This window comes from Anas acuta, chromosome 1, assembly GCF_963932015.1.
Source record: "Anas acuta chromosome 1, bAnaAcu1.1, whole genome shotgun sequence".
Classification (NCBI taxonomy): Eukaryota; Metazoa; Chordata; class Aves; order Anseriformes; family Anatidae; genus Anas; species Anas acuta.
The window spans coordinates 129,099,001-129,387,358 of record NC_088979.1 but is presented as its reverse complement, the minus strand read 5'-3'; the positions used below and the strand labels follow the sequence as shown (position 1 = coordinate 129,387,358).

At 39.3% G+C, this 288,358-nt stretch overlaps 2 protein-coding genes across 35 annotated transcripts; both read right to left on the bottom strand.

The window, feature by feature from the left end:
* Window positions 1–51,693: 51,693 nt before the first annotated feature.
* On the bottom strand, window positions 51,694–201,327 carry ST8SIA1 (ST8 alpha-N-acetyl-neuraminide alpha-2,8-sialyltransferase 1). Of its 5 annotated transcripts, none has more exons than XM_068655561.1 (5): window positions 200,642–201,327; window positions 169,259–169,403; window positions 127,821–127,930; window positions 117,813–117,905; window positions 51,694–65,128 (listed from the first exon to the last, which is right to left on the bottom strand). In XM_068655561.1, exons 1-5 carry the CDS (start codon window positions 200,887–200,889, stop codon window positions 64,642–64,644), a joined length of 1,083 nt encoding a protein of 360 aa, XP_068511662.1. In that variant the 5' UTR covers window positions 200,890–201,327; the 3' UTR covers window positions 51,694–64,641. The 5 variants fall into 5 exon arrangements, with proteins under 5 accessions (XP_068511662.1, XP_068511663.1, XP_068511670.1 ...); XM_068655562.1 differs by lacking the exon at window positions 200,642–201,327 and adding an exon at window positions 169,571–169,786; XM_068655569.1 differs by lacking the exon at window positions 127,821–127,930 and having other exon boundaries at window positions 200,642–200,783.
* Window positions 201,328–217,954: 16,627 nt separating this feature from the next.
* On the bottom strand, window positions 217,955–287,170 carry C2CD5 (C2 calcium dependent domain containing 5). Of its 30 annotated transcripts, none has more exons than XM_068655323.1 (29): window positions 286,898–287,169; window positions 283,303–283,389; window positions 281,213–281,384; window positions 278,834–278,929; window positions 278,216–278,371; window positions 275,311–275,509; window positions 272,579–272,730; window positions 269,477–269,671; window positions 266,934–267,019; window positions 265,951–265,983; window positions 261,172–261,280; window positions 259,358–259,423; window positions 247,300–247,414; window positions 244,623–244,811; window positions 242,789–242,980; window positions 240,266–240,452; window positions 239,010–239,174; window positions 238,552–238,692; window positions 235,089–235,152; window positions 231,940–232,001; window positions 230,894–230,992; window positions 230,422–230,511; window positions 229,564–229,651; window positions 228,352–228,438; window positions 223,291–223,341; window positions 222,208–222,309; window positions 221,174–221,364; window positions 220,052–220,198; window positions 217,955–219,363 (listed from the first exon to the last, which is right to left on the bottom strand). In XM_068655323.1, the coding sequence occupies exons 1-29, from the start codon at window positions 287,084–287,086 to the stop codon at window positions 219,232–219,234; spliced, it is 3,642 nt and encodes a 1,213-aa protein (XP_068511424.1). In that variant the 5' UTR covers window positions 287,087–287,169; the 3' UTR covers window positions 217,955–219,231. The 30 variants fall into 30 exon arrangements, with proteins under 30 accessions (XP_068511424.1, XP_068511434.1, XP_068511451.1 ...); XM_068655333.1 differs by having other exon boundaries at window positions 222,208–222,279; XM_068655350.1 differs by having other exon boundaries at window positions 244,683–244,811.
* Between the last annotated feature and the right edge of the window lie 1,188 nt (window positions 287,171–288,358).

Here is a 288,358-nt window from a genome sequence, read left to right as displayed (position 1 = left end):
TCTCCTTGGATATTATTTCACTGTAAATACAAAGTAACTGGAATTTTTTAATACCTGTGTTGGCTCAAACCAGACCAGGTAGCTGGAAAGGCATACAAGTTCCCTAATTAAAATGGCCTAGATTATCCATGCTGTATCTGCTAGCAATGCTTAGCAAGAGATCGTAATCCCTCCATACCATCTACTATAGGCTCAGAATGCCTCAGAGAGGAATCAGGATTTGGGCTGCACAACTTCTCTGACTTCTGACACTCCATTTTTCTGCAGTTGCTGCTCTGCATTACAGCCATAGCCATCCTCTCAGCCCATTGCCATTCTGCAGGTAAGATCTCTCAATCCAGTGAATTTATCTGCTTCCTAGTGCTCTGCCTTCAGTTTTCCCTGTTAAAAAAAAAAAAAAAAAGAAAAAGGGTGGGGGGGGTGAGGGGTGGAGGGGTGGACAGGAGGGAGGACTGACATGGAACCTGGGGCCTGTGGCATTTCTGACTTCTCACCATAGCCCCTTCGAACTCCTAGACACCTAACACTGTACAGAGAAGGGTACATGTCCCTGGTGTTAAGGCATCTTGAATCCCAGCTTGATGGCTGTAAACATGTGCTACGCATAGGGGGTTGCTTGGCTCATTCTCAGCAAGTGTTTGCATCCAACATTTTAATGGAGTGTATGTATCCTGCAGACACATGCACCTGCACCGTAAAATGAGTCTGGTTGGAAACTGCAGGTGCTCCTTAGCAGCTGTGCTAATTCCATAGTACAGTCAGTTGCATGGTACAGACTTTCTAATAAAGACAATTGCATTTTTTAATTTACTGTTTTTTTTGTTTTTTTTTTTTTTTAATAAGAGGAAAAAGGCAAATTCAGTGTAAAATTCATTGTATGCTTGTTCAGCTAAACAAACCTGAGACTCTTCCTACACTTACTGAAATATTCCACTTGCCAGACCTGATCATTTCTCCAGTTGCCCCCAGCAGCAATTGCCAGCACAAGCTGAGTGTGATGAATAGACTATGAGAAGGACTGAGAAAGGCCTTTCATTTGACAAATGGTCTTTGCTGGAGAAATAATTTTAAAATTTAGAAAACATTTAAACCTATTGCCAGGTAGCTCAACTCCTACACCCTTTAGCTGATAGTTGTAAATGAAAATTACCTTTTTTTCCTGCACCTCAAAAGAAAAGTGTATTTGTGGAAGGCAACATATGGACCGAAACTCCTCACAGGCTTTACCAGCCGATTTCAGTTGTGGCATTCACACTTAGTCGAAACAGTGAATAGTTATTGATCAAGAATCACTGTCAGCTTTCCCAAAGTGAATTGAACATTCAGACAGTACATTTTTACCTCTGTATTCCAGGGCATTACATACAGACATATAAATTGACTTCAAGCCATAAAAAGAAGCCTAATAGAAAATATAACTTTTTTTATTATTACTGTTTCTTTTCTAGCAAGACAATAAGTTCATCAGTTGGTTAGGATTTAGCAACTGAGACGTTTTTATTGGCATGTCTCTACTTGCTTAGAATTTATTTTTACGTTAGTTGATAAAACTGCATGCATTTGTGCTTAGTGAAGATAAACAGTATTTAAAGCTTAATGTTTCTTTTCATCTTTTGCTAGTGTCATTTATGTTTTAAAACCAGAAAATGATCAAAAACAATTTACTTGTTAACCTACTGCCTTATGTCTGTGTGTGAGGACACCAAAGTGAACCTGACTAGTTTGAATTTGGTATACTGACAAATTAGCACAGTCAGGTTCTAATTAGCATATTGCACATAGAAATCAAGGCTTCCATAAAACCTTCCATAGTATTACTATCATCAGTGTTTCAGGTTTTTGGCAATGAAATTATTTGAAATTACTTCAATAGCTTTAATAGTAACAACTACATGTCACCATCCAAGATGCGATGCCCTACCTAATAATTCTTGTATAGAGCTTAGGCTGAGGAAGACACCAAATCTAAAAAAAAAAAAAAAAAAAAAAAAAAAAAAGTACCCAGTCTTGATTTATAGCTAGCAAACAGTACAAAAAATCTGTCCCCTTCCCTTTGCAACATGTTCCAGGTCACAGTGACCCATATTGTTTCAAAATGTACATTGTGAACAGAATTTTCTTCTCTCATTTCTAGACACCTATGCCTGAGATAGACTCTTTATAGACAGTGGAAAAAAAAAAAACAACAACAAACACACAAAAAAGCAGGCATTGCCAAAGCACAGTTAAGTTGACCTACTTTAGATCAGCTAAAGAGTGACCTAGACAAGTTCTTTCTTGTTCTCTCTTTGATTAAAAGGGAACATTGTTCAGGCATGGAGGTGTATGTACTAGATGTATATTTATCACCTGTATAGTATCTCTGTATCTGAACTCCAAGACATATAGACTCAGGTGTGTTTCTACACTTGGAAATCTACATTTGGAAAGGTGAATCCCTCCCCCCACCCTTTTACCTGGACCCTAATTTTTCCACAATTCTGTCTAAAGAAAAGTCTATTTGATTAAGAATACAATCAACTTATGCCCTCATTCTCTCTCTGTTGAGCTAAATTGATTGAATTTCTAAATTTCTCTGTATAATGCAGATTTTCAAGCCCAGTAGTCACTTTGGCATAGATTTATGAAGCCCTCTCCAGTTTTTCAGTATCTTTTGGGGTGACGGACAGATATGCGTGATGGTGCTTTGCAAGCCTGATCCCAGCAGTGTTGTCTATTTAGGTACTGGAGTACTAGCATTGGCTAACCTGTGCCTGAGCTAATTACATGGGTGTCTCAGCCACTTACTTCAGGAAAATTATCATATTGATGTGACTATGTTCATTCAGAGCTAACTTCATTGCCTGGTGTTCCACAGCATTTGGTTTAGAAAAAATCTGATTTGAACTTCTTTCGTCAAAGAGGACAACAATGACAGCAATGAGTTCAGCTTAATATACTAAATGACAAAGGAAAAGGAAATGACAATAGGTAAAACAAATAGCTAACATATACTAAACCTAATAACGTATTCAGTTTGAAGTGTTTAAATACCAAGCAAACAAAACCAGCTTGCTAACTATAGTCTAAATATTATGTATAGTCTTGCACATGCACCTTCCAAAAAACTAATTCTGGAGATGTATCACTATCAATAAAATAATTTGTAACTACATGATCTGTGTTTATGCAGAAGCTGATATTTCAGCCCCTGGACTATATTTATATGTCTTATGCAAAACAAATCAAATATGCAATTAAGGTTCACAAGAATGCTAAGGTAAAATGAGCCTGAGCTTTGACAGTTTGTTATATAGTGCTCTAGCATCAGAGGGAGCAAATTCACACCTGGAGAAACTTGATGACTAGGGAATTCACAGCTCTCCAAACAGCGTGCATGCCACCCGCAGATGAAATTACATGGAGGGCTGCATCTGCTGCTTAATTAACAGGATGATAAATCTCAGAGGAATGTTTGCCCTCTGTATGACAAAACAGCAGACAACAGAGGTTGGGCACTGGCTGGGGGGAAGCCGGTCCATGCTGGTAGCCCTCTAGTCATCCCCATCTTCTCAAACTCCCCCTCATACTTGAATCCTGGCACCTAACCTGGAGCCTCACTATCTGCACTGTGGAGCAAAGGGGAAAACAGAAAAAGCTGCACTGTCAAGCTGGAAAAAGAAAGATTTCTTCCATTCTAATATAATTATCTCCCAAAATGGCACCTGTGGTCTCAACTGTCTTAAGGCCTGGCAGAATTGGACCAGTGGGATTCTTTTTTTCCCCAAGCTAACACATCTTTCCTTCACATGTTTATTTTGTTGTGCAACTCAGAGAGAGCAATGAATGCTTCATGTCTCCCCTCCCCCCACTCCCCTCCACAAATTAGTTTAAACTCAGTGAGTGCTTAGATCTCATCCCAAGGGCCTGGCAGCTGCAGAAAAGACAGAATGGGAAAAACACTCAGAAATATTTCACTGCAATATTTATACTCAGGTCTTCGTATGTCTTCTTCTGATTCATAAAGTTTGATATTCATTAACAATATAGCTTTTTTCTCACAATATTTCATTAGAAGCCCTGTTACCTTTACAGTTGTTTCCTTCCTTTTAACTTTTTCATTTTAGTCATGTAGTCATCGGGCATGATTTGCTTTCAGTCTCTGCGGAATGAATTTCATTTCTTTGTGGAGAAACTTTGCCTCATCATAATGAGGATGCCCTTGTCAGCACAATTCATTCCTAATGACAACCTGAAACAAGAGGGTACAGAGAGAGATGGCTGAGTTTTGCAGCAGGCTGAAAGAGTAATAATTAGTGGCCCCTGCTTTCAGTCGTTTCTCAGGAAGCAGTGCTCTCTAACAGTTTAGATGCTTGCATGAGAAGAAATCAATCTAGTCTCATTGTCTGGCTGGGATTCAATGGGAAAAACAACTTAGGGTAGGACTTAAGTGATTTCAGAGTGGACTTTAACAAGTATCTTAATTGTTTCATAGAATCAAAGAATCATCTAGTTTGGAAAAGACCTTCAAGACCATCAACTCCAACCATTTTTTGCTAGACATCTGGAATTCTTTAAGAAAACAACTCAGATAAGTAAAAACTTTCTGTTTTCAGAAAAGTCACCAAGGTCATAACATGGGCTCTGTACCATAGTGTTGTTTTTTTTTTGTTTGTTTTTTGTTTTTTCCCTATTATCTCTAATTGAATGGTTTCTCTTCTTGTTTTATGACCTCCAGCTTTTCCAAGGTCAAACATAGGCAAACTCTGTCAACATGGAATTAGTGCAAGTGTGGCTGAAAGCTAGAGCTAGCTAGCACTCATCCTACTACTTTTCTCGAAGGTACAAAATATTACAGGCTTATTCTCTGTCTCTCTTTTTTTTTTTTTTTTTTCAGCAACAAATAAATATTTTTCACTGGCATTATTTCACTCATTTTCATATCTGTAGAACAGGGACATCGGATATTACATTATATATAGCATCATACACACATCCTTCTGCTGAGAATAATCCTGCTAGATCCCATACAAATTGATGTGGATTTCATGTTGATAGGGTAGCCCTTTTCAGAGATCAACTGATTTAGAGATTTAGGGAGAGTGGAGTGAGCAGTTTACAAGCCAAAATTGACAATTGGCTACTTTCTTAAGATTCCTGGTACCTTGTTCCCTGGCTGGGGTAAGGGGCAACTCATACCACAGATGTGATCTGGAAGCAGAAACCCTGATTTTTTTCTTTCTTTACAGAGTAGGAAAGAAGGAACAATTCTAAATGAGAAAAGAAGAGGTCTCTTGCCGTGGCAGCTTGGTTCTTCTATCTACTTGGTAGGTACATGGAGCCAAAGCTCCACATATGTAGTCAGCCCAACCCTCTATTTTGGCAACCCACAGAAGGCTGTGAGAGAAGTACCTACTTTCATGCATGTCTTTGCATTGCTGTGTGAGCCAAACTGTATCCTTTAGCTCTTATTTTTTGATGAGATTCTGAGATATTTTCCTTTAACAGCTATGCTTGAGTGTGCAGAGCATACGTGAGCAAGCACATCTCCCCATACACTCAGACTTTGACAGAATCAGTGCTGAGCAGCTCACCAGTGAACATAACACTGTAGGTTTGTAGCTGCTATAACAACAAACTCTTATGATCAGTGGAAATGAACAACAACAATAACAAATATCTACATTTACAGTTAATGTCACTTAATAGTAAAGTGGTACTACTTTCATAGTAAATGATTTACAGCCTTCCCTTTTCTGTGATCTTTTTTCTCCTGTCTCCACTGAGGTTGTCTTGGTAAAGGAGGGGACAACACTGCCCCATGTTGGCTTTGTTGTTCCTTAGAAAAGGGCAGTTTCAGGAGCTGATACTAAATAGAAATTACAACCCACCCACTCCCAGGAAAGAGACAGACATTTTTGTAATTTCTGGTGTCCTAGAGGAAAGAAGTGGTTCTGAGGCTGACCGGAAATTACAACTAGCAAATTTGGAGGAACCTGCTGCTTCTAGTCAGCAGGGGAAAAGAAGGAAAAAATTTAATGTCTTTTCATTAAAAATGGATACTTGCAAGTCTTAAACATACCACATGTATATGGTTGCTACTGCGTACATGGAGATCAGATTAAAAATGCTGCATCAAAAATAGCTCCAGAAATACCCAAACCAGAATTTAAACCAGCCTGGCAAATTGGCCATACTAGAAGCTCTATAATAATGCAGAAAAGCTCCTAATGGGATAACAGCCTTATGTGTTCTCAGTGGAGTCAATGGAAATTTTGCCCACAAGGGAATCAGAGTAGGTAACTTACTGACCAATGGAATACAAGTGATTTTTAAAGCTCTGTGTTGTTGCTAAAACTGGTGGTGCTTCCTTGACTCTAGGGCATGAGCTAAGGCAACCGGGGGAGGCCATGGAGCTGCTGATAGCTGCCACTTACTGGAAGGGAGTGAGAACCAAATCCAGGAGGCAAACTGAGGTAACGCCAGACAGCTGCAAGGGATCACTTCATGAATAATGTAATTTCATCCCTCTGCACACAGAGTTAAAATGCTTTTAATTGTTACTGCACAGATGGGACCAACATCTTCTGTGGTTGGTTTGCTGCTCCCTGGAGAGGAAGAACTCCATTAGGGAGGGATGTTATCCTAATAAAATTAAACAAAAAAAAAAATTGAGGGCTATTAAAAGAAAATATTTTTTTTTTCCTTTCCTTATATCATAATCTTCTCACTGTCTGGTTAGGTAGCAAAAAATTTAGGGCAATAAGAAATACTTGCCAGAAATATGCGGCAGTGTTTCTGAGGACACCAGCAGGTGCTGCTGAATAATTAATTTTTAATGTATTCATTCTATTTTACTGCTTACATTGACAGCCATTAGCAACATAAATAGCAGTAGATTCTCTTTTATGGAGCAACCTCTTGTCAATGTTCATTTTTAAAAGAGTAGGATAATATATTCTCCACAGAAAGAAGAAATGCATATATTTTATATTCAAATGTAAACACACATACACACATGCATACACAATGTCTTTTTTCAGGAAATGATCTTGCACTGGCAGAGAAAATCAGACTAGATATCTTAATGCCTCTTTGCCCTCTCTGAACTTTGATTTTATTTTGCATTTAAAGAGCATATCTTCCTGTTTAACATCTCTGGGGCTAAAAGAGTGTGACTTGTGTTGAGGAGTGTGACTTGTGTTGTATAGTAATGAAGACATGCTAAGAAAGTTTATTGAAACAAAACTATTAAAGCACTTTAGAGAAAACTGTTGTGTGAGATAACTCTGTCAATACATCAATCCCTGTAAGTACAGAGCAGCTACAATAGTACAATAACAGGGCAGCTAAAATAGACAATCAATCAGTGAATATCATCATATTCACTGGTGTCAGGAAAGGAACCTTGATTTGTTCCACTAGTAAATGTTCACAGATATTTTTCCTTCCAGTTAAATGAAGTCCACTATAAACAAAGAAGGTAAATATGATGCTGCAGTAGTGTTCAATAATATATGCCTGAGCAGTGCTTGTACTTGAAACTGAGGCTATTCTCCATTATGGCTGCCTCTTATTATCATCCTACAGGGTGCAAGAATTTGTCTCAAAGCTTCCAAGGAAGTTTCAGCACAAGACAAAAGGCAAAAGTGCAAGTTTTGTTGCCCATGTGACATATACAGTGTTTATTGTTTGACTCCAATGGGTACACACATCCCTTCTGAGGTTCCCCTGGAGACAGTCCAGACACCAAGGTGTATTCCAGGCCATTTTGTTGTATCTGTTTTCATATAGAAAGTGTGCAATGTTGAGTGGCTGGTAGTGCAACCACAATTCACCCAGCTAACTAACCTGAACTGTGTTTGAAGGAAGTCTTAAACCTGGATAGTCTCCTCTGAGTTTCAAAATGAAGTTTTGTGTCTGTCAACTAGTAGATGAAAGGGTAGCACTTCTACCCTTCACATTCTCTCCACTTGCCTGCTGGGTGCCACCTCTGGCATTTTGCTGTTGCCTGAGAACATGCTTGAAGTAAAGCTGCAGCTCAGAAGGAGTGTGCAGTGTGTCACTGAGTTGTTTGGAGTCTGAGAAGAGGCTGTAAAATTTCCTACAGAGCAGCTACAGTCTCCTGGATTCAAATCCATCTAAGCTTCCCGAAGTATGCATTTAAGCATTTCACGAGCACTTGTTTGCTTCAAGGGACCACAAGACCACAAGCTGTCAAGGTCAAGCCTTTGACTATGAATGTAGACATTGACTAAAAGTAGACATTTTTAACATGGATCTTTGCCTAGGAAAAGAAGCTGCTGTTGTTAATGGCACCTAAACTGCAGAGGAAGTCCTTTCAAACAAACTTATTTGCAATTTCTTGAATTCTTAAGTTCAAAATGGGTCTAAAATTCTGACTATATCAGCTGTGACGTGTGTTTGGAGCAATACAGCTCTGTACCAGACTAGCAATACCAGGACATGAATTTGCCTCTTATTATCATCCTACAGGGTGCAAGAATTTGTCTCAAAGCTTCCAAGGAAGTTTCAGCACAAGACAAAAGGCGAAAGTGCAAGTTTTGTTGCCCATGTGGCATAGATGGTGTCACAAACCCTGCACTGACAAGAAATGCATGAAATGGTCTGTAGTGCGGGAAAGAACAAAGGCTTTTAGGACAGTTCCTTATATTTGACAATGAACTTATCCAAGCCTTTAGTTCTTCTCAAAGTCCTTATTTTGTACTTGCATTAAAGGTGCTTGTTTGGTCTTTTATTGAAAAATCTGGTCCCAGAGTCAAATCCCAGATGTGAGCACTGTCTGTGTTTGAGATTTCCCTTTCTCTTCTCTCCTATGCAAGACCCAGGGATTTGACAGTTGTCTGCCAGGATGCAATTAAGGATGAAGTAAATGATTCCTCCTCAAGGCTTCTAAGCCTTTCACAGAATCACAGAATCACAGAATCTCTAGGTTGGAAGAGACCTCAAGATCATCAAGTCCAACCTCTAACCTAACACTAACAGTCCCCACTAAACCATATCCCTAAACTCTACATCTAAACGTCTTTTAAAGACTTCCAGGGATGGTGACTCCACCACTTCTCTGGGCAGCCTGTTCCAGTGCCTAACAAACCTTTCAGTAAAGAAGTTCTTCCTAACATCTAACCTAAACCTAACCATGGCGCAACTTAAGCCCATTCCCCCTTGTCCTGTCACCAGGCACGTGGGAGAACAGACCAACCCCCACCTCACTACAGCCTCCTTTAAGGTATCTGTAGAGAGCGATAAGGTCGCCCCTGAGCCTCCTCTTCTCCAGGCTGAACAAGCCCAGCTCCTTCAGCCGCTCCTCATAGGACTTTCAAGAAAACTTTGGCTGAAACATAGGATTTTTTTTGCTACCATCATCTGGATTCATATAGAACTAGAAATACTTGCTCTGGAACCACTTTGCATGTTCAGTCAGTAAGGCAAACTGTAGCATCATACTTCTCATGCAACATGATGAAAAATGCTTCCGAAGTTATGGCCACTACTTTTGGAGTGCTGCAGTATCTCCAGTAGACTAATCTTCAGTCTTGCAGAATCAGTTCTGGTTAGGCCACAGAAAAACATAACCTTCATACATTGCCCTGCCCTGGAGACCTGGAATGATAAAATGGGGAAGGGACTGGCCAGACACAGCCCTTTCCAGGGTTGTTTCCCTGGTGCGATCATCATATTCCAGGTAGTACCACAAGAAGATCCCACCATTTTCATCACTTCCAACACGACCTTGTGCATCAGCCTCCACTGGGAAGAGAAAGCTCCTGATAGACAGGTCCTATCCCCATACAGATCAGATTTTCTGCAGGAAGCAGGAGAGGAAACCAATAGACTTGCCCCATACACGGTACTCTGAAATCATGCAAACAGCTTTTACAGAGGACTAAGTAGGATCACAACACCTGATGCACTCATGCTGAAGTATTTAAGTGGTATCCTCTAGCATTGCTTACTGCTCTCTTCCAAGAGAAAGCACAACATGAAATGTTTCGTTTCAATTGAGAAAAATCCTGAGTGGAAATAAAACATATTTGCACAAGCCCCTTGGGGAGCCATGAGCTTTCGTGGAGCCTTGGAGTCAGTAAATTCTGCAGAAACAAAAACAAGTAGCACATTCTCTTAAATGTATTGGAAGAAAAGCATTTATTTTTCTATTACAAATGCATTGCAACAGAGCACCTCCTAAATTATTTGTACCAAGATCTCACAATAAATGCACTAGGACATTTCCAAAAAGCCTGCCAAAGATTACAAGAGAGAGAGACCTGCAAGCCCTCACACCACAAACTAACCACCAGACAGAAATAACTCCAAAAATCTATCAGGAAACTTTAGAATGAGGAAAGGAAGCTATGTCTGACCTTACTGAAATGGTCAACTTTACAACATAATAGAAAAACTCCACTAAAACACTACAGCTTAATCTTTGTTGCTTATATCAACAGTACTGAAAAATTAAAAGAGCTATTAGTCAAACTTCAAGAGACATTCATACGGTATTGTGGTAATAATGCAGTCAAAGGAGCATATACGTTTTCCAAAGCAAAGTTCTATGATGCTTAAAACTCAAGACTCTGCCCTTATAAATTTTCAGCAACCCTAATCTCTAGACTGAGTTTCAATTTCAGCTATGATGCTCTCAATCATAGCTCCAAGGAGCTATGGGAGGACAAGTAAATCAGACCAGGTAGCACACCACCCCGAGATGTTCCCTCCTTAGCTGAGGAGGATACTGATGCTCTCCTTTTCTTTTTTAAAATACAGGCTACATATGGGGACTCATTGCCCTCTGTGCCACTCCACACTGACACAAAAATCACTCAACAAAGATGAGTCAGCCATAGAACAAGTTTCTGTACACATCAGCATGGTTTGTAGTAAAACAGTAAAATCAGGGCTCAAACCCCAAACCAGGGCAGTTGTGTTCTTGTGCCTGGCTCAAATGGACAGCAATAGGAGCATCTTAATGGTACCAGGGAGACAGTTTGATCTGTGGCTGAAAATTCAGTGTTTAAAAAAAGTTACTGTACAACAGGAAGAGCATGTGTCAGAGACAGAAGAACAAGTAATCAGGTTTAAAAATCCCTTTAATATTCTTTTCTTACTGGTATGACAGGGACCATATATATTGCTCCATGATCCCAGGGGAAAGGCTGCGTGACATTTGTCAGAATTTTTACAACTGCAGCCATTGTCAAATCCAACAAATGCTTTTAGCCGAGAAGGACTTTTACTCTGGAGTATTGGGCATGAATGGGAGAGAAAGAAGACAAATTCAATGTGTTCTTTTTCAGACTCCTTGACAAAATATTTCATTTCAAGATATGCCTAAGTCTTCAAAGTATTTCGGTAATTATAATTAAGCAAAACATTAGGAGACAGAACAAAAATATTTTGGACAACTATAAACAATAACTTTTTTTTAATTGTTTTTCTTAGACCGAAAAAAAAAAAAAAAAAAAAAAACATTGTTATTATTACTATTATTCCATTGACAAAAGAAAAACTCAGTTCTTCATTCTTTAATACTCCCGGTGTTCTGGCAAATTTAGAATATAACATTTTAGTGTCCTGCCCTTCTTTTATGCAGAGCAATTAACAGAACATTCGGATTTACACTCTTGTAAAATGGAGATGAATTTTAACATCAGACAGTATCCTAAAATCCATAGGCAGGACCTTGTTCTTATCCTATAAACTCAAATGGAAATACATAAATTGATTAGAAAGAAAGAATATTTTTATCTCTTGCACCTAAAAATGACAGTCATATTGGTAGCTCAGATTCTCTAAACAAGAGTCTTTAGGCATTATTGTATGAAGGGCAAGAAAATTTAAACCAGCTGTGACATGCTGGTAGAAAAGGAACAAGTACAGTTAGAAAGGTCCTGTAGCCATGTCACTCGACAAACTAATCCAGGACACTGCCTCCAACTTGTTTTGATCTCCCATGACAGATTTGAACAGTACTTGCCTACACAGCTGCCCTCCCTCACAGGGCTCTGGCTGCACTGCCGATTCATTTCGGGCCAAGGTTCACTGAGCATTATATCGACCCAGGTGACGAGAAGGAAAGAAAAATTGAGCCTACTGCTCAGCTGGGGAGGACACGTGTTGAAAACCAGTGTTGCTGCTGCTGCCTCCTCATGCTGCAGGTGACACAGGCTTCCTGAAGACAGGAAAGGGTGCACGTGGAAACGAAAAGGTCTGCACAGAGCTGTACAAGATTGTCCAATGTATTGCTCAGTCTCCACAGAAGCGAGAGGCATTGGAGGTTTATGAAATCCCTTGATCTCAATCTGACTTAAAGAGAACCTTAGCACAAGTGAATTTGGAGTTTTTCTGTTATCTTTAGAGTGCTGTCTCAGGCTCTCCAAAGGATTTAGATGAGCGTAGGTGAACAAGGCAGCTCAAAACCTTACCTTGTATAGTCGTAAAGGCTCTGTGAGCAAACGCCATCACCCCTACACACGCCATATCAGAATATTATAACTAATGACTGCAGCTTCTGTTCACATGCAGCATGGCTATGGGCAGTCTGAACATCACACAAGCAGCAAGGCAATGTAAGAGAGACGAACTACTCTGCAAGTCTTAGATCAGCTGTGAAAGAGAGGGAGAGCACTGGTTTCAACTGTAATTTATCTCTGTAATCATGTTTCCCATTAGGGATTGCCTGTTAATAAAGACACAAAAAAAACACCTTTATAGACTCTGAAGAAAGCACAGTTCTGAAGAAGTAATATCATGAAGCTACAACTAATTTAGGGAGGCAAACTCTCATGGTTCCCCCCACCATAACAGGATCCTTTCTGGGGAGAAATTACTTCCCAGTTCTGACCTGCTCTAGACCATGACAGGAACTGAGGAGGTGAGCTTTTGAAAATGTCCTGCTCAGGCCTCATCTGCATGGAGTAGGGAGTTGAATAGATTGTAAAATAGGTGGGGTGAATAAAAAATTTTGCCTCCTAGAAGTCTCAGAGGGTTTTGATTCATGTTAGGAAAAAAAATATATTAAAAAAACCTGAAGAATTGGAGTAATTATATGCAGTGCTTGCCTACTTATTTCTGGGGATTATCCTCTTCAGAAGAAGAGACAGTCATTCAAAGCAGCTGAAACCAGTTTATTCACAGAATCATGGAATTGTTCTTAAAGATTAGCATTACAACTACACCTTAGGGCTCCCTCTGTGATTGTAAGTGATGGAGGTACTGTAAAACTGGAACATGAAAAAACATTAAAACACACACAACAAAACAAAACAAAACAAGTTTATTGTCTAAACAGACAGACCAGACAAAGGGAGAGAGCAGAAACAAAGATGAAGAGGGCAAGGCTGCACCATGGGCCAGTGAGAGAGGAGAGCAAAGGTCCCAGGCACCAGCTCATCACCTTATCTAGCAGTCTACATGCTGCATCTCTTGACAAAACCACAATGAACTAGAGTTGGCAAGAATGCCCCCACTAAATGTGATATTAAATAAATGAGCGTTAGATTTATTTGAATATTGGAATTAAGGTAGAAGGGTACCGGAAATCAGATTTAGAAGACAGAGAAATGTAGAAGCCTTCCACCCATGTGACTATGAAATTGATTTCAAAGGATTGCATTTTTGTAGTCCAGAAAATTGGCCACAATTATTCCAAATATAAGGTATTTACACTGGGAAACGAAACAAAACAAAACAAAACAAAATAAAGAAGAAGAAGAGGGAAGAGCAGAAGCAGCCAGATGAGCTTTCACTTGCAGCTTCTCCTAAGTGTGATGGTACACATACCTGTGTGACAAGAACAACTTTGTTTTTCAAATCCTTTCATCCACAAACCCCAACAGATGTTGAAAAATTACTTTCAACAATCCAGCTAGGAATTTAGAGAACTAAAGCCAGATAGGAATTTTTCAAAGGCCTCCAACACCACTCTTCCTCCTCAAAAAAATTTACAGGAACTAGGCTCATAACCCAGCTTGACCTTTTTACCCAGAAGTAGTAAATAAGAATAAAGACAGCAGGCTGATGAGTCATCCAGGTCAGCAGGTCTCCACACAGAGAAAATTAGATGTCAGCAAAGTCCTAGCGTTCAACATACACTGGTTTAAAACAAACAAACAAACAAACAAACAAACAAACAAAAAAAAAGATATTAGTCTTGAAAACTGAAAAACTCCTTTTCAGAACAAGCAATAGGTGTCACTGTATAAATAGCCAAGGCCTTTTGAAAATGCATTAGTGTGAATAGAGTAGACAAGGGTAATTAACTTACGCCAGATCTGTAACTGCATTCAGATGAAAATTAGCTTCAACCTTGCTTCTCTCAAGTATTCCCCCAAATAAGCTGGTTAAAGGCTGAATTACAAAATAAAAATTAGAAGATGAGAATGAGAGCAAAAAGGCAGCAGACAACCCCTCACAAGCAAGACATGAGAGAGAACATGAATGAAGCGAACACACTCATCCACAGGAAGAGAGGTCAAAATAGACAAATAATACTTGGACAGACAGGTAATGTGAAACAGGGACCATACACAAGGTGAGAAAATACAGAATAAAAGGCCTAGAAGAAATGTGTGATACAAGGAAATAGAAAGGATTATATTAATATAAAGAGGCATGCTACAATAATTGTCATTATGTACGGTAATTTCTTCCCCAAAGAAAAGATTAAGTCAACACAGATATAAAATGTGAAAACAGCATCTGGCTCAGACAATTGACAAAGAAGCTCATAAAGTAAATTAAATATACCTCACTAATAAATTATATAGCCCACTCAAGTACATAGAAAAAAATATTAAATAAGAGTCATCTTGACATGTATTTATCAAGTTTATATACAATTCGGCATCAGCTTGTTTAAGAAAATTAGAAGAAAAAATCAGGAAAAATAAACAGACAAACAATTTACTATGTTGCAAGGTAATTCACATGGAGCAGCTGACATGCTAGCAGTGCATAAAAAATACAAATCCTGTTATAATATGGGTACCCTCACCTTCATTGTTCAACTCTTCAGTGATATCTTGGATGGTGTGCTACTACCATCCTCCCACACCCTGTTTTTTCTGTTTCTTTGTTTGTTTCTTAATCATACCTACTGGGATCTGATGCCCTACTAGTTTACCCTGAGAGCTCCAATTCCTCCTGGCCAAATCAAACATCAAAGCATCACAGTGCTTGACTGCCAGAGAAATGAATGTCCCTAAGTCAGGCAGCTTTCCAAGAGAGAAAGGAATGTCTTCACTGCACAGGTGAAAAGGTACACTGCTCCTTCCCACAGTTGCTTCTTGCTCAAACTATATTAGCACCAACCAGCCAATTGCCAGACTAAGACAGCAGTGATATCCAGCAAGTATCAGCTCAGCTCTCCAAGATGGACTATCAAACATGTGGAAGAGCAGTTTGCAGTATCCCTATGGTGGACTCTGTTTCCAGGCAGACAAGCAAAGATGTAATCCAGCAAACTGCTGTTGGCACAAAAGCCCACAGCAAATAGACCAAAGACCAAGAGACTCAGAGGGTTCCAAAACATGAAAGCTGTTTAGGCAAAATAGAGCCTAAAACCTTTGTATAAAATCAATCATTTCCTGAACAGATGGAGAAGAGCAAGATGCTAAGCTTTATGTGTGAATTCATTAACTGATACTGCTTATATGCTAAAAAAATTTGGTCAAAAACCTGCCAACAAAGTAAGAACAAAATAGTATTTAACATAAAATATGAGAAAGGCAAACTCAGGTTCTCAGCCAATTTGGTATAATCAGTGATATCATTCCTTGGCCATTTTCTGGGATATCATGATAAATATTTTTTTTCAATAGATTAATATCAAGAAATGTCTCGTTGCTAGGTATAGTGCCATTAAACCTCTGGACACCAGCCCAATGGTGTTTGAGGGGACAGTGGCAATGGGTAATACAAATCTCTTTCTATTGCCCAAACCATCTGTTAACCCCTGCTTGTCAGTTCTGACCTCCTGAAGGGACCTATGACTGCAGACCCTGCTCCACAGCCAGTTGGGCCTGGGCACCCTTCCACCAACACAGCATCATCTGAGCCCCACCAAACCATGGGCCCCAAGCACCAGCCCTGCTCCCCTCCTGCTCAGGGTAGTAAGAGCATCCTTAAGGAGAAGGAGAGGAAGGGCAGCACAGCTGAATCCTAGTGCCTTGTGCACCCTCTCTTCACAGACTGTGGAGAAAGTAGCGGCCTAGATCCACAGAAGGATCAGGAAAGAGAGGACAAATAGAGGTGAGGCTGGCTAGAAAAAAGCAGAGACAGGGTGCCCTGCCCAGGTCAGCTAACAGCAGGATACAAAACCAGTGCCTCGAGAACCAAGAGAGCAGTTTTGCCCTCCTGCATAAAGAATCCTGGAGCTAGCTGGTCATCCCTTTTCTGCACATTGTTACTGCAATGTTACTGCAATGTGAGAGCTTCAAGTTCGAGCCCTTGAGTAATCTGAAACAAAGATTTTTTATTTTTATTTTGTTTAATGGAAAGCTTCCAAAATTCTTCATTTCACTACACAGCAAAACTGGAAAAGATTGAAATCTGAAGAAGATCCTTTTTGCCAAAACGTTTATTACCTATTTAAGTACCTTATCACAACTCATTGGAATTTCAATGTATCTCAGAGTATTAGAATTATACTGTTTTTAAAATATATATTGCATAAATATACATCCTAAAAGTATATTTATTATTGTTTTGTATCCCATTTTGACCTACAGAAATGATGACATTTGGATTATTCCCAAACTGGATGGATAAAGAAAACTCATACTTAATCTCACTGACTAGATAATACTGGTTTTATTGTGAGAAAATTGTAAGACACAGAAAGTTCCCTGCTGTGGTATCCTTGCTCAGCAATACTAAAAATTGTTTATTTCCAATGAAATTGAAAGAAAATGTAGAAGTATATTTTAACAACACCTGCTCCATAATGCCAAGCTATCCGCTAGCATCAGGAACACATGAACCTTTCTCATCCTCATCTATGCACTGACATAAAGCCCAGAGCACATTGGAGAGTATAGTATTGGAGAATTATAGGCCTGAGATGTAAACACAGAAAATTACTTCAATCTGACATAATGAGGGCCCTCTGCCTTTTATTAAAGCTTGTTTCCTTATGATGCCTAGCACTGGCAATACATACAAATAGTAACTATGTGGCTAATAGAAATGTATACTAATAAATGCATCACCAGAAAAAGAGATCTGACAATTATTGATCCATACTGATGTGATCAATAAGAAGTCTTGCATTGCTCATACGGGAAAATTAACTATTCTAAACAGCAGCAGGTGCAACAGGAATCCAAACAAATTATTCAGAAATGCCAACTTGTTTCAGATGAATAGCTAACAGGAAAAAAATATATATTGAAAATGAATAAATAGCTAAGAATGCCACAGATTTATCCTAAGCAGAAGTAGCTGACTGGTCAGTGGGATCTTGAAGGAAATCTACAGTAATAGGTGGCTTGAGGATCCCTATCAGATGGCTGATGACAAAACGATAATCAAGAATCTGAATTTTAATTCTACACATTCAACATCCAGATATTTTTCTATTTATTCTGTTTTCAGGGATGTTTGCAATAACTTTTTCACTTGTTCTGAATAAATTACTACAATGGAATTATTATATGAATTATATGAATTTGGTGTCAAATCTCAAGCTCACATTCACATATTTTCTGTTGCAAATATCAATATAGAGTCATATAATGTCAGCTAAAAAGACATTTTTGGGCTTCATGACACAAACCGGTTTGCTCTCTGTGAGTACAAAATCAGTACATTAATGGCTCTTCTCAAAAGACAATACCATGTAAAGGTAGTATTAGAAGGAGAGATGATGGATGGCTTTTTACATGTGATAATTTACTCAAAGTGTACATCAAACACAAAGTCTGTGCTACTGTAAGTTGTTAAACCAGTGAGGAATTGGAAACTTTACTGAAGAATATATCTTACCAGATCGCCATTATCCTCATTTATATAGTATATTCAAGCCTCTGATGGTAACTATTAAATATACACATTTTCTAGTATTTCAGAAATGTTATATAAAGCATCTATTAATATTATGTAACAATTTCATGGTGGAGTGTGATGGGGAAACAAAATAACAACATTTAGCTGGAAGGTAGATAATGAGAGGTTCATATTGTAAGTGATAGGGAAAGCTTAGTAGTAGTCAGCTTTTTATTTCCAGTGCAGAACATCAAAAATCTTGGTACTTTCAAAAAATAAATAGGTAAATAAAATCTGAGAGTAACACACAGTCCCTCACAAAAAGGTATGTAATATTAAAGCAGATGTTCTGCTTATGGTACAGTATAACCAGTTTGGGACTTTTTCAAAGCAAAAATGGAATGACAAAGCTAGGAAGTTGCTGCAGTATATTCAACCAGGACTAAGGGACAGTTTCCAACAGCTCCTTTTTGTAGCCACCTCCTCAGGCCCAGACCATTTTTCCAGATCTACTTTTGCTGGCACATGAATACTGATATTTTTTTATGCTATTTTTACCTCTCGGGTTATAGCTACATAAATTTAAATCAAGGAGGCCATTCCTTCCTGAAATATTTTATTGACACAGTTCTCAGTCTCATCTAAGTCAGAGAAAGACGGAAACAGAAAGTGTCATATATTAAAATTCTGGAATTAAAAAAAAAAAAAAAAGCAACCTGTGGAAAGGAGACATATTAAAATATGTGGGAAGGAAGGCCACTGAGTACTTCTTCAAAACATAATGGGATACTACTGGAAAATTGTGCTTACTGCTACACTAACTTCCAGTTTATATATACATATACCAGTACAGCCACCTGTCACTCTTCACCTCATATTCGTTTTTGTTGCAAGCTTCTATACCTTTTTTATATTGCCTGAAATTACCCTAAGCTGCTACACGGATTTGAACTTTAGAACTTATCATGTGAAAACTGAGGTATATTTGAAAATCACATCTCTGCTATACTAAGCAGGTCTGTGTTTTCTGTTTAGACTGACATAAAACCTGGCCTAGCCACACTAAAGTATAGATAAACAGATTTCAAAATATTCTATATAACTGTTTCTCTAAAAAACAATTTATGCACATTCATTGCTAACATGGCCTATACCTTCCTAATAATTTAACCAGTGCCATAATTAATGTTAATTTCTATTTCTGGATTTTCCAGGCAGTACTTTCTTATTTCCAGATATCACATACTTTTGGATGTTTTCTCTTTCAGGTGTGAGGTCTAAAGAAAAGTATTACAATGATAAAGTATCAATGTTAAATAATAAACGAGTCAACGATAAAATATCTTGCTAGGCTGTTAGGAACACGTTACAACCTCTGAAAATACAACGGAGATGAGATATTTTCTGATGCCCAGACATTCTCATAATGCAGTTTGGAAAAGGCAGGAAGGACTGCAGGTTTTATGTGATTCATTTTCTTCTGTGTACTGCAATAACCTTGACATACAAAAGACATTTTGCTGATAAACACAGGTCAAACTTTTCCCCAAGCAAACAGCAGGGCATGGCTTTTCTCAGAGAGTCTCCTCTTCTAGGACCTTGGAGATGGATCAGACCTCAAATTCTGATCTCTTTGGATCTAGATAAGATGCGTCTTTAAGCAAAACTTAACCAAAATTTGTCACCCTTGGATAGATGTTATTCAGCTCTTCCCACAACTTCTGAGTGCCAGCTCCCACGTCTGCTTCTGGCTTCTGTCAAAAACAGAGCCACCAGGGAACAGAAAAGTAATTTCTGCATAGCTGAAGAGGTTTCTAAATGCTCTTCCCAGAAGTGCTTCATGAAAAGCTATCTACAAGAAGCCAATTGAGTAAATAAAAATAGTATTAGTCTAAGTTAAGTTAATCATAGCTTCCCCATTGACTTAAAGGAAGCAAGATCAGACTCCCACTTGCAATTATCACACTAAATGCAAGCGATATTTCACACCATCTTCTTTTTCACCTACTGTTTATTAGACATTGCCAAATGACAACAAATGGAGTTTCAGCAGTGTTTTCTCTCATCAGCTAATGTCTTAGAAAACAGTACAATAACAAAACAATAACACTATAAGAAGGGGAGGAGGACAGATTGGGGGAAGGTTGTCTTTGGGGCTCTGACATACTTTAAATCAGTTTCATGTTGAACTTACCCTAGAATAAGCTCTAAAAAAAAAAAAAAAAAAAAAGGGGGGTCAAAAGGCTTTGAAACTCAAGCCAAAATGTATTCAAATAAATGTTAGAAACTTAACTTTTAAAACAGAGAAAAATTCAGAGTCAGCAGATAAGGCAAAGTATCCTGGTTTCATCTGAGATAAACTTACATTTTTTTTTCCTAGTAGCTGTTACAGTGCTATGCTTTGGATTTGTGATGAAAATAGTGCTGATAACAGGGGGATGTTTCAGCTGCTGCAGAGCCAAGGCCTTTTCAGCTCCTCATGCTGCCCTGCCAGCAGGGAAACTGGGGGTGCACCAGGAGCTGGCAGGGGGCACAGCCAGCACAGGTGACCCATCTGGCCAGAAGGACATCACATCCCAGCAGGCGTCATGCTCAGCAGCAAAAATGGGGGCAGTTGGCCAAGTTGGAGGGTGTCTGCTGCTGCCTGGGGATGGGATGGGCATTGGTTGACAGGCGGTGACCAATTGTATTGTGCATCACTTGTTTTGTATATTTTGTATATTTTTTAATCAATATAATCGTTATTATTCTATTCCTTTTCTGTTCTATTAAACTGTCTTTACCTCAACCACATTTTTCACATTCTTCTGATTTTCTGCCCCATGCCAATGGGGGGGATTGAGTGAACAGCTATGTGGTGCTCAGCTGCCTGCTGGGTTAAACCACAACACAGACCATCCCTACTTCTAGGGCAGCCTTTAAAAGGGCGGTAACATAAAGCACACAGCACACAAATGAAAACAGTATCACCAGTCACAGGGGCACTTCAAAACCTGGTTAAAGTTTCAGGTAAAAACACTTTTTGCCTTCAGATATAGATAAGTCTCCACCCCATTTTTTTTCCAATCTGGAAGGGTTTTTGTTTCAACTTGTGTCCCAGTTATGGGTATATTTTTATCTCTTAATCACTTCAGACTTCAATAAGTCTCCTTCACTTTTGTTCCTGCACAACAAGTATTTATAAGGATAAAATGGAGGGAGAGGGTGGATACAAAACAAATCATTTTGTTATTTGATTCAGGTACACTATCAGTTTTCACAGGCAATCTTGTATAAGTACTTCAAAACAGCATCACAGGGCTGTTTCTGGAAGATATGCTATGTCTGCTATGAGTCTCATCTCTCAGCCGAGCCTCCCAAAGAAATTTCTTCTTTTCTTTTTCATTTTTTCATGAAACAGACCCCTGTCCACTAGGATCTGTACTCAAGAAGAGCCATAAAGCTGGGGAAGCAGCATAAGGAAATCTTGTGAGAGAAACATAGACTTCATAGCATACTACTTCTTGCTCAGGCAGGCACTCTGCTGGCAGCATTGCTTCCCAGACTCATCCTGGATCATCTGTGACAAGAGGCAGTCACTTCCCCTGTGAGCCTTAACTCACCTAACTCTGCATGTCACAGCTGCAGCCATGTTTCCAAGCTAACCACATATTCTAAGTAGAACAGGTAGGTTCAATTTTATTAAAGGGGCTAATGTTTGTTAAAGAACACTGTCCCATTTTTTCTCTACTTCTATTTAGCCATTGCCAAAACAATACTTGAAAGTTTTATTTTTAAAACACCTGAATTGACACAATAAACTTTAGCAAAGCCAACAGCTGATAAAATGATTGAAAAATTCAGTACAATACAATTGTGCTGAAGAAAATGACTAATGACAATGTCTGCAAAAATTTTAAATGTATTTGTTACCTATTAACTTAACACCTCTCGGTCACAACATGGACATCAAATGTTACTTTGTCAGTTGCCTACCCCCTAACTGGCAGCAGGAAGGAAATGTGGCTTGCTCAGTGCCCTATAGCACTGCTAGCAGAGCTGCAAATAGGAGCAGAGCTGGTGTCCCCATCCAAAACTGTGCACCCTTGGCTGCCCAGCAGCTCATAGGGTTAGGATTCCTAATGTTTTCTTATCCTTTAATAAATTGAATCTTTATCTCTGGTTTAGCAGGCAGTAAGATAGTAATTAGGAGAGATTTTTTTAAAGGACAAATGTGAATTAGGCATCTGTTATTGTGCAATGGATGTTAAAGGCCCAATTGCTTTGAAAATATCTTCCAATCCCACGAGTCATGGGACTGATGGTGCTATTTTCCAGCTGGGAACAAGAATTACAAAGCATAATCTGCCCAGAGTCAGCAAGTCCCTGACCTTTACCTGTGAAAAAATCACAGGGCCAGCAGAAGCGCATTCCCTGCTTTCCAGTTAGACTACACCTCGCCCCATTAATTTCATGTACTTTTTCCAATTCATTAAGTAAAAGTGAGTCATTACTAAGAATGGAAAATAAATAAATTTAATTGCAACTTTTCTGGTTTTAATGGCAGTCCTTTCCCAAAGGACAAAGCATGATGAATTGTAAATTATACACAGAAATAATGCCAGGAGTCCAAGGCTGAGCCAGGATATCAAGAGGGTACAGCACCATGGAATCTCTTAGCAGTTTAGCATACTGCCACATTTTAGTAACCACTGCTGTAAAGATAACCATCCAACAAGATGATGAATTCATATGAAATGAGGGTATTATAAAAGAGAGGCCTTAAGCATCACTATTAAGACATCTTATGTGAACCTAATGCATTTGTACATGCACAAACAGGTATATACATTGTCCAAATCTTCAGCCATTCTAAATATCTGAAGATAAAAGCTGAGTGATGCTGGATGGAAATGTAGCCCGCAGTGTAGCATTGCAAAACTGCTGGGTTCTTATCCCACTTTACTCCTCTTGAGACAAAGCAAAGCTCTCCCAGCTGCAGGCTGCCCTGGTAATGGCCTCTCATGTCATTTTGACAGTCTTGAAAGACATGGTAGGTGATTCTATTCAACCATTCTGATGATGCACACCGTACTAGTCACCACAGGTCTGCTTCCTCACTTTCTTCTGGGCTCTGCCCCAAGTTCTCACCTCTCATGTGCCCCTGCTTACTGCCTGAAGGGTCCTACACCAAGCCTTCAGGAAATTCCTCCAGCCAGCCTGCGGGTCACCACAATGTCCTTTATGTCCCGTGGAGGAGCACAGAGGTGGAATTCTCACCCTGGATATTTCACAGGTCCCAGATCACCTTTATTTAAGGGATTAAAGATAGGTGGATCTACCTGCTCCAGCTGGACAAAATCTGTTCTTTCAGCCTCAGAAATCTATAACTGGTGGAACAACGAAACAACCAATACTCATACCAAAAGCAGTCATATCATAGTCAGTTCCTGGCCAGCAGATAGCAAATGGTAACACGGTAGGATCTTATTATCCCAGTGGATAACTCCAGGCAAGTTGGCATTGTCATACAAGTCATGAGCGCTCTGCTGTGCTGCCTGGAGGAGCAGTGTTGATAGACCAGGAGACAAGTTACTTCTCCATGGTGGTGGCTGGCTCCCAGACAGGAGTACCGAACTTACCAGCAGGTACTGCATTTACGGTCTGGGTGGGTCTTTAAGGGACAAAATTTAAAGACTTCACAGAAAGAAACAAAGGACCTAGAAAAGGCCCAGCAATGTTGAGGACTGAGGATTTTCAGCAGAGGAGAGCAAAGACTGGGAAGAGACATTAATATTTTCCTAATGGACAAAAATATGCTTTAAAGAGGACCAGGAACATTTTCTCATTAGTACTGAAGACAGATCAAGTAGTAATGAGCTTAAACTGCAGTTGGGAAAATTTAGATTAAATGAGAGAAAAATTTTATAACCATTAGAATAAGCAGCTAAGGGAGGTTATGAAACCAGGAACCATGAAGCTACTTAAAGCTAAATAAATATGCATATATTAGAGAGAATTTACTGCCACTCTGCTCAGATTTTACTACCCTGCAATACGCTGACAAAATGGGATTGAACTTAATTTGTAAGTGAACTGAGGCCCTTTATACAAAAATAAACAAATCTATCCATGGACTCTACTTGTAGTGAAAATTCCTCTGACTATTTTTACAGAAATAACAAGGGATATACTGGCATTGGTTTCATATTGCACCTCCTAGAAAAGGGACATTGACAGCAATTTTAAAATTCAGAAATCCAATTTGCCTTGAGGCATCTCCATTGCATTTGCGCTCCTACAGCAGGCAGGAAATTGCAGCCCTGTGTGTGAAGTATCAAAAATGCCATGCAGAACTGACCAGAAATTGCTCAAAAAGAGTTAGTGAGTGCAAACACAAATAGCATAATATAAAACAACATAACACGATATAAAATGAGAGTGCAAAGGAGAGTACTCCTTTTAAATGGGGAGTAACGACCTATTATTCAAACCACAGAGATAACTGGAACTCACTGAGGATAATAGAGGGGAAGGTGCATCTCAGTCATGAAAGTCTCTTGGAGTTTGATCCCTGCCAACAAAAGTATTTTAAAATGCAGCATTGTTCCAGGCAAGAATCAGGACTGTTCAATCAAAGAAGAACACTGCAATGACAGTGTTCAAACACACAAAAGACAAATACAGTAGATGAGGATAATTGGTTCTCCAAGTTTAGAGCTCATCAGTTTTAAGAAGTAATGGGACTGCATTACAGTAAGGGGGATTTATGGTAGCCATTACAAAAATAAATAAATAAATAAATAAAAAGCTTTCTAAACATGAAGACAGTAAACCACTGGAATAGATTTGACAGAGGTGACCATGGAGAAGAAAAATTGCCTATGTATATAGCTCAGGTCAGACTTGATCTGACTTTGGCATACAAGAATGGACCAGATGGTGCTGTCAGGTTCTTTTTCTAATACCAGCCATGTTTTTTCAAAAGCTTACACTGCCAGTGCTCTTTGAGATTTCTCATGGATGAAAGCACACTTGTATAAACTGTTCTTTTTGAGCAGGGTTCAAACATAGACATTATTGGCAAGTCAATTAGCAATAAGAAGTGAGCTTATGCTGCTGTCCTTCACATCCTCATTGTGCACCTGTAGTGATTTGTTTCCCACCTTGAATACCTTCCTCTCTCATCTATTAGGGAAGTGCCTGATGGTGGGTCATTAAAGTGGATTACTTTGATGCATGATGCAAAGAGATGTTAGACAGCTGTGCTGCTTTAGCTAAGTGAGTAGCCTGTTAGCTGCATCCATCTTCCCTAGGGACTGCTACTTCTGTAAGGTTGGAAGGCCTTCTTCAAGGTGATATCAAAGTTTTTGCAACTTTTCAAGGGGAGAGGGAGGTAATACTATTCCGGTCTTTGTCTATACTTAGCCATTCCCTCCCTCCTCTCATGACCTCCTGCCTCCCTGCTGCTGCTGGCATTGCCACCTTACCACATCCAGCTGCTAATGCTCATGGCAGTGAGATGGGACAGCAGGTATGGTCTGAGGAAGGTCTTTTGGCTTTGGTTTGGAATTTTCCTGTTGTATTGTTCTCGCATCTGTGGTTCCTACTGTTTCCTGGAAAGATGATGGAAATGAGTATGGGTAAGCCTTGAAAGCAGCAACAAGCAGAGCGTTATTACTCGTGTGTCACCTGGGATAGTTATTCTTGCCTGTATTAGCAGAGCCAAAGTCTCTTCTGTAAGCGTGTGGCAGTGTTTTTGCCAGGGCTGCTGCTCTGAAGGGAAAGCGCAGGCAGGTTCTTTGCAGTGCAGCGGCTGGGAGTATGCCAGCATTCCCTGGGGATTTGGGAAGAAGCAGAGCACTGCATGATGAATGTGAGTAATGACAGTAAAAACTGAGAGATGCTTTTACTGCTTAGCAATATGAACTAAAGTACCCAGGTGCTTCAGAGCTACTTAATATTCACATGTAAGTAGCACTAGGTATGCTATCTGAGCATAAATGGGGCCAGCACAAGTTCAGTGCAGTGACCAAATCTCTTTTTGGATCTAGTCCAGAATATGTATAGGACAAATTAATTTTCTCCATCTCAGAACATTCATTTGACATTCAGCTGTTACAAGAATTTTTATTAACAAGATGACATAGATGGGGTTTATATAATGGATTGATATAGACAAAACAAACTTTTTTTTTTCTGAACTTGTCATTCTTGTCACTTTCTTCACTTGTCACTTTCTTTGATTCTTTTGATTTTTGATCCTTTTCTTGTGATTCTTCATCAATTTCACACATATAAAGTCCATCTTACCTACTGGGTAATGAAGACCATATTTTTCTGTCTCTCCACTCTCTTCCAAAACCACTGTTCCTTTATAGGTAATATTGTTGATAAAATTCATATTTCCTCAACATTTCTATCAATATTTCTTTTAAATAAAATAAAAGAGATGTAGGCCTGTCAACAGTCTTTTATACATCATATTCCCAAAAACTGAGAGGTTTAGCACTATGAATTCAACCATACTTACATGTAGTTTTTTTTTGTATTAGATCCATATATAAAGGAGTTAAACCTTGAAGCAATCAGTGGATTAATTCAGAACTGAATGCTGGAGAAGGAGGGAGTCTTCTAGATGTTACATTCATCTCAGACAATGTCCTCTTAGTCTTATTAATGTTGCTTAGAAAAGGCAGTGTAATAACTGATAGATAAAAGTAAAAGCCAGAGAACTTCAATTAGAAAGAGGAAGAAAAAAAAAAAAAAGTTAAAGCAACTAACAACTAGTATGAAATCACTGCAGAAAGTAGCAAAATGCATTAAAACTAATCCCTTCCAAAAGAGTCCTGAATACTGTCTGGAGGTTGAGAGCTAGCTGAACATACATTGTTTGGCTGGATTCAGACCTTATTTTCCCCATGATAATATCAGAGTAGGCAGAAAACATTGTAAGGCTAGAAGATATTACCATTTGCAGATCACAGCTTTATTTATTTATTTATTTATTTATTTATTTAAGAAAAAGGAAAATTCAGCATTTAGAAACTAGATCTTGGAGCTGGATTGGAATATGTGGGACAATAGTGTAAGCCAGGCATATATCAGTCCTGTTTAATGTGTCTCTGTTTGAAAAGAAACTTGCTTCTTAAATACCTATGCATGCATTTGCCATTCCTGCTTGTCCCTCTGACTTTATTCTTTCTCCAGCTTTGGTTTGCTCTAGTTCTGACACTTTCTGTCATGCATGTTTGTTACAATTGTCATTTGCTGAGACAGTTCCAGCAGCAGCAGTGTGGTAAAACATGCCTGTGGATATTCAGCGATGTTCTTTTCTCCTGGGATTTTCAAACACTGTATAATGAGCAGCCCAGGAAATGCCAGTGACACAAGAATTGCACTTTTTGAATATGCTTCTTCACAGATTTTGGATGAATAGTTCCTGGACAAGAAGTAAGAGGATTAGCACAAAGCTTCCTGTAATTGAACTAATGACAATTATAGATTACTTTATAATACACATAGAAGATTATTTTCTCCCATGCGTTTTGAAAGAACTGCATTTACTTCTTGTCTCTGGGCATTAACATCCTCAGCCTTCTATATTCTGATGTAAGAGGAACACCACTGTTGATGCGCTTTGCTTGTTTTGTATTAATCACACTCAGTGGATGCAATTTCAGTATTGATTTCAGCATTCATTTAAGTGGGGCCAAAAACTCATAATACGGAGTTAATGTTCTACACTGGTAAGCTCTAAGAGACAAGTTAACATGAATGCTTTCCTTCTCTGGACAGAATTCACCACTTTTCACAAAGAACTAATAAATAAATAAATAAATATAATTAGGTCTGTTAAAATCACTATTTAAGGAGGAAAGAAAAGATCAATGGGTGAAGACCACTTCAAGGAAAAAAACTGACATGACACTTTCTGAATTACTTTGCTTTAATTCTCATTGTCTTAGTTTTTCAAATTGAGAGCTGTAAGTAACCATGTATAATAAATTATCAGGACTGATAAATCAAAATGACAAGGGGATGTGCATTAAGCAATGAATAACTTAGACCTGTATAAGCACAAGAGACCCACCTGCCTAAATACCAGCAACACACAGTGAAATATGTTGACTTCTCTGCCCCCCTTCCAGAAACATAGTTTAAGGGTTAGTGCTTGCAATGCATCAGTTCAATTATTCTATTACCATATTTTTATAACTGTGAAGCTGCTACTTTGCACTGACTGAAGGTTCTCTTCCTACATCAAAGCCTCCTATTTGTATCATAACTGAAATATTCTGCTTCTGTACAACACAGTGGTTTTGAACCATGCATTGAATACTTTTGATTACAAAATAAATGATTACAAAATGAGCTTTTGTCCTCAATATATGGACAATATATTGGATACCCATACTAAACTCATTCCCATAAGAAGTTCTGTATGTACCACACACATCTAGTGACTCAGATGTTTGAGACCTACAGAAACCTTCCTTTATACCTTTTGAGTTATGAAATCACGTGCAACATGATCAAGTGTTAAGATAAACTGGAGTAGTCAATATATTACCTCTGTTATAAGCACTAGGAAAGCTTCCAAAACTGGAAACGATTTCTCGCAGTTCTGTGATTTCCAACCGCTGTTGCTTACTAACCAGTAACAGCACAGAAGACTTGTATTTTTTTGGCTAAAACAAAATAATGTGATTATAATGCAATAATTTCAATATAAAATTAAATGTAACTTCATACACTAAGGAGCATGACTCATCTGCTCTGTTTTGTTGGTTTGTTTTTGTTTTGTAAGTAGCTTGCATTATCACTAAATTAGACCTACAGCTATTTGCACTTAAAATTGAACTTCCAGATATGGACTATTGAAAACAAGATTTATATGTGTGATAATTAGATTTCTCTCTTTCTTTGACTTAATTTTGTTTAGTAGACAGCTCATGGTTTGGTGTTAGAGAAATTGAATCATTACTTCTATTGTAGAAAAAGCTAGGTCTTTGCAAAGGAGCACATTGATCATGAGGATGTTGTGGCATCTAGGTTTTATTTTTACTCACTGATTCAGTATTGCGGTGTAGGTCTGGCTCTGTACCAAGGATGCATTAGCAAGGCATGGATCCCACCTGCTGTTATTTCATCTGTATTTCACCATGTTTCATCTTCCCTGTTATTTCTCTTTTGCATCTTGGGCACCAGGACCAAGCAAGACTTAATATATACAAACTCTATTGTTAAAAGTGAATTTGTCACATGAGCTCTTTTGCATTTCATACCACAGCTGAGTTTCAGCTGTGGCCAAAAAAAACCTGATGTTGCCAAAAAAAAAAAAAAAAGCACAATGTGGGACTACAATGGCAATGGAGCCTTCCTCCAATGGCAATGGAGCTTGGTAGAAAGACTTTAAATGAGGTCTATACAGACAGGAGCAGAGGATAAGGGAAAAGCATAGCTGGTGCTCTTATATTTCCATTGATATAACTTCCCTCTAGGTTGTAACAAAAAAAGAAGAAACTACCCCAGCACCTTCCAAAGAACATTAAGAACATTAACAGACAGAAGCACTATAGTGCTGTAACTGTCTCTGAGGAGCACAAAAAAAAAAGTCAGAAACTGGGATACAAGAGAGCATTGACTGCCCCTGTGGTGGGGAGGAATTCTCAACATGTTTTTCCACAGGGAAACCCTAAGGATGTGATACAGGATCGCACAATGCAGAGAAAAAAGAGAAATGGAAAAAGAAAAAAAAAAGGTAGAAGTGGTAGCCCCAAATATTTATGAAACCAGCACAATCACTCTGTCATGGTAGATTGACGCTACGTCATACTGTCAAGGCCATTTATGAACTAAACTTGGAGTATATTTTTATATCTTTATTATCAAAACCCTCTGTAAGAAATATACCAGAAAACTCATGAATAAAATTGAACCAGGTAAACAAGCGGTTCTCAGTAAAACACGCTTTAGATTCAGGTTTGGAACTGACTTTTGAGATGTGTCTAGGTGTTGAAAGCAGCAAACTTTCTGTATTTCTGCTTAAAATCTAAAAGAAAATTAATATATTTAGCCAGTAGTAGATTTTTCTAAATCTTTTTAATCTTAAAACAATGTTGCCAGACTGCATTTCTGTCCCCTGGCTCTAGTCCCCATTCACTTACCTTTGGAAGCATGCTGGGTGCCTGTAAATATAATTTCCCACTGACTACTAGGCTTTTTTGTTCTTCCTTTTTTTTTTTAAATGTAAAATCATTAGTGATTAATTCTTTATGAACTTACGCAAGCCTGCCTGTGTGGAAACAATGACCCATTGGCTGTAGGTTGTCTCATGAATCAGCGGAATTGAGGCACAGCTATAACCGTCTGAAACAGCAATTTTTTCTTCATCCCTGTCACACATAAAATGTGTTCTCCTTACATGTCAATTCATTAAGCATTGATGCCATACTCTCACTAAAGGAGAGATTTCATAAGAAACTTATTAATTTGGAAAATTTCCTGTTTCAAATGGAATTACTGCCACAAAGATTAGATTCCATGCTTGCAGCCATGATTAACAAGGAAAGGAAATTGGTAGCATTACTGTCCTGCTGCCTGCTGACATCTGACCAGCTAATCAGAACATAAAACAATGAAAAACCATTTTTGGGAAGAAAGTAGAAAGGTAGTAACAGGATGAATAAAATATAACATCATTACATTAGATCTACAGCATATGTAGTAGCAGTAACATGGGAATAAGGGATTTCATTATTTGTTCTGTGACATTAGTTAAATGTTTGATATGTTTCCCGAGTATGTTTTTCACTTGAAATGACAATTAATTTGAGCCCATTGTTCCCATCTCCAAGTATCTGTTTTTCATGACAGCAAAACATCTGCATTGCTCTAGGCTAAACTAATAACAATTACCAAAAGAATTGTAATTTACCCATTTAGACAATTGTTGTCAACTGTTTTTGACAGCTGAAAAAGTTTCCCGTTTTTGATTATCTCAACAGATTTGCACAGCTGACTATTGCACCATAAATTCTGTTTTACATGGAGGATCACATTGCATGGGAAAGGGAGAGCATGCAAAACAGTTTGACTAGCCAAAAGTAATAGCCAAACATCCACCATGTGGAAAATCCAAAGAACAAAATAAAAATATAATTTTAAGTTATTGGACGGAATTTCCCATACATACTATAAGACTATAAAATTGCTTATGCTGAAACACAGGCTGCTTTCTGCCCTGTGATTTTTGCCTATATTAGTGTGGCTACTGTGATTGCGCTGCAATGGTAGCAAAAAGAAGCCTGCTTAGGGTAACTGACTACATTTTAACTTAATAAAGTTTTGATCATGTTTTGAGGCCTAGGCATAGTCTGTGGAACAGCACTGCAATCTAAACACACCCATTAAAGTTGATGTGACATTTGAGATCTATAAGAATATTAGACTCTCAGTATATGAAATGATTTAATAAGCCCTATGAAGAAGGAAGTAAAAACTTCTTCATGAATTGATGTAATTAAAATATAACCTTCTGTTAGGATAAAATCCAGACAATGATGGTTCATACTTTATTAAATCTGCATTTAGTACTGGGACAAATGATTTAGGAATACTACAAGCTGCTTTGCTGCCCACATTTCAAGAAAGCTTTTGAAAAAGTAAAAGGCTGAGAAAAAGCTATCTTGAGTTGTTAAAGGACTACAATACATACTGCAGATGCTGTTGAGGAGCTCAAATTTAAATTTAATCAGGCAGTAGGAGAATACCGATCATAGGTCTGCATATATTTATGTAGAGGCAAATAAGTACAAATATAGCTTTCTTCAACCTTACAGGCAGGCAGAGATCCTGATTTCTTCAACCTAGCAGGTGGCAGAAGATCCAATGACCATGAAATCCATGAAGTCAGATAACTTCAGAGTTAAAATGAGGTGCACAACATTATCAGTGAAATTATTTCATCACCACATGTATTTCCAAGAATTATTGTTACTCTCATTGACAGGCCATCTTTAAAAATACAAATATATATATATATAATAACAATAAAAATAAAAACCATCATACTAAGGTAGGGTTTATGGTTCCTTCAACCCGTCAGCTAGGACTGAGATCATAACATGATAATATAAGATATCATGTAATACCTACTGTGATGCCTTCCAAAGGTTCCGTGGCTAAAACTGGTATTGCCTCAAATAATTGCTATACCTTAATTAAGCCGTTCTTTCCTTCAGGTTTCTTTCTGAAGGGAAAAGTTACCCATTATAGTATTGGAAATAGTAAACTCACAGGTTTCCTGTTGGTTTCCTAACCATTTTTTTATTGGTTGGTTGGTTGTTTTTTTTGAGCACTGTAAAAGACTAAAATTGGCACCAGGGATACAACACTGGGAACAGGACACTGCCTGAGCAGTGCCTCTCAACTGTGTATCATTTCTCCATTGTACAACCAGGACAAGGCTGGGGAGCATCATGTTCTAAGCTCCCAGGGGATGATCTCCACATGATGAAGGCCATTACAGACCAATTTTAAACAAAGCATCTCAATAGGACAGCAGGATCTTTCAGTGCTCATTGCCAATTTCCCTGGCAGAGATCTCAGATGTTCCTAGTGCCTTATGCAGAAGTCCTGGACAGGCAGGGATCCAACCCAACACAGGCTGTTGAGAACACTCAAGAGGTTCGGACCCCTGAAGATGTTTAAAAAAAAAAAAAAAAGAGTGCTTAAATTCAGCTTTTTGGTAGGCAGCAAATCAGGAATTCAAGTAGGGTGTAAACCGTGGCACTGAGAGAATAAGAGCACTGATCTATTCTGTAATGTCTGCTACAAAGAGACTGGCCAGAGAGAAAATTATAGTTGACCTTTTTCCTCTACCAAAGCTGATGTGTCACCAGCAGAGCTAGAATTGCTGCTCACAATACTTGCACACAGCCTCTACCTCTGATGACACTACTATCTGCTCTCGTATGACCACAGTTTCTGAGACAAGAAGTGGGAAGACTATTTATGTGGCTCTGGAGGAAATACTTGGTGAGGCTTTCCTGCAACTAATCTACAGAGTAGCACAGGAAAGCAGAAGAGCACACACCATAACCAGGTATTTGGTTTGCTTTCAGTTGCTGAGTTTATGTGTTTCACGCTAATGAATGTGGCATGTAAACTGAGACTATATTTTTATTTCAGCTGTGACCTTGGTTTTCACTGTGGCTCAGACAAACCCGACACATTATCTTCCTTCTCTGGATAATTTTCTCATTAGTAACATCCATCCTAATAAGGTTGTGGGATTTAGTCAGGAGATTTGTCTTCTCTTTCAGAAAAGCTCTCAGTGAGGGTTAAGGTGCAGGGGAGGGAGAGGAATGATCATGACATCAGCTCCTTCCTGATGTAGGTGAGCAGTCAACAGGGGTCATGCCTAAGATGTACATGGCCACCACGTTTCCTGTGTGCACAAGGGCTGCTTGTGGTCCTCCTGATACAGTTCTTTTCCACAGAGGCCTCCCCTCCCTCAAAGGGCCGTGTGGGCCTGCCGCATTCTTGCTCTTTGATCAAGTCAGATACTGTCAGCTCTCAGGTCAGCACTTTTGGTACTTTCCTGTTTGCAGGCACGAAAGGAAAACAATACAGATGATGTGTCAAGTGAACACAGTGGCACAGTCCAACTGTTTTCACACACACAGGAGGTGACCTCTAAAAGCAATTGGTTCAATACATTAAAACTAGTCAACCCTTTTCCAGACCTCTTAGAATATTTATTTCTCCCTTATAGGGAAAGTAAGGTACCCAAGTTCTTAACTTGTCAGTCGATTCTCAAAAATGTGTTAGATTGATACGCTGGTTGATTTATTGTTCTGGAACAGAGCATCTAGAAGATCACTATTTTAATAAATACCACTCCCAAGTTATTCTATCACCGAAGTTATAAAAAGTAAAAATTTCTGCAGGCTTTCCTAGTCAATGTACAATACCACATTTTGTCCAGAGGGTTCTGCTTGTTAGATTTCTCTTTTAATTATAACATACTGGTTTAATCTGTTTTTCAGTATTAGCTGAAAATACATACAGGTAGGATTTACAGTCTTGACTTTTATCACTTGAGGATTTAGAATCCTCAGAGGGGACAAATCCTGGTCTGCCTCTTCTGCTATTTACAGCTGCAGAAAGAAACCCAAGAGCTATAAAATTACCTGCTGACACTCCAATTTCTTCACAGATTTCTAAGTCAGAAAATTTAATGCTTTGCCAAATCAAAAATTACCTCTGTCCAAGGAGTGCAGAAAGAGGCAGGGATGTTGGGGTTGGCTGGCCCTGCTTGAGTGTGGAGGGATCTGCTAATTTAGCCATGCAGAAACATGCAAGGCAGAGACTTTCAACATCAGTGACAGGAGAGGGGAAGATCCCACCTCCCTGCAGATCACAATCTAAGGCTTGAAAATGCCATCTGGAATGGCTACAGGAATTATTTCATTGTGCACTGCTGCACGATGGAGGTAAAAAGGGACCCCAGATATTCGATAGCCCAGCAAAACATTGCCAGTAGGGGTAGGCTACATGTGCTGGTGAATGCCTCAGTGTCAACACCTGTATTGTGGGATGAGAGTCAGGGAATTATCACATCTTATTTCAGACCTCCTCCCAAACAACACATAATGAACCAAAAGAGACTCAAAGAGTAAGAATACCTGTGCAGGGGAATGTCTTGGTATACAGGATTGTCAGCTTGTTCTAGAAAGGAAATCAACAAAAACTCCTCTCTCTTTTAAGTAGGTCTTGAGACATTAAAAGAAAAAGAGAGAGAAATGAGAGACAAAAACAAATCAAATAAGTGAACAGCAGGACTCCAGGGAGTTGTAAAAGCATATTCTATTAAAAGATATATCTCGGCTGCAGAGCAAGGCATGTGAAGCTATGGCACCCAGCCTGCAGCATGTATCACTGTTTGTTATATAGTAAGAACCAGGTGCTTCTCTCATCCTCCTAGTAATGCCTGGAAAATAATAATGACTTTCCATTCTAAATTGTTCCAAAGCACTCGGCAGCCCCTGAAATACAGCACAGATGGGGTACACAAGGGCCACCAGCTCTTCCCGAAGCAGCACCCTCTCCTGTGGAGGCACTGGCACTGGGACATATAAAAGTATGTTTCCCTGAGTAGGGCATGCTATCCAAGTAAAGACAACTCCTCTTTCCCAGGATCATATGCTTACCACACACGTGCATCATAAGGATGGCATTGAACTCACATTCACAGGAACCTCACCAAGCAGCCCGGCGATCCTTAATTTCCACTGTCTTCAAGAGGCTGTTCAATGTCCACTCCCACATTTTCAACTCTGTCTTTTAGAGGGGAGAGTAGAATAAGTGCTGCAGAAAGGCACCTCTGTGTGGGTGCTCTTGCACAGCTCCCATGAGAGAGCTGTGTACTGAGATACAGTGTCAGTCTAAACACAATAACCTCACAATAGCCTTCAGTAACCTACAGGCAGTTTGGGCCTGTGATTAACTTTGATTTCATGATAATGTAATGAATATACAGAAAAATAACTCTTTTGCTACTATTTTCTCCACTTCTACCAGGCTAACATGAGCAAGAACAAAAGAACAAAGGCTTAATTGTCCTTTGAAAGGAAGAAAAATCCCTGTCAGTCGCATGGCTGTATTTAAGTATATGATGAGAGCAGTGAAGGGCTGCTCCAGTTCACCTCTTTCTGCTCCTGCTCCAGTTCCATGTAAGGTGCTTTTCACTGGCAGAGGATGCTGATGTGGACAGGTGCTCCCCAGAAAGCAGTTTTCTCCCTAGAGATCTTCACTGCTCTGCCTATGCTCCAGTGAGGGTATTGTCAGCTGCCACATGACAGGAGCCAGCTTTGAAAAATGCCCAGGCAGTTTCAACATCTGTGCTCCAAACAGACAAAATAAAATAAAATAAAATATCTGTCTGAGCACAACTGCTGAGTTTGGATTTGGACTAGCAAAACTCGTCCTGTCTGCAACATCGGGTGGCAGTATTTCCTTGGGAGCTCCACGGCCAGGAAAGCAGCTGCAGGGAAAGGACTGAGGATAACCCAGAGGTGAATAGATGTGAAGATGTTTTATTTTTGTGCTGTAAAACATTTGACTTTATTAAAGATGGCAGCTAATTTAGGAACTGGAAGGAGGCAAATGGCAGTTCTGGTCACAAAATAAATCATTCTAGTACTACTTACAGCAGACCAGTCATGGTATGCTACAAATAAACGGACGTTGCAAACAGGAAAATGGTCTTAATGTAAATTGAGATAAATAAAATAGGAATATGAATGACCAAAAAAATCCTTAGATAAATAAAATAAAAATTAAGAAGATATTTGTGCTGAAAAGCATTAAATACAGGAAAAGTAAATGAAAAGCCACAGTAGTAAACCAAAACCAGTTGAAAAGTGAAGCGAGAGAAATAATTGCACCAGATGCATTGGGACATGCATAATATCAGAAATAACTCTGAGCCTGGAACCTAGACACGGTGGAAGACTTGCAGAAAGCAACCTGTTAGTATGAAAAAATATGGGATCTGCTGTTTCTGGTTCAAAACCTGGATCACATTGCTGCATCCGTGGCCTCCTGTGCAGCTCCGTACCCTCACTGACAGCCACGAGATCGTGCTAACCCAAAAGCATCACCACCAGGTGCAGTTTCTGGAGAGTTGCTACCAGCTGAACTAAAGACCCCAGCAAGCAGCCGCCCACCCCATGTTGGGTGCCAGTAGCATGAGTTTGCAACCTCGGTAGCAGGGCTGAGGACAGGCTGAGGACCTCTGCTTCCCTGCAGCCTTCAGAACAGCATGCCACAGCTGTCATTCTTTTGTTTGGTTGGTTGTTTGGTTTTGTTTTTCAGAAGAGAAAAAAAATGTTTTTAACTGTAAGCTATGATTGAAGTGGATACAAACAACAACAATTAAAAACAGAAAAAAAAAAGAGAGAGAGAGAAGAAAATAGTAAACCAAAAAAATGAAAGAGACTGTATCTATCCACATAAAAAATGAGCTGCAGACTAAATTACAGATAGATTGACATCGATGGCATCAGCTTTGCAGGAGGGTGACTTTAAGAGAGAAAGTGAATATAGGTCCTCCTTCACTCTTTCAAAGCTAATTAAAATCAAGCAAAAAAAGATTTCCACTGATTTTCTTCTGAGCTCCTCACAGGAATAGGATATCCTGCTACACCTCATTTTTATTGTTGAAAAAAAAAAAAAGTATATTTCAGCAAAACTGAAATGTGTTGTTCTCAACTGCTTGAGATATTTTCAAGCCAGTCTCTAGGTGACCACCTCCATTCCTGTAGGATCTCTCCCTTGAGCCAGTCCTGAGTCAGCCTCAGTTGCTGACCAAAACTAGAGCCAGGGCTGACACCAGCTAGACGTAGAGAAGGAAGAGGGGAGACTCCAAAGGTGGGTCCCTGCATTATTGCTTTGCTCCAGCTAGGATATATTTGGAATATTGTCCAAATACTTATCCTCCTGATATTTTCAGTCTGCATTTCATGAAAATATATAAATAAATGAAAAAAAAAAATCATGGTGCTGATTAGACAAAAACATGATCTTCTCCAAAACAGGTTAACTTGCTCAACCATTGCTCTGCCTTCACACATTTCACTGATGCTGTTCCTCCAGTTAGTCTTGAACACACCTGCCTCAGACAGAACAGTGTTTATTAGCCATGTTTTTCTTTTTACAGATTTATCCATGTCCTTTGTCAGAGAATCTCTAGCTATAATTTCCACGTCTGCAAAAGCACAGATCCTAAGAGCTTCTTCCTGGTCACTGCTGTAATTGTGAACAGCATGACTACGAAACTAAGAGTAACCCCCCTACATCAAAACTGACTACCATCTGTAGCTACAAGTGCACACTGCAAGAGATTACCTTCATCTATCAGGTCATAGTAAATGAATGCCAGTGCAATCCTCTCATATCTAACTGCTCTGTAGAGGTCATCTTAATTGCTGCAGAAAGAGCTTCTTTCTTGTGACAACTCCGTTCTTAATGGCTTGTTCACACACTCCTAAGGCCTTTGACACTGTTCCGCACAACATTCTCCTCAAGAAACTGCCTACTCATGACTTGGACTGGAGTATGCTTTGTTGGGTTGAAAACTGGCTGGGTAGCCGGGCCCAAAGAGTTGTGGCGAATGGAGTTACATCCAGTTGGAGGCCAGTCACTAGTGGCGTTCCCCAGGGCTCGGTGCTGGGGCCAGTCCTCTTTAATATCTTTATCGATGATCTGGATGAGGGGATCGAGTGCACCCTCAGTAAGTTCGCAGATGACACCAAGTTAGGTGTGTGTGTCGATCTGCTCGAGGGTAGGAAGACTCTGCAGGAGGATCTGGATAGGCTGCACCGATGGGCTGAGGTCAACTGTATGAAGTTCAACAAGGCCAAGTGCCGGGTCCTGCACCTGGGGCGCAACAACCCCAAGCAGAGCTACAGGCTGGGAGATGAGTGGTTGGAGAGCTGCCAGGCAGAGAAGGACCTGGGAGTGATGGTGGACAGTCGGCTGAATATGAGCCAGCAGTGTGCTCAGGTGGCCAAGAAGGCCAACAGCATCCTGGCTTGCATAAGAAGCAGTGTGGCCAGCAGGTCTAGGGAAGTGATTGTCCCCCTGTACTCGGCTCTGGTGAGGCAGCACCTCAAGTACTGTGTTCAGTTTTGGGCCCCTCACTACAAGAACGAAATGGAGGTGCTTGAGACAGTCCAGAGAAGGGTGATGAAGCTGGTGAGGGTCTGGAGAACAAGTCTTATGAGGAGCAGCTGAGGGAGCTGGGATTGTTCAGCCTGGAGAAAAGGAGGCTCAGGGGCGACCTTATCGCTCTCTACAGGTACCTTAAAGGAGGCTGTAGCAAGGTGGGGGTTGGTCTGTTCTCCCATGTGCCTGGTGACAGGACAAGGGGGAATGGGCTGAAGTTGCACCAGGGGAGGTTTAGGTTGGATATTAGGAAAAACTTCTTTACCAAAATGGTTGTTAGGCACTGGAATGGGCTGCCCGGGGAAGTGGTTGAGTCACCATCCCTGGAGGTCTTTAGAAGAAGTTTAGATGTAGAGCCTAGTGGTATGGTTTAGTGGAGGACTGGTTAGTGTTAGGTCAGAGGTTGGACTAGGTGATCTTCCAGTTCCGAGGTCTCTTCCAACCTAGACAATTCTGTGATTCTGTAATGTGCATCTTGCAAATATCTGAACATCCCGTGTTCTGCCCAAAGACCCTCTTGGCAGGATGGAGCAGGAAATCTAAAATCTGCTAAAAGTCTATGGTTTGCTGACGCATGTAAGGCAGGGGGAAGTGGGTAAGCTCTGCATTGACCCAATTCAAACTACAGCACTGTACTCCACGTTCCACATTGTAGTTCACGTCTGTCTAGGGGAGAAGTGCAAGTTCTCCCAGCAGTTAGAAAGACACCTTTGTGTATCTTGTCAGCTCAAATACTGCTACCGTGGTACCTGCCGGTATATACCATATACTACAGAAAATGCTAGCAATATTTTGATTTTGATTTATTTTTATATTCTTTTGAGGTAGAAGGTATAATCATCTAGTTGGAGACAGCACGTGTGACTGTACAGCTTAATTTGCTCCCATACTCAGAGCACCACCTCACTGTGCCTCAGGTCCATGAACAGAAAGCCCGTAATTTGTGTGACCCCTCAGGGCTGATATTGTGGCACTCCACACCATAATACGTCAGTGTCAAAAGTTAGGCATGGAAACAATAACAAGAAAAGCCCAACCAATCTACCACTTTTTCTTCACACAAGTCCCAAACTACTTCACCTCTTTTTGTAAGTGACCCAATTCCCATGCTCTGATCTCAAAGAATATAAGTTTTACAGATGCTTTTTGGTTCGCTTATGCCTGCCATAACTACTGGCAACAATTTTCTTCACACTCACAAAGAAACTAAAAGCATTATCATTTTCCAAAACCTTTTGGGCCCAGAGACTACATCTATATCAATGAACTATGCCAAATGATTTCCCACTGGTCTTGCCCACATCCATATGAAGAAAATCCTGCCCAAAACAAGAGACTGACATGACATGAAAAATGTTTTGAGGAATGATCCGTGGATTGCTCTATTTCCTAAACTGTGCCTGGCAACCATTTGGGAGGGCCCCAGCTGGCAAAGGCGTGGGATTGTACTGACAGCTTACTGGTATGAGTGATGAGGTTCCTATGTCTGGGAGCCAACCCAGGCACCATGGTGCTTACTAGCACAGAGGCAGCCATAAAGTCTCTGGCAATGACAAACAGCAGATCATAACTCATCCTCATTTCTCCAGTGTGGGAATCCACTGAGGACAACCCAAAACACCAGAAGCCACTTTGTCATGCTACACTTTGACCCATCGCAACCTACTGAAATGAATCTCTTACTCTGGCATCCACTGCTACCATCAAGTCATTGCAGTCATTGCACAGCTGCCAAACAGCTCACATGTGTTTAGACAAAAAGCTTTTTGCATAGCCATGTGTTATACAAACTTCCCACTGGCATTCAGATGTCAGCCAGTGTCAATGGCTGTGGATAATGGTTACATTAATCAGTTATGTGGGATTTGCCCCCCTAGACCCCTGCATTTACTAAAGTACTAACTGTTGCAGAATGATGTAAGAGCTCTGTAGAGGATATCTGGTTTTTGTTTTGTTTTTCAGGAAAAGAAAACAAAACATCATCCCCAAAGCCACCTGTTTTTTTCTTTTTTTTTTTTTTTTTTCAGTGATTTTGGAAACATCATTTTTTTGAGAGCTCTAGTGGAGGAACCTGTCCAAGAGCATTCTTAGAAAGAGTAAAACAGATATCAGCTGAAAACCAGGTCCCAGCAAAGCCCCAGGCTGAATTTGGAAGCTGTACAGAACTTAGTTAAACCACTACTGGATCCTCCTGAAAACCCAGACTTTAATTTAATTAATTATTTAATATATATATTTTTTAAATAGGTTAAGATCATGTATTCACTACTCAGCTTCTCACATCTGAAAAAGGATAAGTTAAAAGAGAGTTAAAGATAAGTTAAAATAACTTTCAACTCTAGACTCCACTGATGATTTCTGTTTCATATGTGCTTCTCCAAGTCTGCTCTGGTAGTAACTGAGTACAGTTAAATCTTACTCTGGAAGTCTGTCTCTGAAGGTTAAATGTATACTAATCTTTAAAAAAATAATAATCTGAACATAACATCAATATTAAGTGCCTACAAAGATATGTATAACTCCCAGAATTATATTTTATTATATAACTCCCAAAATTTATATTTTAACAGAAATATAAATGAGAAACAAGATCTTTCAATATATGTTTCTTGGCAGTTCCATTTCTGTTCTTTACAAATCAAACTGAAGTAGAGTTTCTAATTCTCTTGCCTTTAGATTTTTCATGAACTGAGCTTGAACTCAACTTGCATTTTCATTAATCTTGTGTAATCTTTCCAGAAATCCTGCTACTCTTTAAATCCAAACCATCTGTCTACAAGTTGCTTTAGCACAGAAGTGAACTTTTGCATTTGCACATCAGATTTATATGGTTCGTGATCAATCTGAAATCAGAAGTATCTTGTTCTGTTTCATTAATCTATTCTGTTTCATTAATTGCATGGCAAAAAGCTTATGAACTATTGGAAATGGTTTAAAATATGAACTCATTCCTTCTAATTGTGTTATACCTTGAGACAGACTTCAACCATTATACTTCTTAGTGAGAAGCAGAAGAAAACATTACTCTGGCAAGTTATGAAATAGCAAATGCCCTGCTCTCTAAGAAATGTGCAAAAAGAGGTCCAGCTTTTCCTCCACACAAGGAACATATCCAATTTTTCTTCCTGAAATTTTGTTTGGTGAAACTTTTAGTTTTAACTGGATTCAAGTTCAGCATTTTCAAGACAGAGACACATCTGAGAATATACACAAAATGCATTTTGGGGACAGGAGCCAAGTGAGAGCCTTGAAAACCCAATCTTTTCAACACAGAAGGGAGACTGACTCAGAATGTAGTTGGTCCTTGTTTTAGCTCCTTAGTAAGTCTAAAGAATGTGTAAATGATAGCAAGGCATTTAGTTAATATGAATTAAAAAAAAAAAAAAAAGTTAAAAAATTCAAACAAAAGGAAGAAGAAAAGAAGCAAAGATCTAAAGACCTTGTTTTACTTGCTTCCATATTGCCAGAGTATTGCTGGTGGAATGAGTCAAACAAGAGGCTATCGCTGTGCATAGTGGGCCATTATTTCAACAGCAAAAAGATGATTTTTTTCTGGCTTGAACCTGTACCAAGCAAAGATTACTTCAGTCCAGAAAATCAGCTACTTGAGACATAAATAAATAAATAAATAAATAAAATATACAAAAATCAACCAGCTTCATATTCTGAACTGGCCGAATGCTTTATTATTAACAGCCTCTCTGTCTCATCTGCAGCACAGATACCTTCCCAAACCCTGCCTACATAAGCAAATCAATTTTACCACCAAATTTATGCTGGGGATTGTTTATTTAACCACCTCCATAAACTTTGTCTTCCTTAATCTCCAGATATTAACCTGCTGGCTCCAGAGACTATATATTATTTCTCCAGTATGATCAAATGACGCCTTTTCAGCTGAGGACTTTGCACCTTGCTTATGAGACTCTTCTTGAATTACATGGAAGAGATGGAAGAAACTACCTCTTTTCAAGTGCTCATAACCCTGGTCACAGAAGTCAGTCAAGTCTGTTACAATGTATAGTAAAGTAATGATTCCCCCATGCACTGACAGGACACTTCCATGGCCAGCAAATCCTTTTTTGCTTGACCTTTTCAAGCCATCCCTCTTTACAGAGCTGCAGTCTCTTTGATGGAGCAGTAACAACAGTGAGAGTCAGTGACAACCTTCAACAGCAGACATGAGAGACATCAATCTCTTCAAGGCTAACGTAATAAAAATATTACTGGCTCAACTCACTAACACACATTGAGACCACTGGGCCTTATCCAAGCTGGCTTCCCAAGCTATCTTTTGTAGCCTTTATTTGAAATGCTAATATCACTGGCATTGAAATGGGGGGAGCAGCAAAAAAAAAAAAAATCTGGTTTGGTGAAGGATCCCATGGCAACACTGTAATTATTGTGCATGGGATTTCACCTGATATGAAAGAAATTTTTATCAATGCTTCCAGGCCCCATCCTGGCTGCCTGTGACACCTCTTCAGACACGCTGCTTTAGGGGTGTCCTGGCAAAGGACATGCGCTTGTTCAACGAGACGCCACCCATGATACCGTATGATAACTGTTTTTATTTACAAGGCTTCCTTCTGCCATTGAGTATTTTATATCAGCTATCCTGCTCTGTCCAATTGGTTTGTACTGCTGTCAGTAAATACTGGAGGTGGTCCGCCTGTGCCAGGCATTTGTGGAAAAAATTGCATAATATTTGTTTTCACTTTCTAAATACATCTGCTCTGAGCTCTGTTTGGTGCCAGCATGGTTTGCAAAACTAAGCCCAGGAGATCTATGCACTCAGAACTGCACATGCTTTTATAAATATTAAGTTTTATGACAGGCTCATACAGCTGCTAATACCCATCTGGATTATGGATGGATAACAATATTTGTCAGAAGCATGACATTGTCATCATCTACAAAAGCACCCTTTTAGCAGGATCGTTTTTCTGCACTCCTCTTTCTCTCCCCATTATTAAACTGCACAGCACACTCTGGTACACACGAATTGTAGTCCTGAGTCACTCAGGGCTGCTGCCACACAAGGTTACGGAGTTAGGATGAAGAGGAGCAGCCCACAGTGTAGCATAGACGTAGGGCAGTGGTAAACCAGAAACAGTATTGCTTTTCTCTTTCATGACCATTTCTAGCACACTGTATACAGACAGGTGCCTGAAATGATTTTGGAGATTTTGCAGTGAGACATACAAACACAAAAGAGAATTAAGTTCATGGTGAATGCTGAGGTGCAGCTGATTTCAGAGTCACTGGAGGAGCTCACAAGCATCAGGTGTCCTGTGCTTTTACAGCAATAGCAGTGGACTCTCAGGGGGCTTCAGCAGAAATCTCCAGACCCTCTGAGATGTACAGTACACTGGCAAGACAAACAGAATCAGCACCATCATGTGACTTTCCATCCCAAAGCTGTGTGCCTCCAGCATCACTTTCATAGCTTCGAAGTAGTCTACTTCAATGGCTGTGATCGATAACACAACCATCAAACAAAGTCAGTTCAGCCCAGGTCTGGCTATCTGATAACTTTACTTTGGGAATGGGATCACAACAGCTACCGGTGATGCTTCTTGACAGCTAATACTTCAATATATTTCATTTCTACTGATAGCTATTGATTGGGAGAGATACAGTAAGACTACAAAAGTCAGCTGGAGTATTGGTCCCAGTTACTGTTAGGTGCTATTAAGAGACACCTAATCTGTTGAGTGCCTGTGAAGAAGCAGAACTCAGTTGTGTTTCTAAGCCCAGGATATGTAGTACCAGCTATTGTTACAAGATAAAATAAAGAGCAAAATATTCTGAAAAATAAGTAAGGGCTGGGTTTCTTTTGGTGGCTAGGCTTTATTCTATTTGGAGAGAGAAGGGGGCAGATTCTCCCAGGGTGTCATATTTAATTTTGGCAGTTTCTGGCATTCCCAGTGTTGCTTTTTATTGTAAGACCACACACTTCACTGAGACAAACATGAAGTGAACTTTAAAATATAAGGCACTAATGTGTGCAAGAGGAGCACACTTAATGCTGATTTTGATACACTATACTGTACAATGCTGAAAGTGTATCTGTACTTCTAATGGATAAGCTGCTTCAAGAAGTAGTAGAAGTGTCGAAGGAAGAAAATTAAAGGGACAAGAGCATCTCATGTTACACTATTATAACATTACATTAGTATTATTAAACAATATTATTTGTATTTGAGTTTCACCTAAAGATTCTGCATGAATTTCTATCACTACAAGGCTAAATCTAGGGGAGGGGGAGCTGATGAGGCTGCTGAGCAGTTCTAAAGGAGGGCAAACTCAGTGCAGAATGAAGATCAAAATTAGTCTTATCTGCTCTCATTTTCTTCACACCCATGCTTGTGGCTAGTGTGCTCTCTCTTCTGTTTTAGTCTAAAGACCTGAGTACAGACTGTCAGAGAAGAGTGCATACAGATAAAACACTGCTAAGCCTTAGTATGAATAATTAGATTTGATTCACAACATACCTGTGAAATTTTATACAGGAACAGTCAGTGGATTGCATTAAGCTAAGGTTATGCATTTACCCCTGCTTTCTACTTATTATACCTGCCTCCCTAACAAATACTCAAAATTACTAATATATGTCTGAGCAAATGTACATAAAGTCATATCCAAAAAGACAAAAGACTACATTCAAAGCACATTAAATCATGAAATGAAGCACTTCAGAATAAGAAAATACAAGAATTATGTTTGTCCATGTAACTTCACTCAGCTCCTTCCACTTCTCCTGTGTCTATACTGAGTTGGATAATTCTTCCTTTTTTTTTTTTTTTTTTTTTCCTCTGCTTTGTACACTGAATAAACAGTTATATACTTATATATGTATGTATATGTACAGTGCAGGTGCCCTGAGCTTTCCACAGTTCATACCATCAAAATACACACTGATGAAACAGAATTTTCTTCCTTCAGGCTACTTGTGTTATTTTCCCTGTAGCATCTGCCTTGATGTGTCAAATATCTTTAATGCAGATTGGCAGTTTTAGCAGTACCCATGGGGATCTGGGTGGAAATAAGTGGGGAGCTGAGAGGATGTGCAGCCTGTGGCCAGAGCATGGGAAGTGAGTGGAAAGTGAGCAGTGAACACAGCAAATGACAGGCAAATGGAGAATGAGCCCTCACCCACCAAGGCCCCAATCCCACAGAAACTCAGAGGAACCAGCATCTTTTCCCCAGTCCCAGCCACTCTCACACACTTTCCTACCAGCACATACTGCCCATGGAAGAGGTAAGCCACCTGATCATACTCCTCCATGTCCAGCTTGAGCAAAAGACCAGTTAGGTTTGCAAAAGTTAGGTTTGCAAAAGGAAATAGCAAGGTCCCCTAGGCTGTTGAACAGACAGTTCATTGTCTGTCAGTCTTCAACAGACTGTTGAAGGAATAGCAGCAATCCTATCACAGTTTGTTTCAACACTGATAGGCTACAATATCCAAAGAAGTCTCTTACACAAGTCCAGCTGAAATGGCAAAGAGATTCAGGCAGGCATTCTGCCCTCTTCTGTAACACTATTGGTAAAATATAGTTGCTTTGGTCTCGTGCAGTTCATGGAAAACATGAGTCCTTCTCTTGGCACAGGAACAGAGCTTGCTGTAGCACCATACATCCATAAAAGTTTTAGTTTTTTCCCTCTGGGACCTGCTTTGTCACACAATAATATTATTGCCAACTCCACTGCTCACAGCATAACGCTGGTTGGAAGGGGTATCTGGAGCTCAGTGCTGTCTTCAAAGTTCAAGCAGGTTGCTCAGGCCTTTCCCACTCACATTCTGGATGAACATCTCCAAGGGTGGAAACCCCACAGCCTGCCTGGGTGCCTGGCCCTGTGTTGGACAATGGTGACAGTGATTTTTTTTCTTATACCTAATAGCAGGCTCCCTTTCAGCAACCTGTAGTTGCTGTCTTTCATCCTTTTGCTGTGTACTTTTGAGAGGCATCTAGCTGTCCTGCCACTCGCTGTCCCATCAGGAAGCTGAAGAGCACCATTAACTGCCCCTACAGACTTCTCTTTTCCAGGACAAACAAAGCCACCTCTGCTCTCTTTGGGTGCCCTGTGCTCCCAGCCCATATCCATGAATTCACTCCAATTTTTAAGTATCTGTTATACCAGGCAGTCCAGTGTTGGGCACAATACTCCAGAAGCAGACTCAAAATTGCCTCACATGGGAAAAATCCCCTCTCTCATCCTCCTTACCACACCGTGATGCTGGCATTCATCATAACAAGCACATGCGGTTGACTTAACATTCAGCTTGCTGACCACAGGAGCTCAGGCCCTTTTGCTACAAAAGCTGTGCTCTAGCCTGTTGGAGTCTGTCCCATATGAAAAGCATCACATTTGCATTTTTTCTATCAGCTGTAATGATAATTTTGCTGATGGCTGATATCTCTAACAATAATTCATCCAGACAGTTAATAATTCCAAGAGCTAAACCCCATTTGACAGGCCACATGTAATCTAAGCCAAAAGTGGTACTTCAATCCATGAACCTAAGGCCATACCACTGTCGCTCATAATTTCCTTTTGTTGTCATGTTTTTGTCATTTGCCTGTTCCCAGACATGTCTAGTATGTCGCTGAGGGTGACTTTTCTCGTAGAGCATTTGTCAGTAGCCAGTGAGTGTTTGCAATGGCAAGGGATTGTAGATTTGTTGTTAGAGAACTTGAAGAAACCCAGCTGAGAGCAAAGCATCTCATCTACATTAGATGGGTTTTTGGATTTTTTAATTTGTCTTTGCAAAAAATACATGTTCAACCTGTACCATGCTTAAAATTGAAGCTTTTTTTTTTTTTAAATCATATGAATGAAACAATTTTTAAGTGATCTGTATTCTAAAAGGAACTCTAGAAAATACATTAACCCAAGATAAAAATGCTCAGCTTTTGCATGGGATTGTAAAGGAGATTGTGATCTTTCTGTTGTTTTTCCCATGCATATTTTCTGAGTTTTATCTCTTTACTGGAAAGTGTTACATTCACGTGATTTTAAGTGTTTTGTTTTATTTTAAAATTCTTCTTTTTAAATTTAGACACCACACACACTGATGATGATTTGGCATACACTATTGTGCTTTATTTTTAGTATTATGACAGATCATTTCTGAAGCAGCTGAATAGCTGTTCCTCATGATCTATAATGTTTTTTTTTGTAGTAAGCCTGCATAACACAGTAAAAGAATGTTTTGTATCTTGTGAAACTCCTCTATGACTTACGAAACATTTTTGTATAATAAAATGGCTATAGACTAATTTTAACAAGTACATATGTATCAGCAGTTTTAATCCAAAATAATGACTACAAATTTCCAACAAATCTATGTGTATATCCTGGCTGACATTTATCTGGCATCTTTTTTTGCAATACTGAATTTTCTTTGGTAGTACATACATGCTTTTGACAATTTTTTTTTAACATTTTGCAAGTTACCTACATTGCTGGTATTGACTTAAAATTCCTACTTTTTACACTTATTTCTGGACATGTAATAAAGGAAAAATACAAAGTGGATGAATTGACAGATCAAGAATTGAAAATACTACAGGAAAATCTTTGAGAACTGGATCAGGTTGGTTTGGTAAAGACTAAAACACATTACAGTATGATTACTGTTAAATGCTACAAAATAAAAGTAGGCCTTAGCAGAGTAAACTAGAGTCAACAACTCCATCTCACAGTATCTTTCATGGTAAAGAAATTTAATCTTTCTCTTCTTTAGAAATTAAGCCCTGCAAATGTATTGATACAAAACAATTGTGTCTTTGTAAAATAATTTCTTTCTACAAACATCCAAATAGCAAATGTTTCAATTTTGATCTCTCTTTAGTCAGAAATCTACTTTTATCTTAAGCATTCTCATAGCAAAACATGATGTGCATAGAAATGAAACAGAACATTGACATTAACGTTAAAATAACCAAAACCAACCAAACAAACAAAACAACAAAAAAGACAAAAACTTAGTTTCAGTTGATATCCTAGCAAAACTTGCAGATCTGATGTTACCAGGGGAAAAAAAAAAAAAAAAGGAGATGAGTAAGATGATTCGACAAACACTCAGATGAGTGAAAAGACACATCTTTAATTTAATATCCGTTGGATATTATTCTAATCCTTGCATCTCAAAAGTAAGAAGTAGAACCCAAAACAAACACAGGGAAGGGCAACAAAGATAATCAAGATTACTGGATGACATTCATTAAGAACAACTAAATAGGCTAAGGAGTCTTAGTCTGGAGAAGGATTCAGGGCCTTTGGCTTGATAGATGGAGAAAAAGCTGCAGGACATGATAAGAATATATTTACCACATTGAATGGGCAACACAGAGAAAAGCTTTATGAAGAATCAGTTTAAACAACATGTTCATAACACAATCTGCTATGCCTGTAGTACACTTGAAATATTCCCTAACCAGCTATAGCAAAACAAAGTCATGGTGACTTGTGACAAACACTCAACCATATTCAGTTTTCAAGAGCCCAATTCTCTCTTCTAGCATTTTTCAAAATATGTTAAAAATATTTTAACTTAACATCTGTGAGACTGGGAAGAATTTGTCCTTGTTGACAGACAGCAGCCATTTGACATAATGAGGTTAAACAGCATGAGGGCATAAGTAGGCAATTTGTAACAAAAATCACTGAAGAACTCTTTCTGAAGTCCCATGTGAATGTCTTCTGAAAAACTTTATTTGAAGTTGCTATATACAAAGCACCTTTCTGGCCATTAGGAAGACAACGCACTACATGCATCATCTACTACCTGATGGAGGCTAAAATATCTTCATTGCTGAACAAACTTTAACAAATGTGCTCCAGCCAACTGGTAGCTCCCTGTGCAAAAGTCTGATGTAACAACTTTCTATATCTTCAGAACAGAGTTAGAGTTAGGCAGAATTACACCAGATGGGAACATCTTTAAGCTGCATTCATTAATATCATTATACCTACACTTTAGTTCTCACTGACAGATGGTCTTTTCATTCTGAAGTGTATTTTGTACTAGACATCTAGATCAAGTAATAGAAACTGCATAACACTTCCACTAAAATGCCATGAAGAGGTGAACTGGGAACATATGTAAAGGAAACAGACACTCAGAAGTCAAAGTGCTTAAAGAACTCCCTCACCTACCTGTTCCAATCTGGAAATGTGAAATTGGGCTGGATTTCTGGGCATAAGAGATGTAAGATACCAAGACAGTTTCCTCAATTTGGCAAACTTGTCTTGTAGCAACAACAACATTCTCTATGACATTCAAACATCTCCTATTATAGCCTGATGGAGGGCATCTGAGGTAGTTACTGTAGTCGTTTTGCCTTTCCAGAGAACTTTTTCATACAAGGAATGAAAATGGGGTTATCAAGGTTAAAGGACTAGGAAGAAGAGACACAGGTCTGAAAAAATAGCTTTGTCATGGGTATAGCTAAGGTATGATTCCATTCTGGAAGGAAAACAAAACAAAGAAAAAAAAAATCAATTAAAAAACAAAAAACAAACAAACAAAAAAACAACAACAACAACAACAAACAAACAAACAAACAGTAGCTGCAAGATAAAGCTCTCAAGTAACACTTCACTAGCTGAAAGGGAAATGTAGCTTCAGGAAATGGAGGTTTGACCTAGATTTCACTGTCCAAGACAGTATTGCAAATGTGTACTAAACGAGCAAGTAAACAACAGAGAGCCCTTGTGCAGAAGCTGCCACCTACTGACAACTCACCTGGCAGAAGTCTTCGTACGAAAGATGTCATCTTGTGAGCTCCTGTTGACATTTGCCCCTCATCGTAACAAGCAGTCCCTCTACATTCTCTCACTAGAGAAATCTAGTGAGTGACCTACAGAGAGATGGTATATTCTGAAAACAGAGAAATACTACATGAGAGAAATGAAGAACTCACTTTGTAAGCAAAATGAACATACTCACTGGGTATGAAAATGCATTTAGGGAAAGTAAGTAAAAGTGCTACAGAGTCAAGATAAGTGACAGCATTACAGCATTATGTGGGGATTTCTAATATAACCATAGTCACTGGGACTCCTTCCAACTGGAAGCTGAATTGTTTCTCATACAACTTCAGTTAGCTTTTTTTTTTTTTTTTTTTTTTTTTTTTTAAATAGAACTATCATAGCTAATAAACAGCTAAAGGCAAAGTAGCTTCTGTCTTCTCATCTTCTCTTAGCAAAGACCACCTTTTCTATGGATAAATCTTGCAATAAAATGAAGATAAAGAGATGATCAATTGATTACATCTACCTGATAAGAAACCCTACTCCAGCTGTTCCTGGAATGGTCAAGACCATTTCATCATTTACCCTCCATTGATTTTAAAGGAGGAGTGCAAATGAGACAGGGCATTTTCGTAATCTCAAAACAATCTTGAAGTCAAACTCTACCTATCTCAAAGAGGCTAGTGCACAGAAAATTTGCACTTAGAAAATTTGGCTTGAAAATCTAAAGACATCTAAACTTGGTCAATTAGATGTTCAGATATCTAGAATCGCCATTTGCTTTTTGAAATGTAGTAAAAATATCTTATGCAAGTATTAGACTGAGTACGGGGACATCCAGTCTAAGCAAGTGCGGTTCAGTTACACTGATTTGAGTGTAGAATGGGAACCTCTTTGACAAAATGGCTGTAATCTACTTGGGATTTCGATGTGAACCCAAAGTTGTTTCTGGGGGTTGTTCTGAGAAAGTAAAAAGTTTAGCCCCAGGTTAATCCTCAGACATACTACAAATAAAGTTGTCTTTCACTAACTAAGCTAAAAAGAGAAGGAACTGAGTAAACAGAATGACCAACATGACAGAAATATCAGATGAGGACAAGGAATGTAAATCTTGATGTGACAATAGACTATACAGGACAAAATAAAGAGGAGGAGGAAATGACCTTCATTGTTTAGAAATATTGAATTAGAGAATGTGAAAAAGAATAAAAAGAAGTCCCACGAGTGATATTTTAATTTCTTAAAATGGAGATATTTATTTGTTAAGTAAGTCCAAATTATAAATAGCATAACATTTACCTTTGAAAAGTTCCATCAAAATTAAACAAAACAATGAGCTTGTCCCTTCTGATCATGCTCATTAAGACTCTTCAGCTATGAAAAAAGGCATGAACTACTATAAAACTGCGATTTGTTTCGGTCCACTAGCATGAATATTATAAATAAGATTTCCTTATAAAAATCACATGAGATGCTTGTGGTATATTTTGTAAAATGTGACTAGAAAAAGACAACAAGGTACTGTTAATAAATAATACATTCAATAACAAAGCAATCTTTGCTATTGAGAGACATCTACACATATCGGGGTACACTCACTATGAAACCACCTGAAAAAAGAGACATTCTTCAAAGGAGCACTGCACACTACTTGAAAATGAACATATTCTATTGACATAATAGAAAATACATTATTGCCAGGCAAAGAAATTCAACCCCTTAGTCCTTGTAACAGTGTTAGCCATCAGCAAACATTTGCTACATTGGAGAGAATTAGATTGAAAACCTAATCACAAGACTCTAAACAGCAACACACTTTGTGATGTTTAAAACACTCAACACAAGTACCTTTGCCCCGAGCGTGCCAAAATGATGGTGATTCAAAGAGATGTTTACCCAAGTGCTCGCATCATTTTGACACACCACTCAGCCTGTAAAGCCTACATACATATTAAATGATACAATAAATGTTACATGTCAGTCACTGGAGGTAAAACAAATCCATGGAATTACACAGCCTCAGAGGCATAATGGTTTGCTTATCCACTTTAAAACCATCTCAAGACATTGAACTACCACATCACCATCACATTTTTCAATAAAGTGGGTAAGATAAGAAGGAATGCAAATCAAAATACTAGCATAACCCAAAGGCAAAAATCACCAGCTAACACTGAAGTCCCACACCACATTGCTCCTTTAGAAGTGATGTCATCAATAGCTGATGCCAGTCTTGTGCGAGAGAACAAAATCTGCAGTTATGCCCAGTTCCTAAAAGACTGTAAACACCTTGTTTGTCCTCCCTGTGCTCCTGTACACCAGCATTACTGTAATTGCCACAGACTGATCCCAAGTCAACTTATGCCAACCAAACACTGAGTTCCTGCCAAACATGTGTGTGTGGTGTTTCAAATTAAGCTCTATTTCACCACTGATTCAAGTGTCACATACTTGAGCAGTCCACCAGAAGGAAGGCTAGCCCTGGGCAAACAAGCCTCCCCTCATAACCAGCCTTGCAAGTAGGGTCAGATATAAAGCAGGAGGTCTGAGATGCACGGATGGTGTAAGAGAGAAAGTGAGAGCAGGGACCTTGCAGCTACATGGGGACGCAAGCAGAAGCCTGTCAAGCTATGCTTTCTCTGCTGCTCTCATTCAAACAACCTACTTTGTTCCCAAAGCAAAACACCAGAGGCTCCCTAGGCCCCAGAGGCTGCAGCAGGCACCCTAAGCCCCTGTGACGAGGCAAGTATTTCAAGACTGCAATAAACCACAGTCACGTACTTCTTGGTCTGGCAGCAGATGTTAGAACTCTGCAGGCCGGAGACGCGTGACATGGCATCGTTAGTGAGCCCCACTGATGTCCCAGCCAATGCATCCCTGCCAGCCCAAGCCTGAGAGGTGTGATCTGATGGAAGTGCAGATACTCCCTTACAATGCTAACAGGAAGCATATCTGACCTTAGGAAGAGAGATACTCCTCTTGTGAGTTTGTTTATTAACATTGTAATGGTAAAGCTTACATTACCAGAATCTGAGTCTGGTCATGAAAAAGGAGATAGAGTGAAGAGAATACAGTTGTCTATAAATTTCTAGAAATATCTTCTTTCCATTCACACATTTCTTTTCAGCGTTTTCACAACACAGAGCTCATACTAATAATCCACCTCATGGACACAACATTAAAAGAAAAACACATGCAGTCTTTTACATTCAGCATCCACATGCTACATTTCACAGTTCATTATCAAAGTCAATGTACCACTCTAGAAAAAATCACAGCGAGGCACCTTTAATTTCCTTCATATCTTTGTTTGTTTGCTTTTCCCTTGAGCTTTCAGAAATAGCCAGATGGAACCAGCACTGGCACAGGTTAAAGCAAGGTGTGTTGTATAAATAGGAAACATAATATCTAATAAGTCCTGAAAGTTACACATGAAGGCAGATTTTCTGTGTCACCTTGAACTGCCAGAGCTGTAAATGACTCTACAATATTTCATTTGCTAACTTAGATACCCAAATTTGTCCTTGAATACATTTTATTAAAAATGTAGGTTTCTAAATGAGAAGACGTATCTACCCTATGCTTGAGTGCAAAATAAGAGCTCACAGCAAACGTTTGAAATTTGCACATTCAAACTTCTTGACCTCAACCTGTAAGGGGCTAAAGCATGGCATGTAAATGCTTTGCACCATCTTCCCTTCTACAACAAAGGAAGAAGGGTAGTAATTTGGTTACCACAGCAGTTGCACATGAAGTTTCTTCTGTTGTTAAAAGAAGCCCAGACACTTGCTGGCTTGTCCCTCAGCATGCTCAGGAGGCTGCAGCTCAGGTCCCAGGGCAGGATGAGGATTTGCTTGGCCAAGGGCTGGTCCCCAGCGCCTGGCACTGGAAATGAGCTGCTCATACCAGCCATCAGCCCCTAGCACTACCTCAATCTCTGCACAACACAAGGTGCAGCCCCAGCAGCACTCCTGAGCTTTGCCCAAAGCCCCTAGAAGTTCACAAGCCAGGAGTCAGCCCCCCAGCACAGCTGTTGAAGTCAATCACTCAAGAAAAGTGCTAAACCCCCTTCATTTAAAATGCAGAGTACTAGTAGCTCTGGAGAGGAACAGAAATCTTACAAAGTGCAATTCCTGTACATTACACTTGGAAATAACTTACGTATTGGACACACAGAAAGCATAGGCTAATTCCCACGTGAAAAAAAATATGCAAGTGCTCTCTCAGATGATAGATGTGCATTCTTCTTATTTAGAGATAGGAAATTACATTGTATGTTTGATAGACATTTCTCATGAGAATCTGCAAGACAGTCAGAGTTGAACAAACAAAAAACAAACAAGAATGTCAATGAATACATGTACCAAAAACACAAAGACAAGTAGACATGCTGATTTCAGTTGTTTACGTCCTTTTCTAATCTAGTAACTGTTGTGAGACATACAATGAAAATAAAAAACATTTTCACATCTCAGTAGTGACAGGCCAATGTTATGAAGGTTTATTAAAGAATCCTTTTGTATTGAGGTTGAAATTTGGAAATGAGTTTGCATTTTACTGATGCCAGATTTGACTATGGGTGTACAAAGATTAATGCAAAAATTCAAGATCTGACTGCAGGCAATTTAAGCTGAAACCTGGACACTTACAGGCAGACTGAAATAAATAAATAAGAAAGACAATTTCTTCCCTGCAAAACTTATCAGAAAATAAAAACTGTATTGGAATAGCAGAAGGAAAAAGATCATATCATTGCATTATCAAAGTCTAAAAAAAATTATTTGACAATGAGTGGAAATACCAGTAGCCTTCAGATCCACCACAGACTAAATTACCAGAGGATATCTAATTCTCAGATACAGTTACTCAATGGTGAGGTTTCACACTGAAGCAAAACCCTTTTTTCATTTTCATCCAGCTCACACAATATACTTGGCAGACTGAGCAACACACGCATCACTTCTATGCAACTTACAGAAATGGTTTCTCATATAGGACATGACTAAGGTTATAATTTGATTTCAGACTGTGATACCTTAGTGCAGCAGATGTTTGAAATGCAGTAAGATATTTGCCTTACAACAACAACCAAGAATAGCAGAAAACACTCATGGTCTGCATTTGTAGGGGGGAGGAAAAAAAAGCAAAAAACAGTAGCTTACAGAATAGGTACCTTTAACTAAGCAGCATAACCTGGCACCACTTTAAAACAGCTTTATTTAAAATTTTTATAGGATTAATTCCCTCAGGTTTGAGAACAGACAGATGATTAAAATCTATGCAATTCTATTGATTTGATTGGAGTTGGAGTGGTAGAAGAGAGTGGAGAATTTGGCTTATAAATTAGGGTCTGGGCAGAGAGAAGAAAACCTGTTTTTCTCATTAAAATTCATGAGTTTTTCACTTTCTTACAAGCTATGCATTATCTGAAGGTAATGTCCTTCTTGCACCTACTAACCATGAGGGTGGATTTTAACCTGGAAGCATAAATTCAGTCAAAGAAAAATCGCTGTTTGCTTGCTTGCTTTAGCATTCAAAAAAGATAAATCTTAGTATTTTGTAAAATATATTTTTGGTGTTTTGTTTTGTGTTGTTTCACATTACTTTCAGAATGTAAGTTAACTAACTCTTAGAACATCTCTTAGTGAGCTAAATGTAATCCCCATTCACCTGAGAGAGCAACCACAGCAGGAAGAAAGATATCAAACACTCAGAGAAGTGCCACCAGAAATAAGAAAGACTCTGTTTTACTTTCTAGTTAATACAGTAATTAATACTAGAAAGACATGAAATGCTGCATACAAGCTTAGTCACACTCAACATTAATAAACCTAAAATGTTCTGTTTCTGTGTTGTGTTTTTAGATTTAGTGCCTAGAGGAAAGTTCACTGCAGTCAATAAAGAGAGCAGAGGAAATTTGAAACAACTTGTGGACTTAGCAGGTTTCCTCCCCAGTACCACAAGAACTGAGAAAATGAAAAGTGAGAGAATAAAGTCATAATATCTGTTAATAACTTTAAGTCTCAGTTCATCAAAGATATTGACATATAAGCTTGTATCTCCTCTTCACCACAGAGACTGCTTTCTTTCTTTTTTTATCTCGGTTTTGATCTTCATCTAGTTCTTTAGACACCACTACTAAATGGCAGCACATAAACAGACTTCAGAAGACCTGAACCACTCTCCTGAGTTGTTTTCTCTTTTTTTTTCTTGACTCGAGTAGCAAAGCTGGAAGTGCTGAATAGCTTGAAAACCACTTGGTCAGTTACTAATGTGTTATAGCAAAAAAAAAAAAAAAATTAAGGGCTGGGGGGGGGGGGGTAGTGGGGCTTTTTCATATACAAATGGGTGATTTTTTTTTCAATAAATTATTTAAAAGTAATTCTTAAATATACACAGCAGAGTTTGAGTTATAAACTGCAGTCTATTATCTGTTTTATATTTGTATAACTGTGTGCCTATATATTATTTGGATAGTTTACAAACACCTCTAAAAAGGATAAATAAGAGTTTTGATTGATGCTTCAGTCTGTTTTTAATGCAAGGTGAAGAGCATGAACAAAGCAAAAGTCTCCTATTTCTGCTTGCACAGGGTAGAATTTTTGAAAATGCTTATGGGTTAGTAATTTCAAGAGCACTGAATGCTGACCTAATTCAATATTGGCTCAATGGAGATTTCATTATTCATATAAATAAAAACAGTGTTTTTTGGAAGTCCTTGCCCTATGCATCATCAGATATTCACCTTTCATTGTCCCCTTCACATATATAAGTCTCATACTCAGATAAAACGGCTTTAATACACTGATAGTGCAACAGTATGACCACAGAAGACTCATTTTAAGTCACTTCAATGTTCATTTCAGTTTCCAGCACATTCAAAGCCCAGTCCTGCTGATCAACATGTGATCTTCAGGATTGAAGTCCATACTTGAGGAGTCCTCACATAACCAACAAAAGCCACTCAGGATAGAGGAGACGCTGAGCAGGCAGAGCTGCAACTAACATCTTTTCTTTCCTGCCAGTGCCATACACTCCATACCGCCTGCTGAAACTCTGCAACTCATGAGGCAGCACTCAACATGCATGTTTGCAGGAGTCCTGCCAGACTACTCCAAAACAGCTTTCTCCTATAAAGTAGACATCTTCTGTCAGATTTGCTGAGCACACTAAATGCTATGAATATTTAAAAGGAAAACCTGCACTCTTGAAAAAAAAAAGAAAAAAAAAAGGAGCATTTATTTTCAATGTAGGGATAAATAGGAATAAGTAGGAATAAAGCATTCAAGCATTTTCTACAAATATATATATAAATATATACGTATGCAGAGAAGACAAAGAAGATGGGCTTATAGCACTCTTGCAGCATGGTGAGATCCTGGTCTTGAGATCTCCAAGACTCAAACCTGGGTCTCAGTCCTCCAGATCACGTTTTTACAATCAAAATGTCCGTTCCTCTGTGCATCTGCTTTTAGTGAAAATGTTTCCTTTACTACATAGGTAATCAAACAAAAACAAAGCTTCTCATGGAATATGTAGATTTCCTAGCTTCTTGTTAAGAATTTAGTCTAAAACACATTATGCCTCCATAATTGCCCCTTCCAAAAAACAGAAAATGAGGCAACTCATCTTTGCTATGGGCCCCATCTGACCAAAACAATTCATTGAATGTACAATTAGAAATCACCATGAACTATTCAAAAGGTACTTTCATGTTTTATTGAACAGAGGCTTATTCATAAACCCAGAGAACAATTATTTGTGGTGATGCCTTCTTAAGCTGCTTTGGATTCACTCACAATAGTTTTATCTAGTCTGAAAGAAACTTGAAAGGTGAAGACACCAAACAACACAGCAAATTCTAGGTGGTTTGTGTGCTACTGTTTAGTTTTCCTTAGAGGAACCAAAATAGGATAAATATTCATCTCAACAAAATGCTGACCGACTCAACAGCAGCAGGGAGTACCTGGGGATTATGTTAAGGAACTTTTGAGACTTGCCATGGATCAAAAGTGTTCCAGGGTGAGAAGCAGGCTGGTTTCCAGATGGATCTTTTCCAGCAAGCCCAGCACTTCTGGCTGTGAAGAAGGAGAATGCTAACCTTGCAGTCCTCTAGGACCTGCTCTGCAATGGCACTTGCTGAATCGCACCCACAGCAGAACCAAATGGAGTCGCTCCAGTGACTGCCCAGCGCCAGCCGCAAGCAGCAGTCCATGCTGTCCTGACCATGCCTGCTGACACACAGGTGAGGACTACTTGCTGAACACTGCCAGTGCTGAACTCAACGCTACTAAACAGTCAAACATACAATAAATTCCAAATGACAAATTCTGGGAATTCAAGGAGCAGAAGTTATTCTACAATTGGTAAGAAAAACACAGTCTTCTTCAATCCTCTTTTCGTTCTCCAGTGATAGAATTATCATTACCTAGTAGAAGTCATATTTTCAACTTGCAGCTAACTCTTATTGGATATACCAATCATTTTTGAAGAACACATGGTTCAAAATGATGAAGTATATTAGCTAACTTCATGGCTGATTTTTTTAATCACACTTCTAAGCCCAATGAGGATGGTCAGTAGAAAGGAGATGGCAAAGAGGTCCTTTAGGATGACCTGGGGCATAAATACAAGCCAAGATGATCCCAGATGGAGGTCTGAAGGGAACACATGATATTCGATGCAGATCCCATTACAGAGGTCACAGCACACCAGTGCAGCCACAGCCACCAGAACATCCCCTAAATAGCCACAGAGCAGGGGACCAGGCATTTCAGAACAAGGTTTGATGTCGTTTTTTTAGTAAGAAACATCATCTAACAGAAATCTCACCGTATCCTTTCAAGAAGGAAATGGTGACTCAGGATAATAGTCCATTATACTTTTGTTTCAAGGGGAATGGAAGGAGAGATGGATTCTTTGCCATCATACTTCCATTGTATTTCCTTTTCTGTTTAATAATTTTCCCTATCTCATAGCAATAGTTGCCATCGCATTTTGCTTTGCTGCCTTCCTGCAGAAAACCTTAGGTAGGTCATAGGCAGTCCATTTTTCAAAGTCATTAACAAAACAAAATGTTCTAAAGTTGCTTAGAACTGGGGATCTTTATCAAAAATTGCTACAGTCCAATTTGTTACACCAATGATGTGATCTTCATTTTTTCCATCCTCATCCAGCTCTTCAGGAACTGCTTATCCTTTGTACAACCTGGACTTGTTCCAATACTTACTAATCTATCAGGCTAAAGAAGAAAACCAAAGCAGGCAGCAGATGATGAGATAGCATTCACCTCCTTCACTGTCCTCTTTTCTAGATCAAAAGTTTCCTCATGCCTATTCTCATTGTTAATTAGGGGATAGAGTGAGCCAGATATTAAGCCAGTTCCATGAATATGTATGGAGGATTTTATGCAACTACCACAGTACAGAGATTCAGTTTAAAATAGCATATTCTTTGCTTAGCTTCAGTTTCCACAAAGATGCAAACTCAGCACTGAATATTACAACAGATGAGGGGAAATGGCCTCAAGTTGCACTAGGGGAGGTTTAGGTCAGATATTAAGATAAATTTATTTTTCTCAAATGGTTGTATGGCACTGCAACAGGCGGCCCAAGGAAGTGGTTGAGTTACCATCCCTGGAGGTCTTCAAGAAACGTGTAGATATAGAACTTAGTAGAGTGGTTTAGTGGTGGGCTTTAGTACTTGGTTAAAGGTTGGGCTAGGTATCTTAAGAGGTCTTTTCCAGCCTGAATGATTTTATGATTCTATGACACCACTCCGATGTCACAGGTGAAACAAATGGTGAAAGTGTTTGAGTCAAAAAAAAAAAAAAAAGCTATATTCTAGAGAAGTTAAGCTGTAACAAAGGCTTGGACCTTTGGCTTCTGTAGTTGTTTCACCCCAAACTTGATAATTTTCATATCAGCAAAAATACAGAAATACAGCATTCACAAAGAAGAGTTTTTTAAATTTTAGAAAGGTCTGTGTGAAATTTATAAAAAATGTTATTCTCATGAGCACATATAATCATTTTTTACGATTTTAGTCTGCTGGATTATCTGTTTTAGAGTGAGCTTCAAAATATTCATAATAAACAGAAAGGAGGAGTTTTGCATAGCTTTAGAACAAGTTTATACATTGGCCTTATTTTACTCAAAAACACACAAGTACCCAAAAAGATTGTGCCTAGAGTGATTTCAGTGCCAAATATCCCCCATGCACAGTTCTTGTAAAGGGTTTTAATTCACTCATCTTACAAATAATTGGCAGTACTTCCTATGCAGAGCAATGATTCCAATATTTCTGTATCTTGGCACCTCTATGATAAAATTAATAACTAAGAACCTTAGCAAATTGTTTGGCAAGCCCAAACTAGTTTTTATCGAAGATGAACTGCAGTAGCTTTTAACCTGGCACAGACTTGTGCAGCTCTAGCTGCACAAGTTTCCAGAGAAACTCAGCAGCTAGCAGTAGAAATAAAGGCGATAGAGCGGGGAATTTCACCAATAAAATCAAGATTTCAATTCACTTAAAGGAAAATTCACTTGAAGGCAAGGCTGGATGGGGCCTTGGCCAACCTGATCTAGTGGGTGGAATCCCTCCCTGTCTATGGCAGGGGCAATGGAGTTAGATGATCTTTAAGGTCCTTTCCTACCCAAGCCATTCTATGATTCTATGAAAATATAGCAACACAAGACTTAAGGGCACTATTATCAGTGGGATGAAATCAACCAACAGGAAAATTCCAGAATTATGTAATTACTCTGTCTAAAGTTTGCTATAATTGTGAGATGCTGATTTCTCTTGGTTAATGCCTATATTAGCCTCCTGGGTCTGACTGCACCTGTGCTTGAACAGCAGTCTTATTCTGTGGTGTAGCCTTCCTCCCAAAATGGGATACTTTTTCTATCCCTTACATGTAATTCTACATTTCATATCCTATACACGTGACCCACTTTCCCTAGACCTAAACCAGGTAAGTCTCACCCTAAGCAACAGAAAGGGTGCACTGCATTAACTCCGAGATTTTTGTCAGGCAGCTGCCACTTTCACATTCCCAGATGCTTTTTCATTTTCTCTGTGACTGCTCTTGCCACAAAATACTTACAGTACCCTCCTGTATCCCATTTTTACTTGTAGGTTAAAAGTCTACTTGCTGGCCAGTGTCTGCATGGATTGACAAATCAACCAAGCTAGTATTTTTTGAGTTCACACTGTAGACTTGCTCTCAAAAGGGACATTTATTTTTGATTCTCTTCTTTCCTAAGTTGACAGTCTTCTGAAAGTTACAGAAAATTATTTATCCTTGAAGCCTTTACTTCCCTGATAAATAAGGTTGTCATTTGAAGATGCAGTTATATTCACTATAGTTAAATGCAAATACAGCTAGAATTATTGATTTCTTCAACACCAGCCACACTTATCACACATCGCTTGGGTCTCTTCTGTCCCCATGATTTTTTTAAACCTATCATCTTGCAAACCTCAGTATTGCAGACATCAAAAGAGACTCACAAAGACCACAGGCTACAGGTTCAGTCTGCTTCAGTCTTACAGAGACAGGGAATGAAACAGCCCCAGATACCCAAGGTACTGGTTGCACATAAACAAGACATGTTATGAAATACTGCACTGAGTATGAAGTCATTCCTGTGAAAACCCTCACTTTCTCTTCTACTACTCAGATTATTTTCCCAGAAAAAGGGAAAAAAGATTTCCAAATTGCTGGATAACCATCAGAGGGGTTCAAAACTGAATTCCCAAGCACTGGTACAAATGCCAAATGGTGACCGGCAGAGAGGCAGTTCTCACTACTTTCCTCATTCCCCTGCAAACCCAAGGAAACATTGCCATCCTTCTTAAGTGCCATCTTAAAACATGTTTTGACAGTTGTTTTCACAGATAACATCTTTAAAGCACCAGGAAGTGCAAAGCTTGATACATCTAATAAAAACCATATAGGCACCTGTTCTTCAAGAAAGGCAGCTCAGTAAAAATTTGCCAGTAAAGAAAATATTTTGCTTTCAAATCCTTCCTTGCTGAGTATCCACATTATAGACAAGACAAACATAACCCAAGTGAATGAATTATCAAATGATGTGCTATTGGTCTGTTAATTGTACTTTTAAAAAAGCATAAGCAAAAGTGGACTGTAATAAAATGGGTTATAGAAGCACATTCAGATTTTATCAGAACAATCTCTAAAGCAGCATTTAATCCAAATCTCCACTTTGCAGTTTAGAACTGCACTGTAATCCTGTGGAACAATGCCCACTTTATGCTTGGAATATTCACATTTAGAAAGATTTTATTCTGAAACACATTTAAAAAGCAAAATAGTAATTTTTTTGTTTGTTTCAGTGTCCTACATAAATAGTCAAATTATTCATATTTAAAGAAGAGCCAAGTTTTTTTTTTTCTTTTTTTTTTTGTTTTGTTTTTTAATTATATCCATATAACTTGCAGCTGGTAGTCTACAAAGAGAGAGGTGTTAACACATGACAGGACACATCCCCCAGAACACTAGCATTTTGGAGCTAAAACAGGTAGCAGAGGAAATTGTTGTGGAAACCTGATGACAGTTTTGTTGTGTCAACACTTTGACTAGAATTTCAGCTAGTAATGATAGAAGAAAGAGAACATTAGTTTGGATTTTAAAGTTAATGGTGATAACATCTTGCAGCTGAAATCGCACTGTGGACTGAGCTGGTTTTCTCTTCTTGTCCTACAGTGCTAAACCAAAGCAAACAAACCAAAAGATTTCTCATTTATATGGCAATAGGATCATCTGCTGTCCAAGTAATACCCAAAAATAAAACAGTCCTTTAGGCACTGTACTGACCGGAGCAGCCGGAGTGCAATGTGCACACTTATGTAACTTACTGATTGCAAGGAGAAAGGCAGCATTACGTAAGTGCCTGCCTTTTCCTTGCATATTTTTTTTTTGTTTGTTTGTTTGTTTGTTTGTTTCTTGCTGGCTATGTATTTTTTCAGTGCTCCCAAAAGCTGTTTTATTTTTCAGACTCTCTTTAACAAGAGACAATCTTGCAAGAAAAGTACAAGTCTTTAAGGCTAATGTTACAATCCAAACAGAAGAGCTAGTTGCACAAAGAGAAAGGATTTTCAAAGTTTCAGCTCATTTTAAATGACACATTCATTTCTGCAGTTTTTCTGCTTCAAGCACATGGAGAACCTCATTCTGCATTCCACTAAAGACCTCAAATCCCCTTGATAGTCAGTGAACATCTGAAGTCCAAATGAACACAGAATTAATCACAAAGGCTGGACAGCAAAACAGGCCAGGAACAATCTCTGCTACAAAAGTCACTGTGGAAATCTTGCAGCAGGTCAACTGAAATCTTGTTGCACTTCACTTCTGCTTTTGTAACACAAGTTTTATTTTCAAACCAATTTCCCTTAGCCAGCTCTTGCCCATAGCATAGCATTAGCATAGTTATAAGTGCAATGACCTAAACTATCCTGATAAAGCCTACAACAGGGAGATACATCCATTCTCAGTAGCAGGGCATTCCCAGGACATTCTTCTACCAGATTCTTGACACCCTTCACTCTCCCAAGTTTTTGGAGCAGTTGATGGTACTCAGCTCCTCTGGCTTTCACACCTTTCCCCTTTCTTCCATTGGAAAACAGAAAAATGGAAAAAGAAAGAAACAAAGAATTTTGACAACACACACACTTTCCTCTATAGCCACCCCTGCCCCCCACCCCACTCCACACACACAGAGGAAAATAAAGAGAAAAAAGGGAGGTTGTATGAGGAGCCAATCTGGAATGAAATGGATTTTTGTACAGACAGTCATATTTGGCACTGTCAGCAAAAGCTTGTGGGTGGCCCTGTTTCTCTCTGAGCCTTAATGCCCTTTTTGCACTGGTCATTTAAAAATATCACCCAGAAAGTTCAGCTGTGTCGCTTATGACATTATTTTCACAATACTGCTGAATGGACTTGATGAAGAGATTTGTTTCCCCCCACCTCAGTTCCATAAAACGCTATACATTAAGGACGTACTCCATTTGGCCTTCAAGTAGCATTTGTACGGTCCATGCAGATCCATGATTATTTTCCCTTTAAAAAGAATCAACAAAAAAACAGAACTCTCTGTTTGAGAGCATGGAAATTAAAAACTATTTGATCTTCCAAACTGACTGCTACAATCCTTAGGCAGAAGACGTGACTAATGGGTCCTCACATTGTTCTAGCTGCATTCTCAGTACACCACTTTTATGAAGGAACCAGAGCTGTAGAAATTCTTCCGGCATGGCATGAAATCCAGAATCAGGCAAGACATTGTCATAGTAATGATGGCTAATAAACTTCCCGTGCAGGTCCACTGAGAATGGCCAGAAGCCATAAATTGTTACTTCTTCACACAGACCAAGGGCAGCACTGACTAGGAAAAGTCCTGTGGAAAGACGTTTGGCATGGATACCTTTGCTCTTCCAGAACTTGCCAATGTCACGCAGGAAATTGGGGTTGGCAAAAAGCACTGCCTGCTTGGCACCGAAGTCCTCCAGGGTGTAGTAGACACGTAGGGAGGGTCCTGTCCCTGTCTTCATCGAGAAGGCTGGCATGTAGATGTAGCTGTGATTATACACCTTCACGCTGTCCACAAATGCTTTTCGAGACCAAAGCAGATTCTGGAACCTGTAAAACAAGAGAGAAAAGCATGTTGATAACACAAAACATTTTCTGCTTGTTTCAAAATCCAGCTATGAACTGCTCTTCATAAACAGATTTTTAGCTCATTGCACGTCTTTCCTGAACCCAGGGAAAGTCCTGACAAAATTCAATAATTTGTTTAGTCCAAAACCAGTATTTTATCAAGAATATAATCTTTCCTTGCCATATACTTCTGGACATGCCAAGATGCACAAGACATCTGGCAGGAAACTGTAGGCTGTACACACACACCAAGGCCTTCACTGATGTTTGACATTAAATAAACCACCTTCAGTAAAATATTAAAGTACCCTGAATAAGCACCACTGGAAGTAACTGACAGAATTGTCACCAGAGTGACACGTAGAATCCAATACCTAAAGCACAAACTTGTTAAGTAATCAGAGCATTTGCTGTTCTGAGGTGTGGGCTACACTGGAGAATACCTCTGCATGAGAAATTCACTATGATTCACCCCTGATTACCTGTTTCCTCTCCAGAATCCACGTACTCTTCAAAGCACCAGTAGGTCATGATACACGAGCTTGAATAGGATGCCAGATGACCACAACAAGCACCAGATAAAATTACAGCTGAATGTAATTGCCAACTAAAAATACAGTTTCCACAGCATAGAAATGTCTCATGAACATGTCAAGTTCTTAGAAGTCTGCTCTGGCAGCAAACTCAAAATATTCATAGGAAGTGAAAAATTTTTTGTTGACATTTTCAAAGTGCAATATTTGGTCTCCGGATTTGCCCCAAGTTCCTTCAGGTAGAATTAAAGTAGAGATGTTCTGAAGCAAACCCTCTGAGATCTGCATGGGTCTTCATTACTAAGTGTTCTTCTCTATAGACCAGCTCCTACTGCGCGGAGCAGATAACTTAACAAAACCCTTTCAAAGAAATTGATTCAACCTGAACATACAAAGCAAATAATACTAATAAATTAAATAATAATAACAATAATAAAAATAATAATTTCATAACATTGAATTTGTCATTCTTTTCTGTAGAAAGAGATAAGATAAGTAGAAGGCCAGCCAAGACCAAAGTGCCCTAGCAAAAATTCATTGTCTGGCTCTGCCTTCTTGTATGGGCCCTCTCAGACCTTTAAGTAAGCATTCCCCCAAACAGCTTTACCATTCTCTGTTCCCAGAACACCCTGTCAGATCATCAGGTCTAGGAGTTGGGCCAATCCTAGCAAAGCTGTTCCATTTTCATCAGGACACACAGTCACCGAAGGGGAAAATAATCTCTAGCTTAATATTTTCAATATTCACTTATACACTCAGACCCTGTCCTTATAACTCTCTAGTTGTTTATAAAAGGTAGAATAGGGTCTGTAGCAGGTTTTAGGAGTATCACTCTCCATGATGCAGGGAGCCCACTGGGTGGTGGGAGATGCAGGTTCAAACTTCCTTTCACAACACAGGGAACCTGAGCACACAACTCCCACTGTCTTGAAGCAATGGGGTCCTTTCTCCTTGGTGCAGGGGAAAAGAGACAGCCCCTCCGCCAGTCCTGGAAGTCGGATTTAATCATGTCCTTTTCCACTTACAGCTGGTTAACAATTTTCACTTCAGATGGCAAATAGATATGGTTATTCTACAGCTGCATTATTCAGCAAATTTACTATTCACAGAAAAGCACTGTGCAGCTCTAAGATGAATACATTTAAAATGCTCAGATACAGTCATAGAAAGACAGGGCTGTCTCTGAATATTCATTTGCCATCATTGCCACAACACATTCACATTTATTCTACATGAATTTCCCAATATGCCTTAGAAGTAACAAGAAGTGAATGGCACTGCTATGATAATGGTGCACAGGGGGGGACTTCATGCAGGAGGGATGGCATTTGTCGCAAAATTGCAGGCCGTCCTTCAGGAACACAACTTCCTGGAAAACTGTGCCTTTTGCAAGTGATCTAGATTGCCACGTTGCCAGGCGTCATGCCCAGTTCAACAGATGGACATTATACAGGTGGCCAGGAGCCCATGCAGAAGCATAAAACATGCTGATTATGGCTTGTCTGATAGCCTAAAACAGCCAAAAAGCTGCTGCCCATCTTGCACTCCTCATGAGGGGAGGTATCAGAAGCGAGTGAGATTTTCTGTTCCCTGTTTGTAAAAATAGGAGCTCTGTCCAGCTTTCTGACTTTTCACAGGCTGCTTAGAGACTGAGAAATCTAAGAACAAATGCTACACATTGAGAAGTTTTTAAGATACTGTACTTGAAGCTCAAGCATATTTTCCTTTAATAACCAATGCAGACAGGGAGTCCTGCAGGCAATCCCATTCCAGCAGTGGCTTTTGGGGCACAATACCACATCTTTCTCAGCAGACAGTGAGGACAGAGAGACCAGGAGGGCTTTTCCTCTGCATCTGATCAGCTCTCAGGCATATGCATGAATGTGACGATATGGTTTCTTCCTGCTTGACCTGGCATGAATGCTGCCATCCTGGTACAGTCCTCACATCCGGATGGGCACACAGACACCCTCCCTTGTGCCAATACTTTTGCCTGGCCTTCTTTGAGTAAGGAGCCACCGGTTCCTAGTTAAGTGTTTCATAGAATCACAGGTGGGTTGAGGTTGGAAAGGGCCTGTGGAGGCCATCTGGTCCAACCCCTGCTCAAGCTAGGCCACCCAAAGCAGGCTGCCCAGGACCACGTCCAGGTGGCTTTTGAAGATCTCCAGGAAGGAAGGCTCCACAGCCTCTCTGGGCAGCCTGTGCCTGTGCTCCCTCACCTAGACAGCACAGAAGGGCTGCCTGGTGTTTAGGTGGAACCTCCTGTGTTCCAGTTTGTGCCCATTGCCTCTTGTCCTGGTGGTGGGCACCACTGAGAAAAGCTTGGTTCCATCTTCACTGCATCCTCCCTTCAGGTATTTACACACATTGATAAGAACCCTCTGAGCCTCCTCTTCTCCAGATTGAATAGTCCCAGCTCTCTCAGCCTCTTCTCATAGGAGAGGTCCTCCAGCCTCTTCATTGCCTTGGTGCTTCTCTGTTCAACTTCCAGTCCATATCTGCTTGCCTCTATCTTACATGTTTTGAACATTCAGTATTCTCAGTGGCAGCTGTGCAGTTCCTCTGCATTCATGGGTCTTCAGAATAAACCTGTCAAATGATCCAGCTCCTTGTGCAAGAGTGCATCTCAGACGACAACTTGGCTGTGAGCAAGAAGCAGTGAAACTGTTTTCAAAGTCATCCTCTGACCTTCTGCAGTCAAGCTCCTACAAACGCATGGCAGGTTGCCAGCATTTAGATAAAACTGGAGCTGGAATCTCCTGAGCCCTGAGCAGTACCTGAAGAAGACAAGAGCTGTTCGGAAATTTGCAGTAATGTGTCCCGGCAGCTTGACGGCAGCCCAGAGAGGTGACAATGACTGTGAACAGCGGTGAAAGCAGATCACAGCTTGCTCAGCCTGGGCGCTTCCCTTCCACTACACGCAGTAATGGCCAGCAAGCACATGAAAGCCTCAGCAACACATTTTCGTTGTCAGGTCCATATGACAGATCAACTTAAAAAGCACAACTTGCAACAGGCACATGTAGGCACAGCTGCATAGATATAAGAAAAACAAATTCCTTTATACGAGCTGTAAGGTTCCCTCAGATGTGGTTAGCTTTTTCAGAAAGAACAATGCATCCAAGAGAAAACTGCCAGAGACAGTGCATTGTTAAGACAATACAATCAAAGACTTAAGAGCATTAACTGTTTTGTTTTGTTTTGTTTTGTTCTTAGTCTGTTTTTAATGTTCTTATTGATGTCCTCTAGAAGATATTTGGGACATGGCTGCTCTCTGGTACTAAGACATGACTTCCATAACCGCAAAGAACTTGCTGCAGTGATATTGAGCTAACCTACTTGCAGCTAATAACGGCAGCATTTTCTCACATCTCAGTTTCTTTTTCATCTCCCATGAGAGCCGCTGTCTCATGCCTATGATGATATCTCAGTCACTTACTGTGTTGGCATCTGCAAAGTCACAAGTTCAGCATTCTGGATTAATTGCAAGTTGATTTACAAAAAAAAAAAAAAAATAAAGAGCTATGAAGGGAGCAGCAGCTCAAACACCAAAGAAATAGTGTATTATTTTAGAATTAAGATAAATAGAACTCAGGGGAATTGAGCATAAGGCCCATAAAGACTTGTGTATTTATCCCTATGTCAAGGGATAACCTTACAAATATTATTTAGATAATTTGATGTCAGCATTAGCCAGGAATGATTAAGCAATTTGCTGCAGCTGTTAGAATATGCTTACAGCTGGTGTCACGAGTCAGCTTGCAAGCACACATCTGAACCCATACTGCTGTGATACAAGAGTTTACTGCACTCAGTTCTGAGTGCTTTTGTGCTTTCAAATAGTGGTGCCCCTTTTAATGCCCTACACATTCATTCATATCATGCACTTCTTGATTATTCACCCCTTCAGGGCTCTTGTAGCCAATGTTACTGAACCATGGATTGTGCCTGAATTAACAGCACACTGGTTTCCACGCACCCATTCTCCGCATAGGCACTTTTGGCATGCATTACATGCAAGGTAGACTATTTTACTTGTCCACACGGGAAGACGGAAAAAAACACTTAAAGTACCATTAACTCACCCTATTTCTCATTTTATCCCAAATTCCCCAACTACACAAACCCTTGTTTACTTAGCCTAGGGAAAGCTACCTTACTTAAGATTCAGTATAATCCCATTAAGTCAGTGGCAAAACCAGTGGTAGTATGCTCAGAGCTTCAAATAAAACAACAAAAAAATCAGGCATGCAATGCACTTGAGAGTGGTTAGGAATGGTATGAAGTAACAAGATCAATCATAAAGATTGATCATTAAATCAATAAAATCAGAGATGCCAAATATTCTTCATCAATCCAAGAGCTTTTATTCTGGTGGTAGATCCCTATACGTTGCCTAATTTCATTTCAATTGCCTCTGCACAAGGAGCTCTCCCCTGTTCTCACTGTGGGTCCCTCCACAAGCAGCATGGTCACCCAGCTGAGAACTGACCACACTGGTGGGGTGATGCTATTCCCATCTTTTCCTTTCCCTTTGCTCTCCTCCCTCCCACACCTGATTGCCCTTTACAGACCCAAAGCCAGAAAATCTTCCACTCAGACTCTCAGTGAAGATGCTCCTTCCTCCCAGAACTCATGTTACTTCAGCCTTTATACACAGCTTGCCAAGACTCCATGCTGCCTCCTCTTTCATATGGACAGAGGCTTCCAACACTGACAAACCTGTGCTATGCTCTCATCTCCACTCCCAAAGATTAAAATCAAACAAATTAGCTTGATTTTCCTTCTGCACACCTTTTCAATGGCTTTTTTCCAGGTCGGGGATTACGTTCACTCCCACCATCAGCTCCAAAATCCCCAAAGCAAGGAGACACGCTCTTCCAACAGTGATTGCAGAATACATTTTTCTCAGACAGGCTGTTTTTTAACGACGTGCTGTCCTTACCAGATGACCTTCAGAATAATCTGATGCACACCAAGTCCAGTTAGACATTGCAGATATAGACTCTAATCCCTTTGAAGATGCAAGCTCATAGGACTGGATTCTGTATTAATTAAAGTTGTGGTATTTTTTTTCCTAAGCCTCCACCAATTACTGCTTTTACACAGTCATGCTGAGAATACTATATATAGTGCCAAGGGAAAGCTGACTATTTTTCAATGAACATGGAGCTATCCTATACACCAAAGCAATGAAACATTAAAATCAGTGTTCACTGGTATTTTGGGACTGTGTGTGATCCTCATTCTGCCAACTCAAATTAGAATGTGCTTTTAATAGCTACTCTTTCCAAAACCAATAGAGCTAAACATCAATCCATTCTGTTGCCTGACAGTTTGAATCTTAGCTTTCAAAAGATGAGCTGTTCATCTTAGTTTGACTCTTTGAAGATTGTGGCTGCTATAATCACACAGAAGTGGAAGTAATATAAAAGGATAGGCAGAACAGCATGACTGTAAACTACTTGCATTGTAGAAATGAAATTGCTCCCTAGTATTTCTAAATCTTCTGAATATTTCACAGCACTTACAACTGAAATTCTGGAGAATGAGAAAACCAATGAAATGAGAAACAAAGAAATCAACCAGAAAAAAAGTTATAGAACTAAGCCTGATATTTTAGCATTCAGTTTTACTGGATTGCATGCCAGAGTGAGCCACTGAGAAGAAATGTAATCAGATCACACATTTTCTCAGGTTTTAAAGGAAAACAGAACTCTAACAGAACACGAATCTTATAGCAAAGCCGTTTCTGCTATCCTTCCCTTAAGTTCTAGAATAATAAATTTGGCCTGATCACTTTTGTTTCCTCTTTATACAGCTCCAGACATCTTAGGATTACCGCATAAAAATATTGAAAATACGGTCTTCAGAAAATTTACTCTTTATTAACATGCAGTCTCTCAAACAGTCCACTCTGTCTACGGACAGCAACCAAACAGGAAAAGAACAGTGCAGAATCCCCTGTACTTTTAGGTCTCTAACCCCAATGCTGTCCAGACTTGAGTCTCAAGAGATCACTGCTATAGCATTGCAGCAAAAACAAAGTTAGTAACATTAAGCTTTCCTGTCTGTTCATTCTGGCCTTAAATGCTTTATAACCCAAATATAAAACATATTTTTACGTCTATGTTTACAGTGATGTAAGACTAATTCATAAGTGAGGACACTTTCTGGCAGGTATACTTGATTGTTTACTAAGCCTTCAACATCATGACCTCCTTAGCATATTAATAATTTTTGCACGTCAGTGAAGCTGACATTCAGCTATATCTTCTCTTCAACCCCTTATAGCACTTTCCAAAGAAATTTGAATATAGAAAACCAACAATATTCGAATTAAAATGTTTCTTCTTAAAATGCCCTGTGCAACAAAAAGTGTAGATTGAAGAGAAATTATTTTAAGAAGTAAATGCTTTGATAGACATTAGGACACAATTGTAGCTAGGATAGTTGGGGATTTTGTTTGTTTGTGTGTGGGGTTTGTTTTGTTTTGTTTTTATGAATATGATCACCTAAGAAATGTTTTGTAAACTACAGTATATGGATCACTGGTGGTCCCTGAGGTCATATCACATTGCCTGCAGCTGGAGTGAAGATCTGTATTAAAGAATGTTGTCAACTAAAAGTCTGATAATTAGTTGTTCATAGGCCACAAGAATATGGGATGAATCTACAATATTTTAAACAGGGTAAAATAAATTTACAAAACTATAAAACCTGCAAAAATAGTTCCTTTACTAGCTGCTTCCCCTAAGCAACTTCACCTGTTCTGGCATCCCGGGGACAATAAGCATTGCTACTGAGCAGAGAACTAGCAGTCACCTGAATACAAGCAGAAGAGGTGAGAAATTGCTCTGGAGCAGTTAGGTTAGTGGAGGCCAGACACAAAGCAAAAAAGATGGAAAAAGAGTGAAACACACATTGACAATCCAATGGACAATAGATCTTGTCTTTGTCTCGTCTCTTGTCTGGACCCTTCCAGATCTTGGCACAAGAGTCCATGCCATCATTGAAATCTCTAGAAATGAGCCAGGAGTATTCAAGCCAGTCCAAGGACTGCAGGTGCCACTAGACTTTGAAGGCACCAGCTTCAGTGAGCTTTCAAAATGTCTCTTCTGAAAAAAAAAAATACTTCACTTTCATTTAATGTCAATTTACAGCAATATTTCTCCACAATTCCAGTGCTGTTCAATTCTGCCTAGAAACATTGGCAGATGTTTCTCAAGGCTTTCAACAGATGTTTGAGATGTGTTGATTTGCTGCACACTAGATCTTTGAAAGCGCCTACCCTTTACTCTGCAACTCATACATGAACACCTGGGAAAGACTAAGAATATGACAAGTAAATTTGAACTCTGTCCACATCCAAGCATTTTTAGCTCCGAAGATTTTCTGATACAGGTGTAGTTTATCTGTGTAGTAAGCCCAGTGAATCTTACTTCCAAGTACTTGCCTAATATTTTCTTCTCTTCATCCTTGTAACCAATTATTTTACCAGTACATTCTTTCTTACAACATGATTGCCTTGATTCCTTTGTCAAAAGCCTTTTGAAAATCCAAATAGACTTTTCTACCGGCTATAGACAATCCTTATTCAAATACTTGGTGATCTATTCAAGAACTCTAAAAGTTTTACATGCTATAATTTCCCTTGGAGTCAACAGTGCTGACTCTCCACAAGAGCATGTATATTTATCCATATGTTCACTAATAATATCTTAAAATACAGTCTGTACCAATTGGGTTGGTACAAATATCAGGCTTACAGACCTATTTGAACTATTTTTAAACATCAGTGTTCCTTTGATACCTACTTATCTTCACGTACCAAGGCAGTTTTAAGAGAGGAAACACACTACTGTTCCTTCAATACTCATGGGTGAGTCCAGTCCTGCTGTTTACTTTTATGTAATTAGAAGCATAGAAGCACTGAATCACAGAATTATTAAGGTTACAAAAGACTTCCAGGATCATCTGGTCCAACCATCCCCTCACCACCAATAGCACCCACTATACCATGTCCCTATGTGCCACGTCCAACCTTTCCTTGAATACCCCCAGGGACAGTGACTCCACCACCTCCCTGGCAACCTGTCCCAGTGCCTGACTGTTCTTTCCGAGAAGAAATGTCTCCTACACATCCCCTGGTACAACTTGAGGCCATTCCCTCTAGTCCTATCACTAATTACCTGTGAGAAGAGGCCGACCCCCAGCTCCCTTTCAGGTAGCTGTAGAGAGCAATAAGGTCTCCCCTGAGCCTCCTCTTCTCCAGACTAAACAACCCCAGTTCCCTCAGCCGGTCCTCACAGGACTTGTGCTCCAGGCCCTTCACCAGCTTTGTAGCCCTTCTCTGGACATGTTCAAGGGCCTCAATGTCCTTGTACTGAGGGGCCCAAAGCTGAACACACTACTCGAAATGCAGTCTCACCAAAGCAGAGCACAGCGGGACGATCACCTCCCTGGTTCTGCTTGCTACACTATTCCTGATACAAGCCAGGAAGCTGTTGGCCTTCTTGGCCACCTGGGCACAATGCAATGCAAACTGCCTTTCTGCAATGGATGTGTCTTCTCTAAGCAGTTCTTCTTTACCTGATCATCAATTGACCATACACATATTATGGCAGGTGGGGATGGGGTTGTTGGGTTTTGTAGTTTTTTTTTGCTTTTCTGGCTCATGCTGTTGCTGCAAGGAGGATTTTGCATTTTTTGCAACTCCTCTAGTCAGTTACTTTTGAAAAGTTTTTCTGCCTGCCACACACATACATATATGTATATTTAATATTTAATCAGCCATATTATAATAATTTCCATTTCCTTTGTTTGGAAACAACTTCAGCTTTTGGTAGGATGTTTCTGTGTTTCCAGTAATCTCCTCTTTTTTTTTTTTTTTTTCCCATTTAGCGATGTCAACTTTATTTTACCTTTTCTTAAGGCTTGACAGATCCTAGCACTGTCCTTCCAGTATGGGATATGTTAAAGAGTCCTCTATTTTGAGTAATCATCCAGATATATTTTCTAAGATGCATGGTGTTTAATGCCAAGAATGCTGCTTAAATTCCTTCTCAACATGATTAAACTGACAAGGTTTCTCCTTGTCTGGTAGTACAGCCTGTACTCAATTTAAATTGCAATAACTAGAACAGTCTCAAAAAGAAGCATAGTACACATAGCTGAAATATGCTAGAGCTTTTGCTAATCTCTTCAACTGTTCTGATATTTTTGAAAGTGCTAGAATTCCTTCATTTTCTTCTCCTCATTAACTTAATTCAAAGGATATACAGTGTAAAAGAAGTAAAAAATCAAATAATAAATTAAAAAATAAACTTTTTTTTTTCCTTTAAGGTAGCAGGAAATTAATTTCGTTTGCTAGGAGAAGAGTAATACTTTTGAAAGGCAGTTCTTGTCCTTGACTACTTTACAGCCCTCTCTGCATTTGTAGAGGAGAGTGTTTTGTTTTCAAATGTCAGAGAAGGATCAGTGGCATTCAGACTGCATTATATAGGAGCAGCTTTGTAAATGCAGTCCATGTTCTTCCTGTGTCACATATCTGTAAGTGTTACGTCTCTTATTTTTCATAATACACCAATACAGATGTTGTCCTACCTTCTCATATTCTTAAATACCAGACAAGAAAACCTTGCATACCCTTTTCCTGATGGTTAGGACTACCTCCTACCAGATAAGAGACTGGAAAGGAAACCAAACTTGGACCTAACACAACTTCAGTGACTGGGGTGACTATTTTCCTCTCACTTAAAATATATCTGCCTTGGGCAGTTTTCTGAACCAAGCTCTATGTCATTCAGCTGAAACTGCTCAGCCTGATTTTGTAAATTGCTTGGGGACAACTTAAACTATACTATCGGGAAGTTTTGGTCAGTAAAAAATACATCCAGCTCTAGTTTCATTTCTTTGTTTGACTGAGGTCTTCGCACCAATTCCCTTCAAGGATGTATCAAAATATTACTACGACAGGAGCTAGATTGAAGTGACACCGTATGGGTTTTAGAGGAGATGGTAAGTACCTTCCCAACAAGTGCTGTATGTGAAACAAAAATCAAGCTGTAAACTCCTTTTTTTGTACTCCATCGAGCTTACCTGTCTTCCTGAAACCTAAAGAACATCAGCTGTTACAGGCGTTCACGTTCAAATGATTAAGGAAAACAAGTTCCGTCTTCTACAGAATTAAGGAGATTTCTTTCAGATTCAGGCAGCACAAAAGATAAGCTCCTTTTCTTTAATGCTCAGAGCAATTAATATTGAATTACAATAGAAATTCTATCCAAGGACTTCTAACAATCACATTAATACTAAATGACTTCCACATGCTTTATGCGATTACAAAAAACACCAAAGATGTGAACATAGATTAAGCCATTATTTTAAATCATTAGTGAATAATCAAACAGGAACAAAAGCTATCCATTAGCGGTTTGTCTACATGAAGCAGCAGTAACACATTACCTGAAAAACCTTTAGACTTGAACTGGGCAACCAGGCCAAAGGGTATATTGGAGTGAGGAGGAAGGAACCTAGGGATCCACACCACAAAGCAGTGACATGGAAACAGGATGTCTTAAGGGCATCCATTTGATAAGGTCAAAGCACTTTTCAGATAAGGCCCTATTGTAGGTTTGAAGACAGTTGTAAATGTCAGATCTGCCAGTGGCTCTGAAGAACCTGAGCTTAGTCATGAATCACATGGGACAAAAGAAAGTCATGTCCATAAACCCTACCTTGAGGAATGGTGCAGAAATGGTTACATTCCCCAAAGGTTTTCATTTAGCCATCAGTTGCTCTGGCTGCTATACCTTCACATTCCTAGCAGCTCAGTAAGATATTCCTAAAGCAGCTAATCACACAGTAAAATTGATGGAATTTAGCCTTTTGTTTTACAGAAATATGCCAGAATACCTTGTATCGTGATGTGCAACACTTGGGAGCAACTGTTGAAGCTGTCTTTATCCAGATAATGATTTGAAGAACAAATATACTTTTCAACAAGCAACATATTTTTATCTGAATTTGCCTCAAGGCCAAATTTCCCTTCCCTGATTGCTGTTACTCTAATAAGCCACAGTGCACAGTGCTGTTTTGCCTTGCCAAACCAGAGTCAGGAAACTTACGTGCTCCAGCATTCTAGCACTTTGCTTCTAATACCAAGAAGTTCTTCTCAAACTGGTCCTGCTTGTTGGAAAAATCAGAACATTTCTTCCACCTCCCTCCAAACCTGCATTTCTTATTTTAAAAAGAACAACCTCAGGAATGTTACATTTTAAAATGTTTCTCTATTTTGAAAAATATCTCAAAATTAAGTAGAAATATTAAGATGCTTTTTTGATGCTTGACACAACTCCATTGATATCCATGGATTTACACTACTTTTTTATCAAATGCTCACTTCATGATATCATACACCAGATATTTAAAATTTCAGAAACCACTAGTACACTGCAGTATTCAAGAAGCACACTGTGAACATACAACTAAAGACAATGACCTTACCTGGATGCACAAGAGTATAGAGACAACTCATTCAGCATAATCATTTGCATTCCCAAGCCATGCTTGTTTAATGTACCAGGAGAAAGGAGGGACGGCAGTAACAGTGCTGGAGTATACAGTGGCAAAAAATATGACAGCACACTGTATGAACACACAGGCTCTGACAGAAAAGTCTCACGTACTCTGTTTCAGCAGCCATACCCAGTTCCATTTTCTGCTCAATGTACCTAGGAGCATGGAATCAGAAGCATAAACAATTTGCATGAGGGCATACTAATTTGCCTAATGAATTTCTGTCCAGAAAAACAGTTGACAAAAATTGTTCACCCAATATATGCCAGCTATTTCTCCGATTTATTTTTCTCAGTACCATTCTCTGCAGCCTCAAGTGGTGAAGTACTGCTAGAGGTATATGCAGGGCAGATGTCTGACCTAGTTCAGTATACCAACCACCAAGGTCTCTGGGGACAGCCCAGCAGAAGTACCTGTTTCAGCAAAATCTAGCTGCAATTGTTCGTGTACGACTTCGTTGGATGTAGCAACTTGTACAAATTTCCCCAACAGAGGTGGAACAAAGGCATGGGAACAAAGGAGTGGAGGGATCGCCTGGGTTTACAGTTTCTGCTGTGGCTGGGACACAGGCAAACTGCAGACATTTTGCAGAGCTGAGATGCCAGTGGGAAACAGCAAGAGGAACAGAGAAGTTGCAGAGCAAAATTTGTTGGAAATCCTGCAGTGGATCCTTCACTGTAAGAAATGACAACTTCAGAAGGCTGTATAGGAGCTTCCAGCAGCCCTGAAATGTTTTCTGATATTCTGTAACCACCATAATACCTGTAATAAAGAATCAAATACTACAACTGTCAGATGCTGCTAAAAAAGCAGAAGAAATCACGGCTATCACCAATGTCCTCATGCCTCTAAACTAAGATGATGCTTGCCATTAAAAAAAAAAAAAACAGGTAATCTTAAGAAGGCATCTGTAGCTTGCAATTCAAAAGCTATGAGCAAACTCACTGTTCACACTTGCTCAGCACAGATGCAGAGATCAGTTTTCTTCCAACACTTTTGTTAGATTTTTCTCCTTTACAGTCCAGGACACTCAAACTCCAGTTCTCAGACCCCAGACAAAATGGCTTCAAATTCAGTGGTCTCAGTTTATAAGACCTGATGCATGCTTTTGGTTTGGTGTAGCTCTGTACCACTAAGTGCCCCTTTGGTTTAGACCTACACAGGCTGAAACACTGAAAGCCAAATGTAGATGAAACTGAGAGCAACACTACCACCTTAACCACCTAAGCCACCTTCTGAAAATTCGTATACCCAAAAGAACACTGGCAACCTGTGCAAATATTATTTCAGGATGACAGTTTTGTATAGTCATACCTAATAACTGCTGGGGACATAGTGCCATAATAGTACTGAGAGGTTAGTTGTCTCTGTTAAATTAAAAATGACCCCAAATCAAGTAAAAGTACTGGATTCCTGATTGCTCACATAGCATAATGCTGTTAGCTCACCCTTTAGCTCTGTTTCAAGTGCTCCAGCTACTTCTCTCCAAGACAAATATGCTGCAGAGACTCAGTCAATGCCCTTGTAGGCCACTCTGTGCTCTCTGTGCTACTTGGCATTGGAGCCATGAATTGGTCCCTGTCCTCATTTATTTACTGGTATAGCTATATCTCCAACGCACATCGGAGAAGAGAAGCACATTCATGTGGAGCAGCAGAAATGAGAAACAAGCCACAATTTGCCATTGTCACAGGCTCGCTCTCAGACTACAACTGGGAGTCTACCACAGCACAGGGAGGGAGCCAGAGGACCTGTCTTTAGTTGATGTAACTTCACTGGCCAGGAACAACTAATGTGGTTGCCTTAGTGATGCCTACAAAAGCCAGTCTTGGATCTTATGGGGGAATTAAAAGCAAAGCCCTGAACACCTTGCTACTGCAAGTTCCCAGACTGATAAAAGGTTTGTGATTATGCATGGGTACAGCACATATACAGATGTGCTGAGCTGAGCCAGCCAAGCCACTTGGCTTTCCTGCCAGATTCACATACAAAAATGGGAGTAAACTTTATGCTTCAGATACTGTCTGCAGGAAACAAACAGGAGAAGGCCATTAAATGCTGAGGAAGGGGAAGAGCACCAGTCTCACTCAGGCTGCCCCAAGCTGTTATCTCAGGGAGGAAGGACTCTAGGCAGGATAGAAAATGGGAGCCTTGCAACAATATTCCCCACTGTAGCAGAAGGGGACAGAGTATTGTCTAATATCCTTTACAGCACAATCTGTTCATTGTCAACAGCTTTTTATTTTTACATTTATTCTGAGCGTACTGCTATATGCATTCACATGCTCACAACTTCCATATGCATAAAATCTCCCACCCAAAATATCCTGCCTGTCATCTTCCTGCATTTCGTTTCCTTGGGGAGAATTCCTGCAAGATTCAAGTAGTCACTTCCAGATTTGATGCCCTGAATCATGAAAAAAAGCCCTAATTTTCTTCTACAACAACATTCTGAAATTTCACAACATGCTATATTTTATGACATATATGTGATAGACCAGCAGCCCCTACCTTCCACACAGAAAGCTCACTAAAAAAATCCTTTGTAGTGTTTGAAAACTAACGGTGGTAAACAACAAAATTCTAGGATCACAATTCTTACTCACAAACTCACAAAAAAAAAAAAAAAGAAGAGTGGTGACCAGTTATCCACTTCTCAATATACAGCAAGATTTTGTAAAGCTTCCAGCTAACTTAAAATCTTAATTTGTATTGAAAAGCTCCTTGTTTACATTCCTCTAACATCAGCCTTGAGAATTCATAGATAAGCCATAACTCACCAAGAAATCCAGTAGTTAATAGTAGGTTATTACATACAATGAAGGAACAAGTCACTCTCACATTTTCCTTCATATAAATCCTGATAGTTCAGTGGCATAAAAATATTAAGCATCTGCCTTGCTATTTACACATCTGATTAAAGATTATTGGCTGTTGTTAGTGAAGTATAAATTAGCTAAGAATCAATCGAGGCTTAAGAGATAATTTTGCTAAGTCTTCTTAGCTGGTACACTAGGAAATTTCTCTGTGTAATCCACATGCCAGGGATTGACTTCATTGATAAATAGAAGCGGTTTAATCCGTTTTTCCACCCAATTCTCCCTCTATTCTCAGAGTCACTTGAAATTGCTATTATTTTTTCATTGCTACTAAAATAAAATGTGTGGATTCAAATTCTACTCTTAATTTATTCTGGGGAAATTTGTCCTCCATGAGAACTACATTAATCTCTGCTCTGTTAAACCGCACTATACATACTGACAGCTTGATTTTCTTCATCCTGCTTTATCTTTCAGAAGTACCATTTGGTTCTGTCTCAACAGAATGAGCTTTTGGCAAGCTTCCGTTTCCTCTTCCAACAAACCAGCTATTGTGGAAAAAAGATGAAACCAAGACGAAAAAAAGCTGTAAATCGGCTTTAACCTACCACATATGTTGATATTCCACATATGTTGAATATCACTATGCTTTCACTATTTACTCTTTCAAATCAGAAATTTAAAAAAGAATCACTGCTAGGAAAAAAAAAAAAAAAGGAGACAGGAAGTAGAAAGCAAGCATTAGGGTGGCACAGCTCTCATTTAACTAATCCTGTAGAAGTTATGCTTGTAATACATTCCAGACCAGATGGTAGAAAACTGCCATGAAAAACTAATTAAAACAAACTTCCTTGGAAAGAGAGTAGCTGAACTTGGTACAAAAGCAGTCTGTGCCATTTGCTATGTAATCCAAATAAAACAGTCGGAACTAATTTCAATCATTCAGCTTTTACCCAGAAGCTACATATGATATAGAAACTCAATCTTTAAATTCGAACTTGTCTAACTTAGCTGGGGAGATTCATGTGGGACGGAATACTATTTATTTACTTTTACAGATGAGTGCATTTGCTGATATAAAATGCAAAGACAAAATCAGATGCGTTTAGCTAACAAGAAATCCACAATTAGTCAATTGTCTTAAAAATAAAAGTTCTACCCAAAAAGCATGTACAGAAATCATAATTCCTTATTTCTGTAAGTATAGCTACTCTCTTTTTACTGCCTTTTCTTTATGTTAGGAAGATGGGGGGAAGCTGAGCTTTCTTATGTTTTGCACACCAGCAGTTCAGTTTCTTAGTAAGGATTTTCCTCACCTCCCATTTTGATGTTTCTAGGCAATGGATCAGAGCTCAGCTAAAATGTATTATGCTTCTTGCAGAGTACCAGAAGAGGATAAAAACAAGATTGCCAACGTATTTAAATCACTCTCCATGTGCTGGAGATTGCATGATGCTTTCTTCAAAGGATTTTTCAATTTCCTACTGTGCTGAAGAACTGAAAGAAGCTAATGGGCTAAGATAGGATACATGATTTGAAAGACAGGATTAAGCCCATATGAATGCCATCCACACTTGGTACTGAATCTGGATGGGTAATATCAAGGCAGAGCAAACTGAGGATCCTGAAGGCTAGCTTGAGACAAATGCAAAGTGAACAATTCATCATCAACTCTGAGTGCAGAGGTACAGGAAGGGACATTCATTTCTGGTAGAAAATACTTCTGGCATATACTTCCCGTAACATTCTTGACCCGCGTGTTAAGATATGTTTGTCTAGACTTTCAGTTATCTTAGTCCACACAAAATATTATTTCCTCTTTCTACTCCAATCTATTATTTTCAGCTGCTACTTTTTTTTTTCTCGTGTTGTTGGAACAATTGCACAAATCTGTGTACGCCGCCTGTGCTTCTCTATTCCTTAGTATACCATCCATATGGTTCTTACATATTAATTCAATAAATACTTTAGCAACCAGTTTTATAAAAGCTTTTTCTTCTTTAAAGATTATATTGAGAAAAGACACTACACAGTTTTATTTCATTTAAAAACTATTCTTTAGTTCCTGGACAAACAGGGCAAAATGTAGTAAATGTGGAGGGACAGTATTTGCACCTCTAAGGCTATCTGGTCAAGGACATTTTCAATGAAGGGAAAAATAATAATTAAAAAAAAAAAAAAAAAAAGATAAAGGGAAAGGAAAAAGACATAAACAAGAATAGGGAAGGAACCAAACTTGACCAACAAAGGTCACACTGACTGCTGAGGGTATTCCAGCAAGGTTTCCTGATGGAAGAAATCCTAAAGTGGAATGGTAAGAAAAGAGGAAGATAAAAAATCAAAACACATTGAGACACAGACCTGACAAAGTAACATGGAGACAAACTGAAAGAATAAAACTTCCCAAAATATTTTTAATTCAAGCCAACAGAAAATGCTCTGTTTGGATTTGTTACCCTGCATGTCATGTTTATCTATAGATGTGTCTTCAGTACATCCCGGAGAGGGATGCAATACAAAACATTTCCCGACTGCCTTCCTTTTCTGTGTTCATGCTTTGACTTTGTCTTTTTTATGCTTGTTTCTGGACTTTTGGTTATCTTTGTTGTAGACCATTTAGAAAACACTAAAATTAACCAATTTGTCTATTGGATAAACTACTACTGTCTTCATAAGAACTGTGAAATCAGCTTTGAAAGGAACCTTTCAAATGTAGTAAAATTGTAGTAAATGTAGTAAATTGTATTTTTCAGTGAATTAATTAATCTTCTGGAAAATGTACCACCAGGCTATCCATAAGTTGCAACCTCATCACCAAAGCCTAGGTCCTTTTCATAACAAAACAAAACAAAACAAAACAAAACAAAACAAAACAAAGGAGTTATGGATCCCAGTCCTACTTCCTGTAACAAGAAGAGCAATAATAATCCAGGTTCTGGAAATCCTTTTAAGAAGATACATTCAAAATCACACTTATTATATATTAATGCTTTATAATCACAGGCACAAGAAAGACATACATGTAGATTCCCTGGTGAATGATGAACACAGCTTCAGAGCTCTGACGAAAAAACAGACCCTTGTTTTCTGACCCACCCTCTCCAAATTACAAACACTGTATTGAAAAAGAACACACATACACACAAAAATTTAGTTTAAACTCCAAAGACACTGAACTAAGAGCACTAGACTAAGAAAATCAGAGTAAGAAGGAGGAAAGACTGGTCAGTGATGAGGACACAGCTGCCTTACTCCACGCACAGGCACACCAGGAGGAAAGCATGCTCCAAAACAAAACACTGCTGCCCTAAACAACAGATGCTGTAACAGCCAGGGAGAAGCCTCACAACATGTGCATGGAAGCTGTTCATGAAGATAGTTAATGAGGAGGAAGGCCAGCAAAACATGCTGGGTACTTGAAGTAACAGGCTTCCCCCCATGCAATTCTCCAGACGTGCCAACCAAAGGCAGAAACTGTGTGCAGATTTAAAACGCCTTTAAAAGTGGATGTGCTGCAATTGGAGGAAGCAAAAGGGAAGCATTTTAGATTAAGGCTGCCACTGATGCAAATCATGCACATCTGTGATGAAAAGGGTATGAACAGGGACTGTTAATGAGCAAGCAGTCCTCATAACCCTCAAACTGCTGACCCCAGATGCAGGCTCACCTATGTTGGCCATATGGCAGGGAGCAGATCTCCTAAGCAAGTTGCATCTTCAGAGTGACTGAGCAAAAAAGCACTGTATAAAAAACATGCCTCATCAGCTCAGAGAAAGACAGAGAAAGCTGTAATGAGACCAAGAGAAAATGGCCAGAAGCGGGCATTAAAATGCATGTAGAATCCAACAGCTCAGAGACAGAGATGTATGGAAAACACCCTGTCATGCTCTAAAAACAGGTGATATAGAAGAAAAGAGACAATAACGTTTTGCAAATTGAAGGGTCTGATTCCACTCCCAGAGATCCCAAAGAGAAATTCCTGTTGTCTACAGCAGTGCATAAATCAAATATGTGGTAACAATTCCCCGGAAAGTGAGGTTGTCATCACTTGATGTAAGTGGACTTACTATCCAGCTGCATCATTGTCACAACAGGAAATTCACTGGGATGAAGTTATCTAAACCTAAAAAAGATTAATTCAATATTACCCTGATACATATTCCAGGTAAATGTACTTTTGAGAAGATCTATATCAGCTTAGATTGAGAAATGGCATTTATCCTCATAAATTTAAGAGATGATGGATAGGTATATTATGCAGCAACAGTGCAGCCTGAGCTGCATTGTTATGACAATATTATGACAAGTAATCTGTTTGCCAGCAAAGAACTGCCTTATCTAGCGCCAGGATCTTACACCAAATGAGCTGGATAGACAACAGAATTATTGAAAAGGACAAAACATCTGCCAGTGCAAACACTGACCACATACAAATCCCTGTGCTGTGCCTAAATTGCCGAGTCTGCACCTAGTATTGAAACACATCACACATTTGACGTAGTTACCTTGTACTAATTTGGGACAAGGGAAGTGTGCTGTGTCAGAAGAACAATAGACCCAGCTCCCTCTGCCTGAATAATGCTGCTGATGTCATGTCTGACTTCAGTGGACACACTCCACAATTTTTCTCAATTATCGCACAATTAGTCCATCAGCAGCATTTTAAAACACGCATGGTTGTCAGGGGAAGGAGTAATGAAAGAGAAGAGGCGTCTCGGACCTTATCCAAACCCTTTGGAGTCAATGACAGTCTGTCAGACGTGCAAAGAATCAGCTGCTGCTCCTGAAGAATGGCCATTTAAAAATCTCCTTCACCTCTAACCACTTAGACACAGAAATTAATATTGAAAGAACATGTGTGGAGATGCCTATCATGCAGAAAGTGACAGGAATCACAAAAACAAACAATTCCACCATGAATGCAATGAAGACATCGCAGCTGCAATCATGAATAAAAACAAAGCCCCATCAGCACAGTCTGAAAGCCTGCTTGTACAGCACGAGCGCAGGTGGTCAAAGATCAGGTATAATAACGTCATACCATTTTTAACTCCCTAAGGCAAGGTCTTGCACAGCAGATGGCCCATCCTCTAGCTTTTTCATTGTTAATACATCACTTGATCTATTTAACACACTGTCCTAACTGTGGAAAGAAAAAAAGAAAAAAAAAAGTGCAAAATTATCTCTACCTTGGAGCGCTTTGAGCATGTTATGAAATGAGGTAACTACACAGAATAAAATCAACTCACAGATGCAGGCCATTTAATATTGCTAATCTTGCCTTTGTTGCAAGGCTGGGGTTGTCATATAATGAAACAAGCAGAAGAGGAAAAAAAGATGCAAAGGTTATGTAGACCACTTAGGAACAGGCTGAGGTCAGAGCCAGAGAAAAGATGCTTTGAGAGATGCTATGTAAAAGCACAGTGAGCAAATTCCTAATAAAACATTAAAAAGAAATGATGTGGAAATCAATTTATAAAACTAGTGATGTGCAAAGCAGAAGGGAGTCATAGGTTGAGTTTAGTTTGTGAGAGGGTGAGAAAGACAAAGGTGACCTAAAATGACATGGGTTTATATGCAAGTATGAATGCTTTTCAAAATCCCTCCACTGCCTTCTCTGGGCTATGGTTTGTCCCCAAAGGTTTCAGATGCTGCAGGGCTTCTCTGAACCTTTCCATGTTTTGCTAACCTCTGCTGAACAAAATCATTTTTCTCTTTCCTAGCACCAATGAACGTTAATCTAGACCCAGGATGCCACCGCTGTCTCTACAAGCTACATGTTGGCCCAATGCTGAACAGTTAGCTCCACTCATTCAGCCTCTGCCAAATTCAGTAAACAGAACCATAGGGCCAATCAGCTGACACTTTAATTAAGAACAGGACGACATGGTGCCTATAATTCTATAAACATCATTAATGATTAAGATATTTTTATTTTTTTTTTTTGGCTTTGTCACTATTATCACGCTTAAAAAGTTGTGTCTGAAATTGTCCCCAACATAGCCTACACAATAAAAATTTTACAGTTGAAGAAGGTAAACAAAGCACGCTTATAGACCACAGAGTGGTTGAGGTTGGAAGGGACCTCTGGAGATCATCTACTTCAACCGCCCTGTTCAAGCAGGGTCACCTAGAATACGTTGCACAGGATCACATCCAGGTGAGTTTTGCCCATCTCCAGAGAAGGCGACTCCACAGCCTTTCTGGGCAAGACATTCTAGCACTCTGTCACTCTCGCAGTAAGTAAGTTTTTACTCACATTCAGGTGGAACATCCTGTATTTCAGTTTGTGCCTGTCGTCTCTTATCCCATTGCTGGGTACCACTGAAAAGAATCTGGCCTCATCTCGACAGCTTCCCTTAAAATATTTGTATGCATCAGTAAGAACCCCTCTCAGTCTTTTCTTCTCCAGGCTAAATTGGTCCATCTCTCTTGGTCTTTCCTCACAACACAGATGCTCCAGTCCCCTAAACCAACTTTGTAGTCCTCCACCAGACTGTGCAGAAGCTCCACGTATCCCTTGTAGTGGAGAGCCCAGAACCAGATACTCCAGATGTGGCTTTACCAGGGTTGAGTAGAGGTGGGGGATAATCTCTCTTGACCTGCTGGCAACACTCTTCCTAATGCACCCCAGGATACCATTGGGCTTCTAGGCCAAAAGTGTCGGGCCAACCCTGTTGACTCATGGTTGCTCATTGTCCAACACAACTCCCAGCTCCTTTTCCACAGAGCCACTTTCCAGCAGGTCAGCTCCCAACCAGTACTGGCACATGGGGTTATTCCTCCCTAGGTTCAGGACCCTGCATTTCCCTTTATTGAACTTCACAAGGTTCCTCATCGTCTGACTCTCCAGCCAGTCCAGTTCTCTCTGAACAGCAGCACAGACTTCTGGTGTATCAGCCACTACTCCCAGTTTTGTGTCATAAGCAATCTTGCTGAGTGTGCACTCTGACCCTTCATCCAGGTTGATGTATAAGTTGAATGAGACTAGACCTGGTACTGACCCCCTGGGGACACTGCTAGCTACAGGCCTCCAACTGGGATGTATCACTGACCAAAGCCCTCCAAGCTCTGCTATGCAGGCTGTTCTCAATCCACCTCACTGTCCACTCATTTAACCCACACTTCCTGAGCTTAGCTATGAGGATGTTGCGGGAGACGGTGTCAAAAGCCTTGCCTAGCCCTTGCTAAAAGCCTTGACAAGCCCTACCTTGTCATGGTAGACAACATCCACTGCTCTCCCCTCATTTATCGAGATAGTCATTCCATCATAGAAGGCTATCAGATTGGTTAAGCATGACTTCACCTTGAGAAATCCAGGCTGACTACTCCTGATCATCTTCTTTCTCCACAAGCTTAGAGATGACAACCAGGGTGAGCTGTTCCATCACTTTTCCAGGGATAGAGGTGAGGCTAACTAGCCTGTAGTTGTCTGGGTCCTCTTTGTCCTTTTTGAAGACTGGAATGACGTTGGCTTTCTTCCAGTCCTCAGGCACCTCTCCTGTTCTCCACAACCTTTGAAAAATGATGGAGAATGGCCTAGCAATAACATCCACCAGCTTGCTCAGCACTCGTGAGTGCATCCCCTCAGGGCCCATGGATTTGTGGGTCTCAAGTTCACCTAAATGATCTCTAACCTGACCCTCCTCAACCAAGGCAAAATAATCCTATCTCCAGACTTCCTCTCATCTCCAGGGTCTGGTACTCCTGAAGCAAAGAAGACATTTAGTAACTCTGCCTTCTCTAGCCTTCACCACAAGGACACCCACCCTGTTCAGCAGAGGGCCCACATTTTTACTTGTCTTTCTTTTGCTACTCAGGCATTTGAAGTCCTTCTTGTTGTCCTGTTGAGACACCAAACAGTAGAGAACAAACAGCTCATGCAGCTATAACTAAAGTGCCACAGAATATGAGGAAGTTTAGTTGTTTTTATACAACAGCTGCTCCAGTTTACAGTTGTGACAATTTCACCCCAGCTGTAGATCTGCTGTTTTCAGGTCTTTATTCACGTGTTTTGTGTACATGCCCATAATGCAGCTTACTGATTACAAATGGGGACCTGGGCCTGCTTGTGTTGTTACACATCCTCTACTCCCATTACTCTCTTTGAGACTGTTGGGTGAAAGGAGGGGAAGAGAAGGAAGGAAATGCATGGCACATTGTAGGACATGTTCAGCTCCTCAGAGGAAGGGCCCTTAAAGCCACAGGGGAGAGAAACAAATTAAAATGCACACAGGCAACAAACAGCCTCAAGGAAGGGCAGTGTATTTTAAACACTGCACAATACGTGGAAAAGGAAAAGGATAACCAGCCAAGTTCCTCAGGAAACTATTTGAAAATGGATGGTCACCGGTGACTGGCAGGTTTAAAGGGCAGAAACAGGGAAGAAAAAAAATCAGACTGCATCCAACTGTTTCTGATGTGAAATGAATGGGATACATCTGCAATTATTGATTCATTATGTCACCCAAGGAGACCTGCTGTCCAGCGGAACCAAGTGGCTCCTGCAGAATTTAACAAGGAGTAACAATAGCCATCAGAGTTGCTCCCAAAGATTCTCAAAGTCCACTTGCTCCATCTATGCCAAAAGCCCCAGCAGCAAGTTTAGAAAGTTGTCTACCTAACCTGCCTCACTCATACTAAAAGAAAAACAAGCAAACCATAAAAATGAGAGAATCTGCCTCCTGGTCAGTACTGCAGAGCATTACCTGAGCAGGTTTGACTTCACAGTAAATATTGATCAGCCCTTTGATCTAGCCTTCATAATGGTTGACTGGGAGTGTTTTTCCTCATCGATAGCCAGATATGCCAAGGGTGTCCTCTGTTGTTATGTAGATGAGGAGAGGCCTTTACAAGTGATTTTGTAGCTAGGCCCATGTCAGACTGATTTTTTGGTGGTCTGTTAGAGATTTCAGGCTGCACGAATGACCAAATGTCAGTGAATTAAAAATTAAATAATGCAACATGCTCACAAAGATTTAAGATTCTGAAATAATGGCTTCCCCTCACAGCTCTGGGGAAGAAAACATAGCCTAACCATTACCGCAAATGTCTAATTCTGCTGGACTTGGATTTATATCTAAGTAAATAAATCCCATTTTTATTTCTCACATTTCATTCAGTTGGAAATCAGAGTTGCAATCATGACAGCAAAACCATTTATTTTGCTTACGGGAACACCAGCAAAGTAACGATTAAACTCAGATAGTTCAGTAACATGCTCTCATCCAGAAAAACTCACACCTCTCTAGGGAACCCTTGGTAATTGACTTTTAGCACAAAGTGAAATTTCGTAACATTTTCTAATGAATTATTTTGGAGCTTATATCTACACCACACAGTATTTCACACAGCTTCCCTTTCTTTTCTCTCCTCTGTTTGCCTTTCCTCCTTGCCTTCCAAGAGCTTCTCATGAACTCCCAGAAGTTAACAAGACCTCATTTCCCAGTGCTTTCCTCTTCCTCTTCATATCCCCATTTTTCATTGATGATTTGACATCCTCCACAGTATGACAACACACAGGTGCCTCTTATAACAAAAATAATACACAGCAACACACACAGTATTTTCATGAACTGATTTTGTTGACTGCCTTGAAAACAGGCCTCCAAAACCAATAAGGAACTGACTTATTAGCTGTGGACCCATGGGCATTTGCTTTTGCTTCCCAGGAAACACTGTCCAACAGGAAGCAAACTCTAATGTAATTGAGTCAAAGATCAGTTAGGAAATAAGCTTTAATCATCTTAGGGATTTCAAACAACACCTTTCACTCCCAAATCTCTTCAGCACACATTTATTGAACTTCTTTCATTTAATTTGTACTGAGGTAACGGAAAAGTGAGTGCAGAACAAAATGTAAAGGCCAAGTATTTTTAACGGTTTCACCTTCATTGTTGAACCGTTGCTCAAAGTATCTCTTTCCTGGGGGGCAGATGTACTGCCAGAAGCAAGGTGGACACACAGTCCTTTCCTCTGTGACTCTGCTAAATAAGTCTGGACAGTCAGATCCCAGCATATTGCACTAGCCTAGGGCTGAAGAAAGCAAGGGCTTGGTGTAACAGAGAGGGAAACCACCTCTACTCCCCTTTCAGCCCTTAAGCACTCTGACTCATGTGTTTATGTAAGATCATCAGAATAACAAAAAGTGGTATTTTGATTTTTATGAAGGGTTATCTGGGGAGAAAATCATTGATGTTGAAAACAGCTGTTTCCTACCCATCCCTAGCTAGCATGGTTGTTGTGTAATTCAGGGATCAATTTCTCACTTCTGCTGATTTGAAAAAGCTTTACTGTAAGCTCTTCCCTCTCATTCTATACCAGGAACTCTCAGTAAGAGCATGTAAGCTTTTACAGTGCTGAAGCAAACAGACTGATGGTGGATACTGAAAAATAGCGAGGATCTCTGCAGAGTGCTCAAAATTGTGGACTACATGTAAAATGTTGCCTCCAGATATCATCACAGCATGGCTTATTGCAACTGTCCTTCTATCATACACTGAACAACTATGAGTTCCCAATACCTATTTTCTTTTTTTTTTTTTTTCCTCCCCCTAAGCAATGTATACCCATCACAAATCACTTATGTCTCAGGGCTGATTTTTTTTTTTATGATGTTGATTAAGTTACAACAATAAGAGACTGATGCTGATAGAGGTAAATGACCACCAGCCACACAAGAGTAACACTTCTAGGTTGGATGCCCTATAGGAAGGACAAGAAAAAAGGATGATTATTTAAAAGGGGTTACATTACACAACGGAAAGCTAAACAGAAACAGTTGGATGGATTAGCAGAATTGCTGCAGGCTTTGACTCACATTCATTGTGGTGATTTAAAATATAATGACCTCTTCTCCAGTTTGTTCCTGCATCCTGCTAGGAGTTACTACCTCCAAGGAAAGTCAGTAACATGAAACTTCAGTGCAAAGCTCTGCCACTTTGCTAGAACTGCACTCAGAGAAGAATTAAGCAAAAGCCACAGAAAATGCACCAAATTCCACAAGTTTCGCCTTGCATCAGTAGCAAGAAGATAAGACAGGTAGCCCTTAAATCTACCTCAAGTGTTTTCTAAGTAAATACATACCTAAGGCATAAGGTGTTTGTATCTGAATCTGTGAGTCTATGGAAAGGGGCCAGAAATGTAAAGTTTACCTGAAGAACAGACAACCTGAGGGATTTCACCAACTACTGTAAAGATGCTTTAACCTGAGTCAGTGATTCGAAACCTGTAAATAAGCTGATTATCTGTTAATTGGTTTGTTTGTTTATTTTTTTGAAACATCAAAAGTTTCAGAAGTGTAAACTGATTTGGCTTATTTTTAACTCATTAGAACAGTAAGCAAACAAGGAAAAGCTGATTTTCTTGGTTCATAGCATAATTCAGTAACAAGCTGGTGGGGATTAGAACCTCATAATGCCCTGCCAAGAGGATATAGGTTCATATTTCAATTCTGCTACAACACAGTGAAGCAGTAGGCAGTGCTGCCACATGTAACCCATCCACCCAGCTCAGCCATATGGGCTTTTTCAGCCTGAGACTCTCTTTACTAGGTGTCACTTCCAGTGCTCAGCTAAAAGACTGAACCTTTTCTCTATAATCAGTTAACCTGTTAACTGATTAGTTAGTCTTCTCACTCCTAGTGTAGTTTTAAACTGCAGAGATTGCACCCACTCTGTCCCTTTAAATACAAAGCAGGGAAAGGAGCTTTTCCTCACACTCAAACTGACCAAAGCGTCCAGTCAAAAGCAAATCAATTAGCAGCATACCACAAATACACAGAAAACTTCATCATGGAGCTGAGCTGCAGTGAAGCTCAGAACAGATGGTGCCTGCATCTATACCTGAGACTGGCTTTGAAGGTGACCAATATATCAGTAATTACCTTCAGCTGCAGGAGAAAGTCATAAACCATAATGGGCAACACCAATTATACTGTCACTATTGTGACAGGGCTACTTCTCAGTTTTATTGTTCAAATATTGGAACTGCTGTACGCACAACACTTAAAAATATTAGCGCAAAACAGGAAGCAGTGCTCGTTCTGTAAGGCTGAAAAGTTGTACCTAAGAGCAAAGGCTACTTTAGTAGAGCACATCTCCTTAGTCATAGCATTAACCTTTTAGAAGAATGTGCACTATGGCTTAAAGCTTTTATGGAGTCTGTAAATGCACTGCAATGAATTAAAAATGGAATAGTATAGCCTCTTTTTTTTTTATTTTTTTTAAATAAATACTATGCTACTGCTGTCGTGTGTATTATGGGCTGGCTGATTCCTAGAAAAATGAACGTTAGAATTCTGTTGGCCAGAAGCAGACTACTGTTTTATGGGTAGTCATCAAAACGTCATCTTTGAAAATACTGGACAGCATTCCCTGCTATACACAATAAAAATGTCCGATTACACTTTCTAAAGAAATCACATGAATTTAAAGGTATAGACACCACAATATACACAGGAAACAACAGTGACAGCCTTTTGGAAACATTGGGATATTTACTAATATTAATCATGGCTAGAAGGGATCTCTTCATCACTGAATAAAAATAATGTGAAATTACAACTTCAACTGCTTCTTGAACAAAAGCTTCTTGTTCTTACTAGCTTTAGGTTTCCTATAAAACAGACCCGTATTCTACTCTTAATGACATATTTGCAAATGCAGAGTAAGATTTGGGAGATAAACTGCTACTGCGAGCACAAAAGGCTATTAAGAGTTTGAATCAGATTTTTGTTTTTTCTGTTTACTGACCTTAACTGATGGGAATTAGGCAACATTTTTGGTGGAACTTTCTATCCAAAATTATTAGATCCAAATCATCCCACAAATTCATGTAGATGTAAACAATATAACTCAGGAGAAGAAATTGAAATAAGAGCTGGAGGGGAAAAATAGCAAGCTGTTTCGATATATTCTAAACAAAATAGAGCCAAGGTTTCACTTTAAATTGTATTTCAGTTCTCATTTTTTCCTCAAATAAAAATACTTTTATTGCTTCAAAACAAAATGAAATTCTCTGGTCCGATCCCTGCAAAACATTTCTTGCAACTCAAAATAATTATTTTTTTTTATTTATTTATTTATTGGACCTTCCAGGTAACAAAATAACCCGCTATTTGCACAGCAACAAGGCTAGTTTGTCAGAAGTAAACTCTGTCAGACATGCATATATACTCATATAACAGAAAGAGCTGGGTTTATTATACTCTTTCCTGGAATGGCATGTGCAGATTGATTGCTTTGGTCTCTTTGCAGTAACAATCATTAGCAAACAATTTTTTGGTTCCACAGTGCTAGCAAGCAGATAACAAGAGCCACATTAAGTTTATTGCACAACAGTAATAAATCAAAATTTGTGATATAGAACAGGATTTTTAAATTGAAAGCTGCTGGTAGTTATCAAACACACTAATTAAAATGTGACCCAGTAGCTGTAAACATTGTTCACGTGCAAGGCAGCTTCTCCTTTCTTTTATCAGTTTAAAGCCAACCTAAATCTCTGATAGCCAGAGATGATGGAGAGTGCCAGCAACCTGGGAGGAAACTACCTTTTGTTCTTTACTCACACATTGCCTAGCAGATTGCATCCTTGTCTCTTTAGATGTCACTGCAACGGAAAGAAGGATAATATGCAGCAGGGAGGCTGAGGAACTGTTCTAACATTTCAGTTCAAATTCATGTGGATCAGGCCTCAGGTCCCAGCCAGTATTTGGGACAGTGGAAATCTCCTATTCCCTCGTCTATAAATTGCTTTTCTTCTAGGCTGGATTAAGGACACGGCTTTTCAAACCAATTCCTTTTGGCACTTTCTCAGCCAAAACATACATGCTCTTGCCTATTCTCTTTAACACAAGAGAGAAGGGCTAATACCAATCTTAATCTAAACAGGTCATTTTAAGTACCCGTTGTCTGCTCAGAGCAATAAGCACCTTCAGAGAGCAGTTAATCTCCACAGGGCGCTCTTCTCTCTTCCCATCAGCTGCAGAAGCCTCAAGGATACCCTGGGCTTTGTGATGCTCACAGTTAGGTGAGATGACTTGCAGTGCAGCTGGATCCAAAGCTCTACAGCTGTCCCAACTGAACAACTGCACTTACAATAGGAAATTGTCTATGTTATCACATGGAATGCAAGGCTATTAAATTACATTGGAACAAGTGCTTCATTTGTCCATATTACTTCAATCCTACTCTTTCTAATAGACACAGAAGTAATGCTGGAGTGTTGCTTTCTGCACTGAAAATTTTCCACCATTTGGAAATCATTCAGAAATTATTATCCTGTGTCTTTAAGAATGATAGGCTTGTATGTTACAGATTTCTGCAGTAATTTGTATTTGTTCATGTTTGATTGTAGACAGACATCTGGAGAGCAGATATGTAAGTGTAATTAACTAAAATGGTAAAGGAAGCAGGAAATGTCTGATTAATTAAGGGTTACAAGATGACACCGTTTCATGAATTACTAATTTAAATAGCAATCCTTAGTTTAATGCTACCTTCATTACAAAAGAAAACTCATAAAAATCACAAATACCTCACAAGTGACCTAGATCTGGTACTCCAGAAGTGTTGCATACACCTCGCTTTGAAGGAAAACCAAAAGTACCTCCTAGCATTAATATTCAATCATTTGCAAGAAAACCTATTGTTTATAGGGCACTCTGCCCTATTCAGGCACAAAGGATATCATTAAGTTCTGTTGGAGAGGCACAAAGGCCCAAACATAAGCTTTGGCAGCTGAGAGAAAGAGAGCAATTGCAAAAAAGTATAGCTGTTCAGATGGTAGGAATTAGTATAGCTCTGTTGGTTTCACTGGAATTAGAGTGAATATAATACACCAACTGAGGATGTTATCCATTATCTGTAACTCCAGCTGTGCCTGCATTGCTAATCCAGCCAGATCTTTGAGTCAAGACTTACATGCCATGAAGCAGATTGCTTTATATGATTTAAATACAAAGAAGATGTGTGTAGATAATTTCTGCCTGAACTCACAATGACTCAGAGCTAAGTGAATATGGCACAGCAAGTAAACCAACAGCATAGTTTAGCATAGGACTGCTAAACAAGCCAATAGCAGTCCACACACACACAAAAGTGGATCAAAATGTATTTTTTTTTCAAATTACTTGTGTAGTGCGTTTTGTGAGTGCTGTGTTATGAGCACTCAATCCTCCACGTTCAAGTTGTTCTCAGTGAGAATGACGTCTGAAGCTGCTGCAAGATTGGAGATAGCCTAAGTATTGCTGCCCTATAAACAGCTTTATCTTAAAATTCTTTATTTAACAACTTTTTTTTCCCCAACCCCACTGAATTCAGGGCAGACTTACAGATTTGGCAAACGTTTTAAGAAGAACTGTGCATATACATTATAAGTTAATGTAATGAGGGAAGAAAAATCTAGGTCTGAACAATTTTGCTTGGCAAGTTAAAGGATATGCACAGAAAAAATGGTGACAACATATGCCTGGCTCTATTAGTGTGCCACCATCCTGAAAGCAGTCAGTTCATCATGTACTATGATGTCCTCTTTCTTCAGGCTGCTGCTGTCAGAGCTGCCTGAACAGCTTGCACTTCACGATTACAGTCTATGCATGCAGCCACTCAGTCACTTTGCACGACTCAAACTTCTGGCAAATGGCATGAAAGGAAGTTGCAAAGTACCTTTTGAGAAATTTGCGGTGAGTCCTTTTCAGGCAGCTGCCACAGGATATTCATGACTTGTCGGCATGCAATACAGAGAAACAGAGGAAATACATGCCTCACCAGGGACACACGTTGCCCCTCATCAGTCACACGCATTATAGTTGCAAACTCTTCTATGGTATCTACATAGTTTTGCTTCCAACTGCAGAGAGGTGGTATTATCTGTTGAGTATGTTAAATGGTTTGTGAGGAAAGGGGGAAAAATAGAGCACGAAAGATAAGAAGTGGACCTAGGGTTTAGATCTCTGCATCTCTCAACCACTCTCATGCCACCTTCTCTTCCAGCTCCCCTCCCTGTACCATACAGCAGCTGCTGGTCCTCCCATACTTCCCTGGTTTCAGCACCAACAGCCACTGCTGACAAATCTCTTTGTCAGGCTGTAAGGATGCTCTGAATGAGCCATTTGGCTAGCCAGACTGTGCTTGCTGCTTGACCAGCTATTCGCTATCTCATCCACAGAGAAGGGAGATGGACAGAAACTTTCTAAAGGTTAGATTCAACCCTCATACACCCTTCCAGTTGCATAATACTACTTCACATATAAAACCAGATTGAAAAGTAGAATAAAGCATAAAATAGAAAATTGGCATGAGATTATTTAATATCCCTGCCCTGGATGCTAAGAACAACATCCTACTGCAACAGCAAAAGTAGTATCACTTCAGCTTTAGCCAAAGGATGTCACTTGCAGACTAACTGAGGTCACCAGAACTCTGTACACATTTATTCTAAAATCAGCTCCTACTATGACAACTTTTTTGGCCTTGCAGACAACTTTTCAAACAAGTGATCTGAAGCAAAGCAACCTTTTCTGACATCAGAAAGTTAGCACGTAACAGAAATCTCACTTTCTAGTTCCTGCCCTAGCCACTGCAATGATCCTTTCACACTCAACAGTAATTGTCCTTCAGGGAATTAAAAGTCTTTCTGAGTAGTGCAAAATTCAAACTGAAAACTGTGGGTCAGGGCCTAAGCTGCCCTGCCTCCATTATCTTAACAGAGCCAGCAGAACCTTATGAGAGCCACCTGAAGACAATGAAACATAATTTGAAGGTTATTATGGGTGCAGGCCTTGTTCCATTTGGAGGTAGAATTAGACCCTTGCAAAACAGTTTATTGTATAGGAGAGAATTATTTGCAACTAGTAAGCACACATGGGGGAAAATTAAATATATATATATATGTCTTTTAATATCTTACACCTACTTTACTTCAAGTAAGTAAATAATATTCACTACCACTGATGAATTTATATTTTTTTTTACATGGGTGTCCAGGACTGTTGCTAATGGTGGTTATTTAAGGCTTCATTTCACAGAGATGCATTTAAAAGCAAGGCTGCAAAGAGCAAAATGAGAGGAAGAGAAAACATTACTCCAGAACTGAGCTGACCTAGCAACATTCAGGAACAGGAACACTAACAAAAATAAAAGGAGGATGGTGAAGGTCTCTCTGCGCTGTGGCTGTTGTCCTTGAACAACTAACTGATGGATACTATCCAGTCTGTGGGAAAGTGGGATGCTCAGGGTCCTGCCAGTCCATGTGAGATGAAAATTGCATGGACAGTAAGTTTGCCACTTGGTGGGTGCCTCTTTATATCAGGAATAAGCACCACAGATGAGAAACACACCCTACAATATTGTGACAATGTGTGAACAGCAATTAGCAACTCCGTAGACAGAGGCAGGTTCTCTGGCAGGTCCCATTAATCTTTTTATGCAGATTTAATACTCATAAAAGAGATCACATGAGTAGCCAGGAATATAAGCCTGCTTAGCATGCCAGATATTACAACAAGCAACTATGATTGAACATTTGGCAAAGAGCCAGGAAAATGCTGCTCGGGACTTTTACTCTGGCTGTGATTGCTTCCTCACGCTCCTGTTACCTTAGGTGAAAATAAAGGGCAATGATATTTCATCTGCCTTGCTAACTGCTCCACAGCAGCTTGACTTAAACTTATTTCAGTTACAAATAAACACCTTCTGAAGTGATGCCAGAGATGAAAACTTTTATATCATGCCCCACAAACAAGCCTATTAGTTCCTGCTCTCCACCACAGTTCATGTTCAACAGTCAGAAACCCTTCCTGAAGGCCATCTCTAAACCTTGCAGCTGGCTGTCAAACAGGCCTTAGTACCACCCTCACACTTTGCAGCTTTTCCAAAGGCTCCTTCCTGCCTGACACAGAGGATGAGAACAGCCTACATCATGAGTCACTGCAAGGCTGTTTGGGACAAGGCATGAAGGGACTCGAGCCAGAAGACAACCAGTGAAGAAACTACATTTCTGAATTGCCTCACATTTCACTTGTTAGCACTATCCAGACACCTTCATGCCAATCCAAAGGCTTGTTTTTTATTTCTGTTCTACCTCAAAGCAGTTTGCAGTCAGTGATCTAAGTCTGTTCTGCATTTACATTAACTTTTACTGGCCTAGACCACAGCATAATGAAAATCAGCATGACCAGGAGACATACAGCTGGACAGAGTGTGGGGCATGACCTGAGGACAGAGTGTGAGTAAGAGTCCTGGGATATGCATCCATTTAGCGTGTCCCTGCAAAAGCCTCAGCTAGGTCAGCTGATGGGAAGATCATGTGCAGATGATGAGTTGCCCTTCTCCTGTAATGAATCATTTAAAGAGCAGTGAGCTCTACTGGTTCACACAGCTGTACTTTGCATCCAGGAAAACGGCTGTATGTGTACAATGATAATTTTCTTATCAATAATCTAGCTCAGTATTACACCTTAGCTCCAGTCTGATTCAGATTTACAAGGCTACCCTCCTGACTATTCATCCTTCGTATCTTTTACAAATAATGGGAGCCTAAGAAGAAACTTGCTACTGATCCTGAGTCTGGCCTGTTTTTTAGTTGGCAAATAGATATATAACTGACTAAATTTCTAAGTCCCAGGTCTCACAGAATTGAATAATATACCTGCTATTAACTAATAGTTTAGTTTGTTTGTTGATGTGTAGGGTTTTCTTGTGTGTTGGTGTGTTGGTTTTTTTGGTGTATGTGTGTGTTTTTGTTTTGCTTTGCTTTATAATTCACTTCCTGTCCTAAAAAATTAGGCTTAATGTTTACTCTTTTCTTGCCTTGACTATTGCTCAACCAATCTACTGTCAGAATACAAATCTAGCTACCTCCCCCAGAGCTTAGTCTGGAATAAACACAGTGGAAGGTAGGATATAAATTGTACAGAAATATCTGAACAGCAACCCTTCAGCATATCAACAGCAAGCCAAATATCTACATGATGACCAAAGTTTAGTTTAGTGAATCTAAGAAACACTCCCTTTTACCTTTTACAGCGTAAGTAGATCTTCCAGTTCCTGAACTGACCTTTGTAAAAATAATAATGAATAAATTACAAAGAACCAAGCTACATTCTGCCCTTTTATTCTGCTTGTTAAATTTTGTCTTTCACTCATTTTGGCAGTTACTCTTTCTAGTCGGTTTCGATTTATCTCCAGTCAGGATACACCAGAGCAGTGCCACTCAACTCGCTGCTCCACAGGTCAGCTTCCTCAGCTCTGTCTTTAATATCATCATTGGGAGTGAGTGGAAGAAGCACTGTGGGTATTTCTACATGCATTAGACTAGATTTCAATTTATTTATTTTTTACATCTTTGAAAGAGTACATGACCTAAAGTATCAGTGACAAGGAGAATGCCACCTTGATATATGTTTGTATACAAAATGGAAGAGCAGGTACAAAGAAAGAACTAGTAGACAGGTGTCAGCAGAGGGGAGAAAAGGAAGGAGAATACTAAAATCTCTACACAGAAGGCATGGTTATATCATGGAGCTTCTGTTCAAGTTCCAGCAGATACTGTTAGCATTCTCAGCTATGCACATCTAAGCAGACCTATCAAATGAGACACCTCAAAGGATACAGACACCTGATGTCTGAAACCAAAATATTCTATTTAAACATAGGAAAGAGGTGTTGTTGTGTTTTGTTTTTTGTTGTTTTGTTTTTTGTTGTGTGTTGTGTTTTTTTTTTTTCCTGTAAAGGCGGTCAGACACTGGAATATGTTGCCCAGGGTGTTTGTGCATTCTCCATTCTTGGTGATACTCAAAAGCCAACTGAGCATTGTCTTGGCAGCTAGCTCCAGGTGGCCCCGCTTGAGTAGGGCATAGGACAAGATGGCCTCCAAGTGTCCACTACAACCTCATTCTGTGTTGCTGTGAAACTTAATCAGGCTTAGCTGTTAAAAAAAGATTTCAACTCAATCCTGCTAAGGTGGTGGGTGTTTCAATTGCATATTTGCAGCATTTCACTTAATAATTGGGCAAGTAAATTTAGCTATGAAAATCTGCATCCATTCAGGCTCTCCAGAGAGCAAGCACAATTTTATGAACTACATGCTTAGACTTGGGTATTTAAAATCTACCTACAGGTTTTAGACAAATCTTTGTCTGGCAAGGTAATATTTCATTAGCAACTCTCTTGGGTAGTATATACAACCATGTGGTGTAAGTCTATATTACTCTATTACAAACTACAGTACTTCATTAGTCCTGCAAGCTGATGGAAATCAGGGGAAGTCTTCACTGTTTAGTTCAAGCACATGGCTACATTGTCCAGCTGAGCTCATCACTGCACAAGAAAAAGAAAGAAGTGAGACAGAGCACACAAGGGGAATCGTTGCCTAGTCAGGTGGCTGATGTCACATATTCTGATCATTTTCCAACTTACACTGCAGCCTTTGTTCTTGAACACCTACTCTACTTCATCCCTATCTTTCCTACTAGTCCAAAATTAATGCAACTCCTCAGTCATGGGACTAAAAAGTAAAAGAATTTTGGATTGCGTAAGAGGGAAAAAATGAGGCAAAACCAATGAAAGATTTCCTCAGGGCCTCTCACATTCTCTCCACATACATTGCATACCTCCCTAAACTCTTGTCAGTGAGGGTTATTGCTAGCCTGTAAGACCATCTCACAAGAAAGGGGCCTAAAAATTCACGACAGAAGAAGCATAAAAATTAAAGCACAACATATGGCCCATGAGCTGTTAAACTCATTTCCATTTCATTTCACTCAGAAATTAAGGAACAGGGAAGAATTGTTCTTTCAACAGACCCTCACACCCTTTGGTAATATCAACCAGTATATAAACCTGCTTTGAGCCCAAGCATAGAAACAGTAGATGTGTTCTTATAAGATATTTCTAGCTAAGTCAGAAAATTAAACCATAGGCTGATAAAACAGTCCTACATGTTTACAAATAAGCATGACAGCCTCTCCTGTCTTTCCTATTACTCCCCAAAATGTAGACATCTCTGTTATTTTCTCTATTTGGACAATCAAAACAAAACCAGGAGCTCCACTGAGACTAAAACTTGTTTCATCACTAGACTGTCTCCCCTGTCACTAGCAACCACAGTTTAATATCCTCTTATAATATTGCAGGGGACTTGTTGCTGCTAAACTCTTTGGTGGATGAGGCAGATTAACGGATGCCACTGTACCACACACATTATACTTTGAGTTCCTCTGCACCATCCCCATGGACCAGGGAAACCCTTAAAGGAACACTCTACAACTATGATTCACTGTTTCTTTCTGGTTACTGCAGAGACACCATGAAAAACAGAACTGTGTTTTCTCCCATGGCATGAATCCATTAAGTCCAACTTCAGATGTAGCTGAAGCACGTCCTCTGAACCAAATCAGGCTTGCACTATCAAATCACTCATGAAGGCAAGACACAGACTGCCAGGACAGAGGCCTTACATTTGGCTTCTGTCTGGTTTGGAACCATCCCTGCCGCTGCAATGTGTTGAGGGATTTTTGAAACAGCAAAGATCCCACAGCTTGCTGTAGCTGAGCAAACCAAGCTACCAGGGCAACTATGAGAAGTTCCCATGACAGTGTTCCCGCATCGCCCAATTGAGGAATTTAGAAAAATATTGTTACCAGCAGGTGGCTTCAAGGACAAGGTCTACGTGACTGCTAATCACAAGGGGGTTGATTTCTTGCAGGTGGGGTTGTTTCTTGCAGTTTTTTGTCTGAGTGCTTTTGACCAATAATCTTGTGTGAGACACTGTCCGCCCCTGTTAAGTTCACTATAAAAGCTAGGCTATTTGGGTAATAAAATGGAGCATGATCTGACCATACTGGTGTCTGTCGTGCTTTCAGCTGTTCTTCCTGCAACAGCAATGCAGTCATGACTCCATTGCCTTCTCTAGGTCTGAGGTCAACTCTTGAGAGGATTACTATTGCTACACTTCCAGGGTATGGATGGAGCATAAGAGAATGAATATAAAACCTATGACTTTACCTCTCCAGCAAATAAACAAGATGAGATCTGCAGGGAGAGGTAGTATCTTGGATCAGGTGATTCATCTTGAAAAATAGAAATAGTTCTCAGAACTGATGGTTTTTCATTTGGCATTTTTTCTTGTTTATGTTCTGTGGAAGAGCTTCTGTATGATTAAATGTTTGTCTATATTTTGACTTAATGTCCTCTCTCCCTACAGACCTTACTTCTTTTGCCCCTAAACTACAACAGCTACAAAAATACTACTATTGCTTTTTAGAAGAAACTGTACATGTTCCTAGAAGGAAGCGAAAAAGGAAGCAAAAAGAAGCAAAACTTTTTCTGGACATGGTGAATAAAGAGGAAACTACCTGTTGTACCTCCTTTGTTGAGAGAATATTGTCCATATTGCTCCTCCTGGAAGGTCTCCAGAGTTTTCCATGAATAAGCCATGACCTGGTCATATGCCACCAAATCCTTCAGTTCTGAGTTTATGTTTCTTCACAAATATAATTTAATCATTAAAAAAAAAAAAAAAAGGCCATTCTGGTAACAAAGTCATCTGTCTTTTTATCTGTGCCATCTTACTTTGAAATGCTGGCTTCCACAAATACTCTACCAATTTCACATATACATGTACACTTAATTGTTCACTCTGTCAGCCTGCGTACAAATTGTGGTGTTTTAACTTGGGTGGCCAAGCTCCACCACAATCACTCTCTCACTCCTCCTCCTCAAAGAGGAATGGGGAGAAAATATGATGAAAAGGGCTCAAGGGTTGAAATAAGGATGAGGAGATCGCACAGTAATTATCATGACGGGCAAAACAGACTCAGCACAGGGTGACAGTAAGATTTATTATCAATTGCTAACAAGCTAGAGAAGTGAGAAACACATGAAAGAATCCAAAAGCACCTCCTCCCCATCCTCCCTGTTCCACCTCCTCCCCCGAGTGGCGCAGGGGAACGAGGGAATGGGGGTTATGGTCAGTCTATAGTGCTTCTTCTCTGCCGCTCCTTCTTGGTCACTCTCATCCCCTGTGCTGTGGGGTCCCTCCCATGGGATGCAGTCCTTGCTGAACTGATCCAGCATGGGCTGCCCACAGGCAGCAGCTCTTCAACAATTGCTCCAGATATGGGTCCGTACCACGGGGTCCATCCCTCAGGAGCAAACTGCTCCAAGCTGGCTCCCCCACGAGCAGCTGCTCCTGCCAGACTCCCTGCTCCTTCATGGGCTCCTCTCCATGGGCTACAGCTCAAGCCCAGAATCTGTTCCATCAGGGGTCCTCCACAGGCAGCAACCTCCATCAGTGCAGGTCCACCTGCTCCACCATGGCCTCCTCCATGGCCTGCAGCGTGGAACCCTGCTCCACCGTGGTACTCCATGGGCTGCAGGGGGACATCCTGCTTCACCATGGTCCTCACCACACGCTGCAGGGGACTTCTGCTCCGGCACCTGGAGCACCTCTCCCCCTCCTTCTTCACTGACCTTGGTGCCTGCAAGACTGTTCCTCACTCCTCTCACTCTCACAGCTGCTGTGTATCACAACATTTTTTTCCCTGTCTAAAATATTCTCACAGAGGTGCAAACAACATCACTTATTGGCTCGGCTCTGGTCAGCAGTGGGGCCCTTACCAAACATGGGGCAGATTCTAGATCCTTCTCACAGAAGCTACCCATATGGCCTGCTGCTACCAAAACCTTGCCACGTAAACCCACTACATCTCTACAAAAAAAGTCAGAATGTTTCTTTTGACGACCTTTTAATGTACAGTAATGAGTCTCAGTAAAGCTGTTTGATGCTTTTTCCCCACCAGAGTTTAGATTCACTTTTTAGAGTTCTCAGCAATAAGCTATTTACAGTTTTAAAGACTTCTTCTCATGAAACATAAATTATTGACACCAACTGGAAAATTTGATTTTCATACCTTACATACCGTGGCTTTGGAAACAGGTTTTAATCCTTCATTATACTTTTTTCTCAGTTTTGATGTCATTTAACTTTTTCTTGCTTTCTGTGGAAGGCCTTCTGAACATCTAGATACTTCCTTCGATGTTTAATCACTTCCACTATTTTCCATGTAGTACACTAACCAACTAAGTCAGAGTAACTAATTCCTTCTGACCTTCATTCTTCTTCACTCTCTTAATACAGGTAATTTTTTTTTTTCCCTATTTTCTGGGGACATGTGGAAAAACAGTACCAAAGATCTTTCCTTAGTGGTTCTGATAATGCTCTGGCTACTTACTTAGAAACTCCAGAAAGGATCTCACAATCCCTTTAATTTCTGATTTACCTAGGGATCCCTTAACCTTTTGTTCTCCATTCTCACTTTCGTTCTAAACCCTTTGTCAGGACTAAACGTTCATCTTTTCTGCATTAACTCCTTCACTATTGGGCACTAGACCTGCTGTAGCTTACCTCTTCCTCGTTCTTTCAGTGTATTTACAGTCAAATTCTAGTTTCATCAATGATGTCACAGTATTGTCTTGCAGGTATTGCATTACTCCCCTTTTAATAAATTTCTACCAAATTCTCAGAATTCTGCTGCTAAATTATCATTTGGAATTTTATAAATGACATTTTGAACCTTTTAATGCAATTGCTAGATTCGGTGCCCTTCAGTCCTTACACAGAGAAACTGATGGAAACAGAAAACTATAAAAGATAAAAGATTCAATGTAGTATGTAGGTGTTTTTAGAATATTGTTTCTTCCCCTCTGCTGTTAGTGCTCTGTTTCCCCTACCTCTCCAATTATTTTTAAACATTTCAAGTACATTTCCTCTAAAACAGTTTGCTTCTTGTACTTAGAGTAGCAAATCCAAGGAACAGAAATGGTAAACAATAAGCAAGTAAAATATAGTTGGTCAACATCCAGCTTTTAATATGGAGCATTAAGAAAGGGGATGAGGCTGTTTTAAGTAGCATCAACCTTCCTGGGGGAAAAAAAAAAAAATCTAACAGCTGTAACTCACAGGAAACTACAGAGATAAAATAAGACAAGTGTCCAAGTCAGTAAGATAAAGCGTACAGCTTTTTACTACTACATTACATGCAAGAAAGGGAAGTAACTCCCTCTTCCTTTGTCCCTTAGAACCCATAATAAATTTCATGATTTTAGAGATAGGGTAGAAGTGCTCAGCCTCCTTTTTCTAATCCTCTCTTCATCCCTTTAGATTCAACTTCTTACAGCAGTTCCTCTCCAAAGGACTGTTTGTTTATTTTTCTGGAAAGTTTTCTGATTATGCTTTCCTTTCCCTTACAACCAATAATGAATTTCTTCATGATTTAAGAGAGAGGGTTGAAGTGCTCAGAATCAAATCTTCATAAATTCTCAGAGATGGGACAAACTGTTAAGTATTCACCTGACCCAAAATGACAACAAAAATGTGTCATGCATAAAGCAACAGGCATCCTTTTACAATTGACTTCAAATTTCTGACAACAGACCTTTCTCTGATGAGAAACCATGAAATGATGAGAAACCATGATGAGAAACCATGAGAAACTCATGATTCAGAGCCAGCACCGGGAAGAGGCCCTGAGGGCCAAACAGATTGTGACCCCCATGTCTGCCCATCTAACCAGAGCAGCTGACCCTCACTGAAAGCCCTATGCCATATTAACCAACCTTCCTGTGTACAAAGTGATCTGGTATTCAGTCACATCTGAAGAAAGTATATCACTTACCTTCCAAGGATCTTCACAGCTAAACATTTATCTAAACAAATAAAAGAAAAATACTAATCTGACAGCTGTCAACTTCCCAAAATTTATACGGAAGTAAACTAAAAGCAATAAAATGCAAATACCAATTTTTACAACTGTTCTGTTCAGAAAACTAGCAGTTTCACTATAAAATAAAATAAACCCAACTCTACTTGGAGGTGTATTTTCACTAAAAATTATTCTGTTTCTAGATCATACATAAAAGGCTGCTGATGAAAAATGTTCTCTGATGCTTACAATGACTCATTTCTAGCAATTCAACAACATCTTCTTGTAAGAAATACAGAGAAGTTTTTTAACATTCTGACTCAAGTGAATTGTCCTTTTAATCAGCTCAATTTTTGCTTATAAAAACTATTTAATGAATCACAACCTCACACTCCTAGATTTTTTAACTGCACATTCATCATAGGGCAAGCATTATAGTATAAAAAACAACAGATGTATTGATGTTTTCCAATAAATCAACTTGCCTACATTTCTTCCTTAAAGGACAGGCTATACTTCCAGGACTAAGGGTGGGCAGAAAAGGCTACCTAGACCCCAGAGCAGACAGGGAAGAAGAGAGTGCCTCATCCACAACCCCTGCGATTTTTCACCTTGGAGAGCAAATCCAGCCAACGGATCCATGAACAAAATAACAAACCTTCCCTGACAAGGAAAAAACTGTGTCAAGTTTTTGGTTGGTGTAAAGCACTGCAGTGGGAGCTACAATCATTTATACCTCTAAAAGACTCCATATAGGATTTTCTCTCTCCTTTCACCCTTTCCTGTAGCATTTATTCTAAGTTATACTGATTTAGGTTTTCCATGCAAATTCATGTTTATTGAGAAAAAAAAATGATTTTGGTAATAGAAAACTAAATCTTTCCAGAGTTTACAGAAAGGGAAATATTGACTATGAAAACAACATCAAAATGTCAGGAAAAAAAAAAAATCAAATACTTTCATATTCATTATAGCAAATTCTGACTGAAAATGATTGGTTGGATCTTGTCCTCCCCAGCTGAGAGTGCCAAAATAAAATCTAGGAGGAGGCTTCTATGGTACAAGCTCCTGTTGACCAACCTAGCAACTCGTTTCCCTACTGCCCATCAGCCTCTGCTGGAGGCCAGCAGTGCTGGAATCTCACAAATCAGCTGAGATTTACATGAGTAAAACCCACCAGCCTCATCAGTTAGATTATCTCGTTCCCAGCAATCCCCTCCACTGTTTAATGAGAAAACAGATAATTAACCCCTCTCCCTGCCTCTTTGATGCCTACACATAACCTAAAGCTTTTGGCTTGTGGCTCAGCACATTAGGATAATTCGTGCACTCCTGTGACAGTCTCTTGAATAATATATATATATATAATATATATATATAGTCTTTCTCTGAAGTATATGGTATCACACTGCAGCAGATACTATTAAAAGTGGAAGTTTTTTTTGGTTTTGTTTTTTTTCTTTCCAGGGGGGTGGTAAGGAGGAGAGGAAGTCAACCTGAAAAGTGGTTTTCTGTGTTCTCGTTATTTTTCTCTTCTAGATTGCAGGAAGTCATGTATCTTCACTTAAAAAGATACACTTGCTTTTTTTTTTTTTTTTTTCCCAATCAATATCTGAAAAAATACAAGAGTAGCAGTAGAAAAATCTGGGTTAAACTCACAGGCTGCAAAGAAAGGTTAGTTACTTAAAAAGGGATTATTTTCTTTAAAACTTTTGAGATGCAACCTTGAATAAACTTGGGTTGCTCATACATGACATTAAATTGCTTGATACAGAAAAACATTACAAATACAAGTTATTTCACTTTCTTTGAAATATTACTTGCATACTTAAATATGATAGCAGTACTTGGGTACACTATTCCACATACAGGTGATAGGTTTAGCAGCTCTCATATCAAGTTCTTCCACAGGAGTACAAGGATGAAGAAAATCACCCTAATTAAAAGCATTTCTTGCTCAAGGACATACATTACCTCTCGCATTTCACAAACCTAATAATGGAAAATCAGACAGCTGGTTGTCTTTCTGTTTGGTACTGCTGGTAGACTTTTCAATACAGTTATCTTAAGACAGCAGGAGGTAGGGAAAAAGAAAAAGCAAGTTCTCCTGCAATGGCTTGCCAAGAAAATGAAAATGTGTGAGACAATGTGTTAATGAATATCATCACATACTGGCAAGCACTGGTGATTTTGGTAAGACAAAGATTTGCAATTAAAATGCCATTTGCAACACTGATAACTATAATTATCACCAAAATCCCAGATTAAACTAGGAGATATACAAATACATATGTAAGATAGTGCTTTTCTACTTCTACAATAAATATGCATTAGCAACGAAATTTGAGGACTTTCCTATCAGAAATCCAAACGGATTATTTTAAACCTCGTGTTTTCTATTTTTGCTTTATGATAATCATTAATAAAACACTGATTTTTTTTTAAGAGAGAGCATCAAACTATGATTTCATGACATTTCACTTGTGTCTCATTCACCCCATTATCAATTAGTCCTTTCAATTATTTTAGCATGGAACCTTTTGAAGACTAACTAAATGGAGGGTCCCCCAGATACCATCTTGCCTGCCCTTACGTCTCAGGGGAAATTCTACTTGGTCAGCCAAACGTATCAGACCTGCATTTAAACACAAGCTAGATGGATTTCACAGCACGCTCTGTGATGTTCTTTCTAATGTCTAGTAATCATTTCACCTGATGAAGTATTGCCTCACCTCCAGTCACCTTAGCTAGCAGCACCCCAGGAAACTGTTATAGCTCTCCTCAGTCTTTCCTATTTTCCCCTTCTCCACAACCAGATTGTTGGTTAACTTTTCCTCTCATTTCTCATTTTCCTCAAAATTTCATCCCATTGTTTCTCATCTCATCACCAGCAATTGAAACTTTTCTTTGGAGCCACTGATGTGTTTTGAGATACCTCTAGATGTAGCAATCCTTTCCTTGGGGCTCAGGTTTCAGAGATCTTCTTGCTTCTGCTCTTCACTCCACTCTACAGTTGGCACTTGGTATTCGGGGTTTTACCAAACACAAAGTGCCAAATCTGAGCACAGTACGCTAGCCGAGACATGGCTGGGCTTAAATGTACCTCTTCGTGTCTTACATTTTTTTTGATAACCCAACATAGCATTTGCTATCATCTAAATAGTAGGATATTGCTTATTCATACTCAGGCACTGACCAAAGATGACATGTTTCTTTTCTGCAGAAATGCCACCTAGCCAATAACTCACCCATTTTTTTGCTTTTTCCTTACTGAGTGGAGGCCTCTGCATTTGCTTCTTCTGGATAGCATTCTGTTTAGTTCAGAATGCTTCTCTAATTTTTCATCACAGCTTTGAATTTAAATTGCAATGCCAATTTACATGTCATGGCTGCGTATTTGTATTGAGAAAATAGATGCCTTTCAGTGTGACTGATCTACTGCTATGATTTCAAAAGCTGACTTCAAAACAGTAACTGTACGTATGGGGCTTAACTCAAATTAACCAAATTATTTAGGAATGTTTGATTACACTGTAAAAGACTGTTCCATCTATGTCTTCCTACATGGGTTTGGATTTGGTGATACCTAAAAAGTATAACTTTGCAGTCAGTCTCTGCAGCTTTTGAGAGGAAAAATCATCTAAAACTCATCTGTGAGAAGCAAAAGAAAATACACAATAAATTACTGTTTTTTAAATGTGTTTTATATCTCTTTCTTACTTTAAAATAGATTATAATCCTGTTCACACTGGCAATCAAGGAGAGAGGGGGCAGAAAATAGAGCAAAAGCCATTGATTTAAATGGGGCATCTCAGAAAGTGAGAACAAACTGAGTTTTGCTCAAGGCATGGCTATAATAACATGGAATCATCCTCGTCGCAGCATGAATTGTTGTTGCAAGTCCACATTTTTCTATGCACCAGCTAATAAACCACAAAAGCCAATCAGAAATTCTGGATTTTTTTCCTGGTTCTGCCTTTGGCCTGATGGCAACATTGGCAAGTCCTTTTCATCACCTCACTCAGGCTTTCTTTTCTGCTCAGCTGAGGACAAAAATAGGTGTTCCTCAGAGACAGAAACTACAGCTTCCGTTGCTAACAAATTTGAAGCTTTCAGGTGAATTTCATATTATAGAAAAGACTGATTAAAAGCCAATGAGGCTCCAAGCACCCACTGTATACAGAAATGTTTGTTGTACTTTGTAGCTTGCCCATAAGAACTGTTTCCCAGAAATATTACCCCCTTGCTGTTGGCAGAGACATTCTCAGACTCTTGTAGAACATAAAAGGGCAGTTTTGTGATGTGAATGAAAACAATGATCATTAACACTTTGGAGTGCTTCTCAGTGGAATAACCTGAGCTATACTCAACAGTGGGTACCAGGAATGAAGGAAGAACCACTATGTGAATTATTTAAAATCCAGTGGTTAAATGAGTTCACAGGGAAAGATCCTCTCAACCCCTTGATTGCTAAAGAAAGAACAAGAGATGAGCAAGATGGATATCCCTTCAATAACTTTTCTTTCTTTCTTCCTTCCTTCCTTCCTTCCTTCCTTTCTTTCCTTCCTTCCTTCCTTCCTTCCTTCCTTCCTTCCTTCCTTCCTTCCTTTCTTTCTTCTCCTCCCTCCCTCCCTCCCTCCCTCCCTCCCATCCTTCCTTCCTTCCTTCCTTCCTTCCTTCCTTCCTTCCTTCCTTCCTTCCTTCCTTCCTTCCTTCCTTCCTTCCTTCCTTCCTTCCTATCCTTTCTTTTTCTTATTTTTTTCCTGCTCTCTTTCTATTACCAACTTAAAATATAACTACCTAGAATATATTGTTTTTACATGGAGACATACTCAAAAAATTCTGATGCATCGTTTTTATGAATGTGAGCAACAGGGCCATGAACAACAGGGCTTAAACTGTACATCTGTTTAATCAAAGATGAAGGAAGCTTTTATCAAATTAAATAATTGTCTCAGTTCAGTCTTTTTATTCCTAATGGCTTAAGTCAATTGGACTCAAAGCTGTCTTCAGGACTGAATCCAGGAAAGATTATTAGCTGGCTCTTAGATGCAGGGAGAACTGGAAAGCAATTTAATCCCACTCAAATTTTGTGGGAACCTAATAAACAACTGCGATATTTAACTGACATTTCAAAGCTTCAAGGCAGAATCATTGCATTTGTTAGCCATTAGTCTCATTCCTTCATCTTGCTTCAGTGCAGGAAATGGAGGCAGAAAAAAATTGTCAAATATCAGAGATGAAAAAAGTGATTTAATTTACTGAAAAAAAAAAAATATTCACACCCAGTGAATAGAAGTTCATACCAAGCTGCCAAGAGTGATGGGTGACCGTAAAGCTAGTTCTTAAAGTTTCAGTCAGACTATTTCCATTAGCAATGTTATACAACTATTGAGAGACTCCACTATAAAGACTTAAATAAAAACATCCACATTTCAAACAGTGAAGGTCAATACCACCTCAGGTAATTCTTCAGTGTGTTCTGTATTCAAAGCAACAAGACACGCTGCAGTAGCAGACATATGGATTGCCTACACCCCCTCTCTGACAGCAGACAGTGCAGGTATTTCACAGAAATGTTCATAACAAATCTAATTATGGTGACTCCAAAGCCCTGAACACATACAGATATTACCCAGTCCTCATCCAAGTGACTATTCTCAATGAAGTGAGAGGTTATCAAACAGGGACAGCACAGTGCTGCCTCAGAGCCCAGCCCTGCAGCCTCTGCACGCACCAAGCTCCCACACCTGGGACCACAGCACTGAGCCAGCCACAGAGAAGCTGGAGGTACGGAAGGGCACCTTGTCTCTTCCTTTCAACAGAATGGCTGTCTTCTCTTACAAGACCAGCAGCATTAATCCCCACTATTCTCCTACCACATACCGCTATCCATCATGGAGGGCTGAGGCCGGCAGGAGGTAGGGAGGGTCTTCTCCAGGAAAAGGAGCAGATCTAATCACTCGTCATGCAGAGGGGGTTACAAGGGCAATGGAAAGAATACAGGGATGCTGCTCGTGTCTGTAGGAAGAAAATTCGTGTGGCTAAAGCACACCTAGAGTTGAAGCTGGCTGTGTCTGTGAGAGAAAATAAAAAGGGTTTTTTTAGATATGTGAATGGAAAAAGGAGAACTAAAGAATACATAGGGCCGCTCCTTGACAGGGAAGGTCTTCTCACAGACGATGACATAGGCAAAGCAGAGACGCTTAACGCCTTCTTTGCCTCTGTCTTCAATGCCGATGATGGGCTTCGGGACCCAGGGTGCCCCGAGCTGGAGGACCGGGACGGTGGGGATGACAAACTCCCAACCGACCCTGAACGTGTGCGGGATCTGCTACTCCACCTGGATCCCTACAAGTCCATGGGTCCGGATGGGATTCATCCCCGGGTGCTGAAGGAGCTGGCGGACGTCATCGCGGAACCTCTCTCAATTATTTTTCAACGATCCTGGGAGTCTGGAGAGGTCCCGGTAGACTGGAAACTGGCAAATGTTGTGCCGATTTTCAAGAAGGGTCAGAAAGAAGACCCTAGCAATTACAGGCCTGTCAGTCTCACGTCAGTGCCTGGTAAAATCATGGAGAAGATGGTTCTCGAACGTATTGAGGCGCACCTGGGGGACAAAGCAGTCATTGGTCCCAGCCAGCATGGGTTTGTGAAGGGTAGGTCCTGCCTAACTAACCTGATTTCCTTTTATGATAAGATCACCCGTATGGTAGACCAAGGGAAACCAGCTGATGTGATTTTTTTGGACTTCAGCAAGGCTTTTGACACGGTTTCCCATAGGATCCTACTGGACAAAATGTCCAGCATACAGCTAAATAAAAACATCATACGATGGGTGAGCAATTGGCTAACGGGCAGGGCCCAAAGGGTTATGGTGAATGGCGCTGCGTCAGGCTGGCGGGCGGTCACCAGTGGGGTCCCTCAAGGCTCCATTTTAGGGCCGGTACTTTTCAATATTTTTATAAACGATCTGGATGTAGGAATAGAAGGCATTTTGAGCAAGTTTGCTGATGACACCAAACTTGGAGGAGTTGTGGACTCGAATGAGGGTGGAAAGGCCTTGCAGAGGGATCTGGATAGGTTGGAGAGCTGGGCGATCGCCAACCGCATGAAGTTCAATAAGAGCAAGTGCCGGGTCCTGCACCTGGGACGGGGAAACCCTGGCTGCACGTACAGACTGGGCGATGAGACGCTGGAGAGCAGCCTAGAAGAGAGGGATCTGGGGGTCGTGGTAGACAACAAGTTGAATATGAGCCGGCAGTGTGCCCTGGCAGCCAGGAGGGCCAACCGTGTCCTGGGGTGCATCAAGCACGGCATCGCTAGTAGGTCAAGGGAGGTGATTGTCCCGCTCTACTCTGCGCTGGTGCGACCTCACCTCGAGTACTGTGTGCAGTTCTGGGCACCACAGTATAAAAAGGACATGAAACTGTTGGAGAGTGTCCAGAGGAGGGCTACGAAGATGGTGAAAGGCCTGGAGGGGAAGACGTACGAGGAACGGCTGAGGGCACTGGGCCTGTTCAGCCTGGAGAAGAGGAGGCTAAGGGGAGACCTCATCGCAGTCTACAACTTCCTCGTAAGGGGATGTCGAGAGGCAGGAGACCTTTTCTCCATTAACACCAGCGACAGGACCCGCGGGAATGGAGTTAAGCTGAGGCAGGGGAAGTTTAGGCTGGACATCAGGAGGAAGTTCTTCACAGAGAGAGTGGTTGCACACTGGAACAGGCTCCCCAGGGAAGTGGTCACTGCACCGAGCCTGACTGAATTTAAGAAGAGATTGGACTGTGCACTTAGTCACATGGTCTGAACTTGGGTAGACCTGTGCGGTGTCAAGAGTTGGACTTGATGATCCTTAAGGGTCCCTTCCAACTCAGGATATTCTATGATTCTATGATTCTATGACTCCAAGTCCCCTTTCACAATCTGCTGCTCAAGCTGACAACAGCATCAGCCCACAGAGCAGCTGCATGGCTGTCTGTGCTCTCATGAGTGCAAAATGTGCTCCTTCAAGCACCGTCGATGCTTATAAAACACAAAACCTTGAAAGGACAAGGGAGAAAAGCCTCACACAATCCAATTGGTTTTTGTATTATGTCCCAAAGACAGTGTCAGTAAGTGTGTTACGTAACTCAGGGACTTCTGTTAGTTATAACAATGCTGAATTATCGTAAATCATGTTACTATGTTCATTTGCCATTTGCTAATAAGATTATTACTACACAGGTCAGGAACACACACAGCTTGTGGATAAAATACTCACCAACAGACATCAGTAGATCTGAAACTCAGTGAATGCTGGGAAAACATCTATTTAGACAGCTATATCCACATTAATGATGATATATGTCTGCATAGGTTAGACAGAGTAGGAAGGCATAGCAACTAGAAACTAGGAAGACTGCTGCAAACAGCATTTGTTTGCAGATTTAATTGAAACGTTAGACAAAATGTAAGGGTATTTTTAGAGGACATTTGCCAAAGATGTTGAATATGATAAGAAAGCTAGAATTTGCTTCTCCTAAATAGCCCTAAAACAGTGACTTCAGAAACATGTAATATCTACATCCTTAACAGTAACCCTTTGTATCACTTAGTCAAAATCTTCTACCACTGATCAAAAATCGCCACTATCTACATAAGCATTTTTATGTTCACATGTGATCTTCTAACTAGTCCCACTCCACACTTGTAGGCAAGTTTTCAGAATACATAAAACCATCACTGTAAATACCGTTACTTTGTTCATTTTTTCATGCAGCCTAAAAACAGCCACATGCACATCACAGGTCTCACTACTGCACTGCCTTCTTCCTAGCAGTGATATGCAGCCACTACTCATAGCTGACTAGGGAGGTAGGGGAATGAACTGGAAACATCAAGGAAAATCGGAAACATCAACCCCTTTACAGTCCTGTATTTGATTAAGGTATGGGCAGGGGGAGAGAAGGAGAGATTGAGGGGAGAACGTTGTGGTGATCCCAGAAGTAGCTTTTCACAACATTTCAGTCCCAATTACAATCTCAATCCAGGCTTTGACAGGGAAGTAAATTTTGACTGTAAAGTGAAAACGGAAGCTTTACACAAGCTCAAAGCACTAACTGAAGGGAGATGCCTGTGACACATTTTAGATAAAAAAAGAAATTAGGGCAGTCATCATGAGTCCTCTAGTCAGCTAAGGAAATTTCTATGATAATTCTATTGTCAGTGCTCACGTATAATATGAAGCAAAGTTAGGGTAGGAAATTCCTCAGAGTTTTTAAAATCCAAGTTAGAACTGAGCACCATATTTTACACGTAAAACTGTACTACTTGCACAGTTATATTTCCTGCTTAAAACCAAGTAGGAACTCGATCTCTATGTCTGTTATTATTATTTGCCAACTTCAAGTTTTGCAAAAGGCAGCATTTAGAAAGTATAACTAAAGTTGATGTACTCCCAGACTAAAGTTTTTACTGTCCCATCCTATGGCTCTAAGCTAGAGGGAACAGTGGTAGCTCAGATATCACTGAGCAATAATTACTGGCAACAATTTAGTTTCCTATAGGTAATCCTTTTGATTTTAAAACAACAGAGAAAACTGCCTCCACATCCCTGGTATGAAAAATTTGCCCTATCCAACATGCCTAATCATAAATTATCTAGCAATGATAAATCTTTTAGAAGCAACGAATGGTGTTGCAGGACCAATTCACTAAATCTGCCATAACACACTTGAGAGATAATTGAGATGTCAAGCCTCATCAATATCAACCTACTCAAAGTAAGGACAAGAGGACAGTGGAAGAATGATAATGAATAATACCATTATGTGAAGCTAGTTAACTTACAGCTTAGAAACAGATGCATATCAGTCACCAGTCTGAAAGTCCTTGAATATCATGAAAGTCTGGACTTACAAGCAGTCTTAGTTCCTTAAAAAGCTTCTTTCCATAGAAATTGATTATTTTTTGAGCATAGTAGTCTTTCTTGTGTTTTAACTTCCAAGCTTGCACCATTTATCAAATTCTAACTTAAGATGCAGAAGGCAAAATAATAAGTTTACAAGAAAGATTAGTCAAATATAATTAAAAAAGAAAAAGAAAAAAAAAAAAAAAACTCTTTCTGAACAGGCAGAGGAAGTGTCAGATCTCTCAAGAGCTTCAAGCCTGAGGAGGTTTCTGCCAATTTTCAGCACTGTGGGTTTGTTCTTTATCTCATTCTCAGTAGTTGTCTATACATCTTCTTATCTAATCAATACAAACACATATATATCCCAGATTACTTTCTGTACTTTTTACAAGGCTTCGAAGGCCTTGCATCACTGTTATCATCCATTTTGAAAACTGACATTGGAAACAATCCCATTTTCTGATCTCTTTTTCTTTCCTCACTTTCACTTTCTCCATTTTCCTTCCCCATCCACTCCCCCTTTGATATCCCTCTCTCACAGAGTATTGTTTCACGTCTACTCATTCCTTCCTTTCCTCCTTGCTGGTTAACTCCACAGTCTCTCTAGTGTAGTTCCATATTTTTCCTCTAACATCAATAAAAATATTTTTCCTTTTCATTTTCTGTTCAAAAATATTAAGTACGGTATGCTTTCCACTTTAAGCCTTGGTGAGGTGTGTGAGGGACAGAAAATGTCCATGAGTTTAATAATCCCCTGCATTGGCAACTGTAAAATCCTTTGCAAGCTCTGTACTTCCCACTGCTCTTCTTCATTTTACCCATGATGCTATTGCAAAGATAATCTTCTTTCTTCCATTTGATGCTCTGTCCGTTTCAACCCACTTTTTAAATCAACATCATTAGCTGTGTACTTTCCATAGGATTTTCAGAATCCCCACCCTCAGGCCCCACTGCCCTGAGCAGCTCCCTCTTCCTACCTGGCACGTGGTGCCATTCTCTGCCAATTCTGCTTGTTTTGCTTTCTTCTTATCCCAACAGCCTTTCTGTGCCTTCCCCTGCTCAGACACTCTCTGCTTGGAATCAGCTCTTGAAGTTGATAACTTCTCTATTTCCCTCTTGCTCACCCTGCCTTTTCCATTCCAAGAAAAGGCATATGTCCAAGACTGGCATCTTTTCCACACACAAAAGTAAACAACACTTCAGTTCCTGACAGAGGAAGAATACTACATTTAGATACCAACAAAAATCAAATTCCAGGTCTGTTGTGTGCCTTTCTTTCTCAAACACCTGGCTTTCTAGTATTTGTTTTATTCCACTACTTTGCTTCCTTTCACAATCTCTCACCTCCCAGCACCTCCATTATACATTTCTCTTATGCCTAATCATTTCCTGCTCACTCTCGGTTTATGCCTTTTCTCTGTGTTTTTCAGGGAGCATGGCAGGCTACTACCAGATCTCATTCCAGGTGATAAAACAAGTAACATAGCAATTAAAATTCAGCAAGGCAAAATCAGAGAGATGGCACCGACTTTTTTTTTTTCCCTTGTCTCTTCCCCTCTCTCATCAGATACCGACATTTGGAAAATTTCAACCAACTCAAATAATCAACAAAATTTTATCCCAGTCTCCTAAGAAGCACAGCTTGTATGATCACAACCTGCTGATCAGTTCTATTCTAATATTTTTTGTACCCATAAGTCAATATCAAATAGCAGAGAGTAAGGACACAGAAGTAATCAGTGGCTCCTTCATTAGCCTCTTCATTAACCATGGGATGCAGCAGCCAGCTGACCCCACCAGCATACTACTTTGGACCACTCATTAATATGTGCCTGGACTATGAGTAGCCAAAGCTCCTCTGGCATGTAGCCAGCCATGCAGTTAAAAGTAGGGAGCTGCAAGCACTGAGGGGAGTATGGTAGGAGAAATAACTCTGCAGGAAGCCATTCTCCCTTAGTTTCCATGCTTACAGTGAAAAGATCTTGTTATATTTCACCTAACAACAACCCAATGTGCATTTCATCTTTTCCAGAACCTTTTCCATGAGAAGAATGCAACTCTGGCACACTAATATCTATAACACAGAAGAAGCATTTTTCTTTTTGATTTCTCCAGTCCAGAGAAAGAATAATATGCTCCCTACCTTTTCTGAATTATACTGGGATTTGCAGTCACCAGCTGGGTTTTTGTTCCAACATCCTTGCTGTATTCACTGGATAGTGGAGGAAGGTTGCACCTGTGCACAGAAAAACATTCAAGATTTTAACTGGCATTCAGGATTGACAGGCTTCCACTTCAGTCTATATAAGTCTGCAAATTTGCAGTACTCAAAAACAAAAACTGCAAGCTGACAGAAAATGTGAAAGTGCTGTACAGATACTAGACCAAGCTACCAATGTTCCCTACTATACCACATCTATAAGCACAATAGGACATTTTTGTACCAGATTGTGGGGAAATGTAGAAACAAAACCTTTTGCAGAGATGATCCTATCCTATGTAACTATTAATCAAAAACAAAGACAGTGATTTGGCATTTCTGACAGGTTGAAATTTGGTGAAGGAGGCTGTTATTATCTATAGCAAAAACATTTTTGACCTCTTCTCAAGTTCTGAAAAGTTTTTACTTATTTTGTTTTGTTTTCCAGTATCACACTCATGACTGTTATCACTCTCTAGCAGCACAAGCATTACATATGTCTTACAAGCATTACATATGTCTTGCAAGCAATGGGCAACTGGAATTTTTTAACTTTGTGGGGTAGTCTTCAGCATACTAGAATTTACAAAGAAAACAGAAAAAATATAAGTGGCTATCTAATATGCACATATCAGTCCTCTCACAGCCTTGTTCTGGTGGGAAAGCTGATAACGTAAAACCATTAAGTGACTAAGCAGATCTACTATGGCAAGCAGAAAGACAAGACTCTGAAAAACAGAAGTGGAGAGAAGTTTCCAAACAATGCACAGTCCTAAATGTTTCTGACTAAAGATCTGGGAGAAGAAGGAAGGAGCGGTAGATAAAGGTGAAAATACATTCAAGCAGTATCCAAGCCTGTGCACTGCTGTAGAAATAACAGTTACGAGAAACATACTCAACAAATTGCAACTAAAATGATCACTAAATTGACACCAAAAATGGATGTCAAAACAGTATTTTCCATTTCAAAGTTGTCTAACTTTTTAAAATCAAGGATACAGATAATATTTTTAATGCAAAAAGGGCAAAAAGGAAACACAGATTCTCAGAGAAAAGTAGGATTTGGATTTTTTCTGTAACAAGTCTTTTATGTTTTAGTGCTGCTGGGTTGTTTTTGAGGTGTTTCCTCCCCCTCCTCCCCCCCCCCCCCACACACAAAAAAAAATACTGTTTTGGCCTGTATTATAACCAAATTTGCCCTCGATTTTTTAAACTCAGCCACAGAATCAAGAGATCACCATGCACTTGTGCTGGTTTCCCTGCCTTAACGTGGCACAGTCCAGAGGAGCAGAGCTCAAGGCAAGGAAGGAAGCCAGCACCTGGCTGCTGCCATGCTGGGCAGGAGCTGCCCTAGGCCTAGGGTCAGGCCACCCAGGACTCGGTTGGGCCTGCAGCCTTGCAGGGAGCCCTTATTTCAAATTCACCATGTCTCTTCCCATTGCTACGGAGACGTGGGTTTCTTTGCTGCAGGTCATACTCCTGTGAAAGTCAACCTCATTTCTCACCATGTAAACCATTATACTTTCTCTGGCACTCCTCTTCTCCAGCAATATCTCTGTGTTCATCTTTCAGGCAGACCGGTTTGGTCACCCTCGAGTCCAGCAACAACCAGTTGCTTATTCCATTTAGTTTTTAATCTTACTAAATCAAAGGCCCGTTTCCTAAGCTAGTGAGAAGCAGGACCTGTGGAGCCATGGTTCAGTTTTTAGGGCTGTTTCCGGGTGCTACTCCAGGAACTCTGGGACAACATGTTTTATGACAAGGCAAGCCCTTGCTCCCTTAGCGGTTGCTGCCCTGTGAATATTTTCACTGGCCTCTGCAGGAGCGGCAGAATGGTTCCACACAAGTGTTGTGGCAGGAAGCAGCAAAGGAGCTACTCAGGCTGCAGGCTGTACCTCCACATGCTGTTGTTTGTGTGGTATTGGTGCCCAGTGAGGGTGCTAGTGTGTGCACACAGTATGCTTCATACAGTTTTCTTAATGCCAAACATCCCACATTCCTTAAAAACACCAGAACAGTGCATTGCATGTGTTAGAATACAGTCAAATACCAGCCATCAAAACCATATTCTTAAATTCACTTTATCAGAAAATGCCATGAAGGACAGCAAAGTCAAATGTATGTCCTCTTGCACCTAGGCCAGGGCAATCCTAAGCACAAATACAGGCTGGGAAAAGAACGGACTGAGAGCAGCCCTGAGGAAAAGGACCTGGGGGTGCTGGTTGACGAGAAGCTCAACATGATCCATCAATGTGCACTTGCAGCTCAGAAAGCCAACCATGTCCTGGACTGCATCAAAGGCAGCACAGCCAGCAGGGCAAGGGAGGTGAGTCTCCCACTCTGCTCTGCTCTTGTGATACCCTATTGGGAGCACTGAGTTCAGCTCTGGGGCTCTCAATATAAAAAGGATACAGACCCATTTTCTGAGTGAGTCCAGAAGAGGGCCACAAATTTGATCAAAAGGATGGAGTACTTCTCCTGTGACGACAGACTGATGGAGTTGGGGTTGTTCAGCCTGGAGAAGAGAAGGCTCCATGGAGACTTTAAGGAAGCCTTGCAGTACCTAAAGGGGGCCTACAGGAAAGCTGGGGAGAGACTTTTTACAAACGAGTATAGTGATAGGACAAGAAGTACTGGCTTCAAACTAAATGACAGTAGGTTTAGATTAGATATAATGTAGAAGTTCTTTACTCAGAGAGTGATGAGGCACTGGAACGGATTGCCCAGAGAAGCTGTGGATGCTCCATCCTTGGAGGTGTTCAAGGCCAGGTTGGATGGGGCTTTGAGTAACCTGGTCTAGTGGGAGGTGTCCCTGCCCAAGGCAGGGGATTGGAACTGGATGATGTTTAAGGTCTCTTCCAACCCAAAACATTCTATGATTCTGTGTATATGTAACAGACTAATTCAACCATGTTCATCATGAAAAATAAAATTTCCAGGAAAGCTTTGCTCCTTTTCATGACCATATTTGTTAAGATGTGCATGAGGCATCACAATCACAAAGCTGGGGAACAGCTTCTCATTTGATCTACCACAATTTAAGAGAAGCTAGAAAACTTAAAATGAAGCCAGAAAAAAGAGTGATAAAACTTTAGAAATTGAGAAAGGTTTACATAATAATAATAAATAATAATAATTAAAAAAAAAAGATAGCAATTTGTTGTTTTCTATACCTGCACTGAGTAGGATACAAATTAATCAGCATAATACTATCTGCAGAGGTTGTGTGTAGGAACCCTCTCAGTAGCAGTTTTCAATGGCAGGTCAAACAAACATTTGTGAAGCAAGATCTTGCCTCAGAGCAAAGGGATGGAATAAATGACCTCTGTCAGGCTACAATTTAATGGTCTCTGATTCGAATAAACACAAACTTTTAGGGCAAGCTTTAAAGAAGCTTTTGATTTTTGATTGAAGTTTATTTAAAAGCACTGTAAAAGACTGAGATCTGCCTCTAGTTTTATCATCTTCACATATGAATAAAGAAATTTATTTCACAAACCAATCCCAGATGCATTACTTAAACACATCTAACTCCTTTTAGCAGTAAATCTCATTCCCAGCTTATTCTGCATGAAATAATAAGAAGTCCAAGTATCTAGCAGAAAACTCAACACAAATTCAGTTGATCAACAGAAACTTCTTGGCCTTTTCTTTAACACATCAGCAGCATGCTGAGCCCTGCGCAGTTGAGGAATGCATCAAGTAGAAGATTCATCCTAAGAAACACACCTTTTTAATTATCTTACTCTTGCTCCTGGTACTAAGGAGTAAGTACATGAGTGTGCATGTACATGTACATGAAAGAAGGAAGTACAGGACAGTGTCTGAGGCCAGCATTTTTGACATGAGCATAAATGAAAGAGGAGAACATACTGGTCTTTTTTTTGGGGCGACAACTTAGAGGTTCAGGCGTGCAGGTTGTGTTTGCCTCTGTCCTTCCGATAGGGGGGATCGAAGCTGAAAGGTGTGCTGTTCGCATAAACTCGTGGCTTCGAGACTGGTGTGACCGGCAGAACTTTGGGTTCGTTGACCACGGGAAGGTCTATGCTACGCCGGGCCTGATGGCACCGAATGGGACGGGCCTCTCTCGGAGAGGGGTAAGGATCTTTGGTCAGGAGTTGGCAGGGCTGATAGATAGGGCTTTAAACTAGAGTCGAAGGAGGAAGGGGCTAAAACCAGGCACGCCAGTGAAGACCTAAGTACGCTAGAATCAGAGGGGCTGTGTGCCAGTGAGGTCCTTCGGTTAGATCCACAAGGTGCTGAGTGTAAGGAGACGCACCTGAAATGCTTCTACACAAACGCACGCAGTATGAGGAATAAAATGGATGAGCTAGAAGTCCTGGCCCAGTCCCGCAACTACGACATCATCGGCATAAGCGAAACCTGGTGGGATGAGTCCTGTGACTGGGGTGTTGCGATAGATGGTTACAGGCTCTTCAGGAGGGACAGGCAGGGTAGGCGAGGTGGTGGGGTGGCGATGTATGTGAAGCAGGGGCTGGACTGTGTGGAACTTCAGGTCGGCGATGGCAAAGTTGAGAGCCTCTGGGTAAGGATCAAGGGACGAACGAATAAAGGGGATCTCGTTGTGGGAGTCTATTACAGACCGCCTGGCCAGGACGATAGCGCCGATAAATTATTCTTTACAGAACTAAGAGAGGCCTCGAGATTAACTCCCCTTGTCCTTATGGGGGACTTCAACTTGCCAGACGTTAACTGGGAGTGCCACACGGCTGACACGAGCAAGTCCAGGAGGTTCATGAAGCACCTAGATGATAACTTCTTGATGCAGGTGCTAACGGAGCCAACTAGGAAAGGCGCCCTCCTAGACCTGTTGCTGGAAAACAGAGAGGGTCTGGTGGGAGATGTGGTGATTGGTGGCCGCCTCGGTCATAGCGACCATGAAGTGGTTGAGTTCAAAATTTACGGTGATAGAAGGAAAAGTGCCACCAAAACCTCATCCCTAGATATGGGGAAGGCGGACTTCAGGCTGCTCGGGGAACTAGTCAGCAAGGTCCCCTGGGAAGCTGCTCTTGAAGGCCTTGATGTCCAACAGTGCTGGTCATTCTTTAAGCGATGCCTCCTAGAAGCACAAGAACAGGCAGTTCCTAAATACCGCAAGTCAGGCAGGCGCGGCAGGAGGCCGGCGTGGCTGACCAGGAACATTCTTATGGAGATTAGGCGGAAACAGAGAGTGTTTCGCTACTGGAAGGAGGGCCAGGTGACATGGAAAGAATACAGGGATGCTGTTTGTGTTTGTAGGAAGAAAATTCGTGTGGCTAAAGCACACCTAGAGTTGAAGCTGGCTGTGTCTGTGAGAGAAAATAAAAAGGGTTTTTTTAGATATGTGAATGGAAAAAGGAGAACTAAAGAATACATAGGGCCACTCCTTGATAGGGAAGGTCTTCTCACAGATGATGACATAGGCAAAGCAGAGACGCTTAACGCCTTCTTTGCCTCTGTCTTCAATGCCGATGATGGGCTTCAGGACCCAGGGTGCCCTGAGCTGGAGGACCGGGACGGTGGGGATGACAGACTCCCAACTGACCCTGAACGTGTGCGGGATTTGCTACTCCACCTGGATCCCTACAAGTCCATGGGTCCGGATGGGATTCATCCCCGGGTGCTGAAAGAGCTGGCGGATGTCATCGCGGAACCTCTCTCAATTATTTTTCAACGATCCTGGGAGTCTGGAGAGGTCCCGGTAGACTGGAAACTGGCAAATGTTGTGCCGATTTTCAAGAAGGGTCAGAAAGAAGACCCTAGCAATTACAGGCCTGTCAGTCTCACGTCAGTGCCTGGTAAAATCATGGAGAAGATGGTTCTCGAACATATTGAGGCGCACCTGGGGGACAAAGCAGTCATTGGTCCCAGCCAGCATGGGTTTGTGAAGGGTAGGTCCTGCCTAACTAACCTGATTTCCTTTTATGATAAGATCACCCGTATGGTGGACCAAGGGAAACCAGCTGATGTGATTTTTTTGGACTTCAGCAAGGCTTTTGACGCGGTTTCCCATAGGATCCTACTGGACAAAATGTCCAGCATACAGCTAAATAAAAACATCATACGATGGGTGAGCAATTGGCTAACGGGCAGGGCCCAAAGGGTTATGGTGAATGGCGCTGCGTCAGGCTGGCGGGCGGTCACCAGTGGGGTCCCTCAAGGCTCCATTTTAGGGCCGGTACTTTTCAATATTTTTATAAACGATCTGGATGTAGGAATAGAAGGCATTTTGAGCAAGTTTGCTGATGACACCAAACTTGGAGGAGTTGTGGACTCGAATGAGGGTGGAAAGGCCTTGCAGAGGGATCTGGATAGGTTGGAGAGCTGGGCGATCGCCAACCGCATGAAGTTCAATAAGAGCAAGTGCCGGGTCCTGCACCTGGGACGGGGAAACCCTGGCTGCACGTACAGACTGGGCGATGAGACGCTGGAGAGCAGCCTAGAAGAGAGGGATCTGGGGGTCGTGGTAGACAGCAAGTTGAATATGAGCCGGCAGTGTGCCCTGGCAGCCAGGAGGGCCAACCGTGTCCTGGGGTGCATCAAGCACGGCATCGCTAGTAGGTCAAGGGAGGTGATTGTCCCGCTCTACTCTGCGCTGGTGCGGCCTCACCTCGAGTACTGTGTGCAGTTCTGGGCACCACAGTATAAAAAGGACATGAAACTGTTGGAGAGTGTCCAGAGGAGGGCTACGAAGATGGTGAAAGGCCTGGAGGGGAAGACGTACGAGGAACGGCTGAGGGCACTGGGCCTGTTCAGCCTGGAGAAGAGGAGGCTGAGGGGAGACCTCATCGCAGTCTACAACTTCCTTGTAAGGGGATGTCGAGAGGCAGGAGACCTTTTCTCCATTAACACCAGCGACAGGACCCGCGGGAACGGGGTTAAGCTGAGGCAGGGGAAGTTTAGGCTTGACATCAGGAGGAAGTTCTTCACAGAGAGAGTGGTTGCACACTGGAACAGGCTCCCCAGGGAAGTGGTCACTGCACCGAGCCTGACTGAATTTAAGAAGAGATTGGACTGTGCGCTTAGTCACATGGTCTGAACTTTTGGGTAGACCTGTGCGGTGTCAAGAGTTGGACTTGATGATCCTTAAGGGTCCCTTCCAACTCAGGATATTCTATGATTCTATGATTCTATGATTCTATGATTTTTGTATCTCCTTGCTTAGACACATATTTTTTGCGGGGTAAAAATATATCAACAAGCACAGCTGTCCATGTGTGCCTTTTTGACATCTAAGAACTTCCAGCTCACTAGGTAGCAACACCTTCAGGAGTGAAATGAGAGGGATCCTTCAACCTTCACAGGGCAGAAATGCCTCTTCTGGGTTTGGCCCAGAGAAAAGTCCATCTCCTGCAGGTGCAGAGAATCCAGGCAGCCTAGCAGGGAAACGCCATGTGCATTTGTTAGATGCTATGTGGTTATCTATATCTTTGTATATTGTGTATTCGCATATTACTAAACACTAGGGACTAATATGAATTTAATACACGATTTCAAATATTCATTTTTATTTTTTTGTGGCACCTTGGCCATTATCAAGACAATAAATACCTACAGCAACTGAACACAATGTTTCTCTGGACTTGTCTACAAACCCCAAAAGTTGTACCATATTTAATATCCCCAGTTCCACCAGGGCTGGTATGGCTAGATGAATGAAAATTCATCTTTGTAATTCATCATCGTTGTAATGAAAAGATAACAGTTTGGCCTCCCCAAACCATGATAGCCATTAGTCAGTGGCTTCTAGTTTTGGAACAAATTCACCAACAACAGCTTGGAGAACTCCCCCCAAGTTCCCTGGAAAGAAACCCTCTTTCTGGTAGATGTACAAACCACAGCAGAGACAAAAGACAGCTGAGGGACAGGAAGAATCATTAGACACATAAATATTTCTTCACGATCTAATGCCAAGAAAACATGTCTCTTCTGTCAAAATAGAGACAAAAACATTGTTTATAGTTCAGTACCCAACACTTCTCTTAAAATACAGGCTGGCATGAAGAGAGAGGGCAAATCAAAAAAACCTTCCTGAAAATAAGGATTACAAACTTGAAAAACAGCCAGGTATCTCAAGAAAAGCCTATGATAACCACACTAACTAAACATGTAGACCATATGTCATGTACCTTTTTTATTGCAGATGCGGTGTGCTGTGCCTTAGGGGCTGAAAACTGCTGCTTTTTTAGTCTCTATGTCGGCACAACTGTGCTTGTAGAAGATGCTCAGCAACGAGATGCAGTTTAAACTCATTAATTAGCCCTAGTGATTACAATTTATGAAAGAAGATGGCTGCAATTGTATTTCCATAAGCTCTGTCATAAGTGAAATCAAAAACAATATGAATAGAAGAACAATGGCAAAACCTAGCATAATTATTTCACACTGCAGAAATACTTAAAAGACATCACACAAATTTCTTATGAAAAAATGTAAGACATTACACAAGTTGTCATGTTCTTTCTCTCTCAGCTCTCAGATTATAGAAATCAGATATAGAAAAGATCTGCTAAATCCTATCTTCCACATGCTACAAAAATACTTTTTCCCAGTGGTATATTAGCTTCTACCCAAAAGAACTGAAACATTTTCCATAAACATGATTGAGTATCACTAATATAAAACAGCCTGCCAGCAGTTAGTGGAATTTTTGCAGGATTTTCCCTACCACTTCTTTACAATTCAAAATAAGTTTGGTACAGATAATGGCTAGTCTACCCTCCCTGGAGAGAAAAAAAAAAATAAAAATCATTTTTCTGATCAAGTGATAAGAGCTGTTTAAAAAAAAAAAAAGTTTCTATTGTCTTTGTAACTGATTCCTCCTATGGTATTTCAACTTCCCATTGCATCTACACAAAATTACCATGGCATACCCAACAGTTTCTTGTATTTAGTCTCTGGAACACCCAAGGTGTTTTGCAGTAACAGCAATCAGCACAGAGTCTTTCCCCCTGTGCCTTACATATTCTCTTCTGTGAAGGTTCTAAATATACATTTTCTTTTTCTTTAGCTTGTTGTATTTCTTTGTTTAACATTGAAAGCATTTTTGCTCCTTGAGATCCAAACCAGAAATTACATTAGTACTGTTTGGTTTACAGCAAATTTGTGTGAGTTTGTAGTAAGCTATCAGGATTTAACAAGGAGACTTGCTAAAGTGGGAGGTCATTATGTATATACCTCAAAACCCAAAGAAACTACATCTCTCATCTCTTTGGAAGCAGTCCTCCAGTTTCTCCCTCACAATATTTTTCTTGTTCATGTTTAACAAAGAGAAGCTAATTTCTGTCTTTCTTCCTTAGTGAATGCAGATCTAGAAAGTGCCAAATTCAGTCAAGAAGGTTGTAGCTGATTCAGCATTCCTTCTGCCAGATTCTAATAACTTCACAAAGGCCAGAGTGAAAGGATATGTGGAGAACTTAAAAACAAAATGGCATCAAGGAAAAGAGGTTTGGTCTTTTGTCAGCCAGTCAGCCAGAAATTAATCTGGAGGGAGGAAAAACATGGAAACATTTTAGCTTTTTCTATCTTTTTTCTTCAGCCTTGCCCTATGAATCAGTATCTACTCATCATTAATTCAGTGGGTTTCATATGATGGCATTTAGAGTTGTGGAGGATGAAGCACAGTACAGGATGAGACCCTGTCTAATATGGCATAATTAAAAAGAAAAGCAGCTCTTAAGTCCCTGTCTATGACATTGTAGAGGCCGTCACAACCTCAATGCATCCATCTGCACACTACCCCCACAGTACACATGTATCTGCAGAAGCCAGCCAAAACTCTCTATTGCCTCTCCTCACTCCCCAATCACTTGTGTAAAGCATCCTGCAAAGGGAAGAAAGAAAGTACCCAAGGCAAATTATAACTGATTAATCACAACTGAATAGCTTTGAAAAGTCAGAGATTGAGTGGGGGGAAGGGGAGACAATTTGTCATTGAGGTTTCTGTCTTACCGCATGACAAAATCTGCTTGATCTATTTGTTTGCCGCAGCCGCTCTTTTTGAGAATCCCACCGTTTCCCACCACAGAGCATTTCTTCAGTGGCAGCTGGAAGGGTGTAGCCTAGCAACACAAAACAAGGACCAGTTTTACTGAGGAGAATACATACGTCTTTGTAGCAGCCACTCCTGGAGAACCCAGGGAGCTGGCAGGCCTCAAAATGAAGAAAGAAAAGGCAGAATTAGGAGCTAGGAAAAAAGTCCTGAAATTAGGTGGTAAATAGACACAGGACAGTTCTTATCCCCACTCCCCAAACCAGAATGCAACAAACATATGACACAAAGGATTGTAACATTTCTGCATAAGCAAAACTGCATAGTTATAAAGTCATGATGCACATAATGACGACGGCAGTCCAAATATGTCTTCTAGCCTTGCTGCAAAGACACATGGGGAAAAATATTACCAGGGAAAAAACAACATGAAAGTGACATTCCGGAGCTCATACACAAAAGACAGCTCTGGAGAATAAAGGAAGGAAGGAGGAACAACATGATTACAGGAGGGCACTGGGCCTCAGGAGTCGCCTGGTATCCCTCCATCATTCTGTCACTGGGACTGGTCACTCTGAAGCATTAGGCAAAGATATTTAGAGCTTTGACAGCAGCTTCTTAAACATAGCATAAATTAAAATTAGAAAGGAATCATTTTAACTAAGGAGCTCTTGTAGCAGGTTAGATGGGCATTAAATTGCAAGGTCAAGTTGTTGTGCTATCTTATGTATCAAATACAGTGATAAATGAGATTTGTATATCCTTCATTTCAGAGGATCTTAACTACACGTCAGCTTCAAGTCATTCACCTTTAGTGGGGTTGGGATAGTCATTTAAACAGCACACAGTACATCAGTGCAGCCCAGTAAATACATCACAGTGCAGCCCAGCAAATACTTTTTTTTTTTTTTAAAGGTGGGGAGGAACAGTGTGGGAATTTAAAGTAGCATGATATAGTTATAAGAATGGGATTTGTCCACAATACAACAGTTAATATTCTCCTCATGCAAAATATTGTGCAGGGATTTTTTATTTATCAAACCTGTCAAAACCTGACTTTGCAGCACAGACAGAAGTTACTGCCTGGGTCTCTGAGAATGCAAATGCGACAGTGACAGGATGCAGCACGGCAAAACAATTATTCTGTCCTGGAGGACAAGCTGGAACGGTAGCAGTACTTATTGTCACTTAAATGTACAGAGCAATATCTAACACTGCATAATGTATTCACCAGGCATTATAACAGTGTACATGGTCTAGAAAACAGACCCAGCATTATAGCACAGACTGTATTTGTTAGGACTTTTTCTACTGTCATTTATTTTCTTTCTTAGATGTATTTGTTTCATCAACTTTTCTCAGCAAATCAGATTCCTTTCAGCTAGTATGAAGCTACAACCTGCTTTCTAACAAAATAAATCTAAGCGTTCTGCATATCCTAATTCTGGTTTAACATATGCTACAACAGAAAAATCAATTGTAGTTTCCTGAGGCCCAGCCACTGTTGAGAACCCAGGGATAGCACAGCAGAGCAATACTCAGTATGCAGCTGCATTCTGACCCCACATCTGTCTTACCAAGAACATTTTTGAATTTACCCAGTAAGCGAACAAGGAGTGTACGCTGAAATTCAAAGGACTTCTCATTGCTGGGGTGACCCTGACCAAATGAGTGCTCATATGCTGTGTTGGGGGTTAAGTTTTTATACATAACAGTACCTTTCTTATTCAAGGTATGTCAGAGCTCTTTCCAAGACAGCTAACTATGCAAAGGCAAGGCTATGACAAATCACAGACAAAGGCAGAAGCCATTAACTTAAGAGCTGTGAACACTCTTGTCACATAACTTCTGTGGCTTCAGTAAATGTTGAATGTCTTTATATCCCCAAAATAAACATTTAGGAATTACTAAATGCTTCAGAATCCTGGGTTGCAAACAGCCTTTGATATTGCTTGAGATGAATTGCTGTCCTTCAAGGGATGCTTATATCCTGTTACGCTTAGAGATGATAATGCTAGCTGTCATTTGCATATATATTTTCATTTTCATATATACTTTCATTTCCAAAAGCACATGAAGCTTTGAAACTCTTGCCCTTAGGAGAGCCCAACAGAAAAAAGCAAAATCAGGCCTGCCAGGATGACTTGAGGGAGCTAAAGGAAAGCAGAAGGGGCAGAAAAACACACAAACAAACAAAAATCACCTGCGGCCTAACCTGGCATAAAATTGTGTCCCCGCTGCTTGGAGGCAATTGAACTGCTTTTACCCTAATGAAGAACAATTGCTTAGCATGCTTTGGAAGAAACTTGTATTTTTTTATTTTGCACATTGAATGTTCTTCAGGCATTCAAATTACAAACTGTATTATTGCTCAGACTGCAGACTCAGGATCTCTGTTCTGAGCCCATTTATAGAAACAAACTGTCTGGTCATACGCAAATCATACAAGACTTAAGTGTTGCCTATACGCAAGTGCAAAACATATGGCTTTGTTGTCTATCTGCAAAAGGCAAATAAGAAGAAACCAACTCCTGGGTTGGAAACTGTTAGGAATCACCATTTTTTAATCCAGTTAGAAGCAGCATGCTCAAAGCACTGCAGGATGGTAGTGCACATGGCACACTTCCCTCTGTATCACAGAATCATTAAGGTTCAAAAGAATTTCAAAATCACCTGGTTCAACCATCACCCTACTACTCGTGTTAAACATTGGTTTGAAAAACATTGAAGAACAGTCATGTGCAAAATAAAAAATATGAATTTCTCCCAGATCATGCTAAGCAATTGTTCTTCATTAGGGTAAAAGCAGCTGAAATGCCTCCAAGCAGCAGGAACGCTTAATATTTAAAAGGATGCTCATAGGGCAGACAGCACAGATAAAGACATTTATAGACTCTTCAAAGCCAAAGTGCTGTGGGCTTCCTCTGTGACTTCCCATGAGCATCCAGCTCACTCCTTCCTTGAGGCTGACCAAAATATGAGGAGGAGACAGCTTACGCAAAATTGCAATGCAATTAACCATAAGGAAGCTCCAGCCCTAACGTGGTCAAATTACTAGCCTTGTTAAAATCTTTCCACCCCACTACTGGGCATTTGAGATTTTTCCATGCATCCACTTGTTGTTCCTACCACTGGTTTATCAGGGTACAGACTGTGGATTTAAGGTTGAAATCAAACATTTTATTATCAAAACCTGGAGTGTTTTTGTTTAGCTTTGTTTTCATTTATAAGTGAAAAATACTGAAGATGGACTCCAATAATGATTTGGTTTTTTTGAGGGATTTTTTGAAACAGCAAAAATCCCATGGCTTGCTGTAGCTGAGCAAACCAAGCTACCAGGGCAACTATGAGAAGTTCCCATGACAGTGTTCCCGCATCGCCCAATTGAGGAATTCAGAAAAATATTGTTACCAGTAGCTGGCTTCAAGGACAAGGTCTATGTGACTGCTAATCACAAGGGGTTGTTTTCTTGCAGGTGGGGTTGTTTTCTTGTAGTTGTTTGTCTGAGTGCTTTTGACCAATAATCTTGTGTGAAACACTGTCCGCCCCTGTTAAGTTCACTATAAAAGTTAGGCTATTCGGGCAATAAAATGAAGCTTGCTGATCACTCATATTGAGTGTCCCTGTCTTCCTTCCATCGACAACAGTTTTTTTCCCCATGCCAAATAATCCTATGCCATCTTCACAGTGTGGGCAATCCATCTTCATTTTTTTGCATGCTGTTTTAGGATTGAAGAGGTAGAACAATGCTACAACTGGCTCAAGAATTAAACCATTTTTACTTTTTTTGTAAAATATTCTAGGGAGATACTTGAATTTCAGTAGCAGGCAATTTTTAATGTTACATTTTTAAGGTGATGGTGCTATTTGGAGAGAATTCCATATAGTAAAACCAAAATTGCTTCTAGGTTTCTATTACTGGCAAAACATGTTTCACAGGACTTAGAAAAACCTTCTAATGCTTTCCCTCTTCACCTCCCACAGTGGAACTCTTTCCTAGGCAAATTGTCAGTTCTTAATTTAACAGCAATAGAAGTTCTCACATATTGGGGACCCAGCTGTCATTTATGCTAAATACTCACAAAAAGCTCAGTTGCTTTTCTCGTTTGAATTGTAACTGGCCTGACAAATTCTTGCTTTGGATTGCAAAGTTGCAACAAAAACATTTCCATTAATATTAGCTTCCTGAAACTGTGTTATTTTGATTGTCAACACATTTGTTATTTTTCTTCATTAATAATATTTTAATGATCAGCCTGATTCTCGTGGGTGGACAAGAAAAAGTAGTGCAGCATCCGTTTATTTTGTGTAACAGAGAAAATGTAAAAATAAGCCATCAGCCCACCCCCACTTTTAAGCAATCATTACAACATAATTTGCAAATACCCTTAACTAAAATTAGAAAGAAAAAAAAAAGGGGGGGGGAGGGAAAGGTTCATGAGATGATTTTTAGATCGAAGGTATCTCTTGAAAGAAACCTAAAGATAGGGTCTGTTGTTTCATTTTCCCTGGTTCAAAACAATGAAACTCTACTGATAACCAATGAAGATGTTCTAGTTCCTATTTATGTAAATGAAAGAAGAACCTGCGCATCCCCCTACAAATTCAATGACAAATAAGCACACAGAGCAACAGATTAAAGACTCCCAGTTGAATATAGGAGTAATTTAACGGAGCATCTATCCAGCAATTCCCTGATTAGTTTCATCATTCATCTAAGTAGAAATTAATCATTGTCATCAGTTAAAAGAACATTACATAGTACTAACAAAATAAAATTTATTTTAGATAATGCTATTCTAATTCAGTTTGATTTCATTGTTAGGTTGTTAATGCATTAATTTTTGCCCACTCACTGCCAAAGACATTAATCAGCAACTGAGTCCTCACTGGGAAAACAGGAAAAATTACAATGTTCAGCCTCTGATTTAATACTGAAGATGTCAAAAATGTTGAAAACACTGGGAGCATAAATTAAAATCAAATGGGTTTTAAATAAGCATTTCTGAATTTGCAAAAAGGTGCTCAGTTTTTACTGTCCGTTTTCAAAATACAGCACCTTGAGGAAAATGGCCTGGTTCTACCAAATGCTGAGTGCCACCACCAAATCAACCATCATCCTATCACCACAAAACTATCATGTTTATACAATTTATCACAGAATCACAGAATAATCTAGGTTGGAAAAGGCCTCCAAGATCACCTTGTTCAACCTCTGACCTAACACTGAGCAGTCCTCCACTAAACCATATCACTAAGCTCTACATCTAAACCTCTTTTAAAGACCTCCAGGGATGGTGACTCAACCACTTCCCCGGGCAGCCCATTCCAATGCCTAACAACCCTTTCCATAAATAAGTTCTTCCTAACATCCAACCTAAACCTCCCCTGGCGCAACTTTAGCCCATTCCCCCTCGTACCGTCACCAGGCACGTGGGAGAATAGACCAACCCCCACCTCGCTACAGCCTCCTTTAAGGTACCTGTAGAGCGGTACCTTAATAAATAAATCCAATAAATAAATAAATAAATAAATAAATAAAGAGTATTCCACAGAGTCTCAGTCTCACTCAAAACAGAGCTGGTGCTGCCATGAGTATGGTGCTGCTCTCTCCCCCTTTCCCAGCTGGGCCTCCGCCACGCCTACACTGCCAAGGGGCAGGAGGACAGACACACAACCACCCCCGGCACTGCCACCTCCTCACAGGTGACTCTGACTCTCAACTCCAGCCCGGGACCCTCCTACTACACTATAGGTCCCAGCACAGAGGAGCTCCCCAGCATATCACGAGCCATCCTTCGTGGGGGCACAGCCAGCCCCTCGCTGCACCCATCCTGAGGGGCCAAGAGGAGACCCGTGAGGAGCCAGGACAGGCATCGGCAGTGGAGGCAGCAGGACCCTCTGCCAGGACACGAGGGGGAGAGAGGAGACGCTGGAGGAGACAGAGCAGGCGGTGGCAGCAGGACCCTCACTGGGGCAGGGACTACTCGCACAGCAGGCCCCGGCCCAAGAGTCTCCAGCCTCCTACACACCCTGCAAGAGGCCGCCACCTCAGCAGAACTAGCAGGGCATACATTTCTCTTCAGTTAAAAGATAGATAGATAGATAGATAGATAGATAGATAGATAGATAGATAGGTAAATAAATAAATAAAGATTGTTCCACAAAGTCTCGGTCTCACTCGGAGCTGGCACTGCCATGAGCGTGGTGCTGCTCTCTCCCCTGTTCCCTGCTGCCTTTCCCCCTGCCCTGCTGGGCTCCAATGCTGGTGGCACTGCCCTGCCGTGGAGTGCCACAACCAAACCTATCACCAACCTATCACCACCAAACTATCGTGTTTGTACAATGTATTTCATTCTTAAGGATCTCAGAGTGCTTGAGTAGTATGAGTTTCAGGAGAAGCGCTGAATACCTTCATGATTAACGCTCTACAAGAAGAAGGAAAAGAAGCAGATTTTAGAAGCACTCCCAGATATGCCCATTCTAGGGACCAGTGTCATGATGGTTTTATATGGGTAGCAGAACAAAAGAGACATTGGCTTTTAAGACGTTATTTGAAAAACACAAGAAACACATGGGGGTACCCATTCATCCTGAGAGCCTCGAGACATGTAATGTGACAGCTTTAAATCAACAACAATGAACCTCCAAACAATAATAAATGAAAAAAAGACATGGAATGGCCCTCGAAGTAGACTTCAGTTGTGGAATTGAGCCTGCTAAACAATCATACCCTGACATAAACAGACAAGAAAAGAGATTCCAAAAAAGGTCCAGAGTGATGCTTGCTTCCAGAGAGGAATTAGGGAAGGACTGACTAAGCGTTCCTGAAGGAAGGTGATGAAAACTCGGATAGTGCTGAACACCATTTCCACATAACACATTAGTGTAAAATTTACAGTTTGCTGATACAGAATCAGAGGACACGTAAGCTCAAGACCAGATCAAGTTAATTTAATCAGGGAAAAAGACAGACCTATGCGTTAGTGTTAAATGAATAGTATAACAGGAGGACAGAAAGAAAAGGAAAAGGTGCAGCATATTAAAGATCTGTGGATCTTGAAGGCATGATTAAAATGAAAAAAAATGGGCAAGTGTTTTGGTTTAACCCAGCCAGCAGCTAAGCACCACACAGCCTGTTGTGGTGCTTAGAACAGCACCTGCTGTTCTTTGACTCTCAGCAACCCCACAACAGAAGGTTCCTCTGAAAGACCAGGCAAGGTAGACAACTGTTTAATGCCTTCTGTCTCTAAGACAGCTATGCCAAAAGCCCACCGGAACCCCTTTGGGTCCTTGAAATATCCTCTTCTGAGATAGTCCATGCCAAGGACGCACAGAGCATCCAGGCCAGTCACAATACAGTGCTTTTGCCACTCATTCCCGGTTAGACTCACTTCAGCCTCCAATACAGTTAACTGCTGGGATCCCCCTGTCACCCCGAAAATGCAGATGGGTTCTGGCCCTTTATAGCTTGATGGCATCACAGTACACTGTGCACTGGTGTCTACTAAAGCCTTATACTTCCGTGCGTCTGACGTGCCAGGCCATCGAATCCACACAGTCCAATGAACTTGATTGTCCCTCTCCTCCCCCTGGCTGGAGAGAGGGCCCCTCTAATCCTGGTCAGAATCTTCATTTCTGTGTCTGAAGGACTGCCTGCTGGAAGCTGGAGCGGCAAGCTTCTCAGAGTACCCCTTTTTCCCGACTGTTTTTCTTTGCAACTCACATACCCATGCCTCTAGGGTCGAGGTAGATTTTCCATCCCATTTTCTCATGTCCTCTCCATGGTCATGTAGATAAAACCAGAGGGTGGCATGGGGTGTGTACCCATTATATCATCTTTCTTGCACAGAATTATGCTTACCTCTGATAGCTGAGACAGCAGTTTGTACAGGTGGGTAGGAAAAGAAACTCTTTAAGTTGGTGGACCTCTTCAGAAAGTTTCTCCCAATTATTCTCTTTCAGTTGATGGCCACTGATCTGTACAGGTGAGAAGGAAAATAAATTGTCTTTAAGTTGGTGGAAGTCTTCAGAAAGTTTCTCCACAGCTGAGACACAAGCCTGTAGGGAAGAAGAGAGACTTTCTCCATACTACCGGAGTTGTTTAGCCAATTTGTCCACTGTGGGTTCCTAATCTTCTTTCCAGGTCATTACTGCCAATGAGCTGGCATATGATGATGGTGCAAACTCCCGCCACATGGGTCGTGTACACTTGACTTCATCTGGATCCGTGGATATTTGTTCGTTGTCTAGCTCCCTATAAATCACCTCCCGTAGGGCTAATTCCCTCAGGTACTGGATTCCCTTCTCCACAGTGGTCCACTTGCCTGGTAGACATACAAGTTCTTCCTTGAAGGGATACCTTTCCTTCACAGCTCACAGGAGACGCCTCCAGAGGCTGTAACCTGGTGCTCCATCTCCAATTGCTTTATCGATGCCTGCATCTCTAGCAAGGGATCCCAGCTGCCTGGCTTCCCTGCCTTCTAATTCCAGGCAATTGGCTCCGGTGTCCCAGCACCGAAGCAGCAAGGTGACAAGCTGCTCACCTATACATTGACCAAAATCTTTTTGCACCTCTCGTAGCTCATGCTGGTATACGGTTCGGGTAGTTACTGTTGTTTTTGCGACATCATCTTCATCCTGTTCCTCTGATTGCCCGGTCTTGTCTTCTCCATACTTAGTCTTAGCAGGAGTTTCTCTGCATTCTAAACGATCTGACTCTCTAAACCATTTTTTCACCTTGGCTACAGGGGCAACTTGCACTGCTACAGTTCATTTCTCTGACCCAGCCACAGGGCCCGCCACAGGGGTTGGATTAAATGCAGGGCCTGCCACAGGGGTTGGAACAACCGCTGGGCCCATCACAGGAGCTGGGATGACTGCTGGGCCCATCACAGGGGTTGGAGTGGCCACAGGGGCTGGAGTGGCCGCAGGAGCCAGAGCCGCAGTGGCCACAGGGGGTGAAGTGGCCACAGAGGCTGGAGCGGCTGCAGGGGCTGAACTGGCTGCAGAGATTGGAGTGGCTCCAGGGGCTGCACTGGTCGCAGGGTCCATCATAGGGGCTAGAGTGGCTGCAGGGGTTGGAGTGGCCATTGGGCCTGTCACAAGACTTGGAGTGGCCACAGGGTCTGTCACTAGGTTTATAGTGGCATTGATCGCAGCTCGATAGGCATAGGCCAGACCCCAGCACGTTGCAGTGATCTGTGTCTCTTTGCCAGAGTGATGACACCTCTTTTTCAAGCATTCTACCAGTTTTTTTAGGATTTTGCAGTTGTTCAGGGGTGAATTTCCAAAGCACTGGAGGTGCCCACTGCTCTAGCTACCTGCCCATATCCTCCCATGCTCCCTGCCGCTCATCTGCCTCAGGGCAGATCCCTGGATAGCATTCCTAAGTAGTTTTTTAACCTTAAACAAAATCTAAAGCACATTCAGGAGACATAACAATAACAACATGCTGGTCTGAACATCCCAAGGATATTCAAAATCTTGAAGAACTATCGTAACTAACTACCCCAGAGGATAAGAGGGGGGTGAAGGAGAAAGGGAGAGTGAAAAAGTAAGAAAAAATATCTCCCCTTGTTCCCTCCATAGATTGGCTCCCTGAAAAAAAAAAAAAAAAAAAAAAAAAAAAGGTAATACATGTAATTCTTGATAGTTTCTGAGTTATGGTTTCCAAAGTACAGAGTCGATGACATTGCTGAGTACTAATACTAGGTTAGTCTCATGACCAGCAATTTTATCATATCATAAGCCAATGTAACACAGTACAGTAAAACAATGATCCTAAACCAGCCCCCAAAAGGATAAACAGCACAACATGGAACACATACAGTAAGTAATATGCCAAATAACTCAATTTGGAAAACAGGCACAGCAGCCCTAAGATCAAAGCAATCAACATTGTGACTAGCAACTATTAAGCAGGTCTAATACTTATATCAATTCATGTTTAACACACTCTGGTCAGATCTGTCATAATCTTAACCCTTCGAGCCCGACGTTGGGCACCAGGACTGTTGTGGTTTAACCCAGATGGCAGCTAAGTACCACACAGCCGTTCGCTCACCCTTCCCCCTCCATCTCTGGGATGGGGGAGAGAAACAGGAAAATGAAGCCTGTGGGTTGAGACAGAGAATCTTTATTAAGACAGAAATAACAAATAAATTATTATTATTATTATTATTATTATTATTATTATTATTATTATTATTATTATTATTATTATTATATTAATAATAATATAATATAATTATTATATTATTATTATATAATATAATATAATTAATATTAATATAATAATAATAATAATAATAATAATAATAATAATAATAATAATAATAATAATAATAATAATAATGTGTACAAAACAAGTGATGCACAATGCAATTGCTCACCATCTGCTGACCGATACCCAGCCTATCCCTGAGCAGCCGGCACCCCCACTCCTGTTAGGCTACCCCTATATATTGTTTAGCATGATGTCAGATGGTATGGAATACCCCTTTGGCCAGTTTGGGTCAGCTGCCCTGGGTCTATCCCCTCCCAACTCCTGCTACAAGCCCAGCCTGCCCGCTGGCCGGACAGTGCGAGAAGCTGAGAAGTCCTTGGCTTAGCGTAAGCACTGCTCTGCAACAATTCAAATATCAGTGTGTTATCAACATTATTCTCATCCTAATCCAAAACAAAGCACCCTTCCAGCTACTAGGAGGAAAACTAATTCTATTCTAGCTGAAACCAGGACAGCAAGAAATGTCTGGAGTTCTTGAAACTTTGGAAACTGCTTTCAAAGAAGTTCTCCTGGTATTTTGGACAGGACAAGGGGAGATACAAGGGCACCCGACAGGGCTCTGGGTAGACATGGCCCAGGCCTCGTGGCCTTCCAGGAAATGCCGGTACCCAGCAGAAGACAAAAGGAGAGGGTGGAAGTAGCATTGCGGTAGCCCCAGGTGCACAGGAGGACGCCTTCAGACGTGTAATGTGACAGCTTTAAATCAACAATGAACATCCAAACAATAATAAATAATAATAAAAAAATAAATAATAATAAAAAAAGACATGGAATGGCCCTCAAAGTAGACTTCAGTTGGGGAATTGAGTCTGCTAAACAATCATACCGTGACATAAACAGACAAGAGAAGTGTCATCACAGTGACACCACTGAGCAACAGGCTGTGACGTGACCGAGCGACGGACTGTGTCGTGTGGCCCTCACGACTTATATCTGGGTGCCTGACCTAGCCTAGCCTGTCATGTGCCTAGACTCCCACTGCGTGGGTGCGCAAGGCTTTGAGGTCAAGCGACCAGTTGGTTTGGGTGCTGGCTTGTGCTTTTGGGACTGCTGTGAGCGTGTCTCAGGGCCCATCCCCGCAGCCACCACCCAGTGTTTCCCCAGCCCTGCCCACGTCAGGCAGTTGGGGCCCCACGAGGTGTGCTCGCTGCAGCAGAGGTGAGGTATGCCCCAGGGACATGTGCCCCGGGGGGTGGCTGTGGTGGGTTTTGGGGGCTCGGGGAGCTGTGCATGTGGGGAGCATGAGATGGCCTAGGCGTGGTGCTGGGAGGCTTTTCTGCTGAGAGATTTGGACATTTCTTCACCACTGCAGTACTGGTGATCAAGGGGTGCAACTCATCACGCTTGGCTCTTCCCAGCCACGCTGCCATGAGCATGGGGCTGCTCTCTGTCCCTTTTGAGAATAAAGCACCTTGAGGAAAATTGCCTGGTTCTACCAATGTTCCTAAGGAGCCAACATAATACCGAAAATTAACAAGAAGCCAAATTTAGCCCTTAATGTTGCTTTCTTGCACTTTTGTATAAGGAAGAGTATGACAGTTGAAAAGACAGCTCTCTTTGTGTCAGCTACAGGTAATGTGGCATTGGTTTTTACACTGTAAGACATGGTAGGGTGCCAAATGCTCCTTCTTCCTTTCTTTATTGTTTACAAATCATTCCCAGTCTGATAGGCCTTTTCTTCCTCCAGTGGAGCTGTCAAGTAGGAAGACACAACAGCTTGACAGCAACTCTCCAAAAAACATCAGCATCATGCAGGGATAGTGTGTCTTCTGTAAGGGAATGGGGACAGTGGCTATGTTCCCCAGCATTTCATTTGTCCCTTTCAGCTGACCTGCCACAGTCCTGTGACGATAGAATCACAGAATGGTTTGGATTGGAAAGGACCTTAAACACCATCTAATCATTTTTGAAAAATAAAAGATGAACTTTTTTCCAGGAAGATTTTCTTTAAAATTGGTTGTGCTGTTACATAAGAAGTCTCACGCGTGGTAGTAATTCATAACTTCAGACATTTTCTATCATACCCCTATTTTCCACCTGGCCTTTCTGTTTATAGTTACTGATTGAAATAACTGCACAAAGTTGGAAAGACATCTAATATTTTAATAGTAATTTAGAAGTCTTTTTTACATAGAGTAGCAGAAGAAAAATGGGTTAGAATGAAAGCATCTGTGTATGAGTGCCATAAGGGCAGAAAATCTTTATCATAAATCTTGACTGAATGTTGGGGGCTGGAAGATGCATGCATTTTAAGAAACCACAGTGACTGGTAGGAATTATAAAGCATTCAGGAAATCTAAATTGTTTTGTGTTCATGCAAAGTTCTACTGCAGAAGCACATTAGTGAAACTGCTGAAACCTATATTTTGCATGCAAAGAATCTGTCAGAATCATGATGTATGCTCCACTGAGAATTACTAAACTCATATAAAGCTCTCTGTGCTCCACTAATATGTGAAATGTTAAGCAAGAAGCAAACCAAAAGCCTTTTCCATAAGGTAATACTGTCACAAAATAGAGGGATAGGTATAAGCATACTTATTCTGTGCAACTGATCAGAATGAAACTCCTGCCAGACTGACGCAGGTATGTAACACGCTGACCTTTTGTGTGCATGCTAATTATTAGAAAATAAGCTGAGCTTGGTTTTCCAAATCCTGGACTCAGGTACTACCAAACCCCAATATTTGATTACAAAGAAATTACTGCAAGAAACTGTTACAGTGGCTATGAAATCCCCTTAGGAGATGGGAAAGAGACCCTAAAATGAACCTCCAGCTACTGCTTTTTTTTTTCTTTTTTCTTTTTAATAGCTTCATTGCTCCACAAAGGCACTGCCAATTGACACATTATGAAACTTGAAACTCACTGCTCATGCAAAAGAGAAAGGGTCCAGGTGGAACAAGATTCTCTGTAATGTCATGCAAGCATGTCTCAGCCATGACAGCAGAGTCTTTATCAAGGATCCAAGTGGAATTTAACATTAGATTTCACGTAAACTTTGTGCTGTCTGCAAATACCTACTTCAGACAGTATGTTTTTTTCAGGAGATTAGTATTCCACTTTGTATTTACAGGAGTGCATGGGACTGCAAAAGACCAATTAGGAGACTGAACACAGTGCTCTGCCGCAGCAGGGAAACCTCTTATATCCAAAAGGATACATGGAATATTAACTGTATAGCAGTCACATACAAAAGAACACTCTGCAACTTACCTACATATTCACACAAAAAAATATGTACTGCCAGTAACTAGCTGGCAGTTACTTTTAGTCCAAGCTGTACTTAGCAGGAACTTCAAAACGGTCTGCTCTCTAATAGCTTTCCACCCAGCATGAAGTCACTGCAAGTACTCACTTGCAGTGGATTAAAAGAACATTTCAAATTGCTACCATGGCATTTAATTCAATTGAATAAGCCTTCATGCAGTCAGGATAGCACAATGCAGAGTTATGAAAAATTTCATATTTGGAAATTGTAATGGTTTATTTTAGAAAACAGACTACCAAGGGTATATCATAAACAGTATTTTAAACAGTGAATGCTCCAGGAATGGGAAGGGAGTGCTTCTATTTTGTGTGAATTGTATGACTAGGTAATATTAATGGTTGAAAAATTCCAAAGTTCTGTAAGATTTTTGGATCCAAACTTTACGACCTGCAATGCACTATGACCCTCAAAATTTGAATAAAAATAAGAAAATATGATTAATTACAAAAAGGAACTCAACCTACTGGGTGTGGGGAGGGTTTCTCTTACTCTGAAAGATGTTATAGCTTCCAACATTATGGCATGGAGCTGCAACAGGGGAGGGTCAGGCTGGGTGTTAGGGAAAGGTTCTGCACCCAGAGGGTGGTCAGGCACTGGGACAGGCTCCCCAGGGCACCCAGGGCAATGGTCATGGCACCAAGCCTGCTGGAGTCCAAGAAGTGTTTGGACAATGCTCTCAGACGTAGGGGCTGGCTTTTGGGTGGTGGTGTGTGGAGTCAGGAGTCGGACTCAATGATCCTTGTGAGTTCCTCCGAACTCAGGATATTCTATAATTCTATGATTTCCATAACAGGGAGAACTTAGGCTTCGTTCTACATAGCTGTGTTTAGATTTTCTATGGAGAAACACAGTTCCACGTAAACTGTACAAAATGGAAGAATAATGTACAACTTTCTTTAAAAGCATCTTGACCAGAATTTATAAATTGCCTATGTTGCCTTCCCTAAACACCTTTCCACACACTTGAATAACTCTGTTTTTATCCTGTGTGACAATAAGGATAAAATTCTATTTGTAGGATGAATCAATAAACTCTGCCTGCAGCCACAGAAACACTCAACAATTCCTTTCTTTCACTTGACCACCTGACAACATCAGATGCCATGCTGAGCTTAGAGGAAAACACCATCCATTGTGGGGGATTCTCAAGCCTGCTCTGTTTTGCCAGCACCTTAAAAGCTACACAGCCAACACCTTTTCGCTTAGAATTCATCTGACTCAGACTTACAAGCTCACACTTTACAGCACATACACGTGGGACAGCAATTCATCTTCTGGTTCACTGGCACTATACAGCAGAAAGACGCTTAAACATAACAGGTATTCCAGTGGTTATTTAATATTGCAGAACACTGTTTGGCAGCAACCATTTATCTTTTGAATTTGAAGACTTTACTTTCAGATGCTGCTTTTTAAGAGTTTGCTGGTCCTCCACTTTTCCCATTCCTTTTTTAATCTACTCCAAGTCTGAGCAGACAAGAAAAAGTCAAGTATATCAAATGCTGTATGCCATGGTTACATTGATACAATGCCTCTAGGCTCAAGTATTAAAAAAAAAAAAAAATTTAAAAATTTTTGGAGTTTTGACTAGATATTCCACGAAAACAAGCACACATCATCACTTCAGGGGAAAAAACTATTTTTTTAATATTATGCACATCTATTAAACAACAAGAGTAGTTATTATATGATTTTAATGAGCTCTTCTGCAAGCCTGAAAAAAAAATGCAGTAGAAAAATTTTAAATTAATCTCCTGCTTTGCAGTATACCATTTCCTAGCCAAGGAAGTTATTGTATGTAGGCATTCATTTTCACTTTCAGGCATGAAATTTTTAGTAAAGTGATTAACTATAATACTCTAGTTAGAGAAATGCATACATAATGCAAATAATATGATTGCCCAGTGACAATGTCCTCCAATTCTATCTGCTCCCTTAAACCTGTTGTACAAAAAAGTAGAAAATGTACTCACATGTTGAATTATTCTCTTTTGAGAGGGTGGAACGACGCACAGTTAAAGATTGCAAAATATTCAGGAATTTTGCAAGACCAACTGATCAATTAGTAAGAGGTACTACCCACTTATTTTCCATGAGTAGCAAAGGATCTCACAACACTGTTTCATACTTATGTAAGGTCATTGCAAAGACTAATCCAGAATCAAACGCACAGTTCCTAAGTATTTTGAGATCATTCCTAACCCTGTAGAACTGATAGAGGATGAATGTGGCTGCAATAGCACGAGCAGAATACAAACAATTGTGAAATGCAATAATAGGTTGCATTGAACGTGGATGGAGGTAGGAAAGACAGCAAGCAGGAGAACTCTGAAGAAGGTGCCAGGAAGCCCATCTGCATATATGTGGCTGATTTACCAAAAGCCCATCCCACTACAGGAAAAAAAAAAAAAAAAAAAAAAAGTTCTTTAAATCTCTTTAAGTCCTATTAGTAGCACACAGCATATGTAATAAATAAGGTCAGTTTCAGCCCATAAAAAATATAAAAGGCTTCCAATACTACTTCTTTGTATAAAAGACAATAACAGTTAAAGGCATGGCTCTCTGCATTCCTGAGGGCCCTCTGATCCCATTAATATGAATAAAGAGCTGCAGCATAGGAAATCAGTTCAACTTCTGCTGGCACCAAAAGATGGATTCAGTTATCATGCGATAGGTACAAAAGTTCAAATATTTTTGCTTTTATTTTTTAAGGTGTCTTAAAAACAATACACTTCCTTTTAGCTGCCATATTAAACAATGTGCTTCTGAAAAGATCCACTAATCAAAAAATTATTCTTGCCTTTGCTTTACCTCTAAATAGTTCTGATAAATCAATGACATCTATCGAGAATCACTAGTTAAAAAGACATCAAAGACAACCAGCAAGGATTGATCTCTCTACGAAATTTGCAATTATATGAGTGGAATTTAAACACTGAGCTTGGTTTCTGGCAGCATGGAGGCACTGTTGACTTCCTTTAATAATTCTACCAGATGTTTTTCTTCTCCTCCATTAATGAAAAAAAATTAAGCCTCTTAAGAACGTTTCATTTATCTTACATGTAAGAAGGAACTATCTAAGCATTCTAAACCAAATTTTAAACTCCAAAAATTCCAAGTTTTACAAAACATATGCAGATATTTTTACTGTTATTTCTTTCAGTAAAACAAAACACAATTACCCCCTAGTTCCAGCTTGGTAATTTGAGATAAACAGCAAAGTAAACCACAACAGAGAAAGGTTAGCTAGGAGCCATTTCAGGAGCTCTATTGTTTCAAAGTGTTCAAAGAGTATGCTGTAGGTAATGATCAGAAGAAAAATCTTGATGATATTGGGCTGCCTGGAAACATTAAAAAAAAAAATCCAACGTAATATAATCTTTGCAGAAATTGTGGGTTCATTTAAATGCACTACTGAATTGGACAAAAGTATAGCATGGATCCAGAGGCATGGGAGGAGTTCATGAACTTGTCTGAATAACATTTTTCTACACCAGCAGTAAAATACCTAGTAATATAAGATTAAAATGGGGAAAGTATCATTTCATTATATGTGGGTATAGGTTCCTCAAACAAACAGAATAGGACATTTGTTGCAAACCAACAGAAAAGAGCATTTGGGGCTAGCTCCTCCACACAAATATAGACCTCAGGGGTTAAACCCAACCTATGACTGAAGTCTCAGTAATGCAGTATATATATATCAGAATCTGAACATTAGAAGTCCATTAAATTATACACACTGGTGAAATGGTATGCCTATTGAATGGCACTACAGAACAAAGGAAATTTCACCTAAAGGGACACCTTTTTTCATCCAGTTGATGCTTCCGTTGGTTTCAGCATCACACTGTAATTCAGGCTGGGAGGGATGTCAGGATACCTAGTCCAATTTCCTGTTCCAGGCAGGCTCACCCACAACAGCACAATATATATTGTTCCTCACATGCTTATGCTAGTTCGGAGCTGCTCTTGCAGTGGGACATCCTGGGGCAGGTAGGCAGGGGCTGGCCCAAGTCTCCACCCACCGGGTCAGGACACTGCCAGCTCCAGGGCGCTCCAAAACCATCAGAGCTCACCCCAAGGAGCTTCTGGCATGATGATGGCGCTAGGTCTGGTTTTCACTTGAAGACTTAGAGTGGTACAGGACTGTGTGTCTCTGCACAGCAGCACTTAATAATTCTGCATACTTTGATTATCACATTGTTCTGAGCAAGTACTACACCTATATTCTTGATGGTCCATTTTATAGCACATCTTGTTCGCGTTGTTCATGTCTTACTCTCTGTTACGTTTGGTCAGTAGAAATGTCTTACAGGTATACAGACACACTGAGGGAGGAGGCTCAGAAAATGACGTGCTGTTCTCTGTCAGAGGTTGCAGTTTGGACAGGACAATGTCAGAAGTTTTAATAAGCTGAAAATCTCTTCTGGCAACTAAGTAAAACACCGTGAAAATCAGAGTGTTGTGGTTTAACCCGGCCGGCAGCTAAACACCACACAGCTGTTCGCTCACCCTCCCCCCTCCCTCTCTGGGACGGGGGAGAGAAATGGAAAGTGAAGCCCGTGTGTTGAGATAAAGACAGTTTAATAAGACAGGAAAATAATAATAACAATAATAGCAATAATAACAATGATGATAATAGTACTACTAATAATAATGTGTACAAACAAGCGATGCACAATGCAATTGCTCACCACCCGCTGACCGATGCCCAGCCTAACCCTGAGTAGTCCAGCCCCCCTTCCCCGGCTAGCCACCATTATATATTGTTTAGCATGATGTCAGATGGTATGGAATACCCCTTTGGCTAGTTTGGGTCACCTGTCCTGGGTCTGTCCCCTCCCAGCTCTTGCTGCACCCCCAGCCTGCCTGTTGGCAGGACAGAGCAAGAAGCTGAGACGTCCTTGGCTTGGTGTAAGCACTGTTCTGCAACAATTAAAACATCAGAGTGTTATCAGCACTCTTCTCATCCTAAGCCAAAACATAGCACCCTACCAGCTACTAGGAAGAAAATTAACTCTGTTCTAACTGAAACCAGGACACAGAGTAGCTAGTAAAACATCATATTCCTTTTCTAGTTGCTTTTTTTCTTTTTCTTTTTTTCTTTTTTGAAGATACTGTCAAACCCTCCAATATTTTTTCAACTCCTAGACTAAAAATAACTTTATTTTTCATTAAAATCTATTCTCAAACCAAAAGCAATTCAAAGGTAATCTAGTGATCATCAACATGACTCACTCCACAGGAAGCTATTAACATCACAAGAATGCACTGGATTGATTACTCCCCTGTGCTAAGCACCACAGACCAGCAAACTTCTCAAGGTCTGGAGGGCTTTCCTTCTCACTTTACCCCTGCCTGGGGCCTGCTATCTGGCAAAAGTAACTCAGAAGAGGACAGCAGTGAGAAAGTGCAGGATGTGGAGTTTATCAGTTGAGAACATTTGGGTCCCCAGCAGGGATAAGAGGTCATTAACTAGCTTTCATGCTGCACCCAGTCTCATATGTGCTAGCATAGGACAAGAACATTTGAACATGGCAGATGACTGTAGCTGCCACACAGCATTTTTAAACACACATCCCTGCCAGGCTTGTTACTCTGGATAAGAAAACCATTCCACTCTGCCTGTTATGCTCATTGTACTGCTTCAGATGTAATCCTTTCACAAAGACAGAAGTCATGCAAGTACTGCTGTGGTCTTCCATCCTTTAAAAATATGTTTGATTTTGGCACTTCCAAAACATAATCTTTTAACTTCTCCTTTAGGTTTCTTTATTTCACATAGGAAGTCTCATGGCAAGAGACAGGACAGCCTGGTTGTTGGCATTTGATAAGATATGTACCTGTGTCCTCTAGTTTCATCTCCCCACAGTATCTGTAAGTTTATTTTTAGAGCTCTCACAGACAGTCAATTAAAGAGAGATAGTCAAGTGATGTTGCTCTCCACTCATGTCTGGATAACCTCTAAAGGGCAGACTTAGGGAAAAAAAAAAAAAAGAAAAAAAAAAAGATTGTAAAATGACATTGTGAATGTTGTACATTATATAATCATTTTTGTTAGTTTGTTTTTTCCCAGCTAAAAAATGTCACACTTGAAATACAAAAAGATGCTTTTTCTCCTAGTGATATAACCTCTGAAAATTTGACCTGCGAATATCAAATCTGATCAGGTTTGTTTGTGTTTTTCTTTTTTTTTTTTTTCCTCTTTTTGTATTTTCATTATTACTAAGATCCCGTGCAAAGTAAGAGCAGAAGTGGACCATTTAGATCTTTCATTTTTGTGCTGGTCTCCTGACAGTGCCATTCCTGATATTTGGAAATGATAGGCTATGAGACTATTCCATTGTAACAACCAAGTTAACAACAACAATATGTTTTTCTCCCTTTATTTTTTTCCCTGCTACATAAGGATGTGATGATTTCAGAATACATGGATATCAAGTAGTTGAAATACATTGTTTTTATAGCATCCCTTTTCTACTCCTAATTACGTTTTCATGTCCCTCAACAAGTATCTGTATTATTTTCACCAGAAATAAATGGGACTGTTGTTGTCTTGAATGGTTGTAGCCCACATTTTTTCATTGCTTTTTATTCAGAGTCTACTGTGTCTTTGTGATGCATGGCACTTTTGGGGTATTTACCTTCATTGTTTCTAACACCAATCTAGACAAGCTGGTCTAGCGTATGTAGAACACCCAAATAAAACTTATCCCCCTCGTACATCTCCCAGGGACACAGTCAAAAGACATGGTTGATCTAACTGTACCAGGAGTTCTTTGCATACCCACCTGCAGAAGGATGCTGTCTGCCAAAACATCCAGGCCAGCAAAGAAGAGCACCTGGGTATATCAGCCAAGGTACAAACATCCTATGGCCGCGTATGGAATGATAGTAGCAATGGTCGTAATCCAGCCTATGAGCTGATGATGAAGACCATGTTTCTGACCTGCCTCATGCTATCACACTGAGAAGAGGAAAGATAATGTCCCTTCTTGAGCTGCAGTGAAAGACCTGCCAGCTTTGATGACAGAAAAGACAACCTGAAAATACAGATACTGGTTCAGCACAAGACAAACTCCCTTACACCCTTGGACATCCAGCAGAGTAAAAGCACTACAGAAAACTGCCCAGAGAGTCTGATAACAGAGATCAGTTTTAATATATAGAAGTTCAGACATGTAATATTTTCATTCCTTTCAAAAGCAATTTCCTTTCAGAATTAAATCCCAAAGGAAAAATTTACCAGAACTACTGATTTTCATTTATTTTTTGCATGAAAATCTTCCAAGCCCATTAAATTCCTAATGTTTCATAATCAGGATTCAGTTGAAGAATATGGATATTAATGAATTAACAGCCTGTAGTTTTGTTCATAACAAAGTCTAGTTGCACAGCTTTCATTTCAGCAGCAAAAAAATTCACATTTCATTAAGCCTGAAGAAGATACCTGTAGACAGGACTGACAGATACTGCACTCCAAGTATTGCAGTAAAACAAGAAGGTTGCTTTAAAACACTATGCTAAAGATAAATTAGCAATGGTTCCACATTAGGATTCAAAATGGTTAAGTCTTTCACATCTAGTTCAGCAAAGCTGTGGGTCACAGGCTACAGTATTTTGTTTAAATAATTTCTATTCCTGCTTACAATTCAGACATTTAAACTCCATACCTCAAATAAATGCTACAGCTCCATTTGAACTCGCAGTAATTGATACAGAACAGGAGCTAAGCTACATGGAGCTAAGAACTCACTGCACACCCAGAGATTTCATCCCACAACAGAACAAGAACAAAATCCACGTGTCTTAGGGCAGGAGCCATATCCTTTCATGTCATCTAGGGTTGAGATGAAACATTTCCTCAGGCTTCTCAAGCCTCAGATATTACAAATGTGACTCACGTATGTGTCCCCTCCTACATGACATTTCCCCACTATGGGACCATCAATATACAAGCTGGCCATCCTCCTGCATTAGGAATTTTCATCCTTAGTGAGCTTGCCTGACAAGCACAGGGGGTGTTAAAGAGAAAGAGAAGCTGCCACGTGACTGTGTGTCACGATTGTGTGTCATGTTCTCTTGTGCTCAGAGAAACCCAGTGAAACACCACTCCACCAGGAGTTGCAGCCTCACCTCCCAGAAACCTCTCACTAATACCACATGTAGTCACATACGCTTCTGTTGTACAGTTAACTTCCCCACAAGCTCCCCCTTGCCTCTTCACACTGATTAACGCAGGGAAGAGTTGCACATGGTTTCATACATTGAGTCAGTAAATGGTGAAAAGACAAGCTTTCAAAGAGCATCGCAGAGCAGGAAGCATGATCTCAGGCAGCTGGCATTGGGCATTTTTCCCTTCCTTCCTGCTTGCAACATACAAAAATGTATTCCAAGATGAAGAAAAAGAGAAAGTTAAAAATAAAGCAAGAAAAAACAAAGAAAATAGGTTTAGATTTTGACTGAGGCCTGTAGGTCTGGTCAATATGAAGGAAACTTCTAATGTAAAGCTCACACCTATAAAAAAATAAAATAAAAATCTGTAATTCCTAAACAGATGCATGTGTACATAAGGAAAAAATATCAAGCCATAACATGGAGAGCTTTTAATACAAATTTCTTTGCTAGATACAATATTGTCAATTACTTCCAAAGTATTGAATGATGTAATTTTATATATATATATAATATTTATACCTAGAGAGAGAGTGTGTAATGATAAGAGACTATTATTACTATTATGGCTAGAGATAAGCAGTAAATAGTTGAAATTACAATGAATCAAGTTGAGACAACAAGCATAAATGAAGGAACAAATATTGCAATGATCTTGCAATAAACATAATAGAAAAGCAAGTTTTCTTTATTGACCCAGCAGATGAGGTAATATGCTACCCACAGCTGATAGTACACCCAATAGATCCTGATTTTCATTGTCTCTAAACAGTGATGTAATTCCTACCCATTTGCACAGCCAGAGTAACGCTCTAAAGAACCTAAAGCACAAAAGGAAAGAAAATCAATCTTTCAATAAACAGCTCAAGCAGCCTGTGGGTAGAAATATAAATGTAAATGTATTCTCTATAAAAACTATATTTTTCTACAGTGAACTTTACATTTAGGATCATGGCTCATGTTCTCAGTATTCTGACTGCAATCTGGATGTGTGTTTTATTTCATTTATATTTTGATTGTTCATGCATTTGAGTGATCTGGTGAAGTAATATATTTCACGTGTCTCATTTGCATGGTAGACCCTGATAGCAAACTTTCTAAAAATCTATGTTTTAATCTATAGTGATGTATTTTGTTATTGCGAGTCTGGCAGGCAAAGCCAGTAGTTCTGTTCCCACATTTCTATTCCCAAGGATGGTGGAAATAAGATACAGACTTTTGAATGCAGCAGTTATTTACTGGAACATACTGCTAAGGGTATGGTAAACATAAAGAGACTTTTGTATCCAGAAGCAGCGCCTGTGCTGCAGCACAGCAACTGCAGCCTCAACACTGCAATTGAAGCATCACCCCTGTACTGAAGAATCGCTCGATGCAACCCTACAGCTGGAGTTACTCAGGAGGTCAGGTTGGGTTAAAGGGTTCCTGCTGCCTTTAAAAGTCTCCTGCACTCGAGATGATGACACAGAGCACTTTGCACCTGTAGGTGTCAAAAATATCTGAAGAAAGATGTTAAGTAAGTGTGGCTGATAGAATAATAATCATCACATCTCAGCTTAGGATCTGCAAGCAGCCTTTTCATGGTGCTCCAAGCACAGGCAATAGGAATTTGACATCACAGGGAACCTACAAGCTGCAATACAGGCTCTATTGGAACTGATTTATTTTCTGTTCCTTTCCTCAAATTAAAGTTCCTATTCCTCATTCAAATGAAACTATCACAGATGATTCCCTAGAAGTCCCAAACATGTGGGAAGAATATCAATGCACAGTGTAAATTGCTCTTAACACTCAAAGTTTTTAAAAAAAAATAATTTTTACTCAGCTCATCTTTTTTGCAGAGACAGCTTTTTTCTCCCTTGACTAAGTAGCTAGACATCTGTTGAAGGAAAAACATACAGATATGGCAATCAAAAGACAAATTTAAAAGTACAAAACCGTGTTTTTTAAATTGACTCCTTCTGACAGGAATTTGGAGAACCGTGCCAGTAAATGGTACTTAGGCATATGTTAGTGAAATGAAAAAGGCCCTAAAAGTGTAATTTCAGAGAAAATGCTTCTTGAAAGAGAACTTTCATGAATTCTGGTGAAAAGGCTACTCATTAAAGCCACACACATACTTGTCAAATTTTTGCAAGTTATAATGCATTTAGCTTCCTTGGAAGTACAACAATAAATGATGGGATGTTGACCCATTTGCCAGAACGTTGAAGAAACTTCTTAAATTGACAGGTAAAAGGGCTGTTACAGTGACTGATTTGGATTACTGTCAAACTGTGAGTGCTACACATCTTAGGTTTTCTGTATTTACTCAAGCTTAAAGGAGATTTCAACATGAGCCATAAGTGGCCTGCCAATGAGATGTTTAACAAAATAATTTCATACGGTTTCCAAAAATTTTATCTGCAGAATATTTAAATAATATCAAAATTACTTCAAAGTTCCACAGACAAATATCATAATACATTAACTGAAAGGACTCAGAATTGCGCATGGTAGTTTCGTGATCTAAAAAAAGATCAAAAATATTTAAAAAAAAAAAAAAAGAGAGAGAGAAAATTAGAGAAAGAAATTGTAATGTACCTATAATCTTAAAAGTTATGGGAGAAGGATGACAAGAGGGGATATTGCACATTCAGGCAGGCAAGAAGAAACAATGACTAAAATAGGGCAACACTATAACAGAGAACGCCTCACTGAAGGCAAAAAAAAAAAAAAAAAATCACAAAATATGTATGAGCAACAAGATTCTAATTATGGAGCAATAAACAAAAGAAACACGTAATTCAGCTGAAGCTAGGTAAATGCCAACTAATCAAAAGCCCTGACTGAATGTGTAGTCATTCTGCAGAATCCTCATTTCACCTTTTATTGTCTGTGATAAGTAAATACTCTGCCTGTTTTGACTTTACATTGCTTGATGAAATTTAGAAACTAGCCAGTTAAATTTCAGAAGTTAGTGCATCCAGCACAGAAGATGAGTTTAAATTCCACTAATCTGAACGGGAAAAGAGTCCCTCTTTAATTGCTGAGTTATACCAGGAAAGACTGTAAACTCTGTGGCTTAGATTATGTAAATAAAGAATGTACCAATATTTAAAAAGCATTAAAAATATGTGAATTAACCTGTAGCTCTGTTCTAAATTTTACTAATCATCTTAGAAAATTGTTTCCCCATCCAAAAATTAAAACAGAGGACAACAGTAAAGTCTGTATTGTGGCCTCTGCAGAGAAAGTGTGCACTACAATAGCTACACTTACCTTGCTTTAGTAAAAATACGTCTATGTATATCTATGTATATATATATTACCTCCCTTTACAAAGTTTATTTTATCTGTGGTTTTATACCTTCAAATCCACAATAAAGCTATCAAAATAACAGGAGAACATTATTACACATTATTACCTTGAGAAAATTAAAAAAAAAAAAAACACACAATAAAGGAATAGGCAATAGGAAAACAACTGCAAACCCTATCTGACACCAATCACGAGTACATCACTCTATAGTTGAAAAATTGACAACGAAAAGCTGTAATTCATTTCTAGAATGAATAAACACTTTGAATTTCACACCAGGTATACAAATTACACTAGTACTTAAACAGAAGGAGGTTGTCTCATTTTTATACAGGATCCAAACTCCTGCAGCAGTATAAAAGAGATGTAACCCCACAGTCGCCAGAGAAGTTACACTGCTGTAAAATAAGCAGGAAAGAAGACTGAAGTCTTACACAGAAAAGGGGACACTGGTCCAAGGGCACACTCTAGACGGCAATTCTCTTTGAGCTAACACAAGAGTACACTGGAACACATAGGGTTTTTAAAATACAGATTTGGTCTCACTCTCTTACCTGTAATAGGATTAAGCACAGATATGTCTACAGTATAGCATATGTACTAGTTCACCTTACTTTTATATTAGGTAAATCTCTGCTGCTATCAAACCAAAGGAATACGTACAGTGGTTTTACATTTTTCCCCTTCAGTCAGACACCAGGCACAGAAGGATCCTGTTTCAACAGGCAAGGCAGAGTTTTGCTCTTACAGGCTTAAAGACAAAGTGAATTATTATTAGAACACATAATTTTTGAAATCAAGACCTGCGTTAGATGACTTTGTAAATCAGGTTTGATTTTGATCTGCTTTGTGCAATTGTCAGCTCTATGGAGAAGAGTACAGAGATTCTCTCTATGGAGTAGATAACAGAGTCATGTAAAATCTTAGCACCCAACAAATGTGTGATGAAAAGAAAACCATCAAGCTGGCAGCACTAGTTAGGAGCATGGCAAAATACACAATCTAACTTGCTTTTCTGTAGATGTACATGTATGTGCTCTGAAGGAATGACAGGAACAAAAACTCACTTTTCTCAGTGAAAAGACCAATCTTGGGGAAATGAGAGAAGTCCTCAATTTCTGTTGAGTAAGAAGGTGCCATTTTTACAAGTTAACTTTTTTTGTAAATATACGCTCACAGAGAGCATGTTACAATAAATCTTCATTCCCAGTCCAATCAGCATTTTGCTAGAATCCTCAAAAGTGAGTTGGTAATGTCATTACTGCCTCTGTCAGGTCAAGTCGGCCTTTCAGTTTACCTTATCCTACACAAATGTTACCCTCAACTAAGGCTGGCAAAGAGAATAAAGTGCAAAGCTACACGAAGTGCAGACCCAGAAGTACTCACAAGTAGGAGAAGAAAAAAAAAATGTAGGCAAAAAGTAGAATAACGGATGTAGTTATTAACATGCATTGTATAAACCAAATCAGTATGAAATTCAAGTGTACATGGTTAATAAGAGTAATATTGGATATGCTTGGATATTTAGAGTGCTTGTAAAATGGAAAGAAGGGCTGAAAGCTTACATTTAAAAGAATAAAAACAGGGATAATCTCTTGCATGCCTAATTACTGTGAATCAGGAGTTTGATAGCTATGCTCCTTGAAGGATCAAAACGCTAGCAATGAAGGCATCAGGAAGACTCTCATTTACATTGGAGTAGAACCGCCCCAAACACTTTCTGACTTTGCCTCCAGATTTTTCATCTCTGATGAAAGAAGCACCTTTGAAATTACAAAAAAAAAAAAAAAGTTTCTGAGCTTCACTGAAGAAGTTATTTATTTTGTAGGCTTCACACAACAGCAGGTTTCAGAATAGTATTCAGCCTTACAAGTGTCCAGTGGGAGCAGATATCAAACTTTAAAGAAAAGCAACCATTGCTAATTATCACTACATAGTTTTCCTCTGCATCTTTTTCACTCTCAGATGGTCTGTTCCAGAGCAATCAGATATTCAGTTTGAAAACAAAAAAAAACACACGGCAATCTGAGCTTCCTCATGAAAATTCAGGATAAATTCACACCCGAGAAGGATAGTATCTGAGCCACTTTGAAGAAAAAGCTTTTGAAAAATAACATTTCCACTACTGCCTCAGGAAGCCAGGGCCCTAGATGTGATTTCTCTTCTCTCACTGGGTCACATGCCAAGGATCTCTGTACCTCTTAAAACCAAAATGAAAAACAGAAGTCAAAAAAATTATGGGCGACCCCACTTTAATATGGCAATGTTGATCATTACATGCACTGTCCGTGTGCACAGACTGGGACTCCATGGTTCCAGCCAGCGTATAGACATACAAAAAATATTGCCTTTGCCCTACAAAACTAACAGCTTTAGAGTAAGAACAGCTCACTGAGAGAGACAGACAACTAGAAAAGCATGTAAAGATTCTGCAAGACTTGCACGTAGACTGTTTGCCAGGAATCTCTACAACTACCTGAAAGGAAAGTGTGGGGAGCTGGGGGTCGGCCTCTTCTCACAGGTAACTAGTCACAGAACTAGAGGGAATGGCCTCAAGTTGTGCCAGGGGAGGTTTAGGTTGGAAATTAGGAGACGTTTCTTCTCAGAAAGCACAGTCAGGCATTGGAACAGGTTGCCCAGGGAAGTGGTAGAGTCACCGTCCCTGGGGGTGTTCAAGTAAAGGTTGGATCCGGTGCTTAGGGACATGGTTTAGTGGGTGACAGTAGTAGTAGCAGTAGGGTGATGGTTGGACCAGATGATCTTTTCCAACCTTAATGATTCTGTGACTCATTGAGTCAACGATAATACCCTGCTTATTGGCATGGGTAACATAAAGGATGTTGTCTGTTGGGATGGACACAAAGAAGAATAATGTCAAAAGGCTCCGTTTTACCTCATCTGAAGAGCTGATTCTAATTTGCCTTGCACTTTCACTCAAGGTCAGTGAAAAAACAATATTTTTCAGTTGGACTAGATGAACAAGATAAATCATTCAGTAAAGGGAAAAGCTAGTAAAAGCCAAGAACTGGAGGAAGAAAAAAAAAAGTATTTTTTTTATGTCACCCAGAAAGAAGCCACAAAACCAAACCTACATGTCCCTAGATGAACTGTATTCAGTAAGTGGATACTGTTGACTAAATCCTGGCCATGCTGAAGTCAACTGGAGTTCTGCTATTGACTTTGACACAACCATGTTTCACTTCAGCAACACTCTGTGTTGCGAAATAGGTAGTTTCCCCACCATGCTTCTTTGGGTGCGTAACAAGCCAGCACCCACACTTCTCACTGAGGGACTGCCTTGAAAAGATGAGTACAACTGCTGTGCCAATCACAGTCACAGCTGCCATGCTAGGATGAGGACGTGCCAGCCCTGGATAACACTTGAAGAACAGGCCCTAAACTGAACAACTGAAAATACAGAAATTCTGTCAAGACTAGAGCTAGGAAAGCACTGCTGAAGATCTTAAACTGATGTGGTCCCACTTTCCAAAGGCCTTGCTTAATGACATGGAGCAGAGAAGAGCTCCTATCTGCTATATTCACATATGGTCCAGAATATCACAAGGGTCCTCAAGGCCTCTTCCTTTATTTTTTTTCTTCTTTTCTTTGCATGTGTAAAGCAAAAGGGATAGTGGATCATCATGTATATCTGTTTATTGCACAGGAAGAATGAGTTTTGCAGTATTTCTTCTCCACATATTCCCTATGCAAAACTGATCATTTTAATTGTCTGCAGAGGTTTCTAGGAATAGATTTTACTGTGCAACAACACCATACATTGAATTGGAATGACTGTGAAGTGCTTGAGGGAATTGCTATAAAGAGCATCATAGTCATACCAAAGATTATTTATCTCTGGCTTTCTCATTTCTCCTTCTGGCATAGTATTGGATCACAGAATAGATCTGTGTAGCCTTTGCATTTATTGTCTCCTTTCACCTAAACTGTCTGCTATTAAGCCTAATCCCATCACTTAAATTCGCAGCATTGCTTCTGAACAACAAGCTACACTGTGCATATGCCAAGTCTTGCAGCAAGGGAAAGGATGCGAGACAAGCCAGTGGATTTTAGATTAAGGAAAAGGCTGGAGATGTCTGAATGTATGAATAACTATAAAATGGTCTGCCTACAAAAAGACTAGCCTACCTAAAATATAGAACACACTCCGCATACCCATTCTACATTCTTGTCACAGTCACAACCTAATTAAAAATTATTAACAAAGTATTGCTTATTATTGTTTCATGCCCTGCTGGCAGGTCTAACTCAGTCTGACTCTATAAACTGAGAAATAGAGTACAATAGCAGCTCCATGCAATCTTCACTGTGTCCCCTGGGTAGAGCGCTGACCATTAACAATTGTCTGTCTCCAGCAGCATAACATTTACTGAGGTGGATTGATGGACAAGATCAGCTGAAACAGACCGTCAGAGGTGTGATTGCAGAGATCTTACCCTGGAAAGATGATGACACCTCAGTTATTGAGTTATCTTTATTATCAGGGAGAAAGCTGTGCGTGTCTGTCAGGTCACTAGGTTTTCCTCATTAGTAGCAACACCCAGTGATCTTTGGCTACAGGAATAAACAGCAACACTAAACACAAGCCTGTTATAGCAAAAAGGTGCCAGTAAGTTCTGCCCTTCAGAGTATAAAGTGCTTTTCCCTTGATATTTTTTTTAACATCACCACACAGTTGTCACACATCTTCCTTACAAACAATCAGAAAACCAAAAATGTTCAGTGCGTTAGAATAAATGGTCTGATTGAAAAAGTCGACGTCGTTTAGCCTAGAGAAAAAGACTGTTGGGAGTCTTGTTAGCAGTCATATGGGGAAAAGATAAGAAAAAAAAAAATCTTATGTTATGGGGTAACCCTAAGTTAGACATCAGGAAATGCATCCCACATGTTAGGATGGAGAAGTAGTGGAATGGACTGTCTGTGAAATTCCCAGTAGTGGAAGCTGTAATCATTTATTAGACAATATCTTTCAGGTACAGCCCAGGTAGAGCTGTCTGCCATGGGGCAGAGGCAAGAGGGCTGTGACCTCTGAATACTCCTCCTTCCCCCCCGCAACAGACAACTGTTCTGTGCAGGTTTCAACATGATACCATCAGAACGCGACATCAGTACCTCTGTATTTTGGTGTAGCACTGCCTAGTGAATCCCTATGTGACTATGTGAAGATGCAAGGCTTTTTCCCCTAAAAACCTAGCTTTGTAAAAGTAAAATTATAAAGGGTGCTTTATGTCTGGATTACGTGCTGTGACTGAATGCACTTCTTTGTGGGGTCTTCTGAGTGCAAAAGGAACTGTATGAAAACAGGCTTGCTCGTGTTGATTTCTGTTTGGTGTCTCCCAGTTGAGGGGATACATCTGGAGCACTTGTTCTTTTATAACTGGTGCTGTTTGTCCTAGTACAGCAGGTACAGGATGGAGCTAACAAGCATATTTCCAGTCAACATGTGTGGTTGCTAGGCATTCCCCAGCATAAGTTTGCAGCCAACTATGTACTTAACTAGATACAACAAAATCAGTGAGGTGTTACAAAAAAGGTGAGCAAGGAGGGATGTTTGAGAGCACTGCCCTGCCTATGTATACCACAGATGGTTGCAGGAATGTTAGTGTCGCTGCTATCACCTTCACCACACTGACTTTTCTCCTTTGGTCTCTGTAGGAAAGCCTCATTACCATAGGACTTAATAGGTTGCAGACACTTTGGTTACACCCCATAAAACCGTAAGTAAGAAGATGTTATACACATCAGAAATTGTTCTATCAGCATTACGTAGTACATTAATCCCTATCTGACTGAATGGCTGACTAGATAGCCCCATCAACATGAGATGGCAACACATTTACTTCTCAGTATAATACACTTTTGCGTAAATTGTTCCATGAATCTAGATGTTGTCTTAAAACAAAAGCCTGATAAAATAAAGCTTGATAAAACACTTATCAAGCACAGGATGCAAGGAATTATGGACTTCATCTGCTTACCCTTAGCTATACAACTCCTGTGCTAGGCAGACTAGCTGGGTCAGCAGTAGGTAGACAGAGGCAGTAGGCTCTTGCTAAGACAATTGACCTCCAAGAGCTGTTTTACATCAGGCTTTCCATCCACAGGTACTACTCCTTCACACCAAAACAGGTAGTGTATTCATGAAGAAAACCTCTCTACCCTTTCTCACATAGGCATGTTTTCTTAAAAAAGGGAAAAGCCAGGCCCCTCAACATGTGTATGTTTTGCTCTTTCTGTAGTGGGCAATTCCCACACCAGAGTACAAAGATACCTAAGTCCATCTGTGTGACTCGGAGTTCTTAGAAAACATTACTGCTTTCACAGAGCAGTATTTGGGATATAATTCAGGGAATTCCCAGCTGATCAAATGACCATCTGGAATCCAGTGCCTTCCATCTGAGTTTTCTGTAATTGGAGATGATTAAGCCAGTAATTTTACACAGAGAAACATACAGCCATTGGAAACATAGTCTATATGAGGCAATATTCAGGTAGCTGTGCTGCAGCCAGTCTGCTGACATCCAGGAACCTTGAACCTCCAGTCTAACCCTGACCCTGAGATTTTGTGACTGACTTTCAGCTTATAGATCAATGGCTCACTTAGAAATGTGCATATGTCGCTGGCAAAGATGTACCTTATAAGAAAACATCCTGTGAATACCTGCAGCAGCCTTCCTGGGACTGATGGACTGCACTAAAGCCAGTGAGCCTCGACCATAGTCTTGGTATTCTTAAGTATTCTTCCTTGAAAACACCTGCAAAGCCAGACAGAATATATGTAAGCTGCCCTTGCACATAGCATACCTGAACTAGCACTGCTAAATGTCACCAGCCCCAAAGGCCCACTGTTTATGGAAGTGTCTAAGATAGTCTTTTAAAAAAAAAAAAGATACCATTTTTGTGCTGGAAAGAACTATTTGTCACAGCATTCTGCATTGGGACTCATTTATATTACTGAAGTCCAGATTCACAAGGCTGTTAAACATTGTAATAGGACTCATTTCAACTGGAATGACACCAGTGCTTTCAGTTATCTTGCCACTACAATCCATCCCTTTAACCAGCACACACAAAATTATCACCTCATATGGGTAGTTTTTGGCCATTAGACAATCTGCAGCACCAATTTCATTGTCAAAAACATCTCCCCTAGCAACTCTGAAAAAGACTCTGTTGATCAAGAAAAAGGAAGCAGCCTGAATTCTTCACATGAGCAACAGTAAGCTAAATGTTACTTCACATGCATGTCCAGCATCACAGGATTTTTCTGGTGCATCCTGATGTACAAAAGTACTACTGTGTTGTTTTTCCAGTGCCTGAAATGCCATTTGGAAGCCAATCCTTGCCTGCCAGGAGCCATTTACGTGATAACATTTATTCTGAAAGAGAACCACAGTCCTTCTCCTCCATACTATAACAGGTAATAAGGACTTTAAATCTACCATGCCCAGCGACATAAGTCAACTCCTCAACTGCATTGCAGCAGATTTCTCATTAAATGGAAAGCTGGGCTTACACTCCCCCCTGAGCAAGAAGGCACAAAGGTTCTTTTGAAAGTCACTACATAATCCTCCTACAAGATTTGTAACCATGCTACCCCTTTTTAATAGGTTCTGTAGTAGTGTAGCCTTCCCTGATTTTCTTCAAGCCTTCAGACTCTGCTAAGCTGCCCTTCCACTCATAATTATGAGCACTTGGAAGAACAAGGGTACTACATCTTTGTTGCAGGTGAAATGCTTTCTGAACATCATTTGATATACCGCTACACTCCGGTACAATTTACATGAGTCACATTAAGAAACCAGGCTACTATATGAAAAATGCAATTACGTAGTGTTTTCATCAATCCCTACTCAGGCTTCTGCCAAGTGGTAAGTGTCATCCATGAAATGGAGTCAAACCTTAGTCTCAAACAAACCAGTATTGATTTTACACCTATTTTAGAAGTATTTCACCAAAAAAATCTAACTACCAAATACAGCAAATTAATATAATCCAATATAATCACTGAATAATCAAGATATATAGTCACATTTATGTTAAGAAGTCTAGAGACTGAACAAGGTGACTCTTTATACTAAAATTTGTTGTTAATAAGTATTGATAATAAGTATATATAATAAGTGGCCAGAATATAAAGGATAAATTTTACCCAAGGTTTAGACACCTACTTCCAAAGAAGCAAAGCTTTCATTGCCCTGTGGGTGGAAGTCTTAGTATATTAAAAAGATCACTGTCAGAAGAAAAAAAAAAAAAAAAAAAGAAAGAAAAGGAAAAAAGAAATGCATTGAGAAAATCTTCCTTTTAGCTTCTCATCCATTATATAAAGCTACCATAAACCAAACAAACCAAATTTAACTGCTGTGCCTTTGGGCAGGTTAGGACTAACTCTTACTTGTATTTTTATCCCTCAGCACAGCAGATCATATGCCCTGTAATTACTTGTAGCCATGAGAAGCTCACTGATCCTATAGCTTCTCATCTGTAACCACTTCCTTTAATTGTTCTTCTGCTTATGACATTTTTAGCTTATGAAGCAGAAAAGTTATGTTCCTGTGAAACAGCTGAAGACTGACCAAAAGTCCATAAAATCCCCATGGTATAGTACAGCCTCTCCAGTTGTCCTAGCCCACACTGCCCTCTTCCTCTTTGGGTTCAGGAGAGTCTTTTTGCTCTGAGCTTTGCAGTCCCACAACATAACATGGCTTTATTCATAACGGTGTCTTCCAAATGTTAAAAACATCTCCTGAAGTAGAAAAGTTCAGTTGCGCAGCAAACGAGAAGAAACGTGTGCAAGTACACTCTGCTGTGCATCCTCGCTGCCTGACAGGGGATGCACTTCCATGGGCCCCCTCTCTGGGGACAGCACAGCCCCACATCACCCAGCCTTGCCCACGTTCCCAGCCCTGTCACGGCCTCTTCACACTCAGTAGGCCTGTATTGACAACTCAGTAACCATACAGCCTGGGGTGCTAATAGAAATGAATAAATCAGCTGTGCTATTTCAAGTGTTTTCCAATATTCAAAAATCACTCAAAGCTAAAACACTCATGGCTGAACTACCCTGTTGAAAATACCTCATATCCCTTCAGTCTTAAGTGGGCTCCATGACAATCCCACTGGTTTTAATGCTATTTTAAGCGCTGCTCAGTATCAATGCAGAAGATGAACTACATTTGCTCTTCCATACCCTCACATCCCCCTAATCCCAAATGGCAGTGGATTGATCTGTGTTTTTTTGAACACCCAAGGGCCTGTCTGTAAAAGGCACTGGGGTGTGCTTGGATCGGCTCCTCTGTTACCTAGGACAGAAAGTGATTGATGCCCTGTCACTTCAGGCTGGAAACAGATGTTGAGCTAAGGTGGCTGGACCCTTTGCTTTTGCCTTTGGGCCAAACTAACACTTTGCAACCAAACCCCATCCTTCCCTTCCCTTCCATTTGCTACATTTGGAAAGGTCAGCGTCTATTTATGTACTTACGTTAACTGAGATAAAGCCAGTTTGGCATGTGCAGATAAACTCCACTGCAAACAAACTCGAGGCAGATAAATCACACTCACCAAATGCAGTCTGGCTGAGTGGCTGGCTGAACACATTTTGGCAAGCCGAGAGAGACCAAAGCATACATGTGTTGATCAACGGGGCCAAAAAGCCACTCATTGGTCTGCTGTAACTTGCTTCAACAAGAGCACATTGCCCAGCCTCTCATAATTACTTAAAATTATGTATGTTGCATCTTACAGTCTTTTTAGCATAACTTTAATTTTCACCGGTAGGCATGTTCGCATCTCGTCTATATGGAGTAGTTTCAGATGGACCATGGCTTTTGCTTAACTGACCGGATATAACAGATGCTGCCCTATTCCTGGTTTGCCAACAGGCTACACAAAATGGTCCACTTACACAGTTCTTAATTAGTCAGTAATCAAAGTGAGGGTAGGGGTTTCACTTAACTAAATACTAATCGAGATTTTTGATCTCAATTACCCTGATGCTACTGAGATTACCCAGCACTGAAGCGAAGACTCATGCTCTAAAAGGCCAAAATTTGTCAGGTCTCTATATTTAGCATTTCATTTCCCAGTTTATGACAGGCACTATCTGACACAATTACTTAGGCTATTCAGAAGCCAACAATTCAGATCTCTTTTTTTAATTGCATTCGTAATGTGGGCATGTTTCTTCACAAGATATAACTACCCTTACTCATTTTCATGTTTTCCATATATTGCAAGAATATGTTTATTATATTTTTGTTTTGATTAAATGAATGTAAGACCCAAGCAAGACAGACAATTTATATTACAGTATAGTTGATGAAGAAAAAAAAAAAGAGAAAAAGAGGAGGAAAATAAAAGGGACACTAGCAAGAAACTCATCCAAATACTAATTAAAGGCAGCACAAAAGAAGTCAGGGAAGTACCACTTAGATCGTAGAATTAACGGAAGAAAATATAAGAGTGGCTCAATAAATGTTAGGTCTGCAGGCATTTCATTTCCCTACCCAGGACATCAAAGAAAAAAAAATCAGGACACATATGACATCCAATATATCAATCTATTTCTCCAAGCAGCAATTAATTACAGAGCTTACTAAGAACAGCGTACTTTAATAAGTTGGATTGTTGGTGAAAATTTACAGAACACTTAACGGAAGAACAGAGCATTTCCAAAGTCAACACCAAAGTTAGTCATTTCATATGTTCTGGCAGCAGTGCAGTCCATCAATTTCTAAACTTTTTCCTTTGAGTGGCTTGCCATTTTAGACACAATTTTTGGATCAAGTCTACCTTCTGGTGCAAAAACCAGTCAAAACAACTCACAGACCCTAATCATTAAGCTGTTACAGAATACAACGTGCACCCTGATAACCTAGAAAGTGCCAGAGAATGTCTCCATGCCACTTTTACAAGTAAAGCAATAACATTTTACCTGCCTTTATACTGTGGACTAGAATTTCAACATTAAACTCCTATTAATAATTTGAAAGACCTTGTGATCAGGAGAAAAGCAATATATCTGGAAACAGCTGCCAGCTTTCCTAAATTTATTTGTGGTTTGAAGCTACTTCCTTTGGATTTCTCATAAGCCATTTGTGATGATTATTCATGAGACACTCATTGCAAGCAGTCATTCTTTCGTCTGACAATATTTTGCAGATGAAACTTAGAAATGATGTAGAACAGGTGGGGAATCATTTTTATAGTAATTTGAAATAATTTACTGGTACTAAGTATATCTAATTGCTTCAGGTGGAATACAATAAAATAAGAAAAAAATCAATGAGCTATTTTTTTCAAATTAAAAAGTTGAAGTTTAAGATTTGAAACTTCTTTTGAAATCTGTTCTCTTCTCTCCCCTCCAAATTAATTCCTTACATAGCAGAGCTAAAAGTCCCATTTGATTTAAATACTTTTTTTTTTTTTTTTCTGGGAAAGGGGAGAGGAGACCTCAGAAATTCATCTCAGTTCTACTCAAAATCTTAATATAAGCTTTTGACATCAAGCAAAAAACTATATGATTTGCACAGACAGATAAATACTAGGGTGAGGTTTTTTTCCCTAATACTAAAGATGGTCTGAAATTCAGTTCTGAAACTCTGAGGAAGAAAAAGACCTCAAGGAGTGCAAAATTCTTTCAGAACATATTTGAAAAGGGCTTGCTTTCTTCTTAAAAGCAGGTGACTGTTAGTTTACTTTCCTCTCACATGGCTTAGAGTTACAGCCAAGCTGCTCCTGTGGTTATGGTCACATTTACTCACAGCTACTAAAAGTTACTGGGTAGAATATATGGAAGGCTGGTTTCTTCCATTTTAGTCAGATGATAAAGGGTGGAAAACGCTGGTTATAACTTCTGTCATGCCTTGGTACAATGCAACAGGAGTTACATGATGGAACCTCCAGGCTGAAGATCCAGAAGTGTGCATGTTTCTGTCCTTCCAGGGACAGGACTCCTGAGCACTTAACAACACGCAGTTCCATTTTCTGTATAATATTTGAACCACAATGGGGAGGAACACATTTACAAGTCACCCATGGCCTTAGTGGCCAACCTGAGACACCACAGCCTGGCTATTCAGAGGTTTACCCAACCACGATGCCTGTAGTAGAACCATCTGCATCTCTGACTCCTCAGTGCCCCCAGCTAGGTATTGAAAGTTACAGCTAATGCTGAAACTTTACACCCATGTGAAATGCTTTAGAAAACTGGTAGGTACACATTAAGAATAACGTTCTTTTGTTAATATTAAGCCTATAGCAATGGTCACATGCAGACTTCATGTTTTTTGTCTCTTAAGATTGGGAAATAATGTCGTAGATCACACCAAGCAATATGATAAAGCTGCTGTCAAGAAATGTCAGCATTCAATTTATTCAGTTTAATTGAATGCATACTGCATTACCCAAAAGCTCCAGACAGTGCCACTGTAAAATGTTTTGGGAGATCAATGCAGGTGAGGTCTCCACCCTCACCGTACCTAAGGTCATGCTCTGTGACAAGATACATCTTACTACCCTTTGCCTTCTCCTCTTGGGTATCAATAATGTACCATTAGCCTTTTCTCTCCAGCATGGGAAAGATATTACAGCCTGTGTAACATTTTTGTTTCAAAAACAAACAAACAAGCAAATACAAAAACTTTTATTCCAGAAATCAGAGGAAAATGGCACAGAGAGAGAAGGGAGGAGGCACTACTGGCAACGAGTATTGTTGGTTCATGCAAAACACTGCAACATCAAGTTTCGTTCTCATAAATTGAAAGGAAACTCTGAATCTTTCAATTTCCACTTTTTTTTTTTTTAATTTCCTCTTTCATATTTCCCCTTGGGTCATTCAAAAGCTAGATTGAAAAAAAAAAAAAAAAAAAGCTAGCAACAGAGTTGATAAAAATATCAGCTGAAATATTACATTCCAAAAATGGTAAAATCAAATACCATAACACTACCAAAACCTTTCAACCTTTTCACTTCAGAGAAAATTTGGAAAAAAAAAAAAACTTTGAACTGATATTTATATTTTGATAAAATAGCATTTTTCCAATGGAAAAGCAATCTACCAAAAAATGTTGAACCAGCTATAAGAACTTTATCTTATCTACTGAGGAATTACAGATTCCTCAGAAGAAAAATATTATTTTTTGAATTGCTCACATTCAAAAATAACTGACATTTTGTATGTTAAGTTCTGTGATATTTAGTGCTGTATAATTCTGTATTGATGCATGGCCAGCTTATCCCATTCCATCAAATAGAGCAAGTTTCTTATTTACTTTTGAGTTACTTTATCCTTAAGTTAATAACCAGTTAAGGTTTTGAGAAGCCTTCTGCAAGCACAAAACGCTTAAGCCCAGCAGAATGATGTGGATGGAGCCTTTATTATTATTATTTATTCTGGAGGAAATATTTTTTCAATTACATCAACATAGCTGCAGTCCTTTACATTCCTGTTGCATCCCCTGAGTGTTTTAGAGTATTATCCATATTTTGTAAGTGGTTTTAAGCTTCTGAGTACTTTTGAACGGAATATTCATCTACACAAAAATTGCTTGCCTGTTGCTACTAAGCTAATAGACACCATTCTTCAAAGCAGAGGCCTGAAAAATATAGTCTGGTGTTTTTCTTTAAACAAAGAAAGAGGTAGAAAAATACTTAATTTAAGAATTTACTGCAAATAAATCTTCCAAAGCTTTTGAGGTTGGCCAGATTTCATCTGATAAAGGTTTACAAAATTCCTCCAGGCAAAATACATAGGAATAATACATTACGTTATGGGAAGCAGCACTTACAAGAAAAGAGGAAGTAGCAGGGAGTAGCACATGTCAGAAATGAATTTCCTGCCAATTCATTTGAATAACATTTTCAGAACCTGTCCTTAGCATTGTTCTGGAGTTGGAACATCTTAACTATTCAGCTTTCTCACCACCACCCCAGCAGCACCTCACCATCCTCTTTGCAGCCTGCTTGTCAAGCCAAAGGGACCTAGGGACACTGAAGTCCTTAGTTCATGCTGTCCCCCTGTATGTCTCTCCAGGGCTTCCCAGACTCTTGCTCTCAATTGGCCAACTGATAATCTTTGTGGAAAAGGCTTGGGAGGTGGGGAACCACTAGACTTCCTGAGGTCATGACTCCTCTTTAACCAGCATTTACCTCTCCAAAGGAGCCCATCCAGTACTCTGCAATTTTCCGTGACAGTATGTAAGATACCACTGCGACTGGGCAGAGTGCTAGATTTTAATCCTGACAAAACCAAATATGAAATTTCAAATCCATCACAAAATATGACGACTTCTCTATACTAGCCCAGGTAAGGGTTTTCAAAACTGTTGAAAGGGATATACATATTTGGAGTGGTTGCTGTCAACAGCTGTGTGGCACAGAGCTTACAGCTCTACCAAGGAGTTTCGTTTTCTCCAATCAACAGTGCAACACTGTAGAACAGTCATTAATAGTTATCATTAAAAAGATTTACAGCTGCTACACTGGGACACACTATAAGCTTTCTACAAGTCTCAAAGGCAGGAAGAAAAGCCCATTCCAGCAGGGCTGCCTCTTCCCTATACCACAGCAAAAACACTCTGCACATTTGTCAGACATTTACTTGTTTATTCAGCTTACAGAGACCTGCAGCAGTGGAACGGTCTTGAGGAATGCTTAGTGCAAGAAAAGCAGAGGTCCATTACCTGGTTCATTGCAACAGGCACAACAAAATGACACAAGAGCAGATTAGTAGCCTGAAGAGGATGCAGCTTCACGCTGCTTCACCACATTAACACAGGAAATGGCCCTTCTTGTCTCTTTTCCCTATATCTTAGATCTCTGTCACTCTTTATCCACCAAAAGAAACTAATTCAAAGTCATAACCCTTTTGTTGAGATCTGGAAACCCCTGCAGAAGTAGGAATATATATGTAACAACCTCTTTGATATTTATTCACACCATGAGTTTAACAAACAAGAACTCTGCTACACATGTAACTGAAACAGCAATAAACGAAAAGTCTGGTGTGAATGACTCAACATTGACTGTGAGGCTTAAAAAATACCTATACCTTTAATCTAAGAAATTGAAGTAACATGTAAATCAATGAACATGTCCAGATGGTTGGCTTTCTTTAAACCTATAGCAACATAAAACTTCTCTCCTTCCATATTCAAAAGTCACTCATAAACTCATAAACTCATTTAACATCAGTTCATATATTAAAAATACAAGCAGCTTAGATCAATATTACAAATTCTCAGCACTCAATAAGAACGCACCTAACTCAAAACAGTTTTGCTGAAAAACAAGAAACCATTTCTAGTATTCATAACGCTACAAGAATCAACTAAATAATGTTGTCTGCTTCTGTTACTGTGCTTACATTGCTTGCCATCAACAAAATTCATTTATTTGGAGTTAACTTGGACAACTTCACACAAACTACCTTCACACCCTATCAGGCTGATCAAAAAGGGAAGCAATCCTACATAAGAATTGGAAAGGTAGAAGGAATTATTCCAGATAATCAGCATTACTGCAATCAAGATGGAAATCTAGTTCTCTACAAACCTTTTCCTTTTGGAGACTCCTTTTAGGAGCTGGACTTGATGATCCTTGTGGGTCCCTTCCAACTCAGGATATCCTATGATTCTGTGATTCTAATTTAAGCCAGGCAAATTCAGCCATACTATGTGGCAGCAAATCCACTAACATAAATGAAACTGATCCAGTTTGAACTTGGATCCAAACACAGGCCAGACGCTGCCCTTTAAAATGGTTTAAAAAAAAAAAAAAAAAAAAAAAAGATTTATGCCAATGACACTAGCAGATATTTAAGTATTATGGTAGGAAATTTTCCTCAGGATGCACCTCCATGAACCTCACAGCCCTGTCTCACACAGCACACACACAGCTCACACAGCATCAGAGTCAATCTTGCCAGATTTGATGTTGTATTTGCAGTGACAGCTTCTTGGGACACGTGGTTATGCAAGACCTGCAGTCCTTGTTGAACTGAAGCAAGTTTCTGGCTCTCGTTTTTTGAAACCACAGTCTGTGAGCATGATCACTGCCAGAAAACCAGAAATCACACTCTAAAAATAGCCAGAACTTATAATTTTGAATATCAAGACTGGTGGGCCTATTTCATCACTCATATATATATTTATACATCTGGAAAGTGGACAGGGAAATATTGCAGCTATTTTGCAATTTTCAGAGCACAGAAGTAAAAAATCTGTTTTGAATTGTGAAATGAAGATACTGCCTATTTCTTGATGAATATTTAGGTAACTTATTTGTACCACGTTACCATTTAGTATATTAATATTTAAAGTGAGAAGAAAAGAAAACTACCAACCTGTGGGAAGAGAGAGTAAGTTGTATTGTCAATGGTGAAAGAATACAAAAACTCCCCATCAAACCAGAGGTTCTTTCCCATGGGGGAGTTCAGCTTTGTCATCACAAAGAGCTGTCCAGGGTCACAGCAGTCTTCCAGCAATTTCCTAGAAACATAAAAATTAAAAAAAAAAAAAAAAAAAAAAAAAAAAAAAAAAAAAGAGAGAGAGAAAGAAATGAGTTAGAGCTCTAGCAGATCCATATCTAAAGCCCATATTTATGTGATGACTCAGGCATCTAAGAGCCTGCAGTTCCTGGGTGCTACAGAGCAAACCTTTCATTTTCACAGCAATGTGATGTGCCATGGGTGACATTGCACATCAGTTAACGGATGCTAACAGAGAATTCAGAAAGCAGAATCTAGAATTTAGCAACTTCCTCATTTTTTAATTTTTACTTAAAGAAGGGCCACCAATCCTTATTTTTTTCTAGAAAATCTTAAAAGTATCCAGTTAAAAACTAAACCCTCCATTCACTTTTGAGTGGCACAGAAATAAAAACAAGATTTAGCAAAACAAAGTCCATCCTTTTCAGTCAATTCAAGTTAATAAACAACTAGGTTCTCCAACACACACACAAATCAGAGAAGCACCTTTCAAAGTTAAATCTGAGTTATATGAAAATTCAGAACACAGCCTTACTAATGAACGGTAGGCCTTATATAAAACCCTGCAGTTACATAAACTTGAGGATGGAAAAATTTGGCATCTCTTTCCTGTTATTAAATATCCTTGTGCAACTTTCACAGCAGTATTAGAGTCTGCCTGGAGTGCCTGACTCAAGTCCAACTTGAGTCATCTCAGTTTGATACATATATATATATATATATACTCAGACACACACACATATATATACACACTTCTCCTTTTCTCATCCTCTTACACTTACACTTCCCTGAATAGCTATTACTGAGCTTGCGTAGCAATTTAAGAGCTGATGAGGTTGTATTTAGCAAAAATTCTGCAAAAATTGCTGCAAGCTCAGCAATTATTATCCTGAAATACAGAATGGTGAAAAACTCCAGACATTTGCAGAGCAAGAATATCCCAAAGCCAGCATGTGGGTAGCTCTTTAAAGGAAGGATGAAGCTCATATTAGTTTTTATATATAATAGATACAATGTGAAACCATACATTGCACAATTATGTCAATAGAGTATTGTATTAATAAGATATATTAATTTACTGTTTATTTTAAAGTGAATCCTAACAAGACTGAAGCCATTTCTAGTGGCTGTATAAGAGCTGCAAATGGTAGGCAGAAGAAAAATATCTGTTATTAGTAACTACTTAAATGTTTTGTATAACTTTCCTCCTTTGCAAAAGAGGAGATTTTACTCAAAATGAAAAAGTCATTCACACAAATATGTGTTTTTTTCCAGCTTTTTCTCAAAGTCTTACTGTTACTATCTTTTTTCCTCTATAAAGTGATACGGAAATGATCAGTATTTTTCCTGTCAAAAACAGATTTTGCCATAAATTAATACTTTTCTGCAACTATGTGAATACTATTTTACATACATATTTCAACTGAAAATGTGGTGAAAGCCATAGAGCGTACTCATCCTGATATTTGCAGGACAGGAAACAGCTTGAAAATGTTGCATTAGAAGCAGCAATCTAAAGGATTTAGTACTGCTCATTAGCTTTTCCTCTTGTGAAGTTTAGTGATTTGCTTTGGTTATCTTCCACAGCAGCTCTATCCCCGCCATCACCAAAGGGCCACATTCTGCTGTAAATCAGCAGCCAGTTTCTAGGAAGAGCTGCAAGGAAGCTCTTACCCTTTAACAGCCCAATCAGCCCCTGCATCCCCACAATTAGCCAAAGAATCAAAAGCTTTTTACAAAGACTCAATCAGAACCTTATGCCACAGTGCTTTGTGGCTCAAAATTTCAATATATTGTCCCTTTGAGGGCAACACACTGTCACATACCCACACCTTATCTAGCAAGGGTACGAGGCACATGCCTGCAGAGCGTCCAACTGCTCACAGGGCTATGAGCAGACTCATTACCATGTGTTTGCTCTATATTTGCACCTGAATTCCTCCATCTTTGTAAATCAATAGTGGGCAAGTCAACTTTAAATGATGACCTTAAGTTACTGATAGACTACACAGTTTCTGGAGCTGTTTACCCTGAGACCACCCTTTGAAGAGCTGTCTTGTTTCCCTCTGAGCAGAGCAGAGCTTTAGCCAGAATGGCAATCGCAATTCCCAGAAAAAACACCAGGACAACCTACAACCAGAGAGGCTTCCCATCATCCTCCTGCACTACCGAAACACAACAATCAAACTGAAGGCAATTTCAAATCGCTTGCCATATAATCTTTGCAAAGCAGCTTAAATCAGGCATGGAGTATTTTTCCAAATAAATTTGAGCACAGAGATTTGTATGGCTTTCAACAAACTCTAGTTTGAAGCTTTAGGAAAGAAAATAACTTTTGCTTCTCTTCCCTTCACCCCCTTTTTTTGTTTTTGTTTGTTTGTTTCTATTACTACTGCAGCTTTTCAAGAAAGTATACAGTAATCAAAGATCAGCTGGAACCTCCAAGTACAACTGCATAGCAAAATTAAAATTTCCAACTGAAATCCTGCAACTCATATCTTCATTGAAAATCCGACCTAAGCAAGAAACAAAAATAATCGATAACCCAGTAGAAAAGTAACTAGGGAATGTTCTATATTAATGGATATTAATGGATCTTTCCTTAACCAGGGTAAATGGATAAGCTAAGGAACAGCTCTCTGTATGTGTTTGTTTTTTTTTCCCTAATCATCTGACTAGAGATATTTATCTACTCTTCCCTCTCCCTAAAAATGCATTCTTCCAGTTCATTCTTCATTAATAAATCTATTATGAAAAAGCAGTAGGTGTCTCCCCAAAGGCCAGAGATAGGCAGGTCACTAGTTCAAGTATTATGCACCTGCATGTATTAGCACAAAAAATCTTGTGAACACATATGCTTTCTATCACAAAAGAATGATTATAACTGTCTCACATTATTCAGTCTCTCTTTCTGATCCAAATCCAAAAATTATAAAGTGAGAGATGTTCCACAAAAATACACATTAAGAAGGAAAAAGGTATTCAAAGGGGAACTGAAGTGGGGCAATTTCAGGTTGAAGGAGTCTGGACTGATTTGATGAACTTGATTCAGCTAAAGTGTTACAGTAGAATTTGCAACATTGTAGCAGATTTTAGTCAAGGATTTCAATTCACTGCAAGCACTGATTCATTAGCAGGACATAAATTATGTACTTTGACTCAGAGTTATCTCCAGTTCAGAGGAGGCCTGCATATGAGAGGAATTAAATGACCTGAATACTGGTATTTAAAAGGCACTTTGCACACTCAGACCTGAGAGCACTTAGGGACAAATCCCACTTGTGAGAGAAGCAGGATAAAAGTTACTATGTGAATCTCACTTCAGGCATCCAAGACATCAGGCTGAATTGGGCACCAAGCAGGTCATTAACTGCAAGGCACTATTAGCACTTAAGTGACTGCAGATCAACTCAAGCAGCAACCTCTGCTCAAGGTGGGAACTGAACAGCACTTCTGAGATGTTAGCCACATCCCCGCGGTACACTTTGCTGAGGTTAAATCAGCAGACATTGCACCATTGAAAGAAGCAGAGTGAAATAGTTGGTGCCAAGGATCCTACACCCACATTATATGATTTTCATGGGATTTGCTGCAGACCCGTTCTGGTCTGCTTCCACAAAGAGCCTGTAAGGGGTTGTGGCACATTGTGCCTAACCAAAGCGTGGTAAACAGAGACAATCAGGAAACGTGCCTGAAAAGCCTACTTCTCACCAAAGGGCTAATATAGATGCACCCTTTTCCACCTAAAAGCAGAGAGGAAGCCAGACAACCTTGGAAAACCTAAACCAAAATTCAAATGCACCGTCAGTGAAAGATCTTAGGTAAAAATACTAGACTATTAATTCTTGAACTTAAGCTAACAAACTTCTCAGTTTGGTTTCAGTTTGCAGCCACTTAACGCTAAATCTTACCCTGATTTCGCAATGGTCTCTGTGAAAAATGACTGAGTGGCTACATCAAGCATACCAAACATCTTCAGACTGACAAAGATAGTATCTAATAGTGGAAATGTGCAATTCTAAAGCAGAGGCTGTCAAACAGGAAGTAACCTTTTGCTATTGCAACTTCTTCAAAAAGTGTTGTAGTCAATGGCTGAATGTCCAGGTGGAGATCAGTAACAAGTGTTGTTCCTCCGGAGTCAGTACTGGGACTGGCACTGTTTAACATCTTTGTCAGTGATGTGGACCCTGGGATTGAGCACACCCTCAGCCAGTCTGCTGCTAACACCAAGCTGCGTGGTGTGGTTGACAGGCTGGAGGGAAGGAATGCTATCCAGAGGGACCTGGGCAGGCCTGAGAGATGGGTCTGTGTGAACTTCATGAAGTTCAACAAGGACAAGTGTAAGGTCCTATATCTGGGCCAGGGCAATCCTAAGCACAAATACAGGCTGGGAAAAGAATGGACTGAGAGCAGCCCTGAGGAGAAGGACCTGGAGGTGCTGGTTGACGAGAAGCTCAGCATGATCCATCAATGTGCGCTTGCAGCTCAGAAAGCCAACCATGTCCTGGACTGCAAAGGCAGCACAGCCAGAAGGGCAAGGGAGGTGATTCTCCCCCTCTGCTCTGCTCTCATGAGACCCCACCTGGGGCACTGTGTTCAGCTCTGGGGCTCCAGCACGAGAAGGACATGGAAGTACTATTACAAGTCCAGAGGAGGGCCACAAAGATGATTAAGGGGCTGAAGCATCTCTCCTGTGAGGATAGTCTGAGGGAGCTGGAGTTGTTCAACCTGGAGAAGAGAAGGCTTCAGGGAGACCTTATTGAGGCCTTCCACAGGAAAGCTAGAGAGGGACTCTTCATCAGGGAGTATAGGGATAAGACAAAGGGGAATGGCTTTAAACTAAAAGAAGGTAGATTTAGATTAGATATAAAGAAGAAATTCTTCACTCGGAGGGTGGCGATGCCCTGGAACAGGTTGCCTAGAGAAGCTGTGGATGCCCCATCCCAGGAAGTGTTTAAGGCCAGGTAAGATGGGGCTTTGGGCAACCTGGTCTGGTTGGAGGTGCCCTTGCCCATGATGAAGGGGGGAGGAGGGGTGGAATCAGATGACTTTTTAGGTCCCTTCCAAAACCAAACCATTCTGTGATTCTCCACATGTGGAGCAGCTCCTGCACACCCACTATAACCTCTCCAGCTCTTTGACAGGCCTAAAGTTAGGCTTAGGCCTGATCTTAAATAGAGCAATGGGCAAAGGTGACACAGCACAGCATGGCAAACAGGGGAAAGAGGAAGGGACAAAGATTATTACGGCCTACAGGTGCCCTGATTGTTGACACTACCAATACCCCTTTTTCTGCCCCAAGGTGACAGCACTTTTACAGCAAATCCTCCCCACACACTTGCTGAACCACACACAGATCCCCAGCCAGGTGTGCAGAGCAGTGCACCAGTGCAAAGGCAAGAATTAATGACCGAGGTTCAGGTTCTGTTTTGAGATACAAATAACAGGTCAAACCAACAGCTTTAGTCAGATTTTGCTCAGCTGCTGGGATTTAACTGATATAGTACAAGTCTACATCTGGTGACTGGAAAACAGAGCCATGAGATGACAGCACAGGACTGCAGCATTTGGTCTGACAAAACATCCTTTTGTTCACATTTCAGTTCACATTTGCCTCAACTTCCCATGTTTTGCTTTGGGAGTACACGAATCTGTACACCCAGGGGAAAAAAAAAAATCTGCCCTTGGAGTTTCAGCTGCTATTTACTCAAAACATGGCCTTCGCACACAGCCAAGGACTGGCAGCCCTGCTGACATCCAACATGCAGGTGGTCATTTGGGTTCTGTAGCAAAGGTTTGCACAACCCCTTTTCAGTGTAGTTGTTTAATTGCTTCCATCGACACATCCCACAGCAGAAGCAGGAGGACACCTCTCTCAATAGCATCTCAGACTCCTGAACTGAATCCGCACCTACTTGCCAGCACAGGCATGCTGAAGGAACCCGGCACTAATGCCCCATCAGAAATCCCATAGGGATTAGCATCATTGTCAGCTCTTAAACTGAGCTGGTCTCACCAACACTGTGAGGCTCAAAATCTAATCCTGATATTCTCTAAACCAGGAATTCTTCAAAGTAATGTTTCTATGAGAATAATATTTGCACGCATTTTTCCAAGTTTTGGTGGCAGAGGAGAGACCACAAATAGTGAAACTGTTGCTAAATAGTGAAAATCTTGCTTTTTACAATTTTATACCCAGCTCAGAGCTTGAATTTTTGTCACTTCAGTTTTGTTTCTTTTCTCTTTTTTTTTTTTTTTTTAAATAAAAAATCCTTCCACTTCTAGGATTTCACCCTCCCCTGTGATGAGTGGAAAAGCTATAATTTCCTGAATTTCTCAACTTTGAACAAAGCTTTTCACTCCTTCCATCATTCTCGTGGCTACTCTGTTTTTCAAAATCTACCTCTAAATATATGAAGCCTTGTAAATAATATTTTTAGGGTAGTCAACCCCTGACAACTACAGGGACAAAATGACTTCCCTGCTATTGCCCATGCATCCCATATCTGAGGTCCAAGCACATTTATCCGATGAACTATTCAGCGCTCCTTGTCACTGCCAATGATTCCCAGGATGAGGGCATCCATCTGTAACTGCAACCTGCCCCCTGATTTGTTAAAAATGAGATTTCACATTTGACATTAGGAAGCTTAGGAGGTCACTCAGACTGGTCTATCTCTGGGCCTGCCTCCTGGATCAGCTACTGCCCTGCTCCTTTTCTCATGTGGAAATTTTAACATTCACTTGAAGATCACTGATTAAAAGAAATGTGGAGGGTCAAGCATCTATCTGTGCAAGTTGACAGCTGGACACATACTGAATTCATTCATTCCAAGACGATTGCCATTCAAGAACATAAAAAAATCTAGCCCCACATCCCATCTCCAACAGCAGGCAGTGGCTAATGCTTACAGACATAAAAGAGTCCTCTCATATAGTCACATAAAGGCTACAGTTTTGGCCATTTTTTGCTCTGAGCTGGCAGCCTGAGAATTTTATGACTCTACAGAAGGCTACATAAGCCATTCAATTACAGTAAAATCATGGATTTGTTTGCAGTCAGTGTGGCTGCATGAGCTCATGGATGCATTTTGCATTCAGCTTCTAAATATTCTGTAAAAACATCATTAGTTGGGTTTGGTCACATACATATTTTTATGTCACATACGTATTTTTATTTCCAAACAAGGTCAACCTAACACTTATAACAAGGGGTTAGCTTGAAGAAATCACTGAAGCTTCAAAGCTTAAATGGGGTTTACAATATTGTTGTGTTCAAAACATGCTAGCTTGCACCTTAGGAAGGATAGAAGACAGCAGGTATGAAGAACCTTCGAGTGGAATGTAACAGTCTTGTCTTATCAGGGTAGATATCCCACACAAGAAGCTCTTGTTTCATATATCTAACTGCCTCTGTATGAAAGCTGTGGTAAGAACATGAGTAAGAGCCATGAATTTATTAGGAAGATGGAAGGAAGAAGCTGTCGCCTTTCTGTTATCACCAGATGCTAACGGGTGCACTTAACGCGTCAAGTTACACAACACAGAGCCACATGGTCTTTCTCCTTCACATCAGAAACAAAATTGGCTCTTGCCACTAGAGAGACTGCCACTGCTCTCTGTAGTAGAGTTTATCCCACCTGAGATAAAATTTAAAAATAAATTCAAGAATATGATCTTAAAATCACTTTTCAAAGAACATCACGGATAAGAGTCCAAAATAAACAAGAGAGCAGCCAAAGCAAATGCTCTGTATATTCATAAAAACACAACAAATTATTACTATTTTGGGGGTGGGGAAGCAACACTAGTTTAAGTTGTAACTAAAATCAAGACATTTCCCAAAAACATTTGAAGGCACAGGACATCTAAATCAAGAGAGCATCACTTTGTAGAGTTTCATTTCTGAAAAGTCCCCAGTTACCTAAGCCTGAAGAATAGGTCAACATGCAATGAAAAAGAAATATGAAAAGGAGTGGACACCACAGAGCAGGACATAGAGATAATCTGTTCTACTTCCCAAACAAGATTTCTACAATATAAAATTTTTATGAAGACTGAAATCACAGCAGTTTTTGTCCTCATATTTATGGATATATTTTTCCTTGTTATGAAACTTTCAGGCTATTTCAATGCCCCCCACATCAATTCCTGTTCTCTGGACTTTACAATGGTCATGTAACATTTTCCCTGTACTCCTCAAGAGAGGAAAGAGATTAAGACCATAAGATCACAGGCAGAAGCAAACCAGGTACTAAACTGCATAGACCTGCAACCTGCATGAAAAGAAAAAGGTTGCAGAAACCATGGGTGCTTCTTAGAAAAAAGTACAGTTCGTGGGAACTACATCCATTAGTTTAGTAGTAGAGTTGTGACTTGTTAAAGTGAGAAATTTAATAACAAAAGATTTGAATAATTTGCAACAAACAGACAAATTAATAGGGACGGGGAATGGGGGAATTATGAAATTAAACACTTCCATCTTTTCTGCATCGTCAGTATCTTTTCCTTTAGAACTTTCTTCCAAGTCTTTTTGAGGTGCCCAAAAGGGAAACAAAGTATTTTATGTAACGTTAGAGTATTGTATTTTGGGGTTTTCACTGTTTTAAAGTCACTAAAGAAAACATCTGGTGCCACCTGCACAGTACAGTTAGCAGTTCTGCTTTCCAGATTGAAAAAGAAAAGTAAAACTGACTTTTAATGTTGAGTATTGGGCTACCCTGTATCCTTACAAGGCTGACACAGTGCAAACCATCTTGCACAAGGCAAAATCTGAGCTGTCACCTAGCATCATACCACCCTAATCTGTTACTGATTTTGCCCATTATTTTTTTTTAATGTAACTTAGAACAAATGATCTCTTTTTTCAAGAAATGTACAGAGTATCAAGGAAAACATTTTTCCTCTACGCTCCAAAACAAACAAAGCGAAGAAAGATAGATTTAGTGTTTAAAACATCAAAGATCTGAAGTCTTTTATTCTTTTTCTCAAACTTGCCTATACTCTGCTCTATCCAAATTGAACTGTGGCTCAGCTGTGAAGGCAGTCACTTTAGTTGATTATGCATTCTCTCTTTGATCAAAATCCTACATTTTAAGAAGAGTAATTGAAAGGATATATTTTTCTACCACTGTAAACAGACTTGATTCTTTTAATAGCATCCAGTCAATGTATTCCATATCTTCATTAGTATTTCAAGTGAAGAAGAGGACTGAACTGCACAATACTTAGATAAAGCCAAATTTGCCATGGACTACCTTGGTTATTGAATGATGTTCACAAACTAGAAGTAGTCAGGATATTTCCCAGAGAATAGAGGTCTACCTAAACATCTAACAAGATTTAAGTTTACCTTTCCTCCTGTCAATTCTTTTACTTACAAACTGATTTGATCTGGAAAGCTATTGAAACAGAACTTTTAGTTTCTTTTCCCCAAAATATTGTACAGAATTACATTTTGATTCATGTAAACTGGCTTCAAACTGCCGTGTACAAAGCACTACCTACGAGCTTGGAAACACAAATCATACCGTATGAAATATAATGTATGAATTCTGGTATTCATTCAGATAAAGTTTTTCTAAGACTTTTATACCAGATGTATAAAGAGCTATATAAAAGGAAACCATCACAATATTACAAGGTCTGACTTGCAATTAGCAAAAGCAGTACTGTAGCACAGCTTTATTACTTATGCAGCTACATCTACTGGAATGCAGGCTGCCTCCAAGTTGCATGTGTTCTTCCCAAAGAAATCTCAACCACATCCAGGAGAGACAGCAGCAGTGACTTGTCTTCTCACCTAGGCACTGTGACTAACAGCCACGTTTCCTTGAGAAATGATGAATTTGCTCATGTGCTGACTGTTTCTGGGCAGTGGCCAGAAGCATGGGTTGCTCAAGAGAAATGACCTCACATGACAGTGGTATTCACGGGCCTTGCACCAGACCACAATGCTAATACCACCATCAGCAGCCCCTAAACATGACAGCTGCATTTGAGTGCCCATCCCAGGAAACCACAGGGTTAATCTCACTTCTTTTATAGTATTTGAAATGTAAACGCTTCTATGCAAGTCACTCTAGGGCTTCATGTTCAGCAGAGATAGTTCCTTTCAAGATGTGATTCATTTCAAGCTAAACACACTGATTTCCACTCCAATGACCATAAAGAGACGGACTACCTTGGACGGAGACATCTACATTTGGTAGATGAATTCAAGCCAGGAAGCCAGAACTACTGCTCCAGGCCCTAGGAATTTTAACAAGGCTTCTGCAGTCATCACAAGCCACAAGGGAGGGACTGGAGGTCTTTCTCCCATCTGCAGCACCTCACACAAGAAAGCTATCTGGCAGCAGTGTCATGTGATGGTCGTCCATCTCTGTTCATACAGCCCTCTCAGCAGACTGCCAGAAAGATGATATGGTATTAGTGCATGAACTGGCACTTTTGTCAGAGAGGGTTCAGAGGCAAATTGAACTGCAGAAGGGGGAATGGATTAACTGCTTTATATGCTTTTTTTTCCTCACATCTTATAAACTTGTCGTAAGAAGAGCCACTTTGAGAGAGATGAGGTGAAATTAATGAATTGCTGTCTTGCAGTTGTCAGAAATTCTGAGTGAGCAAGTTAGAATACATGACTGTGCTGCTACAGGGGGTAAAAGCACATTGGCCTTACCACTTTCTAGGTTTCTTTCAGCAAAATTGCTGCTTGCTCTGCCCAGCTACAAGCACAAAGTAGTACTCAGCTCCAGCAAGGATGCAAGGCAACTGTATTCTTCCAGGAGGAGGAGATTCACTAAAAATAAATTGAGCCACTCTAATCTTACATTTGAGCTTGCAGTATCTAGAACAATGATACACACCACCTAGATCAATTATCACGCTACAGTCACTTCTCCACCTGCTTCTGCAACCCAGATAAAAGCCTGGTAAGTATTACATAATGCTGCTCACAGAAGCATCTCTGTGCTTTAATCCAAGAAAGTCCATAGGGAGCATTTTACTAATTTGATCAGTTGAAGTCATGACCTTCAAAGGAGAACCAGGGAAACCTATTTTAACTGCATGAAACAGACTTAAAATCCTTGAAATGTCCAAAACCAAGATCATACATATGAAGGGGAATGAAAAAATTCATCGCTGGTCAGTCAGATTGCTCTTTGATGCAAAAACTGCAGGTAACCAGACAGCCATTGCCTATGCGTGTGATAGAGAAGAAAATGTAGAAGTATCACATGAACCGACATGTAAGAGCAATATGTATCTTCAAAGGCAAAAAGAAGTTGCATGCTTGGGGGGAAGCTTTAACCTGTCAAAGATGTGAATAGACAGCTGAATGAAGTCCAGTTTTGAAGAGAAACTTGTTCCACTCACGTTTCAGAAACTGCTTCCCACATCTTGTAACTCTCAAGTTGTTTAGGAAACAAAGCAAGATTCGCCCAGTTGGGAAGAACACTCTTGATGCCCTGCCACCTATCAGTCCAAGCTGATCAGCCAAACAAATAGAAAATGTTGATTTTGATTTCCCTCTTCTACCTGGCTTCTATTTTTCATGAAAGCTGTAGGAACTATCTACTATCAAAATTTGGATAAAATTGGACAATGAGACATTTCAGACAGGGGGTGGAGTATGACTGAGATTTCAATCACATAAGTCACATTTCCTACTGGATGAAAATAAATAAATAAATTCCAAATAATACCTTGTTTTAGGTATCTTGAAAAGGACAACATTGACAAAACTGTGTTCTTTGTTGCCCCTGTATACCCAGAATTATACACCAGTTAAGCTGTAATTGTCCAATTCTGGATCAAGGCCAAGACTTAATGCACTAGGAAGCGTTGACACTGGACTTAACTTACAGCCTGAGCTGCTGCAGCCATCAACACCACTTCTGAAAACAGCTGATGATCAGTTTTGCTAATTTGTTTTAAATCTTGCCTGACCACTAGGTGTTATTAAATCAGTTTTCATAGATGCAAATCCTTTGCTAAATGTAGAAAACTGGTTCAAATAAAGGAAAGGCACATTCAGTTTAGAACTTTTTTTCATTAGAAGCTCCAGTTCCAGTACTTTCTATCTTTGCCACTTTTTTTCTGACTTCACCAGAGGAAATCTTACACTCATCTAATTCCATCATATTTAAATTCAAGCTATTCCCTATTTCATAGGCTTACTAAAATGAGAAAGGATCTTATCAACTCTGACTTGGAATGAGATTCTCAGTCTGGTCTTACAGGGAAGGTCAGCTGAGATGCCTTTACTCATCATCTACAAACAGGTACCTAAAGCCAAAGAGAGCTATCCATGTTTGCAAGTGCCTCTATTATAGTAGGAGGTAGCTATTGTAGGAGTATTAACAGAGAAATTTATCTTTTAGATGGTTAAAGTAAGTGTGATGAATCTCAATTTGCCATATATAAAGGTAACTATGCATCATTATTAATATAGAGCACAGTCACAGGAAAGTGGTTTTTTTTGAACATATCTCAGGAACTAAAATTGCCATCATACCTAACTCCCTTCAGCACTTTACTAGAAAGGATTATATACAAATGCAGAAGTAAAATTCTGCCATTTCCCCACAACATCTTACTGAAAACTACCTAAAACATCTCCTGTGATCACTTAACTCATGCTCAGACCTCCATTCTCATCAGTGCTCGCTACTGCAAAATAGCCTAGACTATACCAGGAGAGATGGAAGAGTCCAGCAGAAGTTTTCCGAGTTCCCATCCACAACGCCTCATTTCTGAGTCATGCTACTCTTTCACTAGCAACCTATCCTGAGCCAGTTCCCTTTGGTTGGAATCACAGCACCAGTTCCCTGTTTGTCACTGCAGCTGTATGTTTGGATTCCACAGTAAATAAAATGTCAAGAATTTCCCAGGTCACACTTGCTAGCTAGGACCTAAGCACTCTGCATGTCCTCTAAACACATATTCTGCATTTGTTAGTGAAGTGGTACTTTCAAAGGACATGCAGAGGCTTATCACCTGAGATACTCCAGACTTTAAGAGGAGCTGGCAGGGCTCCCCTGAACACTTCCCAAACCAGCTATAAAGAATTTGCCAGTGTAATCAGACAACATAAATCTGGCCTTTCAGGACAAAAATTCAAATAGCACTGAAAGCACAGTTTCCAAAAGTCCCATCTCCAAAGCACGCAGAATTTCCTAAGCATATCACTACATCTTGTCAGGGCTCTGAAACAGTCTGGGGCAAAATTCAAATAGTTTCAGCCACCAAGGTCATCCACATTTACAACTCCAGCTTCCAACTTATTGCACCTTATTTTGCCATTACCATTAAACAACTCATATTTGGCAGCGTTCACTGCAAACACGGTTGCACAACAGGCCACAATACTCAGTGTTTTGGGGGACACAACTGGTTAAACATAGAAGAAGCAGTAGCAGTAGAAACCAGGAAGTTGCTTGGCAGTGAAAAAGAACAGGTGAAGAGGGGACAAGAACTTTGTCCCTGTCTATCCTAATCTAAACAGTTTGCTGCAGTATGCTCCTTGCTGCTGGGAAGAAGTCAGGAACACACAGACTCCATTACCTGGAGCAATCAAACAGCTTCCCTGGGGATAAACATGATCTATGTACTGAGTTCTTTAAGGCCTGAAGTCCTGGCAATATAAATAAATAAAATAAAAGCAATGTTAGCAATGTATCCAACTTCACCCCTTTAATCTGGTGGCCTTCAGCAAGTTTGTTAAACACTACATGCAAGAAAAGAATTCCTAGAAGCCTGTCAAACACAAAATCATGGAGATTACTACATGCTCTGACTCCTGCCTTATTTTGCCAAGATATTTGTTTTCCATCTACCTCTCCTGCCTCTGCTGTCTGCTGGACCTGCCCCCAGCTATAGAACCCCTTCTCCTCTGCTCAAGCACTCCCAGTGAGGCAACAATTTTGAGACACGTCAGGATCCCAGGGCTATGAAACAGCTTCCTACAGCTATTGGAAATGTTCCTGTCAGAGAATTTAAGTTTGGGGTTTCACTTTCCCTCCTCTTTCTGCTCTAATGGTCAAGAATTTTCTGTTTTTCTTAGATTTCCAAACACCTGGTAACAGGACGCATTAGAGTTCAAGCAGTAAACAGGTGAACTGTTGCTGCTTAGATAGCTGCCTGGCACAATACAGTGCTGCAAAACATGCTACGTTATGATGCCTCCAAGAATTATATGTAGTGCAACATCATGAAGCTCTAAATAAAAGCAAAACCTGAAGTGTTTGACATATACAGCCACACATATCACAGGAAACTATTTTTGCTTGAAGGACTGTTGAAATCCTACATTTAATTAGCCTCACTGGCTTCCACAGAGTATCCATAATCCAAAGACAATTAAAAAAAAAAAAAAAAAAAAAAGGCTTGGAACTAAGTACTGACAAGAACTAAAAGGGAGATTCATAAACCCACAGTTACAAACTAGACATGAATCCCTGACAGCCACGCTGTCTCTCAGGCTAGTCATCCCACTGACCTGCAAAGGGGAAGAGGAGCTGCGCTGCTCGGGGAGAACTGTGTGGTATCTGCACAACTCCAACAAACAGTGCCCCACTCAACAGCAATTCGGGGGCAAGCTGAGGTCCAGTGTATCTACGCCAACTTGCTACCTTCATCAGGTAATCACCTAATCACCCTACCTTCACTAGGTAATCACCATGAGGAACAATCCTGCCCCTGCTTGGAGCAGGAGGTTGGGCTACTGACCTCCAGAAGCCCCTAAACACCCAAATCATCCTGTGACTGTAATGTACTGATTGGTCTGGACCTCATCAGTTTGGACTGGACATAGCTCCATCATTTATCGCTATTGTGGCGACTACATGTCAAGAATGAGGGTCTCTCAGCAGAGATGGAGCCCAAAGATGCTGTAGCCCTTCTTGGGGGTGCTTTCTCTTTCTGTAGCCCTTCCTGACCTCTTTGCTGGGACAGCAGTGGACTGATTTCACAAGGAAGTGACAACAAACTCCAGCACGGTTGCTGGCTTTGTGGTTTTTCTTCCTGCCACCAAGTAAACATGAGAAACGTGTCCTGTCACACAGCTAAATGTTAGTCTCCGTGACTGCTGTAAGAAAACTTTGGCAATCACACCCACACGATGTGTACTGCACAAAAGGTGAAGTAACGTTTGCTTTCTGGGAACGCATTTGACTGAACTTGTCATTACATTCAGAGCTCCCAGCCCTGAAACTATCTGGTGAAAATTCACCAAGTGCTTGAGAGCATCCAGCAATGGGGCAGTCCAGTTCCCTCCTTTTCAAGTCTAGAAGACAGGACAGAGAGTAATATTTAACCATGGGAATGTCTTTTAGTTGGTCCATGCTACTCATATCAAGAAATTCAAGCAGTTATTTAGAAAGGAGAATCATGTTTCAGAAGTAATAATTAAAAAAATTTAAAGAGTAGTAATTCAATTTCCACAGTGATTAAACTGTTTACTGCCAGGCTGAAGATGGGCTATTTCATTTTCAACAGTATGTTGACATTTTGTTTAATGGTGCAATGTAACAATTTAAAAATAAACCAAAGAAATAAACAAATTAGTACAAAAGTGTATACCAATAGAAGAGGAAATGCATTTTTAAAGCAATTAAATGCCAGTCTAAGAACGAAGCATATATTGAAGGATGAGAGAACACTGAGCATTCTGAGAACACCTGAATTTTCATAGAATCATAGAATCATAGAATATCCTGAGTTGGAAGGGACCCTTAAGGATCATCAAGTCCAACTCTTGACACCGCACAGGTCTACCCAAAAGTTCAGACCATGTGACTAAGTGCACAGTCCAATCTCTTCTTAAATTCAGTCAGGCTCGGTGCAGTGACCACTTCCCTGGGGAGCCTGTTCCAGTGTGCAACCACTCTCTCTGTGAAGAACCCCCTCCTGATGTCAAGTCTAAACTTCCCCTGCCTCAGCTTAACCCCGTTCCCGCGGGTCCTGTCGCTGGTGTTAATGGAGAAAAGGTCTCCTGCCTCTCGACACCCCCTTACGAGGAAGTTGTAGACTGCGATGAGGTCTCCCCTCAGCCTCCTCTTCTCCAGGCTGAACAGGCCCAGTGCCCTCAGCCGTTCCTCGTACGTCTTCCCCTCCAGGCCTTTCACCATCTTCGTAGCCCTCCTCTGGACACTCTCCAACAGTTTCATGTCCTTTTTATACTGTGGTGCCCAGAACTGCACACAGTACTCGAGGTGAGGTCGCACCAGCGCAGAGTAGAGCGGGACAATCACCTCCCTCGACCTACTAGCGATGCCGTGCTTGATGCACCCCAGGACACGGTTGGCCCTCCTGGCTGCCAGGGCACACTGCCGGCTCATATTCAACTTGTTGTCTACCACGACCCCCAGATCCCTCTCTTCTAGGCTGCTCTCCAGCGTCTCATCGCCCAGTCTGTACGTGCAGCCAGGGTTTCCCCGTCCCAGGTGCAGGACCCGGCACTTGCTCTTATTGAACTTCATGCGGTTGGCGATCGCCCAGCTCTCCAACCTATCCAGATCCCTCTGCAAGGCCTTTCCACCCTCATTCGAGTCCACAACTCCTCCAAGTTTGGTGTCATCAGCAAACTTGCTCAAAATACCTTCTATTCCTACATCCAGATCGTTTATAAAAATATTGAAAAGTACCGGCCCTAAAATGGAGCCTTGAGGGACCCCACTGGTGACCGCCCGCCAGCCTGACGCAGCGCCATTCACCATAACCCTTTGGGCCCTGCCCGTTAGCCAATTGCTCACCCATCGTATGATGTTTTTATTTAGCTGTATGCTGGACATTTTGTCCAGTAGGATCCTATGGGAAACCGTGTCAAAAGCCTTGCTGAAGTCCAAAAAATCACATCAGCTGGTTTCCCTTGGTCCACCATACGGGTGATCTTATCATAAAAGGAAATCAGGTTAGTTAGGCAGGACCTACCCTTCACAAACCCATGCTGGCTGGGACCAATGACTGTTTTGTCCCCCAGGTGCGCCTCAATACGTTCGAGAACCATCTTCTCCATGATTTTACCAGGCACTGACGTGAGACTGACAGGCCTGTAATTGCTAGGGTCTTCTTTCTGACCCTTCTTGAAAATCGGCACAACATTTGCCAGTTTCCATTCTACCGGGACCTCTCCAGACTCCCAGGATCGTTGAAAAATAATTGAGAGAGGTTCCGCGATGACGTCCGCCAGCTCCTTCAGCACCCGGGGATGAATCCCATCCGGACCCATGGACTTGTAGGGATCCAGGTTCAGATTTCAAAGCATAATCACGTTTCAAAAGGGACTGGCTGTTTATGCAGGCACCAAGAATGTTACCATTGACGAGAGTAACTCTGAACAAGGTATTAAACTATGTTACTCACAGCCTCAGTTCTCTAAGAACGTGAGATATTATTTTGGGGAGAGATTTTACTACATACCCCTATCTGTTGCATCACTTTCTCCGCAACATTTGGTGCAAGCCCTTGACAGAGACAGGAACCTCAATGGACCCAATCTACTAGTCCTACTAGAGACCTTTCTGTGCTCCTACACGCTGTAATCAAAGCTATAGACCGATTTATGCTGCAAGCTTCTCACAAGTTTGCCTTGCAGTTCCCCAAAGGGTGTCTTTTCACAGCCACGGGAAAGCTGCTGTATTTGTGGCAGAAGCTAGATGAAGTAAACATTTCAGAACAAAAATCACAGGCATACAAGACTTGAGACACAGAATTTCATTGCTTTCCACTCTGCCTCCTGCCCAGCAAGTTCAGCATGGAGAATATGCTGGGTCTTGATGACCAGAAGCATAGAAGCTCCATGTCTGCTCCAAAACACTCTGCTTCCCAGAGCTGTCCCACAGTTTGGAGCCAAAACTATCCAAATCCAGGTGTTGTAGAAATTCTAGAAAAGCTGGATCTGCTCAGCACAGTGCTGAATACACACTATCTGGGCATCAATTTAATGTCAACCACGTGCTTGACTCTACTAGAGCACCAAGTAGGAAGTCAGCTCAGCAGAAATGCTAAGGGTAACATCCAAAGAGAATAAAAAGAGTGCCTCTGTTGTAAAGTCTCACCCTCAAGCTGTAGTAACAATCCCCAGTTTTTGACACATGAAGCAAAGAATTGTCCATCAATTCATCGTCCCCAAGCATGAGCTGCTGGTGTTCCAGCAGGTAGTCTAAAGCCCAACATACATACAGTTCACTAGATGCCAAGTTTGCGGATTGTCTGCTTGGCAACAGGCAACATGCAAACACAGAATGGAGGGGGAAAAAAATAAAGAAAAAAAAAAAAAACAGAGCAACAAATGTTGTTTTGCTGCCTTATTGCTAACCATATGGACATTTTCCCTACCACGGCTCTGAAGTAGGACAGGTACCAGAGATAGCTGCAGTGAGTGGGCTGTATTCCACATATTTCATCACTCCACTTCCAAATCTCATTGCTTTAACAGCCATCTCTAGAGCAAAATGATTCCCATATGTCCTATCTTGTGGCATGAAAATGCCCTCTCCTATTCCAGTTTCATATCCTCTTATACTGCAGATAGTCCATTCAAACTGGATCCACAATTTACCTAAGTGACCTGCTTCCATCTGACACTTGATCTTCTCAACTGAGATTATAGCAATTTAATCCATGTTGATTTAATTGGTACTCCCTGGGTTGTCTTGCCCAATTGAGCTGTTCTTAAATTGCCCGCTTCATTGAATGTTTTGTTCTTAATTGATTGTCTTTCTGATTTATCCACATATTTGCTCTCAAATTTCCTAACCACAGTCTTTCTTTCTTTGATATATTGCTTCACCTAAGTGTTTCTTTACTTTATTCTCTGTTTTTACGGTTTCTTCTTCTTCAGTGCCCCTGCTGCTAAAATCTACTTGCCTCTGTTGTGTTGAAACCTACCAGCCTTCCTTCTCCCCTCCAGTTTCCTAGGACCCTTCCGTCTCAACACCTCACCATCACCCTCTCCCACCCTGCCCTCCAAGCAGATATATTTTCTTTCCTGGTGGAGTACCCCATTCCACAATCCCTTCTTTTCACGTGGCAAAAGGGTTCTGACATGCTTCCTAATAGAAAAATAGCTGACCCAGGCATACGCTCCCCACAGCGGCCGAGCCCCCATGTTGCACACCCTGCCTGCGAGCAGCGGCTGCTCGGCCAGCACCCACTGCCCCTGCGTGATGGACATGACAGGGGGGGAAAAGGAGTGGAGGGAACTGGGACACAGACTGAGCCTAATTAGCACTGCTGTTTATAGAACAACTTGCTCTTTAAAATGGGAAGAGATTATGGTATCTACCGGGGTCATTTTGGAGTTGGTCCAAAGAATTCAGTTATGCTTGAGCCAGAAGCTCCTGAACTGCCGCCTCCAAGTAAGCTCACAAGGGACAACATCACAGCAGCCTGGGGGACCTGAGGGCACGGGGAGAGAAAGGAAACAAGAAACCCTGAAGGAAGCTCCACGCCTGCAGACGTGTAACATTTCTTTTCCTTTCTGAGACCAGGAGGGTCCAGATATTATGGCAAGACATTACAGCTATCAAGGCACACTACAACATACAGGCTTGGATAAATGATGAACATTAGCTAGTACTCTTGAGAAGAAGGGTTTACCAGCTTCCTCAGGGAAAGTACCCAAAATATTTTTCATAGTGAATAAACTTGTAAGTTTTTTCAAGCAGAATGCCCAAGTCACTGACAACGTTTATACTACATTATAAAATGTGTATATGTAAAACATATAAAGCAATTTGCTTTTGTGTTTCTCAAATAACATTCTGTTTATCGATTTTTAGTATCAATATTTAAAATACACTGCTAGACAAAGCAAGCAAAAATCCTAAACTCTTTGAGCAATTAATGCAAGAAAAGTCTTCTAACTCTGAGTATAAAGGTAAAAATTCATTAAATAAACCACTCAGAATCACTGAATCATGTAGGTTGGAAGAGACCTCCAAGATCACCTAGGCCAACCTCTGACCGAATACTAACAAGTTCTCCCCTGTACTGCATCACTAAGCTCTATATCTAAATGTCTTTTAAAGACGTTTCAGTGATGGCAACCAAGTCGTAGCCTGCCTGCCACACGATGGCTTCCAGCTCCTCCTGTTTGTTGCCCACGCTGTGTGCATTAGTGTAGATGCACTTCAGCTGGACCACTGCCTTCTCCCCTGGCCCTGACACTGTTGCCCCGGTACACCTCTAATGAGCCTTATTTCATCCCTGTCCCCCCCTTCTTACCTAGTTTAAAGCCCTCTCAATGAGCCCTGCCAATTCCTGGGCTAGGATCTGTTTTCCTCTTAGAAATAGGTGGGACCCATCTGCAGCCATCAGGCCAGGTGCCAAGTAAAGTGCCCCATGGTCAAAAAAAAATTTCTGTGTTGGCACCGACCTCTGAACCACACTCAACCTACTCAGTCTTCAACTAGGCATCTTAAGATAGGAATACTGCTTGAAAGTTGGTTCTAAAATACTTTTAAATCAAGTTTATGTGCTTGGTGCCTATTCCAGAGCCAGCCAGGGAAAATCCAGGAGATTTTCCTTCCTCATACATTCAACCCACTTGCTTTAGAACGAAAAAAAGGTGAAAATGAAATAACAAAGGCTAGCTATATATTCATCAGATTTGTTGAAAGCTAATCTGTTCTTAGCAGTTATCATACTGCTTAAGAAATATCTGTAGACTGAGGTGCATTTCATAAGAGGAAACAGCTTACTTTTCAGGCTTTTTAGGATTTCTTTTAAACTCATCTAAGGCAAACTAAGTTATTGATCTTAAATGAAAAGGAGGAAGAGTCTCAAAGGACACACTGCAGAGAAACACAAGACAACACCTGAAACCAAATGATCAAGTCAAATTCAGGAAAGAATTTAAGATTTGTAGTCCTGAGCACACCCCTATTCCTCTAGGCTGGCCCCTGATTTCAAGTGAAGGCTCACTGCACACACACATTGTGCATCATTGTGGCTATGTGACAGAGAAAAGAGCCTTCACCCCACTAAACCCTCTCCCGCAACCACTCACCCCAGAGACGGTAGAGGCAACTTTGCCTTTCTCCATGATGTAGATATTTAGTTCCACAGCAGAAGAGAAAGCAGAATTTGTACTAAACTTAATCATCTGTGTTATGAGTGCTCAGGGAAGCCAATACATTCCTCCACAGGTGAGGTGGGGGAAGAAGAGATTCAAGCCTCTTAGTAGAAGACTCTTACCAGCAATGGTCTGTTTGACAAGGGAGGCATAAAACAGGATTTTTAAACAAAATGAGAGAAAGCACTATGTTCACTCAGCAAACACCCAAGGCAAAAATAAACATGTCACAAGCTGGACCCATTAGCATTTACTGAACCACACTACATAAGTATTTTCACTTGTTCTGTTGTCTAAACAGAACTATTGAAACACATGATTTCTCTAATGATAGGTTTACTTCTTTGTTGTTGTTACCATTTTTGGATCCACAACTCAAGTGCTACACTCTGCCATTCCCTTCTGGACATGCTTAAGCATTTAAAGCCAATGACTGGAGTAGGATAGAAAGAATAAATATCTCATGTGCATTTTTACTGCTTCATCCAGCTGGGCATACTAAACCCCTGAGATGCTCAGCATTTGTCCATAAGGCTCAGCAAGTGTGTTTGTGTTAGATGTTTACTGGGTGCCAAGACAAAATGTTCAATTAATAGCATGCCCTATAAAGGAATGCCCAGATTTTTTTCCTCCTTTTCGTTTCACTGTTGCAGCTTCTTCTGTTAAAAAAAGTGCATCTAATTATAGGTTAATATATAATTCTCACTATAGAAACCCCTACAATTAAGAAGCCATGAGTCAGGACCCCAGAATTATGATTGAGGCACAGAGATTAGGCATTTGGAAAACAACAACCCACAATGGATTTCTATTTACCTTTTGGCATATAAACCCCCATTCATGCTTTCAAGCCCCTCACTGTAGCTGAGGCATAAAAAGCTCCTTCTTTGTTTTCATTACATGAAATCCAGACCATCATAGTTTCACTTGATTGCAGGAGCTAGCATAACTGTTAAAAGGGTGGGCAACAGCAGTTTCTGCAGTATTCCCAACATTATATCAACTGCAAGCATATGTGGCTCAGGATCTGTTCCTCCATTGCTCTAGGTGGGTGAAGCCATCACCAAGTCAGGTGAAATTCTGCATGTGGGCATCTCCTCACTGCTGAGTCCTGGAGACTGGAGACAGAAAAAAAGTCGAAGCCCTGGCCCTTGGCAAAAGGTTTCTTAGTACTCTTGGTTGAAGACCTTCAGAGTAAGAATTTTAAACTCCTTTTTGCTTAAACAAGGAATGGCTATGGCTAAAGTATAAACTTTCTCAGAACTTACAGATGAGCTATCTGGTTTACAGATAATTCTTCCGAAGTGCTGGAAATGCATATGCAAGCAGACATAAGTAGACACTGTGTGCAAAGTTTCTCATCACATCAGTATTTCTTAATTAACGTGATAAAAATCACGAAGGTCCAATAAAAAGCAAGTAAAAAAATAAACCCAGTATGCATTTTTTTCAAACATATTCTTTGCTCTTCCTTGTATTATCTGGGTTGCAATCAATTCCACTAACACAAATCGGTATTTTCGGCCCCTGTGCAGAGTCCTTTTTCCCCTCCCTAGCAGAACAGCATTTCTTCCCTCTTGCCAGCTCAAGACACAGCTGCAATTTCATTGAAGATTCCCCATCTGTTTCCCTCCCTTTTAAAGCTTTGTTTCTTTGTAATGACCTTTCCAGAAATCTTGTTGCTCCGCAGAAATATTTGGATCAAGCAGAAACATACAACTTTCTGCTTATGCAATCTCTTTAGCATTTTATTTGCCCACATGGTCTTATTGAAGTGTTAGAGGAACTCCCTGCACCTTGATTCACTCACACACCACCGAACTGCCTATCCTCAGCATAGCCAAACACTCACATGCACTACTTCCCACTTGCAGCAAACATTTGCAGAAACTTTGGAAAGACTTAAGTCAGGCGGTAGTATACATCTCAAAGAATCCTATGTGATATAATGCAAAAGCATCCTCCATGCTTCAGAACCATACTAACACTGCTTTCTAACATTGCAACTTGTTAGGGAAAACAAATTTAAACTGTAAGTTACTACCTGAGAACAAATACTCATTTCTCAAGTCAATACTGTATGTTGAATAAAGACCTATTCTATTCCCTTTAAATAAATTAATGCTTCAGTAGAAGCCCTAAAGAGATGACAAAGGTTTACAGAAAAGAGTTAAGCATTTTCCCAGTAGTAAGCTGGTACCTCTAGATGATGCCATGAGTGGCAAGAAGGAACACTACTCACCAAATCCCCAGCACAAGTACTTGGATCTTTCTTCCAGAGAGCAGTTGGATGGCATGTCACTAGCAAACAGCCCAGGTATTTCTTTGCAGGAAGAACTGTAGTAACATGCAGGAAATCTACTCCATTAATCAAAACTCCTCATCTGCATAACTGGGATAAATCTCACTATATGTGTTCTCAGACTGAAAATCCTTCAGAGCATGGAACGTCCCTCTGCAAGCTTGTGGCACAGTATAAACAACCTCAGTAGAGAACGGCAATTACTCCTGAAACTCCCCCACTGATTTTAGCTGTGACCTGGACAGGAAGTTCGGTTAGAGAGATAGCCTTGTAACAGAGACTTTTCCTTAACTTCCATTATAACTCTATTTCCTTACCTGTATAAAAGTACATGGGGAAACAGAATTAAGTCTCCTGGCAATCAACAGTAAAGATTTAAACACAGCTGAGTAACTTGAGAGTCTTCATCCCATTAAACCTAGTCTTACTGACTTTCACTGAGAGAGGCAGGCATTGGTGAGCCCTGGATTCAGAATCACCCTTTAAGTGCATACTTGAGTGCTTTGAGGACTGGTTCTCAAACCCTGTGGCACTCCTGAGCATTACTTATAGTGGTAGATACCTCCTTGCCCTGCACTGGGACATGCTATAAAGCATCACTGATGGAGCAAGTAGAACATCGTATATGATGGAAACTCCAGATATTGCAGCAGATGAAACAGCATTACAAGAGCTGAAATTCGGCCAAGGCAAAGCACATAGAACAACATTAAAACCTCTTCACTGGAAGGAAAAAAAAAAAAAGTTTTGTATATCTTTCATCTTCGACAGGAAATACAAAGCAGTTACTCCTCAATTACAAGGTTGGCCACTCCACACATTTCAAAAATAGACAGAGGAAGTTTTCCCACAAGAAAGCAAGCAAAACAGCAGATCTGTTTTCTCAGCACTCTTTAAAATACAAGCAAGTTACATAGCAGCTTTTAAATGCACCCTCAGAGCAGAGGAAACCTGGTAAGTAGATCTCTTATATTGCTACTACATTAACACAAAGTCCATAGTTTATCTTGAAAGTGTGATAGGCAACAATAGGGTACATAAAAAATGGAGAATGACTCGTGCCATGAGCATCAACATGACATTCAGGAGTCTAAAGGTGACTGGAAACTCAGTAGGAGACAGAGATAAAGGAGCAAATAATTTCATACATGTTCTTTATATCCAATTAGCATTCAAAGCAGTGATGTTTTTAACAGGAGCCACACAAGGAGTCTGGGGGTCCCTTGAAAGCTGAAAAGGACTTCAAGCAGCATAAGTCTGGGAAGATATTTAAGAGGCGAAAAGAAACAAACAAAATGGTCACTCAGGAGATGAAACTATGCTCAGAGCAAACATGGAAGACAAAAAGGTGGTAACCATTCCTGTTCAGCCATTCCAACCAGGTTTTAAAAACCTCACTGTAGTCACAATGATCGTGAGGTCTCTTCCAACCTAGAAATTCTGTGATTCTGTGATTTCTGCTTGAAGAAAAAAAAAAATAATTGCTAACTGAAGAAATTCAAGAGGGCTTTTCAAGAGGCTGATGGAATAGAAGGAGAAGTAAAAACAATTCAATCTGTTGATTTAAAAACAACTGCCAGAGCAACAGGTATAGCTTCTTTTTGAAGCTCAGACCTTCTGTAATAATTACTCTTTTGGAAGAAGTCTTCGCTAGGGTTAAGTGACTTACCAATGCCATCACCCACTCCACCCTTTATCTATTCAGTTTAGATTGTAAGGCCCAATAAAAGAATTGTCCCTGGCTTTCTATGCATAAAAATTGTGACATAGTGAAACCTGAATCTCTGCAGAGGTTTGCAAATACTACATAACACAGATAACGTGCTTCAGCATGAATTTAACTGCACACAGCTAAGTTAAAATGATTTGACATTAGTGTGTAACTTTAAGAGCAATTTTCTTGTATTTTCAAAGCCATGCGTAGCATACAGAAAAATGATGAAAATATATACAAAGATTTTAAATTAAACATTTTTAAGATATTTAGAAACCAGAAAAACAGAAGATTGCAGTCCAAACAGCCTCATCAATTCAGTGAGGTTCATCCTCACCGTGGGAAGATAAATTCTAAAGGGGGACAGACAATTCATTTCCCATGCATTTACCTAGTAGGAGCTAGTCTCAAAAATAAGTCTTTTTATATGTCATTGAACATATATCAAATATACTGTTTGCTTCACTGCTGTGAAGACGAAAATTACAAGCACAGCTATAAATCACAAGATATATATTGGGTTGATATTCAGTGACCATTACATTCACTACAAGGTAGGAAAAGGGAAAACACAGATGTGAAACTATGTACATCCAGCAGTATCTGTATACGCACATACCAGACATTCAGGGCCCTGGTCTGGTAACCAAAATTCCACTGAAGTCTCTGTTCCTCCAGTTCCCTGGTGCCTGGCACTGGGCCTTTGGATGCTCCCAGCTAACAGCAGAAGTCTTAGTTGGTTACACCCTCCCAGAAATGCTGGCAGCATTACAGTCTTTACAAATTCAAACAAGCAAAAATCTCTGCAAGACCAGATACTAGTAACAGGGAACTCAACTGTATGTTTCTTGTGGAAGACAGATTCAAAGTCTGTAAGAAAAAACTATTTATGGGCAAGGAAGGATACCATGAGCAAGAACTCAGGAATCCTGAATTTAATTCAATCTTGCCACCACAGCCCTAAACCGCAAAGACACTTTGAACTAACTCAGACAACTAATCCTTACTGTTTTGAAGTAATTTAGGTATCTGAAGACTTGTAAAGACCTTGAGGGTATGGTCCTAGACCTCTCTGCAACTTGCTTTCTTCACCACAGCCTCCAAATAATAGTATGGGGCAAGAACACTTCTTTCCTCTCACCTTTAACCTGCTTTTCAAACTGGTACCTCCTTGCCAGAACAACTTCCCTGCTCAAATGGAGATGCTAAGAAACTACAAATTGCAAATACACAATTGCCACGAAATGCAACAAACATAATGGGGGAAAAAAAAAAAGTCATTCAAAATGTTAGTAAGTTAAAAATATAGATATGCAGTAGCAACACCTAGTCAGGAGAGAAAACCAAGCTGGATTTGGCAACTGCTGAAGCACATTTGAACCTACGGTTCAAACCCGATGGTTTTAGGATAGAGCTCCACAAGCCACAGAAGTAGAAGTAATCTAACCCAGCCTTTCCAAGCTCCAATCTGAAATTCGTTTTTCACGTCTCAGTGAAACAAGCAGCATTAATTTAGAATCCTATAAAGCTGCTTAAGCAGGGCAAAACTCTTATGTAGTCAACTTGAGCAATATGAAGGTTTATCTCAGATTTGCCTTGAATTATCCCAGTAAGGATCACACCTCTTATGTAACTTCCAGTGCCTGCATCAAAAGAAAAGGAAAAGTCAGCTGAACTGAAGGAACTCCTGCTGACTTGGCAATAGCATTCATGTTACCCAGACTGGGAGGTGACCTGGAATACCAGCTCTGCATTAACACGACCTAAAAATGAAAAATGATTTGTGGGAGAAGATGTTCTTTGGTGTTTGCTGTGATTGTATATGAGGTACAGCTATTAACAGCTGGCAGAGAGCAGCTGACAGATCACAGTAGGAAGACCCACCTGGCACCACACATGATGGTGACAGAGCATTATTTTTGGATGGCACTTGAAGCTAACCATAGGAGAACCTTCACGCACTCTGTTCACACCTACACAGCGTTAAGAGCAGAGACCAAAAGCACCACAGTCCATCAAGCCTGGATATTCCGCCTGGATATTCAGCCACTTCTGTGTGATTTCAAGCTAGTAGCTTCACCTCTCTGTCCCTGGAAAATGGGCAACAGGCCAAACCTGAGGAAAATGGAGCAGAGAAGCCACCTGCAAAGATAAGCAGAGCCAGTGTGGATCTAGGGACAGGGGGGACAGCACTGGGGAGCAGAGCCAAGTTGTAGCAGATGCATTGGACTGGAGGCAGGTCACTAATGGTGAGTTCACAGAAGATGTCTGCCACCAGCTCAGCCAAGCCACCCCCAGAATAAACCCTGGAGAACCTTTTGGCACCACACAAAGCTGCTGCAGCAGAAGTAACAACACAATACGAATCTCGAGGGTAGCATTTTCATTGTCCTCATCTCACAATTGTCTCATCTCTTCCTGAGGAGTCTCTAACCTCTAACTCAGTCACTAAACACCGTTGAACCATGTGCAGTGGGAGCTCTGACAGTCAAAAGCCCGTTCACTGTCACAGAACAGTTTGGGCTGGAAGGGACCTTAAAGCCCACCTGGTTCCACCCCCCTGCCATGGGCATGGACACCTCCCACCAGACCAGGTTGCCCAGAGCCCCATCCAGCCTGGCCTTGAACACCCCCATGGATGGGGCATCCACAGCTTCTCTGGGCAGCCTGCTCCAGTGCTTCACCACCCTCTGAGTGAAAAATTTCCTCCAAATGTCTAATTTAAATCTCCCCTCTTTTAATTTAAAGCCCTTCCCCCTTGTCCTATCACTGCACTCCCTTGGTGAAGAGTCTCCTTCCTGCAGGCCCCCTTTAGGCACTGAAAGGCTACAATAAGGTCTCCCCAAATCCTTCTCTTCTCCAGGCTGAGTAACCCCAGCTCCCTCATCTGTCCTCATAGGAGGACAGAAGTTTTTCCATACAAGGTTTCTGACTGCTCAGAGGAGTCTGCCCTAGCTGACAAATGAAGAAGTGCCAGATACACACACAGCACTTGGGATGTGTGGTTGTATGGAGCTCATAAAGCAGATGGGAAGATTCAGCTCTGCCTTTCATCAACTGCAATAATTTTAAATAAAATGATCCTAAAGGTATTCTTGAATGTAATTTGTTTCACTAATAACAAACAGCAATTAACAAAATTCTTGCCTAAATAATTTAAGCAGCACTAAGACCTTAAAAAAGCTAAGCAATCTGTAAAAACAATTAGTGCGCAATAACGTTAAACACCTCAGAGGTGATGACAAGCCATTATACTGTAGGTAAATTAGACACGTTAGCCAGTAGTGACTCTAATGACAGTCTCATTCCTATTCTGACCGCTTTGTAGTGCGGGCAGCCCAGGATCAAGCAGTTTGCCGTCTGACTGACAGACTGTTATTCAGCATTCGTCAGAGACAAGATATTTCCACAGCAGAGTTTGACTGCCCTCAGCCAGTACTGACTTGAAATTTAAAGGATGCTAATAGCAATAATTTGCTGTCAGGCTGTGCTTACCCCTGAACGCCCAGAACCTGAAGGCTTTACAGGAAGCTATTGTCAACTGCGGAAAGGATTTGGACCAAGAGCTCTTAATAACCTCAACTCTATCTTCAGGCTTTTCAGGATTTGTTCCTTCATCTAAGAACCTAGGCAACTGCTATGCAGACACCCACCGCACCGATGCCAGCAGGACCCAGCACACAAACATCATGCGAGGATTACTCACAGAAGTCGTGTACTCAGAGTCAAGGCTGAAAGCATGCATTAAACACAGATTCACTCTGAAGCCAAAGGCTTAATCCTGCTCATTTTGTAACTCTCACAACCTGTCCTTATTCACAGATGCAGAAGGCAACACATACTGCAAGTGAAGGACACAGCCTCAGAAACACATGGCTATTTACACAGGTGTTTAGATTTGGAAAACAACTCAGTGAGTCCATATTCAAACACAAAACCCTCATGTAAATCATCCCACAAGCACCTAGACAGTGCACATACCTGCATAAACAAAAACATACATCGGCCAGACCTTTTTATAGGGTTTCTGAAGGAAGAAGGAGCCTCTGTGGAGATTAAGTAGTTGTTGGCACTCATCTGCCAGGGTTCAGCCCACATTAGCAGAGGTGCTTTCTCTGACCTTGCTAAGATACACACTGAAGAGCTCTTTGAATCAGGAACAGAATGCAAAGGGAACAGCACTCCCTAGTTTTGAAAAATACATTTTGATAAAGTTAACTATGTGGGGACAATCATCTACTTCAACAATAGGAGCCAAGTGAGTTTATAGGAAGAGAGATGCAGAGGTGTCAGATGTTTTCACTACGTAGCAAGAACCTGGCTATTTGAACACCTATCCAGTACCATGTTATAGAATATACTATTATACAAAGAAATACATGCAAGCGTTGTATAATACAAATCAGTAATGGGAAATCTTCTACTTCCTCATATGGATTTTTAGCAGAAGTACAGATTTGTTCTTCAGAACTGTGCACCGCCAAAATTGTTTCACAACCTCCTGCGTGCAGGAGTGGTAGGGAGAATAGTAATCCATGTCCTTCTTAAATAAGGATACTACCTTATGAAAACCCACCCAATATTAGGCTACTATGGAAGGCAGTATTACTTCAAAGCCCACACACAGGTTGTCTACAAAGCTCTATACCTGCTGACTAGTTAAAACAGAGACCTGCATTCATAGAGGTTCCAGTACAAACTGAAACCTGGAGCTTTTACAATGCTCTTCCATAAAAAGAAAAGAATGATAGCAAAGAATGTCATTGTTTCTGTTAATTGTATTACAATATAGAGAAGTTTACCTGATGAGGGCTTCAATTTCCTAGCTTTCTTCCCATGTTAAGAGCAGCAAATCTATGCAGCAAGAATACAGAGTTCTACATCACTATTGTTTGACTATTTTGGTATATTCACTACATATCTCCAGTGAAAATTTCACTTAAAAAAGTGTTAATTCCTAAAGCAGATTGATTTAAAGTTCATTGTATTTAGCACTGTGCCAACTGAGCAAGACACAGATGAGAAACCACAGCTCACTTTAGTGAAAGATATTCTCTTCCATAAGCATCCTTGAGATAACCACTATACCTAGACAGTGGAAAAAACATCTGGGCAGGTGGAATAGTTGAGAAGCCACACAATTTTTGTTTGTAAACCATGTGGCTGAAATAGACTAAAAAATATTTTTTAAACTGAAGTTGCAGCAGCTTTGTCAACCTTCAAAGCAACATTTGGCTTACAAACATGAAAAACAATGCATCGAGCTCTCCCTTATATCACCTATCAGAGTAATTTTTTTTTAAATGATTAATCTACCTAAAAATGTAAATCTGCGGCACAAAAGAATTAAGATAAATTAATAACTGAGACCAACCCAGTGTCTTCCAGTTTTCTACCCTGTGCTCTAGAACAAGGATTCTACATCAGAACCTTTTTGCTAGCTCTGTATCTAAGGGAGGACTTCTTTCAGGCCTAGCTTCTATTAACACAAACCAATTTAACATCTCTCATTGCTTTTATTTTCTGCAAGCTCCAGGTGCTGAAGGGTGTGCTTTTGAAGAGCTGCAAAGTTTCTGCTATCCCAGCGGACAAGATACTAAGCAATCACACGCCGGCTCCAGTTCACAGCAAACACAAGTTGAGCGGCATTCGCAAAACAACGAAGAACACCAAGTAGCGCCGTGCACCAGAACAGAAGCCCCTAGGAACTGGGATCTGATTCACTCCGGCATTTACAAAAGCAAGGGAGCCTTTTTGCAGGTAGTCCGGCTACCACTAACCCCGACCTTTCGCCTGCAGCTCAAAGGACAGGGAGAAAACCCAGCTTCCCACCTGGCGGGGAGGGGAAGGGAAACCCCCGGGCTGTCTGCATTTCACCCAGCCGCTCGAGCGGGTTTTGGGGGAAGGCAAATCTCCTCCGCGCCCCCTTTCAGGCCGGGGGCGCCCGGGAAGCCCTCCCTGCCGCAGGGGCACCCGGCTGCAGCCCGGCCCTTCGGCCGCTCGGCCCGGGGCGAGCCCCCCACGAAAGTTTGGCGGGGCAGGAGGGGTCGGGGCCGGGCAGGGGGCGGCAGGAGCGGAGGGACGGCGCCAAGTTTGGGGCGGCGAGGGGCTGCCCGTCCCCGGCCGCCCTTGAGCCGGCGGTACCTGAAGCCGGCGACCGCAGTGTGGTTCCTCCTCCACGCCTTGCCCTGCTGCAGCAGCACCCCCTGCACGATCTCCTTCTCGTCGGGCAGCCGGTAGACGGGGAAGACGTAGAGCCAGCAGAGGACGAAGACGCCCAGGGCGCTGGCCCCCACGGGCAGGCGGGTGCGCGGCCACTTCCACGCCAGCCCCGCCATCCTCCTCCTCTTCCTCCCGCAGCGCCGCCGCGGCGCCGGGCTGCGCTCCTGCATCAGGCCCTCGCCGTGCGGGGGCCGCCCAGCCCCGCCGCCCTACGCCCGGCGGCCCGGCCGGCGCCCGCTGCCCGCGGCCATGGCATCCCGGCCGGGCTCCTCCCGGGGGCTGCGCCGCGGCTGCCTCCTCTCCCGGCGGTGGCTGCTGCCGCCCCTCCTCACGGGCATTTGGTCCCCCGCTCTGCCCGCCAGGCGAGGCGAGGCGAGGCGAGGCGAGGCGATGCTCCCCTCCCTCGGCCTCCCGCCCACTCTCTTTACCGCGGGCCGCCCCGGTAAATTTCCACCCCGGACCCTTCCCTCGCTCGGCCCCGCGCCGGGGCTTCCTTCCGCTCGCACCGGGGCCGAGGCAGCTCCCGGCCCCTGCGCGGGGCTGAGGAGCCGCCGCCGAGCCCCCCGCAGCCCGGCCTCCTCCCCCAGGAGCCGCCGCACCGCCCGGCAGCCGCGCTCCGCCGGGGACCGGCCCCGCAGCGCGCCCTGGCGGCCATCTGCTGCCCGCGGGGCCTGCCCGCCACACGGCCGGGAGCCGGCTGCCGCGGAGCAGCCCCCGGCTCGGGGCGGCGGCTGGGAGGGAAGAGGTGGCCCCCGAGGCTGAGCCGGGGGTGCTGGGGGCGCTGGGTGACAGAGCCCGCCGGGAGCGGCCCGTGTGAGAGGGGAGCGGGCGCCGGCTGGCAGCGCCGTCGTGTCCGCGTGTAGCCACGGCGCTGTAACTCGGGAGATGCAGGGATGCGGGGGGACATTCACAGCCTCTCTTGTCCGAGACCTGTCACTGCGGTATAGATGTTGTTTTCACTAACGCCTTACACAGCACAGCTGTCTAGAGCAAATGGGAAAAGAAATAGAGCACTGTGTCCCTGGCCAACACCTGGCAAATCCCTTCCGAGCAGGACAGGTGTTTGCATCCTCCCTAAGTAAACTTGCTTTTTTGGTGAGGAAGCTATTTGTCGACGGTAGCATAAAACTGTCCGATCAACTCTACTAAAACCAAACAGAACTAATCGATCCATCCCCGGGGATGTTCAAGGAAAGGTTGGACCTGGCACCTGGCGCTTAGGGGTTTAGTGGCTGATATTGGTAGTGGATATTGGTTGGACTGGGTGATCTTGGAGTCTTCTCCAACCTTTATGATTCTGTGATCTTTAGGGAGACTTATTCAAAATGTAGTTAGCTAGACTTATCAAAAGTAAAAATTATTAAAAACATGCAAAACTGTGTGCATTTTTGTGTAAATGTGCAAAACCATGCACTCCGGATTAAATTCTGCCTCATTGCTCACCTTTAGTCAAAAAGAGGGACAAGCCTGAGTCTTGATGTCACTTAGGAAACCAAAAGTGGAAAAAGGAACAAAGAGAAAGTAGAAATTGCTTATTATTTCACTGTCCAAACTGGATGCAATGAAGTAAGTAGAAATTAAATAGATGCAGTTATTTGCTAATTTCTTCGTTAACGCAGTCCCTCCTTAAGTAGAGTAGGGAGGGATCATTTCCTTAATAAAGGATTATTACTTACACAATTATCACTTACACAATTAGATGCAGGATTGGGGGATATTTTTTATGTGTGAACCTATAAGGTATTCCTAAGCCTTTCGCCTTATTTTTCCTTTCTTTTTTTTTTTTTTTTTTCTTTTTCCTTATTATCTTTCAGCCTCAAGCCCCCAGGCTGTTCACTGAATTTATAACAGTCCACAGTCTGTCTAGTGCAATGGCTGTTAACTCCTTCATCGTTTCCTGCCTACAGCACACAAGGAGCCAGATGTACCAAGACAGAGATGAGGCAGAGCCTGTTATGTTGTTGCTGACATGGCACAAAGAACTGAAAATGTCTGGCCTCATTCTGTTATTATACAGGTAGAAATTTCTTCTTTCCTTACGTTCTTTCAGTGAGCCCTGAAGAGAAGTGTACTGATGCTTTACATTGTGGGTAATGATTTCAGGTGGAGAATAAACTGCTAAACATTAATCTTGCTTTCAAGCAAACAGTCTTAACTACCTCAATGGCAGTTTGCAATCATTGTGAAGATGTAGTAATTGACAATCCATGCCTTTAAATCAAAGCCAAAAGATGGAACTATCCTCTCTGCTGTACTCCACATTAGTGAGAATTTCAATAGTGAGATTTGTTCTCATCTTCATTCTTTTGGTCCCAGGTAAGATCTACAAGCACAAAGGCTAATTATTCTGGATGAAGTTCATAAGCGGGCCTAATACAGGAAAAGACAAATATATAGCGAGAGAGATAGATGCCTTCAGAAAGAAACATAGAGAAAAAGCAATGGGTGAGACCAGTGAATAACGAGCATTTTGAACATTAAGAAGAAATAGTGTTACTATCCACAGATCAGAAGGAAAACAGTGTTATGATTTTCCTGGGTTCACTGTAAAATCCATCAGCAGACCTCTCTTCTAGTTTTCTGTTGCCTGTTTATTTGCCACAACAATGCAAACCGTACAGCCATGCAGACTCATTCACAACATCCCTAAGCTAGCTGTACTCATCTGATGGCTTTGCATTTTCTTTTCTGCCCCTGCGGGTGGAGCTGAAACTCTGCTGTTACTTAATGCTGCTGCTGTATCTGAGAAAGCCGTGCTCAAGAGAGCAGGGTAAAGACCTTTTCTGAGCAGCTCCTCTTTCCCTTACCCCCAACCCAAAGCACATATCAAGAATAGAGCTGCCTCTGTTCAAAAATCCAGTTTTTAAGTGCTTTCATTTAGAAATTCCTACACATATCCTTTGGTGCCTTTTCTTTGCTCCCTTTGAAGCCCTCTCATTTCCAAAATGACAGGGCTTTACCCCTCCACTTCAACACTCCACTCATTTTCTGCTCTGCAGATTTTAGCAGAGCAGTTGCATTGGAATCAGCCTTTAGGCTATATCACCCTTTCTATGAAAATGCTATCGTGTCATATACCTACAAGATAAATCTGTTATCTTCCAAATGCACTCAGTTACCACCTGACTGAAATACCTCACTCTATGCACTGCTGTCAGTTCTGCAAGTATTTCATGCTCCATTAGTAGAGTCTATGTGAAGAATGGATTTTTTTTTTCCTAAGGAAGAAGGGAGCTGAAAAAAACATTGGTATTTAGTGTATAATGGCAGCCCTTATTCCCCACTACTATAAATGTTCTGTGCTCATTTTATATGTGTGTTGGCCAAATGTTCAACAGCAAAATGTTCCGAAATCATCATCTGTTCTACATGTTATTTTAGGTCAGCTTTTGTATGATGTCACCTTTGAACATTCTGATTTCTTTGCATTCCTTTAACTGATATATTTTGAAAAACTAACATCTACATCTTCTTTTGTAAGAATAACACAAACAATGAGAATGCATTTATGAATGGACAAAGAGTTGTCCATACAAAGACCAGTTGGTAAATTCCCATAATACTTCTTTCTATCAGGATTTACTTTGCAGCTTTGCTAAAACCCCTAACAAATGTGTATTCTCACTGATAAAACATTTTAAGCTCTACTATGACAGACAGTTTTCTATAATCCTATTAGAGGGGGAGAATTTTAACTACAGCCAAGAACAATATCAAATTAATATTCCTGGAAAAGCCTGGTGTCTAAATCTAATCTGCTTTTTACCTGGCTGTATCAGTTGGCCTAGGAAAAAACGAATGTCACTTCTCCTTAGAAGTTTTGCTATATCTTTGCTCCTCAGCTACCATGTTGTAATAATATTATTACTGTGACAACATGTACAATGATCTTTTCAGCTGCAGAGAGAAATCAGAATGCACAGGGAAGAAACATCAAATGGGGAAAAGGATCTTACTGATCAAAGACGGAGTTTGTTTCCTAAACAGAAAATGTCTATTATGAGCAGTGTTGAAAGGACTTTCAAAACATCCTTGTATGTGGCCAGTAATGTTACCTAGTACCAAGGTGGAAAAAGGAGTAAAAACCTACAGGCTTCAGTAACAAGGACTGTATCAAGCCATTAACCACAGGAATTTTGCTTTTGGGTTTTGCAGGGAAATTGGAGAGGAGGAGGGGACGTATTTAAAACAGATGAGCACAGCCTTTTTTTTTTTTTTTCTCCACTACTTTGCCATTACTGCTGTACATCACTAAGGTATCTCTAGGAAAGTCATAAAGACCAGACTTGTATTGTACAGCACTGGCTTTAGGACACCTCTTTAGTACATTTTAAAACATGTGAAAGTGTCTACGAAAGACATGGGTGGTCAGGAGCTCCACTGCTTTTACAATATGGGAGTACGGTGAATTTCACAGTACATATCCAAATCTTCCTCCCTCACCCATAAGACTAATGCTCACACAATTAGTATAATTTTATCCAATTGAAGTAGATGCATCTATAAGCACAATAAGCGTATTATAATCTTTAAAGGGTTTGACCTTATGCACAATTGGATCCAGTTGTTCTGGCCTACAGTAACAAAGGGAAAGAAATCTGTTTCCAGACCAGACCACTGCAATATTTATTACTTAAATAGAAGAAGCTATTCTTCCAGAAGAAGCTATTCTTCTAGAATTCCTAGAAGAAGCTCTCTTTATAAAGCACACTGCCTCCATTCTGAGAGATCAGTTACAAAGAATAGTGTAAAGTTGCAGAGAAAAAAATTATGGTGCACACATAAGCATACATTACTGGAGACAGGTTTGTTCAGCAGCCTCTCTGAAATCTTCCATAGGGAAAATTAATCATGAGCATGCTGTAGTGAATGTGAACCCCCATGTGGCTGTATGCATTGTCCTTATTAGTGAAAGCAATTTCTACTGCAGTTAGGGGGGTTACTCACAAGGAGAAGGGATACTCAGAAGAGTCAGGGACTTGCTGGAGTGGTATCAATTATGTGTTAGTTCTGTCACACCAAAAGCATTATGGCTGGAGTGATCTTTTTATGATACACCACTTAAAATGGAAAGAAAATGTTTGTAGAAGTAGCATTGGAACATGCACATGTACATGCATACAGACTTCAAACAAATTGCTTAAGTGAGTAGGCACTTACCCGGTTTAGTAGAGTTCCTTTTCCTTGGGGACTCAGATAGATTCTGACCTCATGTCTGACATTTGCTGAAATTTCGATCTGAGCTGTTGCTGTCAGGAAGCCATCATTCATAATTCAGCATTGTTTAAGAATGCCTGTTCATGAGAAGGTCATGTCTGATATACAGAGGGACATAATAAATTTGGTCTGCAAGAAGTAATCACTCTAAATAAATAAAATAAATAAAATAAAAACAAAGGAGAGGAAGGAGCTTGTTGATATCGCTGCCTCTTCTTCCTGTAACAAATACTTCTTAGCTATCATTAAGGAAAAGCATGATTTCGTGTGAGGCATAAGAAGTTCCTCTCTGCTTCTGGGACCAGCTGAGAATTAGCAGTGGGCCTAGGTTATGAGATTTGTTCAGTTGTCCACCTCTAAGGTGAACAAGGGTGATAGAGAAATGTCTTTGAAGAGAAGTTTCAGCAAGGATGGTTGCAACCCTCAAAGCCTAAACCATCTAAGAGGAAGCCTCACAAACGCTCACCGCTTGAAGCCTCCTCAGGCAAGTGTGTGGACCCTGAGCAGAAGCTGTTGTGCAGGATGGTGAGTAAAACCAGCTCCAGCATACACAGCATCAATGGAAACCTGATTTAAAATGGAGAAAAAGCAATGCTTCAGGGACAGAAAATTGAACAGTCTGGCTAGATGAGATTACAGGTGCAGAAACCGTGCAAAAACTGCTGACTTCCACACTGAGCTAGGGTTATCTGTAAGATTTACATTAGCCACATCTTCCATTAGCCCATTTATTTAAAGCAAAATTCACATGCTGACCTCCAGAGAGCTTTTCCAAATACATTAATTGAAACATACTTGTGAATAGCAAAAATATGCATACAACAATATTTATATACAGGAACCAGAACCACTCTGGCATTTTTAAGTAGGTCTCAGAAGTTTTTGTTTGTTGTTGTTTTGTTTTGTTTTGTTTTCCAAAGGAAAGTTATTGTTACCATTATTACCCAGGGGAAACAGAGACAGCTGAAAAGGCTTGACTGATGACGGTGGTAGATTTGGGTAGATTTGTAACTGAGAATTCTTCAAGCCTAGTGTAGTACTGTAGGACACACACTGCAAAGACAACTTCAATTGTAATTCAAACTCTTGGATGCACCAACATGTAATATCAGACAAAGACAAGTGTTTCAAAACTATTATGGAATTTTATAAGGCCTCTAAAGTTACGCAGCAGCATTTCAACTAGGCCCAGGCAAAAATTTAAAGTTTCATTAATGAGCAAACAATAATTAAAGTTCATTTTATTTCTTCACAAATATAATGAAGATGAGAGCAAGAGATTTTCTACCAAAGGACAGAGGTGAGGCTAGAAAAAAAAAATGTTCTCTGTGCTGAGTGAAAGCACAAAGTACTAGCAAAGGAAGACAGAAGCACTGTATGACTCAACAAGGTTTCTGAGGAAAAGCAGCCTCATATAGAGGTCTGTAGTATTGCCCAAATTATCAATACCATCACTAAAATCTCTAGTGATCAAGAAGCTGGGAAACATCACAAGCGCAACTTGCATGTTCCTTTGCTGAACTTCAGGGGCACTTTGCAGTCTTGGGTCACAGCAATTCTTTCACACTTGCCACTTATTAATGTGATCTCTCCCATGCTATCCAGGTTGCATAGACCCTGGACACACTGTCACCATTAATTCTGGAACTTCCCCATGTTGGTTTTTTTTTGTTTGTTTTTTTTTTTTTTTCCTGAAGTTACTTATGCAAATAAGTTTTAAACCATTTTAAGGACCACACATTCGCTCCATTTCAAGGCAAGTTCTGCAAAAGAGTTGGAAAGAAAGAACAGTTTTCTCTTGAGAAGGAACACAGGAGATGGATTACTTTGCCTTACAAAATGTCACATTGTGATGTCTGTCATCTAGAAGGCGAGTTTCACAAGTCATTAATTCAACCAGATGGTGGTGCAGTCTAATAGATAACATAAGCTGGATGGGAACATAAATATCAACAAAGGCTCTTTTGCAGACACAACATAGTTTCCAACCTACACATTTGCTTGTGGGAGATGTGACATCAAACAGTTTTAACTTACATTTTAATATTGCTGCACAAAGAATTGTTTGGGCTCAGAGAAGATAACAGTTGCCTGTATACCAGAATTTAAGAACAAAATCTTTGACCTGCTATTAAACAGGCATCTGTTCATGTGTCCCCTTACAGCAAGATTAAAGTGCAGTTGTATCACCATTAAAAAGATCTCTGCTGAGTTGAAAGGCCCAAAATATAGGTAGGAGTGTAAAAAATGGTCGTGAAAGCCATTCAGGTAACATATTATTGAGTGACATTTTTAAAAATATATAAATAAAGTCCTTGCTTTAGTTTTTTGTTTGTTTTGTTTGTTTGTTTTGTTTTGTGTTTTTTTTTTTCTTTGTTTTCTTCAAACTCGAGGATTGAAGCTGACCTGATATTCCTGAAAAGTGTTTGCAAAAAGTGCATTGTGAAGTTGCACATGATCTCACCTAAAATCTCTTCTACAAAGCCATACAGAGTGGTCCTTTCCCCTAACAATTATGGTCATTCTAAAGTACAAAAAGTTACTACTCAAAAAGTCTGTATATTAATACCTATCATAAGTAGCTTAGAAAAATACACCAGAAATATAAACTTGACTGACAAGGTGAGGTAAATGAACTTTCGATTTTCCTCTACATTTTCCTCCATTGCAGCAGGACAAGCACAATTGCTCAGCCACTACAGGGAAGTCTGTGCTCATGAGCTTCCCAACCTAACAGGGCTTGGAAAAGCTTTGAAATGTAGACCACTTAACCAAGCTGCATGAAACCATCAAGCTTTTTAATGTCAGGACACCAGTAAGCTCTGAATTGCAGTGAACGCTGTTACTTACAATTGTCTTACCACAAACTGGAAAAATAAAATCAAATAAAAAAGATCTAAACATCTCCCTTTTAGAATTGTTCCTTTTCAGAGACAGAAAACTTTATGTATGAATCCTTCCTTATACAGTAGCTACCTATCCTCTGAAGAGTATAAAAGTGAAAAAGCCTGTGATCGCAAGTAAGCAGTCAAAGGAAAGAAATTTCCACAGTGGATATCTTGAAGCTGATACTGAATTCTCCAGATACTTGCCTTCAACTTCTGGGCTTGAACTGGTTTGAGATGTGACTTCTCTTTCTAAGTCACAGCTATAATGTAATCAGGAGTTCCCACAATTCTCATATTGGCTATCTGGTGGTGATTTTGGTAGCAGCTCCCCTGGATGGCAGAAGAGATCATCACATACTTTCTATTCCCAAACAAAAAAAAAAAAAAAAAGATCCAAGAGGCTTTGTTACAACCTTATCAGTTGCTGGGGTGATCTCCTTCTTCTAGTGGTCATAATTTATAACAGCAAACATCAGAACCAGGGGAAACCTGCCCTCAGAATGGCCCAAGACAAGCTCAGTGCCTAGCTGATAGCCTCCAAAAGGACATTAGTGATCAAAGTGGTGTCAGGCTGTGTGCTAGCTCAAGCTTAGAGAGTTCTGTCTTGCAGACCCAGCTGTCATAGTTTTATTACAGCAAGTAGTGTTTGACATTGTGGTACTCCTCTAATAGTAGTGGAACCATTTCCAGAGGGTGGGTGAAATTGGTAAATACAAATCAGGATAGCAACCCTCTCCTTCCATGTGAAGAAAATGAGAGCATAAGAAAGGATTTTTAGTAGGAAAATCTGCTCATACTGATGGGGTTTGTAGCAAACTTAAAAGCCTCGCTTCGGCAGCAAAAGAAAAACAACTCTGCCCACATGTAGAGGCGTACCATGGATCCAACTGTCAAAATACTTCCCAGAGCTGAAACCTAGAGGAAAAAGACATACTTTATTGCTGCTTAGACTTATTATTCGTACAAATAATGTTTTGGAGTTACAATAATTATAAAGTGTCAAACATCTTGCAAAGTCTGCATTTTTTCTCCTGCAGACTTTCAGAATCCATAAATGCCGAATAAGCAGATAATTCTTCAGATGCAGGAAGTGTTTTCTTTATGTGTTTGTAGTTTTAGAAAGATAAGTTAGTTCTTGGGAGCTGAAAAGGGAATGAATGCATAAAAACAGTTAAGTGGATCTTCAAATAGCATTTTATATCAGTACAGAAATGGTTTAATAAAGGATGTTCTATTCATTGCAGTTGATTGCTTTATGATTACTAGGTTTGGCTACTGTTTGGCAAAATTTCAGTCCTAGAATTTAACTGCAGTCCTCAGTCTTCTGTCTTGGATACAATACTAATTTAGATTCATTCAGATATTTTTTATTTTCCTGCATGACACATACCATAGAAGCACATACACTTATGTTTTGGGTCATTATCTGCTCGAACAGTGACTCCAAATTTTTGGATGAATAACTCAAAATATTCCCAATGTGTCCAATTTCAATGACTCATTTTATGATTATTCAACCTGAGACATCCTTAAGAGACACATTTCCAGAGGGGTTAATTACTCACAAACTCAAATGATTCACAGTAGCTCTAAAATATTATAAAACTATAGAAAGAGTACATTAAACCCAGAAAAACTCAGCAAGATGTTTCTGAACTGACTACCCATCAACTCCTTTAATGAAACAAGCATCTTGTAGACCAAATTCTAGCAAGCATATTATCTAATTTCATAAGGAAAAAAACATATCTTACAGTGTGGGGTAAAAAAAATAATTGAGGAGATCTAAAGTTTACATTGATTTTCTAAGTGTGCCCCTAACATTCTATGAAATTCTTTTTACTGACTGCTGACTTCAAAGAATGCAGTGAGAAATTCAGCTTTTTGTATATTTACAGCCTGTCCACTAACAACATTCACCTGGTTCTATCCATTAACCTAGGAATATTCCTCCTGGGACCAAACTGTCCTCAGATAATTCTCAGGAGCACTCAGGCACTGTAAAATGGTATACTAATTTCTTCATTTATCTCAGTTTTCTAATATGATAGGAATTAGCTCAAGCATAAACTTAAGCATTTCAGAAATAAAGTGACTACCATGACATCCATGACTCACTATTTTGTTGGCTTCTGTGTTATCTCTGTAGCAGACCCATATTCAATTTTCAATGTCTTCTTTAAATTTCATAACCTCTTTTTCATGGGCAGTGTGTTTTGTCTGTCTGTAAGCTATCCAGCTGTGCCTCTCAACATGCTTACCGTGTAATCTTCAAATGTTAGCTAGATTATTTATCAGTTAAAAAAAAAAAATGAGGTCAGACTGATGTATTTGCACATCCTTAAGTAAAAATTCCCACAGCAACAATATGTATGCACATACTAGAGTATGCTTGTACATGTTACAATTATTTGACTCCAGAAGTACCACAGATAGACTTGATATCCATTGATAAAACAGAAAAGCTGAGGAAGAAAGTAGATTTTGAGAATCTTTTCAGTCCCTCATACACTAAGACTAAGAGCTAAGACTAAGCATGAAATCTTTAAAAGTTTCGTACATCCTACAAATGATGAATTTCCATTCTTTTTACGTTGTTCAATATTTTTGAAAATTTACAGCTAAGATCCCAGTACTCTTAGAAGCTATACCGGCGCTTGGATATATAGCCTCATTTTTAATAGCCATGCACACTTTTATCCATCCTTGGTGTGGCTCTACATTCTCTTCACTAATTAATCAGCCTTAAGACTATTCTGAGCCTTTAGGAGTCTTCAGTCCCCACTTATCTACAACAGCAGGATTTCTTCAGCAACTAAAGACTTTTTTTTTAGACATTATGCCAGAGAATGATCAGAAATATTTGAATTCCCTGTCATTAAGAAATTTAGGGCTAATATGTTTCGAGATTTTCTTGGGAGAAAAAGTAAGCGTAGCCGGTAAAATGCAACGAAGGTGAGATCTGTATTTATTTCCTCTCCTTGCCGTAGATTATATTTTTCTTTTATCTTGATGCTTCACTCCCACCCACTCACTCTTAATCTGTAGATTGCTTTAGTCTGAGACATTTCCTGTGGGTTCACTGTATTTCAGTGGCTGCCAATTCAGTCTTCTGTTTCTGGCCCTTGTATTTAGGCAACATTATGAAAATTAATATCATAATTATACCATTCAAGCAAATCATATGAATTCAATCTGTCTAGCCAACCAAAAATATCTTTGGTTGTCATTGGAGTGTACATTTTTTCCTCCCAAAGTAGAATCACAAGACAGTAGAAAAATTGCTTCCATGTGATTACGTTCCACAAACAATTACTTTACATTCAGACTGTTCTCCATTTTAACTACCACCTTCTAATATCCCTGCTACATTATTTCTGGTGAAATATTTACTCTGATTTCCTTGAAGCTCCTACATGACAGTTCATTCTGAACAAACTTCTAAACAAAATAAACCATCAAAGCCAAGCAGCCCACTCTTAATAACAGATGAGCCATGTTATCTAGCTCAAAGCTAAGGAAACGTCACAGTGAAATGAGCAGGAAACAAGAAAAGTAGGAACCTGGTGCTTACTTGTTCATCGTTAAGCTAGAAATAGTACTACAGCTGTGATATCCATTTTGCCCAAGCTGCAATGGTCTCGCATTCCATCCCTGTGTGACTGTCTTACAAGTTTCTTTAAATCCCCTGCACTGTACTATAGCTTTTATAATGATGTTTCAATGACTGGGCTTGAATTTGCTGTTGAATGCTGTCAAAAAGAACCCACCTGAAGGTTTCAAAAGAAGCAAACTGACCAGAAGAGCCACTGAGTTTTATCACTGTCAGAGCCCAATGCTCTCTGACCAGATTATTTTATATGTACCACAGGCAGAGGGCAAAATGTTTAATATCAGATTTACTTATTTGAAGATATTTGATGTTACAAGAGATTTCTGACTTAACAGAGTGATACAAAACATACTGAAAACACAATACACATATAAGTTGCACTTAGCAAAATACAGCAGTTCCAGTACAAAGGTCAGTTACAATACCAACATGATTCACATTACTGGTCTCTATAATGTGCTCTCCTTCATGACACTGGGCATCACCAGTCACAGGGAAGGAATATGTGGGTTAGAGCCAAATCAGACCATATTGCTTTTTTCAAAATCCTTTTGTTAATTGTTGTTATTGTTGTTGTTTTAAGGTTCTACATTGGGCTGAGCCATGTATTTGCTCTCTCTTGTAATAGTCGTGCTAACTCAGGGAGAAACAGATCCCCAGTTGATCCACTCGACTGATGGTGGCTGTTTATGTACAACAAAGACCACCCTCTCCCCCTTTGTGCTGAGATAAAGGCAGCTTGCTTTGTAACAGCCACGGTCAGTCACACCTTGCATTATTCCCTGAACTTCATGTGCACAGCGCCCTCGCCCATCTCTCCTCAGCCTTCTTCAATCGTGGGGGTTTACTGCACAGCCACAATTACTTGAAAAGAAACACACGTTTGGCATTATATTCATTTTATAGCAGCCCAAAATGTCTCGTAGCAGGTATTTGAGAACCATTAGCCATGCAATTTTTTAATAGAATGAACTGTGGAGAAATTAATGATGCTCTGTTAGTATTTTTCACAGAGTGGCTGTTTGGTATCAAATAAATCTATGGTGGAACCACTGAAGTCATTAATCACTTGAAACCTCTGATGTCAGACTGCCTAATGGCTCAAGCAATTTCTTTGAAAAGTCTCCAATCATTTCCTGTCAAAGAAATTTCTCCCTTAAGTACAGCCAGGGTGCTTGAGAGATCAGCTGCTTGTCTCATACACCTTTTTAATTGCAAGAAATAATGACTTTGTGGTTCATTAAATTAAATGAGACAATGTAGTTGTTTTATTGCAGAATAGATCGTATTTATGTACGTGTGTTTGAAATGACATCACCAGGATCCATCCAAGCTTCCATCTAGGCTATTTCCCCATTCCCATTTAACATAAATGATTTGGACACAGGTTTAACTGTTGTAGTACAAAACCTTTTAATTTCAGAGGGTTTTTGTTTGTTTGTGCCTTTTTTTAAAGGATAAATTCTATAATGAGCTCAGCCAAATCATGATAAACCTTTCTTCCTAGGAAAGGAACATTAATGACATGGTGTCTCACACCAGTCTGATCACATTATTAAAACAATGTCATTTTATTTGCAGGCAAGGCCACGGTGAGAAGCAATGTCTATTTCTAGCCATGCCCCTTCACCTTAAGGCCCAACATCGGTCTAAGTCTTTGCAGTGTTTCAAGGCCTACTGATGAAATGCTTTGCGAGAGTGAGACATTACCGCATTGATTGCTGAAACAACATATTATCATTACATTATTTTCAGCATTTCTCATTTATTTTGGTTGGGGAATCATTATTTATCTGTCTCTTCAACCGATTATTTTCCTTCCCATCATTTTTGCTCAGTAGATACTCAACTTGATTGTGTTCTTCCCTTGTTTCTTCTGTCTACATTAAGCTTTTTATCTAACACATCTCTTGCCTTCCCCTTCATCTCAGCCCTTCTTCTGCAATAGCAATAGAGAAATGAAAACCCTAACCCTGCCTGGGCATTAGCTGGCCTGCAGATGTGCTCTGCTGCTCTTTGTGGAGACTATCAACAGCAATAACAGCATTAGAAGTAAAAGCCACCTTCAACAAATGGTGCTCTGGCGCTGTCAACAGAAACAACATTGTGAAAGCATTATTGCCAAGTTTCACTCCCTTCACATGGCCTCTGGGTAGGTTTAGCAGTTGATAGATGTAAAATTAAAAGTGACAATTTAAAAGCTCATTTGCAGATTCCTGGCATAAACAAGAGATCTCTCCAGACCAGAGTACTGTCATTGTGCTGCACATCCAACTTCAACTGACAGTGCAAATGGGTAACTAAGTGCAGGGTGGACAGCATGAGGGCAGGAGCTGAGCACTAGGGAAGAGAGAGGCAGGGGATTATGACAATTTAATAATAAGCATCTCTTTCTTTTCACCTTCTCTAAGCCATTTTCACCCATGCAAACAGCACTAACCCTTGGACTGGAGCCAAAACATAAATAAAATCAGAAATTTCAGTAAAAGCTTGAAAATTCAGTTACAGTTGTGCAACTCTGACAGCTCTGCCATCATCTGAGAAGTGTGAACAGGATTTAGCATTTCCAAATCCAAACACAGCGGCCCTGTGGCACGGCAGCAAAAGCGAAGAGCAGCTGCATATGCGCTGTGACAAACCAAGTCCATCACAGACAGAGGGACAGATGGGGCAAGCGCTGCCCCAGGTGGGACCCCGGGAAGGGAAGGTGCAGTGGAGGGACAGGGCACAGGGCAGCCTGGGCAGAGGAGGGAAGTGCATGTGCTTTTACTCATTCTGGATTTTTGTGCGCATGCCAGGAGGGAATGGCATCTCTTTAAAGCCTCCTGGGCTCAGAAGCCCTCCTACAAAACTTAAGAGCTCTTTGGGGTGTGTGTGTGTGTGAGAATATTCCATGTGCGAGGTTGTAATTAGTGTGATGTTTCCAAGTCTCACAAGGTTTCTAGGCAGAGATTCTCCTTGGCTGAAGCATTAAGAGCATTTCATTTTAAGAAAATAAAACCTAAATTGCAGTAACTGAACACCCTAGCTCCTCCCCGCCCTACAATTTAAGGGCATATTTCTATATGCACTAATGAAATGCTTTTGCAACAAAAGTAAATGTCAGCCATTTAATGTGAATGTGCATTTTCATGCTAAACGCCTGCAGGTCAATTGAAACAAAGCCCACTTCCAAAGTGAAATCAACAATTTAAAGCTCCAGCTTCCATTGAGCAATTTGCCCAGGGACTGATAAACACATGAAGTTTGTATCTGTAGACATCACCAGTGGCTGCATTTGTGAAGACCCAGGTCCATTTTCCAGGTGTTTATTGTGTAGCTACAATGCCAACAGACCCAGCACCACAGAAATCCATCTTTGGCCAGTTCTCATTTTTAGCACCCTATTCACAAGCACAGCGTTTTGACGTCTGTAGTGGGACCTGCTTCTCCCACCAGCTCCCAGCATGACCTTACCACATTGCTTCACACCTCTGCTCCTACAGCTGTTAAAATGTGAGATACCAGCCAGTTCTGTGAAACGCTTAAGGTCTACCAGTGGAAAGTGTTAGCCGATGGGGTCATTGGTAACAATGAGGACTAGCAGCCCGTCTTTCTCTCACACCAGGCACAATTTACACAGCTGAAAAGGAGTAAGGAGTCCCTGAAAGGCAGCATCCCTTCCTGCCACCTGAGACCTTGCGCACGCACTCCAGCCTCCCCACAATAAACACAGGCAAGCTCTGAACACCTCAGGTTTTGCATTTGAAATACTGTCTCAGCCTGCACCTCAAAACACAGCTCTCACCCGTGTGGTGCAGGCCCCCAGGGGCAGCAGGACAGGGCCTGGGCAGCCAGGAGTAGGGTGGTCAGGCAGGGCCATGGGGAGCTGGATCCAGCCCTGCTGTGGCATTGCCAGGGCTGGGGCTGATGTGGGGTGCTTGGGGGAGGCCAGACAGGGACTGTAAGAGCTGCTGGTGTCCCCAGAGCCTGACACTCATCTACAGACAAGGCACGCCACTTACCCTTAATTTGCCTCACTGCTGTTTTGCAGAGGAGATGAAACTCCTACCTCCCAAACCCACAAATTCTGTGAGGCAGTAAGTTTTCTTGCCCATGCAACCTAAAGCTCAACAGATTTGCAGATGCTGCATTTAGCCTAGATATTCATAATATGCTTGTCAAGAAAGCTCTGTTATTCCCTTAGATCAATCATCCAAGCTTCCATCTACCCATATGAACAACAAAAAGGAACCAAATGCTCTCCACAAGCTTCCAAGTCACCATGAAGGTGGCACTTCAACCACTGCAGAAAGAAGGGCTGCTTTCACTCTACCCTCTGTCAACTTGGATTTCTCAAAAGAAGAGAAAGCAGCAAGTTGCATTAGCTCCTATCCCCAAACAGCTGTTCTCAAAAACTCCTGACAAAGCAGCAATGCTTCAGCCATAAATATCTCAATACTGTTTTTCACCTTGCATCTGGAAGTCCCACTTGAGTAGTAAACAGGATTATCTTCCATTAACAGCTCCTGTTTTAGCAGGAACTTCAATGATTCTCTCACAATCAAAGTTTTGATCATTTTATCATCACTAAAGGAGTAAAAACAAAGTTCATGATTTTCAGCCATTGTGAACTAGCTAAGGAAAAGAAGTTGCAGGCACTTAGCTCCTCAAAGGTGTTTTGCACACAGATCACTTACGTATTTACCCTGTGTTTTAGTTTTCCTTTCCTAATATCCTCTAATAATTGCCTGAATTTCGCAAGATCTTTTTTAAGTATGAGAAATATATTAGATATAATGCCCTATGTATTTCAATGTATTAGTTGTGTGTTGTTTTTTAAAGAAGAAACTGCATAGAGCAAATTAAGTGTATAACTTCCTACAGATTAAGTTAATCCAGTTGAACTAATGAGGAAAGCTGGATATCAATTAGTAACAGTTATATATATATTTGTCACTTCAGGAATAACAATTAAAGAATTACAGTTTCTAGATGAGGAAGCGTTTACTCTAGCTCTAATGAAACACAGTAGATGAAAAATGTAAACTTTCTTTAAATAGCTACGAAATGAAAAAGATGGCATTGATACTCCCGTAGAAGCTACCAAATCCCTCCCCTCTATCAAAAAAGCTACTCTGTTATTTCAGTCAGTATTGCAATGCTGACTATTTATACTGAAAACAACTTGTTGTGCCAGATCAAAGAGCTTCACAAATTATTCTGCCACCAGCTTCAAAGGGAACAAGATTTCCCTTGCAAAATAATCAAGAGAGTTGCAACTACTCACTGATGATATAACTTATGGTAGTTTTGGCTGTAACAGCTACAAAACTCAGAAAAACAATTAGCTGTATGAGAGAAGTGTTCTGGTAAGCACCAAACTCAAACACTTTAAATATAATTACTCAACAAAATTGAAATAACCAGGTTGTAATGCTACTTAAAAATATATGTTTCTCTGAGGAGAAAGGGGACGTGACATTTTTAGTACATATCCAGTGTAAACATAGCTATTATACATATAAAAAGGCAAGATATTTTTTACACAAATTTATTGTGCAAAGAATGATTTCCATGCTCATTTACAATGAAATATTTTAACAAATAACCATGCCATTGCTTAATTTCAACACTAAGCAGAATATTTACATTCAAGTTTACATGTTTGTTCAAGTTCCATGTATGACAGTCAGATTTAAGTAAGAATGCATCTTCAGATCAAAGATTTGCATCTTTTATACTAAAATATCACTGCCTTTCAGACATTTACCAGAAATGACAAATTTCCTTTTTTTGCAGTACCCTCATTTCCCAATTACTGTACTGGAAGAGAAGAACTAGCAGAAATTAGCATCGCAACCATATGTCTGTCTCTAATTAGCCAAGCATTTCCCATCTCCAATGGAAAGGAGGCCAGACTATACCTCTGTATACTTTCAGAGAACTGCTAATGTCATCCTTGCAAGAAATCATTCCTTAAGGTAATCAGCCTCATGACAATTCTTTCATAGAACCTCATATATAAAAAGATTTTTTTTTGTCAACATTGAAGTGAAATCTTGTAACAGCACCTAACCCATTATTTATTTATTTATTTAAGTCATAGGGATCATCAGAAGAGCATTATGGTCTGATAGCTTTTCAAAAAAAAAAAAAAAAAAAGACACCCAAAACATATTTCATATGCTACCAATTTAAAAACAAAACAAAACATAGCAGTTCTCAAACAGTTGAAAAATATTTTTATTGTGCAGAAATTCAAATTGTAACTTTTAGGTGCTGCTTCTTTCTCTCCTCACTGTACAATCTAAAATAAGTTCAGGCTTCACATTTTATTATCCTGTATCTCTGGGTTCTCCAGCAAAGGTTGCTAATTCAGGACTCTCAGTTACCTCCCATCTGCTCCCCACCCCCTTTTTTCTTTAAACTGAGCTGAGAATCAGATAATACAATAAGTAAACTCAGAGATGGGTCTGAATTTTAACTTATCATGGTCCTGCTGAACAGCTGAAAAATACAACGGAATTTTTGTTTACTTTCATGTGATGCCTACTATTTCAATGCATAGTTTTCTATGGGTGCTTCTCTTGCCATATAGGTTTGAAAGGTCCTGTAATTTTAACAATAAAATCAGAGCATACCTGCCAGTATGCTGTCCTGACTACTGCATAAACCTGAAGGACAAAATATAGTGATTGTCTTAGATTTTGGCTGATGATGTTGATGGGAGATACTGATTCTGAAGATGCAAACCTAACATTCCCATATTTTAAACAATCTATTTGACAGAGACCATTTCAGCTTTTCTGTCTTCACGTTGTAACATCTCCTCCAGTACTTGCAGGTTGAGAAACAACTGTAGAAGGTTGCACCGGTAGTATTTCTAACTCAGATTCACGTACAAAGACAACTGCATCTCCACTTACATTTATTAAACACTGGGCCTAGAAAGAAAAAAAAAGACAACATACAATTACCAAACATAAAATAAATAATTACTTAATCTGCACCATATAACTAAACAGATGATACAAGTTGCCAGAGATCACAGAAGGACAAATTATTAGAAAGACAAATTATTATAAGTATGGCAATCTCTGCCATATCCCTTTTATATCCTCTCATGCTATTGAACATGCAGATAGATTCTCTTAAGACCAGCAAAAATGGAATACCTGGGTGGTTGTTCATTTCACTACTGTTTTGAATTTATTTCACACACCAAAACAACCAAATTCAGTGGTTTTCTCTTCTAATAAAGCTTAATCCCTTTGTGTTCAAAATGGACTAATTCCATGTGAAAATAATGTAAATACTAACACTGCAGCATCAGAAAAGCTAAGCACTACTGTGCTCTATGTGAGCACTACTGTGTTCTATGGTTCCTACCATTTACTTCATCCTAGCAAATCTAGTATTTTATGTATTTAACATCAATACCATTTGAGTATTTATGAAGCATATCTGCAGTTTCATGTTAATGTGGGTGTTCAGAATGTTCTCGGTGTCTTTAAAGAAACATTATGAGAGATCCCGAAGTGCTATGCAGACATGGCTGTACAGGGATCTCTATTTTTTTAAAATATTTCTGTCATACTAACACGAGCACTGTAGTTTCATTTAATAATTCACCTGATTTTTGTTTGGATTCTCCATGAAAACACACTGCTTCATTATGTATGAGACAACTGCATTGCCCCCTAAAGCTGCAACGTGTGCTCTCACCATCGCAAACACTTCAGCGATAAAAGCATGGAGAAAGCCACTGACACCACCCTCCTATAATGGGGAAAAGGAAAAAGAAAAAGTATTTTATGTCAGGTATTGCAATAAGATGTTGAATACTCTCCTTACGTTTTTATCCACTGAATATTTCAGTAAATCTGAAATTGCATCTTGTACAGAATGTGAAACCCATTCACTGTTTAATCTATCACAGATAAAACACAGACTAATTGAACTTACTGCTTGACTAAAAGAATCACAACTAGGTTATCCATTTGTGATTGATATTCTTTGTAGTAAGTGTAGTACATACACCCTATTCTTTTCAGATATTCCTACACCTTTGCAGGAGCATGCAATATTCAATTGACATTTGAGTAATGAGCTCTTCTTTCATCAGACAGAGTACTGCCATTTTTTATTTTTTTTGTGTAGCAGACACAGAATAATTTACACCGAGGACTAAGAATCATTTACACTTCCAGGAAATGAATAGTAAGGAATGGCCACTACCTTTTGTCACCAACTACCATAACCAAAGTATAAAGCAATACAAACACAAATGTAGCTAATTATGCTTCTGTAGAATCTGAGACGATACTACTTAAGTTGGATATAATGACCATTCTTTTGACTCTGTCACAACCTTGGGGCAATGCAATACAACTTGTAGGAGTCCCACTGCCAGTCGGATCCCAACTCCCAGCTGTCCCAACTCCCACTGCCAGTCAGATCCATTTTTTCACATAGTTCTGTTTATGAACTTATTGGTTTAATATTATACCCAAAACAGCCATCAACAATGGCCCTAGGGTAAGCAGCCCTTTCTTAACAATGCCGAACACAGAAACGCTCTATTATGACAAAAGCAACACGATACAACTCAATCCCCATTCAGCACCTAGCCTCAAGTGACAAAAAAAAACTCAATTCTCTATGCCACACCTCAACTCAAACGTCTGCAGACATTATATGCTTAGCCTTGATTATTATAATAAACAAAGTGCAAATCCCTGATACACAGCTCACCTCACGTAAAGAAGTAGTTTCTCGTATAAAAAACATGTTGATTATCCCAAGATATTTGGTTATTTTTGCTCCAGGTATAAAAGAAAGAGGTGTCATCTTAACAACTGAGACAGTAGAATTAGCACATGATGGAAAAGAACGATGCCGTAAGTATCCCTCAGCCAATGGACTTGCTTTATCAAGTGAAGCAGCTAAAAAGATGAAAAAGAAAGAAGAGAAAGTAACTACCAAGAAAGATCAATCACTGTTTCTTAACACACAACAACTCTTCTTTATGGTTTCCAAATAGCTTGGTGACAACATTCAGCTGCCTGTGATGCTCAGCCATATCATGTGAGAAAGGAAATTATCATGCAATGCATGCAAAAGGAGACAAAAAGCTGAAATGGAATTTATTTGGAAGAGTGGCATTCCTGCAAAAGAAAACATTGAGGCGAGTAGCTGCACATACAACAATCAGTTATAAAGTGAAGGTAAAGAAAAAAGTGCCAACATTTTGAAACACATATTCTGCTGGAGGAACAAATTATTATAGGAAGTGTGAAAGTTGTTGTGTTTCCCCAGTGCAGCATTTTCCATTAAAACAAATATTAATCTCTACTAATTTAAGCAAGATAGTCAGACCTGTGGCCAAAGAACTGCTGAAAAATAACTCACCACTTGCTAATTTAGTGACCATTGCCTTGACTGTCACCTTGGTGATTGCTTCCTGTTTCTCACCAAAAATTTTCCAAGATCATACATACACCTACATCCATGCAGTGTATGTTATATAATTAGTAGGCGTACACATTTATTGATAACTAATTTTTACTAAGTGAACAGAAATACTGTATTTTGCTCTTTATGATACTGGTTCATAAACCCTGTATTAGCTTACACAGACATTAACAATGTCGGCAGTTTTCACACTCAGGTATTCATTCTATATGCGGTCTGAAATACTACTGCTGGGCAAGAAACTCCACTATTCACCACTGGGAAATCAGAGATATGTCTCAGATTATCATAACGTGGTAGAAACAGCCGCCTACTTGTCTTAATTGATCCGCGCCTTATGGTCTGAGCTTTCAGTTTAATGAGCTCTATCCAGCTGTTGCATCTGTCTGCAAAGGAACTGTAATCAATTGACGTTGCTGAAAACACAGACAGAAAAACAAAAGAAAAAAACAAAGAAAAAAATATGGATGATGTCTCTTGCTCATCTCAACGCTCCTTCTGAGGAAGCAATTATCTGTCTGAGAGAGAATGAACATCCCTTTCCAGGTCTGTTTAAAGGAAAAGTTACAGTATAGGTCTGGAATTGTCCAAACCAGTGTACCGATTTCTGGTGAGGTCACAGTTGTGAACCAAATGCCTGACTGGGACTTCATCACTGAAAAAACATGCAAATACAGTCATTAATGCCTTATGCTAGATTTTATTTTATTTTTAAATCCCATGTTAGGTATTAAGCTCTCATTTCTTTAAGCTTATCTAAGTCTTGTTTAATTTTCATTGCTATTCTTTTCCTCCTGAAGAGCTGCAGATAGTGATTTAAAATTCCTAACTACCACTAACTAACCCAGAGACTGAAAAAAACATTGGTGATGATAATAAGAGTCACAAGCTGAAACAGCACCTCAATTTTAAACACAAATGAATTTTCCTTAACAAAAATTCTATCCTTCTTCCCCACCCAACATTATCATTACAACAAGGACTAGAGTTGTTTCTGTTATGACTTTTTGGTATTAGTTGCAGTGGTGTTTGCACTTCTTTAAAAACAAAAGCTTTGCAAACACCATTTCTTCATTATCCTGAAGAAATGGAAGGAACACATGCTAACTTTAAATTAAGACAGCATTAAAAGCAAAAAAGCTCTCTCTCGGGAAACTAATTTTCTGGCAGATAAAGTGATCTCAATATATTTGGCAGAGACACATCTATTATTAAGAAATCTGACTTCTGTAATTATAAAACATCAAAATATTATGATATTATTAAGCCACACCAGAGCATGCATTCTCAGTTAACTAGTAAACACTTCCTGGATTAAGATCCATCCAAAAAGAGTATACCAATGTCCTAAGAATGCTTATTCTGTTCTGGCATATGGCTAAATTAAGTAAACTCACCTCTCTGAGCAGCAGGAATACCTGTGTGGGAACTTGCACCCTCCAGGACCTCTATTAAAATAAAATGAATTTCACTCAGATAATATATGAGCACTGATAACTGAGAGTCATGTAGGATGTGACTAACAGCCTTCTTTTTACAAAAAAGTTTTAGAGTAAAATATCAGAAAAACCTTCTATATATACTGTGCTATGTAATGTACCTTGATAACACAAATTAATTATAAATTAGTATAGCTTACTAAATCTGTCTTGCAAAAAGCTTATTTGTTAAACAGTTCTGACAGCAAATATGCTACATACAGACATTTAATGTTTAGCTTAACGTAATCAAGCAAGAGTTTATGTTAGAGTTTGTTACAGAAGTCAAACTTCAAAGTTTATTCGAAATAAAGGAATCCCCAACTTTTTTCCCCTGCCATCCCTTAGCAACAACAAAGATTTTCAGTTAAAAAAGGAAAAACTGAGATCAATTATGATTTTTCTTTGAACACAAGGCAATAAATAAGCTCAACAAGTAACAGCAAGAAACAGCAAGCTTAAAGTCAGTGATCAGAATTGCCATCTATATTTCTTCCTGTAAGAAGTGCCTTTCATCCTGTTTACACTTTTCTTGGCACACTTACCAGTTCTTTAATCAATAACAGAGAAACAAGTAAATATACCCATCACTTCCAGCACATTTACTCTCATCACCCCTTGCAGCACAGGAATAAAGTTCTTAGAAATAATGGTCCAATGAAGACTGTGATTCTCATTCTTCTGGTAGATGAATTTATGGTCTATTGCTACAGTCTGCCACTACAGAAACTGGGTGTCAGTCTAACTTTTAACTGGCCTTTCAACTTCCAGTAACTCTTAAAATGCGCTCTGAATGCAAAAATAAATTTAGTCTATATTATGCCAGGAGCTGCTATTTAACCTCACAGTTATTACTTCTGCATCTTTTATCACAATAACAGATTAGACTTTCAAAACGGTCATAACTTAGGCAATCTACCACAGCAACATCTCTGATAAGCAGTGAGCAGAAAAGGTCCTACTTACAGTCATGTGTCATAACACAAGAACTGGTGAGTGGCACACAACTTTTCCTGCTTGTGTGTTGAAGAGATGGCAAGCATGCTGAGTCTCTATGAAAGGGATGATGGATTCTTCCTTCCATCTTAAGATACCTAATCATTCTTGCTCCCTTTATAAGAAGGGGCAGACATTTTTAGGGCACGATGCATCTGATCCTAAAATTAACCTTTATTTTAGGATAAGCTATTCTGTGTTCCAGTAGTGTCTATTTATCTCTATCAACTGTAATAGTCATCTAGGTGAGATCAGAAGTAAATATAAGCACTTTTGTTCACATGAATCCCATTCATAGTGAAATATTAAATCTTTAAGTCCTCGGGAGAATTAGGAAAGCCTGGCTTTAATACCAATTGCAATTAAACCACTGGCAACATTTATGCACTGTTGCTGGTAAGTTTAAGAACAATATAACAACAGCTAAGATCTTTCCCTATGACTTATACTGAAGAATAAACAACACAGGAATGAGGATACTGCAAATGTTACCCTAAAAGAAACCATTCACTGTGAAGACCAGATGTCAGCCAGGGTAGCAATATCTTACAGTGAATGTGTTAGAAGAATAATGTATACTCAGGCCTCAACCTTTGACATTAGGACTGTCAGAACTTTGACAGAAAGCTATTTTATTATACTTGTCTCTAGTCTCACACATTTTCTGATCAATCCAAGCACAGCAAAAGCCATTTAACACCATTCTAACCCTACCTCACATCAATTAAGAACATCTAACAGGATATTGGCAGACATCCAATGCTTTTCAAAACTTACGTTTCTTCTCCTATGTTCACTTGCACACACACACAGCTCTCCGATTACAGATGATTTTATGAACATCTTTGAAGAAAGTAAAACCTCACAGATATGGACTAAACTACAAACAGTCCATCTTAATAGACCCTAGTTTGCCTCTTTACTTTCTGGTAATTTTACAGTCATATAAGGAACTGATATACAAAGTACAGGTTAGAATTTCTCCCCCCCTTCCTATATATATCTATATAGCTAGATTAGATGCATCTGGAACATTCTACTGTTGAGTACCGTCAAACTCTGTATGTTCAAAGATCATATTACTTAAACAGTACATGAGATTTGGCGCTAGAAAAGCAATCATACACAATGGCTTAATCTCTGTTCCAAGGCTATAACATACACCTCATTCAATCTCAAAACTTTTATGAAAATTGTTAAAAATTGGAGAACTTAACTCCACATTTGCAGTTTGCGTCTAAAATATTATTCAGCTGCATTATCTTCATACTTGTTATTGACAAGTAACAATTTTCATGGTAATAAGGAGTGAAAGCAGTCCAGTGAAAGCATCACTCTTAACTCCACTGCAAACAACACAACCTCTGTAATTACTATACTGTATGCTAGATACTACAGTGCACGGTAACATCTTTTTAACAAACTATGTCACAGTAGAAGTATTTAGTTACATATAACTTGGTACAATATTTAAGTCTTGTTTGAGTATTACAGTGTACATATGTAACCTATTTTTATGTTTTCTGCTCCTTGGCATGTTTTTTGAAAAGCCCTTTTGCATCACAGAATAATACCTGGAACCAGAAAATAAAGCAAAATTTCTCATCACTCTTTTTATGTGCCTGCCTGTTGGCCAGGGATTCGACACCTGTATGTAAAATAGCATTTTGTTAATTCTAACAGATTACATTAGTGTCCTAGTAAGTGTTAAACTCCTTTAAACTTTACAGTCATCCTCAGGGCCCTGACAATACACGGGCATGTGAGAACAGAAAAGTAGATTCCTCAAGTCCTTCGTCAGACTCCTACCCTATCACCCCTCAAAAATCCCCACATTCCACTGCTGGGGGTGGGAAAAGAAGGACCACACAACTCCTAACACCACTAGATGTTAGCAAGACTTCCCAAGAAAAGGCTCCTAGCTCACTTTCAGCTCAGCTCATGTAATAACGTAGTATCTAAAGAGTACTTGAGTTTCTCCACACTGCACACCAGCAGCATAGAACAAGATAAGCAACTGACTAATATGGAAATCAGGCCAAATGCAAAAACAGAAGTGGAAAAACCAAAGAACTCAAAACAAACAATCCTCTTGTAAGCTATCAGTTTTGAGAATCTTATGTTTTGAGAATAGAAGAAAAATTCAGATGAAACCATGACTTTCCCCTTCCCGTTTTTTCTTTAATCTCTCCCTAATGAATTATTTTAAGCTGGATTAATGCAAAAATTAAAAGCTGCTAAGTGAAAAACAACCTATCAAATTTTGTTTATTTCAAGGGAAGTAACTTTTTATATACTAACGGTCATTATATAATAAGGTTGTATAAAATACTTGAAAAAATAACAATCTTACAGAAAAATAAGAAAAAAAGGTCATCAGTATATTAAACAAACTGCTAAGTAAGTATAACTACTGGGAAGCCTCAATGCCTACTTGTGAAGAAATGACAGATTAAATAATTATCTAGTTGAAAGCCTCTGATGTGAACTTCAGTACAGCATCGATTGTGAAGACTACCCAGAAGAGTTATACACATGAGCAGGCTACCCTCTACTGGTCAGTGCCTATTTTACAACTAGCACAGTCTAGGGACAATGAATAGACATTACTGCTCAGTTATATCGTACAGGCAAGAATGACATTTTAAATCAAAATGCTAATAAGATAACTGATGCCTATAAAGAACATCTTGCTTTCAAGAACTTAAAGAAATGCACTGATTGTTTTAAACAAAACTAAAAGCAAGCTAAATGACAAAATTGCATCACCTTCAAGCAATAACTTCTGCTGCTACATAAGTGATATAAATGCTACATTATTTTCCTCAACCATAACCAGTAGACTTGGAGAAAAAAAAAAAAAAAAAACAGAGACTGTTACACATGGGACTAATCGATAGAATTTGCCATAGTATTTAACACACGTTCCCTTTTTGTGTATTAAATGCTGAATCTCAAAATCATGACACAATCATAGAGCAATGAACACTAAGCTCCAGTACTTAAAAACCAAGTATTCAGTGCCTCAGTGAAAGAGAGTGTAAGTTTTGAAGCGTCTCTACTACAGAAACATTCTGGTACTCAAAAGTTTATCCTGGTCAGTAATTTCTGGGTAGCTCCTCTTTTTGAGGATGAAAGGTTGGTATTATCATAGCACTAACAATTAGAAGTTAAGCAAAGAAAAATGTATTATAATAAAAAAATACAACACAATGAGAATATCATTGCTGAAATTAAACTGACCTCTGAAAATACAAACAAACATGGTAGACATCCTCCTTTACAGAACTGGTATAACAGAAAAAGAGGAGCTGTAACATTTTAGCAAAAATATTTACAAAATTCACACATACTAAACTTCCTATGCCTAGCAGGATGGTGGGCAGATTATCCTCCAACAGCACGCAAGAAAGAAAATACAGCTGATTTCAATGAAGGCTGCTTAACAGCTAATAGAAGTACTGCATGGTACAAGTTGTTTATTATACAAGTTTAAGCCACTTCACCTCAAAAAAACTGCATGCAATTTTGCTCAGCCAAAACACCAACATTTGCTAGATAAAGTATTTCCCACCACGAAAAATATGACGTAAGTTATTTGAAGCTGACAATAAATTCATGGAGTTGATCTGTATGGGCCATCCCTAGAAGCAAAGCAGTGTGAGGCAAGCCCAATTATAAAGTAATTTATAATTCTTTAAGTGAAACGACACCAAACATTCAGTAGTTTTACATTTCCTATACACTGAATACAACAAAAGAAGAACTAGAGGAAACCCTCAAAGGAACGTAAATAGAAAAATTAGCCAACTTATCAGACTCTCAAAAAACCTGGCTTTAGGAGTGAGCATATCCATTATGCTTATGTAGTATAAAATATTAAAAGCATGTGAAAATACAGATTTAAGGCTACTGCAACAGTGGGAGAGTAGTAGTCAAAATCAGTAAAAAGCAAAGAGTTCACTGTTCTTCCATTTAACCAACCTTTAGCTGGTGAGAATGGTTGAGAAGCAAGGGGATCAGAGCTAAGTTCCAATGGAAATTGTAGCTGTTCTTCATTGTCTGTTGATGCTTCAAAGAAAACATACAAAGTTGATAATTTTTCCAAAATGTTTTGCCAGTAATAATAAGCACTACAGATTCAGTTTAGTCCGGTCTGACCAGAACACATTTTTTCAGCACATGAACACTGTTCTGTTGCTGTTCTGTATGAACAGTTAGATGCTTGACAGGAAAGCCAGATGCAAAATTGAACAGAACCTGTGTTCTATTTATTAGGATTCAGTATTTTCAGGGGAAAAAAAAAAAGAATATTAAGTCAATTCATGTATCTTACACTTGATTCTGCTATATGTTACAGTAAACAGCACATATTTAGCTATATGTTACAGTAAAAAGCATAATTTCATGTAAGAGAAAAACAATTTACTGTTCCTATTGAAGAAGGCAATGTATAACTCATATTTTAAAAACATAGGGCTCTGTGTTCTACTGCTAAGTTTCATTCTACAGAATGGAGTATCTTCAAAGCCTGTCTAAATTCCTATGTCCAGACTGCATACATACATTTCTAGCATATGATGGTGCTTTGTTATGAGAAAGACAAAGGCAGATTGTAGTAGACTTCTCCCTCGACAATGCTACATGCTTTCACTGATCTCAAACAATATCACTGAACTACTTAAGGTTTTTGTTTGTTTTTGTTGTTTTGTTTTGGGTGTTTGTTTTGTTTTGTTTTGTTGTGTTTTTTTTAAGTATTACGAGTAACTTATTTTATGTCTTCTTGAAGTAAGGACAGGATTTGTTAGTTTTAAGCACAAATATTCTCTAATGACTTACATCATGTACTTCAGAACACAATGAAAACATTGTCATCTGTTACATGAATATTTTTGTCTAATGAATTCAAAGACAGTACACAGAATAAGGAAATACCAAACATTTCTTTCATATGACTATAAGTTTGTTGATTAGGTGCAAACAAATACCTACTACCTGATAACTAAGTCACCGTGCTGGAGGTCACATACCTGAACTCTAAAAACCCATGTTATGATTTTATAGAACTACCCTGTAAAAACTGTGTATGTGTAATTGCAATTAAAATGTAGATTAATTAGGTATCAGGATAAATAAAATTTTTAAAAGTGAGAAAAAAAGATTCTCTCTCATGTTTATGTGCGTCGCAAAATTTACCTCTTTGCTGTGATTTTTCTATAGGGGGTTTACTGGCTTGTAACGCTTGGTTTTTGTCAAATGTAATTGCAACAGCTGTGACTGCAATCTGCAAATCAGAAATATATATTAGTAACTTAATCTCTCATGCAAATTCCAAAAAGATTTTTGGGAAGAAAAAAAAAAAAACAGGAAAAATCAACACAACAATAAAACACAACCACTGATTTTGCCAGAGGAAAACAGCGAAGGGGAAAAAAAAAAACTAAGTAGATACAATAAAAACCTTCACAGGTTTATAATCATTTTATAAACATTTATAAATCACTTTTGAATGATAATTCTAAGGTCTGTTAGCACATACATCTGACAGGATATAATTTTTTTCATGTTTGTTAATTCATTTTTAGTGAAGTGACAAAAAGAATCAAACTCATTACTATTTTTGCAAGAGAAAAAGATGCTTAATTACCACAAGAATTATGCTATACTTAAAATCATTTCGTTTTAAAAATATTAAAGTATATTGCATCATCTTGACACTGAAAAAAAAATACTTAGAAACTAGTATACCATATTCTTACAGAGTACGTGATGAAATCTTTCAATGGGTATCTGATCAGGGCCTTTTGTTTCCTATCTAGCTAAAGAGATGTCATTAGATACACCATGATCAGGAAACACCATGCAATCCCATGGTGACTCGATAGGTCACCCCTTTTTCTTCACAGAACATTACAGCCTTAAGTTTTACTTCAGAATTCCCCAGACACACTAGTAATCCAGTTCTCGCCCAGTTTACTCTTAGCAGCACATGTTAATTGAAGGCCAAAACTGACATGCCTATATGCTGAAAACCAAAAGAAGCAGTTTACTTACTTGAACTATTTCATCCTCTGGTAGAGCAACTGTGAAATTTACATGACAAAGGCAGCAAGGAACCATAGATCGTAGTTTAAAATACAAGCTCTGCCAAAGACAAAACATCATTTGTGTTAGGTTAAAAAAAAAAAGTATGGTATACTTCAGAAAAATTAAACATCGAAATTCATAGCAGAAATCATCTAATCATGTTAATTTTTCTTGAAGAATTAGAAGTCTGAAGTCAGGATAGAATAGTTGTCTTTATATCAGTTTCCAAAATACACTACCAATCAAAGGAGTCATTCTGATTGAAAAAGCTTCAGAAATCCTTGATATATTAAGGCTGAATCTATCTTTAGAGTAGCTTACCAGGCCCCGTGTAGCCTAAATGTGCAAAGCAATTATGAAGAAAATGTTATTTTCAATATAGCCTCACTTCGCTTCCACATGAACAACTCAAAATATGTTTGAAATCAGTTATTCTTACCTTCAGCAGATTCTCACAGAGATCATTGAAGTTCTTATTAAGTGTTTGATTTGTTAGATTAATGTTGCTTAATCTGGATACTCTTACTGCTGTGAACATCTGAATTAGAAACAAACACACTTTTTAAAACACAGGTCTATCATATTAAAAACATAAATTCATAAAGAATATAAATAACTCATAACACAGTTAAGAAAAAAAGAGAGAGAAATACGAAGAAAAGGGAAAAAGCTGTAGCCAGTCAAGTAGAACACTTGTTGCTCAAAATTTTGAGGCAAAATTTCTACAAACCATTGCTTATGAATATATGAAAAAAGTGATTAAGCAAGATATGAAATACTGTATGTCATTTTCACTTGCTTCATAAAGCAGTCATGCTACCATCTACATGATTTTCAACGGCAGAAATAAAATTTATGTAAATCACATACAATAATGGACTGTCATAACAGATACACTGGCAATCCCATCAACCTGAAAGCATGTTGCTAACACAGCCATAGTTTTCAGATTCGACCTGTACTTCTGCAAAGCAGTCTTACACTGTACCAATTTACATCTGTTTTACATGGGACTGAACTGTATCGTACAACACTCATTAAAGTGTTTAAACTTCATTATTAACAGAATTTTCTCCTACCTCCAGATTTGGTTTACAAATTCTTACTCATCTTAACCTATTAATGTTATCATATTCAGAATCTCACATAACACCTTCAACACCTGTTTAAGAGTCTGTAAAACCTAAAAAATTATTAAGAATGCCCGAAAACTTACAATTCCGTATTTTACTGCAGATACTTTCTAACACTCACGTTATTTTAATAAATTGTTAGATAACAGCATTTTAAAAAGCACAACAATATATACTCTTATACCCTACTTTTCTGACCCAAATATCACTTGTATTTCTAACACAAGAGTATCCTTTAAATTTATCTTTCAAAATCAGTGTATTTCAGAGATCGCTGAAATTACTACTTCATATTTCAACCCAATTTGGAAAAAAGCTCTTTCTTTTTTTTCTTTCTTCCAAATAACCTTACTTGAATTTCTGGTGTCCAGTTATTTATACCAGGCATAATTTCTGTGTTGCAACTGTAAAAACCTGTAAATAAAATATTTGGGAAAATTATGTTGCACATTGAAATATCAAAATACTTTTAAAGAAACATATACAACATCATTTGAAATTTTCCAAGTAATTCCCCTCAAGCGTTCCTGAATACTGGATAATAACATAAATGTAAGAACACATAGCTTCTGTTATATATACTGAAGTGAAAAACTCATAATAGAGATGGAACTCACCATTTCTAAAACAAATACTCTGACTACAGAATTCTTATTCTGAATACATCTTGAAATACCCAAAAGCAAGACCAGAGGCGTCATCATGTTGAGACTAAATAGTATGAAATGCAACACTGAGTTACTCCCCATGGGGACTAGGTAGCTCATGTCCCATGATGCTAAGACGACATGGTGAGACATGCTCCCTGACTGCTTCACATAGCCACTTCTCCCAGACCCTGTGAAACAAGAAACTCCCTGCTAGCTGGTCCTGAGGAAGAAGCAGCATACAAAGTGTATTCTTCATCATTTGCTCTGATGAAGAATACACTTCAGCATTCTCAACACCAAAATCCACTATTTAGTTTGAATAAACTAAGTACAAATGAGGAAGCTTACTAAAAAGGTGCTTGTTGGAGAAGCTAAAAGCTAACCCTTGACAGACAGCATAGAGATTCTTTGAAGACAGCATAGAGATTCTTTGAAGATACTGCCTAAAGACTGGAGTACAAACTCCTAGCACTTACTAATAGAGACTTGAAAAGTCTGAAAAAAAGGATAATGACTGAACAGCACAGTAAGAGAAGTTATCCAAAGCAAATAAGCAACCTTGAAAATCTGAATATACACCTAATGTGTTCAAAAGAGAAAAATCTGGTGGGCTCTGTATCAATGCACGAAATTAGCTAGAAAAGAAATTGTGAATCAGCTTGCAAAGGGTGTAAATATGAGTAAGTTTTCTTTCAGAATATCAAAAGCAGAAATCTTGTTGAAAAATCAAGTTAAGACAGAAAGAATATTCAGATAAGTTAATGATAGCAGAAAAATATGCATTTTTTGTATCAATGTTCACCATGACAGTGAAGGTTTCCATAATGGTAGAAAACCCTTGTTTAGTGTTCATCTAAGAACTTGTCTTACATTAAAGTTTCTGAAGAATTTATTGGACAAATGGGCAAAATAACAAGTAAGGAATCATATAAACAACTGGAAAGGGAAAAGATGAAATAGCTGACTAACTGCAATTAAACTCTCACTTAAAATTACCTCGCTACCAGAGGAAAGGATCCTTTCATCTTCTGGTAGTGAGATGCCTTGAAGTAACTGGGAGCTACTAATTTGCTTAGTACAGATATTGATATTACTGGTCTGTCAAAGGTACTCTAGAAAATGAAGTTCATGGGCACGTAGAAAAGCAGAACACTGAAGAGAAGCCAATATTACTTTTGCAAATAAACTGACGTCTTACACGTCCAACAGAGTTCTCTGAAGGAATCAACTAACATGTAAACGAAAGGCTGACACAATCTATTTTAGACATCAAAAGACATCTCCTAAGATCCTTCACCAAGGAATCTTCAATAAAACAATATGCTCAAGGGTAGAATAGAATACCATGAAGAAAATATAATTGATTAAAAGACTAAACACAGTGTCAGAAGAAATGGCCAATTTTCACAGTGAAGACATTTTTAACTCAGGGTTGTACACTCTCAATATAACTTATCTACAAAAGAGGAAAAAATGAGGCAACTGCTGACAGCCTTATTTAGGGTAGTAAAATCAACTGCAGTGGGACCTACAATAGATAATAAGTTGATAATAGATGAAAATCAATATAAAAAAAACAATTGATGCACGCAGAAAATTTTAACATCATATATACAATGACAGATTGTGTATAGAGAGTATGAGGAATAAAAAAATTGGTTCTAATAATAGATAACTATGATAAAGATAGTTCTGGACTCAACAGAACTTAAAAGGTAAATACTAATAGCAGTTATAAGGAATGGAACATTTATATTCTTAGATGCATGGTAAGCTCAAAAAGAAAAAGAGGGATGACAAGTATGACCAAACATACCATGCAACTTCTGTATAATCAACAGCTACGTTAGCCTCTTATCCAGATCAAAGAGTTCCACTGAGGGGCATATGAGAGATGTCTGTAAAGCCATAGATGGCATAAAGGAGACTGAGAAAGCAATGATTCATATCTTCCCCGATACAGTAAGGAAGAAAAGCAAACGAAGTAAGATGGTCACGGATTCAAAACAAACGTAAGGAAATGGGTATAAGGGTGCATGTTCTGATGCAAAATTCTACAAACACTGAAAGCACGTGGATTTAAAACGCAAACACCCAAATGCACAGAAGAGTTTGACAAAAAGCTATGAATTACACATAAAATATACTTCTCTTGGGATGCTGCTGAACTATGAACTCCTAGCAGACTGGTTTTTGTTTGTTTGTTTTACTTGCTCTTATTTTAATGCAACACACATTCTTGACTAATCGCTGTCAGCAAGCTGACACTGGGTGATAAAGTACACCTCTTCCAGTGTTGGATTCTTAAATAACTCTTAAAGAAATACATCTATAAGCACATTTAAGTTAAAAACTACCGTTGTTCCTATTGTGTGACCTCATTGCTTTCTATAGAAAATCACTAACATTTGAGTTGACAGTATAGCACAATCATAAAGTAAGGAAAATACGTATGTACCAGATAAACAAGACTGCTATAGAAGGGTAAATTGCTCACCTCAAATTAAAACGTTCCTGGAATACAAAACCACTATGTCACATTATACGCCTAAAAATACTTGAACAACATACGGTGCTCCATATGCCTATATCAATTAACTACAAATTTACAGCAACAGTACAAATCAGTGACATACAACATGCCACACAAATACTGTGTTTACCTGTTTTCAGTACAGATCAATCCCCATAGAAGTCTTAGGGACTTGTTCTTCCTAGGTATGTTAGACAAACTGAGCGCTTCAAGACAATTTTCACTTTAACTTAGAATGTTCTATTTTGCCCAGTATGTCATAAAAATGAAGTTATACAGGCTACAGTATAAATTAGAAAAATATGTTTGTAACTATACCAGAAGGTGGTGGAGCATCTGTCAGTAAAGAATGTACATCTTCCATTGCGTCTGTATCATCAATCTGGAAAAAAAAGTAGTAATAGATAAAAATCATGTTGCTCTTCCAGCCATAAGTCTCAGAAAGATGTAAAAACAACAAATCATGTAAAGAGATCAGATGTAAAAATCAAGAGATCTGCATCCGACAGTTAAGGAGAGATTTTCAAAAAGGATTCCATCAACCAGACTTCTTAATCTAATCCAGCAGTCTATGGCGTGCTTAACACTTGGAAAGCAGTTACCTTAATTAAATGGTATTAAAATAACACACCCAGAACACACAGGAACTGCACTAGATAATAACAAAAAGATAATTTCTAAAACAATTTAAAATACTGAACAAGGTTTTACACAACTTAGAACTAGAGCCTTGACTATGAAAGCTCTCATGAAGTCTATAATTATACTGATGTGATCATTCCCTGACTCTTCCGGTGCCAGATAAAAATCTTTCCAAGACTTTAAAAAGCCTTGTTCAGTATAAGCAATGGAAAATCAAATAGGAAAAAGGCACATTCGGGGGTTATTATTTTTCCTGTTGAAATAAACTCTGACACATTCAGTTTGTAAAGACTTTTCTTATTTTAGGTTAGACTGAAAATACATCTACCCTGGCATTCTGTAAATATTTTTGTGCACTTTTTACGTAGATTCATTGTCTTACTGATCTGCAAGAGATCCAAGTTTACTTTTAAGCTTTTGACATTTTTTTACCATGTTTTTTGGAAATTGCTTTTATCTTAATTCCAGTATTAAGTGGTTTTCTGTCATGTACTGCTTCTCCTTGACACACACAGCTTTCTCATTTTAAAAAAGCAAAAGGAGAGTACTTTGATGTTGTTAAATACAGACAATCTTAGCACTCGTAATTGCCTTCCCACCATCTCACAGCATTTCCTCATCACATGACTTTTTTTTAACCACTCTTTCTTATATATTTCCAGTGACCAATGATTTTACCTGAGGTCAGAGTAGGCAGCCTCATTACAGCCCTCGAATACTGTGTCTAATACTCAATTTCTTAACAAAGGATACAGTAGTAAGTGGTTGCACACATGACAAGTCTTTTTTCCTATAAATAAAAATTGTGCCAACAAAACATAGGGGCGCATATTCTAGGACCAACACATTGACATAATGTAAGGCACTAAACATAGGCCTTAAATTCATGCTTCATTCTCCAAGCATCCGTTTTTTCCCTACTCTGAGCAGCATTTATAACATACTCTCTTATGCACTTATGATTTTCCATTCCACATAGAAAACTCCTCTTATCCTTCCAACCACATGTACCATGGTCTATATATAAGGTGGAGGGAAGAATTCCCTGAAACAGTAAAAAAAATGAGCTGAACTCTGCTTGGACCATATAATGCAGTCCTTAACTAGCTGATCTTTGCTTGTAATGTATGTCAGTTTGACCTCAGTACCAGGGAAGCTCATGGAGCAGATCCTCTTGGGAGTCATCACGCAGCACTTGAAGGGCAAGCAGGCGATCAGGCCCAGTCAGCATGGGTTTATGGAAGGCAGATCCTGCTTGACGAACCTGATCTCCTTCTATGACAAAGTGACGCACTGGGTGGATGAGGGAAAGGCTGTGGATGTGGTCTACCTTGACTTCAGCAAGGCTTTTGACACCGTCTCCCACAGCATTCTCCTCAAGAAACTGGCTGCTCTTGGCTTGGACTGGCGCACGCTTCGTTGGGTTAGAAACTGGCTGGATAGCCGGGCCCAAAGAGTCGTGGTAAATGGAGTCAAGTCCAGTTGGAGGCCAGTCACTAGTGGCGTTCCCCAGGGCTCGGTGCTGGGGCCGGTCATCTTTAATATCTTCATCAATGATCTGGACGAGGGCATTGAGTGCACCCTCAGTAAGTTCGCAGATGACACCAAGTTAGGTGCGTGTGTCGATCTGCTCAAGGGTAGGAAGGCTCTGCAGGAGGATCTGGATAGGCTGCACCGATGGGCTGAGGTCAACTGCATGAAGTTCTACAAGGCCAAGTGCCGGGTCCTGCACCTGGGGCGCAATAACTCCAAGCAGAGCTACAGGCTGGGAGATGAGTGGTTGGAGAGCTGCCCGGCAGAGAAGGGCCTGGGAGTGATGGTGGATAGTCGGCTGAATATGAGCCAGCAGTGTGCTCAGGTGGCCAAGAAGGCCAACAGCATCCTGGCTTGTATCAGAAACAGTGTGACCAGCAGGGCTAGGGAGGTGATCGTCCCCCTGTACTCGGCTCTGGTGAGGCCGCACCTCGAGTACTGTGTTCAGTTTTGGGCCCCTCGCTACAAGAAGGACATCGAGGTGCTTGAGCGGGTCCAGAGAAGGGCGACGAAGCTGGTGAGGGGCCTGGAGAACAAGTCCTACGAGGAGCGGCTGAGGGAGCTGGGCTTGTTCAGCCTGGAGAAGAGGAGGCTCAGGGGCGACCTTATCACTCTCTACAGATACCTTAAAGGAGGCTGTAGTGAGGTGGGGGTTGGTCTGTTCTCCCACGTGCCTGATGACAAGATAAGGGGGAATGGGCTTAAGTTGCACCAGGGGAGTTTTAGGTTAGATGTTAGGAAGAACTTCTTTACTGAAAGGGTTGTGAGGCACTGGAACAGGCTGCCCAGGGAGGTGGTGGAGTCACCATCCCTGGAAGTCTTCAAAAGACGTTTAGATGTAGAGCTTAGGGATATGGTTTAGTGGGGACTGTTAGTGTTAGGTTAGAGGTTGGACTCGATGATCTTGAGGTCTCTTCCAACCTAGAAATTCTGTGATTCTGTGATTCTGTGACCTTCTCAACGAGGCCACCCAACAGAAATACACCTCGCTTTCCTTACTGCTATCCCTCTGCCATTTGAGAAATGTGGAAGTAAAATGGAGGCCGGGCATATGTTTTTTCAGACATTTTTTGTAACTTCTCCAAAGGGTCTCTTGCAGCAAAAAGGTCTCTGGGGGCTTTTATGCTTTAACATAATCCTGTTTTTGAGAGAGGCATTCAATCGTTTTGTATTTTAACAAATATCTTCTGATCATCAATTTCAATGCAGTACCTCAAAGAGCACCTCTCACCATTTTTGTTTTGAGGATATAATTCCATTCCCATTGGTGCACACAGAGTACGATAACTGCAAAAGTGCCTAATGAAAATGGTCGAACAAATGGAAGAACAATTCTTACCAGCTTAGTTATAATTCTATACCCTGTGACATGCTCACGAAATCTTTTTTCAGATATTGTCAATAGAGGTACACAGTAACTATGCTTTAAACAACTTTAAGAAGAGAAAATGTTAAAATTTTGATTTTTCTTTCTACTGATACTAAATAGAAAAAATTGTATACAATTTAAAAATTGTCTTTGGGAATGAGTTACAGTTTTTTTCCACCTTTTTTCATGTGTATTTCAGGAAAATAAAAATATGAAAGTACTGAAAACATTTATCACCTCCAAGACAAAAGCATCCTTCTTCCCATGTGAAAGATCTAGCTCTGTAACTTCATCAGAGCTTTCTGACTGAGATCTTAACAATCTGGAACGTTGTCTTGGTTCTGGAATGGGAGACCCAATGATTTCTTCAGGTAGCTCCTAAAAAGGGTATCAAATTAACAATTGCTCTACATAGCTTCAAAGTAATTCCAATCCTAAGCAATTTATTTACAGTTCTAAGAATCAGAACATTCTGAAAATAACTGAGAAATAAATCTGAACAAGATCAAACTGATTTGATTATGTAGATTATGAAACCTGAAAGCTGCAGTATGTTCACAAAAAATAGTGAAAATAATACATTAAAAAACAATTTACATTCAAAGTGATTCAATCTAAGAATTCAAGGATATACGTATCATGTATGTGTTTGATTCTGAATGCTTGTTTTTTAAGAACACAAAAGTTTTACTTACTGGAGGGTTAATCTCATAAAGCTCCTTGTTTTTTGCTATCGTGTCATTTATTTTCTTTTGCATGTGAGATATATGCTGCTCATAGTTGCCATCATTTGGAGTCTTCCCGGCGATCTGAATACCACCAGGTGTTGGCAAAGCTGCTAGATACACACCTGTTGCAGACTTTTTAAGAAGTCATTAAGAAAAATGATACTCTTCAGCATCTTCAAATCTCTTAAACAAGCGCATGCTTTTAATATTTCCATAGAAATAGTTTTCAATAAATAATGCTTATGCTACAATGCAGTATGATGTGTACATTGCAGCACGATCGCTCTCTACAAGTTTACTTATGTAGAACAATTATTTTATGAACTCCCTCTTTCTCACAGATGGATGATGCATGACAGAGCTCATAACTTACCTAAAAGTTCCAAACAAAATACAAAATAAAACCTCTTTGTTCTTCTAAACTGTTGTGAATTTGTATCTACAAAATGAATTATGTTGATATAGGCCTTGGCATTAGTATATCTTGCATAGGCAAGTGATGGTTTCCCAGTTTCAAGGATTTAAAACCTGTCTAAACCATTTACAGTATTATTGAAGTTGTGACAGTTCCATTTTGTATTCACAGGAAACAGATCACCAGTTCAGACAAAAGAAAATGCAAACCAGTCAATATTACCCAAGCATCCTCTTACACTGATGCAGGAAGAAGCATAATTCACTGTTCTAACCCCACATGACAGAACAAGGTTAGAAAATATTGTGATTTAACATTTCCTCACTAACTTTAGGACACTTTCAATCTATCATTTATTTCTTCAGTGCCATTAAAGAAGAGGCAACAGATCTTTCTCTTGTTGGCAACTAACCAAAGCATGTATTTAAGAGACTTAATTGACCTTCTTTGTCATGGAACGGTAATGCAACTTGAGGAACAGGAATCTCTGACAGGACCTTTAAAGAACACGATAGTTTTTTCTGTAATTTATGCCATTAAACTATTTAAAGCTTCTTTTCCTCTCATCTCGTTTCTAGTAATCTTCTCCTCTAGCAGAGAATCAAGACGTTCCAATCTTCTTTTCTGACACTGAAAGACAGTCTGTCCTCATTTGTCAACATTTAGGCATCTTACTACTTTCCATCACTTCAATTTTTTCTTAAAATAACATTTTAATATCTCTAGTTACCCTGAATTCCACAACACTTATATGTCTCCAAAATACTGTAAGAAAGCAAAAGAATTCCAAGATTAAAACTGTACTTACTGCCAACCCCATTAGCATGTTTTCACCCACACTGATTTGAATTCTTAGCCCAAACAGAGCATTCATTCCTCTCAGCTTAAGTTTATTCATCAGTTGAGTGTGCACTTCATATTCCATAAATGGCAAGAGATTACTGATAGATGTTGCATTTGCTTCTGCTTGAGCTTTCTTCTTTAGACGGCATAACCTGACAAGATGAAGTGGTGTATGGCATCAGCAGAGAAACAGTTTCAATGGACTACTGAAAACCAAAAGGGATAACAGTATATTTTGATCTTCCCCCCTCAACGTATAACTTAATACAAATAGTTTCTTTATAATATATTTTAAAATCATGTAAAAAAAATAAAGTAAACCTTGTCATTAAGATCAAGGCAGACTAATGCACTAAGCCTCGATAACTAAGATTTGATCTTCATTTTTAATAATAACTGTTTTAATTATCAGTAAAAACATGCAACAAAAAAGGAAACAAAGTAGAACAATATGCAACCTTCAGCAATATTTAAAGAATATTCTCTATCAAGGCAGTATACAAAAATTAGAAATACTGCATTTTTCTAGACTACTGAACAAAGTCACGTCTCCTTCCTTAAAATATGCTTAAGGGTTGCTATCAAATAGAAACACACAGGTCATTTTTCACAATAGTCTGACAGCACTGAATAACTAACAAACATCTATTTCATATTTCTGTTGCTGCAAATCTCTTAAGTGCGCCACGTACAAGTATGGGAAATTACATCTACTGGTAGAACTTTAAAAATTCATATTAATACAGTTATTCAAGGCACACTTGAGAATAAAGGAAAATAAGCAGAAGAAAAATCAAATGCTCTCACAATTCAAGCACTAACAAGATTAAAAATACTTGTATTTCCATGGGGAAAAAAAAGAGACTACAAATACCATCTCTGACTACACTGATAGTCATAGTCCATCCACTCTTCGAGTTTATAGTCCCATAAGCTGAAATTCAAACACCACACCTGTGTAATGATTACCTACTTTCAGTGGCAAACTGTCATTCAAAAAACAAACAACAGCTTTTAATTTAATGATACAGTCACACACTTTCTTCTAAGGACCACCATTACTGCTTGACTATGCAAAATGTGATAATTCACCCAACCCTATCAAGTTGTGAAGTTTACCTCAAAAATCTTTGTCACTGTAGCTCCAGGCTTTTGTTTTGGTTTGGTTTGGTTTTTTAGGGGGAGGGTTGATCAGAGGTTGGGAATGTTTTTGAGAAACTATTCTAAAGAAAATGGGACATCTGCAAGCGCTCCAGAGACATAGCAGGCACAACACCGTGACACAAAGTTGATTTCCAAACTGGTCCTGAACACACGGTTTAGTAAGATGGAAAATACCAAAGGAGAACTGCATAATACACCTCTACAGTAGCTCCAATAATTCTTCTCTAACACAACTCAGAGAATGGTAACTGTAGGGTGATTAAAAAAATCTCACATGAGAAGTACAACCTCCTTCACAAAGCAGGGTCAGCTTGGTCTTGAAAACTCCCAAAGGATGGAGAGTGCACAGCCTCTCTAGGCAATCTGCTCCACTGCCTCACTGTCCTCACGGGGCTGAAGCTTTTCATTATATCCAGTATGAATCTCTATTATTTCAGTTTATGCCTCTTGCCCTTCCACTGCACACAATCCTTTTTCCATCTTCTCCATTACCTCCCCATAGGTCTGGACAGGATACTGTTAGATCCCCCTGTATCCTTCAAGTCCAGCACATGTGCTCCTTACTCTTTTGTTGGCCCTCCACTGAACTCACTCTAGTTTACTGATGTGTGTCTTCGTCTCAGAGAAGAAAAAAAAACTCAAAGGGTATTGTATTGACTGGTCTCCCTCAGTGCGGTATCACTAGCAAACATGAACAGAGTGGAGACCATCACCCCCTCCACATGTTCAACAAGACAGGTCCCACTGCAGACCTTATTACACTTGTTATAGTCATCCAGATAGGTTACAAACGACAATCCTCTCAGCCCAGGGTAGTAGTTACCTACTCGTGTAGCTGGCCACCCCATACAGACTGTACACAGCTAACCCTTCCTTCTTCACCGTAAATCTTTTTATTCTCTTTTCAAAATTCAAAGACTACAGTATAAGCTGGATATAGCTGACAATTCTACAGAGATAAAGTTCAGTTATGGATGCAAGCACAGAATTAATACAATTGACTTTAACAGTTGAGTTTCCAAGGGAATAGCTGTAAATGTTCACGTTAGCAGTGGCAAACAGCAAATTAAAGCATGAAAACTCTAATCCAGGCAGACAAAACACAACAGTGCCCACATAAAAGTTACCAAGGGTTCCATCAGCAAACATGACACACAATACAATGGGAGAAGGCTCTCCTTCTCCTCCCATACCCTAGTACACTGTCATTAATGCCTAGCAATTCAGCGTCAAAATTTCAGATTTGATAACATACTGGATTTTAGCAACAGGAATTCTTTCGAAGATCTCTAAAACTTTACCAGGAGAAAATTTTGATCAATACCTGGCTTGAATAAGACATCCCTTCCCAATAACTGCTGCCTCTACAGGAAGATCAATTGTGGTGAAAAGGACATCAGGAACTTTTTGCTTCCTGCAGTTGTAACAATAAGTGAGGTGAGCAGGGAACGGCATGTTCAATTCATCATATGGAATATGGCAAAATCCACAACCTGGTGGTGAAGCTTCTTCAATCCTAAAAATACATTATGGAGAACATACTTAAAACATCTGCATCTTATTGACAAGCATCAACATGTGCACATGTGTATAAACACCTACAGCAATACCTACTTAAATCATACACTGCAGCTATACTCTGTTCTACCAACATGACAAATATTACACCTCATCAATTAAAAGGATAACATTAGGCTGCACACTACTAGATAAAACAATGTAATAAAATTTGTGTTCAAACTTATTATAGAAAGATCAGATACATACAGTGGCCAAATGACTTATAAAAATCTGAAATGTTACTGAGCTGGATTTAGGCTCTATGACCTTCTACATGTAGTCCATGGTATAACCACTTTACAAAGAATTTGCTGTACCAAATACGACAAAAAGCCTTGTTTACCTGGATTGTATCCACAAACCTAATGAGCAGAACATGAACAACACAACAACCATCCTACTGAGAAGCAGCACAATGTGCATTAACATTTTAAGAGTAGCAAATTTATTTCCTAAGATAAGGTGTTAGGTAAAACTTGTTACTCACTAAGAACAGTCAGTCCCCCCTTACCAAAAGGAAATATCTAGAAACAACCACTATAAAAATACAAACAAGGAAAGCATAGGCTAACTGCATCCCATCAAATTTATTTTGTTTCACAGTGATTTTTGAGGAGATGCTTAAACAAATCCGAGAGACTAGGTGCCGCTTTGTCAAGTGTACTTTGTCTCAAACATAGGCTTTGTCTGCCTGGTTGTTTTTACCTTCCTTTGGCATTTGTTATCCTTGCCAAGATTCTTAGTAGTAGTGAAATACATATTAAGATTAAAATGTAATTTCCTTCACAATATAAACACAACTTTTCCTTCTCTTCATCTCTTACTTTCCTGACAGAATGTGGAGTGATATACTGCATACAAAAAAGTATTTTTGTTCTGGCTACTTCAAGAGTTTATCTACACAATAACAGCCTCCTGCTAACAAAGTAAAAAAGTAATACACAGTACAGCATTAGCAGGCTTGTATGGAAAAAGCGTTCAAGTATAATAAATAGCCTTACTTACAACTACAGCAATCCCTTGAAATATATGATGACTATGATGACTTTTCTGACAAACAATAAATTACCAATATATATTAATCTAATTGTTTTTTTCCTGAAAGCGTTTATCAATCATCACTCTTCACATTTTATTTGCAAAGGCAGAAACAAAGGGATATAGCAGAAAACTTCATGTTTTTCCTTCATTTTAATGATTTTCTTCAAACTTCAACTAAAACATACATGCTTTCCAAGTCTGTGATCACCTTTGTTTTACAACTATGCTACTTTATTTCCTATAAAGCTCTTAAATAACACAGAGCATATATACAGATGTTATAGCCACAGCAGCATTTGGCTTATGTACTTTATCATACATCTGTCTTTTTTTTTTTTAGTGAGATATAAAGTTGAGAAAGATACCTGAGGAGTGCCAAAGAAAAACATTGAGTTATCTGTGGTTAGTATCAAATGTGTTACCTTATTCAGACTGTTAGAAATAAAAACAGAATATATAATTTGCTGCAGAGTTCCATTACTTCTGTTGTTGTTGTTGTTAGTGAAAAGCAGTAAAGTGGTTGGTCCCGCATCCTGCACTGTAACACTGTAACCTACCCTAATAGAGAAGAACTATCTTGGCTCTGAGGAAAAAAATCAACCTCTCCCTTCTCTGACCCTATGGAAAAGAAGCCAGGCTGCCATGACAACCTTTGTTCCAAACAGCCTTCCATGGTGCCATCCTGAAGAAACCTAGGGTTCAGTACAGCTGCTGTGCCAGACGCGGACAAAATACAGACCTCTTCACTATAAGAGAAAAGAATTACAACAAAGTGAATTCCTACTAGTTAGTGCCACTTTAAAATAAAACTATTAGGTTAAAAGGCTTGTACTTAAGTCTCAGTGAATTAAATATGGCTACTAATTTTATGCATTTGTGCAATTTTATCCATTAAACCTTACACACAATCCTCTTGTGTTATTTAAACCATTGTATCAGTAAGACGCAGAAGGACTTAACAAAGACTAAGGAGGTTTGCACGAGATTATAAAGAATATGCTATAGCATCACAAATGTTAACCAGCTATAATAATGGTTTTCAATACTACAGTTAATAAAGCATAGAAATCCAGTCAACCAACCAAAGTAAAGCAACATCCGTTAAAAAAAAGGCTTTAAAGAATTAAGTAAGCTGGAAGTTGAGAGCCTCATCATCTTACAGAGATTCACTCTCAAAATGCAGCTACCATACAACACTGACAAGGATGCTTCTTGGAGTATAAAAAGTAGCAGAACAGTAAAATTTAACTATAGTAATGGTACATGTAGCGTGTAATGTAACTGACCATATTCCTGATTTAGCAGAGTTAAAGCTTGCAGAAGTGCAAAGCATGATCACAAAGCTTTTAGTATTTTTGAAATTGTTAAATAAGAAACAAATTGATTAAGTACATAAAATACTATGTTGGAAAAATATGGAGAAAAGCTTTCCCGCATTTTCTCACATGATTTATTTTCCTTCTTAGTTGTCATTTATTTTCAGAATAATTTTTCTTATACAATATCTAGCAGACCAGTACTTACAGAAAAGGCCTTTGCTCTTTAAGCATGGAATTAAAGTGAATTGACAAGTAAGCACAGAAACTCTAATTTTAAGTTTTATGCTTACAGCATTTTTAAGTTTTAACTACATTAAATTTCTAAAGAAAAGGAAAGCATGAAATAAGCAGTCAGTTATTAGGTTACCTCTGTACACTGTTTCCCCATAGTTAAAAAATCCCCCAAATATTCATGCTTTTTTATAGGGAGACTAATGACCAAAGGCATGTTTTTTTCTATTTTTAGTGTAAATCCATCCACAAGGGATAAAACTTTAAAACTACATATATGAGGTAAATAAAGTCTTTAATATGCCAAAAAAAGACAACCAGATAAAACAACGCAAGCAAAAGAAACCCGGCCTTGTCTGTATACTAAGTGCTAGTGGAGTAGTTACACAGGAGAGCAAGTACTTAACTTCCAAAAACTGTTCTCAAGTTTTGTTAAATACTTTTTTTTTTTTTTTTTTTTTACTGTAGTGAAGCAATAAACGTGAAGGAGCAACAAATGAAGCAATCCATGTCATGGCTTTCAGACTAATCAGTTCTGATTATCTTAGATAGACTCATGAAAGTACTGTGTAACTCTTACTTTCTTCAACTTACCAGTTGCAAAATAAAGCAAAACTTTTTCCTCCTTATCTCTTTAAAATACAAATTACTATTACTTTTTCTTTTTAGTATTTAGGCATAATGAACTAGACAGAAAATAAATTTAGTAATCCAAGTCTGCTTCAGTTACATTCCTAGAGCAACTCAAACAACTAGTGAATTAAAGCATTTTTCAGATTCACTCAGCCCCAAGAGGAATTCTTCACAGATTACTTTCCCAAGGTATAACTAGACAAAAAATGTTCTTAGGCCAGAGAGAAAGAGGAGTAATTAAATAAATCCCCAGTTATTACTCCTCATCTCCAAACTTCTCACATTTTGTTATTAAGCCACAAAACACCCGAGATTTGGAATGGTCTTTGCCAAGGGGAATACAGCAAGACACTGGAATTTTGCCTTGAGTTGGATGCAGGTCTGAGGAACTTAATCGCTTCCTAACCCTGTGCTTCAGAATGACTACTGCAGAGCTGCAGCTTAACATGTTGAACAGTACTGTAGCATTGTGAGAAAAATAATGACATGCATTTTCTAGAAAGACAAACATTGACACCTGAAGTACCAATCTATCTTGATCTATCAGGCAGCACATTTGCATTTAATGTACAATTAATACATTCTTAGTCAAGAGCTTGTGTCTTAAGTTTGAAGTTAACCATTTAAGTACCAGTCTGTCAGTTTTAATCCAATACTGAAACTGCAATACATATACTTCTAGGAACAGTCTTAAGTGTTTACATAGATTAAGTTTAGAAAATTTCATAGATAAATTGTTACTACAAAAACAAACATGCAGGTTTCAAAATAAAAAAAAAGAAATAAGAACAATAAAATGCTTATTAGAGCACAAATGAAAAGCCAGTAAAAAAAAAAAACAAAAAACACCTCTTAACAAAAAGAAAATCTGACAACTTGTTTAGCTTTTTAAGCACAATACCAATATCTACATTAATTCAACAAACTCTTCAAAGTCTGCATGCTAGACAGTTATAACAACTGTGTTGAAATAGCTTATCATTTGTAATCCACTGCAGAAGAAACAAATTTTCTGTGGCATTTTGAAAATCAAATCATCATCATGATTTACCAAATGCTAGTTGATTCACTGTAGCCCACTACAGCATGACAACCCAATGCCTTGGCATGGGATTTTATTTCTTGTCTGATTTCTGCCCACCATGCATCTCGTGTCTCTGGTTCATCTGAAAGACAAAGCATAAATCAGTTCACTATTCTGCACTCTGTCAACATAAAGTTTCATGCAATTAATCTGTAAGTTTTAATTTTTTATATTCAAGCATTTTATCTGACAACTTTCTTTTTCCTAGTTGTCACACTTCAAGTATTGAGCAAACACCAACGGGACAGTTTCATTAATTTTTTTCTTTTTTTTTTTTTTTTTTTAAAATCATCCATGGAACTGGTTCTGAAAAGTTACTGTGTTCTTGTTGTCCATATGACAACCGACATCGAAGTATTGTAGACATTATTCCAATCTTTACTTACTCTAAGATCAGACTGTCAGTTTCCAACAACGTATGAGGAGAATGTTATTTGCATCACAGATCTTCTGTAATATGGAAAAACTACTAGCAGCAGTAATGAAACGGTATTTATAGTAATAATATTTTACATAAGTGTACATCTGACATCTTTAAAACAACCTGAGCAGTTTTTGCTACTGCAATCTGAAGTCCTGCTCATCAGATTTTTAAAATATTTGTTCAAGATTATATCGCTAGTCAAACACACAGTGTTCTGTGGCTCATTTCAGTACTTCTAACTTATAGAAACCATACTTATTTGCAACTACTTCTAAATTAACAACATTTCTAAATTAACAACATTAAGAAGTCCAAGATGTATGCTGACAATCACCAATTTATTCATTTTTTGCTTCAGTATCCTGGTGATTATACTTTTTTTTTTTTTTTTTCCAAAATGGAGTCTTTACGTAATTACCTTATTGTCTTTGACGCATATCTTAAAATACATCCTAGCTCCTTTTCCTGAAAACTGTATTAAAAACGCAAAGAAAAGCGCTACTAGAGTAAGTCATTCAGCAGTAAGTTTCCGAGAACTAAAGCTCTCCTCCTGTGAATTTTTACACATAAGTAAACAGGTACAATAGCTTAAAACTGGAGTTTGTGAAGTGTTTCTTCTTTCAAAATGGCTTATGTGTACGAATCAATAATTATTCATACATAAAATAAGAGGAAAAACAGTAATAAACAGTAGGCACTCAGATGCTGCAAAGGGATCTGAACAAATGGATTCATGTACATTTTCTCTGAAATCAACTCAATTTTGCATGGATACATCCAGCCCTTGAGATCTCCTTGCTAAATCATTATTTAAAATATCAATGCCAAAGTCTGAGATTCATTGGGAACCACTTTTGCACTTTGTTACTATTAGGAATGTTTCTAAGTATAGTGTATGATAATAACATATCATACACTAAGTTCTCTGACAACATGCAAACAAAAATGGAAGATGTAGATATACAGATATTTTGAAATTTACGGAAGCAGAAGTATTGTACAGCAATACGTATTCATCCATGAATTTACCTCAGCTTTTGATATGGAACTGGATTTTCAGCTTCTAAAATAAACTATTGAACATTTTCTAATAATTAAAAAAGCAGAGAGGTTTGTATATTCAACCATATGTAACTTTACATGTTAATACATGCCTACTCATAGCATTGTACTAAGAGCAAACTTCAGTGTGCGGAATCAGGTTTATCCAAACTTGGCTTTAAGAACAAAAAAACGCATTGATGATTGTGGAAAACCCTACTAAGAGCTGAGACAGAAACATACACACCACAACACAGAACAGACTAAGGATTTTCATGAACTGTATCATGTTCCATTATAGGTGAGTTCACCTTCACCAGGTTTCAATATATTCCTAGCAGAATCTCTAGGCACTATACTTTGCTGTTCCTCAAAGCAAAACCACTGCTGAAAGGACTTTTGCCAACTGGGAAAAATCAAATGCTCAAGGTTATATATACAGTAATCCTGACTCAGATGGTTGGGGTACTTGCTATCGAGGTCTCAAACTTTTCAGCTTTTAAGAGCTGAGAATCATACGGAAGTAACCCATCACATCACAGCGTTTGAGTTCCCAAGCTCAGCTAGGTGAACAATTTGTGGTACACAAAGGAAAGCAGGAGACAAAAATGTTGTCTTTTGCATGTGCATCTCTGAGTCGGAACAGAGACTGTCCTTGCTGCCACCAGCTGATGGTACTAGTGCTAGTGCACAGAGGAACTTTGGAAACCCATTTTAAGGCAAAACCTACAAGGTCTGATAAAACAGGGAGCTGCATGGAAGATGTGAGACCACAAGCAGATTCTGTAAATGTTGTCACTAACTCTTCATGGTGGAAGACACATGGATCTCAGGAGAAAATTTTCCTTCCCCATCCAGTCACAGACAAGAAGTTTGTTTATTAATGTGTGTTTCTGTCTATAAGAGAAAGGTGTAAGTAGTAGGAAAAGAAGTATACTGACTATACAAAACAATTCTTGCTCAGTTAGACTTGACCACAGGCTGGTGGCTACAATCATGGATGGAACAGCCACACAAATATTTGCACTTCACAGAAAAACCTAAAATGGAGATGTAACAGGAGTCTTGCAATCTTTTTCCAGACATAAATAGAGACTTAAGCAAAGGAAAACTGTTTTTTATGATATCATCTGTTTTCTCTTCACACCATTAGGTACCATTTGGCAAATACTGCTAATGACCTTCCTATGACAAAAAGTGCAAAGGAAATGATGTTATGACAAAGGAGTTGAAAGTGAGCAACAGGTGAAGCAACTGGGGATGAACAGGGAAAGTGCTGTGGAATAAAGAATAAGATTACAAGCCAGAAGATGACACCAAAAAAGAACGTGGTCTGACAGGAAAAACTGAAAGAGAATGAAGTGTTGAAATGGAACAGATATGCTTAATGGGATCAGAAATGGCAGAGATAGAAGTGACGGGTCCCAAATTCTATTGAAAACATGTAAACTTTCCTCCACAAGAAATTTATCATTTAAATCAAAGTTTAGGAACAAGTTCCTAAGAGTTAACGCAATTTTCTCACCTAGCCTATCTACGAGAATGACTTATAATGGAATCATATCATATTGTTGTGAGGTTGCTCAACACTATGCCTTGCTCAGGTAACATTTAACCCTTTACTGGAAATATGTTCAACATCAGAAGTAACAAAATTATTGAACTACAGTAATATAATCGATCATTTTCATTATTATTAAAGATAACATTTTTCCAGCCATTGTCTTCAAATGTTCACAAGATCACGCCCAATATCTTTCAAAAAAATCCAACAAATTCTCATCGTGCAAGTTCAAAATTTATATTGTAGTCATGCATAAACAAATGCTTGTAAGCAGAGGACCCAGTCTCCTTTAAGACATTTAACTGAGTCACTATTTTTTCACTTCCAGAGGCCAAATGTGAATCAGTATGTTTATATATTAATACTGTACATTCACACACAGTTTACATGAACTTACCTTTGAATATTAAAATACAAAATGATTGTCTACAATTAAGATCAAACACCATGACATTGCAGTAATAAATTGATACAAAACACTGAATGCAGTGCAATGTGTAGCATTCATATTCTTCTGACAAATATTTTACAAGCAGCCTTTTTTTGACACGAGCCACACAATTTCACATGGGGATGCCACTGTAGCATTTACAAGTTTAGTAAAGCTAAGGATTTACATAAACAATTAGAGGAGTTAGGGAAGCAGGATGGCATGTGTCCAGTACACTCCGTAAGAGTGTCTGTTGCTGTTTTTTGCTATGGCAAAAGCTTAAGAACTAAGGGTTTGCAAAGCAGATTCAGCAGACAGTAGCCAGAAACGGTGGGTATTTTGGCGCATGCTTGGATCAGGTGACAGTACAGACTGAAAACTATGGCAGCTCACTGAAATGGTTACAGAAAGTAATGGCCCTGGATTCTAGGTGGAAGCAAAAAGGCAAGCATACATAGCACTCAATCACAAGCTTTTCTAGCAAATCTATCAAGAAGTTTATAGCAAGGTTTATCTAACCTCCAAGCAAAAGAGTCTGCAAAAATTACACTGCTAATATACGCCTTTTATTGGAAACTAAAGACTGAATATTAAACCTACTTTCATTAACGTTTAAAAACTGGCGTATTTATAACAAAGTGGAAGCAAACTCTACTGTTTCTGGAGTTGAAGACTTGAGAAACAATGCTGTGAACAGTACAGTACTCTATAAAAATTGTGCCAACTCCAACCTCCTTCAGCTGAAACCTTCCAAACTTACGTTCCAAACAACTCCAGTAGTTACAAACATTGCATTTATTTGGTGCCCCAGGTGTTTCTTTTGGTCAGTTCCCTAAGCCACCTATTTCTTGCCATCAAAATATAAGGTTGACTTCTATTAGACAGCATGTTGTCCTGTTAACAATACAGCCAACGTCTTTCACCTGGCATACTTGCTTCCTCCAAATCAGAAAACACCTGCATCTTTCCAAAGTTATTTCCTATAGGTCCTCTTAAAGGCCTTTCAAGATTTAGCCATAATCTGCACTAGGCAAGGTCCCTACATATTTTTTAAAACTTGAAGAAAAACTAAGAAGAATGATTTCTGAATTACACAGATTGTACTCAAGAGTTACTGTATTAAAGCTGAATCCCTAGACGTTCTGGGCCTCATTCTTAACATCCTCAAAGTTGCAGGAATGGGCATAGTTACCATGCTTTTATACTGCAAACTGAGCTTCCTTATTCCTTCATTCTAAACCCGTTTCTATTAAAACCTATTAGTCTGCTTATACAGGAGGGAATGGGTTTTTTGTTTGCTTGTTTTGTTTTCTGGGTGTGGGTTGGTTTTGTTGTGGGAAGAGAGGTGTTTGTTTATTTTTATTTTATGTTATTTATTTATTATTTAAGAGACTCCTTTGTGTAGAAGCTCCCTGACCTACAAGTCTAATTTGAACCTCTCTGGTCATCCCATAGATAACAGTATTTATCACCTCTAAAATATTTAACAGTAAGTGTACAAAAGCCTCTTGTCAGTAAACTTTAAACATACAACCTGGGTAGCAAATAAGTAATCCTACAACACACCAAGACTAATCTACAACTTAAAAAAGATTCTCGATGGCACTCCAATACCTTTTTTCCCCTCTTTAAATTGCTCCTTATGTTTAAGACCAAAAGATGTGAAAATGAAGAACTTTTATTATGATATAGAAACTGCAGGAAATCGATTACTGTGATGTATCAAATAGAAACTAAAATAGACCAGAAAAGCAAAAATCAGTGCATAAATGCCAAAGAGAAACGGTACACTTACTCCTACAGACAAAACATCCAGGCTAGAGAATAGTACTGTGAGTGCTTTCCTGCCAACCTATGAAATGAGGTCAGAAAGCACCTCTCTCATTTCTCAAGCCCAAGAATGAGAAGAAAAGCAGGTATAAACGTTGATGTTGAGGAAGTTCTTCAATTATTGAAGATGCAGCACTAAGAAGATCAAGAATTAGAATCACATCCAGCCTTCATGCATTTACAGGATGCATTTACAGCCAGTATTTCAGCTGGCTGATCGAACACAACCATTCATTTGCATGGCTTGTCTTCTATCAGGTTAGTCAGGCAAAGTGACTCACTCTGCAAGCACATGATCACCAGAAGACTGCAGGACCACATGGCAGAAATTGTGCAGAAAAGTAGGATCACTGCTTTTAGTGACAACTCACTGTTGGAGTGTTTAATACCAAAATACACCTCTAGATGAGGAAAAAACAGCATTTCACTTTCTTACATTCCCACAACTCCTGAATTTTCTTATACTCCAAATTCCATTAAAACCCCTTACATCATTGCTAGAAGACTGGAGAACACTTTTTTTTCTTTTGTAAGAAAAAAAAAAAAAAGTTGCTTTAACTAGTAAACAGAAATAAGTGTCTCTGTAATTCCTGTTTCTCTGATAAGGGTGAATGTATTTGTAATTCAGAAAGGAATGTATAGAATTACGCTTCCATCCAGGAATTCTAAAATGAATCAAGATGTTTTAATTGTCATACCCCTAAAAAACAATGATACAAATCATACTTCAGAAGTTTGGCACTTGGAATCCTGCCTTAACTTCCAAAGAGCTAACTCTCTCAGCCTTATGATCATAAGCAACCTCACATTCCTGACATCCCCAACACCAAGCCTTGAGACATTCTTAACACGTTCCTAATCTCAAACAAATAATCCTTGTAATGGGTTAAGCACTCAGATACCTGAAGGTTAGCATCTTCTAAATCTCACAAATGACATCACAAAATACAAATATTTTATATGAACCAGTGTGTAACCTACACTAATTCAACCTTGTAAATCTAAACAATGTCCCACATGAGAAAAAAGTAAGTACTTGGATTTTCACAATGACAAATGCCAAGCCCCCATTGTTCTACACTTTGTCTATGAGTCACGCACTGCAAAGTATCTACGATTGGTATAAGGAATAAGCAATCAAGAACCACTTGGACAGACCACAGCACAATTTAAACTTTTCTAGACATTGCACATAGTCTTTAAGGAAACAGTTTTCCATAAACTGGTTCAACCAAATCTGCTGAAAAATACTACCAGCATCCATGATGATAACACAGCCTTTTAACTCCTCCATTAAATTGCAGGTGGGGGTTTGATAGCAGTAACACAAGCTACAAAATCACATCATTTAAAAAAAAAATCTGTAATACCACCAACATGGCAGTAATAATTTGTTTTACAGTGAAAGAAAATCATCATGTAACAACTAAAATGAACTGACAAAATATGCTGCATTTGAAGATTTAAAAAATGTTGTTATATATACATATTAAAAATTAAACCTAAAATTAAACTATTTAGAAAAAAAAATCATCCTCACCATATTTCCTTAGCACTATAGTATACTTCCTTAGTTGCCCAGACATAATAAAATGTTAATACCAGAATTATTTTGTCTCTGGAAAATTAGTGTGCCAGGCTTCCACCTGTCACTCTGGTTTTTAGTTATTATCTCAATCAGTCATTCTTCCTATAATGGAGAAGTCCTTATAACTGTGCATAAAAGGTTCTTCTGATAACAAAATGAATGGGACATTAAGTATGATATAGGAATGTTTTAACTGTTCCTATTATATTAACAATTGCAAAGTCTGCCATTTTGACAAGCTGATAGGTAATAAAGAAACTACTACCCAAAGCTGGAGATTACCTGAGCTCGTTACTCAGCTGTAACAAGTCAAGATTTTTTAAAACAAGGGTGCCTATTTTACAATTAGTATCACAAACTGATCTACAGGTATGTTCTAAAGTTTAAAACAAGCCTAACTATTTGGAACCTTAAATTAAGCAAGAATATTACTGTATCTAACAATCATTGGAAGAAAAATACAGAGTTTCAAACAAAAATATTAATCTCTCAACAAACACAGCTGTTCACAGACAGGATTGCCGCTTTCTTGCTGACTGCCATGCAGACAATCTACCTCACTGTACAATTGCAGAAACAAGATTACATTATTTGGCAGGAATACTGTCTCTGCATTTCCCATTCCTTGTTTACATTCTTCATGCTTTTATGCATTACTTACACAGAACCTCTGCATAGATCATTTCTATACACTCACAACCATTTTTTGTGAGGCAAACTAATAGAGGCAAAATCTCAGAACTTACAAAAACCACTAAAAATATTTCTGCAAATAAAAATCAGTAAAATGGCTTGGGTTGGAAGGGACCTTAAAGACCATCTTGTTACAACCCCACCACCATGGGTAAGGAGGCCTCCCACTTGATAAGGCTGTCCAAAGCCCCATCTAATTTGGCCTTGAATATCTCTAGGGACACAGCATACAAAGCTTCTTGGGGCAACCTGTTTCCAGTGGCTCACTACCCTCTGAGTGGAACATTTCCTCCTACCATCTACTCTAAATCTCCTCTCCTTTAGTTTAAAACCATTCCTCCTTGTCCTATAACACTATCTGCCTGTGTAAAAACTTACACGTGTAAATCCTCTGAAAGTACTGGAAGGCTGCAATGAGGTCTCCCCATAGCCTTCTCTTTCCCAGGCTGAACATCCCTAGCCCTCTCAGGCTTTTTTCATAGGAGAGGTGCTTCAGCCCCCCGATACCTTCACAGCCCTCCTGTGGACCCACTCTAACATGACCACATCTTTGTGGTGCTGAGGGCCCCAGACCTGGATGCAGCACTCCAAGTGGGGCCTCACAAGGACAGAGTAGAGGGGACCTAAAGGGGACCCACTCCCTCGCCTGCAAGCAAACCTCTGTTGATGCAGCCCAGGATACAGTTGGCCTTCTGGGCTGCAAGTGCACACTAAAAGCTCCAAGACAAATTCTACACTGACAATGATCAGCCTTTGTTCAGTTACGTTGAATCTACTCAAAACTCTCTAAATGAAAAATAACACACAATCCCCCCCAAAATTATTTCATTAATTTAAGGGTAAGTTAAGGGTATATCTACTTCAAAAGAGCATTCAAAAACCATTCACATTAACTATAAAAATATTTGGAATTACTCACTCCTCTGAAATGCTTGCAAAAAAGTAGAGGAAAGTAGTACTGAAAAACATCGTATACTAATAGACATACTAATAAACTGTGAAAAGCTAAAGATCCATTCAGGTACCATGTAGCTTTTACTACTCCTCCTCCTGTTCAGAAAACCTTCTGACATCCGCCTTATCCATTATCATATCACGATGTGTAAGTCAATCTGGAGATTCTTCTGGAAACAGCTAGAGGTCAAGCTGAACATTCTGTCTTGCCTGCTTGTTCTAACAGCAGCCGTATTACACACTAACAGAAACATTCTGACATTTTCTACTGCATTCTTTCAAGTATGCCACATTTACGTCCCAGAAAGCAGCAGTATGAAATGTAATTTGCACATTCACCGTACGTTTGTCTTTCTGTAAAGAAAAGCATTCAGTTTCGGAACAAAAATGTTTTCAGGCTTTCCTCTTACATTTCCCCACACACAAAACTATCATTCTGGAGAATTTCACACTCCAACAGCAAGTCTGGAATAACACACAAGCCACTCAGGAGATCCTTGGGAATTTTATTAAACATCTTTTCTCCTTCCATGTTTCTGACTACTGGAGCCAAAGAAGCACTGTTAGAGCAGCTCCCTGAATGAGGAGGTTAAAAACGGATTTAAGCACACTGAGTATGTTAGTCTATGAAACAGTTGTATGCAAAAAGGGTCTCTATTCAATGAGTTCCTCTTACTTGCTAAGAAGCCTTCCTTCTTTACATTTAACTTTGATGAGAAAGTAACAAAGTCTTGTGGACCCAGGTTTACTACCACATTTTTATATTTACAGTGTATCTTCAGCACCCTGTTCCAGTGACAGCATCACAGGATTTCTTCCATTGTATTACGTGCCCTCTTTTCTAAGAATTTGTGCCCTTACCTCTCTACTTTTACTTTGCAGGTTCATCTTGATCATCATCTTTTGAAATCTTTACAAACATTTAAACAATTATGTCACTGTACTATATACAATTCCCAGATGTTTAGGTAGGTTTTTTTTCCCTTCATCCAACATTCAGCCTGTACTTCCACATTTGATTTTAATGCATTCTCAAATCTCCACAACTTTTCACCATCAGATACTGTTGTTGTATCTTACACAAAAAAAGCCTCATCTAAAAAATAAAAAGAATAAAAAGAAAAAAGGAGTATCCTTCCATATTCTTCAGTGTCTGTACACAAGTTACCTGACAAGCTTAAATGAAGTCTGAACACTTAGAAAAAGGAAAGTAATATACACTTTCAAAAAGGAAAGTAATTTTAGCCTACTTGTGGTTGTTGGTTGCATTCTTGCTGAAAGGAACGCAATGTAAACACGTAGTAATGTTTTTCTTAATCTGTTTTTTAAAAAAAAAAAAAAACAACTCTCTGCTCTCCTTCAGGCCAAGCATTAGCAAGCAACAACAGAGCGAGTAAGCGAGCTCTAGAAGGGGGGAGATGAACAGAAATCTCCTGCAGTGATTTCTCAGTAGTAGCAGATTTACATAGCACATTCTTTATTTCAATCTAAGATGGGACTGATGCATGTAACCTAAGCTCTAGTACAAAACTCACTATCCATTGCACACATGGATTTGTAACAGTTGGAAAAGACCTCCAACCGTTCTCCTACCACCAATATCACCCACTAAACCATGTCCCTAAGCACCACATCCAACCTTGATATACAACACCTGATCTATTGCCTTTTTCCTCCCTTCTTGTTCAGCAACACACCAATGAATGAAAAGAAAACATACTTCCAGGAATATGAGGCATAACCTGCTCAGTCCCTGACCAGTACGATAAATCAAGACTGCCAGCAGAGCACTGCTGACCCACGTTCAAGGCAACAGAAAAGCTGACAGTTCTTAAGAGAGGTATGAACTCTAAAATTAGACTTTGATTTAGGCCTCTCTAATCCAAAATTCTTGTATAATCACCACTTCAAGGTATAAAATGCATGTAACAGACATATGCCTTCTCTTTCCTGTTATATCTAAACAATTTAGACTGCTGTTTTGGATAATTCATCAAGAAATGAATTCAAGACTAGCTTTCCCTTAGCTTCAAAGGCTTACATTTCTGGATCACTTTCTAGCCTAGCTTAATGTAGGCTAGAAAGTGTCTGTACACAACTCAGTTACTCCATTATTCTCGTAAGTTTTTCCATCGTAACATCCCCCTAAACACTATATCAAAGAAGCAACAACTAATTCAAACTTTTCAAGGTAGCATAAAAGATGTGAAATTTCTACACCTTTAAACACTTTAGATACACCAATAATAAATCTGGAAATTCCATAACGTTATTTGCATATGGAAATTAAAATTCAGTTCAAAAGACTGTTTGAGAACAGACAAATTTAAAAAATGAACTCTCAGTTCTAATCTTCCAGAACATGTAATGTGGCAAGGAACAAGGACACAAAAATAAGCTGTTTCACATACTAACTGTAATTGAACTGTTTGTAAGATGAAAAACATATTCAGATAGTTTAAACCAAAGTTTAAAGTATGACTGTAGATAATTTCCAAAAGCATGTGATATACATACTGCAACAGTGCAGTAACAGCAAGGCAAGTTTGATTCTGAGATTAAAAAAAAAAAACAGAGGTCAGCTTTCTACCCTTTTACTGTGTCAGCTTTAAAAACTTTACTATTTGGCAAGCTCTGCTGACTTTGACACTACATAGAGAGAAGTTATGCCTCTGCTTCTTCCAAAGTATTTTGTTTCCAGAGAAAAAAAGTGGGGAGAATGATCCTCATTTCTTGCCAGAAGAGACCAGTATTATATAGAAATACAGCTTTTATGCAAACTGTACCATCAGCTCTTCCATTTTCTCTGCAGCTGTACACATTTTGATTCCTAAAATTGCACATAAAAAAAATAGAACAGTGGGGATTTTTTGACATTAAGTTTTGAAGTGATTTTAGAAATTCCAATAATTATGTTGTAAGGCCTGCAAGCTAAATGCATTTTACAATACAGGAATTATGAACCAACAAATTCTGGACTATATACCATCCTCTTTAAGCAGCTTGTCCTCTTAGTAAATTTTGTCTATTTTTCATTCACTCCGTCTATTTATCTCTAAAATTTACAATAAACATATTCATTGATTTCCTGAAACAGACAGAAGTACAGCCATTGTTGAAGAAATTTCAAGCTCATGCAAAAAAAAAAAAAAAAAATCACACCTGACATGATTCCAACTATATAAATCAGAACCCAAACCCGTTCTCTTTCTCTAACTTACTTGTTTTCCAAACACTTGGCTGAAAGCTAAGAACATGAGTATTCAGCTTTTCAGATATTATTATAATCTTAGTAATGCTATTTTATTCTAAAACGATGCTTTGCAATTTTAAAAAAAGCCTTTAACAACATTAAAAAGTAATACGTTGCGGAATTTGATGCTTAAACAGATTTAAATTTGAAGCATTAACCTAATGAATATCCTAGAGCATTTCTAAGAACTTCACTGAGCTGCCATAATTTCTGTCAGCATATGTAGTACCAAATGACTAGTAAAATACCTGAATTGAAACTATTCCAGTCTAGCAGTTTGTATGATCTTGTGTTACCCATAATTCCGACAAAGGCTGAGTTCAAAACAGCAAATTAGTAGATCAGTTATAGGAGCAGAATAGTGAAAAAAAACTACCAACAAGAACACAATTGACAACACCACTCCACAGGAACTGGAAAGACACAGACAGCAGAGTTAATAAGAGGCTGAAATAGAAAGGGAAAAAAGGAGCATGCTATAGCAATCTAGCACTAGGCGTGATCAAAGTGTACAGCATACAGCAATTATTGTGTAATCATTATGTTCTCAAACAACCTCTTTTATTGTTCTTTCCTCTTCTATATTTTCCTGCATATTCACTTGCCAGCTTATATGACTCCTTTAATACTTTATAAACTTGATTCAAATGCTTAGTATGACCATCACTGCATAAGATTTTTTTTCTTACTACTTCACCTTCCCCTCCATCGCCATGTCCCTTTATTCTCCTTTTTCAGTTTTCATTGTTTTGAAATACAATGAGTTAGAAGTATCATGCATCTTACATTCACTTGTCAGGAGCAATCTATAAATCCCACAAAAAAAATGCAAAATGTCACTTAATTGTGCAAATATGCATCTCTACTTCTATTATTTCTCATCCTGCTTTCACTCAGTAGGTAAAAAATAAGAGTACATAATGGAAGATATCATTTTGGAAAACTCCTGAGCATAAAGAATTTTTTTTTCCATTTTGTCTTAAATTTATCACATAGCAAATTTCATGTAAGTGATCTGTATCACGTGTCAAAAATACAGAAGTCTATGACAACTTTGTGGCAAAAAAGGACACATAAATTATATGTTGACATTTATCTTAATTTTCTCTACATTTTTATAAATAACATCTTAAAAACAGGAAAAAAAGAACAGTGGTATGTACTCAGATGCTTTAAAAAAAAAAACGTGACGTAGTTTTCTTGAATACAAATTAAGTCCGTGATTTTATTTTATATTGTCAGTTTACTGCAGTAACAATCTACCTGCTTCAAGAATTCTTGACTTAGAGCAATAAAGTGAAAATAGGAAATAAAAATAAAAGATTTTTTTTTTTTAAGATGCATTTGCACGAATTTTGTTTTATTACTCCTGGCCAGTGCATGCAAAACCACTATAGGTGCTATTTTTGTCTCTCATCTGTCTGCATTTTAAACGCACTTGTTAACTCCAGCTTCTTAAATAGTATCTCTGCTTGTCTCAGTGAATATAACAGAGTCAGCAGCCACTTAATTCTGATTTCAGAACTAGAACATGCAAAATACACTTTCTATTATTGGAGTTCCCTTGTAAATAATAAATTAAAATATTAAAGGACTGTTATGTATATGTTTTTAAGTAAGAAGAGAAACAACACTGTAAAGGTGTTATCACCTGAGGTTAAAAAAAAAACACATATTGAGCTAAACTGTTGCAATTAGTCCTTACGATTTGCAAGGAGCTGAAAGTTAGAAAACATTTCAAGCATTTGATTTGATTTTCATTTGAATGGAAAACTGTTTAAATATTTGGAAGTAGACAAAAATTAATTAAACCCTCAACAATTCAGAGACAGTTCTTGGTAAAGTTACTGGATTCAAAGTACTTTATAATTTCATTAACTTGCTGAGAGATTTCTCACTGAAGACATACCCTCTGAATGACTATAATTGCTCATGCTTAAATTATTGCTTTTAATATACACTGTTAGAAGAGATCTGCATCTATAATAATACTGGTATTCTATAGAGTTTCAAAGATTATAAGTATTGCAATTGGACTTGGGCAAGATTTGTGTCAACATACCAGGATTGTGAATGCGATCCAAGAGCTTCACAGAACGTGCACTGACAACACCACCAACATGGACAAGGAAGCCTGGTGGAAAGGCCGTCAAGGTAAAAAATGGAAATTCCTGTTGTGAGTAAAAAAAATAAAACAAAACATATCAAATGACTGCTTATCAACCACTGCTGGATGCCAATAAACATGCAGTGAACTGGTAATTCCCCTGGAATACAAGCAAAGCAGTTACATTGGGCCAAACATACCTTCAGGCTTACTAAGCACTGTGTAACCATTCATCTTCATATACCAATAGTATAGTAAAAGTCGAGATTCTAAAAATGTAAAAATACTTTTCCCCCATAGATCTGCATCCCAAAATAGTATTAATTAATGATGAAAACTTTATGTATTTGTGTTATTGGTCAACTTTTGGGAGGCAGCAGAGCACTGTAATTTTACTCTTATTAGCTAATAAAAAATAAAGGAATATTTTCCTCCAAATTCTAGGGTTTATTTTTACATCTGAATGCAGTTTGATCCTGAAGCACAGTGTAAAGCTAATTGTACTTTTGCAAGAATGATGAATGTCTCATAAATATAGCATAGAATAAAGCGTAAGTCTTTGAAGTACAACTAGGTTCTTAAAAAAAAAAAATCAATTCCACTTTCATTTACATAGATTGGTTTTACCAATTCATAAATAAAATGAAGAATTAAGTTTTGGCAATTGTTTGAGAACATTTATACAAGAGGCCAGGTAAGAAGTAACAGTTTTTCATGACATATATGACAGAAAATAAATCTTTCATACTCAGGGGAGATGAATCCCCAAATTGGAATATTTTCTAAAGAGATACTCTAAGGAATATCTATTATACATATTATAGCATATGTATGGGGGAAAGGCGACAGATTAATATTCAGCAATTCTAAGCGCAGAGGCAAAAAAAAGTAAAAGAAAAATCGTGCAATCATGGTTTGTGTAATCATGATGAATGGTTAAATGGTAAAAATAAACAGTGCCACTGTATATGAGAAAAAGTACAGGATAGATTCCCTTCTCACATACTTGAAGCACTTGCAACAGTATAGTGCAACTGAGCTGCTACCTAAATAGTGTACATGGTGCAGATTAAATGATCACGGTTCTTCCAGCAATACATGGCATGAAAAATCCTCTTAAGCTAAAGCCCAATGTTGATTTGAAAATGAAAACTTCAGGATTATTACTACCCATACAAAGGTTATTTAAACTCTTACAACTCTTAAAAGATCCTACAAACTCCTATTTCTCTGGATTTTCAATTATTTTACAGAGTTTCAAAACTGAGGCAAACTTTGTAAACAGTAGTAACAGTAGTGTCAACAATCATAAGCAAATAAAAAAATACTGCATGCGCATTTTATGAAGCAATTAAAAAGTCGGAATATTTCACCACAGGACTCTGCAAAGCTGCTTGGGTAATTTGTCTTCAGGAGCATCAATGGATCTCTAAAGAGGGCTAGAGAAAAGATTCCACCAGATGGTTGCACCAAAGCACAAAGCGCTGTGAAGGTCACGAGAGTAGCCAGAAAACCCTGACTACAACACAATCTATACTCCTTTTCTGTACTGTTTTCATGCCAATAAGAGGAAAAATTCCAGTACAGCAACACTTTGTCAGAACTGTTTCATTTTTGCTTGCTACATCAACTGTTCAGCAATTCACAAGTACAGCAATATTTTTTTTGTTTAATTCTATGGCACCTATTCTGCATAATTTAAATATATTGTAGATTTGTTTTGTCCCATGAATATAGTTATCCTGCATTTGTAACATTAAGAATTACCAGCTAGCTTTCCCGGAACTACAGAAATCATTTTTAAAATTTTAATGCGTGCCGTTTATATGAAGTTCCATTCTATACTACATTTATGTTTTATACATACATATATTGATACTTACATCACACTTAAAGTGAACGTTTTTACTTCACACTCTAAAATACAAACCAATGCTTTTATAGAGATTCAGAAGCTACTTTAAATTTGTGATTTAGTTTCATAAGGCTTTATACTGCAAGTATTTTTAACACATTGAGAGTTCCAGTTTGCCTGATTTTTGACTTTACAAACTAGGAATTTAAAATAATAACATGGCTTTGTCTCAATCAATACAGTCAGGTATATCAATAACAGGAAGTCTATGTTATGATATATGTTAAAATTAGAACTGTATCTGATCAGTTAATTTCAGCCACAAACAGATCTACATAACCGAATCATGACCAATTCCAACATACATGTATTCTTACTCCATTAATGTGTCTCAATCCTCCTGACACAGAATGCTGTCACTTAGTATGACAGCCCTTTTTTTTCTCCCCCAAGCTTAAGGGTTTTGGTTTTATCATCATCACGTATTACTCAAACACAAGATTCAGCCTCAACTACATGTGTTACTCTGTAATACTTCAACATTTTAAAGCTATACTCATTGCATGGAAAACAGACTCCCTAAGAAACAGTTGCAGTACTTGCATATTACAAATTTCCTCTATTCCTACCCTTTGCAAGGGACTACCTTTAAAACATGGTGGCACAAACACAGCATCTTCCTGTGTGTGAGAAGACAACCTGACTTTGATTTTCCAATCTACAACTGAAGACAGTCAATCATGTTATCAATACTAATTGGTAAATTAGAAGTTGGATGCAATGATCCTTGTAGGTCTGTTCCAGCTCAGGACATGATTCTAATTTGCTGTGTCACTTCAGTTACTGACTGCAAAGACTCTGAAAGATGTCACTGATTTCATCCTTGCTACTACACAGAGATCTTATAGCCTGATAAAGTTTGGAGAAAGTTTGTTAAGGCTACAATAAAGTTAATGCAATGTTTAATACAGTGTTTTAAAATGCTTGTGTGTATGCATACATGTATTGCTAGTATTCTAGCTGCATTTTACATACATTACACGCAAAATAATGAAAAAGCACATGGAACAAGGCTACACAGACACATCTTTTGGTGTTAGTGCCACAGAAGCAGATAGCAGATTTCCTTCCAGCCATTCACTCATTCCCAACACTGTACCACTCCCTCAGATAGTGCTAGTAATGCTGATATTTTCATAGAGCTTTTGCAGCTGAGCCACAGTATATGGATCTGATCCATATTCAAATACTGTTAATTTCCTGCTTTAATTATTCTTATTCTATGTAAATAAATGTGCCTGCTCATGAAGTCCCCAAATGATCTTGTACTTTGTATTTCAACTGAACTGAGGGGATGGCCTAGATAGTAGTAACAAGCTGCTGGAAAGAAAAGTTGCTCAAGTCAGCATTGCAGCCAGCAGAATGACACAGAGAACTGCATTCTAGCAACAGTTATCTAGCAGTGCTCTTGACAAATGAAGATCAGTGGATCTCCATTTTGTAAAGGTAGCAGTAAAGATCTCTCAAGCACTTGCAGAATGCAAATATGGAGGAGTAACAGCATTTGTCCAAGTTGAAGTCAACCGAGATACAAATGACAATCAAGAGCAGCACTTGATCGTTTCCATGAAAACATAGGTAAATTTTTGCCTGCTGACAGAGATACAGCATATACGTTTCCAGATAAAAGTACACATATAAAAGTACACAGATAACTGTGCTATATTTACACCTGCTATCAAAAGGCATCCTGTGAATTGTTAAAAATACATTATTATAAAATATAACATGTATATGAGTTTTCCATGGCTGATGGATTTTCCCAGAAGAAACAATAACAATAAGATTACTCTTCTAGCAAAATCTGTTCTGGTTTGCAGGTAGGATTATTTAAGTGACAGACTAAAAACACATTGATTAAAAAAACTGAGAAGATATCCAGTTAAATGAATTGTTTCTAATGGTTAGCATTGCCATATACCCAAATAATTATAACTAAGATTCAATAGAATTTAACTATATATCTAATACATGTGGAAAGATAACACACACATCGATGTTAGACTTCATCTTACATGCTACCTTAACTAATCCAGACAGGTAACTAGAATGCAATCTATTTGTAATAATGAAACAGACAAAAAAAAACTCTTATGAATGCCAAAGACATGGAGCTAAATGTCTCTCTCCATCATTGTTATTAATTCTAGTTGAATATCTGAAAGAGTTAACTGTAGCAAAACCAATTTCAACCCGAAATTTTCAGAAAGACAACAGGAACACTTTTTTTTATATCAATTAAGTCTGCATGCTTTGCTACATCATGATTATCTTATCATTAAGAAAAAATTCAACATATTTCGATTCAAATTTACAGTATTTTTTCCACTAGTTAATGTATAGGTCACAAAATTCACAAATCATTCAAATTCTAAAGACATTTATTTGTTATCTGTCCTTATTTTATGTTATTAATTACTTTTAGAAAGTCTTCTAAAGAAATAACAGATAAGCCATGAAATATCTATAATGCTAGCTGAAAAAGGTAAAGTAAAAAGGTCTTATTAAAGCTTTTTTTTTTTCTTTAAAACATTAAAAGCAGAGCCATGGATTCGTATTTAAGGAGAAATTATAACTGAAGCGTATCAGCATGCAAAATATAAAATTAAACCAAAAAATACCAATCTGATAAATGCTTAAAACAAAATAAAAAAAGAAAAATCCCGCATAAACAAAATTCCAAAGAAATCTGCAGAAATGTCACAAAGAAGAAAATCAAAAGATTCCAAATTATTCAGAGATCTTCAATACAAAAAAAAAAAAAAAAAAAAAAAAGGAAAAAGCCTACAGTAAGAGTCACACAATGTTTTGGAACATACCCGCCTTCTACAGAACCTATGAGGCGATCCTCCCTTAGCAATGGACAACACAAAAAATGAGAAGAAAATCATCCTCTTAACTCAAAATAATAACTATTCACTTCTGCTTTACAGATGTAGCTGATATTGTTTTCAACAAAGGTACAGAAGTTTTACATAAGTAGCTCAGATAATTAAAAAAGTTAAAACAGATTTTTTCTCCTTGGACAGAAGATTCGCATTTATTCCTCCAAGATACCTCACTAATAACACAACAGTTTGATAAGAGCAGTATAAAAATAAAAGTAGCAATGACTTTTTTTAAATTAAAAGAATTAAAACCACACTTTTTATACTGCTGTGTATTCAATAATACACTGACAGCATAGTAACACATGGCATTTTTAGCCCTACAGAAGTTCTTCCAAAGCCTGTAAACATACAAAGACCTTTTATTGTTTGGGAAATGAATTTAGGTTAACATCTTATAAAGGCTACATGCATACCATTTCATGCAGCAGAAACAATGCTAGACTATGCACCCACTTTCTTTTTTCCCCAAACCAAAGAAGTGTTCTTAGTTATAAATGTTGTTCACCTTGTTTAAAACTATTTCAATGTTTGAGTTTGGCTTCTATAAAAATTTAACTAAATACATGACAATAAAGTATTTAACTGACCCATGCATCAGTGATTTACTAAATATTAGTAACATTTGCTGTAAGTTTCTTGTAATACCAACAATAATTGTGTAATTATTGTTGTAATTGTATAATTGCTAATATACACAAATTATGTTTATTAGCCCCACTCTTAATGTTTCAGTAATATATTAGAATTCAGGTGTTTTGTTTGGATTAAAAAGGCTATTAAACATTCAACATCTACACTAAGTTTTCAGACATAAAAAGTATGCATATTTTTTAAACAGAAAGAGGAAACATGTAACTGCAAGCTAAATTTTCAGGTTAGTAGATTAGAAATTTAAGTATAAAATGCCTTACCCTTTGTTCCAGAGCTGACTGAGTCTGCTGTCTTAAAAGAGTTTTAAATGGCCCCCCTTCTTTTCCAGCACTCCCACTGCCCATTCCTGAAGAGTACCAGTACAAATGACATTCAAAAGAAACATTCAAGAAAACATATATTATCATTTGTAATGAAACTTTGATTTAAAATTATATAAAAGTCATTAAAACAGACAAATTATCCCCTTAAATTTTCAGGGGAAAAAAAAACACTGAGTATCACAGTTAAAGTGTTTGGGTGAAAGTGGTAGGGTGAGGGGGTGGTTGGGAATTTCCTTTGTTTGGTTGTTTTTAAGTGACTAGCAGCATCTTTAAGCATTACAGATTTGGATAATAAACATCCTGATATAAGACCTTTTCCTCACGTCCTGAATTTAAAAGGCTTTTAAATAGGAAGTAGATCTTAGAAGACCTGGGCTTTGAGAAAGCTTTTTTTTTTTTCCCCTTCCCTCAACTGTCACTACTGGCAGTTGTAGTGGTAATTTTAATAAATATCTACCCACCTTCTGTGCTTTTCACAGGAAGTTTCTACATAATCAGAGTTTCAATCTTTATATAAAAGGGTTGCACTCACCACAAATTCCACACTGTCAAACAATTCCTCTCTGCTAGATTTCTATATAGTAAGGCACGTGTATTTTCATCATCAGTTTAAAAAAAAATCTGCCTTTCCAATAGCTTCAGAAAAACTAAATCACCTTTCCTAACCACTGGGAGGAGACGCTACACAGTATTAGCAGTAGCTATGTATTGCATGAGTGGGACTTAAAAGAAAATTGCAAAGGCAATGCAAATCCTTTGAACTGAAATATAAACTCTGAAAAACACAGTAACTGTTTTAACAGTTATACAATGGAATATTCACTCATCTGATTTACTCAGACAGCTAAGGAATAATGCTTACCACTTAAAACTGCCACATTTATTTGATTACTACGCTTTTACACACATAACCTGCAGATTATTTGTAAATGAAAACAAGTAAATTCTAGTTTTGCATAAAAGGATAATACTCTATTTCTTTTCTTTTTTTTTTTTTTTTTCTTCATATATTTCACTCCAGGAGTTTGTCTGAAGAGCTGTGAAATTTATCAGATATGCAAACATCTTTGCTACCAAAGGATGTGTAATCAAGGAACTGTACTCTTAATTGAGCATGGCAAGATGCAGGTTATATGTATGACTGTGTTATTTGCTCTACAAAGCAACCACAGAAGTAAAAATTAAGCACCTACCAAGATTGTGTTTTTCCTAAATTAAACACAATATTGGTGAATCAGATTTTCTTGGTAATACTTCATGCCTAAAAATATGTTATTGTTGGTATTTACTGCCTCTAAAACTATCAGAGCTAACTGGAGCCAATAAAAATAAGCACCTAACTTTTGGAAATCACTAAGGATAAAGAAAAAAAAAAGTTTCAGGAGCAAGATGAAATAAAAACACACTACAGTGCAAACAGTTAAGTGATTTTATGTTACAATAATTCTAACTAATTAAACACAATTCCTTGCTAGTTTCCTTTTTCTTCTCATTAAGGAACTAATAAACATGAATGAAATTGTACAAATACACCGAAGTGTAGTCACTTGTTTTAATCAAACACGGGAAGATCTGGAAATAATATTGAACTTCATATATGTTAACTTTATTCCTAACATTTTCAAAAATGACTAGACTATCATTGCCATGTAATTGTGTGTGTATATACATACCCACACACACTTACACACACCATAATTTCCGAAGAATAAATATTTTTAGCTGTTCTTGGATAAGGAAACAAAAAGGATTAGTATCTGTATAGTCCCATTAAACAAGATTTTTATTGTTGTTATTTTTTGTCCTTTTTTTTTTTTTTAATTATTTGCCATTGATTTTAAGTGTCATTGTCAGGGACTATACAATATTAAATACAGACAAACAGTACAAATACTGGACATGAAAAACAAAAATACAAACTAATCAAAATAGCTTCTACAGAAAGAAAAGGCAATAATATCAACTATTTAATTTAAATCTATGAAAATAATACGTGCCAGTGGAATGGAAAAAAGGGAAGTGCAAATAAAAAAATCTGTATGGACTTTGCTTAAAACGCATTAAAAGAGCAGAGTTGCCAGCCATCTGATAGCCAGACTTCAAAAAAATATATGAATGAATTAATGAGCATGTGCGTGTGCCATGCAAAATAGAGGAACAACAAACTGAAGGGAATGGGAGGGGGGTGGGGGGAGAAATTATTTTAGTTCAATTACCAAAGGAAATTGAGAGGGGAGATGAGAAAGTTCTTCAGCATGAACTATGTGTGTTTCAATTCCTGTAATATAAGGACTTCTGAAGCTGTTGCAAGCTTCTAAAGCGAAGGTGAGAGATGGTATGAATAGTCATGTAGCCAGCAGTTTTCAGAGGCTAACAAAAACACAGGGTTATAGAAGGCTGTGTGTTAAGTGTCCCTACATCAAATAGCAACAACAAATTCTTAAAAGTTTGTTTAAAAGGCCATAATAGATTGATCCTACCAGAAGCAGCCAGAAGCAGCTCTTCAGTGAAAGAAACACTTTTCCTCAGAACAACTGGGCTGACATGGCTAGAGTGTAGAGGGTTAAGGCTAGACCCCGAGAGGAGGAGACAGGACTTTTTAAGATGTGGGGAATCACATGAGAGTGTAGGGGAGCTGGGAAACAGGAAAATCCTAGGTCCCTGTGGGGAAGGTGCTGTGGAGGAAAGTAATAGAGACAAAAAGATGTAGATTCAGAAGATGACTAAAGAAACAGAAAAAATCAAAATGAAGCAATTTTTTTGTTCTCCAAATGAACCCACACTAAATTATTTCTCAACATACATAGAAATGGAATGACAGTACAGCTACACAATGTGAATGAGAAGCATGTTATCAAAAATCATGAATCAATTAATTTCACTTTGAAATTATTTAGTTTTATTAAAAAGCCATGATAATCTAAAATTTGTTTTAGATTTTATACAGAATTTAAGTAGTATGGAATTAAGGCTAAATAACACAGTCTTCTCACACAATCTGATTACTTCCGTTATTTTGGTGTAAAAAGTTCTTGGGAGTCTTAAATCTCATAGAATAGTACAGTCTCACAAAGAAAAGGAGTTCCTACCTTCTTGATTTCCTCCTAACATATACTACATCAAAATGTATTACCTTACTGAAATATGCAATGTTGTTTGTCTGCCTGTTATTTCTGTTAGCTTGTAGCGGCATAAAATAGGCCACTACTCACTGAGGAAATCAAGCTTCACACCAAAACAAGCCTTCTCAGAACAGAAAAAGTTCCCCTTGTATTTAGAGCAAACACAGGCCAGAATGGATAATGCAATGTTTTCCAGAAGACATTAGGGTAATATTCTCCTGACTTGGAGCTAACGAAAACTAGATGCTTACGCATATCCAAGTTTTGATCTCTTCCATTTAGTTATTCATATTGTGAAATTGTGGTATCTGCACTCTTTTTCGAGATTAGTCTCCATCTGAAGCATGTGAATGTATGAGCTACCTGACTGAGTAATAAAGAGACTGTAGCATACTGCAGAAAAAAATAATCAGGAAGTACTTCATTTTTCATATCAGCCAATCTCAGTAACTGCTGTCTCAAATTTGATGTTTTACGTGTCACGTTAATAAAAATGGCTGTTTTAATACTAATATTACTAACTTTCACACTGAAAAGCACTTACAGCCTTTAGAAATGACAATGGATGCTGAAACACACACTGAATTGTTAAAAGCATCATACTGAATTTAGTATGTTATGGAAACATCTTTTGCACATCATATTTTAGGTAAAACAAGTTACAAAAAAATATTGTTCTTTCAAGCTAATAAGATTCAAAATTTAGTACATAGATAGATTATTTTTAAATGTAATGAGCAAATCCTCTTAAGACAAGTTTCAGCAGCAGAATTAAAAGCTGCTAAAAAAAACAGTGCTAGCAAGCAAAAGTACACCTACTGTTAGCTTTAATACTACAAGGATTGGTAGAAAATAAGTCTGCCTTTTCTACATACTTCAAAATCCCTACAAATAAGAGGTATCAATTACACAATCTGTTTTAGTTCTGAATGAACTGACTGAAGGTAAGACTATCCACTCACATAACATTACCAGTAATGATGTAATGTTGCAGCTTCAAAAATTTGACAAATTCACACGCAGTAAATTGCTGCCTTAATAAATTCAGAATGGTTACAACTGCAGAGATGAGTATTGACACTATATTTAAATCCTTTATATGACACAGTCCTTACCGTGAAAATCTGTTCAAAAAACATACTTTCAAATACTCCATAAAACAAACAAGAATTTGTAGTTCTCCTAGATAAATATCCTTTATACAAGTGACCATCATAGGTTTTCCACAAAAGTTATTTACACAAAAGGACCAAAAAAGAAAGTGCTGGTGGTGTGGGGCTGTTTTTCTGTTTGTTTAGTTTGTTCCGTTTTGTTGTGGGTTTTTTTGTTTGTTTTTTTTCCTTTTTGTTGTTCTTATTTCTTATTTGGTTTCAGGTTTTGTTTTATTTTAAACAGAACAGAGGTAATAGAACAAGGAAAGACAGCTTTCCAACAGGGAACGTTTTTCAACAGAAATCTGGAGAATAAACTAGGTAAAATATTTAATATAAATGCTACATTCAAATGCCGTTAATTTATCTGCTTGGAAAAACTCTCACAAGGTGCTTGGAAGGAGTGCTATCAAGTAAGCTGAACCAACTATTTTAATATGCTTAAAAGCTGTCATGATTAGATGGAGACAAGAATGCTTTGAGCTTCAAATACCACAATTTAAAACACTACTTCAAAGACAACCAAACTTTTATAAAGAAATCTAGAAACTATTTAGCCCTACAGTGGCAAAAACTCAAGTCATGTAACAGAATAAGCAGAATGCAATTCTTTGAGCTATGCTGACATTATTACTGACACGACTCTAACCACAGACTAAAAAAATTAAGAAGGGAAGAAGGAAATATTGAAGAAATTTTGTTAGACCAATGGAGAAAGAAAAATGCTTTTAGAAGATGGGTAGAGTATAATTTAGGTTACTTTCAAAAATTATACTGTGTATGTAAAGCCGTTTCCGTATACCAGAGAGATTAAACAGGCAGTAGCTGCACAATTTCTATTATGGCATTTGCAAGGAGTAAAAAGTCAGAGATAAGCATACAACAATACACTTAAAGTACAATACATTGTGCTTGAAAATTAAACAGTTTTAGTAAGAACAGTCTGCCTCTTACTGTATTACGGTGAGAAATGTACTCCCATGATCTGATATGAAATGGAGGAAATCAGAAAAAGGCAGTTGCTTAGGACTCCCTTAATGCTCTGTGGTATTTTATTTTGGCTTGAATACAGTTGTGCTAGAAGCGTCACTTTAATGACATTTTAATGACATTTCCATATTAGTGGAAACCTAATGTGGGATTTAAATTCTCACCCTACAGAAACTCTTTTCAAGCATGAGATGTGCTATCTGAAGTTTTCAATTTCTACATCATTTTGATAGATAACTTAAATGCCAAAAAGCAAAAAGGGGTTGAATGAAAATATAAAAAGAGAAACACAAATTAAAAGTGGGTGGAAGCGCCTTACCAGTTTTGGGTGTCAAACTCAAATCTGTGTCAGAAGAAGAGGACTGTCGACTGTAGGACTTGGAAGGTGAAAAGGAATAGGTTTGGTTTTTCAGAGGGGTGGAGGGTCCTGATGAATGAGTATTGGGATTGGGATCTTCATTGAAGGGAATCCTGCCAGAAGAAGGTGGAAACACATTCAGTAATCCTGTGCCAAAGGACCTGGCTGACAGCAGCATGATCCAAACACCAGGATAGGGTTGGGGCAGGGCCAGCAGCTATTCCTTAGGTGCGAGACTGGGGATGAGGCCAAAGGCAAACGCTGTTTACCCATTCAGCATTCTACAGATAGATGCTGATAATCTACAATGAAACAATTAAGCCGAATGAAAGGCATGAGATGGGACTAAAGAAAAAAAGATTATATATACGCAAAAGAAAAAATTGAAAACAGTTTGTGGCTTAAAAATCTGGTCAAATGCACAATGCTTTGAGTCAGTTTAATAAAGAAAAAGTGATTTCAAATTATATTTGTGTTTATACATAGTCATACATTTATGTATATACACACATATGCTTTTTAAGAAAAAAAATAAAATGTTTCCTTATCCTATAGCATCATCAACATGCCACAGCTAAAAACAGAGCAAAGAGGAGAATCTTTATGGGAACAGCTATATTAACAGTTCACTTACGTACAGATTGACTTACCTGCTCTCCAAAACTGTGTCTTCCACAAATGGCACATACCCTTCTTATAACCATTTTAAAACCCACATACTGTATGTGAATTATGCTTGAAAGCAATTATTAACTTCAATTGAAATATATTTCCCCCAACAACTGTAACACAGCAAATGTTACTCAGATGCATCAAATTAGTTTTACTTAATTTCTTATGAAGTAAACCCATTAAAGAGAAATGAAGAGTGTGGCTTTGTGGAAGAGACTGATGCACTTTCAAGAAACTACTTCCTTTGTTTCAGCAGCTGCACAGAATAGATCTTCACTGACAACAGTAGGCGTCTCCATGAGAAAATGAGGGAGAAAAGATGGGTGGTACCTGCCTACACTGCCTGCCTGCCTGCACTTTGCGACCACTGTGCCTGTGGCCTGTCTCTCCCCAGCTCTTGAGTCTGAGCAGTCTCGTACCAGTGTAGATGAGAGTGGGAACAGACACAGAGAAGTTCTGAGTAAGTCGTGAGCCAGTAGCAGTGTGAATTGGACTGTTGTGAGTCGAGCGGCATCCATGGCTTGGCGGATGAACCAGCGGAGACCTGAGAGAATTTGCAGCCAAGGTGGAAGAAAAGAAAACAATACATACAAACAGGTTGCAAAGTTATGTTATAAATGATTTAAAGGGAGGTTTAGCTAGAGGAGATCTTTTACTTTAAGCAGACTAAGAATTTTAATTCCTAGCATGCAAGAGTCCAGATGAAATAGAGAGAAAGGAATAGCTTAAGCACTAGCTTGTGAATGTAAAAAGATTCTTTGGCAACAGTGCATCAAGTTAGTAAAGCCAATATTAAGAAGTATTAGTCGACTTTGCTGCCTTTGAAAAGCATTATCGCTTTTTGGACTGAGGGACAATCGTTCTGTCTACATCCACTACCAAGCTGCTAAACATAGATTATTTGGGGGATGAAATTTTCACATTTCACTTCAGAGTGACTTATGAATGCCTTTTAAGTTGGTGGTTACCAGGTCCAGTTTGTTGTTTTTTTTTTCCGTTTGTTTGTTTTTAATCACTACTGTTATTTTATGTTCCATCATATCCAGAAGCCTTTTCGATAGCAAAGTTTTAAAATTAAGACAAGTTAAACAAGCTACAATTTGAAATAGAAAACCATAATTTTGAGAAGTCAGAGCACACTGCTGCCTACACTACAAAAATGCCTGATTACTATTGTAACAACACAACAGCAAGTTAATGAAGATGGTGGGGAATATTACAGAAATAATATGCTTTTGATGCTCATTTTTCCTTCCAGAAATTGGATGGCTCTATCAAACAGAAAATAGGTAATTTATCCAAACAGCAATTTAGAGACTGCAAGTATTTATCTATTAATTTCTGTGCACATTGAAAATCTGCACGCAACCTGTGTTTGGTGCTGCAGTAGGTAAAAGAGATCAAGAAACACTATTTCTCATCATAAACAGCATTCTCTGCAACTACACTTTAGCCCTGCTTGTAACAAGCCAAACATCAACAGTAGGAAGCAAAGCACACAAAAAAAAGATGACACTGTTTCAGGGTCACTTTCTAAACCATTTACTGAACTGTATGAACTCAAAGCTAAATTTATCTTTTCTTATATACTCAGCACAGCGACTCAAACCTGACTGTACTCGTATCAGAGTATCTTACATCAGAGTATATTATGCATACCATAAGAAGCCCTCACATTTGTTGTACAAACACAGTCAATGCAGAATTACTTGTTAGGAAATTGGTGGATCCCAGCCCAAGGATATGAAATACTTTTGCTAGCAACAGAAATACAAAAGAGTCATTAAGGTTTGCCACTCCAGCTTCTAAAGAAATAATGCAAGTAATCCAACGTAAAACATTTTGAAATTGTGGAATACAAACTGAGTTACAGACAAAAAAGGACAAAAGAAACAAATTCCTTGGAAAAAGGGGGGGGGGGGGAGGGAGACAGGTGGAAATCACACTGGTTATATAAAACTGAGTGAGTATGAAAAGAGAGATGAAACTTGTTCCCCTAAGAACTATTAATTCATACTTACTCCTTCATTTCTTTGGATGGGGAGTTACATGCAGGTAAAAATGCTGATGTGTTACTTAATTTATCCAACGTGCAGGCTGTTCCTATGGCTCGTACTACCAGTCCAGATTCCCCCTCCAAATCAAAACATTGTAAATAACCAACAACAGCATTTCCTCTCATTTCAAGCACTTTCAAGCCAATCTTCCTTTGCAGTTCACCTACAAAACAGAAGGTAAAGAGCTGATCACAGTGACCTTTTCCTATTAGGTTAGGTTAGTTAGGTCCTGCCTAACTAACCTGATTTCCTTTTATGATAAGATCACCCATATGGTGGACCAAGGGAAACCAGCTGATGTGATTTTTTTGGACTTCAGCAAGGCTTTTGACACGGTTTCCCATAGGATCCTACTGGACAAAATGTCCACCATACAGCTAAATAAAAACATCATACGATGGGTGAGCAATTGGCTAATGGGCAGGGCCCAAACGGTTATGGTAAATGGGGCTGCGTCAGGCTGGCGTGCGGTCACCAGTGGGGTCCCTCAAGGCTCCATTTTAGGGCCGGTACTTTTCAATATTTTTATAAACGATCTGGATGTAGGAATAGAAGGTATTTTGAGCAAGTTTGCTGATGACACCAAACTTGGAGGAGTTGTGGACTCGAATGAGGGTGGAAAGGCCTTGCAGAGGGATCTGAATAGGTTGGAGAGCTGGGCGATCACCAACCGCATGAAGTTCAATAAGAGCAAGTGCCGGGTCCTGCACCTGGGACGGGAAAACCCTGGCTGCACGTACAGACTGGGCGATGAGACGCTGGAGAGCAGCCTAGAAGAGAGGGATCTGGGGGTCGTGGTAGACAGCAAGTTGAATATGAGCCAGCAGTGTGCCCTGGCAGCCAGGAGGGCCAACCGTGTCCTGGGGTGCATCAAGCACGGCATCGCTAGTAGGTCGAGGGAGGTTATTGTCCCGCTCCACTCTGCGCTGGTGCGGCCTCACCTCGAGTACTGTGTGCAGTTCTGGGCACCACAGTATAAAAAGGACATGAAACTGTTGGAGAGTGTCCAGAGGAGGGCTACGAAGATGGTGAAAGGCCTGGAGGGGAAGACGTACGAGGAACGGCTGAGGGCACTGGGCCTGTTCAGCCTGGAGAAGAGGAGGCTGAGGGGAGACCTCATCGCAGTCTACAACTTCCTCGTAAGGGGGTGTCGAGAGGCAGGAGACCTTTTCTCCATTAACACCAGCGACAGGACCCGTGGGAACGGGGTTAAGCTGAGGCAGGGGAAGTTTAGGCTTGACATCAGGAGGAAGTTCTTCACAGAGAGAGTGGTTGCACACTGGAACAGGCTCCCCAGGGAAGTGGTCACTGCACCGAGCCTGTCTGAATTTAAGAAGAGATTGGACTGTGCACTTAGTCACATGGTCTGAACTTTTGGGTAGACCTGTGCGGTGTCAAGAGTTGGACTTGATGATCCTTAAGGGTCCCTTCCAACTCAGGATATTCTATGATTCTATGATTCTATTCTCTTTTGTGGGCATTGTCCTCATCTGCAATTCCAAAAGCAGAGAACAAAACAGGCAATAGATTCAAATTTATTTATGCCAAGTAGCTGGTGACAGCCTCCGCTTCCTGGAACATAGCATGAAGTTTCATTAGTTATATAGCTTTCTCTGTCCCCCAAATCTATGACAACTTTAACCATAGCATATTATTTCATAGATGTTTCTATTTTTATTTATTTTCAAATTTTCTTTAGCTATTTCCTTTTATACTTATTTAGGGAGATAAAAAGATGGTCAAGACGTGTGCTTGAACACAAAAGTTTCTAGATACTCCTTCATACAGTTCAGACCAAAGCAACATTTTTGAAATCCATGAGAAAAGGCTTTTTTTTTTTTTAATAAGTCTCCAAACTCTTAAGCAACAAAAAGCAATAAAATCGGAGACATTGATCCACTTAGCATTATCAACGCTATCTAGCTAAGTGCAAAATATCATGTCTTTTAATGAAGGATTGACAAAAATCTTTCAACAAACTGAAAATGCTTCATCGCCACAGAATATGACATTCTTGACATTAGGAATTTTCACTTAAGAAACCAAAGGGAACAGAATGATCACTTCTGCCTTCTATAAGTTTTTCACCTATATTGGAACAAGTTCCTATTGCAAACTACTTAGCTGCAGACTGAAATTATGAATGCACTGGTCTTGAAAAACACCTCTAAGAGCGGTAGTAGAATATGAAAGTTTCTAGCCAAGTGAAAGGAACTGAAATTGCTATGGACTCCATTCAACCCAAGGTTGTAACAGTATTCAACACATAGTATGACAGAGACCTATGAAACAACCTGGGAACATGTTCTAAATCAATCCTGTAACTCATCACAAATCATGGAATGATGATGCTTCTCAGACTTCACAGCAATGGAAGACTGACTGCAAAAGTAAAACAAGCCATTCTCAGAAGAGTTAAGAGCATTCTTCAGGATTCTTCAAATGGCCACCTGCAGTATTAAGCACTGTATTACATGACATGAAGCAGTATTACTATGAGGTCTTCTATGTTTTTTCCTCTTAATCACTGCCACGAATACTAATAAAACATAGCAGATTACTTCCACTTGCACTTTTATCCACTTCTTCCATTTATGCAAACAAGGAACATGCAAATGTTAATCCTGTGAAGTGGAATAGCAGAGAAACTGTATTTAAAACCTCACAAAGTTGAGAAGAGGAAGTCTGTCATACTTGCCTTCAGTTAGGAAAACGGAATCTTCAGAAATACAAGATAGAGTGAATTGAAAAAATGAACATAGTTAATACCAAAAATCATACACAACATTGTCTCAAAAGTAAGTCACTTCTTTAAATGGTGATCTTTTTTAAAAAGCAGCAATAATTATTACAGTGTATGTATTAATACCTGACATTAGTGAAATGAGTCTTTGTCTAGCCTCATTTGATGCCCTTGGTGTGCGAATTCGGTCTATCCACTGGTATTCTGGGTCTTCATTAACTACAAGTTCTTCCACAAACCCATGAATTATTACTGCTCTGTAACACTTCGGAATAGATGTGGCTGTTAAAAAGAAATACAAAAAGACATAAGGCATGAATCTAAGAACAGAAATTCAAAGAAAAAAATAAAAATTTGATTTTCTACATCAGACAGCTTCAGCTGTTAAAATGCAGACATACCCAAGCAATTTTTTTTTTTTCTGGGAGATGCTGGAACATGTACCACAGCAAAAGCTTTTCACTTTGTACCTTTTTAACAGAATCTGCACCCAAAGTAACATAACGTTCACATGCACCAGCAAGATCAGGAAAAAAAAAAAGTTATCTTCATTGACTTGAAATAAAAAAAATTAAAGAAGAGAAACAAACTAAATAAATTCATTTATTTGCTACTGGTGTCAACGTGCATTGGGCTTATAGAATGAGCTGGTTGACTGGAAGGACAGAATTGGCAAAGAGAAAGGGGAAAGGAAGAAAAAAAAAAAAAAGCTTTGGTTTTCCTTGTTTTCATCCCTCTACTTACTGCAAAAAAACTTGACTCCACACGATGACTGCCTAAATCTGTTTAAATCATTGAAGAGATCTACTTTCACCACCACATTGATCTCCCCACGTATGCCTATCAACAACAAAAAGAAAAAAAGAAAAATGTGAAACTGTATCAAAAAGCAATACAAACTAGCCCTATTAATTAATCCTTATTGTTAGTAATTTAAGTAGCTTTTATGAGTTAGCTTTTCCACAAAGAACGTAATATAACTATGTTAAAAGGCTTGCTTAAACTGACAGCTAATGTGTCAATTCTAACCAGGGCCAGAGGGGCAGGAAGACACTTCCTTGCCTCTCAGGCATGCTGCAGAGACACCCTCACAGGGGAAGCTTTAGTTCTGTCCAGCCTTTGAGGCTGAAGCTATGCATGGAACAGCCCTCAAATACCTGCTGCAGCAAGCAGGATTTTATAAAAGGATGTGACTGGGAAAAGAGAAGCCATCAGCCTCCTGCTGTTGCAGTGGTTCCAGCTGCAGCAAGCGCTTTCTCTGCTCTTGTGCCCTATATCATCAGGGCAGGGAATGAAATCAAGAGCCAAGTACTGTAACGCTGTCCCAAGACATCCTCAGCACAAAAGGGTGGAAGCTTTACCTTGGATGCCTTGAAACTACTAGAGTCTTGGCCACGTAAAAAGCTTTATGGTGTTGTTCAGAGCATTTTAAATTTTCTCCCTCACATAATTTCAAGATCACAGTAAAGCTACTCACTGAAGTTCAATCCAATAATAAAAGTGATGGTTCTTCCAAGAACCAGAAAGCAGGCAGTGTAAAATATGTTGAGAAGAAACACTTTAAATAAGGTATTACAAACTTTTTTAGATAAAGCTTAATATTTTGGCTACATTTACGTCTTATTAATATCAGAGCATTTATTCAAAACACAGCCATCCCTTTCTGATTTTTCTATTTTCAGCTTACCCCCCCCAATAAAATCCTTTCAGATCATTATAGATTCTGACATATTGAGGACTGAACTACTTGATGAGTCTCATCTCTTGTGATTTTATCACAGAAATATCTGACACTCAAATGCATTAGATTCACAGACTGACTCTGACATTATTGCAATAGTCACCTAGAACTATCTTCCAAAATATCAGAAGAAAAAGCCTCCATTTACTTTAACAGGAAGTGCATCAGACTCGTATTTTCCACAAATAATGACGTTAGGGTGAAAAACAATATAAAAAATATTTATAAATATTATGTCAACATTTTTAAGGAAGCATTAATTGCTGTTTGCCAAGCATCAAGATAATTAGAATCTACTGCCACAATCATGAAAAAATAAGAATTCTTATTTAAATAGAAAAAAAGCTGTGAAATACCAACAGATCTAGAAAATAGAGCAATCTAATTCTCTCTGACAAACAAGTTGCACACATTCTGAGACAAGTGCTCACCTAAATTAACTTCAAAAGAAAGAATACAATATGATAGAATAGACTAGAAGCAGAAGAAAATGCATGCGATATTTCTTAAGAACCTTCTTCAATGTAACTGTTACAAATAAAAACATAAAAATTATCATCAGCAATGACAATAAATACAACTAATGCTTCCCCACCTATGCCTTATAATCAGCTTTTAAAATAGCTAAGTCACTTAACTCCCACTGGATAATAAACTAGAGCAGCAATAATAACCACAGAGATAAAAGCTAACTAGCTATGAACTGACCTTAACTTACTGGGATGAGAGCTCTGCTTCCTTAAAATCAAAAGCATCATTAACTTCATTTTCTCATACCTTCAAAATATTCTGAAGAATGATACCTAGGACTGAGAGTACTTTCTGCAAGAAAAAGGAGTTTCACCCTGCGTTTTGTGTTTGCCACATTCTGTTCCTCCATCTCAAACGAAGTTTATGCAACATCCCAGGAAGGCATACCTCAAGTGACTTCAGCAAGAGTACATTCTTTTAGTAAACATATAGTGATTGAGTAAGCATGTTTTAGTTTTTTGTTTGTTTTGTTTATATCTGAATTTTCCAGTTACTATTTTAAATACTATGTGAAGATGTTTTCCACTTGTTGCAAATTCTATGAAAGGTGTTCTGCCAAACACTAGGCAACTATGCCAGAAATTCTCATTCCAGAGGTTTTAGAAATCTTTCATATACAATCATTAGTATTATCAAAAGAGAAGAGTATCGTAGAAGTACTTTGTCAATGATTTTAGATGGCACTCTCAACTTTCTGAAGACCTAATAAAAAGAGTACCAAACCATAGCTTTCCAGCTCCCAAGGCTAAAGCTATTACACATTTCCAAAGCCAGCTTACAGCAATGAATATTGCAAGAAGCAGGTTACATCTCAAACAACATTGTTGTACTTTTAACTTAGCAAATCTTACCATGGATGGTATCATAAATTGGAAACCATCCTGAAATAACTGTAGCTGCTTCACTGTACAGCAAAGGATCAATATCTATGTACACTTTGCCAATGGCATCATTAGCACTGTAGGTATCATGATCAAGAACTGTGATCTGGAGAGGCTCGTCTTGCAGCTCTTCATCATCTACCTAGAAACAAATATTGACATGGAATTTGAATATTAAAAAAAAAAAAAAAAAAAAAAAAGCACAAGAAAACACTCCTGGAAAAACAAATGCAGTAAGAGGCAAATTAGTCATGTACAGTGACATTACTCACAGAAATCCGATTTCTATTTCCTGGATCTAAACAGTGTTATTTTGATATTACCCTTCACAAAATGCTAAAATCCTGCAATTAGATTTATCACTTGGAGAATTACAGAAAAAGATTATGGTGACTACATTATTTTAAAATCCCACTTTTTTTTAAGTCACATTCTCTAGTTTGTTTACCAATCCCCACAATCCATACTCTTCAGGGAAGAAGAAAAAAAAAAAAAGAAAATTTAAGACAAAGCATCTCACTCTGAAGTCTTACACTATTAAGTTTTGCTCTCACACTTCCAAACTGGCTGGTGGCTTAAAAAAGGCAATACATTTTATGTAACCCACTGCAAAAATTCAGTAATTTCAGACATGTACTTCTCTAAATAGATGCAATAATCCATCTTCAGATACCTCAGCTATTTTTTTTTAGGAAATAAAAGACAAGCATTCTAAAACTTTGTTCTAAACATCACAAACCAAAATAAGTTTTGCTAAATATAATGTGAGGACTCATGCAAGCTTTTTTTAGAATTATAACACAGTGTTGCATAAAGATCAAACTACACACAAATGTACATGCTTAAGATGTCTTAAGCAGTTAGTGCTATTCCACTCTTTGAAATGTGGAATTCTGATGTGTTTTTTTTAGTGTTATTGTTTGGCTCTTTTTGCATGGAAAAATGGATTTGGGAAAGAAAAGATACAAGTCTAAGACTTCTGTTATTGACATAGTTAACTCTCTGTACTAAGAGAGTTAATCCTCCACATCATTCAGCTCTTTCCACTCCACAAAAAAGACCCAAAGAATTGAAATAAAAAAGAAAAAAAAGAACAGTGAACCTCACTATGCTAGTACTACTTTCTTAATCAACATGGATTACTGATTAAGAGATGCTCTTAATCAAGCACTCCATGTTGATTAATAAAATTGCTAAACTTACCTTTTTTATATTTGCTGTATTTCTAACATTATATGCACATGTAGTGACATAGTAGCTAGTATTTACAAACATGACTGTATTGTGATACTATATTTGAATACTATAAACAAATCAGTACTATACATTCAAACTAATTTGTTCTAAATACCACTACACAATTATTATTTTTAATGCAACAAAAATGCAGTAACAAATAACAACTATGCAAACAGTTGTTCACAGTAGAATGTCAAAGGACACCTATGATACTACTGTACTCAGTTCGTTAAGGTGAACTGATCAGATCCTAAAAACAAACAAGCAGTTATGGGAAAATGCTGACTGCCCTCATTATTACATAAGGAAATGAGAAAAAAGTGTCTGATAGTTGTTGTCCAAGCTCTTTATTTTATAATTTTCTTGTAAAAATTCTCCATTTTTTTCTTCAAGTACATTATTTGCAAGCCAAAGTAACATTCCAAATACCAATTAACTTTCCTTCCTCAAAACTACCCCTTTAGAAAGAAAAAAAAGGCAGGCATACCCACACTGGTATCCAAAAGCTTAACGGAAAATGCTTTCCCGCCCCTCCCTCCCTTGTACATCCCCCAGAACATTTGTGTCAGATCCATTCTGTCATGTTTGCCTCTTTTTTAAACCATTTGTAAAGATAAAATAACGCACTTTTGGCAAAGAACGTCTACACATAGATAGATTTGCTGAAAGATTTCATTTGTATTTAAACAGGAATACCTTCACTCCTCAAAACCCATTTTCTGCCTGAAATGAAAATACTTCAAGGGCATCTAAAACAGAACGTTCATGTAGATAAATATCGGCAAGCTCTTAAAAAAAAAAATTAAAAAAAAAATACTTACTTCAAATTTAAACCATTCAGAATTCCACTGAGGATTAAGTGATTTTGGATACACATCGGTCTTAAATGTTGTATTTCCAAATTTTACCTAGAAATATAAGCAATTATTAAAAAAAAGCATTAATTAGTAGATTTAGAAACTGAGTTACTCATTAAATCTACACATGCAAATAATTTCAAATACATGTTTTAATAACATCAACAAGTTCTTTTCAGTGAGTTTCTTTTTGAATCTGTTACATGTTTAAGCAACTTTCCATGTATCACCAATACTCCCAACAAACCTCTTTCCCCCTCTCATTTCAAAATTACTTCTTTTCCTCCTCAATCACTTTAGTTAAAAATAGCAGTTACGTTGGCTATTCAAAGTCACTTGGTACATCACCTTAGCAGTTGCTTGTCATTTGTTTAGAAATATTTTGAGCAAAAGCATTCTATATAAATGCTGATAGTTTATGTGCCATTACTCTTCTCTCTAGGGTTTCTACATCAGATTTATTGTCAAGTTATAAAAGAAACACAGAACCAAAATTATATCATTAGTCAACTTATTTCTTAAAACATGTTGTCTTGATAGATCCGCACCAGAAAATACCTGAAACCATTTCCATGAACTGCAGTCGTGACATGCTAGACACGTATCAGTAAATTCACAGCAGCAAGGGGAAGAACCTTAACAGGCTCTAGTCCTCCCTTCTTATAGAAAATTCCAGAAAGCATATCAGCAAAAAGGACAGAGGAACTATGTATCTATATATATCCCTCTAATCTTCAATTAACACAGATTAAATATTCTACATACTTCTCTTGATTAAGGCTATTAAGCAGCTATAGGTATGTATTGTAGGAATCTCCATTTGGTCTTCACAGCAGTCTATTTAAGGACCACCCCATTTGCTTGAAAAAGCATCTAACAGAATTTCTGTGACAATCCATACACCAAGAAACCATGTTACATAACCTAAGAGGTTTTATCTCATTGCACCTTTCATTCCAAGCCATTATGCATACTTGTAATTCTGTGAATGGTACCTCTCAAAAGAATTAGTACTTCAACTTATAACAAGTATCTGATGTTACTGACAAATATGCAAAGTTTTTGAACGTATTTGAGATTCTTAAGAAAATAACGTGTGCTGATTTAAAAGACACGCTACAGTCAAAGACAGCTATGGATTCTGAATACAATTATCTTTAAAAGCGCAAATAGATCTTGGAAATTAAATTCAGTCCTAGATTTGGAACACTACATAGCATTTTTTTTAAACACTAATTAAGGAAGTATTGATACTTAGATGTTTCAGCATGAAACATCAGTATGAGCATATGTCATTACATACATACATACATGTCAGTGTATGGTCGTTATTTTACATACATGCGTAGCCCAACTCTAACGAGATTCTGTACTTACATACATACAGCTAGTTAGTTCAGATAGCTGAGCGCTGCAAAATTGGACTACAAGTTCCCATTAAACTCTGTATATTACCACACCTCGATCAACAGAACCCTACAGAACTCTATAGAGGCCCCCCACTTGATTCAATAAACAGTAGTGATTTTGGAAAAGATACTATTTTCAAAGTAAGCTTTCAAATTAAAAGTCAGAAGGGGTGTGAAGAACCAGAAGGGGGTTGGTCTGTTTTCCCACGTGCCTGATGACAAGATAAGGGGGAATGGGCTTAAGTTGCACCAGGGGAGTTTTAGGTTGGATGTTAGGAAGAACTTCTTTACTGAAAGGGTTGTTAGACATTGGAACAGGCTGCCCAGGGAAGTGGTGGAGTCACCATCCCTGGAGGTCTTTAGAAGACATTTAGATGTAGAGCTTAGCGATATGGTTTAGTGGAGGACTGTTAGTGTTAGGTCAGAGGTTGGACGCGATGATCTTGAGGTCTCTTCCAACCTAGAAATTCTGTGAATCTGTGATGAAAACACAGATCTAGCTACGTAAATGTAGATTCTGCTTAGGAGCATAGAAAACCTAGCAGCGTAACTACTCAGAATGCGTATTCGTTGCACAAAGCTGTATAATAAAGCAATAATGATGCTAGTTTTAACAGAGCTGCTTTACACACAAGCTGCCAACATGCAATAGCCCAGAGCTCCACCCAGTCTAATTTTACATGTTATCTAGGGAGTAAATTAGCTCCCTCAGAGCCTCAGGCAGCTATAACTAAACTTTGCCAGTAGTCATGTTAGTTCATTAAAGCTAGCAGAGGTAATCAAGCACTGCAGTGCTGTCCACTGTACAAATTTAGAAGCACAGATGCAGAATTGTGTTAATTTGCTCCAGACCACACATGCTGGCAAGTTATGCATAACCTGAAGTAACAGCTCTAAAGTCTTTCATTTCTTTTCTAATTCTAGATTTATGTTAGAATCTTTAAGAGGGAAACTTAAAGGCTAGTAGTCAACTAGTACTTTAATATTACTTCCACTTGTCATTTTAGGTTAAAAAGTTTTGTAAAGGCTTTCAGCAACCTCACATAAAAACAAAATGAGTTTTAGGCTCAATTTATTTTGACACGCTTCACCTGCAGCCATACTCACTCCACATGGCAAGGGTATGTCCCATATGTACCTGCAAGGGTAATTCCTGCCTTGATTTCTTCTTCCTAAACAGTGGTCCTAAAAGCAAGGCCCCATCTATGAATTTCTTCAGCCTTATTTGTGTCAAGACATTCATGAAGTTGCATGTTAATCTAGCTAAGCAAATTGATCTTGCTGAGTATATTGCCCTCTTCTTGTTGTTAAATTAGTGTTTAACCAGATTAATTTCTATAGCTACGCTGCCACGCAGCTACTCATGCTCTAGGGTTGGCGCAGAAGGTGCAGGTTTGGGAACCAGTGACTGAAGGGAAAGGAGAGCTGTTTCTCAAGGCAGCTCAAAAACAGGCTATGTGAAACAGAGCCACGCTTCCTACTGCTGTTTTCCCTGTCTCCTACTAATACACATCGGAGATGTTACCTCTTAATCATATTTAAATCGCATGATGATTTATTAGTAAGTTTAATTTAATGATGCAATTTCTGAAAGCAAACACTGAAGCATCACGTTTTCCTGTATTTAAGGCAGCAGAGCTGTGTAGCATTTCAGCTCCATTGAACAGCACGTCAGAAACACATTTTCACTTTATTTTCAATGAACTGTCTCATTAAGCAAACGCAGTGACAGTCAAATCTATGCGCACCAAATCAGATCTATTTTGAGATTAATACACGCAGGTTTTTTCTATTTACAGAGTTCTGGAAGGACATTTTCTTTCACTTACACAGTTTAGAAGGACGCTGCCTCCCTGCCTCAGGGCAGCGCAGTGCCAGCCCCAGTTACTATCTATAGCACCCGCACGCGTTTATGCGGCACCCGTTCCCTTTCCACACGCATTCCCCCTCAGGCGCGGTTTCTGGGCGCTGGCAATGCCGCCGGCACGGCTCGGGGCCACGCAGGGCGCGCTGGCAGCACCGCGCCGCAGCCCCGCACCACGGGACGGGGCCGCCTCCGCTTCCCCCCCCCAACCCCCCGGCGGGCCTGTGGCGACGGGGCCCGGCAGGTGCCTGAGCGGCGGCGCTCCCCGCCCTCGATCCCCCCCCACCTCCACGAAGGCGTCGGTGAGGTCGCTGGCGCGGTCCATCACCGGCAAGTGGCGCCCGGCCACGATCTTGACCTTCAGCTTGCCCGGCATCTTCCTCCTCCTCCTCAGCCACCACCGCCGCCTCCCGCCACCGCCCGCAGGCACGCCGCGGCCCGCCGGGAGGGGGGGGGCGAGGGGCCGGGCGCGCATGCGCCGCGCCGCCCAACGGCCCGCAGCCGCCGCCGCCGCCCGCCCATGCCCGGCGCGGCCGCTCAGCACCCGCCGCCGCCGCCGCCGCCGCGGGGCGCGCCCTGACGCAAGCCGCCGGGCGCATGCGCTACGCGGCGGAGGAGCGCGGCGACTGGGGAGGGGGGGCGCTAGGACCCCGCGGCGCCCGCCCCTCGGTTGGGACACGCCCCCCAGCCAGGCCACGCCCCCACGTGGCAACGCCCCGCCCGCAGCCGGGAGGGCGGCCGGGGGCGCCGCAGATCCCCTGCGCGGAGCCCTGCGGGCGGTACCTGGCGCTACAGCTCGGCTGCGGGCGGGCAGAGCGAGGCGGTGCGTGGGGGCCGTCGGGAGTGCAGGTGGCGCCTCCCCTCGGTCGTGCGTGCTCTGAAGGCAGCTCTTCGGAAACATCCGTGGTTCTCCCTTTATATCCCGTGTTTGAGCAGAGTGCTGGAATTGTCATCCCGAGGCAGTATAGGAAAGAGCAAAGAGCCAGGGCGGGAACCAAAAGCAGAGGACTTGTTGCTAATGTTACAGCTTTAGACCGGAAACTGGCAATTTTTAATAAAATACCTAGATCTCGCCTGCTTAAATGTTCTGGCTTGCAAATTGGAGCAGGTGCAGAACGCAGGCGCTGGAGATCTCATCCCGATTAGGCCAAACCAGAAAGCATACACGAGCAGCTCACCAAAGGTACTCCGGTTGTTTAAGGCCATGCAGGTCATGGCAGCAAATTAAAAATAATATGAAATTAAATCCCCTGAATTGCACGTGGTGTGGATGTTGGATCCTCAGCATTGTTTAGCCCTGAATACAGGCCATTAATCCGCTATGTTACTTGTAAACAGCCATTTCTGTAATGTAACTTCCCTATTAGGGTAGAAAATTACCAGCAGAGGGTGTGATGACAAGAAAAAAAGGAAAAAAAAAAAAAAAAAACAAAAAAAAAAAAAACAAAAAACGACATTCTCTTGTGTGTTACATGTGTTAGATATGACGCTGTTTGGCCTTCATTAATTTTTGGGCTCTGTAGCCCAAGATTCAGAGCATAAACTAAGTTCCTGACTGTACATAAGTAGGAACGAAGTAAAGACAAACTTTATCATACATGATTTTATTTTTTTTCTGACGACACCCACTTGTTTGCTTCCTTTGCCGGATAAATTATCATGCAACGATTTTTAGGAAACTTTTTGCAGTTACTGTGACTTTACTACACCTTGCGTTATGTAGAGTGGGTTTTTTCAGCTTTTGAAG

Bases quoted from the DNA above. Each gene is read 5' to 3' on its own strand.
- ST8SIA1 (XM_068655561.1), bottom strand. From the start codon at position 200,889: ATGCAGGAGCGCAGCCCGGCGCCGCGGCGGCGCTGCGGGAGGAAGAGG. The intron at 117,906-127,820 runs GTAAGACAGAAA...TTCTGTGCACAG, and splicing joins CAAGCAGATTTTGTCATGCG to GTGCAACCTTCCTCCACTAT. The intron at 65,129-117,812 runs GTAGGGAGCATA...CTTGTTTTACAG, and splicing joins CCCAGTATAATTCAGAAAAG to GTTCCAGAATCTGCTTTGGT.
- C2CD5 (XM_068655323.1), bottom strand. From the start codon at position 287,086: ATGCGCGCCCGGCCCCTCGCCCCCCCCCTCCCGGCGGGCCGCGGCGTG. The intron at 244,812-247,299 runs GTAAATCATGAT...TTTCTCTTATAG, and splicing joins AGTGAATCAACTAGCATTTG to TGAAGAGGTCTGTATTTTGT. The intron at 219,364-220,051 runs GTGAATTATTAA...TTTTCTTTCTAG, and splicing joins AGAATCCAAACAAAAATCAG to GCCCAGTGTTTAATAAATGT.